Source organism: Myotis daubentonii, chromosome 1 (genome assembly GCF_963259705.1).
Source record: "Myotis daubentonii chromosome 1, mMyoDau2.1, whole genome shotgun sequence".
NCBI classification, from domain to species: Eukaryota; Metazoa; Chordata; class Mammalia; order Chiroptera; family Vespertilionidae; genus Myotis; species Myotis daubentonii.
In genome coordinates, this window is record NC_081840.1 from 119,828,607 (window position 1) to 120,116,964 (window position 288,358).

Sequence of the window (288,358 nt, forward strand, 5' to 3'; positions counted from 1 at the left end):
TGTAAATTACCCTGCTACGAACATAGAGTTGCATACATTTCTTCTGATTGGTACTTTGGGTTTCTTAGGATATATTCCTAGAAGTGGGATCACTGGGTCTAATGGCAGTTCCATATTTAATTTTTTGAAGAAACTCCAAACTGTTTTCCATAATGGCAGCACCAGTCTGCATTCCCACCAGGGGTATACTAGCGTTCCCTTTTCTCCACATCCTAGCCAGCACTTGTCATTAGTTGATGGTAGCCATTCTGATAGATATGAGGTGACACCTCATTGTCATTTTAATTTGCATCTCTCAGATGATTAGTGAGTTTGAGCATTTTTTCATATGTCTCTTGGTCACTTTGGAGAAGTATGTATTTATATCCTTTGCCCATTTTTTAGTTGGGCTGTTTGTCTTCCTTTTGTTAAGTTGTATAAGTTCCTTATATATTTTGGATATTAACCCTTTATCAGCTATATCATTGCCAAATATGTTCCCCATACAGTGGGCTCCCTTTTCATTTTGTTGATGGTTTCTTTTGCTATGCAGAAGATTTTATTTTGATGTAGATCCATTTGTTTATTTTCTTTTGCCTTAGGAGATGTATCTGCATCTCTCAAATATACTGCTACAAGAGATGTCTGAGATTTTGCTGCCTTATGGTTTCTTCCAGGATTTTTATGGTTTCATGAGTTACACCTAATTCTTTTAACCATTTTCAGTTTATTCTTGTATCTGGTGTAAGTTGGTGGCCTAGTTTCATTTTTTTGCATTTATCTGTTCAATTTTCCCAACACCATTTATTGAAGAGACTATCTTGACTCCATTGTATGTTCTTGCCTCCTTTGTCAAATATTAATTGAGCATAATGGCTTAGGTCAATTTCTGGGGTCTCTGTTCTGTTCCATTGGTATATATGCTTGTGCTTGTGCCAGTACCAGTCTGTTTTGATTATGGTGGCTTTGTAGTATAACTTGATATTTGGTATTGTGATCCCCCCAACTTTGTTCTGCTTTCTCAAGATTGCTGTGGCTATTCAGGGTCTTTTTTTAAAAAATATATTTTATTGAATTTTTTACAGAGAGGAAGGGAGAGGGATAGAGAGAAACATTGATCAGCTGCCTCCTGCACACCCCCTACTGGGAATTACCCACAACCAAGGTACATACATGCCCTTGACTAGAATCGAACCTGGGACCCTTCAGTCTGCAGGCTGACACTCTATCCACTGAGCCGAACCGGTTAGGGCAGGGTCTTTTTTTTTATTCCATCTAAATTTTTGGAGTATTTGTTCTATATCTGTGAAATATGTCCTTGGTATTTTAATAGGTATTGCATCAATTCTATAGATTGCCTTCAATAGTATGGACATTTTAATGATATTCATTCTACCGATCCATGAAGATGGTATGTTTTTCCACTTGTGTATATCTTCTATCTCTTCTTTCAATGTCCTGTAGTTTTCCAAGTACAAGTCATTTACCTCCTTGGTTAAGTTTATAACTAAGTATCTTTTTTTTTTTCTTATATATTTTATTGATTTTTTACAGAGAGGAAGGGAGAAGGATAGAGAGTCAGAAACATCGATGAGAGAGAAACATCGATCAGCTGCCTCCTGCACACTCCCTACTGGAGATGTGCCCGCAACCAAGGTATATGCCCTTAATCGGAATCGAACCTGGGACCCTTGAGTCCGCAGGCTGACGGTCTGTCCACTGAGCCAAACCGGTTAGGGCTGGAGTTTTTTTTTTTATTACTGCTTCTATTCATCAGTTGTGATTGGTCTATTCAGGTTTTCTGATTCTTTCTGATTTAGTTTTGGGAGATTGAATTTAGGAATTTGTCCATTTCATCCACATTGTCCTGCTTGTTAGCATGTAGTTGCTCATAGTATTTTCTTAAAATCCTTTGTACTTCTGTGGTGTTAGTTGTTATTTCACTGCTTTCATTCCTGATTTTACTTTTTTGGGTCCTCTCTCTTTGTTTCTCAATGAGTATGGCTAAAGGTTCACCAAGTTTATTTATCTTTTCAAAGAACCAGCTCTTAGTTTCATTGATTTATTTGTATTGTTTTTTTAGTCTCTATGTCATTTATTTCTGCTCTAATCTTTATTATTTCCTGCCTTCTACATACTCTGGGCTTTTTGTTATTGTTGTCTTTCTAATTCTTTAAGTTGTAGGTTTAAATAGTTTATTATTAATTTTTCCTGCTGAAACCGGTTTGGCTCAGTGGATAGAGCGTCAGCCTGTGGACTGAGAGGTTCCAGGTTCGATTCCGGTCAAGGGCATGTACCTGGGTTGCGGGCACATCCCCAGTAGGAGATGTGCAGGAGGCAGCTGATCGATGTTTCTCTCTCATCGATGTTTCTAACTCTCTATCTATCTCCCTTCCTCTCTGTAAAAAAATCAATAAAATATATTTTTAAAAATAATAAATAAATAGTTTATTATTAATTTTTCTTATTGTTTGAGGTAGGCCTGTAGTGCTATGAACTTCCCTCTCAGGACTGCTTTTGCTGTGTCCCATAGATTTCGGTTGTTGTGTGTTTATTTTCATTTGTTTCCAGGAATTTTTTTATTTCTTTCTTGATCTCATTGGTAACACTTTCATTTTTCATAACATGCTATTTAGTTTCCATTGTTTGAATGTTTTTGAGTGTTTTCACTATAGCTGATTTCTAATTTCATTCCATTGTGATCTGAGAAAATGCTTGATATGATTTCAATCTCCTTGAACTTGTAGAGACTTATTTTGGTTCCTAATATGTGGTCTAGCTTTCTGAATAACCCATGTGTACTTGAGAAGAATGTATATTGTGCAGCTTTGGGAGGAAATGTTCTATAAATTTCAGTTAAATCCGTCTGATCCAGTGTGTCATTTAGAGTAACCATTTGCTTGTTGATTTTTTTAAAAAAATATTTTATTGATTTTTTATAGAGAAGGGAGAGTGACAGAGAATTAGAAACATCGATGAGAGAGATCGATCAGCTGCCTCCTGCACACCCCCTACTGGGGATGTGCCCGCAACCAAAGTACATGCCCTTGACTGGAATCGAACCTGGGACCCTTGAGTCTGCAGGCTGATGCTCTATCCACTGAGCCAAACCAGTTCAGCTGCTTGTTGATTTTTTGTCTGGAAGATCTATCCAGTGAAATCAGCCAGGTGTTAACATCCCCTACTACGACTGTATTGCTGTTGATCTCTCCCTTAAAGTCCTCCAAAAGTTTATTTATGTAATTGAGTACTCCTGTATTGGGTGCATATATGTTTACCAGGGTTATATCCTCTTGTTGGACCGATCCCTTTAGTATTATGTAGTGACCTTTATTGTCTGTTCTCATGGCCTTCATTTTGAGGTCTATTTTGTCAGATATAAGTATTGCTACCCCAGCTTTTTTTTTTTTTTTTTTTTGGTTGTTTCTATTTGCATGGTAATTTTTTCCATCCCTTCTCTCTCATCCTGTGTGAGTCTTGTTCTGAGTTGGGTCTCTTGTAGACAGCATATATATGGGTTATGTTTTCTCATCCATTCAACTACCCTGTGTCTTTGATTGGAATATTTAATCCGTTTACATTTGAACGGATTTATAGGTACTTCTTTATTGACACTTGAAATCTTGTTGCCTGTATTTCTCTCTCTGTTTCTTATTGTGATAGCAGTCCCTTTAATATTTCTAGCAATGATGGTTTGGTGTTGATAAACTCCTTTAGACTCCTTTTGTCTGGGAAGCTCTTTACTTCACCATCATCTATTTTGAATGATAGCCTCGCTGGATAGAGTAGTCTTGGTTTCAGATACTTGCTTTCCATTACTTTGGAGGCTTCATGCCTTCTGACCTGTAGAGTTTCTGATGAGAAATCAGCTGACAGCTTTAGGAGCTCCTTTGTAGTTCACAAATTGCTGTTCTCTTGCTGCCTTTGAGATTCTCTCTTTACCCTTATGCTGAGGTGTTATCTGCTTCTAGAAAGGTTCAGGAATCTGGAAAAGGGGCTGTGCATACATGGATTAAAGAGACTAGAGAAGAAATATGAATTTGGAAGGCATTTTGGAGGGCCAGATGGAAACTTAGTTCTAGTGACTAAGCTCCTGGAATCTCTGCACCCAGGCTTTTTATTCACACATTTTGCCCTCTAGCAAAGCAGATATACATATCAAAGGTAAGGCCTGGTAAACAATAAGAAGACTATCAGGTTGGGGGAACTGCCTTCAGTTGTTCCAGCAGCAGGTAATAACATGCAGATTTTTAGCCCTGCCGAAGGTGTCCATCCATCTTTTGATTGACCTCCTGCATTTATTATGCTAACTATTGTTCCTAGCCTCCAGCACCCTTAATTTTTGGCATTTTAATTATGATGTGTTTAGGTGTGGGCCTGTTTGGGTTCTTCTTTTTCTTTTTAAATATATTTTATTGATTTTTTACAGAGAGGAAGGGAGAGAGACAGAGAGTCAGAAACACCGATGAGAGAGAAACATCGATCAGCCGCCTCCTGCACATCCCCCACTGGGGATGTGCCCGCAACCCAGGCACATGCCCCTGACTGGAATCGAACCTGGGACCCCTCAGTCCGCAGGCCGACGCTCTATCCGCCGAGCCAAACCGGTTTTGGCATTGGGTTCTTCTTGTTTAAAACTTTCTGTGCCTCCTGAACTTGTGGGACTTTTTTTTATTTACCAGGTTAGGGAAGTTTTCTGCCATTATTTCTTCAAACACATCTCTATCCCTTGCTCACTTTCTTCTCCTCTTGGCACATATGCAAATATTGTTACGTTTTGCATTGTCCCACAGGTCCCTTAAGCTGTCCTATTTTTTGTGCTTGTTTTTTTTTTTTCTTTTTGGTTCTCTGATTGATTTTTTCTACCCTGTCTTCTAATTCACTGATCCGATCCTTGGCTTCTCCTAATCTGCTGTGTATTCCTTCCAATGTGTTCTTTAGTAGTGCTATGTCATTTTTCATAGTTACTATATCTTTTCTCATGCTATTGAGTATCCTTGCTATCATTATTCTGAACTCTATGTCTGATAAATTTATCTTCATTTCATTTAACTCTTCTGTAGAATTCTCCTGTTCTTTCGTTTGGGGCTTGTTTTTTTGTCTCCCCATATTGGCTGCCTGTTTGGGTTTGTGACTATGTATTAGGTAGATCCGCTATGCCTCCCAATCTCTAATGCAGGACAGTTTCAAACACAGTCTCTGACTAATTTGATCAGGCAAAGATTCAAAGTCTCCAGAGGCCTGTTTCTGCCTGCAGACTGATTGGATTCAGTTTTGAGTAGCCTAAGACAATTGTCCACAGGTGGGGCTAGAGGTTTTCCAACATGGTGGGGCAATTGCTTCTGTCTGGAGGCTAATTGTTATTCTCAGTCTCTTAATGGGCCTCAGAAACTCAACAGGGTGGGGCAAGGGGTTTTCCAATAGAGCAGGTCAACTGTCTTCCTCCCAGGAAAAAACACACCAGATTAGCAAAGATCTGCTAGAGAAAGATGTCCTCCACAGTGTGAGGGGACAACTCAGCACAAGAAACCAGGTGTCTGCCTTCTGAGCTCTAACCCTAGAGCCCCCAACCCTGGCTTCTGCTCACACAGCTCCATTCCACTCTGCACTCCCTCTGCAAGGGCCCAGGGTGAGTAGCTGCACAGAAATTGTGTGCATTGATCCTTTAAGAGGGTGCCTGCATTTCTAGCCATCTCTCCCTGGCAGGCAACAACCCTGCTGTTTTTCACAGTCAGATATTATGTGGGCATCTTTCTCAGTTCTGATGCTCTGTGCTGGGGGGCCCATTTTGGGGTTTAGACCCTGCTGTTCTCAGTGGCACCGCCCCCCCCCCCCCCCCCCCCCAGCTGAGATATCTCTCTGGAAACGCAGCTGCTGTCTGTGGGAGCCTGGCCAGACCTTTTTGTGCCTCTGCACTTCCTACTAGTCTCTATGTGGTCTCCTCTTTCTGTCCTTGGTTATCAAGGTTCCCTCCAGCTAAACTTCAGGTAATTATTAGGGATGGTTTCTTTGTATTTTATTCGTAATTCCAGTTTGATCCTGGGAGTGTGTCTGTGTAGCATCAACTTACTCTGCTTCCATTGTTAATCTGTTATTATTTCTTCAAACAGGTTTTCAATATTTTGCTCGCTCTCTCTCCTACATCTGGCACCCTCATAATGTGAATGTTGGTATGCTTAAAGTTGTCCCAGAGACTCTTAACACTATCTTCATATTTTTAAATTCTTTTTTCTTTTTGTTTTCCTGATTGTTTTTTGCTTCCTCATATTTTAAATTGTTGATTTGATTTTCAGAATCCTCTACTCTACTGTTGAATCCCTATAAAATACTTTGTTTCAGTTAGTGTATGCTCAATTTCTGACCTGTTCTTTTTCATCTTTGACATTCTCACTAATATCTTTGAAAGTCTCACTAAGTCTCTTGAAGCTCTCATTAAGTTCCTTAAATCTCTCATTAAGATCTTTGAGTAACCTTATAACCATTGTTTTGAACTCTGTATTTTATAGTTTGCTTGCTTTCTTTTCTTTCATTTGTGTAGCCTTAGTTGACTTTAAAAGAAATTGAATACCACATTGATAAGCTTTGGGAAGCAAAAAGATATACAAAATACTGTAGGTTAGTGGTTGTGTCAAGTTCTAAAACACAGTAAAGTCAGATGATCTCAGAATCAGAGAACGAAAAGATCAGACCAATGGGGAAAGGTGCTATTAATGAAATGAATTTCTTCCATTTACCTCTCCAGATCAACTATCCACCCTTCTCCAAGTTCCATTCTCCAGAGATTGACCCTAATGAATTATATTCCTTTCTTCCTGGCTACTAGTTGTGTCTGGCTAACAAAGAGTCCTGGCAGAATGGATGGGAAAAGTGAGGTCAGAATGTTTATTTCCCAAGCTCTTTCCATGTGGGGGATCTCAGCTCTAATCAAGGTGGCCCTCTCCATATCACTTTCTTCTTCCAGGTTTCCGTAAACCCTGCAATTGTAAATAGTCTCAAATTACCCACTTATTAACCACTTCTCAAATTATCCTAATGTTGATATGCCATCTATTTCCTTCTTGGATCCTGACTGATAAAAAGAGCAAAGAGCTTCTTGTGATATTCAGTGTTAATCACAACATCTGAGCTATTCAGTATAAGATTCCTGTTTATTTCTTCAAAATGTAACATGCAATGAAAAAGTGCATAAAACACCATATGGCTCACTTAATTTACATATATTTGCTCTGGGGAATGAAATTTGTTCATTTATATTATGCATTTTCCAACTTAATTGTGGTGACTCTTGTATTAGTTAGAAACATTTAGACTCCTGTATTAAGTGTAACTCACCTGTAACCTTGGATCCTTAGAGTGCTAGGTCAATGATGGTGAACCTTTTGAGCTCAGTGTGTCAGTATTTTGAAAAACCCTAACTTAACTCTGCTGCCGTGTCACATATAGAAATTTTTTGATATTTGCAACCATAGTAAAACAAAAACTTATATTTTTGATATTTATTTTATATACTTAAATGCCATTTAACAAAGAAAAATCAACCAAAAAAATGAGTTTGCGTGTCACCTCTGACACGCATGTCATAGGTTCGCCATCACTGTGCTAGGTACATTCCCTTCACCAAGAATTTTTTTTTAAACATTTTATTTATTTACTAGAGGCCTGGTGCATGATATTCATGCATCAAGGAGCAGGTCTAAGCTGTCAGTTTGACATCCTTAGAGCTGCAGTAGAGGCGGAGGCGGGAGAGGCTCCCACCACTACTGCTGCGCTCGCCAGCTGCGAACCATGAGCCCAGCTTCTGGCTGAGTGGTGCTCCCCCTTGGGAGCGCATTGACCACCAGGGATCAGCTCCTGCATTGAGCATCTGACCCCTGGTGGTCAGTGCACATCATAGCAACCAGTCATTCCACCATTCAGTCAATTTGCATATTGCCCTTTTATTATATAGGATTTTTATTTTGTTGTTGTTAATCCTCACCTGGGGATATTTTTCAATTGATCATTATAGAGAGTGGAAGAGAGAGGGAAAGAGAAGAAAACATCGATGTGAGAGAAATACATTATTGGTTGCCTCCTGCACAAGCCCTGACCAGGCCCTGGGCTGGGGAGGAGCCTGCAACCGAGGCACATGCCCTTGACCAGAATCGAACCCGGGACCCTTTGGTCCCCAGGATGAGGCTCTATCCACTGAGCCAAATTGGCTAGAGCTAAGCAATACACAGGTGCAGGGAGAATCAGCATCTTTGAAAAGTACTTGTGGTTGTTCTCTTTGGCTGGGGATGCTACAGTTGATATAGCTGCCATGATTTCAATGGTGATACAGATTCCTAGGTGGCAGAGAACTCAATTATCAGAGGCAAAAGAGGCATGATTATGAATAGGGAGCAGGACCTTGTGGTAATTGGGTGGTGTGACCAGCAGGGATATTTAGTAATACCTAATTGATCATAGTTCTAAACCAGATGAGTAAAATACTCGTTTTTTATTTTAAATATCCCTCCATTCTAGTGAAGGGAACCACAATCTCTCAGCTACTTCCTAGGACATCTTGAAATAAGATGAGGGCAAATAACCCTAGAGAAGGATTCCACAGTACTCTCACTATGACTATTCCTCCTATTCCTCCAGAGACTTTTAGACATTTATCTATCATCTATCTATCATCTATCTATCTATCTATCTATCTATCTATCTATCTATCTATCTAATCATCTACTAGAGGCCTGGTGCATGAATTCGTGCACGGGTAGGGTCCCTAGGCCTGGCCTGGGATCAGGGCCAATCTTTCCCTGCTGCTGGCAGCTGGCCCTGCTCCCCCCTCCGCCCGCCCTCCCCCCCGCCCCGCTACTGACGCTGGTTGTCCTCTGTGTGTGGGGAGACTGGTGGGGCGATTGGGGGCCCTCTCGCTCACACCCGCCTTGGCCTGGTGCTGCCCACGTCCGCTGCCACCCACCCCGAGTTCCCTGTTCCCCATTGGGTGATCAGAGCCTGCGGTCTAGGGAGAAGGACCGAGAGGTTGGCCGGCAGGCCCCAATCAGGCCATCGGGGCTTGTGGGCTGGTGGCAGCTCCCAAGTTGAGCTTCTGCCCTCAGTGGTCAGTGCATATCATAGCGACCAGTCATTCTGCCGTCCAGTTGATTTGCATATTATATTTTTATATATATACATATATATATGTAGATTTTTTTTTTCATGAGAACTTTAGACCTTTAAGAGCTACTTCTTAAAGCAACTTTGCACTGAGAAAAATGTGCTTACTTTTGAGAATTTATTGGACACTGGTTCTAAACTAATATCATGTCTTTAAGGCATAGAATGCCATCAGACAGAGTGGAGTTTTAGAATACAACAGATTGTAGGTTGGATCACTCACATCCATTCCTACTACCTTCCTATTATCTTCCTATACTATTAAGACTAGGAATTAAATACTCAATTTCCCAGCCTCCCTTGAATCTAAGCATGTCCCAGGAGATGTAGGCAGAAGTACACAGGAAGGGCCTTCTTTCCTAAATAAAGAATAAAACCTCAATAGAGAAACTCACTATTATTACAAATGTAAATGTTGACTCCTTTATTCTCCTGATCTAAGTGTGTCATCAATTCAGTTCAGTCCTACCACCAGAATACCTTCCAGGTACATTGCTTTAATTCCCACTGCTTCTATAGTTTAGACCGTACTATATAGAGTTTAGCTCAGAGCCTAGCTAGTAAATCACTATACTCCTATTGGAATTTGATGTAACCTCCCAGTCTTTTTCAGCACATTGCACAAACAGATGTTATCAACGCTTTAGGCTAGAACCTTTGATGAAATCCATTTGTACAGGTAGGTTTTAAATCCATGTTTCCAAATTGATTTCCCTGCCTACATCTTTTTCTCCTTCCGTCCATCCAACTACCCCTCTGCCACTGGTCATTTTAAATACACTACTTCCAATCTTGAAAACATTTTTTTCTATCTCCAGAATAAATTTCAAAATTATGCATCATTCACCATTTTATTCAAGTATTATTTATTTAGCTCCCAATATAGACCATATTCCAGGCATAGTGGTAAAGAAGAAAAAAAACTGGTCCATTCAAAATTGGTCATAGTTGGGTACCAACAGATCATTCTGCCTTCAATTTTACATAATGATGTCTTACACCTTCCACACTCTAGTATTTTTTTAACCACTACTTTGCTAAATTCGTAATTTACTTCAATGCCCTTTTAAGTCTTGGCTTGGCCCATTTTTCTGCCCAGAGAAGTTTGAGTTAAGAGTTTAAGTTCTCTTTTACAGTACACATTATGAGACTATCAATGATTAATAATACTACAGTGCTTAATTTATTTTGCCTTTGCTTGACATATTCAACCAGATAACTAGCAATGAAATAAGTAGGCTTAGCTTATCCTAGCACTAAAGATTTCTGTAGGGTTTCTGCTCATCTTTCATTTTCATTTGCTGCTGGGAATAAATGACTTTTGTAGGAATTTGAGGTTTACAAATATTTTCTTATACATAATCCCATTTTAATTTGGTATGCCATAATAACTCCAGGATATATATAAGCTTTGACAGATAATAATAAAATTGGTTTCTAAATCCATGCTTTCTGATCAAAGTCTTATGCTCTTTACCTTTATAACTACTTGCTTCCCTCACTCATCTCCCTTCTGGTCATATCACTGTCTACCTCCTCTAGCACTTTAGATATTCACTACTGTCTCTCTTTTGGCCCGTATTTTTTCTCTTCATATTCTTTATTTTCAGCTTACCTTCATTTACTGTAATTTAAATTTTTACATAAGCAATACATGTTGCTTATTTCTGAAAAATTAGAAATTTCAGAATAGTACACTGAAAACTTCTTCACCAATAGTTTACCACCATTAATATGTTGGTGTATACGTATAGCTCTAGTTTTATTTTCTGGGTGCATATATATTTGATGGAGACACTGTACTTATTTTTTAGTTAGGCTCCTCTCCCCCCCACGCTTTAACACATTATGAACATTGTCCTGTGATGAAAGTATTTCACATACTCATTACTAAATGACATGACTTCAATTGAGTAAAATATTCCATTGAAATGCTTCCCCCCCCCCTCTTAATTTTAGTTGCAGTGTTAGAGGGAGTAGATTTTTATAATTATCACTGCTTGTAAAAAAAAAAATCATTTAGGTCTGGCTGGTGTGGTTGGGTGTTGCCCTGTGCACCAGAAGGTTGCTGGTTCAATTCCTGGTCAGGGCACATGCCCTGGTTGCCAGCTCCATCCCTGTGGGGCGTGCAGAAGACACTGATTTTTGCTCTGACATGGACTATTCTCTTTCTCTCCCCCATCTCCCTTCCTCTCTAAAAATTAATAAAAAATAATTTTATAAAACTACAAACAAAAAATGCCATCCTTTTATTCCAATTTATTCAGGCCTTCAGCTTTTCTTTAGTTCTTTCAATCAGTGATCAGACTTCAATTTTTTTTTTAAATATTTTTATTGATTTCACAGAGGAAGGGAAAGGAAGAGAGAGATAGAAACATCAATGATAAGCCCTAACCGGTTTGGCTCAGTGGATAGAGCATCGGCCTGTGGACTGAGGGGTCCCGGGTTCGATTCGTCAGGGTCATGTACCTTGGTTGCTGGCACATCACCAGTGGGGCGTGTGCGGGAGGCAGCTGATCGATGTTTCTCTCTCATCGATGTTTCTCTCTCATCGATGTTTCTGGCTCTCTGTCCCTCTCCCTTCCTCTCTGTAAAAAAAAAATAAATCAATAAAATATATTAAAAATAAGAACATCAATGATGAGAGAGAACCATTGATTGGCTGCCTCCTTCATGCCCCACTGGAGACTGAGTCTACAACCTGGGCATGTGTCCTGACCGGGAATCGAACTGTGGACTTCTTGGTTCATAGGTCGATGTTCAACCACTGAGCCACAGTAGCTGGACTTCAATTCTTTGTTAATTTCCAAATTGATAATAATTCTTGTTCATAGAGTGCAAGACTTCTAAGTACTCAATATCAAGAAGTTACTTAAAATAGAGAACTCTTTTAGGCCTGGAACTATATTACATTATTACTATCCTATATAATAAAAGGGTAATATGCAAATTGACCCTAATGGAGGAATGACTGGGAACAACCGGTTGCTATGACATGCACTGATTACCAGGGGGCAGATGCTCAATGCAGGAGCTGCCCCCTGGTGGTCAGTGTGCTTCCACAGGGGGAGCTCTGCTCAGCCACAAGCCGGGCTGAGGGCTGCGAGTGCAGCGGTGGTGGTGGTGGGAGCCTCTCCTGCCTCCTCAGCAGTGCTAAGGATGTCCGACTAACAGCTTAGGCCTGCTCACCCCCAGCAGGTGGACATCTCCTGAAGGCTCCCAGGCTGCCAGAGGGATGTCTGACTGCCAGCTTAGGCCCGCCAGCAGGTGGACATCCCCGAGGGATCCTGGACTGCGAGAGGGCGCAGGCCTGGCCGAGGGACCTCCCCAAATGCATGAATTTTCATGCACCGGGCCTCTAGTTTTCTTTATAATAAGAGAAAACACTGGCATTCAGTTGGTTAGAGCATCATTCCGATACACCAAGGTCACGGGTTCACTCTCTGTTCAGGGCACATATAAGAATCAACCAATGAATGCATAAAAATGTGGAGTAATAAATTGGTGCCTCTCTGTCTCTTTCCGATCCTTTGTCTCTCTAAAAAATCAGTAAATTAAAAAAAGAGAGAAAACACAAAGATTATGTGAAGTAAAGTCTCCATTTACTAGTAGTGATTATATTTACTGTACTTTCTTCAATACTAAGTTCAAACTGTATTTATTTAAAATAATAGGTCAGCCCTAGCCAGTTTGGTTCAGTGGATAGAGTGTCAGCCTGTGGGTTGAAGAGTCCCGGGTTCGATTCCAGTCAAGGGCATATACCTTGTTTGCAGGCTCGATCCCCGTGCGTGCAGGAGGCAACAATCGATGTTTCTTTCTCTCTGTCTCTCCCTCTAACACTCTCTCTAAAAATCAATGGAAAAATATCCTCAGGTGAGGATTAACAACAACAAAAATAATAAGTGTCTCCATGTATTTTTAAAAATAAAACAATGGGTCTGCTTATAGAGAAATGGTCTTTTGCCTTTAAAACTTAAACTTTACCTTATCAACAATCAATCGATGTAAACTTAGTAGAGACATTTGCAATCACACAACGTCAGTAGTCAAAATTAATAAAGTCTGGAATCTGTAATTATAGTGTCAATGACACATATCATAAAGGGTTGAAGCAAATTTAATGATGCATTCAGTTTTATAACTTAGGTTAAAGGGTCTAAACCAGGTGTTGCAAGCTATGCCAGAGGCTTATTTTTGTTTGTTCTGAGTTAAGAATGTGTTTTATACTTTTTAAAGGATTGTAAAAAAACAAAAACAAAGAATATGCTATAATTTGTCTGTGACTTACAAAGCCAAAATTATTTACTTTCTGGTCCCTTACAGAAAAAGTTTGCCAACTTCAAACCTGAATTATAAGAATATAAAATACACTTAAAGAAAAGATAAAGTATTTTAAAAGTATGTTTGTAACTATAAAACAGTGCATATAAATAAAGTAAGTTTTTACTCTCCTTTCAGCTTAGCTTCAAAATGGCATTAAAAACATTTTCTTAAAAATTTTTAAGTCACAGATTAATAAAAAAAAAAAAAAAAGGCAAACCCATTTTTTAATAATCTTTACCCAAGGATTTTTTTTCCATTGGTTTTTAGAGAGAGTGGAAGGGAGGGAGGGAGGGAGGGAGGGACAGAGGAAGAGAGAAACATTGATGCAAGAGAGTCACACATCGATTGGTTGCCTTCTGCATGCACCCTGACCAGGGCCGGGATCAAACCTGCAACCCAGGTATATGCTCTTGATGAGCAACCAAATCTGTGACCCTTTGGTCCAAGGGCCAATGCTCTAACCACTGAGAACACCGACCAGGGCCAAAAAAAATCACAATTTAAAAAGCAGCCAAATACGTTTAAAAACTGGTCAGTGACATAAGAAGTAAAAGAGAATGGAAGAACCCAGAATTATAGAATTGTAGAACAAGACAGAACCTTAAAGATCATCTAGTCCACACTCACATTTTAGAAATGAGAAATCTGAGGTCTAGATTTAGCAAGTGACTTACTCAAGGTCACACAGCTACTTTCCTGTAAAGCTACTATAATTTAGGCAGTAGAAATAGGTCAACATTATAATATATATATATATATATATATATATATATATATAGATATCCTATACTAATAAAAGAGAAAAATGGTAATTGGCGTACAACCGATACCTTTTTCATTGGCTAATCAGTGAGATATGCAAATTAACTGTCAGCCAAGATGGCGGCTGGCAGCTAGGCAGCTGAGAATAGGAGGCTTGGTTGCCCCAGCGATGGAGAAAGTCAAGGATCCCCGCAGCTGCGGGGCTCTGAGCTCCTGAAGCAACAACTCCAAAAGATACAATGTTTCAATTATAGAAGCTAAAAGATGGCGGTTAATTTGCATACTCAGGCTCCAAGCAGAGCGAAGCCAAACAGCCCTGAAGCAGCAGGGCAGAGAGGCCTCAGGGCCTTGGATCAGCAGAGTCAAGAGGCCTCCCGCCCCGGTGATCAGCGGAGTCCAGAGGCCTCCCGGCCCGGTGATCAGCCGAGAGGCCTCCTGGCCCCGGTGATCAGCGGAACTGAGAGGCCTCCCGGCCCCGGTGATCAGCGGAGCCGAGAGGCCTCCCGCCCCGGTGATCAGCGGAGTCCAGAGGCCTCCCGGCCCAGTGATCAGCCGAGAGGCCTCCTGGCCCCGGTGATCAGCGGAACTGAGAGGCCTCCCGGCCCCGGTGATCAGCGGAGCCGAGAGGCCTCCCGCCCCGGTGATCAGCGGAGTCCAGAGGCCTCCCGGCCCCGGTGATCAGCGGAGCCGAGAGGCCTCCCGCCCCGGTGATCAGCGGAGTCCAGAGGCCTCCCGGCCCCGGTGATCAGCGGAGCCGAGAGGCCTCCCGCCCCGGTGATCAGCGGAGCCGAGAGGCCTCCCGGCCCCGGTGATCAGCGGAGTCCAGAGGCCTCCCGGCCCCGGTGATCAGCGGAGCCGAGAGGCCTCCCGCCCCGGTGATCAGCGGAGTCCAGAGGCCTCCCGGCCCCGGTGATCAGCGGAGCCGAGAGGCCTCCCGCCCCGGTGATCAGCGGAGCCGAGAGGCCTCCGGGCCAGGGATCAGGGGAGCTGAGAGGCGTCCTGGCCCTGGGATCAGCGGAGCAGCGAGGCTTCCCAGCACCAGGATCAGTGTGACAGGGTGCGGAGCCCCAACCCTCTGATCGGCCCTGCTCTGTGCATGACAGGAGTGGCGCTGCAACCTCCCTATGGACCCTGCCTTGAGTGTGACAGGGGGCGGTGCCCCAACCCCCCAATCGGCCCTACCCTGAGCATGACTGAGGGTGGCATCGCAACCTCCCAATCCGCCCTGCTCTGTGCATGACAGGAGGCGGCGCCCCAACTCCCCAATGGGCCCTGCTCTGAGCCCGACCAGGGGTTACACCTAGGATTAGGCCTGCCCTCTGCCACCCGGGAGCAGGCCTAAACCAGCAGGTCCTTATCTCCTGATGGGTCCCAGACTGTGAGAGGGCACAGGCCAGGCTGAGGGACCTCCTCTCCCAACCCCGAGTGCACAAATTTTTGTGCACCGGGCCTCTAGTATATATATATATTGCCATTTTAACATATACGGGAGTTGGAAAAATAGGACACCTTTCACACACCTACAGAAATAAATCCTTTTATTTTATAACAATCCTTTTCTTTTTTAAGATGCATACAGTACTTGTAGTCCAAGAATTCTGAGAAAAGCTACAGACAATCTGGCACTATTTTTGAGAATTATACAACTGGACAGCAAATTAACACCTTTATAAATGTTAGGACATATAGAAATATAATTTAGTGTTTGCACAAAAAATAGGGAAGTTACATTCAACACGTTTTCTTAAACGTGTATTTAAAATGTTTAAATGTTTTCTAAAACTTTGGTTATCATGCTTTATTATAATTTGTTAAATTTCACAATTATGTAGATGATTAAACCCAAGTGGTAAGTAAATATATCACATTAACACAAAACAGCAAAAACAAGCTAATACTGCACAATCATATTAGCAGACTGATTTGAGAATACATATTTTTCACAAGTAGTACACAAAACTTTGTGATAACATAGTTCAATGACTTTTCTTCCACTTCATAAAATAAGGCTGAGTAACGAGACATAGCAGAACATGATTACATAATAAAAAGTATATTTTTAATTACAAATCTAATTGTACATATAGGGCAACAAATTGCGATTTCTATAGAATAGTGCAAATGAGCAGGACTTTTCTCAAAAATATTAAAATTGGATTCACTTCATGTTCCTCGTATTTAATGAATATTAAGTTATGTTAATTATTTTAGGTTTTTGTGTGATGGGACATGTGATGGGGTTGACAGAGGTCAGATGTATACTCATAGGCTGCAAATAAAAATAGCCTTTGACTTAATTTACTGGATTAGAAGTGCAGGCACTGAAAATGTAACTTTAAAAAAGCTCCATTTGTCATCATGTAAACACTTTTGTTCATCATACCATATTTCATGAAAGATTTCTAATTCATTTCAAATTGTCATATTGAGTAATTCCTCTAAACTCTTTTTAATATGTGGTGGTTGAGATGCAGCCTGATTTAACAGATTCTGGCCCATCTGTGCAAAAAGTGCTTTTGACAATTTCGCTGTGGCTACTCGTATATTTCCTCCAGCTCCAGGCAGAGAGCCACTATTTGTCATGTTCCCTAAGAGGTGCCATAAGACAACCAACACTTTCTGTTCTGTGGCAAAGGGCTTTCTTTGATAGAGTTCCATAACAATATCTGAAATATAAAAATATGATAAATCGTAAGGTTTAAAAAATAAATTCAAGTTCTGCTAATTAAAAAGCATAAATACATAACTTCTTTCTACTGCCATTTTTCTAAAATGTTAGGTATCTTAAAAGAAGTAGGTCAGAAACTTCCCTCCTAAAGAGTGGAATCTTCAAGTACTAGAATTCCATATATGATGATTAGTTCAGGCAAAAGTAGTGAAGATGGGAATGAAATCCAAAATTCATCTCCATGTTTTCTAAATGTAGTTAATTAAAGATTTCTACACTTTCCACTCATGGACCTTTTATCAAAGACATAATTTGAAATAGCAGTTTTTATGAATACCAATATTTGATTTTAATTATTTTTATTCATTCTGTTTATTTCTACTAACAGTAAGACTAAACACTTACTGGGGAAAAATAATAAAATTCTTTTAAAGAAAAATTTTTGGGTAAAAGTCTTAAAGGTCCTCTTGTGAATCATGATACAATTTATTTCTACTTCCTGGGTAATGATATTGAATTTGGCAGCTTTATTTATTTATTTATTTATTTTTATTTATTTATTTTTAAAAAAATATATTTTATTGATTTTTTACAGAGAGGAAGGGAGAGAGATAGAGAGTTAGAAACATCAATGAGAGAGAAACATTGATCAGCTGCCTCCTGCACATCTCCTACTGGGGATGTGCCCACAACCCAGGTACATGCCCTTGACCAGAATCGAACCTGGGACCTTTCAGTCCGCAGGCTGACGCCCTATCCACTGAGCCAAACCGGTTTCGGCTGGCAGCTTTATTTAAATTAAAATGAAATACCCATCAGTTTATCCTTAATTAATAAAATATTTCTTTATCCCTGACCAGATAGCTCAGTTGGTTAGAGTGTCATTCCCACGCCAAGGTTGCATGTTTGATTCACTGTCAGGGTACATACAATATTCAGCCAATGAATAAATAAATGATTGGAACAACAAATTGATGTCTCTCTAAAGTAATAAAATAAAATTAACAAAAAATATTTACCAGCAAGCTTTTCAGTCATATCCTGTTTTGCTTTTCCATTTAAAAACTGAGCTTTTGTGCAAAATGGCTGTAGAAGTAAGTAATTGTCTGAACAAAAAGAAGAGAGACATGTTTAAAGAGTTATGAGAGTTTAGTTATTTTCAATTACACAGCATTGAAAACAAAAAAGATGCAAATGATTGCAAATGCATTAAAAAGATTTTTTAATCTTCCTACATGACCACTATTTTAAATTCTCTATAAAACCTTAACAAAGTAACATTCTTAGAGCAAATGAAACATAAAAATACATCACAAAACATTAAAGGAGCTATCCTATGGTGTATATGTATAAAGAACTGTCTACATCCTAGGTATCTTATTCTAAATGATACTATGTATGTTTATAAAAAAAACAGAAAATAATTGTTTTGGGGGGCGTTTACCTTTAGTGATTTTTCCAGTTTTTATTTAGAAATAATTATAGATTGATAGGAAGTTGTAAAGACAGTACAGAGAGGTCTTATGTACCTTTCACCCAAAGGTTATAGCTTACATAATTACAGGTGTCCTCTGCTTTTTTAAAGTTCATTTTTCATCACCCTGCTTTTAGAAAGGACGAACATTACATCTGTTTTTACTAACCAAAAGAAAGACCTAGACAAAGACCAAAAGAAAGACCAAGAGATCATGGTCTAATTTGTATTTGTATTTCCCTAGTAACTGGCGAAGTGAACATCTTTTCATGTGTTTATTTACCATCCATATATCCTCTTTGGTAAAAACTATTTTCATGTCTTTTGCTCATTTTCTAGTTGAAATGCTATTTTTAATTTTAATGTTGAGTTTTGAGAGTTCTATATATATTTTAGAAATAAGTTCTTTGTCATATATGTGGTTTGCAAATATTTTGCCCAATCTGTAGTTTATCTCTGTATTAGTTAAAGGGATTTTTACAGAGCAAATGTTTTTAATTTTAATGATGTCCAATATATCAGCTTTTATGGATCATGCATTTAGTGTCATGCTAACAATTCTTCACCGAGCCCTAAGGTCCTTTCCTATGTTGTCTTCTAAAAGTTTTATAGTTATGTTTTTCATTTAAATCTATGATCCATTTTGAATTAATTTTTAAAAAGAATTGAAGTTGAGGTAGGAAAAAAAGTTGAAAAGTCAAAGGTAAGGGAAAGTCAATTTTATATGATAACATTTAATTACTAATAGTAATTTAAGATATACTAAATGAAGAAATTTTATAACATTAAATGATTAAAATTGGATAGTTAGAATTTTAGCATTATAAAAAATATGCAAAATAAAAAAGTACAAAAGTAAAGTCCCAGTAACTGGAGTGCCAAAGTAAGATTTCTTACCTACATGCTGACTCAGTGCCTGAACAACATTTGTGGCAGCAGTATAGATGCCTGGATTCTTGGAATTCAGATTGTTATCTACTATTGCTGGAATTAGCATGTTGATGATAGGAGATAAGTTGTCTCTAAGCAAAGGAATCAATTTGTGCATTGTTTCCAGAGCCACCAGATTTACTTTACTATTAGAATCATGAAGTCGAGATTTAAAAGCATCAAAAATCTGAAAGTAAAGTGGTAAATTATTTAAAATGAAATACTGTTTATACCTATTATATTTATGTTTCTTTTGGCATTTCATAATATTTCTCCTTTAGCATACTGTTTAAAAACACATGCACATTTCATTTAACCTAAATTTAGAAAATAAAAGCTTTATAAAAACTTGGATGATAAATCTAAGTGTCAAATTTTCTAATAGCAAAAAGAGAAGGTTTAAAAAATCACTCCAAAAGACATCTTAATAAATTAAGGTTGAGAAATCTGGATTAGTAGGCAATGACTGATTTATTATAAATGTGATAAAAGTGATGTTTTCTGGACGGTGCAGGTTAGCTTAGCTACCTCTAAGGAATTAAGATAAGTTTCTATATCTACTCATAGCAAAAAGTAGATATGTAAGCTTTACTGTAAAAATTTCAGTTTAGGTAACAAAAGAAACGATCAACAAAACAAGAAAACCCACTGCATAGGAGAACATATTTGCCAATGTTATCTCTGATAAGGGTTTAATCTCCAAAATTTACAGAAAACTCATACAACTTAACAAAAGGAAGATAAACAATCCAATCAAAAAAATGGACAAAGGAATTAAATAGATACTTTTCAAAAGAGGACATACAGAAGGCCAAGAGACATATGAAAACATGCTCAAAGTCACTAATCATCCGTGAGATGCAAATCAAAACAACAATGAGGTACCATTTCACACCTGTCAGAATGGCTATCATCAGCAAATCAACAAGTAAGTGCTGGTGAGGATGTGGAGAAAAAGGAACACTTGTGCACTGCTGGTGGGAATGCAGCCTCTGTGGAAAACAGTATGGAGTTTCCTCAAAAAGTTAATGAAACTCCCATTTGATCCAGTAATCCCACTTCTAGGAATATATCCCAGGAAGTCAGAAACACCAATCAGAAAGGACATATGCGCCCCTATGTTCATAGAAGCACAATTTACAATAGCTAAGATTTGGAAACAGCCTAAGTGCCCATCAGCAGCGAGTGGATTAAAAAACTGTGGTATATCTGCACAGTGGAATACTATCTATACTAATAAAAGGGTAATATGCTAATTAGACTGGACATCTTCCGGACAAAGCCATGGTGGTGGGGCTGAGGCAGAGGCGGTTAGAGGCGATCAGGCTGGCAGGGGAGAGCAGTTAGGGCGATCAGGCTGGCAGGGGAAAGCAGTTAGGAGGATCAGGCTGGCAAGCAGGTGAGTGGTTAGGAGCCAGCAGTCCTGGATTGGAGAGGGTGCAGGCCGGGCTGAGGGACCGCCCCCCCCCACCCCCGTGCATGAATTTTGTGCACTGGGCCTCTAGTCCTATATAATAAAAGGGTAATATGCAAATTGACCCTAATGGAGGAACAGCTGGTCACTATGATGCACACTGACCACCAGGAGGCAGACACTCAACACAGGAGCTGCCCCCTGATGGTCAGTGTGCTTCCACAGGGGGAGCATTGCTCAGCCAGAAGCTGGCTCATGGCTGGCCAGTACAGTGGCGGTGGCGGGAGCCTCTCCCGCCTCCATAGCAGTATTAAGGATGTCCAACTAATGGCTTAGGCGCACTCCCCAGGGAGCAGGCCTAAGCCATTAGTCGGACATCCCCCAAGGGGTCCTGGACTGTGAGAGGGCGCAGGCCGGGCTGAGGGCCCCCTCACCCCCCCAGTGCACAAATTTTCATGCACCGGGCCTCTAGTGCTGCTATAAAAAAAGAAGAAACTTTTACCATTTGCAACAGCATGGATGGACCTGAAAGCATTATGCTAAGTGAAATAAGTCAGTCGGAGAAAGATAAATATCACATGATCGCACTCATTTGTGGAATATAATGAATAACATAAACTGATAAACAAAAGTAGATCCAGAGACATAGAAACTCCAAACAGACTGTCAAACTCAGAGGAAAGGTGAGGGGGGTGGGGCATAAGATATTAACCAAAGGACTTGTATGCATGCATATTAGCATAACCAATGGATACAGACACTGGGCAGTGGGGGCTTGTCCTGGGGAGTGGGAGTGGCTGGAGAGGGGTTGTGGGGGAAAAAAGGAGACATATGTAATACTTTAAAAAAACAAAAAAAATTCAGTTTAGGTTTCTTATGATAATTTTAGCTGCAATTTCAGTTAAATTTTATTATCTTTTAACCTGATTACTTTAACAATTATTCCTTGCTTTTTAGAATTTTATAAATTTCATAAATTAAAGATATAATACAGTGAATGATAAGCAATTCTTAAGTCATGTTAGGTGAGTGAAGAGTTATTCTGTGAGGCTGAGACTCTCACTAATCATTCCCGATATATATATTATCCTATCTAATAATAGACAAACATGGTAATTGACCATACCTTCGCTACACCTCCCATGGGCTAATCAGCACGATATGCAAATTAACCAACAAGAAAGATGGCGGCTAATTTGCATACTGCAGGCAGGGCGGGACAGCATGAGCCACCATCCAGGCCCCCTGTGCGACCCCAGAAGGCCAGCTTGCCGCCCGTGATCGGATCTGATCATGGGCTGCAGGCCAGCCCCAGAAGCCCTAGATGCCTCCTGATATGGTAGTAACTCTATCAGTAAGCACTCTGAAAGTCAGGGGCATTAAATGCACCAATTAAAAGAGATTACGAGGGTGAATCAAAAACAAAACCCACTTTAAAAATAAAGACACATATAGATTAAAAGTAAATGAATTAAGCTGCAGCCCATTTTGCTCAGTTGATAGAACATTAGCCCATGGCCTGAAGGGTCCCAGGTTCGATTCCAGTCAAGGGCATGTACCTCAGTTGCTGGCTTGATCCCCAGTCCCTGTCAAAGCATGTGCAGGAGGCAACCAATCAATGTGTCTCTCTCTCCCTTTCCCTTCACTCTCTCTAAAATTCAATGGAAAAATATCCCTGGGTGAAGATTAACAAAAACAAAGTAAATGCATTAAGTAACATTAAAGAGATTATAAGAAAAATATATTCTAAATTTTGTTAGTTGTATAATGGTTATGTTTAAATTATTAACACTTAAGAAGTTGGGTGAAGGGTACATATAATATGCTGTAGTATTTTATAGGTTTTTTTACATGTACGAGATTATTTCAAATTAAATTATTAAAAAATTAAAAATTAATAAAATATTAATGGAAATGTATCTGCATTACATGAAAAATCTCCTAATTGCTTCTAGCATAATTTATTAAATTGTACTAAAATTTGCAAGGGTTAAGTTAAAAAATATCTTAATTCTAAATGATATAATAGAAAATATATAATAGTGCAGTTATAAGCACTTATCTGAAAATAAAAATTTAAAGAAGTGAATTTAAAGAAGGGATTAGCCAAAGAAAATATATGCACAACCCATGGACACAGACAACAGTATGGTGATGGCCAGAGAGAAGTGGGGGGCAAGAGCTGGGTAGAGGGGGCAAAAGGGGGGAAATAGGGACATCCTATATAATAATAATAAAAGGCTAATATGCACATTGACTGAATGGCAGAATGACCGGTTGCTATGATGCGCACTGGCCACCGGGGGCGGGGGGACGCTCAATGCAGGAGGTGTCCTTTGGTGGTCAGTGCACTTCCATATGGGGAGTGCCACTCAGCCAGAAACTGGCTCATGGCTGGCCAGCACAGTGGTGGTGGCAGGAGCCTCTCCTACCTCCGTGGCAGCACTAAGAATGTCCAAGTAATAGTTTAGACCCGATCCCTTGGGGGCCTAAGCCTTTAGTTGGACATCCCCCAAGGGCTCCCTGGCTGCCAGAAGGATGTCTGACTGCAAGCTTAGGCCTGATCCCCTGGGGAGTGGGCCTAAGTCAACAGGCAGACATCCCCCAAGGGGTCCTGGACTGGGAATGGGCGCAGGCCGGGCTGAGGAACCCCCCCCCACACACACACACAAATTTTTGTGCACCGGGCCTCTAGTATATATATAAAACTCTTCATGTTAAGAATAGTCTGCCCAAGACATTTATTTATACTCAACAGAAATAGAAAATCTAACTTTCTGGTTTGTGTGATACTTTTCTTCTGAAAAGTGATGTGGTACTTTTCTTCTGAAAATTAAGAGGCAACACTACTGGAACTAAAGAGTATAATATATTTGCCAAGTTTAATACACATAATACAAATTTTAAATGAAATTTAATTAATAAATTACTAATAAAATTAAGTAAACTAAACTCTGATGAAGCATAAATAATTTATGCTTTAACACCACTAACATTTATTACTCTGTCTTTCTATTGCTTTTTGTTTTCCTAAAGGTAGGTAGTTAAGCTGGTATATTTAATCTCTACCCTATATATGAAAAATGTTAATACATCCAATTCTAAAATGATAACACATCCCTTAAATTCTCTGGTTTTAAAAGTATTTATTGATTCATTCAACATATATTTACTGATTGTCAGGTTCCAAGAACTTTCAAGGAGTTATCATCTAGTGAGAAGATTCATACTTAAATAAGCAGCTATTTTGTTACTTTTTAAAAAAATTACTTTGAATTGTTCTAGAATGCTCTTCAAAGAGCAAAACCTAAGTAAAGCACCCTTTTCACTAAGGTTATTTTAACATTTAAAAATAATATATATAAAATACTAAGATTTAGGGAAGCGCTTTATACTAATAAACTTTATTAGCAACAGATTGAAAAGGAAAATTAATTTTGATGTGTCCTTACCTTCACAATGTTTCCAACAACAAGCTCTTGATTGTTTTCAGTATCTGATAAAAGCTGCTTAATCCCATTAATACGATCCCGAAAGTCTTTTGCATTTAATAAACCTGTTATGACTTTGATGTACTCAGCACTTTCTAAGGAATTACGAGGAACTGACCTTCTGGAGACTTCACGAATTTCAGTTACCTCTCTAAAGTAAAAGAAAGGTAAATTTAACTTTATTATTAATGTCCTATATAAAACACAAACCTAAAACATAATTCTCATTATATATTTATTTTCTAAAAATTCACAAAATGACCTGTCTTGGCCGGTGTGGCTCAGTTGATGGAGCGTCATCCTATGCACCAGAAGGGCGCAGGTTCAATTCCTGGTCAGGACACATGTCCAGGTTGTGGACGTGATCCCCAGTACAAGGTGCACAGGAGGCAGCCAACCGATGTTTCTCTCTCTCCCTCTCCCTTACTCTCTCTCTAAAAATCAATAAAAAATATTTTTAAAAATATGTTTTTATTGATTTCCGGAGGAAGGGAGATGGAGAGAGAGATAGAAACATCAATGATGAGAGAGAATCATTGATTGGCTGCATCTTGCATGTCCCACACTGGGGATCAAGCCCACAACCAGGATATATGGCCTGACCAGAATTGAACCATGACCTCCTGATTCACAGATTGCGAAGCTCAACCACTGAGCCATGGTGGCTGGGCAAAAACATATTTAAAAAATAAATAAATAAAAATAAAAATGTGTGAGGCTTTAGAAAAACACAACAGGATGCATTTGATAGTAAAATAACACTAATACACATTAAGGGAGAAAAGATAAAGTAACATCGAGGAACTCACTAGGTATATTAACAATAATAAAATTTATTTTAAAAAAAGAAGACATCAAGAATTATAACAGAGCAGATACAAACATCCTCAACAAAAATATTAGTAAACCAAATTTGATAAATTAAAAGAATCATACACAATGACCAAGTGGGATTTATTCCAGGGATACAAGGATGGCTTGACATTTACAAATTAATCAATGTGATACACTACATTAACAAAAATGAAGGATAAAAAGTCATGTGACCATCTCAATAGATGCAAAAAAAGCATTTGATAAAAATCAACATCCACCCATGATAAAAATACTCAACAAATTGGATATAGAGAAAACGTACCTCAACATATTAAAGGCAACATGTGATAAGCCCATAGCTAATATCACAATCAACAACGAAAAGTTGAAAGGTTTTTCTCTAATATAAGGAATAAGAAAAGGATGACTCTTCTCACCACTTTTATTCAACATACTATTGAAAATTCCAGCTTAGGCAAGAAAAAGAAATAAAAGGTATTTGAATTGAAAAAGAGGAAGTTGCTCTGGCTACTTAGTGGTTAGAGCCTTAGCCCGTGGACTGAAGAGTCCTGGGATCAATTCTGGTCAAGGGCAGGTACACCGGTTGCAGTCTCCATCCTCAGTCCTGGTCAGTCATGTGTGGAAGGCAACCAATTGGTGTGTCTCTCTCACAACGATGTTTCTCTCTCTCTGTCTCTCCCTTTCCCTTCCACTCTCTCTAAAAATCAATGGAAAAAAATATCCTCGGATGAGGATGAAACAAAAAAAGCCAGAAATAAAACAACAACAAAAGAAACAGAGGAAGTAAAACAGTCTCTATGTGCAAATGATATATTACATACAGAAAACCCTAAAGACTCCACCAAAACACTTTTAGAACTAATCATTAAATTCAGTAAAGTTGCAGGATACAAAATCAATATGTAAAATTCAGTTGTATTTGTAAACACAAATAATAAACTATCAGAGAAATTAAAAAAACAATCCCAATTACGTAAGAATAAAATACCTAGGAATAAATTTAACCAGGAAAGTGACTTTGAACACTGAAAACTGTAAGACAATGATAAAAAAATTGAAGACACAAAGAAATGAAAGGTATTTTGTGCTTGTGAACAGAAAGAATTAATATTGTTAAAATGTCCATAGTATCCAAAGCAATGCACAGATTCAGTATAATACCTATAAAAATTCCAGTGGTATTTTCCACAACTCTAATATTTATATGAAATCACAAAAGACCCAGAATAACCAAAGCAATCTTTTCCCCCACTTTAATTGCTTTTATTACTCAAAAAAGCTTCATTTTTAAAATTTAGCTTTCTGACTCCGTGCTTGTGCCTTCAATATTTTCACAATAATTTTCTGCTCCTCAATAAGGAAAGCACACTTTGAGCCTGTCATGGAAGCATTTAGCACACATGGATCTAACATAAGCTCTGCTGACATATTTTTTCATTTTAGACAACCTCATTAGAACTTTAGGTCTCATAGCACGACCTCCATGGAGTGAGCCTGGGCACATGCCACATGCAGATTTTGGTGCTTTCCAAACTTTTTTGGTTAAAAGGTAAACAATTCTATTACCAGGGGTTTGGGACAGTGTATTTTTTTTTTAAAATCTTTATTGTTGAAAGTATTACATATGTCTCCCTTTTTTTCCCTATTGTCCTCTTCCAGTCTGCCCCCCAAGGGACAGCCTAGTTTTGTTAGAGGCTGTATTTTAGATAAGCCTTTAATGGTATGTTAAGTGCTGGACCACTGTGAGTAGCTGAAGTTGCTGTCCCCAGAAGAGGACCAAACAAATTTCAAGAAAGAAAAACAAAGCTGGAAGCATCACACTTCTTGATTTTAAACTATATTAATTGAAACAGTATGATATTAGCATAAAAACAGACATATGAATCAATGGAACAGAATAAAGAGCTCAGAGATAAACCCACATATACATGGTCAATTAACTTATGACAAAAGAGGAAGGATAATTTCTTCAATAAACGATATTGGCAAAACCAAACACTGACATGCAAAAGAGTGAAACTGGACCCCTATCTTACACTATACACAAAAATCAATTCAAAATTAATTAGAGGATAGCTGGTGTGGCTCAGAAGCTGAGCGGTTCAATTCCTGGTCAGGGCACATGCTTGGGTTGTGAGCTCACTCCCCAGTAGGGGACATGCCGGAGGCAGCCGAATGAAGATGTTTCTGATCAATGTTTCTATCTCTGTATCCTTCTCCCTTCCTCTCTCCCTAAAAATCAATAAAAACATATAAAGAAAATTAATTAAAGACTTAAATGTGCCGAAACCGGTTTGGCTCAGTGGATAGAGCGTCGGCTTGCGGACTGAAAGGTCCCAGGTTCGATTCCGGTCAAGGGCATGTACCTGGGTTGCAGCTGATCGATGTTTCTCTTTCATCGATGTTTCTAACTCTCTATCTCTCTCCCTTCCTCTCTGTAAAAAATCAATAAAATATATTTAAAAAAAAAAAAAAGACTTAAATGTAAGAACTGAGAGCATAAAACTCCTAGAACAAAAAAAGGTATAAGCTCCTTTATGTTGGAATTGGCAATGATTTTTTTGGATCTGACACCAAAAATAAAGGCAACAAAAGAAAAAATAAACAAGTAGGACTACATCAAACTAAAAAGCTTCTGCACAGTAAAGAAAACCATATGCAAAGTGAAAAAGCAATCCATAGAATGGGAGAAAATATTTGCAAATGATATATCTGATAAGAGGTTAATATCCAAAATTATAAAGAATTCATATGACTTGCCCTGGCCAGTGTGGCTCAGTTGGTTGAATGTCATCTCATGCACCAAAAGGTTGCCAGTTTGATTCTGGTCAAGGCACATCAGGTTGCAGGTTCGGTGACCAATTGGTTTGCGTACAGGAGGCAACCCATCGATGTTTCTCTCTCTTCCTCTCCATGCCTCTCTCTAAAAAAATCAATAAAAACAACTCATATGACTCAATAGTAAAAATACCAATCTGATTAGAAAATGAGTAGCGAAACAAAATAGACATTTTTCCAAAGAAGATATACAAACGGTCAACAGATACATGAAAAGGTGCTCAACATCATTAATCCTCAGGGGGAAAAATCACAATGAAGTATCACCTCATTGTGATAGTATCTTATAATAGCCTGTCAGAATGGCTATTACAAAAAAAGACAAGAGTCCTCGCTGGTTTGGTGTTGGCCTACGGACTGAAGGGTCCTAGGTTGAATTCCAATCAAGGGCACATGCCCAGGTTGCAGGCTTGATCCCCAATAAAAGGCATGCAGGAGGCAGCCAATTAATGATTCTCTCTCATCATTGATGTTTCTATCTCTCTCTCCCTCTCCCTTCCTCTCTGAAATCATTAAAAATATATTTTTAAAAAAAGACAAGAAATAACAAGTGTTGGCAAGGATGTAGTGAACCCTTGCATACTCTTTTTTTTAAAGTATTATCTTTTTTTAAAAAATATATATTTTATTGATTTTTACAGAGAGGAAGGGAGAGGGATAAAGAGTTAGAAACATCGCAGAGAGAGAAACATAGATTTAGCTGTCTCCTGCACACTCCCCACTGGGGATGTGCCCGCAACCAAGGTACATGCCCTTGACCAGAATCGAACCTGGGACCCTTTAGTCTGCAGGCCGACGCTCTATCCACTGAGCCAAACCGGTTAGGGCCCTTGTGTACTCTTAGTGAGAATGTAATCTGATACAGTATGGAGATTACTAAAAAAAAATTCAAAAATAGAACTATCGCCCTGGCTGGTGTGGCTCGGTTGGAGCATTGTCCTGTGCACTGAAAGGATGCGGGTTCAATTCCAGGTCAGGGCACATACCTGAATTGAGGTTTGATCCCTGGTCAGGGTAGATGCTGGAGGCAACCGATCATTGTCTCTCACTTCTCTCTCTCTCTCTCTCTCTCTCTCTCTCTCTCTCTTCACCTTCCCCTCTCTCTAAAATCAAGAATAAAATAAAATAAAAAACAGAACTATCATATGATCCAGCAATTCCATTTCTGGTTTTATATCTAAAAAAAAATAAAAATAAAATCCCTATCTTGAAAAGATATATGTACTACCATGTTCATTGCAGCATTAGGTATAATAATCAAGACATAGAAACCATGTAAGTGTCCACTGAGGGATGAATGGATAAGGAAAATGTGGTATCTATATACACAATGAAATATTATTCAGCCATAAAAGGAGGGAAATCCTGCCATTTGGGACAATATGGATAGACCTTGATGGCATTAGACTAAGTGAAATGTCAGAGAGACAAATATTGTATGATCTCACTTCTATGTGGAATCTAAGAAAAAACCAAACTCATAGATACAAAAACAGATTAGTAGTTGCCAGAGGCAGAGAGTGAGGGCAAATGGGTGAAGGTGGTCAAAAGGCACACATTTCCAGTTATAAGTAAATTCTGGTAACTCTAGTTAACAATACCAGGCTGTATCTTTGAAAGTAGCCAAGAAAGTAAATCTTAAAAGGTCGCCTCACACACAAAAATTATGTAAGGTGATGGATGTTAACTAAACATATTGTGGTAATCATTTCACAATATAAACATATATCAGATCATTATGTTGTATACCTTAAAGTAATACAACATTATATGTCAATTATAGCTCAATAAAATCGGGGGGGGGGGGAGGGAATGAACATAGTCATGCAACATTTATACACTATATCGACTGTTCAAAGTAAATTTAACAAGATTGTATTGTGGAGACAAAAATAAAAGATAAAAAGAAGGTATGAAAGCATACTGTTATATGGTTTTCACATTATACCTAAATTGGTCTAATATCATTTGAAAGTAGACTATGAGAAGACAAAAATACATACTGTTAAGTATGTATATTACAAAGTCTAGATCAATCACTTAAAAAAAGAATGAGGAGTTGATGAAATAAAAAAAGAAACACACACATCAATCAATTCAAAAGAAGGGAGGAAAAGAGAAAAAAAGAAACAAAAAACATAGTACTGCCGAAACCGGTTTGGCTCAGTGGATAGAGCGTCGGCCTGCGGACTGAAAGGTCCCAGGTTCAATTCCGGTGAAGGGCATGTACCTTGGTTGAGGGCACATCCCCAGTAGGAGATGTGCAGGAGGCAGCTGATCGATGTTTCTCTCTCATCGATGTTTCTAACTATCTCTCTCCCTTCCTCTCTGTAAAAAAATCAATAAAATATATTAAAAAAAAAAACAAACAAAAAAAAACATAGTACTGATTGAACAATACCTTCAAGATGTAGGCTTACACCGAACCTTATGAATAATTAATATCAAATATAAATGGTCAGATACCCCATGCCCACCTGGTGTGGCTCAGTTGGTTGAACATCATCCCATGCACCAGGGGGTTGCTGGTTCATGGTTCAAATCCTGGTCAGGACACATGCCCGGGTTTCAGGCTTGATCCCCACTAGGCGGCATGCAGGGGCAGCCAATCAATGTTTCTCTCTCATTGATGTTTCTATCTCTCCCCCCCCCTTCCTCACTGAAATCAATAAAAACATATTTTAAAAATTAAAATAAAAAAAATGGTTAAATACTCCAATCAAAAGGCACAGATTGTTAGATTGAAAAAAAAAGCAAGGCTTAATTATATACTGTCTACAAAATAAAAACACTTTAAAAATACATACTAGGATATATAAGCCCAAACCACAACATGTTAAAGAAAAATTATTCTGACACTTGTAAAATGATTAAGAAAACATTATTCAAGACTACTGGAATAGGGATCATGACTATTGTAACAGGGGAGAAAAAGTGTGTTCAACTTTGAATACAGCAGAGACAAATGGGATTTATAGCCAACATACATAGTGAGGGGGTCAGTGGACAGAAAATTACTAAGAGGAGACATCAAGGGTAGGGAGTTTCTTGCTAAACTGGCTGAATAAGATTTTTGCTAAAGGCAGGCTAGGTTGTTATACATCAAAGGTGGAGGATAAGGAACCTTCTCAGATAACAAGGGGGAGGGAGGAAATGACAGCAGGATTCTTTGCTAAGACTGGCTTATGTAAGCCAAGAACAGTGCAAAAGAGGGCTCAGAGGAGTCTGTCTAAAGTTTGGTCAAAGAGAGAGTCTGTCAAATGAGATATCAGTTTATACCCACTTGGATAACTACAAGTGTTGATGAGGATGTGGAGAAATTGCTAGGCTGTGCCCTTGACCAGAATCGAACCCAGGATCTCTCAGTCTGCAGGCTGACGCTCTATCCACTGAGCCAAACCAGCTCAGAGCAATAGTTATTTTTTTTTAAAAAAAAGACTTACCAAAATAAAAAAGACATATCATACAAACATTACAAAGCTAGACAAAGTAGACTTTAAGAAAAGAAATAGTCTAAGAGGGAGAGATACTTAATAAATGATAAAAAGGTCAATTTATCAAAAAGTCACAAGTATCCCAAATATATGTGAATTTAATCACATTAATCACATTGCATCAATATACATAGAGCAGAAAGCGATAGAACTTAAAGTACAAATAAACAATTTCACAAATATGGCTGGAGATATCAATACTTTTATCTCAGCAATTGATAGATAGTAGATAGAAAATCAGTAAGGATTTAAAAGAGTTTATTTAAAAAATCAATCAACTTAACCTAACTGACATTACAGAACATTACACCCAACAAGAGTATAAATACACCTTCTTTTAAGTAGATATAAAAATATTAGAGGCCCAGTATGCGAAATCGCGCGAGGCTCCCCGCCTCCCATCTGTGCCGCGAGAGCCGCTGCTCCTGGGCCAGGGGAAGGGCCCGAGAGATGCTCCAGCATCTCCTGCTGATTGGTCGTTATGGCATGAGGGCATGATGACCATTTGCATATTAGCCTTTTATTATAATAGATTCTCTAACAAACTATATGCTGGGCCATAAAACAGTAATTTTAAAAGAACTGAAATCAGCCCTAACCGGTTTGGCTCAGTGGATAGAGCGTCAGCCTGGGGACTGAAAGGTCCCGGGTTCAATTCTGGTCAAGGGCATGTACCTGGGTTGCGGGCACATCACTGATGGGGGGCGTGCAGGAGGCAGCTGATCGATGTTTCTCTCTCATCGATGTTTCTAACTCTCTCTTCCTCTCCCTTCCTCTCTGTAAAAAAATCAATAAAATATGTTTAAAAAAATAAATAAAAGAACTGAAATCATATGAAGTACAATTAATGATACCACAGAACTATTCAGAATTACTAACTAAAAGGTGTTAAAAAAACCTCCAAATATTTGGAAATTAAACACATTTCTAAAAAGCCCCTGTATTAAAGAAGAAGTTCCTGTATTAAATAGGAAACCACAATGATATTAACCAATATTATTTCAATACCAGGAGAAACCACCCATTATCAGTAATAAGATAATAACATCATCCACCTCATGAAATGATGCACTAAGAAGGGCAAAATATCATTTTTGTGGTATTCCTGCCTCACCTAACTGTGAGGAAATATTAGATAAACCCAAATTGAGAAACATCTACAAAATAAGTAACTCACTAGTAAAGTGTATAGAAAAGATTTGGAACACAGTACACTCTCAATAGATGTTAAAAAATAATTTTTGGGGGGTGTGAAAAAAACATTTTTGACCAGAATATCTGATCTAGGGTCTTATGCGACAATATCTCAATGTGGAAAAACAGCAGATTCTGATTTAGTAGGCCTAGGGGAGTACAAGATTTTGGATTTTTTAATAAACTTCTAGGTGATGCTAATGCAGCTGTTCTGTGGACTGTACTTTCAATAACAAGGTCCAAAAGCATATATTGTCACATGAATTTTTAATAAAATGTATTATTTTAGTTTATAAAATATTTTAAAGATATACAAATACAGAAAACATAAAATATGCCTATGTATTTACTCATATAGTTTTTTTAAAAAAGAAATTTTTATTGACTTTTTACAGAGAGGAAGGGAGGGGGATAGAGAGTCAGAAACATAGATGAGAGAGAAACATCGGTCAGCTGCCTCTTGCAAGCCCCCCACTGGGGATCGAGCCTGCAATCGAGGTACATACCCTCGAATGGAATCAAACCCGGGATCCTTCAGTCCACGGCCTGACGCTCTATCCACTGAGCCAAACTGGTCAGGGCTACTCATATAGTTTTTAAATGTTTAAAATATACCAGAGCAATCATAATACTTTTGAAAGATTTTAAAAAGTGAAATAATCAACCTACTAAATGCTGTTAAAAGAGTTAAAACAGATGAGACAACTACATATACAATTATATTTATAAAATATTTAAGAGTACAGTGGGGCCTTGACTTATGAGTTTAATTCGTTCCGTGACGGAGCTCGTAACTCAAATTACTCGTATGTCAAATCAACAGTGAACGAGTGAGACACGTGATGCTGGGCTGATGTTGTGGCGTTCACTGTGATGTTTGCTGCGCCAACTAGCGGTGGGGCATCTGAAGCTGGCTTGTAACCCGAATTTTAGCTCACAACTCAAAGCAAAAAATCGGCGGAGAGACAGCTCGTATCTCGAAAAACTCGTTAGTCAGGACACTAGTAAGTCAAGGCCCCACTGTAGTTTTTTACTGGTTATTGGCATTATTGGTTAAATTCTTCTTTTAATGTTTGTATTTCCTAAAGTTGTTTTTTCTTTAACCATAATTATGTATTACTTTTATAATTAAGGGAAAAAAGTAAAAAAAAATCAATCACAGCTATCCAACACAAGCATAATATTGCTAAGTTCAATAACACTAAAGCTTTACTAATGTTTAGTACATGTAAAAGCAAGTTGTTGTAAGTATATGCATAATTGCCTTATTAAATCTAATTACCTCACTTTCTAAGTCCTTAACTTTTAGAGTTCTATTAAATTTTGGCAAATACCTTTGGGATAGCTTATGGAAATATCCAAATGAGACTACTATCACTAGAGAGTAATTTCTCTAATGATGTGGACTATCAAATGATTCTACCTTTCGGCTGCATTTAAAACATCTCTGGAAACAGATGATGACCTTGCATTTCCAACACTGCCAGTATGAGATCGTCTTCCTTTTGCTGAAGAAGTATCTAATGGTAAATCTCCCAAGCCCTGTAAGTCATATAAAGAAAGGCACTGTAATGAAAGTATTAACTAATAAATTGAAATAACTCATAAACTGTAATTTTCATAGCAACCATTAGTAATCTGTTTATATGAGTGAAAACATTTTTATTTTGGGGGGTTAGGCAATGACATTTATTTATTTTTAAAATACATTTTTATTAATTTCAGAGAGGAAAGTAGAGGGAGAGAGAGAGAAACATCAATGATGAGAGAGAATCATTGACCGGCTGCCTACTGCACGCCCCTACTGGGGATCTAGCCCGCAACCCAAGCATGTGCCTTGACCGTAATCAAACCATGACTTCCTGATTCACAGGTCAACGCTCAACCACTGAACCACATTGGCCAGGCATGATTTAAAACATTTTAATAATCTGCTATGTTTATGCTTTAAAAATTATCAAGTATCAGATATATATAAAGTATCCTGTAATTAGTAATAAATTAACAAAATATGTGAACAATTAATAGGAAATGATACTGGCTTTGGTAAAGTGTTTAAAATTTTGTAAATGAATATGTGAAAATTTAAAAAATGAATATGCTATATTTTAGGTTTTATAAGTACTCTTCTTTTATATATATATATCTATATATATACTAGGGGCCCGGTGCACGAAATTCGTGCACTGGGTGTGTGTGTGTGTGTGTGTGTGGGTGTCCCTCAGCCCAGCCTGCCCCCTCTCACATACTGGGAGCCCTCAGGCATTGACCCCCATCACCCTCCAATCGCAGGATCGGCCCCTTGCCCAGGCCTGACGCCTCGGACAGAGGCGTCAGGCCTGGGCAGGGGACCCTCATTTCCCCCCATCACTGGTTCTGCCCCCAGCCCAGGCCTGATGCCTCTGGCCCAGGCATCAGGCCTAGGCAGGGGACCCCCGGACCCCTCTGATTGCTGGCTCTGCCCCTTGCCCAGGCCTGATGCCTTGGCCAGAGGCGTAGACCCCCATCACCCTCCGATTGCCTGATCGGCCCCTTGCCCAGGCATGACACCTCCGCCAGAGGTGTCAGGCTTGGACAGGGGACCCCCATCTCCCCCCGATCACTGGCTCTGACCCCCGCCCAGGCCTGAGGCCTCTGGCCCAGGAATCATGACTGGGCAGGGGACCCCCATCTCCCTCTGATCGCTTGCTCCACCCCCCGCCCAAGCCTGATGCCTCTGACCCAGGCTTCAGGCCTGGGCAAGGGGACCATCATATCCCCCCAATCCCCGGCTCCGTCCCCCGCCCAGGTCTTATGCCTCGGCCAGAGGAGTTGACCCTCATCACCCTCCGACCACCAATCACCGGATCGGCCCCTTGACAAGGCCTGAGGCCTCCGGCAGAGGTGTCAGGCCTGGGCAGGGGACCCCCCAGCTCCCCGCAGTTGCAGGCTCTGCCCCTGCCCAGGCCTAACGCCTCTGGCCTAGGCGTCTGGCCCGGGCAGCGGGGACCTGCAGTGGCAGTGGGGGGCGCCAAGATCGCGCGGGCTCCGCCCCTGCCCCTGCAGGACTCCTCTGGCTGAGGCGTCCGGCCCTGGCAGCGGGGACATGCAGCTGCAGCGGCCCCGCGATCATGGGCTTCGCTTGAGGCCCAGGCAAGGGACCCCTAGATCCTGGGACTGCCAGCTTCGACCGTGCCCAGCTCCCATCGCTGGCTCCACCCCTACTTCCTGCTATCACTGGCCAGGGTGGAAAAGGCACCTGATTCTCCGATCATGGCTGGGGGGCAGGGCAAAGGCGGCACCAGGACCGAGTTTGGCCTGCCCCCCAGCTCTTAGCTCCCCTCTGGGTTTCCGATCACTGTCAGTGGCAGGGGGCTTTTTCCTGCTTTCCCTTTCGCCTCCCTGCATTGTGCCTACATATGCAAATTCACCGCCATCTTGTTGGCAGTGAATTTGCATATAGCCCTGATTAGCCAATGAAAAGGGTAGCATCGTACGCCAATTACCATTTTTCTCTTTTATTCATGTAGATATACTAGAGTCCCGGTGCACAAAAATTTGTGCACTCGGCGGGGAGGGGGGTCCCTCAGCCCGGCCTGTGCCCTCTCGCAGTCTGGGACCCCTCGGGAGATAATGACCTGCAGGCTTAGGCCCGCTCCCAGGTGGCAGAGGGCAGGCCCAATCCCTAGATGCAGCCCCTAGTTGGGCTCAGAGCAGGGCCAATTGGGGAGTTGGGGCGCCGCCCCCTGTCATGCACAGAGCAGGGCGGATCGGGAGGTTGCGATGCCACCCTCAGTCATGCTTAGGGTAGGGCTGATTGGGGGGTTGGGGCACCTCCCCCTATCACATTCAAGGCAGGGTCAATGGGGAGGTTGCAGTGCCACCCCCTGTCACGCACAGAGGAGGGCCAATCAGGGGGTTGGGGTGCTGCCCCCTGTGACTCACAGAGCAGGGCCCATCAGGGGGATGGGGGCTCCATACCCTGTCACGCACAGAGCAGGGCCAATCAGGGGGTTAGGGTGCTGCCCCCTGTCACGCACAGAGCAGGGCAGAACAGGGGGTTGGGGCGCCGCCCTCTATCACCCACAGAGCAGGGCCAATCAGGGGGTTGGGGCACCGCCATTGTCACACTCAGGGCAGGGCTGATGGGGAGGTTATGGCTCTACCCCGTCACACAGAGAGCAGGGCCTGTGGGGGGGGGGGGGGGGTTGGGGCACCGCACCGTCACACACAGAGCAGGGCCAATCAGGGGGTTGGGACACTGCACCCTGTCACACACAGAGCCGCAGGGTGATCAGGGGGTTGGGGAGCTCCCCCTATCAGGCACAGAGCAGGGCTGATCAGGGGGTTGGGGCGCCTTCCCCTATCACAAACAGAGCAGGGCAGATAGGGAGGTTGTGGCCCCGCCTCCTGTCACACACAGAGCCGCAGGGCGATCAGGAGGTTTGGGCGCTGCCCCCTGTCACACTGATCCCAGTGCCGGGAGGCCTCTCAGCTCCACTGATCCTGGTGCTGGGAGGCATATTACCCTTTTACTATATAGGATAGAGGCCTGGTGCATGGGTGGGGGCCGGCTGGTTTGCCCTGAAGGGTGTCCTGGATCAGGGTGGGGGTCCCGAATGGGGTGCCTGGCCAGCCTGGATAAGGGGATGATGGCTGTTTGCAGCTGGTCACACACCCTTCAGGATGGGGGGGTCCCCACTGGGGTGCCTGGCCAGCCTGGGTGAGGAGATGATGGCTGTTTGCAGCTGGTCACACACCCTTCAGGGTGGGGGTCTCCAGTGGGGTGCCTGGCCAGTCTGGGTGAGGGGATGAGGGCTGTTTTCAGGCTGGTGGGTGATTGAAGCTCCCAACTGCTCCTTTTTTTCTTTTTCTTTTTTTTATTCTGGGCCAGCTTTAGCTATGACTCCAGCTCTGAGGTCTCTGCTGCTGAAAGCAGGTATCTGGTTTGTTTGTGTTCTATAATCGAAACACTGTATCAAATCCAGCTCTGAGAACCTGGCCAGCTGAAAACAGGTTTGTGGGGTTTTGTTTAGCTTCTATATTTGTAACTATGTTTCAAACTGCAAGCTCAGAGGCCGGCAAGGCAGGCGGGGAACGTTGGTTTCCTACGTCACTGAAGCAAGCAAGCCTCAGGTTAGTTTCAAGCTGCCTGTCTGCCGGCTGCCATCTTGGCTGGCAGTTAATTTGCATATCACCCTGATTAGCCAATGGGAAGGGTAGTGGACATACGCTAATTACCATGTTTCTCTTTTATTAGATAGGATATAATTGATTTTTTTACAGAGAGGAAGGGAGAGGGATAGAAACATCAATGAGAGAGAAACATTGATCAGCTGCCTCCTACACACTCCCTACTGAGCATGTGCCGTGTCTGCAACCAGTGCCCGCAACCAAGGTACATGCCCTTGACCGGGTCAAACCTGAGACCCTTGAATCCGCAGGCTGATGCTCTATCTACTGAGCCAAATCGGTTAGGGCTGTAAGTACTCTTCTTAAACCTAACCTCTATATAGAAAATAAGAAGACATTACATAAACAATGAGTTCCTATGGAAACACCAATGTTAGAATAAACCTTTCGATAATAACTATTTAAAACCTCTTTTATCCCTCTGACACTTGCATGTGAAATGATTCACAAATACAAAATGCCTCATTTGAGTAAGATAATTTTTTCATGGTTATTTTAATAAATTCTATGGGAATGAAGCTGAAGTCTTTAACATCAGTAGGCAGAAAAAAATGTTCTAAAATGTATATTACCACATATCTTTGAAATATCCTTTTATAAATTAACTAGAGGCCCGGTGCACAAAAACTTGTGCACTGGGGGGGTGTCCCTCGGCCCGACCTGTGCCCTCTCTCAGTCTGGGATCCCTCGGGAGATAACCACCTGCTGGCTTAGGCCCGCTATCCGGGTGGCAGAGGGCAGGCCCGATCCCACGGTGCCTGTCCTGCCTCCCCGCGTCACAGATGGCAGGCCTGGATCCCACGCTGGGTTGCAGATGGCAGGCCCGGATGGTGGAGGGATGGGTGGTAAATCACACTGCCCGGCCCCACCGCCCCGGGTCGCACACAGGAGGCCCGGATGGTGGCGGGCGGGCGGCGGATCGCACTGTCCCGCCCCGCGTACAGTATGCAAAATTTAAGGGCCATCTTTGTTGGGTTAATTTGCATACTCTTCTGATTGGCTGATGGGCGTAGCAAAGGTATGGTCAATTAGCATCTTTTTCTTTTATTAGTGTAGATTCTTTGCCCAAGGTTATCAGAGAGAAATAACATAAATTACCATAGAAAAATTTTACATTATTAAACATACTTTTAAAAAAACTAGTATATGTATGGAATACATTTCTACAAGACAATTTCACATTTTAATTTACTTAATATTCCTTGAGCCACTCATTTCACAGACATTTCTAAATCCCTTATATTACTTATCAGGAGAAAGGGGCTTCCTCTCAAGGAGCTCTGCAGTGTGGTGGGAGCTCTAACAGTGAAACATACAAGGTAAATAAAGCAGGCACCCAGCATAATAAACATTATTACCCTCATTTTATAAAAATAAAAATTCTGGTTAAAGAAACAATGTGCCTGACCTGGCTGATGTGGCTCAGTTGGTTAAGCACCATCACATGCACCGAGAAGGCACCAGTTCAATTCCTGGTCAGGGCACATACTCAGGTTGCGGGTTTGAGGTGCAGGCCAAAGGCAACTGATTTTTCTCTCATGTCAATGTTTCTCTCCCTCTCTCTCCCTTCCACTCTCTCTAAAATCAATAAAAAAATTTTTTAAAAATGATGTGCCTAAAATTATATATTTTAATTTGCTAAATTCTCATAGTTGATTCAAACCCAAGTCTTGTAACTCCAATAAACCACACTGCATCCTACCAAGTATCAAGCTCCTGTTCCGTAAACATTTATTGACACCATGGATGTCTACTTAGCACTGCAGTTGCTGAAATACTCCTGTAGATATATTCTAAATGATCAACAAAGACAATTGAAAAAGTAATTACTTCTATCCTTTACCTTGCTGGGCAAATAAACTTTGCTTTGAAAGTTGTTTATATTAAACTTTTTTTTACATACCTTGTGTCGTAAGCTTTTAACAGATTCCTTAATATATGGCAAATCTTTAGATGGGACATACTTTTCAAGCATTTTATCAAAATTAGGATGACACATCATGAGGAAAAGCATCTTTCGACCATAATACCTATAGATATTTGAGAAATACATAAATAGTTTCACATGTCTTAAACAAGCTCAATTTCTGTCCTTAGATATGAGGATCCAAAAGCTTTAAGTCTATTTTTCAGGCACCCTAGGATCCATATCTAGGATGGCCTTTGGCAAAACTATGAATTAGGATAATTCTTATCTTTTTTCTGGGCTCCTTGCCCAGTGTCCTTCTGCTGCTCATCTGCTTGTTAGATGCTTTGACCTAAGTGAACCTCCCCTTGGTTCTGTATTTCTGACTCTATTTTTTCCTAGTAACAACTTACCTGGGATCCAATTTGTCAAAAACCTATTCTCTGCTACCTAAAATAAACCCAAAGTTAGTTGATAAGTCATGGTTGGTATATATATATTTTTAAAATATATTTTTTATTGATTAAGATATTACATATGTGTCCTTGTCCCCACGTTACCCTCTACCCCCCATCCCCCGCTCATGCCCTCCCCCTCCCCCCGTTGTCCCTGTCCATTGGTTAGGCCTATATGCCTGCATGTAAGTCCTTTGGTTGATCTTTCCCCCTTACCCCCACCCTCCCCTACCCTCCCTCCAAAGCCCGACAGTCCAATCAATGCCTCTCCGTCTCTGGATCAGTCCTTGTTCATTATATTCCACAAATGAGTGAGATCATGTGGTATTTATCTGCTCTCCAGTTCCATCCATGCTGTGGCAATGGTAAGAGTTCCTTTTCCTTCTTCCTCTTCTTAAAGAATACCTTTCAGCATTTCATATAATGCTGGTTTGGTGGTGATGAACTCCTTTAGCTTTTTCTTATCCGTGAAGCTCTTTATCTGACCTTTTATTCTGAATGATAGCTTTGCTGGATAAAGTAATCTTGGTTGCAGGTTCTTGCTATTCATCACTTTGAATATTTCTTGCCACTCTCTTCTGGCCTGCATGGTTTCTGTTGAGAAATCAGCTGACAGTTGTATGGGTACTCCCTTGTAGGTAACTGACTGTCTTTCTCTTGCTGCTTTTAAGATTCTCTCTTTGTCTTTTGCTCTTGGCATTTTAATTATGATGTGTCTTGGTGTGGTCCTCTTTGGATTCCTTTTGTTTGGGGTTCTCTGCGCTTCCTGGACTTGTAAGTCCATTTCTTTGACCAGGTAGGGGAAGTTTTCTGTCATTATTTCTTCAAATAGGTTTTCAATATCTTGCCCTCTCTCTTCGTCTGGTACCCCTATAATTCTGATGTTGGTACGCTTGAAGTTGTCCCAGAGGCTCCTTACACTATCTTCATATTTTTGGAATCTCTTTTCTTTTTTCTTTTTCGGTTGGGTATTTTTTGTTTCTTTGTATTTCAAATCTTTGACTTGATTCTTGGGATCCTCTTGTCTGCTGTTGGATCTCTGTAAATTATTCTTTATTTCAGTCAGTGTATGCTTAATTTCTAGTTGGTCCTTTTTCATGTCCTCCATGGTCTCACTATACTTATTGAGGGACTCATTAAATTTATTGGCGGTTTCCATAAAATTCTTGAAAAACCTTACAAACATGGCCTTGAACTCTATAGCCAGTCGTTTGCTTTCCTCCGTTTCTGCCATTTGTGACCTGTTTCTTTGTCTCCGCATTTTGGCTGCTTCCCTGTGTTGATAGGGTGGCTTTGTGTGCTAGGTGTCCTGTAGGGCCCAGTGGCTCAGCCTCCCTCGTTACCTGAGGTAGACACTCTTGGTGCACCCCCTTGTGGGCTTTGTGCACAGTCTTGTTGTAGCTATGCCTTGGTTGTTGTAGGATCACTGGGAGGAATTGACCTCCAGGCCAATTGGCAGTAAGAATCAGCTGTGTCTGCAGTGGGAGAACTTCTGTGCTGGCGACACCCTTCTGGGGCAAGACTTGCTTCAGTGGGGCTTTGGTGCTCACTGAGACTGCACCCTGAGTGTGTCCCTTATGGATCTGAGGAGTTGTGATCTGGATGGTCCCCCTCTGACCACTGGGTACAGTGGCTCTTGGATCTAAGGAGGTGCTAATTTAGCCTCTGCCTGAGGTTACACAGCAGGAACTACAGATTCCCCTTCCTTTTTTTGGAGTTTGGAAGTGCCCTGATGATGCTCAGCTGTGTAGCAATGCAAGCCGCTGTGGGGCCTTGGGCCTTCTCTTGGAAGCTCTGGGTCTATCTGGCGTGGCTGCAGTTAGGTAATTACAGGTTGCAAATGGCCGGGGCATTCATATGCAAAAGCCTCTGCCACAGTCTGGGCGGGGCGGGGTCTCAAGGAATCAAAGGGCGGAGCAAGCAGCTATGGCGGAGCCTCAGCCCCGCCCAAAGGAGTCGTGAGTCCCAGTGTCCCGGCAATGGCTGCAAGCACCTCTGAGGGAAAGCCGCCCTCAAGCTCGCCTGCTGCCAGGCAGTCCAGTTTCTCCCTGTATGAGTCCTAGGTCCCCAGAGACTTCCCAGAACTGGATTTCAGAGCCGTCGGGAGCTTGTGTCTCCCTCGGGATTCAAAAAGACAGCCACATCCTCAGGTGCCAGACCCTTTCCGCGTGCGCGAGCCCCCGTACCTCTGCACTCCACCTCTGCAGCTCCTCTGGCTCTCAGTGTGCTTTTCTTTCTTTCTAGTTGTAGAATTTACACTCAGCCAGCCTTCCTGAAGTTCTGGATGATGCCTGTTTTGTGTTTTTGATGTATTTTTGAATTGTTGTGGGAGGCAACAATTTCCCAGTGTTTATCTATGCCGCCATCTTAGTTTCTCCCATGGTTGGTATATTAATGAATGTGTAATGCTCTCTAAACTAGGATTTTTATGGTATATGAATTTAAACTATTTCTTTTAGGATAATACCTTAAGCTATCAGTCTAATGGTAGAAACTCAAATATGGAAGTACATATTGGAAATATTTTTGGATTGAGAGATCATACAGTATCTCATAACAATACCATATTTTATTTTTCAATGAAGTTTGGCCCCCAAATAAATTACAGTTATACTTTTGCCTATAACTAAGGATATGTATATGGGACTAGAAGAACCAGAGAAGGCAGTGCTTTTGAGGGGGAGAGGTATAGGATGATCCCAGAATCATATATAACAACAGATTCTCAAAAAAAAAAAAAAAGAAATTACAGAAAGGGTATATAAGAGAATAAAAATTACCTTTTCTCTCCTCACAACCAGAACTAGGTCTATATCCATATAGGTCGCTCCTAACCAGTTACTTTCAACAAACAATTCTATCAATCCCCAGAGTGTTAAAGACAAGAGGTCTACCAGAGGACCTAATTTGGGAGTGGCTAAAACAACCAAGTAAGAAAGCAATAGAAACACAAAATGTGAGAAATATTAAAACTGGAAATTTGTAAACATTTTATAATTTTAAATTTTCAAATAAGAATCTAGGAAGTGACAAATGGATTATAAGAATTACTAGGCCATCAAGAAAAAGTTATGACACAAAACAACCATTATCTTTTTTTGTTCCTAAATAGTCTATTAGGATCCAACCCTCCTAAACTGTTTTGCCTATTACTGTGGTATTGTAGAACTTCCAAAATGGTTCCCCCAGGATGTCCTGCTCTTTCAGGATTATGTTATATGGCACCAATGATTTTAGGATAGGGAAATTATCTAGATCTAATTGAATCACATGGGCCCTTAAAAGCAGAGAGCTCTCTATGGCTTGCAGCAGAAGTCAGGTTCTTACCCTTACGGAACTGAGAGAGAACCCTGACTGACAGCCAGCAAAGAAATGGTTACTCATTCCTATAACCACAAGGAACTAAATTTAGTCAACAAGTGGAATGAATTTGTAACCAGATTCTTCTATAGACCCTCTAGGTAAGGGTCCAGCACTGTGGTCACCTTGATTTCCACCTTGTGAGACCCTAAGTGGAAGCAGTTAAGCCATGCCAGACTTCTAACCTAAAGAACAGTAAGCTAAAAAAAAAAAAAAAAAAGAAAAAAGAAAAATCTGTGTTGACTTAAACCACTATATTTGTAGTAATTTGTTATGCAGCAATAGAAAATTAACATAGTTACCTTCTATATTATTAGCTTTTGATACGACTCCCACAAGATTAACTCCAGTTACCTCAAGTAATAAGCATCTTAAAATGTTAAAAATTTGAATCCTTTTTTACTTTAGTCTCTATGAACTCAGGAGTCTCCCTCTCCCCTTTTTTATTTATTTATTTATTTATTTATTTATTTATTTATTTATTTATTTATTTATTTATTTATTTCCTCTCCCCTTTTAATCTAACTTCATATATAACTGCCATAAATTTTTAGATTTTGTGTGGGGCATTATCCATTCCCAGTCTAACCTTTCTAATTTTATAGACAAGGAAACAAAGGCTAACGGAGGTTGAGTAACTTGCTTAAGGGCAAACAGTGATTGGAGTTAGGAATTGAACCTAGGCATCTGACTATATCCAAAATTCCTGTCACCACTACACCTACTGCACCATCCACATCTTAATTATTTTGCCATTTTCCTTTGACAGTTCTTAACCTTCATAAAATTGTTCTTCAAGTACAGATAGCAATTAGAAATTCATGGAATTTTCTAAGTGCAGATATCTCATGTTTCTGGAGTTAGTATGCTATCCATTTTTTATGTGCACTGATTTCCTTGATTTTACCTGGCTGCTTGGAAAATATATCATTTCTCCCTAAATGCATTACCTTACATTTCCCACAATGAAGTTCTTCTGCCACTTTTCTGCCCATTCATACAGTCTTGTGACATTTTCATGCAGTTCATCCCTGTAGCATGGTATCTTACTACACAGAAGTATTGCAGTGTCATCTGCAAATCTGGAGGATTCACTGTGCACTCCCCAAAGATCATTTACAAATTGGTTAAATAAAACCATTCCCCCAGCACCAATCCCTGAGTACACCACTTGTACATTTAAAAAAATGTTCATTCTTTTTAAACATTTGTTTCTTTATATTAAGTCCTTATACTAAGAGATTCAACAAATATTATTAGCAACCATTCACCTGGTTTCTTGTGAGCTGTCCTGAGCAAACTTAGCAGCAGCTGGTAATATACGTTCAGCCATATCTTTTGTTCCAGATAAAATACGCTCCACTTCCATAAGTTCCACTACATCTGAAAGGTGCTGGGCTGTACATCTTCTTACTGCAATGTGTAAATGGCTATAAGGAAACATGGTGAATTAAAACAAAGTTGCTGTATAAACAATTTTCCAAAGGTATACCTTTATCTTTAATTTCTTTATTGGTTAAGGTATTACAAATGTGTCCTCATCCCCCAATTAACCCCCCCCCCCCCCCCGCACTCATGCTCTCATCCCCCTGTTGTCCGTGTCCATTGGTTTGGCTTATATGCATGCATACAAGTCCTTTAGTTGATTTCTTCCCCTTACCCCCACCCTCCCCTACTTTCCATCTGGGGATTGATAGTCTGATCACTGTTTCTCTGTCTTTGGATCTGTCCCTGTTCATCAGTCTATGTTGTTCTCCATATTCCACAAATGAGTGAGATCATGTGGTATTTATCTTTCTCTGACTGGCTTATTTCACTTAGCATAATGCTCTCCAGTTCCATCCATGCTGTTGCAAATGGCAAGAGTTCCTTCTTTTTTACCGCAGCGTAGTATTCCATTGTGTAGATGTACCAAAGTTTTTTAATCCACTCATCTGCTGATGGGCACTTAAGGCTGTTTCCAAATCTTAGCTATGGTGAATTGAGCTGCTATGAACATAGGGGTGTATATATCCTTTCTGATTGGTGTTTCTGGCTTCTTGGGATATATTCCTAGAAGTGATATTACTGGGTCAAATGGGAGTTCCATTTTTAGTTTTGGGGGGAAACTCCATTCTGTTCTCCACAGTGGCTGCACCAGTCTGCATTCCCACCAGCAGTGCAGAAGGGTTCCTTTTTCTCCACATCCTCTCCAACACTTGTTGTTTGTTGATTCGTTGATGATAGCCATTCTGGTGGGTGTGAGATGATACCGCATTGTCATTTTGATTTGAATCTCTCATATAACTAGTGACTTTGAGCATGTTTTCATATGTCTTTCAGGCTTCTGTATGTCCTCTTTCGAAAAGTGTCTATCTAGGTCCATTGCCCATTTTTTGATTGGATTGTTTATCTTCCTATTGTTAAGTTGCATGAGTTCCCTGTAAATGTTGGAGAGTAAACCCTTATTGGTGATATCATTGGCAAATATGTTCTCCCATGCAGTGTTGTTGTTTTGTTGATGGTTTCCTTTGCTGTGCAAAAGCTTTTTATTTTGATGTAGTCCCAGTTGTTTATTTTCTCTTTAGTTTCCATTGCCCTAGGAGCAGTATCAGAGAAGAAATTCATTCGGTATATGTTTGCGATTTTGCTGCCTGTGGATTCCTCTAGTATTTTTATGGTTTCCCATCTTACGTTTAAGTCTTTTATCCATTTTAAGTTTATTTTTGTGTATGGTGTGAGTTGGTGGTCTAGTTTCATCTTCTTGCATGTATCTGTCCAATTTTCCTAACACCATTTATTGAAGAGGCTGTCTTAATTCTATTGTATGCTCTTGCCTCCTTTGTCAAATATTAATTGGGCATAGTGGTTTGAGTCGATTTCTGGGTTCTCTATTCTATTCCATTGATCTATATGTCTGTTCTTGTGCCAGTACCAAGCTGTTTTAAGAACAGCAGCTTTGTAATACAGCTTGATATCTGGTATTGAGATCTCACCTACTTTGTTCTTTCTCAGGATTGCTGCAGCTATTCGAGGTCTTTTTTTATTCCAGATGAATTTTTGGAACATTAGTTCTAGATCTGTGAAATATGCCATTGGTAATTTAATGGGGATTGCATTGAATCTATAGATTGCTTTGGGTAGTATGGACATTTTGATGATGTTGATTCTACCAATCCATGAACACAGTATGTTCTTCCATCTATTTGTCTTCCTCTATCTCTTTTTTTCAGTGTCCTGTAGTTTTTGGCATATAAGTCTTTTACCTCCTTAGTTAAGTTTATTCCTAGGTATCTTAATTTTTTTGGTGTGATGGTAAATGGGATTGCTTTTTTAGTCTCACTTTCTGTAAGTTCACTATTGGTGTAAAGAAATGCCATAGATTTCTTGGCATTAATTTTGTATCCTGCTACATTGTTGAATTCATTTATTAAGTCTAATAATATTTTGATGGAGTCTTTAGGGTTCTCTATGTACAGTATCATGTCATCTGTAAATAAGGACAGTTTTACTTCTTCTTTCCCAATTTGGATGCTTTTTATTTCTTCTTCCTGTCTGATCGCAACGGCTAGTACTTCCAGTACTATGTTGAACAGGAGTGGTGAGAGGGGGCATCCCTGTCTTGTTCCTGTTTTTAGGGGGAATGGTTTTAGTTTTTGCTCAGTGATTATGATGTTGGCTGTGGGTTTGTCATATATGACTTTTATTATGTTGAGGTATGATCATTCTATTCCTACCTTGCTGAGAGTTGGATTTTGTCAAATGCTTTTTCTGCATCAGTTGATATGACTGTGGTTTTTATCTCTCAATTTGTTTATGTGATGTATTACGTTTATTGTTTTGCGGATATTGTACCATCCTTGCATCCCTGGGATAAATCCTACTTGGTCATGGTGTATGATCTTTCTGATGTACTGCTGGATCCGATTTGCTAGGATTTTGTTGAGGATTTTGGCATCTATGTTCATGAGGGATATTGGCCTGCAATTCTTTTTCATTGTGTTGTCTTTATCTGGCTTTGGTATTAGGGTGATGCTGGCTTCATAGAATGAGCTTGGAAGTGTTCTTTCCTCTTGAATTTTTTGGAATAGTCTGAGGAGGATAGATTTTAGTTCTTCCTTGAATGTTTGGTAAAACTCCCCTGTGAAGCCATCTGGTCCTGGGCTTTTGTTTGCTGGAAGCTTTTTGATGACTGCTTCAATTTCTTCCATAGTTACTGGGCTATTGAAATTCTCAGGTTCTTCCTGATTAAGTTTTTGAAGGTTGTATTTTTTCTAGGAATTTGTCCATTTCCTCCAGGTTGTCTAGTTTGTTGGAGTAGAGTTGTTCATAGTATTTTTTTTAACAATCCTTTGTATTTCTGTGGGGTATGTTATTTCTCCTCTTTCATTTCTGATTTTGTTTATTTGGGTCCTTTCTCTTTGTTTCTTGCTGAGCCTGGCTAGAGGTTCATCAATCTTGTTTATCCTTTCAAAGAACCAGCTCTTGGTTTTGTTGATCTTTTGTATTGTGTTGTTTTTTTTTTTTGGTCTCTATGTCATTTATCTCCGTTTTGATCTTTATTATTTCCTTCCTTCTGCTTACTCTGGGCTTTTCTTGTTGCTCTCTTTCTAACTCTTTGAGTTGTAGGGTTAGGTAATTTATTATTTTTTCTTGTTTTTTTGCAGTAGGCTTGTACAGCTGTGAACTTCCCTCTCAAGACTGCTTTCGCTGTGTCCCATAGGTTTTGGATTGTTGTGTTTTCATTGTCGTTTGTTGCCATGATGTTTTTTATTTCTTCTTTGATCTCTCTGGTAACCCAGTCATTGTTTGATAGCATATTATTTAGTCTCCATGTGTTTGATTTTTTTGGATTGTTTTTATTGTAGTGGATTTCCAGTTTTATGCCATTGTGATCTGAGAAGATGCTGGATATGATTTCTATCTTCTTGAATTTGAAGAGACTTTGTCTGTGACCCAATATATGGTCTATCTTTGAAAATGACCCATGTGCACTTGAGAAGAATGTATATTCTGTGGCTTTGGGGTGAAATGTTCTGAATATGTCAATTAATTCCATCTGATCTAGTGAGTCATTTAGAATTGATGTTTCTTTGCTGATTTTTTGTTTAGAGGATTTGTCCAATGGTGATAGTGGGGTGTTAAAGTCCCCTACTATGACTGTATTGCTGTCAATCTCTCCCTTGATCTCTTCCAGAAATTTTCTTATGTATTTGGGTGCTCCTATATTGGGTGCATATATGTTTACCAGAGTTATTTCTTCTTGTTGGATTGCTCCCTTTAGTATTATGAAGTGGCCTTCCTTATCTCTTTTTATGTCCTTCACTTTGAGATCTAATTTGTCAGATATAAGTATTGCTACCCCAGCTTTTTTTTCATTTCCATTCACCTGAAAAACCTTTTTCCATCCCTTCACCATCAATCTGTGTGCGTCTTTTTTTCTGAAGTGTGTTTCCTGTGACAGCAGATATATGGACCTTGTTTTCTTATCTACGCAGTTACCCTATGTCTTTTGATTGGAGCATTTAATCCCTTTACATTTAAAGTTATTATTGATAGATACTTGTCTGTCACCATTTTTCTTCTTTACCCCTGTGTTCCTTCTTTGTTTCTTATTTTTATTTTTTATTTTTTTTTACAGCAGACCCTTTAGCATTTCTTGCATTGCTGGTTTGGTGGTAATAAACTCCCGTAGTCCTTTTTTTGTCTGTGACGTTCTTGATTTCACCCTCAATTTTGATTGATAGCCTTGCTGGGTACAGTATTCTTGGATTCATACCGTTCCTTTGCATGACTTTGTATATTTCATTCCATTCCCTTCTTGCCTGATTTGTTTCTGTTGAGAAATCCGTCGCTAGTCTGATGGGGGATCCTTTGTAAGTAACTTTCTGTCTCTTTCTGGCCACTTTTAAGATTCTTGCTTTGTCGTTGGTGTTTGCCAATTTAATTATAATGTGCCTTGGCATTGGTCTTTTGGGGTTCATTTTGTTTGGGACTCTGTGAGCTTCTTGGATTTGTGTGAGTTTTTTCTTCCCTATATCAGGGAAGTTTTCTGTCATTATTTTTTCAAACAGGTTTTCTATTCCTTGCTCAGTTTCCTCTCCTTCTGGCACCCCTATTATGCCAATGTTGTTTTGTTTCATGTTGTCCCAAAGTTCTCTTAGGCTCTCCTCCTGCTTTTTAATTTTTTTTTCTAGAAGCAGCTCTGCTTGGGTATTTTTTCCTACCTTGTCTTCTAGCTCACTGATGCGGTCCTCTGCTTCTTCTAGTCTACTGTTGATGCTTTCTATTGCGTTCTTTATAGCAGTGACGTCATTTTTCATTTCTCCTTGGTTCTTCTTCATTTCCTCTTGGTTCTTACACATATTGTTGAATTTGTCTTCCATTCTTTTCATCCACCTTATGACCATTTCTCTGAATTCTTTCTCTGACAGGTTGCTTGCCTCCATTGCCTCCATTTCGTTACTTCCTTTTCTGGTGATGCCTGTTTTTCTTTCATATGCGGGCTGTTGCTTTGTCTCCCCATGATCTCTTTTCTCCAGGTGTTTGGTTATGTAGTTCTCTCTCTGCTGTGTTGATTTAAAGGCACAAAATACAACACAACAAGGCACAATGCACAAGGCACTGAACACAAATGTATTAATGATACTAATAACCCCAAATTAAGGTGACCACCAGATTAAAGAGAATTAGGGGATAAGGAAGAAAGAAGACAAAAAGAAAAAGAAAAAAAGGAGTGCAAAAATGAAATTGGGAAAAGGAAAAAAAAAAGTAAGAGAGAAAAGAGAATGAAATAGAAGAGGGGAAGAAGCTATGTATATGGGAGAAAACTCCAATAGAACAGCCACTAATCCCAACAAATTCCAGCAACAGATCCCTGGTGATGAATGTAAACTACAAACAATAAGTAATATCAAGCGAGGTGAGGGAAAACAGAAGCAAAATAATAACCAGAAAAAAAAAAAAACAACAGAGAAACCAAGATGGCGGCATAGGTAAACACCGGAGATTGCTGCCTCGCACAACTACTTCAAAAATACAACTAAAAGACAGAACGGACATCACCCAGAACCACAGGAAGTCTGGCTGAGGGGAAATTCTACCACTAGAAGGAAAGAGAAAAGCATACCGAGACTCAAAGGAGGTGCAGTGCGGAAAATACAAAGGTGCGGAGGTGCATGCGGAGTGGGCTGGCGGCTGAGGGCGCAGTTGTCTGTTTCAATCGGGAGGGAGTCTCAGGCTCTGAGCTCCAGTTCTGGGCGAGTCTCTGGGGACCCAGACTCAAACGGGAGAAGCGGGACTGTCTGGCATTGGTTGGAACTCAAGGGCAGCTTTCTCTCCGAGGTTTGCAGCGGTTGCTGGGACTCTGAGAGGCAGAGCCTCTGGGGACGGGACTGAGAGCAGCCATAACTGCTCTCTCCGCCCGCCCTGTTGATCCCCTGGGACCCACCCTGCCCAAGCCTTGCACAGAGGCATTTGTGGAATAGCCTTAGGCAAAGGCTAGAATAGCACCGCCCTAGAGATCCAGCACAGAAGTTCTCCTACTGCAGACACAGCTGACTCTCATAGCCAGTTGGCCTGGAGGTCAAACTCCCCCCCAGTATTACCGACAACAATCAAGGCTTAACTACAACAAGACTGCGCACAAAGACCACAAGGGGGTGTACCAAGAAAGCATAAAAAATGCGGAGACAAAGAAACAGGACAGAAATGACAGAAATGGAGGATATAGAGTTCAAAACCACACTTTTAAGGTCTCTCGAGAATGTCTAGAAGCTGCCGATAAATTTAGTAAGGCCCTCGAAAAGACTGGTGAGACCGCTGATAAATATAGTGAGATCCTCAAGAAATCTAATGAGACCCTCATTGTTGTGATAAAGAACCAACTAGAAATTAAGCATACACTGACTGAAATAAAGAATATTATACAGACTCCCAGCAGCAGACCACAGGAGTACAAGAATCAAGTCAAAGATTTGAAATGCGAAGAAGCAAAAAACACCCAACCAGAAAAGCAAAATGAAAAAAGAATCCGAAAACACGAAGATAGTGTAAGGAGCCTCTGGGACAGCTTCAAGAGTACCAACATCCGAATTATAGGGATGCCAGAAGATGAGAGAGAGCAAGATATTGAAAACCTATTTGAGGAAATAATGACAGAAAACTTCCCCTACCTGGTGAAAGAAATAGACTTACAAGTCCAGGAAGCACAGAGAACCCCAAACAAAAGGAATCCAAAGAGGACCACACCAAGACACATCATAATTAAAATGCCAAGAGCAAAAGACAAAGAGAGAATCTTAAAAGCAGCAAGAGAAAGAAACTCAGTTACCTACAAGGGAATACCCATACAACTGTCAGCTGATTTCTCAACAGAAACTTTGCAGGCCAGAAGGGAGTGTCAAGAAATATTCAAAGTGATGAATGCCAAGAACCTACAACCAAGATTACTGTATCCAGCAAAGCTATCATTCAGAATTGAAGGTCAGATAAAGAGCTTCACAGATAAGGAAAAGCTAAAGGAGTTCATCACCACCAAACCAGTATTATATGAAATGCTGAAAGGTATCCTTTAAGAAGAAGAGGAAGAAGAAGAAAAAGGTAAAGATACAAATTATGAACAACAAATACACATCTTTCAACAAGTGAATCTATGAATCCAGTGAATAAATAATCTGATGAACAGAATGAACTGGTGATTATAATAGAATCAGGGACATAGAAAGGGAATGGACTGACTTCTTGGGGGGGAAAGAGGTGTGGGAGATGTGGGAAGAGACTGGACAAAAATCGTGCACCTATGGATGAGGACAGTGGGTGGGGAGTGAGGGCGGAGGGTGGGGTGGGAACTGGGAGGAGGGATGTTATGGGGGGGAAAAAGAGGAATAAATGTAATAATCTGAATAATAAAGATTTAATTAAAAAACAACAAAACAAAAACAAACAAAACCAACAGAAAAAGAAAAAGAAAAACAATCTCATAAACAAGCATAACCCCCCCCCCCCCCAATAAACTCAACAATCAAGCAAACAACAACAAAACGACAGAGAGAAAAAAAACTTTGGATAGTGAAGAAAGAGAAGAGAGAGGTGTATATGGATTTAGAGCAGGAGATTGGTAATTAGATATATAAGTAGGGTGAAATTTTAACAGGCTGTAAAAATAAGGAATAGGGAAAATCTAAAGCAGGGATAGGGTAAGAGAAACAGGATAACAAAAGAGGAAAAGTGAGGAAGAGAATTTTGGCATAAAGGTAAAGTTGAGGTAGAGTAAAAGGATGCTAAAGGAAAGATGAAAATAGAATGTCGAACACTAATCCCAAAATATTCACCTTAACAAGACATGACCCAAAGGGAACAAAGCATGAATGCACCCACGGCACCGACAACCCCAATACAAGCAACCACCCGAGAATAGATAATTAGGGGAGAGAAAAGAGAGCACAAATGATATCCAAGAGAGAGAAAAAAAGTTTCAAAGGTATATCTTTAAAGTTAAATGATTAAACTACTCCTAACCTTCATCACCCTTGAAAGCTAAAATGACAAATTATTTGCATTACGTATCCCTCAACCAAGAAGTTAAAAATAAATAAGTAAAAACTCAATCACTAACATTTATTTAGTGCTTGGTCTACAGAAGTAGATATTACTAGAAAAATAATATTATTCAGCACCTAATATAGTGTTTATCACAAACAGATCATTTAATAAATGTTTTTCAATTTAAATAATACTGGAATCTGTTAGTTTTTCTCTATACCCCTGATTACAAACAACTGCATTTTTAGTTTAAGGACATATCAAGATTATTTTGAACATTACCTTTGTCCTCCATTAATAAGAGAAACAACTGCACGTGCAGGAGTTACATTACTGACCATAGCTCTCAAGGCTTTGTCAACATCTTCTCTTATAAATGTATTTGATTCTCCTGCCTTATGCAACAAAACTTTTACTGTAGTATCTAGTTCTTGATCCATGCTCTTTTTCAGGTAAGTGAAAAGATCACTTAAACAGACCACAGCAGCACGAGAAACTCCAGAGCGTAAATTTTTCACCTAAAAAAAAAAAATCTAAAATGTACATTTTGCTGATATTCTGAAAGAAAATCAGTAATAATAGCTTTGAAACCAAATTTACTATTAAAATAACATGTTTTAACATGTATTATCTTATGTACTAAAAATAAACATTTAATAATTTTTATAAATGTTGCATATTTATTCTTTGTTATTAAACAATCCTTAACTCAGCTGAAAATAAGTTTACCTCTTGAACTACTGCAAAATTTGTTTCATGCAACTTTGTGTTCAATGTTTCAGAATGAAAAGCAGCTAAGCATCTGATAAAATTCAGTCCCTCAATTTTCTTCTCCCTATGGGAAAAAGAAACAAATGATAAAATCACTTATTAAAATGAGGCTCAAATGGAACAGGATGTCTTCTTTTGTGTATGTAATAATGCCAATAAAGACACCTTGCCTATTTTCCTTTATCATGTAGGAACTTCAAATTAAAAAAATATGTAACATGTTATTTGCTCTAATAGTTCTCTTTCATGATTCAAAACCACTACTAACAAACTAAGTTCATGCTTTGTAAATAAAAAGGAAAATGTTTGTCCCCTAGTAAGAGTGCCATATTCTTTCTAAAAAGGAGGGAAGGGAATGGCAAACAAAAGGTGAGGGAAACAGTAAAACAAAAATAGGAAAAAAATAACTACCTGTTACCTTGTTGTTGAATATATAATTTAAGAACAGAAAACCACCAATAGGTGGTTCTATAACTTGTATTTCTTTTCATTATCTAATGTAATGAGCCAGATGAAGGGTAGGTGAATACTAACACCAACAGGGTGGATTCAATTGGATTTTAGATACAACATTTCAAATTTGATGGTTTTCATCTTGAGGGTTTGATAATGTGAACTAAGGTGAGTTTCCTAAGTTAGTAATATTAAGTTAATGGTTATTTTTTTAAGCAGTTAAATTCTCTGAAAAAATTATGGAAAACAGAGAGAAAAGACCTAAGATTCTAAGGTGGTAAGAATAAACCTACTTAATAACTGTCTGGTTCAAAAATTTCATTTTATAGATAAGCATAAAACAGTTTACAGTAACAATTTAGATGTAGAAGCAACCCAATTCTATACACATAAAAGTAAATAGAAAGTGGAGTTGAGAGAAGTATAAAAAAGAAATTAAAAAACAGTGGCTGAAATTTTTCCAAATTTGGTCAAAATTATAAACTCTCAGATCCAAGAATAAGCCCCAAAAAGGATAACCACAAAACAAACAAACCTCCCCCACCCCCCGCCCACCCATCAGCACCACAATATGGGAAATCAGAATGAAATTGCTAAAAAATAGTGTTAAAGGGAACATTCTTAAAGGCAGCTATGGGAAAAAGACACATAACATACAGAAGAACAAAGATAATAATTGCAGAAGACTTCAGGTCAGAAATATAAAAGCCAGAAATCAACTGAACAAAATCTAAGTGCTAAAAGGAAAATAACAACAACAAAAATAAACTTCAATTATTAATAAACTTCAACAAATCTTCAATTATAGTTGGAGATTTCAAAAGCCGTTTCCTAGTAATTGATAAAACAGACAGAAAATCAGTAAGAACACAGAAAACTTAAACATTAGCAACCATTAGCAACCAACTTGATCTACTTGACATTTATAGAACACTACAATCAACAACAGCAGAACACAGATTCCTTCCAACTTCATGTGAAATGTTCATCTGAAAAAGAGAAAACATCTCTGTCCTCATGGATCTTATAATGAGAAAAAAAAATATAAGGTCAGGTCACAAAATGGAATATTAAAAATAAAGCAGCAGCCTTAGCTGGTTTGGCTCAGTGGATAGAGGTCAGCCTGTGGGCTGAAGGGTCCCAGGTTTGATTTCAGCCAAGGGCACATGCCGGGGTTGCAGGATCAATCCCCAGTAGGGGGCGTGTAGGAGGCAGCCAATCAATGATTCTCTCTCATTGTTGATGTTTCTATTTCTCTCTCCCTCTCCCTTCCTCTCTGAAATCAATAAAAATATATTTAAAAAAATAAAGCAGCATAAGTTGATGGGGAAAAACACTATTTTAATGAGGGTCATGAAAGAAAGCTTTTCTGAGGTGACATTTGGCAGGTATCTGAATGAAGTGAGAGAGAAAGCCATTGGGAAACTGTTCAAAGAATGAAGTACAAAGATCTTGAGGTAGAAGTGAGCTTGGGTGTAGCTAGATAGCTAGAGTGGATAAGTAAGGCAGAGCATGGTAGGGAATGAGGCTACAAAAAGAGGCAAGGGAGAGAACCAAGACACAGGTGTAGGTAAACGTCAGTACTCACCACCTCCCATAACCACATCAAAATTACAACTAAATACAGAACAACCATCATTCAGAACCACCTGAAAGCTGGCTGAATGGAAGTCGTACAACTAGAGAAGTAAAGAAAGTACATCAAGACTGGTAGGAGGAATGGAATGAGCTGGTCTGACACCCAGGTGTGGTGTTTTTTTTTTTTTTAAATTGGGAGGGATATCTTGGCTGAGGAGGCTGCCCGTGAAAAGCAAGGGGTCCAGCCCACACCAGACCCCCAGCCCAGGGTTCTGGAGCCAAGATGAGAAGTCCCCGTAACTTCGAGCAGTAAAAACCAGTGGGGATTGTGGCTGAATGATACCAAGTCTGCTAGAGCCCCAGGCAGTTCTGCTTAAAGGTCCTGCTTCCTCCGAGCTTCAGTGTCTGACAGTGAATTTGGGGAACCCAGGGACATAAGGGGAGGAACTGGATTGTCTGGCATTGGGGCAGGAACTCAGGGACAGGTCTCCCATGCTGGGGGAGGGTGTGCTTACAGGGGTAACTGTTCTTATGCTGGGACCCCCCCCCCCCCCCTGCCCCCGCAGGGCAGACTGGCAGCCATATCTGAGTTTCCTTCAGGGTGACCCACACTGTTTGTTCTGCTTTGGTGAATCCCTGAGACCCTGTCCCATCCAATTTGCCAGCCCCACCCAAACTGTTTGCAGTGGCTTTTCCATATGAATGGCCTCAGACTTTTTGAAAATTTCTCAAACAAGCAGCAGCTGGCATCACCATGCCCCAAACCTATCAATAAGAGGCCCAAGACCCAGCACTAGTAGCAGCCTGCCTTGCTTCAGAGCTAGGCCTTGCCTGAGCTCTTCCAAGCCCAATACAAATAGCAGCCATCAGCAGATCGCTCTGTGGCTCCTGCCAGGTGGCCTCAGGCAGTAGCTGACTTTGTACCTCCCTGGGGGCCCCAGAGCCAGTGCACCCAGTGGACAGCTTCAGACCATACTGGATTACAACTCTACACATCGGTAAGCAACACACTCAAGGGGCAGCTCAGTGAGTAGCAAAGCCTCATGGAAGCAAGTCCTGCTTTATAGGAGTGTCTCCTGCATAGCAGCTCTCCCACTGTAGTTTCACTTGGTCCTCACAGCCAATTGGCCTGGAAGTCAGTTCCTCCCAGTGACACCAACAGCAATCGAGGCTCAACTACAAGATTGCTCACACAGCCAACACAGGGGTAGGCCTAGCAAGCTCAGTCAGCTCAGGTGACTGAGGAGGCTGAGCCACTGGGCTCTACAGGACACCTACTACACAAGGCCACTCTACCAACTCCAGGAGACAGAGCAGCTCTACCTAATACATAGAAACACAGGGAAGCAGCCATAATACAGAGACAAAGAAACATTTCACAAATGAAAGAAATGGGAGCAGGCAAGCTACTGGATGCAGAATTCAAAACAATGGTTCTAAGGTTACTACTCAAGGATCTTAATGAGAGCTTGCTTCGAGGGATTTAGTGAGACTTTCAAGGATCTTAGTGAGAATTTCAAAGACATGATAAAGGACAAGTCAGAAATTATGCATACACTAACTGAAATAAAAAATGATTTACAGGAATTCAACAGTAGAGTAGAGGATTCTGAGAGTAAAATCAACAATTTGGAATATGAGGAAGCAAAAAACACCCAATCAGAAGAACAAAAAAAGAATAAAGAATCCAAAAATATGAAGATAGTGTAAGGAGACTCTGGGACAACTTCAAGCGTACCAACATTCACATTAGGTGGGAGTGGGGAGGGGCGGGGGGGGGGGAGGTAGGGTGGAGGGGGGCGGGAAGGAGGGTGTTGCCAGAAGAGAAGAGAAAGAGCAAAATATTGAAACCTATTTGAAGAAATAATGACAGAAAACTTCCCCTACTTGGTGAAAGAAATAAACTTACAAGTCCAGGAAGCGCAGAAAGTCCCACACAAGAGGAACCTAAAGAGGCCGACACCAAGACACATCATAATTAAAGTGCCAAGGGTTAAAGACAAAATCTTAAAAGCAGCAAGAGAAAAGCAGTTAGTTACCTACAAGGGAGCACCATATAACTGTCAGCTGATTACTCAATAGAAACTTGGCAGGCCAGAAGGGAGTGGCAAGAAATATTCAAAGTGATGAATAGCAAGGACCTACAACCAAGATTACTCTACCCAGCAAAGCTATCATTTAAAATTGAAGGTCAGATAAAGAACTTCACAGACAAGAAAAAGCTAAAGGAGTTCATCACCACCAAACCAGTATTATATGAAATGTTGAAGGGTATTCACTTTTGTAAAAATATATTTTATTGATTTTTTACAGAGAAGAAGGGAGAGGGATAGAGAGTTAGAAACATCAATGAGAGAGATCGATCAGCTGCCTCCTGCATGCCCCCCAGTGGGGATGTGCCCGCACCTAAGGTACATGCCCATGACCGCAATCAAACCTGGGACCCTTCAGTCCGCAGGCTGACGCTCTTTCCACTGAGCCAAACCGGTTCGGCTTGAAGGGTATTCTTGAAGAAGAGGAAGAGGAAGAAGAAAAATATGAACAACAAAATGGCAATAAAGACATATGTATCAACAATTGAATCTAAAAATAAAAATAAGTGAACAAGAAATCTAATGAACAAAATAAACTGATGAATAAAATAGAACCAGAGGCATGGAAACATGGAACAGACTGACACATTCAGAGGGAAGGGGGGTAGGAGCGGTGCAAAGAGATTAACCAAAGATCTTATATGCATACTAGAGGTCCAGTGCATGGGATTTGTGCACTTGTGTGGGGTGTGGCCTGTGGGGATCCACCTGCTATGGGAGCGCTCATCTGGCTCAGCCGAGCAGCTGTGGACCCGCCCTCTGAGTGGCTGCTCCTGATGTGGGCGCAGCTGCTCATCCCTGTCAGCTAAGTGGTGTTCCCACTGTGGGAGTGCACATCCAGGGGGCAGCTCCTGCATTGAGCATCTTTCCCCTGGTGGACAGTGAGTGTCATAGCGACTGGTCAACCGATTGTTCTGGTTCTTCCGCCATTTAGTCGCTGGGCTTTTATTATATAGAATATGCATTACCTATGGACACAGACAATAGGGTGGTGAAGGCCTGCGATGGGGCAGAAACCAGGTGAAGTGGGGCATTGGGGAAATAAAGGGGAACATCTGTAATACTCTCAACAATAAAGTTTACAAAAAAAAAAAAAAGAGAGAGAGACAAGAGACAGATAATGAAGGATCCTGAAAGTTATAGTAAGCAGTTAAAGGACCCTGTAAGCTACAGTGACCAGTTAAAAAAAAATTTTCTGTGTTTTAGAGAGCCACTGGAGGGTTTTTTCATGAGGGAATTCCATGGTCTGATTTATGTTTTAAAAGCATCTCTCTGGCTATTGTATGAAATGGGCAAATAATGGATGCATGGAAACTGGCGATCACACTGCTATAGCAAGGTGAGAGGCAGTTGTGGCTTAGAGAAGAATAGCAGCAGAGATTGCAGTATGTGAATGGGTTTAGGACATGTTTTATAAACAGTAAAACTGATGAAATGGGAAGAAATGAGAAAAAGTTAACACTCACTTAGTACGAACAAATAAATGTCTATGGCAGGGGGATTAATTAAGATGGTGAATACTGGTGGAGAAGCAGATTTGGGACTAGGAGAAGGGGAAATAAAAAGTTTTGTTTTAAGAATTTTTGCATCTATGTTCATGAGACATATTGGGTATAATTCTGTAGTTTTCTTTTTTTGTCTTTGTATGGCTTTGATATCAGGGTAATACTGGCCTCAAAGAATTAGATGGAGAGTACTCTAACATCTTCAATGTTCTAGAATATTGTGTAGAGTTGATTTCTTCCTGAAATATTTGGAATAATGCACTAATGAAATTATCTGAGCCTGGAGTTTTCTTTGTGGGAAAATTTTAAACTCAATTTCCTTAATAGATATTGAGTTATACAGGTTATCTAATCTCTTTTTGAGTTTTATTAGTTTGTATATTTCAAGGAATTTGTCCATTTTACTAAGTTGTCAAATTTAAGGGCATAAAGCTGTTTATGACATTCCTTTTATTAATAGCTATATGGTCAGTAGTGATGTTCCTTCTTTCATTTCTGATGTGGTAATTTGTTTCTTCTCTTTTCACGTCTGACTTAAGGTTTATCAATTTTACTGATCTTTTCCAAGAACACACTTACGCTTTCACTAATTTGTTAAAAATTTCATTGATTCTGTTTTGCATGTCATTGATTTCAATTCTATATTTATTATTTCCTTTATTTGCTTATTTTGGGCTTCATTTGCTCCTTTGTTTCTAGTTTAAGGTGAAAGCTGAGGTCCTTGATATAAAGCTTTTCTTCTTTTCTGATATAGGTGCTACAGTGCTTATATAAATTCCCCCTTTAACTTAACTGCATCCCAGAATTTTTTTTAATGTTTTATTCTTAATTCCTAATTTATTTAATTCCACTGTGGTCAAAGAACAAAATTTGTATAATCTGAATCCTTTTATAATATTTGTTTTATGTTCTAGAATATAGTCATTCTTGATAAATGTTCCTTGTGAACTTAAAAATAATATGAATTTTGTTGTTTTAGATCAGTGATGGCAAACCTTTTGAGCTCGGCGTGTCAGCATTTTGAAAAACCTTAACTCTGGTGCCGTGTCACGTATAGAAATTTTTTTATATTTGCAACCATAGTAAAACAAAGACTTATATTTTTTATTTTTATTTTACATATTTAAATGCCATTTAACAAAGAAAAATCAACCAAAAAAATGAGTTCGCGTGCCACCTCTGACACGCGTGTCATAGGTTCGCCATCACTGTTTTAGATGGAGTATTCTATAATCTCAATTAGTTCTATAGTGTTCAAGTTTTCTATATACTCATTGATTTCCTTTCTACTGGTTCTGTCAATTAATGACAGAAGGTTATTGAAGTTACAACTATAATGTGAATTTGTTTACTTCTCCTTGTAGGTCTACCAGTTTTTGCTTAATGTATTTTGAAGCTCTGTTATATGGTAAATAAAAGTTTAGGATTGCTATGAACTCTTGATGATTCACCCTTTTTCATTATAAAATGACCCTCTTTATTCCTGATGTTATAAGCAGAATTTTAAAATGCCACCACATGATTCTTCTCCTGGTGTATACATCTGTATAAGACCTTTTCCTTGATGGCAAATATGATGGGATATCACTTCCCTTAACCATGTTACATTATATGGCTAAAGGAATTTTGCAAGTTGTCCTACAGCTCACTGTTTCTCTGTTCATATCTTTCTTTTAGCTTCTTTAATTTTTAAAAAATTTATTGATGTTAGAGAGAGGGAGGAAGGGAGGGAAAACGAGAGAAAGAAACATCAATTTGTTGTTCCTCTTATTTATGCATTCATTGGTTGCTTCTTGTATGTTCCCTGATTGGAGATCAAACCTGCAACCTCGGCATATGGGGACGACACTCTAAGTGACTGAGCTATCTGGCCAGGGCTTCTTCTAGTTTCTTTAACACATGGATTAGAACGATAACTATAGTTACAATGTCTTTGTCTATGAATTCTTCCAACTGTATCCTTTTGGCATTAGCTTCAATTGTTTAATTTTTTTCTTCTCATTATAGGTTGTATTTTCCTACTTCTTGGCATGCCTGGCAATTTTTGTTAATCCTGACTGGAGGATATTATTTTTCCTCATTGATTTTTAGAGAGAATGTAAGAAAGGGGGAGAAAGAGAGAGAGAGAGAGAGAGAGAGAGAGAGAGAGAGAGAGAGAGAGAGAGAGAGAAACATTGATGTGAGAGACATCAATTAGCTGCCTCCCGCATGAGTTTCGACCAGAGTGGAGTATCGTGCCTGCAACTGAGGTATGTGCCCTTGATGGGAATCGACCCGAGACTCTTCAGTCCATGGGCTGACACTCCAACTATTGAGCCAAGCCAGCCAGGGCTGCCTGGCAATTGTTTACTGGATGCCAGACATTGTGAATTTTACCTTGGATATTGTATTCCTATAAATATTTTTGAACTTTGTACTGGGATGTAGTTATTTGGAAAATTTGATGAACTCAGGCCTTGCTTTGTTTGGTGGGACCAATCCGGTCTTTACCTTAGAGTTTATTCATTCCATAGTAATCGGTTCTCAACCCGTGGGTCGCGAACAATGAAAACACATCCTACATATCAGATATTTACATTACGATTCATAACAATAGTAAAATTACAGTTATGAAGTAGCAACGAAAATAATTTTATGGTTGGGGGTCACCACAACATGAGGAACTGTATTAAAGGGTCGTGGCATTAGGAAGGTTGAGAACCACTGCATGAAGCAAAATTCTTCTGAATGTTAGATCCAAACCTTTGAATTGTGAAGTTTTCCACTCTGCTGGTAGGAGCAAGAGGTATTCTTGGTATTGTATATGCTCTAGGGATTATTACCGATACTTCTCTGAATGGCCCTTGTTCTGGGGGCAGGTAATTCACTTGCATGCCTGACCAGCTCTCAGATAAAAATTTGAGAAGATTCCTCTGACGGCCTCCGAAGCTGCTTGTGGAGCTCTATTCTCTCTGGCATTCTGCCCTGCATACTCTATCTACCATCGACATCCCAAACTTCCAGCTCCATCTCCATCTCTGCTGATATCGAGACGGTTTCTCCCTCCTTGAGCTGTGACCTGCAGATTGTGGTTCAATTTCTGGTCAGGGCACATGCCTTGGTTGCAGGCTAGATCCTTGGTTGCGGGTGCGCAGGAGGAAGCAGAGAGATGTTCCATTCTCACAGTGATGTTTCTCTCTCCCTCTCCCTCTACCCCTTCCTTCCTCTCTTTCTAAAAATCAATTAAAAAATCTTAAAAAAAAACTTGTTAAAAAGAAAATAATGGTGAACTTACCAATCCTCATCAGCTAAAAGCTTCAAGGCTTCAATCAGCGCTATATCTGGTTTAGAAAATGGCCGTAGTTCTGATGAATCCATTATTTCTGGACTATGAGTGACAGAAGACATCCTTTCTTTATACTGTGGAATGGCTCCAGGAGACGCTTCACCTAAAAGAAAAAACATTAACTCAAGAATCAACTGGAGATCGAGGAAGATGGCAGCGTAGGTAAACGCATGTACTCGCCGCCTCCCACAACCACATCAAAATTACAACTAAAATAGAATAACCATCATCCAGAACTGCTGGAAAGCTAGCTGAATGGAAGTCCTACAACTAGAGAAGTAAAGAAGAGGCTGAGGCTGATAGGAGGTGCAGAACGGGCTGGTCTGGCATCCATGGGCTTTTGCACCAAGTGTGCTGCTTTTTAATTGGGAGGGAGATTGTCACTGTGGAGGTTGCCAGTAAGGAGCAAGGGGTCCCAGTCCTACACCAGCCCCCCAGCCCAGAGTCCCAAGGCTGGGAAAAGAAGTGCCTATGGGCATTAAGAACGATGGGCTGTAAAAACCAGTGCGAATTGGGGCTCAGTGACACAGAGGCTGCTGGAGACCCAGCTGTTCCTCTTAAAAGGCCGGCACCATGTACTGAACTTACAAGGTCCCACTTCCTCTGAGCTCCAGCACCAGGGTGAGGCTCTGGGGAACACAGACACATATAAGAAGGAACTGGATTGTCCGGCATTGGGGCAGGAACTCAGGGACAGCTTTCTCCCAGATGGAGGTGCTCAAAGGCATCATTGTTCCTATGCTGGGCTGACTGGCAGCCATTCCTGTTTGCTCCACCCTAGTGATTCCTTAAGACCTTGTCTCATCCAATTTACAACCACATCCAAGCTATGTGCAGCAGCTTTTGCATATGAATGACCTGTCCTTGCTAAGGCTAAAATCTCTCAGACATGCTGCAGCTGGGTCAGGGAGCCCCAAACCTATCAATAAAAGGCCTAAGACCTGACACCAGCACCAGCTTGCCTTGCTTCACAGCTGGGCCTCATTTGGGTGTTTCCAAACCCAATACAAAGAGGAGGAATCTGCAGATCTGTAGTTCCTGCTGGGTGGCCCAAGGCAGTGGCTGACTTTGCACCTCCTTCAGACCATACCAGGTTACAACTCTACACATCTGTAAGCAACACACTCAAGGGGCAGACTCAGTGAGCAGGAAGGCACAGCCTCACTGAAGCAAGTCCTGCCCCACAGGGGTTTCTCCTGCACAGCAGCTCTCCCACTGTAGTTTCACCTGGTCCTCATAGCCAGTTGGCCTGGAAGTCAATTTCTCCCAGTGACACCAACAGCACTCAAGTCTCAACTACAACAAGACTGTGCTCACAGCCCACAAAGGGCTAGATCTCCCAGCTCAGGTGACTGGGAGGCTGAGCCACTGGGCCCTACAGAACCCCTACTACACCAGGTGACTCTACCAACTCCAGGAGACATAGCAACTCTACCCAATACACAGAAACAAATACAGGGAAGCAGCCAAAATGTGGAAACAAAGAAACTTGTCACAAATGAAAGAAGGCAAACTACTGGATATAGAGTTCAAAACCACGGTTATAAGATTACTCAAGAATCTTCTAGAAATCTCCAAAAAAAAAAAAAAAAAAGGAAGAGGAAAAGGACCAGTCAGAAATTAAGCATACACTGACTGAAATAAAGAATAACATACAGGGATTCAACAGTACACTAAAGGATTCTGAGAATCAATGATTTAAAATATGAGGAAGCAAAAAACACCCAACCAGAAGAGCAAAAAGAAAATAGAATCCAAAAATATGAAGATAGTGTAAGGAGCCTCTGGGACAACTTCAAGAGTGCCAACACTCACATTATAAGGGTGCCAGAAGGAGAAAAGAGAGAGCAAGATATTGAAAACCTATTTGAAGAAATAATGACAGAAAACTTCCCCTACCTGGTGAAAGAAATAGGCTTAAAAGTTCAGGAAGCACAGAGAACCCCAAACAAGAAGAACCCAAAGAGGACCACACCAAGACACATCATAATTAAATTGCCAAGGGCTAAAGACAAAGAGAGAACCTTAAAAGCAGCAAGAGAAAAGCAGTTAGTTACCTACAAGGGAGTACCCATATAACTGTCAGCTGATTACTCAATAAAAACTTGGCAGGCCAGAAGTGAGTGGCAAGAAATAGTCAAAGTGATGAATAGCAAGGACCTACAACCATGATCACTCTGCCCAGCAAACTATCATTCAGAATTGAAGGTCAGATAAAGAGCTTCACAGACAAGAAAAACCTAAAGGAGTTCATCACCACCAAACCAGTATTATATGAAATGCTGAAGGGTATTCTTTAAGAAGAGGAAGAAGAAAAAGAAAGAGAAAAAAAATATGAACAACAAAATGGCAATATATACATACCTATTAACAACTGAATCTAAAAATCAAAATAAACAAATAAGAAATCTAATTAACAGAATAAACTGGTGAATAAAATAGAATCAGCAGGATGGAAATGGAACAGACTGATGATTCTCAGAGGGAAGAAGAGCGAAGGGTTGGGAAGAGATTACACAAAGATCTTATATGCATATATGCATTACCAATGGACACAGACAATTGGGTGGCGAAGGCCTGGGGTGGAGAGGGAACCAGGTGGAAGGGGGCAATGGGGAGAAAAAAGGGACATCTGTAATGATCTCAACAATAAAGATTTAAACAAAATTTAAAAAATTAAATCAAGCATCACAGAATACAAATGGTATTCTGATAATATTCTATGAATATTTCATATAGGAACTAGTGCTATTAGTTTAGTCTCCAACAAAATTGTAATATCCACATACCACAGCTATTTAAAACTTTACTTCTTAAAAATATATATATTTCATTGATTTTTTACAGAGAGGAAGGGAGAAGGATAGAGAGGTAGAAACATCGATGAGAGAGAAACATCAATCAGCTGCCTCCTGCACACCTCTTACTGGGGATGTTCCCGCAATCAAGGTACATGCCCTTGACCGGAATCGAACCTGGGACCTTTCAGTCCGCAGGCCGACGCTCTATCGGACGCTCTATCCACTGAGCCAAACCAGTTAGGGCTAAAACTTTACTTTTTATATACAAAATTATTAAATTACATATAACAGTTATGAGTTATGTAACAAAACCTAGCTTTAAGAACTAAGTCTTTAAGAAGCATATAATCCCATTTTGTAAAAATGTGTGAATATATCCCTGTCTTACTATACAACTGATAACTAAAAATGAAGCTTCAAGGCACCTGTATTTAGAATTCTAGTTGAATTATAAAAATATCAATTTTTGCTATTGGCATAGAATCAGTAGTATCTCATAAATCTTAAGCCTATATGTAGTTCTAAAAACAATGTTTTTTTCATAATCAGTGACTTCCAGATGAAAGGTATTTTCTTACATCACCCCTCAGTGCTCAGGATAATGTCATGAGGGTATTGCACAATGTAAACTTTGCAGGGAGGTGTTAGAAATGTATAATGGCTTTTATAAATGGGTAAAGATTTATTAGCTATTTTTCATGTTAATATTACTCTTAAAATAATATTAGGTACTAGAAAATGACTAGCATAAAAGTATTTATCCATCATGTTATTTGTAAGAAAATGTTACATAAAATATATGAGATACACAAATATAAGAAATTTCACTTGTTTCTACTCCCTAATTATGTATTCGGATGCACTTAAAATTCAAAGGAAGCAAGGTATTAACAATATTAGTTAACTTTAATAAAATATTTTGTGCTATATCTTATATCTGCTTTTACAATCTTTACTACATTTAATTTTCTCAAAAGCTGAGATAGATACTATCATCTCTATTTTATGACAGAAGATAATTGAGTTTTACAGAGGGTAAAAAACTTATTCAAGGTCTCAATGATAATGAGTGGCAAAGGCAGGATTTAGATCTAGGTCCACTATTACCTTTGATTTTATATAAAGAGGTCTAAGACAAAATTCCTGTTTTCAAGAAATTCACCACATAACTGACAAGAGATATTCAAATAGATAAATATGATATTTTGGATTACTGCAGTAATAAACTAGTAGCAGTCTTTATCAGAGTAAATTATACATGGGGAAGATGATGTAGCAATTAAAGAATATAATAAGTAACCCTGGCCAGTGTGGCTCAGTTGGCTGGTTTGATTCCTGGTCAAGACACATGTCAGGACTGTGGGCTCTGTTCCCAGTAGGGGGCGTGCAGAAGGCAGGCAATTGATGTGAGCTCTCATGTCAATGTTTCTCTCTCTCTGTCTCTCTCTCTCTCCCTTTAAAAAAACAAAATAAAAAAAACTTGCCAAGGATACCAATGATCTACTTGTTGCCAAATCCAATAAACACTGCTCTATATTAATTTCTTTTTGATATATATATATTGATTTCAGAGAGAGGAAGGGAGATGGAGAGAGATAGAAACATCAATGATGATAAGAGAATCATTGATCGGCTGCCTCCCACATGCCCCCTGCTGGGGATCGAGCCCGCAACCTGGGCATGTGCCCTTGACTGGAATCAAACCCAAGACCCTTCAGTCTGCAAGCTGACACTATCTACTGAGCCAAACCAGTTAGGGCTATATTAATTTCTTAAAAAAAAATAAAAAGAAAAAGAATATAATTAATAGCCCTGGTCCAGTAGCTCAGTTGGTTAGCATGTCCTCCTGATACACCAAGGCTGTAGGTTTTTTTTTTTATAATCTTTTTTTATATATATATATTTTATTGATTTTTTACAGAGAGGAAGGGAGAGGGATAGAGTTAGAAACATTGATGAGAGAGACACATCGATCAGCTGCCTCCTGCACGCCCCCTACTGGATCAAGCTCACAACCCAGGCACGTGACCTTGACCGGAATTGAACCCGGGACCCTTCAGTCCGCAGGTCGATGTTCTATCCACTGAGCCAAACCGGCCAGGGCAAGGTTGTAGGTTTGATCTCCAGTCAGGGCACATACAAGAAGCAACCAATGAATGCATAAATAAGTGGAAAAACAAATCGCTGGATGGGGCCTGCTGGCCAACCTCTTGGTCGGTCCCTTTCCCGGGTGCAGGCTCCAATCTCTCCATTTCTCTCTCTCTCTCTCTCTCTCTCTCTCTCTCTCAAATCAATAAATTTTAACCTAGCCGGTGTGGCTCAGTGGCTAAACGTTGATCCATAAGCCAGGAAGTCATTGGTTCCATTCCAATCAGGCACATGCCTGTGTTGTGGGGTTGATCCCCAGTGGCGGGGAAGGGGGCGTGCAGGATGTGGCCAATCGATGATGCTTCTCTGTCACCCATCAATGTTTCTATCTTTCTATCTCTCTCCCTTCCTCTCTCTCTAAAAATGAATAAGAACATATTTAAAACAAATAAAAATTTTCATTTTATTTTTCTTAAAATTTTTTTTCAATTACAGTTTATACTCAATATTACTTTGTATAAAAATATAGAATGCTTCATGAATTTGGGTGTCATACTTACACAGGGGCCAGGCTAATCTTTGTATCATTCCAATTTTAGTACATGTGCTGCCGAAGCAAGCACCCTCATTTAAAAAACAATTTTTTTTGGTATGATTCAGATTATAACCTTATTAGGTTTCATATGTAAGCCTGATATGTATAAATAAAAACCTCCAACTTGGGAATTTCATAACCCCCCAAAAATAACAAATACAAAATACTAGCTATTATTTGAGAATTTGCCTAATATTGTGCTAAGTGCTTCATTTACATTATCTAATTTCATTCATTCAGGAACCCTATCTGATAGTTATATTATTCCTACACTAGAGGTCCAGCGCATGAAATTCGTGCTGGCCCTGGTGCCCACCGCCCATTGCCACCCACCCCCGGTTCCCTGTTCACCATTGGGCGATCAGAGCCTGCTGGCCGGGGGGCGGGGAGGGGCGGGGGCAGGGACCGAGAGGTTGGCTGTTTCTGCCCTCTGGCTGGCTCCGGCCCCTGTCACATGTTGCCCTCTGTATGTGGGGCTACCAGTGGGGCAGGGGCCTTGGCCTGGCGCCGCTCATGTCTGCCACCACCCACCCCGGTTCCCTGTTTGTTATCAGGCAATTGGATCCTGCCCCAGGGGGAAGGGACCAAGAGGTTGGCAGGCAGGCCCCATCCAGCGATAGGGGCCTGTGGGCTGGGGCAGCTCCTGTGTTGAGTGTCTGCACCCTGGTGGTCAGTGTGCGTCATAGCAACTGGACGTTCTGCCGTTCAGTTGATTTGCATATTACCCTTTTATTATAAAGGATTATGAAGCCGTAACTGGTTTGGCTCAGTGGATAGAGCATTGGCCTGTGGACTGAGAGGTCCCAGGTTCGATTCCGGTCAAGGGCATGTACCTTGGTTGCGGGCACATCCCCAGTAGGGGGTGTGCAGGAGGCAGCTGATTGATGTTTTTCTCTCATCGATGTTTCTAACTCTCTGTCCCTTTCCCTTCCTCTCTGTAAAAAGTCAATAAAAAAAATATATATATATATATATAAAAGGATTATGAAGAAACTGATGCTAACATTTTAAGGATTCCCTTTCTATACTCCACCTAAATTAGAGAGAGAATAACTCATTATGAAAGAAATGTAGATAAATACCAAATTTTCAACCTTGCAGTTATATCAGTATCTTTAGCATTTTCATGTGGAAAAAAAAAAGAAAGAAAGAAAACTAAACAAAATTTTAGTCTTGAACAGGAGTTGTATACAATATAAATCCAAAGCAGTAATGCTCAAACTAAATTGGTTTTGTTTTAAACTTCCACCATATTGTAGACTAATACTCTTATAAAATACAATAAAAGTGTCATGGCAACGTCGAACTGTTAAAATAGTTGCTAAAAGTTTGCTTTCAGGCCTGACTAGTGTGCTAAGTGGTTAGACATGGGTTCCTGGGTTGCAGATTTGATACCTGGCCCTGGTCAGGGCTCCTGCAGGTGACAACCAATCGATGTGTCTCTCTCACATGGCTATTTCTCTCTCTCTCTCCTCCTCCTCCTCTTCTCCCTTCCTGCCTTCCACTCTCTCTAAAAATCAATGGAAAAAATATTCTCAGATGAGGATTAACAAAAAATAAATAAATAAAAGTTTACTTGCACCTTTTGTATTTATCTTGTAAGCATATTCTTCTGCTCAAATAATACCAGGGTGACTTCAAGGATGCACTCTCTTCATACTTCCTAGAAACACAATCTGTGAAGCCTCCATTATAGGCAAAATAATGAAATTAGGTGATGTCTCTAATAAGAATGAATACTTAAAAATTTATGATTTGGGTTGAGCTTCAACCCATGAACCAAGAGGTCACTGGTTCGATTCCTAGTCAGGGCACATGCCTGAGTTGTGGGCTCAATCCGAGTAGGGGGCACGCAGAAGGCAGCTAATCAATGTTTCTCTCTATAGATGCTTCTATCTCTCTACCCCTCTCCCTACCTCTCTCTAAAATCAATAAAGACATATTAAAAAAAACATAATTATGACTTATTGCTATTTTGTACTATTTGGTACTGTTAACTACTAGTGTAGGTAAGACGTTTTGTGGGTTTTTCTCCCAATAGCCTGTCTACACTTAACCAGTTCTTAGGGCCATTTTTCCCTAGTAACTTTATAGACGAACATCTCTCATCAGTAATACTCTCAACAATGATTAGTTTTGAGGATACAGGATTTTTTAAGTTTTCACAACTTGTTGCATTACAAAAGAATTACAAGCTAGGAAAAACCTGAGACATTCATCTAGCTCAAATATTTTTTATATTTATCTTTGAGAAGGTTAAATATTTATTTTTTCATACTTGTTTTTTTTTGTTGATACCTTGACTTTAGACTCAACATAAATTAAAGAATGTTTATTATAGTTCACACAGTTTATTCCTTAGAAGTAATTAATAATAAACCTAGCTAATAAGCAATAATCCTTAATGTTTGTTATAGTTCTCACAATATTTCAGTTCAACCTCTGATCTTACCTAGTTGCTACTATACCTCAGACCTTTTTAATATTTTTAAAAACAATACAGAGCCCGGCAGGTGTAGCTCAGTGGTTGAGTGTGGATCCATGAACCAGGAGATCACGGTTTGATTTCTGGTCAGGGCACATGCAGGGTTGCGGGCTCAATCCCCAGTAATGGATGTGCAGGGGGCAGCCGATCGGTGATTCCCTCTCATTGATGTTTCTATCCCTCTTTCCCTCTCCCTTCCTTTCTCTGAAATCAATAAAATAAAATAAAATAAAATAAAAACAATACAGGAAACATAGAGTCTACGTTTGGCCAGGTATGGAACCTTGTAAATACTCAATGAGAGGCTGAATAAATGATAAATATAATTTTAAAAATTCATGCCCTAATATAAACTAGCGTCAAAATCTCCATTATCTTACCTGTAAAATGGAAAAACTCTATTCAACGAAACAGGAATATTTGCAGGGAGCATGGAAGAAATCTTTGAGATAATCTGGATCTTTGGGATAATGGAGATATTTATAAAGACAGAAAATAAGGCCTGTTTTCAGGTCACAAAGCTAATTAAAAGGCAGAACTGATACTTAAAAAGCCAGGTCTGTCTAATGACTCCTACTAGTTTAGTGTTCTCTCCATCACCAATGAGCTGAACCAGATGTGGTCTCTTAAGCTCAACAAGCATGGTGACGTTACTCTTTACATTTAAACAAGTGACTTACCTGAATCTGAAAACACTAGAGATGGTGACCTTTTTAAACTGGCCCCTCCTTTCAATGGAGGGTTAAAGGTAATGTTTTCTAAAGAGGAACTCTCATTTTTTGATATTCCCACCTCATCTCCAAAAATATTTAAGTCTAGAAAAGAGAAAAACAATCAGTCACCTCCTGCGTATGAGTAATAGTTAATATTTATAATAGCTACTGGGTTTTATAAATTTCAGCATTATAGTTCTACATATTCCACTATTAGCCATATATAACCCTAAGTAAAACCTCATTACACTAGCTCCAGAATATTATTGTTAAAAAAGCACACCAAAAGCTAAATTCCACTTACTTTCTGATATCATTTTTTCAGTATCTGTATGTTTCATTTCCTCCCAGGGATTATGTTTCTTCTTTTCACAATCTTTAATGTCAAAAAGTTCCTTTTCCTCTTTTCTCTTTTGTTTCATCTTGCCAAAGGTAGATTTTGAAACAGAAAGTTTGACCTGCATTAAAAAGTTGAAATATCTGAAAGTACTCAGGGACTCTGACATTTAAAATAACTATCTTAATCTCAGACAACTGTATATAGGCATTAAATGTCTATATATAATATAAATCATACATTTCTTAGTTCTTACTTCAGGAATTCTAAAATAGAATAGAATTACATAGAGCTAATATCCAACAAAATTTGTGCCTGAGGATATTAGTCTGTACATATACACATGTACATACATAAAGTAACATAAAGTATAAAATACACTAGATGCTATATACCAGAACATGAACATATTTGGTGGAAAAAACAATAATTTATTATTTAAAAAATTAAGCATCAGAATTTTCAATTACATTGCAATTAAAAAATTTTTAACTGGAACACTTTCACCAACCCAAATCAGACATATACAAAACAATAATGTATGATAGGCTTAAAGTTACTCTAATAATTAAGCAAATAAACTTACATCTTTTTCATTCTCAACATCAAGATATGATGGAATACTTTGTTGGACTGCTCTTCCATAAATCCCTGATGGTGGTTCAATGCTTTGTTTAACTGAAAATCTATACCCATTTTCCACAGAAGATATCACTGATTGGCTACAGGTTGCTGGTGCTGAATTTGGACTTCCAAATACACCTGAAATCAACCAACAATAGATTGCCATTAAGTATCTATGTGTCACTCTGAAAAATAAAGTTTAAGACAAGGCTTTGGCCTTCAAGAAATGAACAATATAGTTAATAAGAAAAACATGTTAAATAATCACTCTATATATAAAAGCCTAAGTGACCATCCAACCGGTAGCTATGATGTGCACTGACCACCAGGGGGCAGATGCTCAACACACAGGCATGGAAACATGGAACAGGTTGTTTAATCTAAGAGGGAAGTGGGGATGGGGAAGGGTAGTAAGAGATTAACCAAAGATCTTATATGCATACTAGAGGCCCAGGGCATGGATTCGTGCACATTGAAAGGAAATTAATTCGAAGGAGGCCGGTGGGGCAGGACTGGGTGAGATGGACTGGGCACGCCCTGTTGCCAACCTGCCGTGGTCCCTCCCTGGCCGACTGCACCTGGGGTGGCACCGTGGCTCACAAGGTGTCTGCAGAGTGAGTGGGGTCTGTCTGGCAGCTGAGGATCCTTAGCCAGGCCTGCAGGAATTGGGCTGAAACCCGCTCTCTGACATCCCAAGGGGTCCTGGAGTGCGAGAGGGTATTCTGCAAAGTTGCTGTTGTACAGGGTGTGGAACGCAAACTCGAGTGTGCAGTAAATCAGATTCGGGGCCAACAATGCCCCAGTAACAACAGAACCCATGGCCAAAGGTGGAATTGTGTGGCCCTGCGAGGAATCGGGCTTCCTCCTCTATGGTTTTGGGCTGCGTCACCCGAGAACCGCTGCTGCCAACTAACTGCAGCTCGGCAGCTCCTGCGATGAGTGTCTGCCCCCTGGTGGTCAGTGTGCATCATAGCCACTGATCGGATGGTTGGATACTTAGCACATTAGCCTTTTATATATATACTAGTAGCCCGGTGCACGAAATTTCTGTACATTAAAAGGGAATTAATTGCCCTAACTGGTTTGGCTCAGTGGATAGAGCATCGGCCTGCGGACTCAAGGGTACCGGGTTCAAATCTAGTCAAGGGCATGTACCTTGGTTGCAGGCACATCCCCAGTGGGGAGTGAGCAGGAGGCAGCTGATCGATGTTTCTCTCTCATTGATGTTTCTAACTCTCTATCCCTCTCCTTTCTCTGTAAAAAATCAATAAAATATATATATTTTTTAAAAAGGGAATTAATTAGCAGAGATATTTTAATATTGCTATTTGCCCTTTCTCTATAATAGAAGTGTGAGAGGTGAAAGGAAATTAGTAAAATGTATATGAAAACAATATATAAATTTGTTAATAAACTAGAGGCCTGGTGCACAAAAATTTGTGCACTCAGCAGGGAGAGGGGGTCCCTCAGCCCGGCCTGTGCCCTCTCGCAGTCTGGGACACCTTGGGAGATAACGACCTGCTGGTTTAGGCCTGCTCCTGGGTGGCAGAGGGCAGGCCCAATCCCAGATTTATTATCAAAAGATTACGACCGAACATTTTCGAAGCTGAAGTATTAACAGGATCTGCAGAGGGAGAGGCTGTTCTGATTCCAAGAATTAATTTGTCCCCATCTGACACTGGCCTCCCATTTAAATTGATTCGATAACAGTTTCCCATGATGCCAGCATTTGTGACGACTATTGATAAATCACAAGGACAAACTCTAGACCAGGGGTCCTCAAACTACGGCCCGCGGGCCACATGCAAATACAAATATTGTATTTGTTCCCATTTTGTTTTTTTACTTCAAAATAAGATATGTGCAGTGTGCATAAGAATTTGTTCATAGTTTTTTTTAAAAACTATAGTCCGGCCCTCCAACACTCTGAGGGACAGTGAACTGGCCCCCTGTTTAAAAAGTTTGAGGACCCCTGCTCTAGACAAAGTAGGCATATTCCTACCTGAACCCGTTTCTGCACATGGTCAGTTATATGTTGCTATCTCTCAAGTTTGAAAAGCATGTGATGTTACAGTTAAAGTTCTCAGTACTTCATCACAAGGGAAATTAGTCAAGCACTCTGAAAGTGTTTTCACTCTTAATGTGGTGTACAGGGAGATATCAGAATAAGTTTAATCACTTTATCAGTCATTGTTTGCATCATTGTTGTTTTTATATTATGTTTTTGTTGTTTTCATGTTTTTGTTGTTTTCATATCATGTTTTTGTCGTTTTTTTATCATGCTTCTGTTGTTATATCCTTTTGTTACTGTTTATCCTATCTAATAAAAGAGAAACATGGTAATTAGCCGTACCTCGGCTACCCTTCCCATTGACTAGTCAGGGTGATATGCAAATTAACTGCCAGCCAAGATGGCGGCCGGCAGCCAGGCAGCTTGAAGCGAACATGAGGCTTGCTTGCTTCAGTGATGGAGGACTCCAACGTTCCCCGCCTGCCACTGCCGGCATCTGAGCTTGCAGTTTGAAATATTGTTACAAATATAGAAGCTAAACAAAACCCCAGAAACCTGCTTTCAGCCAGCCGGGATCTCAGAGCTGGAGTTGAAACAGTGTTTCAATTATAGAACCCAAACAAACTAGATATCTGCTTTCAGAGGCCAAGCCTCAGAGCTAAAGCTGGCCCTGATAAGGGGGAGCTCCCCAAACCCCTGATCACTCTGCGGTTCTGTGTGTGACAGGGTCCGGCGCCCCAACCCCGCCCCACGGGCCCTGCTCTGTGTGTGACAGGGTAGATCCATAACCTTCCCATCGGCCCAGCCCTGAGTGTGACAGGGTGCGGCGCCCCACCCCCATGATCCACCCTGCTCTGTGTGTGATGGGTCGGTTCCCCAACTCCCCTATCAGCCCTACTCTGTGAGTGACAGGGGGGGAGCTCCTCAACCCCCTGATGGGCCCTGCTCTGTGCATGACAGGGGGGAGCTCCCCAACCCCCTGATCGGCCCTGCTCTGTGCGTGACAGGGTACGGAGCCCCAACCCCCCTGATGGGCCCTGCTCTGTGCGTGACAGAGGGTGGCGCCGCAACCTCCCTATCGACCCTGCCTTGAGTGTGACAGGGGGCGGTGCCCCAACCCCCCAATCGGCCCTACCCTGAGCGTGACTGAGGGTGGCATTGCAACCTCCCAATCCGCCTTGCTCTGTGCATGACAGGGGGCGGCACCCCAACTCCCCAATCGGCCCTGCTTTGAGCCCGACCAAGGGCTGCACCTAGGGATTGGGCCTGCCCTCTGCCACCCGGGAGCAGGCCTAAGCCAGCAGGTCGTTATCTCCCGAGGGGTCCCAGACTGCGAGAGGGCACAGGCCGGGCTGAGGGCCCCCCCTCCCCCAGTGCACAAATTTTTGTGCACCGGGCCTCTAGTTTAAAATAAAAAAATAAAAGAATATATATTTTTAAAATATAAAAAAGAAGCAAGGATTTGAGCTGGGATTGGAAGACACAATGGATTTGGAGACCAGAGGAGGGAAGGATATCCTATGAAGGTAAGTATGCTTGTAAGCAGAGTTGAACAAGTATAAAGCATGAATGTGGAGTGAAGAAATTAGTTTGGTTTGGTACAAGGCAAGTAGAAAACTAAGAGAAAATAAGTTTGTAAGAGTAGGTTGGAGTCAATCTGAGGAGGGCCTTATAATGACTTAATAAGACTCTATCAGGTAAAGAAGTTAGGAAAGCTTTTCAGACATTTCATTCTTTTTACCAAAAATAAGATGTATATCCTCAATGCTTATCATCACATTCTAGTTTTTCAATTAAAACAGAGTCTAGTTGGGATGTGCTAAGTAACTTCATAGGGAATCCTTTCTCAATTCATATGGATGTCAGATCATGTTTTACACTTTAAATATCTTACAATTTTGTCAATTAAGTATCAATAAAGCTGGAAATACTCCATCTAGTTTTAAAGGATATTTGCAAATATGTACTACAAAGGTCCCCTAATCCCCCTAAGATATAACAGGTGTTAACTCTAATTTGGTTAGACACTATATAAGTGGTAATAAATTCATATTAATTTGTATTGATCCCTACATTCATAAATAAGGACTACCATTTGAATTTAAACTATGGTAAAACTGTCTTAGCTATCCTAAAAGTGCCTTAGATGTTTCCAAACTGTAGTTGTTATGTACATAAAACATCTCTCTGAAAATTACTGACGTGAGTTACTGTAGTTTCACTAGAAATGTGAAGTATTCACTTCTAATTCTTTCAATTTAATAACTTTTCAAAAAGGAAGTTCTATTCACCACCTGAACCAAACTCTCTTCTTTATTCAGATACTTTGCTTGTGAGTGAAGAACATGAAATACAATTAAAAAACTAAATAGATTTGAAATACCTTTTCCAACAACTACTACTGAATCTTCCGATAAGGTATTTGTGGATGTGAAGTCAAAATTGGTAACATGTTGTAAATTTGATGATGACCCTGTAAATCCTAAGGAAAAAAAAAAACACCCACATTAAAAAATACATAGTATTTGGGGATATCATAATATAGTCTTTTAAAACTAAAAATTTATTATATACAAAGAATTTTGCATTTATTTATTCACACATGCTCATTAATTCAATAAATATTTATAATTTGAATATCTAATATAGACTAGGCACCTTAAGAAGTTTATACATGCCAGTGTTAGTGGGAGAGATACACAAGAAAATAATCACATGCCCAGCCAGTGTGGCTCAGTGAAAAGACATATATCCAGATGTTATTTATAACGGCCAAGATATGGAAGCAACCTAAGTGTTCATCAACAGATGAGTGGATAAAGAACAAGTGGTATATATATACAAGGAAATGTAACTCAGCCATAAAAAAGAATGAAATCTTGCCATCTACAACATGGATGAACCTAGAAGGTATTGTACTGAGTGAAATAAGTCTGACAGAGGAATACAGTGCCATATGATTTCACTTAGATGTGGAATCTAAAAAATAAAATAAATGAACAAGCAAAACAGAGACTCGTAGACACCAAGAACATTTTTATAGTTGCCAAATCGAAGAGAAAGGGATTGCAGGGATGGGTGAAAAAGGTGAAGGGATTATGAAGTCCAAATTGATAGCTACAGAATAGTCATGGGGCTGTAAAGTACAGCATAGGGAATATAGTCAATAATATCGTAATAACTGTGTATGGTGTCAGATGGGTACTAGATTTATCAGGGTGATCATTTTAAGTTATATAATGTCTAATCACTGGGCTGTACACCTGAAACTAATATAATATTGTAAGTCAACCATGAGAAATAAAAAATTATTTAAAGTAAAAAAAGAAGAGAGCAGAACAACAATAAGAGAAAAATAATTGAAAAACCTGTTTATGTATACTCATACCTTTGTATGAACAAGAAAAAAGGCAGAAAAAAAATTATATATAAGTGAAACTGACAAAAATAGTTAATAAATAAAATGTGAGAGAAAAGAAATTAAGCAGATAGATTACTTTGCTAACTTGCTAAAGATAATGACTTGCTTTGCTTTTGCGTAAACATGACAAAGATTAAAGAAAGAAACCCATGTAGTTTATCATATTTCATATTTTTCTTTATAGTTTGGAATAATCAAAATTAATGTGCATTGTTCCAGCACATGCCAACTGACAGAAACATCTGACAGCCCCCAAAGATGGTCAGTAACAAAGAGAAGCAAATGTCAGTAAATGAAACAATTTACTCAATAGCCCACAAACATAAAATCTATATATAAACTATCAAGAGTTGGCTGAATAATTAGATAAATCACAGGAAATAGATAAAGAACAAGTTATCTATAAGTAATTTAATTTTTGTTATGAGAGAGGCTGACATAACTAATCATTTTTAATGTTACTTTTACTTTTTATACTATATTTTCTTCTAAACAAAGATGTATTGAAAGAAATATTGCTAAAATCTCACTTGGGATATATAAGGAAAAAATATTCTTTAAAGATACTTTACATATAAACTATCCTTATACAATCTCTTTTTGCTACTTCTATCCAATTCATCCAACTAGAGAAAAATATTAATGCATGGAATCTAGTTTGCTAACACTTCAAGCATTCATCATTAATAACTTTCTCAAGTTATTCATTGGGGCTCTAAGTTGTTATTATGTTATTAAACAGGTTCAAAAGGACAACCAGCAGAGGAGAGGAATGGAAAAAAGACAAAATTCTGAGATCTTATCCTACAAAAGTCTGAAGTTTACTGCAATATGAATTCACTCACATATACAACTCAATGGCATACTTCTTTGGGAAGTCTTTTCATTCCCTGCAACACTGCACTCAGTATTTACTTTAACCAGATTATTTGAGAATGCAATTTTTGAGTGATTATGCCTACTGCTACACTATTAATTTTGGTTGGCTCATCACCACCCCATTCCTTTAACATGTGGCACTCGGCACCTTCACTCATTCATTCATTTACTCTTCACCCGAGGATTTTTTTTTTTTTTTTTTTTTTTTTTTTTTTTTAGAGAGAGAGAGAGACAGACAGACAGACAGACAGACATTGATGGGTTGCCTCTCCTACATGCCCCACCAGGGATCAAACCCAAAATCTAGGTATGAACCCTGACCGGGAATCTAACCCACAAACTTTTGGTGTTTGGGACAATACTCCAACCAACTGAGGCACCCCACCAGGGCTGAACACCTTTATATACAAAGCATAAGACTAAGAGAGATATAAAGATAATAGTGTCTTTACTTTCAAGTATTTTGTCCTGCTTCAGGCTAGTAGAGTAGGGAAAGTAGCAGGAGAGTAGGGAAAACTTTCTAAAGAAACAGCTTTTAAACCAGTATTCTAAAAGTAGACATGACCTGGACATATTAAGATTGGGAAAAAGAATGTAGGAAGACTATACATACTAAAAAAAACCTACTATTAAAAATGCTAGAGCACAGGGCATGAAAGAAGGATAATAGTAAGAATTAATGCAAAAAGTTAAACTACATAGCCCTGGCCACTGTGGCTCCCTTGATTGGAGGGTAGTTCAGTACAAGGAAAGGTTGCAGGTTTGATTCCCGGTGAGGGCACATACTTGGGTTTCCGGTTTGGTCACTGGTCGGGGCACATATGGGAGGCAACCTATTGATGTTTCTGTTTCTTTCTCTCTCTCTTACATTCTCTGAAAATAAGAGGCAAGATGTTTTATTAGATTCCAGGGTGTGGTAATGAAGGCCCAAATTAAACTGAGAAGTACTTGTAGGATGGGTTGGTCACTGACTGAACTTGGAGAGTAAGGAGAAGATGACTCTAAAGTTTAAGTCTCCATAACTGGGACATGCTGATGCTGCTAACAGAAATGGATAACAAAGGTAGAGGAACAGGTCTGGAAAGAAAAGTAAGTTTGGTTTTGAACATGTATATTCTTGTTGACCAGATCTAGTGCATATTTAGTTTAGAATTAGAAGCCTGAGTCCAACCAGTATGGTTCAGTGATTGAGCGTCGACCCAGGAACCAAGAGGTCGCCCGTTAGATTCCTGGTTGGGCCTGGGTTGTGGTCTGATCCCCAGTGGGAGGCATGCAGGAGGGAGCAGATGGATGTTTCACTCTCATTGATATTTTTATCTCTCTCCCTTCCTCTCTAAAAATCAATAAAGACATTTAAAAAAATTGAAAGTATGAGTGTGAAGTAATTTTCTGGAGAATTAGCTGCTGGTCAAAAGATATACATATTTTTATGATTTTGCTTTATAAAAAAGAATACCATTAGCACTGAATGAATATATTCAGCAATTATTTCAAAACAATTACAAAGCACGGACAGTATGGCTCAGTGGTTGAGCGACATATGAATCAGGAGGTCACGGTTCCATTCCCGGTCAGGGCACATGCCCGGGTTGTGGGCTTGATCCTCAATGTGGGGTGTGCAGGAGGCAGCTGATTAATGATTTTCTCTCATCATTGATGTTTCTATTTCTCTCTCCCTGTCCTTTCCTCTCTGAAATCAATAAAAAATAAAAAAAGTTATGAAAAAGAAAATTTAAAAATTATATGTTAGGGTAAGGATTGCCTTTGGAAAGAAAAGTATATTTTGTATTTGATTTTCTTTACATGAAAAATAAAATATGCAAGAAAACATGAAACAACTCTGTCATTCTCTTCTTTAAATATGTTTTTGATTTTTAGAGAGAAGAAGGGGAGGGAGAAAAAGATAGAAACATCAGTGATGAAAGAGAGTCATTGATTGGCTGCCTCCTGCACGCCCCCGATAGGGATCAAGCCTGTAAACTGATGGGGAATGGAACCATGCCCTCTTGGTTCATAGGTCAACATTCAACCACTGAGCAACACCTGCCAGACTCCAGTCATTCTCTTTTATAAAAACAATGAACAACTGATCTCCTTGACAAAGAAAAGATATAGAATTACATTATGGATTAAATTATAAGAAATGTACACAAAAAAGAGAAGTTTCTAATCAATTTCTCTCTTACTCAATTTGAGTTATTTACTGCAAAATTATACATGTCCTGGAATGCCTGCACACATATGACTTAAGATCTCAGAAATAAGTAAAGTTGACCTTATTACAACCCTAGTTGCTATACATAAAAAATGACAGCTCCTTACACTTACCAGATGATTACAATGTTTAAATACAGGTTACTTCTAATTATTCTATTTAAATATTTATACCCTTAAAAAATCACTTACTCCTTGCCCTGGCCGTGTGGCTCAGTTGGTTGGAGTGTCATTCCGTGCAATGAAATTTGGTTGCCCATTCGATTCTTGGTGAGGTCCCAAACCTAGGTTGTGGATTTGATTGGTGGGCATACATATGGGAAGCAACTGATCGATGTTTCTTTCTCATATTGATGTCTCTCTCTCTTTTTTCTTCCTCCCCCTTCCTCTCTCTAAAGTCAATAAACATATCATGAGGTGAGGATTTAAAAAAATCACTACTCCTTAACCTAAGGGAAATTTTTTAAATGCAGCTGTAATAAGAGCTCTGAAAAAATGGAAAGAGCAGTCACAGAGATGCTACTTGCTACTAAAACAAACAAACAAAGAATGTAAATTGTTAGTGATAATAAAGAAGCCTTCCCAGGTTCTACCACATGGAAATTATATTCCAGTTTCCATAGTTTTACTCCATGGTTACAACCTACGTAGGCATCTGAGAGTCATTTACTCACATGATTTCTCCACCCATTTTAGTGGTAAAATGTCTTATGAAAAAAAGTGTGTGAGTGTGTTCTGGGGCGGGAGGCACTGTCAGTAGGGATTCCCTACTTTTAACCTACTGGGCAGTTGCTTCTCTGCACTGGCTCCTCAGGCAAGCCCATAAGCCAATACATGAATTATGTGTTCTCCTACTTAGTAAAATTATTTAAGCAACAACATATTAGCAGAAGGGTAAGAGAAAAAATTTCAAAACTGAGAAATTTCAATCAATGTTTCTCTAACGGCAAGCTTAGGGAGAATTCTGATTTAGAGACAATCAGTCTTAAAAATTAACTTGCTATGAAATTTACTAACCTTTTGTATGCTTATGTCTTGGGTGTTCCTTATTTTGTATTTTTAAAACACTAGAGGAAATGTCATGTGACCTAACATCTTCAAAATCACCACATTCAAACCCATAGTTCATACGTTGACCAATTATGCTTACGTTGGATGTTGTAATCCCTACAAAATAAAATAACAAAAATATTTATTTGAATGATTTAAGTAATATGATAGAGATACATATCTCCCCTCTAAATCTATCTTGCCTTCTACCCTTTTAAAAATGTCATTAATATAACAATAGAAATTATAACATTATAGTAATTTTAAAAGTTTTACCTTATTTTAAATTTTGTATTACTTTTTACTTACTAGCAGATAAGAACATTTATTATAAGCCATACTACAGCATTTTACAAAACAGGCTTTAAAATTACAATGAAATATAAAATTCAATGTTGAAAGAGATAATAAAATACATATATTTTAAAAATATGACAAACATATCATGTTTAAATGACATTTTAAATTTTACAGCAAAAAGAAAAATTTTAAGCCTAAAATGTTTAAACTGTGTCTTGAGACATCCTTTGCATTGAAAGGCTGTTGGTTTGACACTCCATTCTTTTCTTAATATATATTTTTATTGACTTCAGAGGGGAAGGGAGAGGGAAAGATAGAAACATCAATGATGAGAGAATCATTAATTGGTTGCCTCCTGCACACCCCCAATGGGGGATCAAGCCCACAACCCAGGCATGTGCCCGGAACTTGAGTCAAACCGTGACCTTCTGGTTAATAAGTCGATGCTCACCCACTGAGCAACACTGGCCAGATTATCTCCCATTCTTGTGTAATGGGTCTATACTGGTCTGGCTGGTGAGGCAGTAAACTATATCGTGAATAAGAGCTCAGAATCTGGAATCTTACTTCCTGGCTTTATTGTTTGAAAATATTTTCTTTTTTAAAAATTTATTTTAGAGAAGGAATATGAGAGACAGAAAGAGACAGAAAGAGAGATGGAGAGACATGGGTGTGAGAGGTAAATCAATTGGTTGCTTCCCATACTCTACCCAACCAGGGATCCACCTGCAACCTGGTATGTGCCCTGACTGGGAATCAAACCTGAGACCTTATGGTGCACAGGAAGACACTCCAAGCAACTGAGCCCCATTGGCCAGGACCCTGGCTTTAAAACATAGTACCACCACTTAAAATGCTGACAGAACTTGGGCAACACGCTTAACCTTATTTGTAAAATGGGTATAACAGTAATACTTCTTCCAGAACTGTTGTGAGGATGAAATTAAGAAAATAGATGTAAAGGGTTTAGCAAAGTGCCTAGCATATTATAAATACCCAAACAAATCAAAACTTTAATGTAGGCCTCCTTTTAACAAATATCAAAAATTTAATCTATATGTTTGGATGTTTAAACTGACCACCCTATGCTAATACTCTGCAGCTGTGAAAACCACTGTGTACTAAATGAAAGTCCTAGGCAATATATATTTGAGTCACCATCCATTTTTATATATAGCTCCTATGTAAACCATTAAGCAGTGATAACAACATATCATGCTTTTAATATAGTTGCGGGTATTTTAATAAAATGATAATGAGGAGAGGAAGTGGGTGGTTGCAGGGGGGCTAGAGAGGACTGTAAAGGGCACTGGGTCAGTTCATAGAGAATGATTTAAAACTATCTGATAATACCCTGGCCAGAATGGCTCAGCTAATTAAGCATCATCCTGTGCATTGAAACGCTGTTGGTTTGATTCCTGGTCAGGGCACATACCTGGGTTGTGAATTCAATCCCCAGTCCTGGCACTTATGGAAGGCAACCAATTGATGTTATCTCTCAAATCAATATTTCTCTCTCCCTTTCTCTCTTCTTCTCTCCCTCTCTCTAAGCAATGTCCTTGGGTAAGGATTGAAAACAATCTGATAAATAAATTATAGAGAACTTCCAGGAATAAAGTGCCTATCTTTCCAAATACTTCTTAGTTTTTAAAAAAAATATATTTTATTGATTTTTAACAGAGAAGAAGGGAGAGGGATAGAGAGCTAGAATCATCAATGAGAGAGAAACACCGATCAGCTGCCTCCTGCACACCCCCTACTGGGGATGTGCCCACAACCAAGGTACATGCCCTTGACTGGAATTGAACCTGGGACCTTTAGTCCGCAGGCCAATGCTCTATCCACTGAGCCAAACCGGTCAGGGCTTCTTCTTAATTTTGATATTCATAAAGTAAGCATCATAAAGATACTGGCTTTGAGTGGAAATGCTTTCTATTAATAGGTGAGACTAATCGTTAAAACCAAGAGCTGGTTCTTTAGGGATGTTCTTTTTAAGCATATACATACATTTTTATTGATTTCAGAGAGGAAGAGAAAGGGAGAAAGAGAAACATCAATGATGAGAGAGAATCATTGATCAGCTGCCTCCTGCACACCCCCTACTGGGGATCCAGCCCACAACCCAGGCATGTGCCATGACTGGGAATCCAACCGTGACCTCCTGATTCATAAGTTGGTGCTCAACACTGAGCCATGCCAGCTGGCTAAGAGCTTGTTCTTTTTTATTTTTATTGATTTCAGAGAGGAAGGGAGAGGGAGAGAGAGACAGAAACATTAATGATGAGAGAGAATCATTGATCAGTTGCCTCCTGCACGCCACCTACTGGGGATTGAGCCCACAACTCAGGCATGTGCTCTTGACCAGAATAGAACCTGGGACCCTTCAGTCCACAGGCCGACACTATCTACTGAGCCAAACCAGCCAGGGCTAAGAGCTGGTTCTTTAAAAAGCTAAACAAAAATGACAAACCTTTAGCATCATACTTCCTGATTTCAAACTATATTACAAAGCTAGTAATTGAAGCAGTGTGGTATTGGCATAAAAACAGACACATAATTATTGAAACAGGACAGAGAGCCCAGAAATAAAACAAGTTATATATGGTGAGTGAATTTACAATAAAGGAGCCAATAATATACAACAGTGAAAGGACAGTCTCTACAATAAATGGTGTTGGGAAAATTGGACACCACATCCAAAAGAATGAAATTGATTATCTTATAAACTACACAAAAAATTAACCCAGATGGATTAGATGATAAGCTCATTGACATCAGTCTTGGAGATAAGTTTTTGGAATTAACACCAAAACCAAAGGCAACAAAAGCCAAAAATAAGCAAGTGGGATTACATTAAACCAAAAAGCTTCTGCAAAGCAAAGCAAACCAACAAAATGAAAAGGCAAATTACAGAATGAGAAAAAATACTTGCAAATCATATAACTGGTAAGGGTTTTAATATCCAAAATATATATTTTAAAAACTCATGCAACTATATCTCAAAAAACCCCCAAACAATCCAATTTAAAAATGGGCAGAAGATCTGAATATAAATTTTTCCAAAGAAGATATAAAAATGGCGAACAGACACATGAAAAGATGCTCAACATCACTAATCTTTAGGTAAGTACAAATAAAAATCATGATATATTACCTCACACCTGTTAGAATAGCTATTATCAAAAAGACAAGAAATAACAAGTATTGGTGAGGATGTGGAGAAAAGGGAACACTTGTGCACGGTTGGTGGGAATGTAAAGTGGTGCAGCCACTATGGAAAACAGTATGGAGGTTCCCCCCCAAAACTAAAAACAGAACTACCATATGATCCAGCAACTTCGCTTCTGGGTATATAACCAAAAAAACCAAAACCACTGCCTTGAAAAGATATCTGCACTTCCATGTTCACTACAGCATACTTTATGATAGCCAAGATATGAAAACAACTTAAATGTTCACCTATGGTTGAATGGATAAAGAGATGATATAGAGACACAATGGAATATTATTTAGCCATAATAATAAAATCTTGCCATTTGCAACAATATGGATAAAGCTTGAGGGCAGTATGCTAAGCAAACTCAGACAGACAGAAAAGGCAAATACTGTATGATCTCCCTTATATGTGGAACAAAAAACCCTCATAGATAGAACAGATTGCTGGTTGCCAGAGGAGAGGGCTGGGGATGGGCCAAATGAGTGAGGGAGTCAAAGGTACAAATTTCCAGTTATAAAATAAATAAGTCATTGGGATTTAATTCATAATACTGTACTGCATATTTGAAAGTTGCTAAAAGAGTAGATCTTAAAAGTTCTTATCTAAGAAATAAAATTCTATACCTGTATAGTAACAGATGTTAATTAGATTAGTGGTGATCATTTTGCAATGCATACAAATATTGAATCATTATATTATACACCTGAAACTAATATAATGTCTTATATCAATTACATCTCAATTAAAAAAAAAAAATTGGTGATACCAATATAATGCTATGGGGAAAAAGTTCACTATAATATCATTCAGAAAATTTAGCACTATGTGCTATAATAGATAGTGGTAGAATATATGTGGAAATATTTATTGGAAGTGCTGTTGTAAGGACAGATTAGGTTAATAGTTTTTACATAATTATTTTTGTTTTTTTCTTCAGATAGTCTTAATTATTTTTTTATTTTAACAATTAAATAATAAACTTGTAGAAATTTTTTGCTTACTGAAAAGAAAACAAACCCCATCCCACATAATCAAAAAATATAAACTCAAGTTTATAAAACCCTAAACCAGCGGTTCTCAACCTGTGGGTCGCGACCCCTTTGGCGGTCGAACGACCCTTTCACAGGAGTCGCCTAAGACCATCCTGCATATCAGATATTCACATTACGATTCATAACAGTAGCAACATTACAGTTATGAAGTAGCAACGAAAACAATTTTATGGTTGGGTCACAACAGGAGGAACTGTATTTAAAGGGCCAGAAGGTTGAGAACCACTGCCCTAAACCATTAGCAACTTGACATTTTGACAGTATATTACATTTAACCAAGACTATCCTATACTGAATTCAATAACAGTGTTTCTAAAACTTGATCCTAGAAATACCTAAGTTGTTAAAAATACAGATCACGAGAGAACCAAGATGGCGGCATAGGTTAACGCCGGAGTTTGCTGCTTTGAACAACTACTTCAAAAGTGAAACTAAAACACGGAACGGACATCACCCAGAACCACAGGAACGCTGGCTGAGTAGAAGTCCTACAACTAGGAGGAAAGAGAAACGCACAGGGACACTCAGAGGAGGCGCAGTGGTGAAGTCAAATTCTGAGGTGCGGAGTGCGAGGAGCGGGCTGGCGGCGGAGGGCGCGGTTGTTGTTTTCAATCGGGAGGGAGTCGCAGACTCTGAGCACCAGATCCGGGCGAGTCTTTAGGGACCCAGACTCAAACGGGAGAAGCGGGACTGTCTGGCTTCGGTCAGAGCGAGTGCAGCTTTCTCTCCGAGCTTTGCAGCGGGTACTGGGACTCAGAGAGGCAGAGCCCCTGGGGACAGGACTGAGAGCCTCCATAACTGCTCTCTCCGGCCCACCCTGTTGATCCTGTGCGACCCGCCCCGCCCAAGCCCTGCACAGAGGCATTTGCCGGATAGCCTCAGGCAAAGGCTAGATTAGCACCTCCCTAGAGGACAGAAGTTCTCTCACTGCTGACACAGCTGATTCTCATAGCCACTTGGCCTGGAGGTCAAACCCTCCCTGGAATTAGCTACAACAATCAAGATTTAACTATAAGACTTCGAACAAAGACCACTAGGGGGTACACCAAGGAAGCATAACAAAATGCGGAGACAAAGAAACAGGACAAAATTGTCAATGGAAGATATAGAGTTCAGAACCACACTTTTAAGGTCTCTCAAGAACTGTTTAGAAGCTGTCGATAAACTTAATGAGATCTACACGAAAACTAATAAGACCCTCGATCTTATATTGGGGAACCAACAAGAAATTAAGCACACACAGACTGAAATAACGAATATTATACAGACGCCCGACAGCAGACCAGAGGAGCGCAAGAATCAAGGCAAAGATTTGAACTGCGAGGAAGCAAAAAACATCCAACGGGAAAAGCAAAATGAAAAAAGAATCCAAAAATGCGAGGATAGTGTAAGGAGCCTCTGGGACAGCTTCAAGCGTACCAACATCCGAATTATAGGGGTGCCAGAAGATGAGAGAGAGCAAGATATTGAAAACCTATTTGAAGAAATAATGACAGAAAACTTCCCCCACCTGGTGAAAGAAATGGACTTACAGGTCCAAGAAGCGCGGAGAACCCCAAACAAAAGGAATCCAAAGAGGACCACACCAAGACACATCATAATTAAAATGCCAAGAGCAAAAGATAAAGAGAGAATCTTAAAAACAGCAAGAGAAAGAAACTCAGTTACCTACAAGGGAATACCCATACGACTGTCAGCTGATTTCTCAACAGAAACTTTGCAGGCCAGAAGGGAGTGGCAAGAAATATTCAAAGTGATGAATACCAAGAACCTACAACCAAGATTACTTTATCCAGCAAAGCTATCATTCAGAATTGAAGGTCAGATAAAGAGCTTCACAGATAAGGAAAAGCTAAAGGAGTTCATCACCACCAAACCAGGATTATATGAAATGCTGAAAGGTATCCTTTAAGAAGAGGAAGAGGAAGAAAAAGGTAAAGATACACATTATGAACAACAAATATGCATCTATCAACAAGTGAATCTAAGAATCAAGTGAATTAATAATCTGATGAACAGAATGAACTGTTGATTATAATAGAATCAGGGACATAGAAAGGGAATGGACTGACTATTCTTTGGGGGGAAAGGGGTGTGGGAGATGTGGGAAGAGACTGGACAAAAATCGTGCACCTATGGATGAGGACAGTGGGTGGGGCGGGAACTGGGAGGAGGGGAGATATGGGGGGGAAAAAAAAGAGGAACAAATGTAATAATCTGAACAATAAAGATTTAATTAAAAAAAATAAAAATAAAAATACAGATCACTAATCCTAAAGATTGATTCATTAGTGTGAGGCGAGGACTAGAATCTGTATGTCATATGTATTCCTGGTTATTCCTAGGATTAGGCAAGTTAGAGAACCACTAAATATTAGACAATGTTGAAAAACACAGAATATTGCCTTTTCAAGTATGTACTGTTGTAAGAATGATCACTCTAACATAACTTAAATGACTCACAAGGTCATAGAACTAGGTTCTGAGGGAAACACACTAGAATTTCTAAGTCTATTCTTTTCTACTTCCAAAGACATTCTTCCAAACGAGGGCTCCACTTTTATAAACTAGATACAACCTAGCAATAGCATGTTTCTTCAAATGTACATAAATATTTGTAAAGCTACAAATAAGTTATTAGAACAATCAGCCTTAAAAAAGTATTGAAGAGTAAGTTTATGTATTGTATTTCTTTTTTTTTTTAAATACATATTTTATTGATTTTTTACAGAGAGGAAGGGAGAGAGATAGAGAGTTAGAAACATCGATGAGAGAGAATCATCGATCAGCTGCCTCCTGCACATCTCCTACTGGGGATATGCCCGCAACCCAGGCACATACCCTTGACCGGAATCGAACCCGGGACCTCTCAGTCCACAGGCCGACGCTCTATCCACTAAGCCAAACCGGTTTCGGTGTATTGTATTTCTTTATGTCTTCCCTTTAGGGGAACAAATGCCAAGTGTCCACCATGCATTAGGTGCTTTATATGTTATACATCTAAATCTTCAGTACCCTTCTCAAGGTTTACATCATCAGACAAGGAAACTGAGTTTCAAAGTGGTTAAGTAACTTGCACAGTTCATGAATATGGTTATTAAATATTAAATTAGGATTATAACTAGAGTCTTTCAGATTCCAAAGCACATACATTGTCTCCCTGTGCCTAGTAGAGCTCTTTGTTGAATACTACCTTTGTGAAAGCCAGTATACCAGGCACAAATGGTTGAGTTCTGTCGTGATTATGACAGAAATTTGGTAGATAATTTAGAGGTAAATAATCTCTGGGAATCAAGACTCTGAGAGTCCAAAAAAGTAAAACAACTGAAATACCAATATAAAGATGTCAGTGCAAAATGTAATATCACAAAAGAATGAACAATTTTATTTATGAATTGGGGAAGGCTGCCCAGAAAGAGCAACTGAACTGTTTTCACACCTGAATAAGTGTGATGTGAATTCCAGATTTCATCCAGAAGAAATGGTATGCACCACTGCAAAGAGATTGGAAAAGGTATTGAAGATGATCTGATTTAACTGGAACACAAGCTACAAAGAGGGAAGTAAAAGATGAGGCTGGAGAGGTGGGCAAGGGCCAGATCATGGAAAAATGTCCTGAATAAATTTAGGCTGGGCAACACAGTCAGATTTACACTGTGGGGAATAGATTGTAAGTGAATGAGACTATGATTGGAGAGAAATCTTAGGAGGCTAAGTAGGTAAGAAATGAATAAGAGTGATAGTGGGAATCAAACTGAGATGAATTTAAGACATATTTAATAGCAAGAAATTAATAATTATAGCAAACAATTAGCTATATATATAGCTTTTTAGGACAGTAAAGTAGCCTTAAAAGTTGATAGGATTTTTATACTGAGATCATGTGAAAATAAGTATTATATCCTAATTTGTTATCATTTATTCATAATTCCATACAGTTTACTAATCATAAAAAAATCATATGCAGTTCCCATCCTAAATAGACAAGAATCCAAATATTTTTCTAATTGATTACTAATAAATTATTTTTTTGTGAAAAATGATTATAAATTAGAGACTTCCAGGTTAGTTCACAAAATGTTTAACATAAGATACACATGAACTCAACTACTAGTTAAATTTTTTAAACTGATTTATAATAATTTTTCATAAAAAACAATTTATTAGTAATCAATTAGAAAAATATTTGGATTCTGATCTATTTAGGATGGGAGAGCATTATGCTGAGCGAAATAAGCCAGTCAGAGAAAGATAAATATCACATGATCTCACTCATTTATGGACTATAATGAACAACATAAACTGATGAACAATAACAGATCCAGAGACAGAGAAGCATCGATCAGACCATCAAACCTCAGAGGGAAGGTAGGAGAAGGTGGGGGTAAGGGGGAGAGATCAACCAAAGGACTTGCATGCATGCATATAGACCTAACCAATGGACACAGACAATAGGGGGGTGAGGGCATGCATGGAGGGGTGAGGGGCAATGGGGGGATAATGACACATTTGTAATATCTTAATCAATAAAGAAAAAAAAAAGAAATTGTCTTTTGTGATGTCCAGTGGTTCTCAAACTAAGCTGCCTATTAGAATTACCTGGAAAGCTTTCAAAAACTGATAGCCAGGTCTCTTTCTATATCAATTAAGTCTAAATGTTTAGGAGCTATGGGCTTACAGGGAGATCATTTATTCAGGTAAATACTTTTTATAAAAAACATATATTTTTATTAATTTCAGAGAGGAAGGGAGAGGGAGAGAGAGAAACATAAATGATGAGAGAGAATCATTGATTGGCTGCCTCCTGTATGCCCCACACTGGAGATCGGGCCTGCAATCTCGACATGTGCCCTGACTGGGAATCAAACTGTGATCTCCTGATTCATAGGTCGATGCTCAAACACTGAGCCATGCTGGCTGGGCCAGGTAAATACTTTTTCTTCCAAGAATAATACACTATTTATTCTTGCCAAAATGTCTTTTTAAGGAGTTAAAAGGATTAGTCCTAATTGGTAACTATAAAATTCTAACTCTGAAATGTATACATTATCATTTCTGACATCATTTAAAAATCATACTTTCGCCAAAACCGGTTTGGCTCAGTGGATAGAGCGTCGGCCTGCGGACTGAAAGGTCCCGGGTTTGATCCCAGTCAGGGGCATGTACCAGGGTTGCGGGCACTTCCCCAGTGGGGGATGTGCAGGAGGCAGCTGATCGATGTTTCTCTCATCGATGTTTCTAACTCTCTATCTATCTCTCTTCCTCTCTGTAAAAAATCAATAAAATATATTTAAAAAAATCATACTTTCTATAAATCACATTCATAAAACAGTCATACAATACCTGTACTGGGGCTTTGTTCAGCTATTTGAGAGATTTTATTCTTTCCAGAAGAAAGACTTGTTAGACAAAGTTTTGATCCAAATGTTGGTAATATGTCTGACCTACAATGAAACAAAATAATTTCAATAAACATTTAATATCGAGAGCTATTCAATACTCTTAAATCAAACAGTCTTTATACTTTTTATTAATTCACTAAACAGGCAGCAACAAGTATAAAAAACTATGGCTCAGAATGTTCTTCCAAGAATAATACAATATTTATTCTTGCCAAAATGTCTTTTTAAGGAGTTAAAAGGATTAGTCCTAATTGGTAACTATAAAATTCTAACTCTGAAATGTATCCATTATATAAAATTCTAACTCTGAAATGTATCCATTATCATTTCTGACATCATTTAAAAATCATACTTTTTAAAAATCATAAATTTTTTTCCCCATTGATTTCAGAGAGGGAGAGAGAATCAATGATTGGCTGCTTCCTGCATGCTCCCCACTGGGGGATTGAGCTCACAACCATGGCATGTGCCCTGACCAGGAATTGAACTATGACCTCCTGGTTCATAAGTTGACACTCAATTATTGAGCCACACCAGCAGGGCAAGAATGGTTTTTATTGGTATTCCTAGTTTGCTTTTTGAACTTCCAATCTTTTGAACATACAGTCAATTCTTAATTAATCATGAGAGGACTGCCAAAGAAACTTAAACCTCTCTAACTTGTGCCATACAGTCTTTTGTTGGATCAAAAACCCCCCACCTAATTCTAGAAGAGTCCATTCCAAAGTAAAACAAATGATTCTACATAATTATCTAATACTAGAAGCCCGGTGCACAAATTTGTGCACAGGTGGGGTCCCTTTGCCTGGCCAGCGATCAGGGCCAATCAGGGCCACGGGAGCACACTGACCACCAGGGGGAAGCTCTTGTGTTGAGTGTCTGCCCCCTAGTGATGAGTATGCATCATTGCAACTGGTTGACCGGTCGTTTGGTCACTTAGGTCACTAGTAGATACTATCTACCTTCATATATAATCTGTATCATAAAAGGCCTGTGGTCATGACACCATAATAGCATCATGACCAAACAACCGGTCACCAGGAGGTGCATGGAGCACCTCTTGTGGGGCAGGACTCGTGGCTCGCGTGGTGAGGCGGGGCTTGAGTGGGGCTGGCGGGGCCCACGGCTCACGTGGTGAAGGTGGGGCCTGTGGCTCACGCAAGGTGGGTCTGGGGTCCTGTGGCTCGCGCAGGGTGGGTCTGGGGTCCTGTGGCTCATGCAGGGCGGGTCTGGGTAACACACGATTTCACGTGCTGGGCCTCTAGTAATACAAAAATAGAGACTTAACTATGTGATAATACATCTGCAACAAGTGAGTTTAGTGAATGCCACTTTCTTCTTGGACTACTATTTGTTTATTTTCCTAACTTTATAAAGGCCTAAAGGCCTTATTTCACAAAGAAAGCAGCCCTAGCTGGTTTGCTCAGTGGTTAGAGTGTTGGCTCCTGAAGGGTCTCCAGTTCCATTCCAGGTCAGGGCACATGCTTGGGTTGTGGGCTTGATCCCCAGTGAGGGGGTGTGCAGGAGGCAGACAATCAGTGATTCTCTCTCATCGTTGTTTCTATCTCTCTCTCACTCCTTCTCCCTTCCATTTAAACTTAAATGTGGAAATACTGAATTCTTTAAAGATAATTCAGTCCATAGATGAAGGTATACTGAACTCACTTCTCACTGAGTTCAATATCTGAAGAAAATAACTCTGAGACAATATAGGGAATAGTGAGTTCTAAATGTTACAGTATCAAATGAAGTCTCTTCCCAATTGTGTACCAAATTAGTTATAGGACCTTGCAACTGTAGTAGTATGTAACATAAAATTTCGCATTCATGGACAATAAGGGAAGGACTTTAGATCTAAACCATAAATATATATTTTAAATGTCTGGTAATTTAATGAAAAAATAGTTACATACTGATTCCAAATTCATTTTGTAAATACATAGCATTAGTCTACCAACGTAATTAAAACAAGAGAATTTCCAGTAGAAAAAAAATTCCAACTGCAAAATAAGCTGCGATTTAAATTAAAAAATGATAAGGAAATCAAGAAATGAGAAACACATTCCACAACAGGACACAAAAATTCAGTTTACTTCTATGAACTGCTGAAATAAAACACTCTTTTTCATTAAAGTTACTAGAACACTGGCTCTCTTTTGATTACACCAGTGGTCGGCAAACTGTGGCTCACGAGCCACACGCGGCTCTTTGGTCCCTTGAGTGTGGCTCTTCCACAAAATACCGACTTCTGCGCACGGGCCACGAAGTTTCAATCGTACTGTACATGTGCGCCCGCATGTGGTATTTTGTGGGAGAGCCACACTCAAGGGGCCAAAGAGCCGCATGTGCCTCGCGAGCTGCAGTTTGCCGACCACTGGATTACACAATCTATATTTACCTAAATTATTGTGGTTCTAGCTCATTTAAGTGAAAATAATATTAATTTTAAATATTTACTTTAAAAATTATTTACTTGTAATAGCTGTATATAAACATGGTTCAGATTGAAATCAAAGGAAAATAAAATTAAAAAGACTGTTAATAAGTATGTAAAAAAAACTGGAACTCTCATACATTGCTTCTGGGAGTGCAAAATTGCACAAGCAATTTACTAGTAAAAGTTAAATGTACATCAACCCTATAATCAAGCAATTTTACTCTTAGATTTTTGTCTAAAATAAAAAAGATAGGACTCCCTAAAATCCTAGAATAGAGTCACAGAGATCTCAGAAATCAAGGTGGGATCACTGTTTAAAACTTAGAGTTTACTGAGGTAATCTAAAAAAATTTGTCAAATTGCTATGCTGAAAAATAGATGGCTAGGACTCTACTTCTAACACTATTGTTTTAAGAAGACTTCTAAGAGGGCTGGGAAAGTTATGGCATGAAATCCTAAGTTTCTACAAAATAATGGAATAACAAAACATAATAGTAAGGTAGCAGCTAAATGGAGTTTACCCATAAATTAGAGGAAATTGGTACTGAATTTAAAATGAAAGCAGTAATATCAGCTATAGGTCAATTGCCAAAGAGCAGTGATCCAGAAAAGAGCTAAGGAACAAGAAATGTTGAGATAAATCTTAGATAGGTAAACGAAAAACTGATGCTGGAGGAACAGACTTTATACATATTAATTTAGGTGCTCTAGATTAGAGCTGGGGTTGTGTTCTCTCTCTCCACCCCCATCCCAAACCAACGTCAAGCAAAGTAAGATATGTAAACTTTTCCATTGTCTTTTAAATGTATTTCAACATTTTTAAAATTAGAAAATTGCTTTAAAGGTTTGTTTTTTCTCAAAGATGATATTAGGGCTTTAGACTATAAACTACAGATTAGCATTCAAATATCAAAACATAAAATACATCATTCTATTCCCCTGGGGAGTTGTAGACAGAGAGGAAGTCAATGATTCTTGGCTGTAAACTCCACTTTCACTATAAGAGCTGATGTTTGGAGAGGAAGAGCGAGATGGGGAGTCCATAGTCAAGTCGAGCTTAATTGCAGAATCAGGGCTTTCAAGATCTGAAGTACTGCCATTCAGTTTTGCTCTTTTCTTAGCTGCACTGTTACGAAGGGACCTAAGAGAGCTCTGCATCTGAGAAAAAATAAAAGCAATCAATTTCACAAAATAATTATATTACTAAAAGTTATCCTTAGATTTTAAAATCCATTAACTGTATCTATTTTTCCCCATTAACTATATCTAGCTACCCACTCTTCTTTAATCCACTAGTAACAAGATGGATGCTAACATATCTGCACATAGTATTTTTTTTAATATATATTTATTGATTTCAGAGAGGAAGGGAAAGGGAGAGAGAGATAGAAATATCAATGATGAGAGAGAATCATTGATTGGCTGCGACCTGCACAACACCCATCAGGGATTGAGCCCGCAGCTGGGGCATGTGCCCTTGGCTGGAATCGAACCTGGGAACTCTTCAGTCTGCAGGCTGATGCTCTATCCACTGAGCCAAACCAGCCAGGGCTGCACATAGTATAAATATAGATTTCATCACTTAGGTATTTATAAATAACCCACTATTTTATAAACCCTGTAAGAGAAGGATCTTATTATTTACCATGGTATTTCCAGCACTGGGCACAAAGATTAACAAATGAATCACTGAATTAGATGGTAGACAGCGGAGTGGGTTAAAGTCACAGAGATCCAGCTAATCTTAAGTCAATTGTGTGCTTATGTGACTATTTAGATGTTCTATGAGGTTAGCAAAAAGTAATCCATTTTTTAAAATTTAAAGTTCACATCCAGCCTGCCAGTGTTAGAATTCAGAAAATAATAGATCATTTAATTTAACTTCTGAAGCCAAGTATTTCTAGAAATGCAGAGTAGAAATCATTATCTGAAACTAATACATTAAGGTTGGGAATAGAAATCTGAACAAATTAAGGAACACAGAAATATACATAACTGCGCTTTGTTTATATTTTGATTATACTAATTATAATGGTTGATTCAATAGGATGCCACTTCCTTAGTAAATCTTTGAAAGATTCAATATCTAAAAAGAGTAGTATCTTCTTACATTTACTAATAATTATATTTTAAAAATTACCCTTTCAATTATCCACTGAAAGAAAAAGGCCTGTTTTACGTAACTGTAAAATCAACACAAAATGTATAATCAGATGAAATTTATAAATTATGTAGGTCAATGCCTTTTCTATAAAAGTTTGTTTTCTTAAATAAATCCCCTTCCAAGTACCACTGAAATAAAAAAACCAGGAAAGATTTTTACAAGTAGTTAGAATTTGGAATGACTAACTCATTACGAACCAATTTTGGCACTCTATTAGTTTTACACATGCTTAATGCTAAAGAAATGCTTTGAAAATAAATATGCATCAATATTTATTTTATTGAGCAAGTGATCTGTGCATGATGCTTACAGCTTTAAAATCAGTTAAAAAAGACCCCATAATATCAACATCTAGTGTTTCAGTTTACATATTTAATGTAAAACACTTTTTAAATCTAAAATCAGACAAACAAATGATAAAAAGAAAGCATTTATAAAAGCTGTGCTCTGGTGCCTGACCGGCATGGCTCAGTGGTTGAGCACTGACTTATGAACCAGGAGGTCACGGTTCGATTCCCGGTCAGGGCACACGCCTAGGCTGCGGGCTCGATCCCCAGTGGGGCACATGCAGGAGGCAGCCAATCAATGATTCTCTCTCATCACTGATGTGTCTATCTCTCTCTCCCTTCCTCTCTGAAATCAACAAAAGCTGTGCTCTGAATCCAAACTAATATAACAGCCACATTCTTTATCTGGCATATTAATATGTACAGAGTTATCATATTGACAATACATTTGTATAATTTAAATGGAATAACCTAGCATTCAAAGATGAGTATCCAATATGATCTTAATTTCATAAAGATAAGTAATGATGCACATATATGGACAAGGGACATGCTCAAGAATGAAGAGGAAACTATATTATGTTTCACTTATTTAAAAATGAAAACAAATATGACAAATTGCTCATTTGGGAGGGGTTAGTACAAGAGTATATAGCTATATTATTCTTATTTTTAATTTAAAAAGTAATAATATATGCATAGAGGGAATACTTAAAGGAAAACACATTAGTGTTAACAGTTAATTATTCTGGGCATTAGGATTTGGTGTGATGAATTTTCTTCCTAGTACTTCACTAAAATTTCCACGTTTTCTATAATGAACATGAAATATTTTTATAAGCAAGAAAACATGTTATGGGATTAAAAATTACTTGATTTTTCCTTAGATAAAACTATTATATTATAGAAAATCACAAACATTTAAAAAATTAAAAATGGTATTTGGTTCTAACCTCTTCTTGATCCAAATCTTTGTCCTTGATATTTAATTCTGAAAGATCAATTTTAACACTATCATTTTCACTTTTCCAAATATCATTAGGCTCTTTCTTTTTGGGTCCCACTATGCTTAAATCGGTTTTATCAGGCAAAAGGCTGATTCCCCTTGGTATGGGAGGAACAGGCTTGGTCCCATTCAGGCCTCGTCGGGAAGATGATGATCTCGCCAAGGCAGGTGTGAGTTGAACTGGAGGTTTTTCTTGAGAATTTTCTCCTGCATGAAAAAATACATATTTTACTTTTTAAAAAAATGTTCAGAGAAGTGGAAGTTTAAATCACAAATGCCTGGAATACAGTGTTTTAAAATTAAAAAGCACAATATCTTTTATTAGAAATAGATTACTACTTAAAATGAGATAAAAGGATCATTGTCTCCTAAACAAATATAACAAAAATGAGCCAGCTGGTGTAGCTCAGTGGTTGAGCATTGACAAATAAACCAGGAGGTCACCGTTTGATTCTTGGTCAGAGCACATGCCCAGATTTCAGGCTCAATCCCTAGTAGGGAGTGTTCAGGAGGCAGCCGATCAATGATCTTTCAGGCATTATTGAAATCAGTAAAAACATATTTTAAAAAATTATAAAAAAATGACCCATCAGATATATTTAAACATGATTTATTTATAAAAATAAAAATATGACATGCCAAGTTAAATTTCTATCTTCATATACATCATCATGGCCAGTATTTGTATAGTAAAGTCCATAATAAGGTAGAAGAGCTACTTTTTTTGCTTGATTTAATTACATAAGCAACATTTGAAGGACTACCATATGCAAAACAGAAATACTGGTCACTGGGGAGAACAAGTTGAATGCCTCAGCTTTCAATAATATTTGATCTTGTAGGAAAAACAAATTCAGAAAGAAATTAATACAAGGAAATGAAGGTTTAGTGCTAACAGAAAGTGATAAAATTCACTATAAGTTAAAGTGACCTTATATTTATAAACTGGAACATTAGCATTGTGGGATAGTTTAAAGGTGAAATATCTTACCTCAGACACTGCGGATAGGAAAGCCTGTGGGATAAGGGTGTTGCCTTTAACAGACATTTTATTTTGAGACTGAATCTGTCTTGAATAAACATATGCTAATTTCATAATTAAAAGAATATTTTCTCATCTGAGGACATGTTTAGACAGAGGAAGGGGGAAAGAGAGAGAGAAACATGGATGTGAGAGAAAAACACTGATCGGCTGCCTTCTGTATGTACCCCAACTGGGGATCGAACCAGCAACCCAGGTATATGTCCTAACCGGTAATCAATCGGCAACCATTGATGCATAGGATGATGCTCAAACAACTGAGCCATTCTGGCCAGGCAAGAAAAAAATATTTTGTTAAAAATAAATAGAAAACCCAGTAAAATAATTTTAACATATCCTATATAATGAAAGGCTAAAATGCAAATTGACTGAATGGCAGAACGGCTGGTTGCTATGATGCTCACTGACCACCATGGGGCAGATGCTCAATGCAGGAGCTTCCCCCTGGTGGTCAGTGCACTCCCACAGTGGGAGCACTGCTCAGCCAGCCAGAAGCTTGGCTCAAGGCTGGCAAGTACAGTGGCAGTGGCAGGAGCCTCTTCTGCCTCCACAGCAGCATTAAGGATGTCTGACTTACTGCTTAGGTCAACGGGGAGCGGGCCTAAGCCGTCAGTTGGAAATCCCCTGAGTGCTCCTGAACTGCGAGAGGGAGCAGGCTGGGCTGAGGGACTCCCCCTCCCCCTCTCCAGTGCACGAATCCCAAGCACTGGGCCTCTAGTATTAAATAGTCAATAAATGTTGAATGATGAATAGATATTATAGTAAACATGAATGACATTTTATATTTGTAAAGCTAAAATTTTTAGTAGCTTCTCAGGCTGTTCATGTTCATGTCCATTATAAAGCATTATTGTTTACCTAGTTCTGAAAAGGATTTTGAAGTGGCAATAGAAGAAAAAAAGCAATTCAAAATTTCAACTGAATTTTATATTACACATTTGATCTAATTAACATATGGTTATTTTATTAAATATTTACTAATGCACAGAAAAATGTAATTTACAAGCTTTTAAAGATCTAACAACATAATTTTAAAATATAATCAAACATACAAATGAATTTGAAAAAGTATTAATTTTTACCATCATTTCTTCCTGTTGAGCCAGGTGATTTTTGGCTGACAAGCTTTTTTTGGGGACTTGGCTTTGATAGTCCTTCAAAGCTTTTAAGAGGCCAGGAATTTGAGAAATTAACAGAATTATCTTGAGACTTCTTTGGAGACACAGTAAGAGATGTGTGTTTTGGGCTAGTTCGAGATGAGAGAGGATAGGAAGGAAGGATGAAGGCTCCTGGGCTTGGATTTGGACCAGAGTATGATGAAATACATTCCGTTTGGTTACCAAATGTTGGCTGTGTCTTACTGCCAAAATTTAGGCTAGCATACACTATAATAAAACAAACAAAAAAATGTTATTCCCACTAAACTTTGAAACCAATGTAATAAACAAAAATAAATAAGACAGGATACACACACACACACACCCCTTCTAAGAGTTTTAAGATTTTTGCTTTTCACATTAAGGTTTTTATTCCATCTGGCATTTATATTTTTGTACAGTGTGAGGTAAAGATCTAATTAACATTTTTCTACATAGATAATGCAATTTTTCCAGTGCCACTTTTTGAGCTAACCATTCTTTCCCTTTTATCTATAAATCTATATATTATTTGAGTCTATTCTTAGATGCTTCTTATTGGTTCTATTAATCTATTTATGTATACTTATTACACTATATTATTTGTAATCGAGCTGATAGGATAAATTCCCTTCCATTTTGGTCTACTTTAGAATTATCTAGGCCAGGGGTGGGCAACCCCTGGCACGCCGTGCCAAACATGGCACGCCAGTAACTTTTTTTTTTTAAAATATATTTTATTGATTTCTTACAGAGAGGAAGGGAGAGGGATAGAGAGTTAGAAACATCGATGAGAGAGAAACATCGATCAGCTGCTTCCTGCACACTCCCTACTGGGTATGTGCCTGCAACCAAGGTACATACCCTTGACTGGAATCAAACCTGGGACCCTCGAGTCCGCAGGCCGATGCTCTATCCATTGAGCCAAACCGGTTAGGGCATGCCAGTAACTTTTGCTGGCACGCAAAACCCTCTCTTATAATCTTCCATTTACAACTTTTGTGAACATTTGAACGACTTAAATGTTAAATTACAAGGAACTGGCAAGACACTTGATGTTATGCTTGGTTACATAAAGGCTTTTGAAAAGAAACTGGAAGGCTTTAAGAGGGATGTGGACGGTGAGAGATTTAGATATTTCCCAAATCTTAAGAGGCACATTGAAGACCTCCCAAAAGATGACAGAACAGACTGTCAAAGTCTTCAAAAGCTGTTTTTAAGCATCATCGAGTCAACTATTGAGCAGTTCTTCTCAAGATTTGCGAAATTCAGAGAACTGGAAGAGACAGCAAAATTCATGAGGTTTCCAGATAGCATGAAACTGGAGGAACTGCACTTACAAATGTTTTCATGGTTAGACATGGCTGACTTTGAAATGCAGTTGATTAAATTTCAGAGTAGCTCAATTTGGAAGCAGAAACTTATTGACCTTAGAGTTGACTTGGAAAACATTGAAAAAAAGCGATTAGAGACAGGAGTACCAGAGAGAAGTGTCAAAAATGAACTATTGAGGACTTGGAATGCCATTCCAGAAAATTTTTCCTGTTTAAAACACTTTGCAACAGCATTGCTCTCCATGTTTTCATCCACATATGCTTGTGAATCTTTGTTCTCAGTGATGAATTTTGTTAAGTCTCTTAATAGGAGTAGCCTGACGGATGAAAGTAGTAGCTCGTGCATATCTCTGAAGGTCACGAAATAGAAACCTGATGTAAAATCTCTGTCATCAGTGATGCAGCAGCATAAGTCCCACTGATAATATCAAACGGAGTCATAAAGTTTTCTGTCGGAATATCAGTGTACATGTATACATTAAAAAATAAATGTATTTTTCATCATCATATACTGTGTTTTTGTCGCTTGAATGAATTTTATTATTTCTTCAAGGTTCTTCACATACGTACACCTTAAGAGATATCAAGTAGGCGTAACATGTTCTCAAAAAATTAGGGTTGGCACGCAGAAGAATTTTGAGTCAGAGATTTTTCTGGTTTTGGCACGCACTCACAAAAAGGTTACCCACCCCTGATCTAGGCCATTCTTGACCCTCCATTCTGTCATATGAATTTCAGGATCAGCTTGTCAGTCTCCATAAAAGATTCTGTTGGGCCTTTGGTTGAAATGACATTTAATTTACAGATTAATCTGGGAATAAGTGTCATTTTCCTGCTATTGAGTCTCCCTGTTTAAAAATATAGGATCTTTTAGCCCTGGCCATGTAACTCAGTTGGTTATAGCATTGTCCTAAACACCAAAAGGCTGTGTTGATAGGAGGAAACCAATCAATGTATCTCTATCACATTGATGTTTCTCTCAAAAAAAAAATCAATAAGAATATATCCTTGGGTGAGGATTAAAAAATACATATTTATTTATTTATATAAATTTATTTACATGCACTAATATATTTATGTAAATAAATATACCTATTTATATATGGGATCTTTTAGTTTATTCAGATTTTCTTTCACGTCTCTCAAAAAAGTATTTTAGCTATTACAATAAAGGACATGCAAATCTTTGTTAGATATCCATATATTTACAAATTTTGTTCTATAATTTCTTAAAAACTACATTTTTCTAAAAGTTGCTGGTATTCAGGAACTTTATTTAGCTTAACATTCTAATATTATACCTGGCAAACTTGCTAAATTATTTAATATTTTAATAGTTTTCTGTATATCCTTTGGAATAGTCTTTGTAATCTAATAATGATTATAATAATAATGGTGACTATAATGATAATAATGATGAGCTAATGTTTATTGAGCTCTTACTATATGCCATGTGGTATTCTAAACACTTTCCATGTATTAACTAATTTAATCCTTACAACAATCCTGTGGGAATAGGTATTAGTCTTATTTTACAGATTAAAAAAATGTACAAAGGGGATAATAAGTAAGTAACTAAAGGTCATACATTAGGAAATTATAAAACTGAGATATCAACCCAGGCATTCTGGCTCCCAAGCTTGTGCTCTAAACCATTACACTGTACCATGTATTATCTGTAACAATGCCAATTTTTGTTTCTTCCTCCTCAAATTTTATATTTTTAATTTTGAGCAAGGTATTCCCTAGATAGATAACGACTCCCAAATTTTTAGGACTGATTTTCCCTTTCACTCCAGACTCAGCATCAAAATGCCACTTGACATCTCTGAAGAGACAGATGTCCCAAACATTACATATCTATAACAAAAACTCTTGATTTCCCAGTCAAATCTGTTTCTCCTCATCTTCCTCCTCTTGGTAAACAGTAGCTCTATTCTTCAAGTTGCTCAGACCAACAGTGTTGGACTCATCCTTGACTCTTCTCTTCAACTTCAGATTTAATCCATTAACAAATCTCATTGGCTCCAAATTAGTGATACAGAATGATCACTAAATCTGGAAACTTGGGTGAATACAGAATAAATGGCTTGTTCATATTACATTACTATATATGTAAAATAAAATTACTAATGTTTCTAAACTTTACAACCATGCTGGGTATCAGAATCTAACCATTTTTCATCACTTTCATTGCTTCCTCTAAAACAAGCCATACCATCATGTCTTACCTTTACTATTGCCATCACTTCCTAACTCATCTGCTTTGTATCCGCCCCCACTCCTGCCAAGGCTAATCTCTACGCGGCAGCTCTGATCCTGTAAAAAGGCAGCCAGATAATGCTATTTCTCTTCTCAAAAACCTCCAATGACTTCCCAACCCACTCAGAATATAATCCCAAATCCTTACCATGCCCTACAAGGCCAAATGTTATCGCCTATAATTATTCTCCCGACTGATCATACCACTGAGTTCCTTGCTATTTATTCCTCCAACAAGGCCAAATATGACCCTACTTCATAGCATTTGTACTTAGTTGTTCTCTCTGACTGGAATGTTCTTTCTCCAAATATCCATGTGGTTCACAGCTTCATTTCATTTAAGTTTGTTTAAATGTTATCACTTCAGAGAGGCCTTTCCTATCACATTCTATCCCCTCATGCTGTCTTATTTTTCTTCTTAGGACTTTCATTCTTATTATCTTCTCCTCTACTAGATTTTGATCTTTAGATCCTAGAACAGTGTCCGGTCTCAATAAATATTAAAGGGATTAATAATAAATGCTCATTAGCAGTAGTTAACTGAGCATTTGTGTCTGTTCTTGACTTTAAAGTCAATTCTAATATTTTACCACTAAGTATATTTGCTATTGGTATTAACAGGTATCTGTTCAGGTTAAGAAAATTATTCTTAGTTATGGGTTTGTAAGTATGCATGGATGTTGATTTTTCATCAATTGCTTTTACTGCATCTATTGATACAATTATATAGTTTTTCTCTTGTTATATGTGATAAGGTTCAACTACAGGTTTTTCTGAAAACACCTACTTAGGCATAATATGTAACATACAAATTTAAAAAACACATTGATAGCCAATATGTAGATCTGGTTTGCTAGTACTTTATTTAGGACTTTAACTTTCATAAAAGTGAAACTGGATCACCATTTATTTTGCTTTATTCATTGACCTTACCTGGTCATGGTATTAAGGTTATATTTATTTCATAAAATGAATTAGGGAGCCTTCTTTCTTCCTTAATTCTTTTAGTTTGTCTAAGATAGGGTTTACCTCTGCCTTGAAGGTTTCACAGAATACAAGGAAAACTATCTGTGCCTGGGATATTTTGTTTCTGTGGTTAAAATTTTAATTAAAAATTCCTTTAATGATTATACATCTGTTCAGTTTTTATATTTCTGAGATAAGTGTGACAAAGTTATTGTGTTGTTCAAATATTATGTATCATCTAATTCCAAAATTCTTTATCCTATTCAAATTTTCTACTAACATTTGTAGATTTGTTAATTTTTTTCCTTGTAATTTTGTCAAATTACATATGTAGACACTCACACATACATGTATACACACACATTTTTTAAAAAGTCTTATCTGCTTAGTGAACTATTCTTTTTTCATTATGATGATCCTCTTTAGCCCTAAAAGTGTTTTTAGCTTTAGTGTGTATATTTTCCTTAATATCAATATTTTATACTTGCTTTGAGTATTTGTCTAGTATAGTAGTTACTTCCCTATCACGGGGGATAGGTTCCAAGACCCCCAGTGGATGCTTGAAACCCTGGATATTATCCAACACTATATATACTATGTTTTTCCTGTACATACTATCTAGAATAAAGTTTAATTTATAAATTAGGCAGACTAAGAAATTAACAATAACTACTAATAAAAAGAACATTAGGAGTAGTGACGGAGAACAATTATAACAATGTACTGTAATAAAAGTTACATGAATTGAATGTGGTCTCTCTCTCAAACATCCTATTGTACTGTACTCAACTTTTCCCTAAAAGAAAGCAATTTACGGCTTCTCTAAGGCATATCTGAATTGCCAGCATCACTACTCTTGTGCTTTGGGACCACTATTAAGTAATATATGGATTACTTGAATACAAGCCCTGCAATGCCACAACAGTTGATCTGGGTAGTGTATACAGAGTGGATACATTGGACACAGAAATGATTCATGTCCTCAGTGGGACAAGTGAGAGAGAGATTCCATTGCACTACTCAGAACAGTACGTAGTTTAAAACTTATAAATCATTTATTTCTGGGTAAAATAAATAAATTTATTATTTCCATTTAGTATTTCTGGATCTAGGTTAACTGTGAGGTAACTGAAACTGTAGAAATCACAATTGTGAATAAGAGGGGACTACTGCATGTTTTGCATGCTTTACTTTCTCCAATTCTATTCTGATCAATTTTGGGTGTAACTTAGCTTTTAAATTTTAAAAATCTAATCATCTCTGTTATTTAAATGTCCACTCTGTCCATTTATCTTTATAGCAACTGCTGATATGGTTTACTTCAACCATCTTATTTTGTGCTTCTTCTTTATTACGTTTTTTCTTACCTTTTATTGACTTTTTCGTTTTACTCTTCAGCTAATATAAAAGTCTACTTGTACTTTTAGGGGTTCCCTTAAATTTTCCTTCAATATTTTTTTGGAATACTTTCCATGACAAAAGACCTAGCTTATGTATACTAATAAATACAACATTCTTCTGAAGACTTAAGCAATATATATTATTTACTTTTAATTCATATTTGACAAGGTTAGAACCTCTGCTACTACCTAAATCTTATTTGGGTGGAAAATGGGCTACAGTGGTCAAAATTTATATACAGAATGAAAACTTTATTTCCTGATTTCAATTAAGTGCTCTATTAATAGATTCTGATGCTTCCATGCCAGGGTATAATTATATATTTCTTTTTTAAGAGATTTAAATATAAGGTATTCCCCATTAATGTGTACATACACTTTTAATAATTATAAAGGAAATTTTATTAAAACACATTTCATTTTCAAAATTTAGCGATCAGCTGTTAAAGTGTGTATAATTTGGGGAAGGACACTCTGTATATTTCTTACAAAGAAATCAAACATCAGATTTCTTTATACACATAGAGAGACCCAATGTTTGCAACAAAAGAAACCAACACGTCCAACATTTAGCATGGTTCACTGCAGCATTTAAAATTGGGATGGGACACACAAGGGAGAACCAAGATGGCGGCATAGGTTAACGCCAGAGTTTGCTGCTTTGAACAACTACTTCAAAAGTGAAACCAAAAAACGGAAGAGACATCACCCAGAACCACAGGAACGCTGGCTGAGTGGAAGTCCTACAACTAGGAGGAAAGAGAAACGCATACGGACACTCAGAGGAGGCGCAGTGCTGAAGTCAAATTCTGAGGTGCGGAGTGCGCGGAGCGGGCTGGCGGCGGAGGGCGTGGTTGTTGTTTTCAATCGGGAGGGAGTCGCAGACTCTGAGCACCAGATCCGGGCGAGTCTTTAGGGACCCAGACTCAAACGGGAGAAGCGGGACTGTCTGGCTTCGGTCAGAGCGAGTGCAGCTTTCTCTCCGAGCTTTGCAGCGGGTACTGGGACTCAGAGAGGCAGAGCCCCTGGGGACAGGACTGAGAGCCGCCATAACTGCTCTCTCCGGCCCACCCTGTTGATCCTGTGCGACCCGCCCTACCCAAGCCCTGCACAGAGGCATTTGCCGGATAGCCTCAGGCAAAGGCTAGATTAGCACCTCCCTAGAGGACAGAAGTTCTCTCACTGCTGACACAGCTGATTCCCATAGCCACTTGGCCTGGAGGTCAAACCCTCCCTGGAATTAGCTACAACAATCAAGATTTATCTATAAGACTGCTAACAAAGACCACTAGGGGGTGCACCAAGGAAGCATAACAAAATGCGGAGACAAAGAAACAGGACAAAATTGTCAATGGAAGAAATAGAGTTCAGAACCACACTTTTAAGGTCTCTCAAGAACTGTTTAGAAGCTGTCGATAAACTTAATGAGATCTACACGAAAACTAATAAGACCCTTGATCTTATATTGGGGAACCAACTAGAAATTAAGCACACACAGACTGAAATAACGAATATTATACAGACGCCCGACAGCAGACCAGAGGAGCGCAAGAATCAAGTCAATGATTTGAAATGCGAGGATGCAAAAAACATCCAACGGGAAAAGCAAAATGAAAAAAGAATCCAAAAATGCGAGGATAGTGTAAGGAGCCTCTGGGACAGCTTCAAGCGTACCAACATCAGAATTATAGGGGTGCCAGAAGATGAGAGAGAGCAAGATATTGAAAACCTATTTGAAGAAATAATGACAGAAAACTTCCCCCACCTGGTGAAAGAAATGGACTTACAGGTCCAAGAAGCGCGGAGAACCCCAAACAAAAGGAATCCAAAGAGGACCACACCAAGACACATCATAATTAAAATGCCAAGAGCAAAAGATAAAGAGAGAATCTTAAAAACAGCAAGAGAAAGAAACTCAGTTACCTACAAGGGAATACCCATACGACTGTCAGCTGATTTCTCAACAGAAACTTTGCAGGCCAGAAGGGAGTGGCAAGAAATATTCAAAGTGATGAATGCCAGGAACCTACAACCAAGATTACTTTATCCAGCAAAGCTATCATTCAGAATTGAAGGTCAGATAAAGAGCTTCACAGATAAGGAAAAGCTAAAGGAGTTCATCACCACCAAACCAGGATTATATGAAATGCTGAAAGGTATCCTTTAAGAAGAGGAAGAGGAAGAAAAGGGTAAAGATACAAATTATGAACAACAAATATGCATCTATCAACAAGTGAATCTAAGAATCAAGTGAATAAATAATCTGATGAACAGAATGAACTGTTGATTATAATAGAATCAGGGACATAGATGGACTGACTATTCTTGGGGGGTAAAGGGGTGTGGGAGATGTGGGAAGAGACTGGACAAAAATCGTGCACCTATGGATGAGGACAGTGGGTGGGGAGTGAGGGCGGAGGGTGGGGCGGGAACTGGGAGGAGGGGAGTTATGGGGGGAAAAAAAAAGGAACAAATGTAATAATCTGAACAATAAAGATTTAATTAAAAAAAAATAAATAAATAAAATTGGGATGGGAACTTCTAGATGATTTGGCATTTGGCATTCATACTCCGGGCCCTTCAGAAATACCATGGAGAATGTTAGCTGAGAAGGTGGTGGGCTTGACAAAATTTTTAATGTATAACTTACTAATAAGTTAAATCTTGACTTTTTAAAAAATCTTTATTGTTGAGATTACAGATGTCCCTCTTTTTCACCCTCATTGCCCCCTTCCACCTGGTTCCCACCCCACCCCAGGCCTTCTCAACCCCATTTTCTGTGCCCCTATGTAATGCATATATGCACATAAAATCTTTGTTTAATCTCTTCCCGCACCTCCACCGCCCTTCCCTCTGAGAATCGTTCCATTTCCATGCCTCTGATTCTATTTTATTCACCATTTTATTCTGTTCATTAGATTTCTTATTTGTTTATTTTGATTTTTAGATTCAATTATTGATAGGTATGTATTTGTTGCCATTTTGTTGTTCATATTTTGATCTTTTTCTTTTTCTTCTTCTTCTTCTTAAAGAATACCTTTCCATATTTCATATAATACTGATTTGGTGGTGATGAACTCCTTTAACCTTTTCTTGTCTGTGAAGCTCTTTATCTGACCTTCAATTCTAAATGACTAGAGGCTTGATGCATGAAGATTCGTGCAAGAATAGGCCTTCCTTCCCCTGGCTGCCAGCACCGGCTTCCCTCTGGCACCTGGGACCTGGGCCTTCGCTCTGGCCGCCACCTCCCACCTTTGCTTTGGGCCGGAGCCACATGCCGCCCACTCCGGGCCGGCTCCATAGCCACCGCCCAGAGGCCGGCCCTGAGCAGCTGGCAGGGGCTTGTGGGAGGCTTGGCTTCCTTTGTCACTGGGGCGACAAAAGAAGCCAAGTGTCCTGCCCAAAGGAAGCCAAGCATCCTGCTCGCTCTGGCTGGTTCCAGCTGGCACCACCATCTTTGTGGCTATGGGCGCCGCCATCTTTGTGGCTATGGGCGCCACCATCTTTGTGGCAGAGTGACTGTTAATTTGCATATTACCCTTTTATTAGTATAGACTAGTGGCCCATTGCACCTGGTGTAGTAGGTGTCTTGTAGGGCCCAGTGGCTAAGCCTCCCAGTCACCTGAACTGAGCACTCTAGGTGCACCCCTTTGTGGGCTGTGTGCACAGTCTTGTTGTAGTTGAGACTTGATTGCTGTTGGTGTCACTGGGAGGAATTGACCTCGAGGCCAATTGGCTGTGAGGACAAGCTGCGACTACAATGGGAGAGCTCCTATGCAGGAGACACCCTTTTAGAGCAGTACTTGCTTCAGTGGAGCTTTGGCGCTCACTGAATCTGCCCCTTGAGTGTGTCGCTTATGGATGTGTAGAGGTGTAATCTGGTATGGTCTGACACTGACCACTGGGTACACTGGCTCTTGGGTCTCCAGGGAGGTGCAAAGTCAGTCACTGCCTAGGGCCACCCAGCAGGAGCTACAGAGACATCTGCAGCTTCCTCCTCTTCGTATTGGGTTTGGAAGTGCCCAGATGAGGCCCAGCTATGAAGCAAGGCAGGCTGGTTCTGGTGCCAGGTCTTGGGCCCTTTACCCTTTGTACACTATAAGTGTCTATATAGACGCAAGCAGCGGACCTTCCCCACACGCTACGTGTGTCTACAGCCGCAAAAAAACTAGCAATATTACACTTGGTGATTTCCAGTTACAGGTAATCATGCAATTAATTAAAAAACATAAATTAGCACAACCTGATAAAAGAAAATGTTATACCACCGACTTGCCATCCAGATTATACAAACGACATTTTTTTGGGGAATATCTGCTGACTGGAAAATAAAACCTACGTGGAAAAGGTGTTTGGTATGCTCTTCTACTAGTATTGGTACAAAATAGCAAAAAGAAACCAAATACTTTTATAAACAATGTAATGTGCCGTTATGTGTTGTACTGTGTTTTGAACTTTATCATACACTAAGACAATTTTAATAATAACTAAGTATAAATAATACTTTTTTCCCCCATTGTGTATGTGCTACGTAAAAATAATTAAAAATTTCCTTTGGAAGAATTAAAAAAAAAAAAATGTTTTCCCTAAGTGGCAGCCCTGACCAACTTTAAAATAATTTTTCGTGAGAATTTTCAACTGAAAATATTCAAGAACACCTGAATTGTAATATATTTATTTTTATAATATCCATTGCAAATTGATTTTTTAAATTAAATTCAAAATACTGTAGTGTGTGGGGATTGTTTCCGTTTTGGACGCGTGGCAGTTAACTGGTTAATTGATAGGTTTGGAGCTCCCTGACCCAGCTGCAGCTTGTTTGACAGATTTTAGCCTGAGCAAGAACAGGCCATTCATATGCAAAAGCTGCTGCACACAGCTTGGGTGGGGTTGTAAATTGGATGAGGCAGGGTCTTAGGGAATCACCAGGGTGGAGCAAACAGAAATGGCACCAGTCAGCTGTAACCGGTTTGGCTCAGTGGATAGAACGTTGGCCTGCGGACTGAAAGGTCCCGGGTTCGATTCTGGTCAAGGGCATGTACCTTGGTTGTGGGCACATCCCCAGTAGGAGGTGTGCAGGAGGCGGCTGATCGATGTTTCTCTCTCATTGATGTTTCTAACTCTTTATCTCTCTCCCTTCCCCTCTGTAAAAAATCAATAAAATATATATTAAAAAAAAGAAAGAAATGGCACCAGTCAGCCTTGCAACCTACTGGGAGGTCCCAGCATAGGAACAATGATCCTTGCAAGCAACTCTGTCTGAGAGAAAGCTGCCCCTGAGTACTTGCCCCAATGCTAGACAATCCAGTTCCTTCTCGTATGTGTCTGGGTCCCCCAGAGCCTTGCCCTGGTGCTGGAGCTCAGAGGAAGCAGGACCTTGTAAGTTCTGTTTGTGGTGTCGGCCTTTTAAGAGGAACAGCTGGGTTTCCAGCAGCCTCGGTGTCACTGAGCCCCAAGTTGCACTGGTTTTTACAGCCCAAAGTTACAGGGACTTCTCTTCCCAGCTCCGGGGTCTTGGTCCGGGTTTCTGGTGTGGGGCTGGAACCCCTTGCTCCTCATGGGTGGCCTCCACAGAGACGATCTCTCTCCCGGTTAAAAAAAATGATACACATGGGTGCTGGACCAGCCCATTCTGCACTTCCTCACCTCCTACCAGTCTCAGTGTGCTTTATTTACTTTTCTAGTTGTAGGATTTCCATTCAGCCAGCTTCCAGGTGTTTCTGGATGATGGTTGTTCTGTATTTTAGTTATGGTTGTGGGAGCCGGTATTTACCTATGCCGCCATCTTGGTTCCTCTCTAAATCTTGACTTTAGAAGAACATGGCATCTCTTTAGCCACTGCTCTATAATAGGTATTCTGAGAGGTTATAGAAAATTAGATGCACTACAAAGATCTGATTAAGCACTGAGAGTGAAGGTAGCCTTCAAAGGTAATGTAACCATTTAGGGATATCCTAAACAGGAACAGGCCAAGCAACACAGAAAATCCTCTCTGCATCTATTAATTATGAGTCCCGCCCTGACCAGTTTGGCTCAGTGGATAGAGCGTCAGCCTGCAGCCTCAAGGGTCCCGGGTTCGATTCCAGTCAAGGGCAAGTACCTTGGTTGCGGGCACATCCCCAGTGCAAAGTGTGTAGGAGGCAGTTGATCAATGTTTCTAACTCCCTCTCCCTCTCCCTTCCTCTCTGTAAAAAATCAATAAAATATATTAAAAAAAAATTATGAGTCCCAAAGGCATCTAGCCAAGATTTAGGAAATACCTATATTATTAAGAAAGATAAATTATTTTATTGGGAAGAACACCACAAAGGAAAACTTTATGGAATTACATGGCCCTTTGGAGTGGATGGAGGAAAAGGTAGTTAAAATATAAGTGCTATATTAACTAAATCCTCTTTACTAATTTCAAATGAGAATTACTTTTCATCACCAAATACAGAAAGAGGTACATACATCGGTATCATTCAAAAAAATTTAGTAAGTGTACAACAAAAATGAAAATATCTCTTAGAAATATTTGATTTGTTCCTACCTCTAAATAATACTTGATAAAGCTATTACTTAGCATGGAAGAAAAAAAACACATTTTCAAATCCAAAATCCATATGACTGACAGCCTCAAGTCTTCCTTTTGTTCTATATCTTTCAGACATATACGAGATCTGAAATGAAAGCTAGTCAGGAAGTTATGGTTCCTAACAGGGAATATAATAAATTCTAAATAGCCTCAAAATTTAAAACTGTTATGGAAAATAACTCTCTTCTGCTAACACAGTACTCCTTAATGAATAATATTACGTTCAATTACTTGGTATTAAAATGCTCATCTCCACCATGAGTAGAAACTCTAATTTTAATCAGTGACTATAATAATAAAAGCATAATATGCTAATTAGACCGGACATCCTTCCAGAGGAAGCTGGGGCTGTGAGGGAAGCCTGGGTCCCAGGTGCCAGAGGGAAGCCAGTGCCGGTAGCTTGGGGAAGAAAGGCCTACTCTTGCACGATTTTCTTGTATTAGGCCAGCCTCTAGTATTTATATGAAGATTATGGTATTTAGCATTTTGGGGTAATAGCTATTTAAATGTTATGAAAATTTTTACTAAAATATAATTTTTTTGATGAGTATGATTATACAAAATAACATACAAGCTAGGTTTGAAAACCCCACACAACATTTATATATCATTTGTATTTAAATAAATTTGGAATTGAAACCTTTATCTTGATAACTGTTAGTTGTCCCCAGGTATTGTAAGTCAGAATCCACACTTCCAGTTTTACCACATATCTGTGAAAATCCAAGTTGTCCACATTTCCCAGAAAGATTTGTCTGATGAGTCCCAGTAGTGCCTTTGGAAGGAAGAATAAAAATATAATAAAAGTTAGCTTTATTTCATGAATAAATCTAATTTCATAAATGGTATCATTTGTGTGGAAGTAAATATAAAAATACATGGATAGTGATCATGGCAGGCAAGAAAGGCATAAAGCTTTTGCTACTGGCAGAGCTGATTAGCAGCAGGGATTAAAGGACAGAAAATAGACAGGTAAAGTACAGAGAAAAGCATATTGAAAAATGCAAACAAAGGCAGTTTCTTCCTACATGCTCCCTTCTCTTACCATGGAATGTTCCTTCAGACCTGGCTTTCCTTCTTCCTAGTATTTGTAGTATACACTCAACCCCCAAAATTTCTATTGCAAAACACGTCTACCTTCTTTCCTAACATATAACACAGCATTCACATAGCTTCCAATCTTATCCAGGTATACTTCCCAGATTGCTTTCCCTCTCCTGTGGCTAGCTAAGGTTAATTCTGGGCAGAGGAATAAGTCTGAATTAAAGAAGGTAATAATGGCCTCTCTGGAATTCATTTACCTATAATAATAAAAGTGTAATATGCTAATTAGATTGGACGTCCTTCCGGACAACCTTCTGGATGAAGCCAGGGCTTTGAGGGAAGCTAGTGCCAGCAGCTGGGGGAAGGAAGGCCTACTCTTGCATGAATTTCATGCATCAGGCCTCTAGTCCTATCTAATAAAAGAGAAAAATGGTAATTGGCGTACGACGATACCCTTTTCATTGGCTAATCAGGGCTATATGCAAATTAACTGCCAACTATGATTGGCAGTTAACTGCCAACTAAGATTAGCAGTTAACTGCCAACAAGATGCCGGTTAATTTGCATATGTAGGCACAATGCAGGGAGGCGAAAGGGAAAGCAGGAAGAAGCCCCCTGCCACTGACAGTGATCGGAAACCCAGGGGGGAGCTAAGAGCTGGGGGGCAGGGCAAAGGCAGCCCTGGGGCCGCCTTTGCCCTGCCCCCCAGCCATGATCGGAGAATCAGGCGCCTTTGCCGCCCTGGCCAGTGATAGCAGGAAGTAGGGGTGGAGCCAGCGATGGGAGCTGGGCACGGTCGAAGCTGGCAGTCCCGGGAGCTAGGGGTCCCTTGCCTGGGCCTAAAGCGGAGCCCACGATCACGGGGCCGCTGCAGCTGTGGGTCCCCGCTGCCCGGGCCGGACGCCTAGGCCAGAGGCGTTAGGCCTGGGCAGGGGCGGAGCCTGTAACCACGGGGAGCTGGGGGTCCCCTGCCCAGGCCTGACACCTCTGCCGGAGGCCTCAGGCCTGGTCAAGGGGCCGATCTGGTGATTGGTGATCGGAGGATGATGAGGGTCAACTCCTCTGGCCGAGGCATCAGGCCTGGGCGGGGGGCTGAGCCGGGGATTGGGGGGATATGATGGTCCCCTTGCCCAGGCCTGAAGCCTGGATCAGAGGCGTCAGGCTTGGGCGGGGGGTGGAGCAAGCGATCAGAGGGAGATGGGGGTCCCCTGCCCAGGCATGATTCCTGGGCCAGAGGCCTCAGGCCTGGGCGGGGGCCAGAGCCAGTGATCGGGGGGAGATAGGGGTCCCCTGTCCAAGCCTGACACCACTGGCGGAGGCGTCAGGCCTGGGCAAGGGGCCGTTCAGGCAATCGGAGGGTGATGGGGGTCTATGCCTCTGGCCGAGGCATCAGGCCTGGGCAAGGGGCCGATCCTGCGATTGTATGGTGATGGGGGTCAACACCTGAGGGCTCCCAGTATGTGAGAGGGGGCAGGCTGGGCTGAGGGACACTCCCCTCCCCACACACACCCAGTGCACGAATTTCGTGCACCGGGCCCCTAGTTTATATATAAAATCAGCTGATCACTTGCAGTTCTGAAACTATTTTAAAAATTCTCTTCTTATAATTTCAAGTTCCTTTATCCTTCAGGTACTGGACATCTTCAAGGTTAATTCTCACATACATGCTTTTGTTATTCTCCCTACCTGCAGTAGTCCCTTTTGCCTCACTGCCAATCACAGACCCTTTGTTCTTTTTTTTTTTTTTAAATATATTTTATTGATTTTTTAACAGAGAGGTAGGGAGAGGGATAGAGAGTTAGTAACATCAATGAGAGAGAAACATTGATCAGCTGCCTCCTGCACACTCCCCACTGGGGATGTGCCCGCAACCAAGGTACTCGCCCTTGACCAGAATCAAACCTGCGACCCTTGAGTCCGCAGGCTGACGCTCTATCCACTGAGCCAAACCAGTTAGGGCAACCCTTTGTTCTTTAAATCCAGCCTCTTTCTTGGTATTTTTATAAATCACTTCAATACCTATTATCTTTTCCTTTCTTGAATTCCTATATACTTATAATCTGTAACATCCAATCTAGAATTGGGTTATATGTTGTCTTATCATTCAGTTATTTAAAATCTGTACTACTAGGCCCTAGCAGGTTTGGCTCGTGCATAGAGCATTGGAATTTGGACTGAAGGGTCCTGGGTTCAACTCTGGACAATGGCACATGCATCAATTGCAGGCCCGAAAATAAACATTAAACTATACAATCATTATGACACTTCATTTTTATATGAAAATACCATGGAATACTACTTACTGCATAAAGATCTATAAATTCTACTAGGATAACAATGTTTTCTAAATATTGTGTCCAAACTCATAGTCAACAAATTTCAGTAACTGATATCATTTGAATATTAAATAAATGTTAACATCTATGACAAACTCCATCTTTACCTTATAAAATATTTTTCATTTCCAACTAATTTTGTTAACACATACATGATCATTTTTCTAATTAGTCAGGTGTTAAGTTTTAACATCTTTCTCTACTCCCCTAGTCATCAAATTTTCCTAATTATTCCTTTTATTCCATTTGTAAATAACTATCAACTAGCTTTTTTCCTTTACAATAACAACAACAAATCTCCAATAGGTCCCTATAGCTTACCAGTATGAGCAGCTTAGCTACAGGGATCCCTAAATCCAAATTTATCTTTGACCATCTATAGTGAATCTTGTCTTTACACAGCTCCCAGAATATCTCAAGCCTTTTCTTAATGTAAGCCTTTGAGCCCAGCTGGTGTGGCTCAGTGGTTGAGCATGGATCGACCCAAGAACTAAGAGGTCACTGGTTTGATTCCCAGTCAGGGCACATGCCGTTTTTGGACTTGATCCCCAGAAGGGGTGTGCAAGAGGCAGCTGATGGATGATATTTCTCTCTCATCAATGTTTCTCTCTTTTTATCCCTCTCCCTTCCTCTCTCTCTTTCTTAAAAAAAAAAAAAAATTCAATAATGTTAAGCCTTTGCACTTGTCATACTTTCCATCTAACTACTTGTATCATATACATCCCAAAAAGATGAAATTCAAATACTATCTCCTCTTCAATGTCTTTTCTGACTGATATGCCCATGCCAATGCCAATGTACTCTGAACTACTATATTTACTTTCTGTAACACTTACTTAGACAATTAAACATCTTTCTAGTTGCTCTAACCAAGAAAACCTTATGGTACTCTTGACTTTTCCCTCCCTCCCCTCCCTCCCTCCCTCTGTCCCTCTATACCAGGGGTGGGCAAACTTTTGGGTTCTTAAACTGGACCGGAGGGCCGGAACAAAAGCATGGATGGAGTGTTTGTGTGAACTAATATAAATTCAAAGTAAACATCATTACATAAAAAGGTACGGTCTTTTTTTTTTTTAGTTTTATTCATTTCAAACGGGCCAGATCCGGCCCGCGGGCCGTAGTTTGCCCATGGCTGCTCTATACCCAATCCATCAACAAATCCTATCAACTCTACCTTTGACATATAATCGGAATCTAATCACTTTAATTACATTCACTGCTACTCTGGTCAAAGCCCCCATCAATTCTAGCCTGGATTACTACAACAGACTCCCTGTTTTCACCCTTGCCCTCCTTAAGTCTATTTTAAATATAATGTTCAAGCCCTAGCTGGTTTGGTTCAGTAGATAGAACATCGGTCTAGGGCGGTGATGGCAAACCTATGACACGCGTGTCAGAGGTGACACGCGAACTCATTTTTTTGGCTGATTTTTCTTTGTTAAATGGCATTTAAAAATATAAAATAAATATCAAAAATATAAATCTTTGTTTTACTATGGTTGCGAATATCAAAAAATTTCTATATGTGACACAGCACCAGAGTTAAGTTAGGGCTTTTCAAAATGCTGACATGCCGAGCTCAAAAGGTTCACCATCACTGCTCTAGAGGGCTTGAAGGGTCCTGGGTTTGATTCTGGTCAAGTGCACATGCCCGGGCTGCAGGCTCAATCCCCAGTAGGGTGCGTGCAGGAAGCAGCCGAGCAATGATTCTCTCATCATTGATGTTTCTCTCTCTCTCTCTTTCTCTCTGAAATCAATAAAAATATATTAAAACAAATAAACAATAAATAAATATAATGTTCAAAACAAAGCAAATGATGTTATTTCTTTCCTCAAAATATCCCTCATTCAGAGTAAATGTCAAGTTTATTCAATAGCCCATTAGGTCTTATAAATAAGAACACCTAATATTTCTTTTTTAAAAAATATATCTTTATTGATTTCAGAGATGAAGGGAGAGGGAGAGAGAGAAACATCAATGATGAGAGAATCATTGATCAGCTGCCTCCTGCATGCCCCCTACTGGGGACTGAGTCCACAACCTGGGCATGTGCCTCCTACTGGGATTGAACCCAGCACCCTTTAGTCCGAAGGCCAACGCTCTATCCACTGAGACAAATGGACTAGGGTCCTAATATCTCTTGAATTTCATTTTCTCCTTCTCTTCCTCTTATTCATTTCATTCCAGACTTAACAGACTCTTTGATCTTTCTCAAACTTGTTCCATACTCTGCACTTGCTGTTCCCTCTTCCTGGAATTATTTGCTCTTCTCTCTTGATATCTATGTAGTTTGTTTCAAGTATTTTTATCTGATTATGGCCTTCTTTCAATACATTATTTAAAATAGAACTTCCTTCATATTCCTCTTCTCTGCTTATTTTTTTCCATAGCATTTATCACCATCTAATCTGTTTTACATTAATTTAATGTCTGCTTCATTCCAAACAGACTGCAAGATCTACTAGGCACAAAGCTTTTCCTCTTTGTTGACAGCTATATGCCCAGTACTTAGGAAAGTACCTGACACATAGGAGATACTCAATAATATTGACTTATATTAGGACTTAAAGGGTTTCAATGAGAAGCCCCTCCAGGGTCTTAAGAGACAATTTATGTCTAAGTGTCCGCTCTTATCAGATCTTTAACAAATATTTATTGAATCTAAATTGCCTACTAGATTGTAAGTTCTATGAGCCCTTAAATAAACTATAAAGTTTAGAGACACATTTCACTTAGTTCAACATATCAATTATCTGCACGTATTACTTACCAGCAGCACATACAGGAAGTGAATCTGAGTTAAAATCCCGACTACTTTGAAATAAGTTTCTTGATACTCTTTTTCTGCTAAAACATAAATCATCATTGACTGACATTCCTTGGGAGGGCTTTAATTTTGACGAAGGGATGAAATCATATGCTGAAAACTATAGAAACAGAATAAGTTAGCAAATTTGTGTTAAGGCTACTTGTGCAATAACTGAGATAATAATTTAGACCCAATTATAAAATTCAGATTAAAAGAAAAAATTATAAATTTATCAAATATACAATGATACAAGTAAACATCCATATTTAGTATGGTAAAATAACAGTATTTTTCATTTTATGATAGAAAAAACAAATTTTTCCCTCTTTTTACTACTTCACCCCAAATCTTTTTTATATCTTACCTTCCTATAGTACAAATCTGACAGCTAGGAAACAAAGACTGTAATAACAAAAAGAGTGAAATAGCAACTTGAATAGAGAAAAGAACCTTTTGTTGTTGTTGTCAATCCTTACCCAAGGATATTTTCCATAGTTTTTTTTTAGGGAGAGTGGAAGAGAGAGTGAAAGACAGAGAGAAACATTGATGTGAGAGAAACACATTGATTGGTTGCCACCAGCAAGAACCCCGACCAGGACCTGGGCTAGAGAGGAGGCGGCAACCAAGGTATGTGCCCTTGACTAGAATCAAACCTAGGACCCTTTGGTTTGCAGGCCAATGCTCTATCCACTGAGACAAACAGGTTAGGGTGAGAAAAGTATATTTTTTATTCAGTGGCATAGCCTCTCATACTATGCCATCTGTGTTTCAACATCAGACAGTACATGACAGCTGAAGGTCACTGAACCACTCAACTATTGTTACTGAAGCAAGTTTCTTCTTCCTAGTCTGTAGCCCACATGTAAATGAACACATGGTCATGGTTCCCTTAAAATATATTCTTTTTTTTGTATTCCAATAAAATTGTATTTTTAGATACTTAAATTTCATATCATTTTCACCTGTCACAGAACATTAATTATTCTTTTGACTTTTTTCAACTATTAAAAAAATGTAAAAACCATTCTAGCTCACAGGCTTTACAAAAAAAAGGTGGTGGGCCAGATTTGGCGAGAGGCCGCAGTGTGCAGACTCCAGCTCTAGAAGGGTAAACAGAGAGGTTAGTGACTAAAGCTAATGCCCACATATTAAGATCGACAGGGAGGGTCAAAAGTGTGAGTCTCTGATTCCATGCTGGCGGGCATGGTCAGGGAACTGAGAATTCATCATTTTTTCTCATTCCAGTTACATACAGAAATGGTCTCTCGAGTTACAAGGCCAGGAGACAGGACAGGCCCCAGGGAATGGAGAAGGGGATGGAGACTGCATAGTGCTGCAAGAAGTCGTCCTTAGCCCTGTGGGACACTGCCGGAAGCCGGTCCATCCTTGCTGCTTGACACAGTCACTGCAGGATAGAAACATCTGCACAGCATATGTTTCAAGGGACCTGGCGTATATAGCATACTGTTCTTAATATGTTTGCTCCCCTTAGCGCTGTGTGTTTTAACCAAGGTCACCTCTCCCAGAAAGGTTGTTTCCCCAGGTAGGGATTTTTCCCTGAAGTTAGGGAGGGGATGAAACTCCTTAACTAAGTGCCAGGCGGGTAGTTAATCAATTTAACTACAAACAACCATGCTTAAGCTACATAATCTTTACTCCCTGGAATGGAGATAAGAAACGCCCTAACCTTTGTAATAGAAATTGACAGGATTAAAATCAACTGGTATAAATATGGATGTAACAAGACAATAAACAGCAGAACCTCTCTGGAGATCCAGACCAGAACTTGGCTGGAGATCCTGGCTGGAGATCCTGGCTAGGCTGCTGATCAACTGAACGCTGTCTCCATGTCCTTCCTTCTTCGCTGACTCCGTCTACGCCTTTGGGAACCCCTGGACCTGCTGGGGTTGGACCCCGGCATCTGGCGCCCGAACAGGGACCCTTAGGTAAGTCCCCCCGTACTTGGGACGGATAGGACTGCACCGTAGGGTGCTGCAGACCACCCCTATAGAGGATAAGTAGGGTAAGCGGGTAGTTAGTACAGAACTTAGATTGACAGGATGGGTCATACTGAGTCTAAAGAAAAAAGACTCTGTATTAATCTTTTAACCCATATGCTTGCTAGCAGAGGAGTTAAGGTTACTCCCAGTCAGACAGAAAGTTTTAGAGAAGACGTATGTCAATGGCTTCCTGAGGATGGAACTGTTAATTTAAAAACTTGGACTGAAGTAGGAAAGCAACTAAAGAACTATTACAACTATCATGGATCTGAGAAGGTCCTGCCAAATGTCTTTTCCCTCTGGAATTCAATCTGTGACACCTTGGCACCAGAGGCGAAAACGGTTGAACTTTCTCAAAATTTAAATAGTCCCTCGGCTCCACCCAGAGAGGATACATCATCATTGTCTTCAGCTCAATCTAAAAGCAATTTAGCTATGCCTACTGATCGGGAGGAGAATAAATATCATAAACATGACCATTGGTCCTTTCCAGTCAGTAGAGAGGAGAGAGGCCCTCCCATTCAAAACAGGCTCCCCAAATTAGAAAGGAAGCCTGTGGCTCCTATGAGCTCCATGTCTAAATTTCAAAGGGCGATAAGAGAAGCTGAAGCTAATGGAGATCTTGAATTCTCACTCTGCTTCCCAGTTACATATGAGAATGAGTCTGGTGGGGACGGAAACCCCACCTGGGAGCCTATACCTTACAAAGTACTTAAAGAATTAAAATTGGCCTGCTCTGAATATGGACCTCTAGCTCCTTACACACAAACCTTGGTAGAAACCCTAGCCAGTAAATGGATGACTCCTTATGATTGGTCACAGGTTTGTAAAGCCTGTCTCTCAGGAGGTGATTATTTATTATGGAAAACTGAATATGATGATCTTGCTAAGAAAGCTGTAGCCACTAGCAAAAAAACCAGAAAAGGAATAACCCTAGACATGATATTAGGAGAAGGTGATTTTAACACGGCTCAGGAGCAAATGAATATGCCCACAGAGGCACTTACCAAAGTAACCAGTTGTGCAGTAAATGCCTGGAAATCCCTTATCTTATACAGCAGGAAAAACAACCACCCTTACAGAGGTTAAACAGAAGGTCGAGGAACCATATCAGGATTTCCTTTCTCGCCTCATACAGGCAGTCAAGAGAGTAATCAATAACAAAGAGGCAGCCGATATCCTAATCAAACAACTGGCTTTTGAAAATGCTAATAATACCTGTCAGGCTTTATTAAGGCCGATTCCCAGAACAGGAACTATAAATGATTTTATAAAACAGTGTGCTGATGTAAGTCCAGCATTTATACAGGGTGTAGCTATAGCTGCAGCTCTCAAAGGGGAGACATACCCTCAATATGTACAGGCTATAGGACAAGCCAGCAATAATACAGGTAATAAAAGAAATATGAACTGCTACTCTTGTGGCTTATCTGGGCACTTTAGCAGAGAATGCCCAAATAAAAATAATAATACTCAGGCCAGATGGCAAGCTCCTCGACAGCCTGGAAATACATTAGGGAATAATATTAATCCTCCAAAAACCGTTTGTCCCCGATGTCAGAAAGGATTCCATTGGGCAAAAGGAATGTAGATCAAAATACCATAAAAATGGTCGGCCTTTAAACTCTACAAATAGCTCCCAAGGAGGTTATATCCCATCACCTCAATTGGGAAACTTGAGAAGGGGCCAGCCCCAGGCCCCTGCAATAATAGGGGCATCAACCTTCAACCCCTCTGCAAATTTCGATCAGTCAGTGACCTCTTCAGGGCAACCCCAGGCAGTGCAGGATTGGACCTCCACTCAACCACCCATGCAATACTAACCCCAGACTCGCCAGTAGCAGCCATTCCTACAGGAGTGTCTGGGCCGCTGCCTGAGGGAACTGTAGGTTTAATATTAGGATGGAGCTCCACCTCGTTACAGGGGATCTTAGTCATCCCAGGAGTTGTTGATGCAGACTACACAGGAGAAATACAGATTTTACTTTCCCCACCCACCACGACTATACAGCCCAACCAGAGAATTGCCCAATTACTCCTGTTACCAATACATAAAATAGGGACAGCTGTTACCCAGAAAGCTAGAGGGGCCGGAGGCTTTGGATCTAGTGATGCAGCATTTTGGATACAAGAAATCCATGCTACTAGACTTACAAAAATTTTACAAATTCAGGGAAAACCAATTGAAGGTCTATTGGATACAGGAGCAGATGTTTCCTGCATAGCAGGGAAGGATTGGCCCTCTTCATGGCCCACGCACACCACCTCCACTTCCCTAGTAGGACTAGGCAAGGCATCTAATGTAAAAAAGAGTTCTCAGATTTTAACTTGGGCTGATGAAGATCAACATTCAGGAACATTCTGTCCCTATGTAATTACAACTATCCCCTTTACATTATGGGGAAGAGATATCTTGTCTCAAATGGGAGTTCTATTATATAGCCCCAGTGATAGAGTAACATTACAGATGCTAGACACGAGATTTAATCCAGGAAAGGGATTAGGAAAAGAAAGTAATACCTCACACTCCTCGACAGGATTTATAATTGGGGCCATTGCCTTTAGGACTGCTGATCCCATAGTCTGGAAATCGTCACAACCAGTATGGGTCGAGCAATGGCCCTTAACATCTGAGAAAATATCAGCAGCCCGACAATTAATTGATCAGCAATTAGCAGAGGGACATATAGAGCCATCAAATAGTCCCTGGAACACACCCATATTTGTAATAAGAAAGAAATCAGGCAAGTGGAGACTTTTGCAAGATCTAAGAGCCATAAATGCCACCATGGAAGATATGGGCTCCTTACAACCTGGATTGCCCTCCCCTGTGGCAATTCCACAGGAGTATTGTGTTGTTGTTTAACTTACAGGATTGTTTTTTCACTATACCTCTTCACCCGGCTGATTGTCAAAGATTTGCATTCAGCATACCATCAGAAAACTTTAAACAGCCTTATCAGAGATATCAATGGAAGGTTCTCCCACAAGGGATGAAAAATAGTCCTACATTATGTCAAAAGTTTGTAGATCAGGCATTGCAAGTTATTAGAAAGAAATTTTCAGATCTATATCTTATTCATTATATGGATGATATTTTACTAGCTCATAAAGATCGGGCTACTTTACAGGAAATTCTTACTCAGACCATCCTTGCTTTAGAAGAACATGGTCTAAAAATAGCCCCAGAAAAGATTCAGACTGAACCTTCTTTTTCCTACTTAGGCAGAATATTACATACCTCTACTATCACCCATCAGCCTTTACAATTAAGAAAAGATCATTTAAACACATTGAATGATTATCAGAAACTATTAGGTGATATCAACTGGGTCAGGTCATATCTAAAAATAACCACTCTTGACTTAAAACCTCTATTTGACATTTTAAAGGGAGATTTTAACCCTAAGTCTCCCCGACAATTAACTGTAGAAGGAGAAAAGGCTATAGCAAAAATAGAACAGGCCATCAATAAACAGCAACTACAGTATCTAGATTATTCCAAATCTTGGGCCTTAATTATTCTAGCCACTAAATATACTCCTACAGGATGCTTATGGCAGGAAGGACCATTAGAATGGATACATTTACCTGTCACTCCTAGGAAGATTGTACCACCCTATCCCTCCCTAGTGGCCACTCTCATTATCAAAGGTAGACGACGCAGTATCGAACTCTTTGGAAGAGAAGTTACTGAGATAATAATACCTTATAAAAGAGAACAATTAGACACACTATTACAATTTGAAGAAGAGTGGCAAATAGCTATAGGTAACTTCCCAGGACAAATTTTACATCATTTGCCATGATCACCTTGCAATTTCTCTCCCTACATCCGTTTATATTTCCTATTAAATGTTCAAAAGAGCCATTATCACCTCCTGCCTCCTTAGTATTCACAGATGGCTCCTCTAATGGTAGGGCAGTAACAATCATTGACTCAATAACCCATGTTCAACAAACTCTAGAGACGTCAGCTCAGAGAACAGAGCTTTTGGCAGTTATTTATGCTTTTGAACAATTGCAACAGGTTCCCTTTAACTTGTACACTGACTCTCAATATATAGTTAAATTATTTCCTCATATTGAGACCGCCTCTCTCCCACAAGGAAGAACAGCCATTTTCTCTTTGTTAACTCAGCTACAAACTTACATTCATAAATGAGAAAAGGCTTTCTATATTGGACATATTAGAGCTCATTCCTGCCTACCAGGACCCTTAAGCGAAGGAAATTATCAGGCGAATTTACTAACTCGCCCAGTAGTTTGTACAGCTCTAGAAGAAGCCCGGCGGTCTCATGCCATTCACCATCAAAATGCTTCTGCTCTCCGTCTATATTATCGCATATCTAGAGAAGCTGCTCGAAGTATTGTGCGTGACTGCGGCCATTGTCCTACTCATTTTCCTAGCCCTGCTACTGGAGTTAATCCAAGAGGACTTAGACCCTGTGACTTATGGCAGATGGATATTACTCATGTCCCATCTTTTGGCAAACTTTGCTATGTGCATGTTTGTATTGATACCTTTTCTCATGTTATCCTTGCTTCTGCACGTACAGGAGAAGCCTTTAAAGATGTAAGTCAACATCTATTCCAATGCTTTTCCTACCTAGGAATACCAAGGGCACTTAAAACAGACAATGGGCCTGCCTATACCTCTAGAGCTTTTAAAAACTTATGCTCTACATTCGGCATCACACATACTACAGGAATACCCTACAATCCTCAAGGCCAAGCAGTAGTAGAAAGGGCTCACCAAACTTTAAAAACACAAATTAAAAAATTACAAGAAAATGAGTTTAAATATTCCTCTCCTCATCATGTTCTACAACATGCTCTATTTGTAATTAATATACTAAATGTAGATTCTGAGGGAAATTCCCCGATGTACAGGCATTGGAACCCTGATCTAACTAAACCTAAAGCCCTTGTCAAATGGAGAGACTCGCTTACAGGAGCCTGGAAGGGACCTGATGTACTTTTAACCTGGGAGAGAGGATATGCTTGTATATTTCCACAGGACGCAGACTCACCTGTGTGGATTCCAGACTGTCTAGTCCGACCTTATGTCTCACCGCCCGCCATCTCTGCCTCATCATAGCACACCTGACCAGTGCCCATCTGCAGCAGATGTGCAGCCCTGAGCTGGAACAATCTGTCCATTGGGAGGATCACATGTGCCTCCTTTTTGTCTTTCCACATGTCTCAGCTTTGCCCCACATCTCCTTTCCTTTTTCCTTTTTTTAAAATCTAACTACTTGTTTGCTGGTTCTTTGGCCTTTCTCCTTCTTTCCTGAACACAGCCTTTTCTAGAATATCCCTACCCTACTGTTCCAGGAAGGGCACCTACCTTTTATGCCGTGATTAGGGGTGTCTGGTATATGTCCCATACATGGAGTTGTCTTGTGCCAAGAGCCTGACATCCTGGGCTGAGAAAGCCCTGTTCCGGGACTCTCCTTTGTCCTGTATTGGCCCCTCTTACCCTGGTGTCAAGAGGGACCCTCTTCTAACAATCCAATTGCCCATAGCTGTTGCCTGAGCTCTCTGTTCATGCTGAGGTTGAAGCCTCATGGTGGCTGGTACCATGGATCTGTCTCTCACCCAATAGCGTGAGCTGGGCCCTCCCTGGAGAAGAAACCTGGGTTCCCCAAGATATGTGATCAATGCCGGGGCCCCGCCAGCAGGCAAGGGGATCCCAAGGCAGTTGCTGGGCATGGAGGCCAGAGGGACATAGGCTACCAAGGAGACAGAACTGAACCTCACATCACCCTACTTGGCCCAGAGATGGCTGGTAGTCAAAGACGGGTAAGACCCCACAGGGTGGGGCAACCTAAGACAGGCACAGTCGGGGGCCAGTAGGAGAGAACTTGGGGTTCAAGAGAGGTGGGGCACAGATCCTCACCCCCCCAATGGTTCAGGGGCTTGAACACTCGCCCCTTCTGAGGAAGGTCTCCTGTCCCCATGGCTGCTTCCCGCTTCCCATGGGGCTCAGATCGGGACCCAGGTAAAGACAGAGACTGGCTGACAGCAGCTGCCCTCTCACTGCAACAGGACTTGTTTCCCATTTCTACCTTGGACCACAGGGAAAGGGGCAGCTGAAGGAAAGGGCTGTGTCAGGATGCTGCCTTCTTCCCTTTCTTCTCCCTCTTTTTTCTAAACACTTCCATGCCTTGTAGTTCTTTTGCTTTCTCTTCTTTTTCTCTCTATTACCCTCCATCTTCCATATCAGCTGACCCAGAGGGCACAGCTTACTCCTCCTCGGACACCGACAACACCATCAACCACGGCCCTGATGGACCCTTTGATGCAGCCCTTCAACTCGCTGACGCTTCGGGAAGCCCGTCGCCAGTGATGCCGCCCGGTAGCCAGACAAAGACAATCAAACCAACAACTTGAGGACAGCTGTAATCCCTTGACTGAAGAGGCCGGCAACCTTCTACAGGAATGGGGCTCCTTGTGCACTCCATCCACTATGTTTATAGTTATGCTCACTGTCATTGCTTGAAAGTCTTCTTCTGAGTTTTAAACGGCCCAATCTGAGAGGTGGCCACTGATTTGCATGTGCTATCATTTAAAAAATAAAAAAGGGGGAATTTGCCGGAAGCCGGTCCATCCTTGCTGCTTGACACAGTCACTGCAGGATAGAAACATCTGCACAGCATATGTTTCAAGGGACCTGGCGTATATAGCATACTGTTCTTAATATGTTTGCTCCCCTTAGCGCTGTGTGTTTTAACCAAGGTCACCTCTCCCAGAAAGGTTGTTTCCCCAGGTAGGGATTTTTCCCTGAAGTTAGGGAGGGGATGAAACTCCTTAACTAAGTGCCAGGCGGGTAGTTAATCAATTTAACTACAAACAACCATGCTTAAGCTACATAATCTTTACTCCCTGGAATGGAGATAAGAAACGCCCTAACCTTTGTAATAGAAATTGACAGGATTAAAATCAACTGGTATAAATACGGATGTAACAAGACAATAAACAGCAGAACCTCTCTGGAGATCCAGACCAGAATTTGGCTGGAGATCCTGGCTGGAGATCCTGGCTAGGCTGCTGATCAACTGAATGCTGTCTCCGAGTCCTTCCTTCTTCGCTGACTCCGTCTACGCCTTTGGGAACCCCTGGACCTGCTGGGGTTGGACCCCAGCAGGACACGGCAACCCAGCTAGGGCCAAAGAAGACCACTTTCCCCGCCCCTCTGGGTCAGCCGCTGCCAGCCACAGCCTCTCACAGGCCTTCACCCTCCATCCTCTGGCCCAGGGAGCTGGTCGCAAGTCTAAAATATATTCTAAAGATAGATGAGTCTTTTATTTAAAACAAAGTATATAACACTTTATATATGTCTAGTACTTTACAGTTTCCAATTCCTTTTTCACATACCTCCTTTGATCCTTAAGGTACAAAAGTGCCAGGATAGAATTTTGAAGTTCTACCTAATCATAGTTAAAGAACTAAATGAGAACATGATCCAAGTGTTCAGAATTCTTCACCAACGACAATCTCAATTATTCTGGATCACTTCATATTCAACATGACTATAGAACATTTTAAAAATGGAGTGAACAGACAAGAAATTATACATACTGTCTATATATTTTCTTGAGGTTTACCAACACAATAAAATCTAGACATGTGGTATTCTATAACCCTTCTCAGTAATACTTATCTGTAAACTTTGCCTCTTATCAAATAGTTTTGAAATAAAACAAAATTAAAGTAAGGTAGCTCTGGCTGGTGTGGCTCAATTCCCCATCAGGCACACACATTCTTCCCTCCCTTCCTCTCTCTCTACATATCCTCAAGTGAGGATTAAAAAAATTAAAGCAATGTCTATTTGAAAACTTTTTAGCTACTTGTCAATTAAACTATAAGACTATAAACTACTAAATATACCTTAGGGACTTGTTACTCCTCATCAAATTTTGCGAAAAACCTATGAACTCTTTCAAAAATTAACCCAGAAAAATACCAATGAGAAAAAAAAAATGCCTCGAAGGCCTGACTTTACTTTCTTGAAATCTCATAATTTCTATGACTGATTATATAGTAGTCAGGATTAAAAGGACACAATGGAATAAAAATGAGGCAAATTTCAGTCAACTTCTTATTAGGTACATTTAAAGACATACGCAGTTGAAAGAGTAATTCAGAAAAAATAATCCAGTATGGACATTTTATATTAGATTTATTCTGTAATTAATTTCTGCTTAGAGAACAGAACATTCATATGTATGCCAGACACAACAGCCAGTGGTGGTGGTGGTGATGGGGATAAAGAGGGCAGTGGTCATAGTGGAAAATGTGTGTATGAGTATAAGATTTTCAAGAATCTAGAAGTCAGTCAGGAATTAAACTTGCTATAGAAAATTCTGCAAATATTTAAAACCAGACTTTAGGACACATAATTATTATCAACATGACAGGCCCTTTTTGGTCTCAAAATCAGTCAAATTATTTTTCATCAGGATAAGCTTTGATGACACTAAACAATGAATAAAGGGAAAAGGAAATGAGAGTAAAAGAGAAAAGTGTAAATATATTTTGATAGAGTTATGAGCTAAATTTATAGAATGTGAAGCAGTCTGTTTAGAGTACCTTAGGAACATGGCACTGAGTTTTTGGTCTTTGAAGTTAATATCTAAAATTTTAATTTGTTTAATTCCTTCAAGTTATAGTACATGAAAATATTATAAAAGGCAATTTCATACTTAATATTTTAACAATGATTTAATTCACATAGTCTTATGTACAATTTTGTTTTATTAATTTCAGAGAAGGGAGAAGGAGAGAGACAGAAATATCAATGATGAGAGAGAATCATCAATAGGCTGCCTCCCGCATGCCGCACACTGGGGATTGAGTCTGCAACCCAGGCATGTGCCCTGACTGAGAATCTAACTGTAACCTCCTGGTTCTTAGGTTCATAGGTTGACGCTCAAGTACTGAGCCACACCAGCTGGGCTTATGAATTATTTTAATCTTGCATTTGCTTTCCTATATATTTTTCATAAAAAGATTCTTTGACTTACTAATGCATTTTATTTAATCTACTGGCAAAGGGTATAAACATAGTTTTATTCTATTTTGGTATAGCAGCAAATTATCAGAAAAAGACCTTTAAATAGCTAATGTTCTCAGAAACTACCTATATTCCTGCATTTATTGAACTCATACTAAAATTTATCGTGATTTCCAGTTTGGTGAGCCTTTCATCTTCTACCAGTTCTTTCTGGTTTTACCTGGATTCCAACATTGCCCCTTAATGGTGGTCATTTAAAAACTTTATTCCAATTACCCGAAGTCTCCTTCTGGAACATTGTTGTGTGTTTTTTCAAATCACTTTAAAAACATTTTTATTTTTACTTTGGAGAGAGGAGGGAGGAGGGTGGTGGAAGAGGGAGAAGAAAGGAAGAGAGAGAGGGAGAGAGGGAGAGAAATATTGATTGGTCGCCTCACACACGAGCCCTAACTGGGGATTGAACAGAAACCTGGGTATGTGGCCCGAACAGGAATCCAACCACCACCTTCTGGTGAATAGGGCCATGCTCCAACTGAACCACACCAGCCAGTGCTCAAATCACTTTCCATGCACTTTAAGAAAACACAGTTGTGATATTACATATATAAAATTTTATATACCATTTTTGCACTTAACATAACAAAAGTATTTTCCATGTTAAAACCTCTCTAAGTGCTATAAAGTTTAATTACAAAAGTAGTAACTGCTTATTGCTAAAAATATACATATACATCTATTTATATATACCGAACAACCAGTCGCTATGACGTGTGCTAACCACCAGAGGGCGTGCACAGACCATGGTGGGCATTGGCTGCGGTGGGATGGTAGAGTAGGTGAGCGGGGACACCAGACCAAGGTGGGGCGCTGATCACTGTCATCGGGACGAGCCTCTGGTGGTTACTGAAAATTCTTTGCTCCCGTGCGCTGTGGTCCCACCCGGTGCTCACACCTGCTGCCAGCGCCAGCCCAGCTAGGACCTGCTTCTGGCACCTGGCGCCAGCCCCGATCCTCGGCGCTGTCAGTGGGTGTAGCGGCTGCCGGCCCCGATTGCCCCTCAGGGCTTCTCCACCTCCCCCTGCTCCTGAGGGGCGATTGGGGCCGGCAGCTGCCTCTCACACCTGCTGCGGGGATGGCCCCGTCAGTGCGTGGGAGTGCTGGTGGAAGCGGGGCTGCCGGCAGACAGGGGACCAGGGGCTGCAGTGGGAAGGGCTGGGAGGGGGCGCAGAGGATGGGCTGAGACCCACCCCTGTGCCCACTGCAGCCTCGCAGCTCACAGTTCCTTTCAAGGTGCATGAATTCATGCACTGGGCCTCTAGTAAGATATAAAATAAAATTCTTCTTTGGCACCCTTTCACTAGAATCCTATTGATAAACTGTTAACTTGTCTTTTTCTATATATAAACATTCTCCAATAAGCTATTTTTAAAAATAAAAATAGATCACATAATACTCAATACACCTCATTGAGAAAGTACTCAATATATTGTAGCTACCCTTTCATGTTAATCCATACATATCTGCTTATTCTTTATAATGGTTGTCTAGTGTTCTACATTATGGTTGGACTCAGTTCCCTACTGATGATCATTTTCTTTGTCACAACTTTCCACTATTATAATCTTGCAGCCAACATTGTTATGCACATATCCTTGTATGTATGTATGCATCCTATTAGTATTTCTGTGAAACAGAAATTTGGTAGAACAGAAATACTAAGAATAAAATTGTTAGGTCTAAGGACATAAACTATTTTTAAAGGCTGCATAATATTCTATTGACTAGATATGCCATTCTCCTATTAAGGGAATTTATTTGGTTTACTTCTATTTTTTTTTTAATATTGATAAGGAAGAAATTTTAGTGAGGGAAATGGTACATACTTGACTCAAGATAATAGTGCTGGTAGAAGGAGACTGGAAGACCTTAAAAGGATTGCCACATGTATTACACAGCTAAAATGTATTTCTTAAACAACTAAAATGTTTTCTTTGCTATCCTTAGGCTTCCTACACAAGTGCAGAATACGCAAATTAAACTCTGTAGTTGTCAGCTAACCAGTTTTCTCATAAAGTGTGCAAATAAGACTTACTATGTCCAGTCTGCAATTTTTTTTCTCTTTTCTCATTTCCAGTTTTTCCTTGATTTAGACTATTAGTTGACTCACTTATATGAAAGAAAACAAATTGCAAAATAACGAACAAAATGTTTCTGACTCTTTGATTGATGTTTATTTCTGAAGGTTTCACTAATATATTGTCCTTCTGGGTCCTTACATGAGAATCAAACACATGGCCTGAAAGTGTACCTTTTCTGAGACTTGGACCCTTTCCTCATATAACTGCCTGAACAATATAGCTCTTACACAGTAAATCTGATTCTGGGCAAAGCCTATTTCTGGCTCTGATTTTGACTGAGCACATGGACAACAGTTTCCACACAGATGGCAGTGTGGTGGAAATGGGTTTTGATTTTATAGTCTATTTGGTGATTTCTACTGGATGACAGTATCCTGGTCAGGTAGCAGCTGACAGGGAATTTGGAATTTTATTTCCTTATTGGTGTGTTCTGTTTTTAAATGTACTGATCTCAACTCCTTTACTCTAATAGCCAGAGACTACTTCCTCCATCTAAAACTTAAGATTTTTTTCATGTTTACTTATTTTGGGCCCAATATCTGTCAACACCTACAAAAATCAAATTCCTATACCAAAGATGAAAGGGAATAAAATCCTTGACATTCAAAACGCAGCTCTTCAGTCTACTCAGATCCTCAGTTCTAGTAGGCCCAGGGCAGGGGAAGCTACATCCATTCACCTCCTTGGCCTTCAGCGCAGATCCTGCCTCCGGGCCCGGGCATTGGAGTTGAGCAGTTGGGCTCTAGGGTAGCGGTGGCAAGATAATGGTGGTGGTAGCACAATAGCGGTGGCGTTGGGTAAGTCCACAGCAGGGGCAAGAGTTCTGCTGGGTCAGTGGCAGTCACACGGTGGTTGCATGGAGTCCTGCTGATGTTCGCTGCAGGTGCAGGGGGTTTGGGCAGGATGCACGCATGCGTGGTTTCGGGTCTGGGCCTCCGTGAGTCTGGGTGGTGGCCACGTTGGGTGCCTAGCTACTACCACTCCCGCAGCCTCCTCCCAAGGAGGGCCTTGTAAATCTTTCAAGGTGGTAAGGTCTCCAAGCCTAAGCCTGATCCGGGGAGTAGTTGTGGTAGTAGCAGCTGCTCTGGGGCCAGGCGAGCCTGTACTGTCCGCCCGCCCCTCCCCCCCAGATTCCTACATGCAATGGGACTGACTCTCTCTCTCTCTCTCCTCTCTCTCTCTCTCTCTCTCTCTCTCTCACACACACACACACACACACACACACACACACACACACACACGCGCGCGCGCGCGACACTCATCCTCACTCGGGTCCTGCTGGCCGCCATGTTGGAATCCTCGGATTCATTAAAGTTGTTTTAACCACATTTGTCTTAGAACACTTCAGTGACAGAAGATTTGTCTACTAAGGAATCTGCTTGATTGCTAAACACTTTAGACCACAAACTTAAACAATAGGTTACATACACCTTCCAATAAACATACCTCATTCTGTTAAAATAAGCCAACAAAGCCCTGGCTGGGTGGCTAAGTTGATTGGAGCATTGTCCCATACACCAAAAGGCTGCAGATTTGATTCCTGAGCACATACCTAGGTGGAGGGTTTGATCCCCAGTTGTTTCTTTCTCTCTCTCTCTCTCTCTCTCTCTCTCTCTCTCTCTCTCTCTCTCTCTCTCTCCCACACACACACACACACTTTCCCTCTGTCTAAAATCAATATAAACATATCCCCGGATGAAGATTTAAAAAATAACAATATGCCAACATAAAGCTAGAAAAGAAAAACTAGCTCTGCTTTAGTGTCTAAAGTATCACAGTATCATACACTTAGAAATAGAAAAATATCTTAATTTTTAAAAATTTATTGATTTGAGAGAGAGGAAGGGAGAGAGAGAAAGAGAGAGAGATAAATATCCATTCGTTGTTCTACTTATTTGTGCATTCATTAGTTGCTTCTTGTATATGCCTTGACCAGGGATCAAATCTGCAACCTTGGCAAGTAGGGACCACACAAAGGCCATCAAGTAGAAAAAAATCTTATCTTTCCTTTAAGTAGTTATTATAATGCCGTATATTTTTTAACTGTTAAAATAAAGAAAAAAAATCCTTGAAAATATGGTCAACTTTTTAAATAGACTAGCACCTTCTTCTACCTTAAATTATGCTGCTTTATCATTGTTAGCTCCTCTAAATTACATAGAAGGTAAAAACTTTCCATTTTATGAACATGAAGTATTTTTTGAGCCAACAAATTGGCATATCTTGTCTATCTACAGAGAGTATTAATCAATCAGGATAAAATACAGGAAACTAGAACAAGCTTCTGTTCCAACTGGCTTGTAAAAATCACTATTATGAGGTTAACTAAGTAAAACCCACAGATTGCTAACATTTCTTTTATTACTTATGATTTAAATGTACTGTCTCTTTAAGGAAAAAATGGTCTTGCCAAAAGTTGTACATTCAAGGGAAAACAGACAAACTCTGAATTTAATTAATGACCTTGGTCACTAGAACAAGAAAAAAAAATGTTCTTAAGCAAACAAAGTTTTCATATTGGTATATAATTGTAAAAACAAGTAATTGTAAAAATCCTATTTACAATGGCTCTTTGGACAACCTACACTCATTTAAAAACAGCTATTTGTCACCATCGCTACTCAGTGGTTAGAGCATTGGTCTGCCTCAAGTTCAATTCCCACTCCATGGGGCTTTGTGCAGGAGGCAATCAATCGATGTGTCTCTCTCACATTGATGTCTTCTCTCTCTCTCCCTCCCTCCCCTGCCCTTCCAATCTCTCTAAAAATCAATAGGGAAAATATCCTTGGGTGAGGATTAACAAAAAAACAAACAAAAAAAACTATACAAGCAGCTCTTTGTCTTTGTCCAGATTTTATCACCATCTGAAAATGATAATAGCAAGATATAAATGTTTGTGTAAACTTTAACTTTTTTTCAGGAAATGGCTAATTAACTTTTAAAATCCTCACTAGAGGATATGTTTTTATTGATTTTAGAGGGGGTGGGGGGGAGAAGAGACAGAAAAACATCCATGTGAAAGAGAAACATCAATTGGTTGCCTCCCGCATACACCCCAACAGGAGACTGAGATCTGCAGCCTACATATATACCCTGACTGGGCATTGAACCTGTATGGGACAATGTTCCAAGCAACTAAGCCACCCAGTCAAAGCAAATTTCTTAAATTTTCTACAGTAGTTTCACATTTACCATACATCTTTTTTAAAATATAAAATTATGTGTTCCATTAAACTTGATATAGATAGTATCTTTATTAAAAGGGGTTGATTCTTATAACAACACTAGAGGCCTGGTGCGCAAATGTGTGCACCGTTGGGGTCCCTTGGCATGGCCTGAGGGAATCCAGGAAGGAGCCGCTCCCACTCATCCCGGTCAGCTGAGCGGGGCTCCCACTATGGGAGCGCACTGAACACCAGGGGGCAGATTCTGCCTTGGGCGTCTGCCACCTGGTGGTCAGTGAGTGTCATAGCAACTGGTTGGCCAGTCACTTGGGCTTTTATATATATACTAGGGGCCCGGTGCACGAAATTCGTGCACTGGGTGTGTGTGGGGGGGAGTGTCCCTCAGCCCAGCCTGCCCCCTCTCACATACTGGGAGCCCTCAGGCGTTGACCCCCATCACCCTCCAATCGCAGGATCGGCCCCTTGCCCAGGCCTGACGCCTCTGGCCTAGGCGTCCGGCCTGGGCAGCAGGGGGTGCCGCGATCGCGCGGGCTCCGCCCCTGGCCCTGCAGGACGCCTCTGGCTGAGGTGTCCGGCCCGGGCAGCGGGGACCCACAGCTGCAGCGGCCCCACGATCGTGGGCTTCACTTTAGGCCCAGGCAAGGGACCCCTAGCTCCTGGGACTGCCAGCTTCGACCGTGCCCAGCTCCCATCGCTGACTCCACCCCTACTTCCTGCTATCACTGGCCAGGGTGGAAAAGGCACCTGATTCTCCGATCATGGCTGGGGGGCAAGGCAAAGGTGGCCCCAGGGCCGCCTTTGCCCTGCCCCCAGCTCTTAGCTCCTCCCTGGGTTTCCGATCACTGTCAGTGGCAGGGGGCTTCTTCCTGCTTTCCCTTTCGCCTCCCTGCATTGTGCCTACATATGCAAATTAACCGCCATCTTGTTGGCAGTTAACTGCCAATCTTAGTTGGCAGTTAATTTGCATATAGCCCTGATTAGCCAATGAAAAGGGTAGCTCGTACGCCAATTACCATTTTTCTCTTTTATTAGTGTTGATAGACAAGTCTTATAATGCTTTATATATTAGCTTATGTTGTAAGTTTCAAACACTAAAGTTAACTTTTAAAACTAATCCTATATAATAATGAGCTAATATGCTAATTAGACATCCTTCCGGATGACCTTCCGGACGAAGCTGGGTCTGCAAGGACTGGCTGAGGTTGTGAGGGCTGGCCAAAGCTGTGAGGACCTAGCCCCCTGCACGAATTTTGTGCATCAGGCCTCTAGTCTATATATATAATAGCCCAGCGACCTGAACAGCGGAATGACCAGAACGACTGGTGGCTATGATGTGCACTGAAGCAACCAACCAGCCTGATCCAGGCCCCAATCAGCCCCCCCGCCCCCGCAGCATACCCTGCCCCCAATTGGCCCCCAAAACCCCGATCAGGGGTGGGGCCGGCTGGCCAACTGCCCGTGGCCACTCCGCCCTGCTGGTCTGGCCTGATGGGCCCCGATCGGGGTAGGCTGGCCAGACCCCACCAGTGCATGAATTATTGTACTGGGCCTCTACTATAAAATGAAATCAATGAAAAATCTTTAGCCCTTGAACAATTTCTAATTAAGAAAAATGCAAATCACTGGTCACCAGATGTTTTTAATATATCCTTCTGTCTTATACATTGTAGAATAACCATTAAACAAAGAGGCTATATAAGTGCCTTTGGATTATGTTAATTATGTTTATTTTGCCACTTAAAATCATTATAAAAATGACATAAAATATGTATTGATGAAGAGAATGAAAAAATAGTTCTTGGTTAGATGACTTAATTTTTTCTTTGTCTGCATGAAAACAACAGTCGGTTTCTTTGGATAAGGTTGTATTTAATAAGTATAGCTGATACTACCGAGGTAAAATAAAGTTATAGGGAAATAAAAATATGTATACAAAATAATTAATATGTTTTATCCATTTATCAAGGAAATTGTTATAGCTTTTTACTTTCTTTAAAAAAAGTTTAATTGATTCAGGAGAGGGAGAAAGAGGAACAGAAAGAGAAAAATCGATGTGAAAAACATCAATTAGCTGTCTCCTATATTATTGGGGATCAAGCCCACAACCCAGGCATATGACCTGACCAGGAATCAAACGAGTGACCTTTTGGTACATGGGACAGTGCTCAACCAAGGAGCCACACCAGCCAAGGCTGTTATAGATTTTTTTAAAATTTATTTTATTGATTTTTTTAAATTAAATCTTTATTGTTCAGATTACTACAGTTGTTCCTGTTTTTTCCCCAAATAACTCCCCTCCACCCAGTTCCCACCCCACCCTCCTCCCTCACTCCCCACCATCCTCATCCATAGGTGCAAGATTTTTGTCCAGTCTCTTCTCGCATCCCCCTCACCCCTTTCCCCCCAAAGAATAGTCCACTCCCTTTCTATGCCCCTGATTCTATTATAATCACCAGTTCATTCTGTTCATCAGATTATTCACTTGATTTTCAGATTCACTTGTTGATAGATGTGTATTTGTTGTTCATAATTTGTATCTTTACCTTTTTCTTCTTCTTCCTCTTCTTAAAGGATACCTTTCAGCATTTCATATAATCCTGGTTTGGTGGTGATGAACTCCTTTAGCTTTTCCTTATCTGTGAAGCTCTTTATCTGACCTTCCGTTCTGAATGATAGCTTTGCTGCATAAAGTAATCTTGGTTGTAGGTTCTTGGCATTCATCACTTTGAATATTTCTTGCCACTCCCTTCTGGCTTGCAAAGTTTCTGTTGAGAAATCCGTTGACTGTCGTATGGGTACTCCCTTGTAGGTAACTGACTTTCTCTTGCTGCTTTTAAGATTCTCTTTGTCTTTTGCTCTTGGCATTTTAATTATGATGTGTCTTGGTGTGGTCCTCTTTGGATTCCTTTTGTTTGGGGTTCTGTGTGCTTCCTGGACTTGTAAGTGTATTTCTTTCACCAGGTAGGGGAAGTTTTCTGTCATTATTTCTTCAAATAGGTTTTCAATATCTTGCTCTCTCTCTTCTTCTGGTACCCCTATAATTCGGATGTTGGTACGCTTGAAGCTGTCCCAGAGGCTCCTTACACTATCTTTGTGTTTTTGGATTCTGTTTTCATTTTGCTTTTCTGGTTGGGTGTTTTTTGCTTCTTCGTATTTCAAATCTTTGACTTGATTCTTGCGATCCTCTAGTCTGCTCTTGGGAGTCTGTATAATATTCTTTATTTCAGTCAGTGTATGCTAAATTTCTAGTTGGTCCTTTATCACAACCTCGAAGGTCTCATTAGATTTCTTGTAGATCTCATTAAGTTTATCGGCAGTTTCTAGAAAATTCTTGAAAACCTTAAAAGTGTGGTTTTGAACTCTATATCCAGCAGTTTGCTTTCCTCCATTTCTGTCCTTTTTCTTTGTCTCCGCATTTTTTATGCTTCCCTGTGTTGATAAAGTGGTTTTCTGTGCTGAGTGTCCTCTAGGGCCCAGTGGTTCAGCCTCCCCAATTACCTGAGGAGGACACTCTTGGTGCACCGCCTTGTGGTCTTTGTGCACAGTCTTGTTGTAGTTAAGCCTTGATTGTTGTAGGTATCACTGGGAGGAATTGACCTCCAGTCCAGTTGGCTATGAGAATCAGCTGTGTCTGCAGTGGGAGAACTTCTGTGCTGCAGACACCCCTCTGGGGCTAGACCTGCTTCAATGGGGCTTTGGTGCTCACTGAGTCTACCCCCTGAGAGTGACCTTTATGGTTCCACAGAGCTGCAAACTGGATGGTCCCACTCTGACCTCTGGATGGCTCCTGGATCTCTAGGGAGGTGCTAATCTAGCCTCTGCCTGAGGCTATCCAGCAAAAGCCTCCCTGCAGGGCTTGGGAAAGGTGGGTCCCATGGGATCAACAGGGCGGTGCTAGCAGTTATGGCTGCTCTCAGAGGCTCTGCTTCTCAGTGTCTGGGCAATTGCTGCTTGCCCCTCCGAGAGAAAGCTGCCCTCGAGTTCCGACCAATGCCAGACAGTCCTGCTTCTCCCGTATGAGTCTGGGTCCCCAGAGACTCGCCCAGAACTGGAGCTCAGCGCCTGAGACTCCCTCCTGATTGAAAACGACAACCGTGCCCTCAGCCGCCAGCCCTCTCTGCATGCACCTCCGCACCTTAGTATTTTACTTCCGCACTGCGCCCCCTCTGAGTCTCTGTATGCTTTTCTCTTTCCTTCTAGTTGTGGAATTTCCACTCAGCCAGCCTTCCTGTGGTTCTGGATGATGTCCGTTCCGTATTTTAGTTGTATTTTTGAAGTGATTGTTTGACGCAGCAAACTTTGGTGTTGACCTATGCCGCCATCTTGGTTTCTCTGTTATAGATTTTTAAAGATGGTAAAATCAGCCTGGCCGATGTGGCTCCGTTGGTTGAGTGTAATCCCAAAAGGTGGCAGGTTTGATTCCAGTTCAGGGCACATACCCAGTTTACAGGTTTGATCCTAGTCAGAGCACATGTGGGAGCCAATAGAGTGATGTTTCAATCTTACAATGATTTTCCTCTCTGTCCCTCTCCCTTCTTCTTCTCTAAAACAATATTTTTAAAAAAGATAGTAAAATCAGTGTAAGTTATTTTATTTAATACTAGAGGCCCAGTGCACAAAAATTTGTGCACTTGGGGAGCGGGTCCCTCAGCCCGGCCTGTGCCCTCTCACAGTCTGAGACCCATCAGGGGATGACCACCTGCTGGCTTAGGCCTGCTCCCCGGGGGATTGGGCCTAAGTTGGCAGTCAGACATCCCTCTGACAGCCCGGCAGCCCTTGGGGGATGTTCACTTGCCAGCAGGGAGAAGACTTAAGCTGCCGTCAGACATCCTTAGAGCTGCTGAGGAGGCAGGAGAGGCTCCCACCAGCACCGCTGTACTGGCAGCCATCAGCCTGGCTTGTGGCTGAGCAGAGCTCCCCCATGTGGGAGCGACTGACCACCAGAGGGCAGCTCCTGCATTGAGCGTCTGCTCCCTGGTGGTCAGTGTGTGTCATAGTGACCAGTCATTCCCAGTCATTCTGCTCTTAGAGTCAATTTTCATATTACCCTTTTATTATAGGATAGAGGCCTGGTGCATGGGTGGGGCCGGCTGGTTTGCCCTGAATGGTGTCCTGGATCAGGGTGGGAGTCCCGCTGGGGTGCCTGGCCAGCCTGGATGAGGGGCTGATGGCTGTTCGCAGCTGGCCACACCCCCTTTAGGGTGGGGGTGCCCCTGGGGTGCTGGCCAGTCTGGGTGAGGGGCTGATGGCTGTTCACAGCTGGCCACACCCCCTTTAGGGTGGGGGTGCCCCTGGGGTGCTGGCCAGTCTGGGTGAGGGGCTGAGGGCCGTTTTCAGGCTGGCAGGCGACTGAAGCTCCCAGCCTCTCCTTTTTTTCTTTTCTTTTTTTTTCCTGGGATTTATTTACCTTCTATAATTGAAACATTGTTGCTGTCACTGACGCTCCCAGCTCTGAGGCCGCGGCCGGCTGAAAGCAGGTATCTGGGGTTTGTTTAGCTTCTATATTTTGAAACATTGTTGCTTTCGGGCTCAGAGCCGGGCCGCGGCAGGCGGGAAACCTTGGCTTCCTCCATCACTAGAGCAAGCAAGCCTCCTGCTCACTTCAGCTGCGTGGTTGCTGGCCGCCATCTTTGTTGGCCGTTAATTTGCATATCACCCTGATTAGCCAATGGGAAGCGTAGCGGAGGTATGGTTAATTGCCCTTTTTGTCTTTTATTAGATAGGATGCTTTTAAGATTTATTTTTGAAGTTTATCTAAAAACTACAGGGCCGGTGCACGAAATTCATGTGCGGGTATGGTCCCTAGGCCTGGCCTATGATCAGGGCCATCTTCCCTGGCTACCAGCAGCTGCCACCACCCACCCCCAGCTCCCCCTTTGCCATTGGGGGATCAGAGTCTGCCAGTCAGGGGGACTGACTGAGAAGTGGTCAGTGCGCCTCATAGTGACTGCTCAAGTGGTCATTCTGGTTGTTCCACCGATTTGCATGTGTCTCTCTCTCTATATATAGATAGATAGATAGATAGATAGATAGATAGATAGATGTGCTCCAATCCTTCTATTTCCAAGGAAAGGGGCAAAGGAGGGTTGCTGAAAGTGATAAGGGAGGCAGCATGGTGAACTTTTTTTTTTTTTTTTTTCGAGGGGGAAGAGTTTCCTCCTGATGAGGGGCTTCAAAGAACAGCAGCCTACTTCTGCTAAGCTCTGTCTCCAGGGACACAATTTCTGATTGGCATCTGGCAGAACAGAGCAATTGCAGGTACTGGACTGGGAGCACCTTTCTGCATGCAGCTCCCTGGAGAGTCTCTTCCGATCAAGGAAAGCTTTCTTCTAACCATTTATCCTGGAAACAGGGCTGCTGGGTGGTGTGGGGAAAGAGGACAGAATGGAGGTAGGGCAGGGCAGGAAGAAGTATGGGATGGCAGATTGCAACTGGGTTAGGAATTGGACCAGAACTTGGTCCGAGCTCCCCTTGGCCTTGTGCTGAGTGGGCCCTGGCGGCATAGGCCCCAGCATTTGGGTCCTTAGGTTTCTATTATCTTCGACTCCTGAGCATTCCTATCTCTGCAAAGATTCAAGACGGGGCTCTCCTTGTATCCTGCCACAGGAGTGCCTGTCTGGGGCTGAGGACGTGGAATGAGGAAGGGACAGAATCTGGTGCTTTGCTTTTGATGATCAGTTTGTCTCTGCCTGTATGTGCCACAGGACCCCAAAAGAGCGACTTTTCTGAGCTTTCATTTGCATGTCCATACTATGCATGCCTCCTCTGAGACACAGAGTCCAAGGGGAAGGAGAAAGGTGTGAATTCCTCATGTGTGAATGAGGCTTTACACGTTGAACTGCTAGCCTGACTCAGTGATCTAATTTTGTGGTTTCAGGAACCTTTAACAGGTTGGGTTGGAGGGGTGGTGGGGTAGGGTTTTATATTTCTATAGAGGTCCAGTGCACGGGCGGGGACCAGCCCCTTGCCGTGATGGGGCCCCCTGATTGGGGTGAGGGCCCCCGCTGGGGTGCGTGAGTCCTGGGTGAGGCGCACCGGTGGTTTGCAGGCTGGCCACGCCCCCAATTGGGGTGTGGGTCTCCGCTGGGGCCGTGGTGTTCTGGTTTCTGGTCATTCTGGTTGTGACGGCGTTAAGGTCCTGGCTTTTTATATATATAGATTATTTAAAAATTTTTAAATATATCATATATACTGAGAATAGATATGATATTTTATTGTTCATGATTTTGACAAGCATTAAAAATAAAAGTTTTTCAAATTCATCAAGCACAATAAAATTTTAAAAAGGAAATTAATGACTAGTTATTTGAAACAAACAACTATACTGATATCAGATATTCTTTTAGAGTTGATCATTATTTAACAAAAAATTTTTTATTTATTGGTTTGAGAAAGAGGAAAGGACAGAGAGAGAGAGAGAGCGCGAGAAAGAAATACCAATTTGCTGTTCCGCTCATCTATGCATTCACTGGTTGACTTATGTATGTGCCCTAACCAGGGATCAAAGCAACCGCCTTGGAGTATTGGGATGATGCTCTAACCAACTGAGTCATCAAGCCGGAGCAACTGATCATGATTTTGACAAGCTTTAAAACTAAGGTTTTTTCTTATTCAGTCCGATTTTTTTAAAAACTTTTTTTTTAAACCTTGGCTAGTTTTTTAAAAATATATATATTTATTGATTGATTTCATAGAGGAAGGGAGAGGGAGAGAGAGATAGAAACATCAATGATGAGAGAGAATCATTGATTGGCTGTCTCCTGCAAGCCCCATACTGGGGATCGAGCTCACAACCTGGGCATGTGCCCTTGACCAGGATCAAACCTGGGACCCTCAGTCTGCAGGCCGAAGCTCTATCCACTGAGCCAAACTGGCTAGGGCCAGAAAGTCCAATATTTAAAAAAATAAAATAAAGACTACTTATTGGAAACAATCCAACACCCAAGGAAAATACTAATTTTTAGGATTAAAATACATTAGTGTAAATTAATAATTTTAGGTTTTCTATTACTTAACATTTGTCATATTGAGTATTCTAAATCTTTCCCACATTCTTCAAATATCTGATCTTCTATTTTCCATTCTAAGTTTGCCTGTTAGTTTACTAGAATATGGAAGCTTAATCTTGGTGCTCTGCTCTCAAAATGTGGTTCACAAATCAGCAACAACTAGCATCTGATTAGACATTTAGTCTCAGACCTCATTTCAGACAAACTGAATCAGAATATGTATTTTAACAAGATTCTGAGACAATTCATATGCACATTAAAGTTTGATAGGCACTGTTCTAGAGCTCATATCTTCTTTCTTTTGACTTAAACGAGCACACACACACACACACACACACACACACACACCCTTCTTGCTATTGCAAAACTTTTCTGTATCTTAAGTAATCTTACGGATGTTTTCCCTTCAATTCTAGAGGAAAACACTTCCTTTTCTGTTCCAAAGCTATCCTCTCTATACACCTGTGTTCTAGACTCATTCAGTCTTTATGTAGGGATAGTAATTTCTTGCCTTTTTCTCTCAAATGTGATTCTCAAATAGGATAACAAGGAATGAAATGTACATGTCTAACATCTATCACACAGTGCAAGACATAGAACAGGCATGTTAAATTCATAGGTGTTTCTTTTCTCTGCCAAATCAGATATTTCCTATTTAAGAACACAGTCATAACTCATTCTGCTACATCCTGCTGTATCTTGCTTGGTCCTTTCTTTCACAGTCAAACCCTTAGACACTGTATTTTCTCTTAACAGATATTTGTTGATATTGATTGTGGATGCAGCACCATGGTTAGTACTGTTACAAAAAACCCCCCAAAACCCAGTCTCTATTATCACAGTGCTTACCATCATTGAAGAGGAAAAAAGACATGGTTCACATGTGCTAAATACCAAAAGAGGAAACAATACTAGGTGGTGCTTTAAAGAGTAGTCTACAAGCTCGCACTTGGCTTTGCACATAGTAGATAATAAACAAGATGTTGAGTAAATGCTTATTGTCTGTATTTCCTTATCAACTCACCTCATAAACTTTTAAATTTGGTCTTTGTTGACAATATTCTTCTAAAACTACTCTTTTCCATGTCCCAACAATCTTGCAATAACCAAATCCTCTACCCTGAAGCAAATATGCTCCTTATTTTTCAGTCTAGGTGACTGACTACTATGACTTTTACTATACTATAGAGAAATCTGTTAGAAAAAATGTAGCTCATATGGTAGCTATCTAGTTATGCCAGATTACTTGACCCCACTAAGCCATTAAACACTCATAAAAACCTAGAAAGAGGTGTAAAGTTAGAACATGACAGGAATCTGGTTATCAGTCTATGACATATCAGGACACAAAAATAATTGACTAAATGGTGGATACAAAAACAGAATTAAAAAGTCTAAATATTCAAAAGAAAGTACAGTTAAACAGACCAAGATATTATATAATGTAATATTAAACAGACATTAAAGACCCTACTACAGTTAAAGAAAAAATGTTCATGGTAAAGTAAGTGAAAAGGGGAGACTTTTATGTATGGAAAAATAAATCTAGCCCTCGCTGGTGTGGCTTAGTTGGTTGAGCGTCGTCCCATGCACTGAAAGGTTACTGATCCCATTCCCGGTCATGTCAGAGCACATACCCAGGTTTTGGTTTTGATCCCTGGTCTGGTGTGTGCAGGAGGCAACAGATTGATGTTTGGTGTTTGTCTCTTTCTCTTTCTCTCTCCCTTTCTCTCTCTCAAATAAATAACTTTTAAGAAGAAAAAAGAATCTATACCTATATACATAAATTGAAATACTTGAAGTACAAGCAAAAAATTTTTACTGCAGACCTGAGTGATGAGATTGCTGAAAACTTAAATTTCTTGTTTTTTTTCTTATTTTTTCCAAATTTTCTATAATGAGAACATATAACATTTTTACAATTAGAAGAATTATTAGAAGAATGTAATAAAGATAAAATTAAGAGAAAGTTACCATAAAAATTATCCTACAAGTGGCAGGCTGAATATTTAAGAACAAATCATGCTTTTCAGTTTTCATTCTCCCTAATCTCTCCTGCATGTAACAGTATTGATATACTTCCTGAAACTCTACTTCACTTCTAAAACCTTGTTGTTTCTTGGTTCTCTTAGGCATCCTTTCTCTTCGCCTGGTTTGGTTCTGTCCCCTACTGCTATTCACTAAATGGGGCTGAATGTCAAGATTGAGTCTTAAGCACTCTGCTCTTGCCCCTACATGCTCTTCAACAGAAAGATCATTCAGCAATTACTTCTCAGTACATGACTTCCAAGATTTACATCTCTGATTCTTTCCTTCTTTCTTAAATAGTACAGTCTTTAAACTCAACTGGAATATTCTATCGTCTTTCACCTAAAATTCATTCCCCTCCCCCCAAATTAATGTCCTCTTTTTGGACCTTTCTATGTGTATTCACAAATCTATTATGCATTTTGTCACCTCATTCAAATTTTAGAGTTACCCCCTCTTTCTTTCCTTCTCTTCAACTCTTAGTCACAGAATCCTTCGAAATACCTCTTACATCCATGATTTTCTTTCCAGTCGAATCTGATACCCTGCCAATCCTTATAAAAATCAACACCTCACACCTAAAGTAGTCCAATAAGTGTAAGTCTAACTGATCTTCTAAGTGCCCTTAGTTTCTAAGTGTCTAGCTTCTCTGAAAAAAAGAAACATACACACAAACAAAATTTACATATTGCTCCTGTTGTGATTAATTTTCCTAAAACATTGCTTAAAAATAAAAAAAGAAAAACAAAACAAAAACCTAAACCCTAGTCTCAAATCACTGTCAAAATTACAGGCTAAATTTTAGTCTCCAATCTAGTCCCTACCTCCCTCTTGTAACCTTACTTCCTACACTATGAAAATCATCCTTCTAAGCAAACTAGTCTATCTTCAAAATGAGTTATAGAAATTTGTAACTGAAACATTCTTGAGTTTTTCTGGAAGCTTTGCTATTTAATGTCACTAACCAATGATGCTACTCATGGACAAGACAGAGATACTGGCAAGGAGGGGGTGTCCCTTAAAGTAGGTTTTCCAAATGTATATGTTAAAAAGTTGACAAATTAGTTAATTTACCTGTTTTTACTTATGTAGACGCGTTTGTATAATTAAAGTTAAGTGCCGGGAGCCGGTCCATGCTTGCTGTTTCAAGGGACCTGGCATATATGGCATACGGTTCTTAATATGTTTGCTCACCTTCTTGGTGCTGTGTTTTAACCAAGGTCACCTCTCCGAGAAAGGTTGTTTCCCCACGTAGGAATTTTTCCCTGAAGTCAGGGAGGGGATGCCTCTCCTAGAAAGGTTGTTTCCCCAGGTAGGAATTTTTCCCTGAAGTCAGGGAGGGGATGAAACTCCTTAACTAAGTGCCAGGCGGGTAGTTAATCACTACAAACAATCATGCTTAAGCTACATAATCTTTACTCCCTGGAATGGAGATAAGAAACGCCCTAACCTTTGTAATAGAGATTGATAGGATTGAATCAACTGGTATAAATACAGATGTAACCAGACAGAGAGACAGAACTTCAGACACAGAACTTAGGAGACAGGGCTTGGAAGACAGGACCGAGAGAGACAGAGCCTAGGCACAGAACCTACACAGAACGTTCTCTAGAGACAGAAGAACTTCGCTGGAGAGAGCATGCCGGAGGATCCTGGAGAGGGACTGGCCTGGGAGCCTGGAGGCGGAGCCTGGCGAGAGAGCATGGCAGGGGATCCTGGACTGAACCTGACTGCGGAGATTGGCAGGAGAGCCTGACTGGAACCTGGTGACTGAGCCTGGCTGGAGAGCCTGGACGGAACCTGGCTGGAGATCCTAAGCAGAACCTCTCTGGAGATCCAGACCAGAACTTGGCTGGAGATCCTGGCTGGAGATCCTGGCTAGGCTGCTGATCAACTGAACACTGTCTCCGTGTCATTCCTTCTTCGCCGACTCCGTCCACACCTTTGGGGACCCCTGGACCTGCTGGGGTTGGACCCCGGCAGTTAAGTATTTATGAAAAGTTTAATTTCACAGAAAAGTTTTCTATATGTATTACAGTAATTTTAGATTTATACTGAATAGGTGTAGTAAATGTGTGCATTGCCAGTCACCTCCAGTAAACAAATGCACACAGCTGGGGCATGGCTTAGCACATGTCAGAATATCTGCAGCTGGCTCGGATTAAAACTGCTGCATAGCTCTGGCTGGCTTGGCTCAGTGAATGGAGCGTAGACCTGCAGGTTGAAGGGTTCTGGGTTTAATTCTGGTCAGGGCACATGCCTGGGTTGCTGGCTCGATCCCCAGTGGGGAGCATGCAGGAAGCAGCCAATCAATGGTTCTCTCTTATCGTTGATGTTTCTCTCTCTCTTTCCCTCTCCCTTCCTCTCTGAAATCAATAAAAAGATATTTTAAAAAAACAAACTGCTGCACAGCCCTGACGGTGTGGTTCAGTGGTTGAGTGCTGACCTATGAATCAGGAGGTCAAGGTTTGATTCCAGTCAGGGCACATGCCCAGGTTAGGTTGGTTGCGGGCTTGATCCTAGTAGGGGGCATGCAGGAGGCAGCCGATAAAGGATACTCTCTCATCACTGATGTTTCTATCTTTCTCTCCCTCTCCCTTCCTGATATCAATAAAAATATATTTAAAAAAAACAACAAAAAACCCCACAAAACTGCTGCACAAAGTCGCACCATACAACAACAGAACCAATTACCACCCGAGATATAGTGTGATCACATGCTAATTATTCCCCGAACATTGTTTAGGAGTGGTTCCTCTTGGATTTAAACATGTAGACTATAGTTGTAGATATGTAATATTTATTTCTGTGGGCAAAATTACTACAGTGTTTTTCCCAACATATGGACTATTTGTTAAAATTTGTTAAAATAACAGTGAATTAATAACAAAAGAAATAACCTGTTAATTTAATTATAAGTAAATCTTTGTTAAAAGCATTTTAAAATTAACAGGATGTTAACTTTTCACGTATGACATACAGACCAGAAATTTTGTCCATTAAATCCGAAGTTCGTTAAATCGAGGTCTGCAAAATCGAGTGTTTACTGTAACAGATTAACAGTAGACTGTAAATATTAAGGCAGAGCTAGGTAAGAACCAGTACAAATCAGACCAGGGACCATAACATTCTGGAAAAAGCAAACTATAGAGTAAAAAGATCAGTGGTTGCTAGGAGTTAGGGAGAGAATGAGGAAGGAGTAAATAGGTAGAGCACAGAGGATTTTTATGGCAATGAAACTATTTTGTATACTATAATGGTAGATAATGGACATGGATATATGTGTCCAAATCCACAGAATATACATCATGAATAAACCCTAAAGCAGCGGTTCTCAACCTGTGGGTCGCGACCCCTTTGGCGATCAAATGACCCTTTCACAGGGGTCGCCTAAAACCATCCTGCATATCAGATATTTACATTACGATTCATAACAGTAGCAACATTACAGTTATGAAGTAGCAACAAAAATAATTTTGGGTCACAACATGAGGAACTGTATTTAAAGGGCCAGAAGGATGAGAACCACTGATGAAGCTAGGGACTTTGGGTAATAATGATGTGTCAGTATAGGTTCATCAATTGTAACATACCGCTATAGAGTTTGATGTAGCAGTGTGGGAAGTTGTGCATGTGTGGGGCAGGGATATATGGGAAATCTCTGTACTTTCTGTTCAATTTTACTGTGAACCTAAAACTGCTCTAAAAATTTACTATTAAAAACTGCACACATAAAAATATTTAAAAATTTAATCCCTGTCCTCTGTTAAAATAATTTCCAGTGTAGTTCTTCTATAGATCATTTCTGAGTAAGAAAGTATAACTTCTTAGATAACTTTTAACTTCACCAAAATCCTTCAAAAGCAACAAATGTCTGCACTGGAATTTCAGAAAGGCACTTATTTTCAAATTCTTGGTGCTTTGGTTAGGACCATAATCTTAATACATTAACATTTCAGACTTGAAGCATAACAAGCCGTGTTACGATCAATGCTTACAGAAAATCATCCACTGCCAGGTAATGTTTACAATACATGAGTATAACTGTATAACTACATTATGCAAGTCTAAAAATTATTTTTAAAAACTATAAATTTTGTAACTGGAAGGAATGAAAGAGAACACTTAGTTCATCTCAATCCCTCTGAGGTCAACCACAAAAAGTATGAATTCCTTATTTGCAAAAATGATTTCCATACTCTGCCCCTGCCTACATTCTACTATCATCTTCTGCTACTCCCACCGAAATGCCTTATTCAGCTATGCAGAAACTCGCCATTTCTTAATTTGCTAAGTCTTTTCGTAACTCAGTATCTCTGAACATACATTCTTTTGTTCTGAAATTCACCAGGACCCATGCACACTTGGCGAACTCCTATTCATCTTCTATCACACTATTTGAGTCATAATCACCCAGAAAACAATTTAAGAAAAGTTTGAACATAGAATTCTAACTGTGGGATATTTCTAAGCAGAAAAAATACTGCAAAGAAATCTTGAACTTTATTTAATAGGGAGGTAGGTAGTTGTGTTACTGGTATAGTAATTATTTTTTGTGTATTGTAGGGTACAGCATATGAATACATATGACTAGTGTTGGGAATCAGAATTTTATTGTGAGAGATACAAATATGAACTAAAATTAGAGAGGAAGAACCCTGTAGTGCTGAATTGGAAGGTATCAGCATGAATTCATTTAAAAAAAAAAAAAAAAAAAAGAGGGACTCTGGCTCTGTCAGGTGAAAAGGCCAATTTGCAATAGTAGGCAATAGTAATGAGTACATCTATACCCAAACTTTGGTTTTTAAATTTCATTCTTCACTAAAAAAGCAATTCTAGAACCCTTGAAGAAAAAAAAAGGTTGAGTCTATGTCTGGAGCAATAAAAATGTGAGGTAAGCCTGCGCAAGTGTTATGTTTACGTTAAGAAAGTGTTCACAAACTAAAAGAGCCATGTCAAAGATATAGAAGCCAAACACTTGTTAAATCTTTAAAACAATTTTAGCATCAAAAAGAATACTGATATAATTATTTACATATAGATTTAAAAAGAATGCCAGGTAACAAACATAGGAGAAATATTAGAATTTTTAAAAGAGTTACCCTTTTTTTGTAGCCCCTAATGTATTAAGTGATACAGGTAAGGATCATTAAGAAATGCTAACAACAGTGGATGAAAGGTTGTTGAGGTATTAATAAAGTCACAAAATATCCTGCAGATCATGTGCTAATTATAAAGAGGAAAATAAACCTCTACAATGGTGTGATCTAGCTATCACCACCTTAAGCAAATGATAAAATTTAGCATCACCAATTGTGGGCCAACCTAGTATTATATGCCTTGTGGTGTGATGTAATGTTAAGTTCACAACATCTCTCCTATGGAGTATGTCTGCTGAAACTGTTTATGTTTGATGTACTCATAAGGAAACAATAAGATAAATTAAGAATAAGTAAACAATCAGATAAACTAAGAATGTGGGAAATTCTACAAAACACTATCCCAAACTCTTCAAATAAACTCAATGTCATGAATAAACAAACAAACAGTTGGGCATATTGTAGATAAGAGATACATATTAACCACATTACCTTGATTGGATCCTAGATGACAAAAGTAAAAGAAATACTATGAAACGCATTTTGGGGACAACTAGAGAAATTTAAATACAGGCTATATGTTAGATATTACTGAATTACTATTGCTATTCTGAGGAATGATAGTGGTATGATGGCTACAAAGAAGAATGTCATTCTTAGGAGATATATGTAGAAATATTTAGGAGTGAAATGTTAAGATATCTGCACTTTCAATTGGTTTGGCAAATATATAGTACATATGGCAAGAGGATAATAAATGGTGTATGTATAGATGAAGTATATGAATATCCATTGTACTATTAAGCTATCTGTAGATTTGAACATTTCAAAATAAAAACTTCGGGAGGGGCGTGGGGAAGAATTTCAATTCAGATGTCACATCTCCAAAGGCTTTTTTGACTTTTCTAGTGGAATTATTTTTCCTGTTTTCAGTATTCCCACAAGACTATTTCTATTTTAGCACTTAACAAATTTGTAATTGCCTGTTTACAGGTCTGACTTGATGGAACTGGTCTCATTTTCATTCCCAGAACTTAGCTCTTTAACTGGTTCTTACTAGATAATTAGTGCTTGTTGTTTGAATGAGATCACTGATAAGCCAAAGTGACCAGTTCAAACTGAAATCCAGCTATTGTCTATATCACACTGTGCCTAGAATTTAATCAAATCCATCAAACAAAAAGCCTATTAAACACTCCTATGTGACCTGTACCATTATAATACCCACATCAGCATTCAAATTAGTTTAAAAATAAAGCATAACAACTCTAAAGCAGCATAACCCTTAAATTACAGGCATACTTTCATTTTAAATTATTTTAGTATCAATACAAGGAAATTAGGGATGCATACCTGTTCTGTATCCTTCAGATTGGAGGTCTGGTTTTCTTCCATGACTCCACGCTGCTCATTTTCCCATGGTAATTTATTTTTTCCTTTTCCTGCACTTAATACCCTCCGGGTACAGATAGTTGGACTGTAAGATCCATAAATTTGCATGCTATCCCTTGTGTGGTCACCACAGGGACAGTATGCACTCTGAGTTCTGTTACCAGTCAAAAGCCAATCTGTATCTGCTCCATGTGCCAAATGGCTTGACCTACCCTGGGCAGATGATGGCATGAGTATGGCATACTCCACAAATCCCTGTTCCGTTAACCTTGGGAGGGTTTTCCTAGCCAATCTGGCCTGCACAGCATTCATCACTCCATCTCCATTATCTTGTAGTTCAACAGTATCCACAGCTTTGAAAAGGATGTTGGTTTTACCTGAGCCCATTGATGATGCCAACACAGCAAAGGCTTCCAGAGCTGCTTGTCGCACCCTGCGTTTGCTATCTACAAGAGCTGGGGCAAGATCAAATGACAATTTGGGTAAGTCAAAATCCTCACTAGGATATGTCAAGAGGGAGCAAATGCAAATGTTCACCACCTCCTCTCGAACTCTGGAATGCTTATGTTTGAGATGTTCCAGGAGTAAACAAAGCACCTGTTGAGGACCTACTTCCTTCATGAGCTTGAGGAAGATTTTCATGTATTCTTGTTTGATCACCAACTTGTTGTCTGCCAGCACTTTGACAGAAGCTGCTATAACTGGTCCCAAGAAGTGCTGTACCTGCTCTCCAAGGCGAATAACCAGTAAATGCAGAACCTGAAGTGTGCCATGGACCACTCTGAAGTTAGAATCGTCTAACAAATTATACAGCAAGCTAATAAAACTGACAAGGCTAGAATGAGGATTAGAACTTGGGTTAAATCGACCCATCACCTGTTTTAGTTCCTCAACAGCCTGAGTCCGGTTCTTATAGTCTTCCTGATCTAACAATCTTGAATGCAGCTCCTGAGGAATAATCCCAAATTTAAGATTGCTGTTGGAAACGGTCACTGCACAGGGAAGGGGGTCTTCGGGAAATCCAGAAGCTTCAAGTTCCAAATAATAAGGAATCTGGCTGCCAAACTGGGACTCCAGGCGGCGATTGTAGTGTCTCCTCAGGGCAGACGGCAGGCGAGAGATATAGGATTGAAACCTCTCTTGGCCAAGTCGCTCCCCAATTTGTTGAAGTGCAGAGAAAGCTGTCTCCGATTCTTCTTCTATCTCCTGATCGCCAAGCTTTCGGGCTAAGGATATTATCACCTCGGTAAGATCTAGGCCCAGCAACAAGTCCTCAGGAGTAAGCAAGATAGGGAACAGCAGCGCTGTTGCAGTTCTAAGCCGAGCATCGGTACTTTCCAGGCCTTGCTGTATAAGCGTTCTTAGCACCTGCCCAGAACTACGTTTCAGACAAATGTGGAGGATCTGCAGCGCATCTTTCCGCAGGGCCGGGTTCTCTTCTCGTAAAGAGACAACCAGTTGAGGCAGAAGTGCTAAGCTAAAGGCCTCTTCCAGCTGGCCTGCCTCCCCCTGACCTCGAAGAACGTCCAAGAGGAGCTGCAAGCAGAGTCGCTTCTCATCTCTACCTCCTTCCACAAGCACTCGGCCCAGGGCTCGATACAACGCTTCCTTCCGTCTGGGGAAGCCAAGTCGACCGCCACGCCGCGGCAAAACAGCCTGCAGCGCCTGAAAGGCCTCCGAGGGATCTGGCGCGGTCCGCAGGAGCTGAAGGAGCCGAGTCTCCTCTTCATCCGCCCCTGACAAACCGCCTCCAGAGCCAGGCCAACTACTGGAGATAGCCTCCGCGGGCATCAAGAGGGCCGAGGCCAGAGGCGAAGGAGTGGAGGGGCAGGAACCGTGATCTCCCGCAGCTCCATGGCAGCAGTTTTTCTCGCCTCTCATGGTGCCCGCACCTCGACTTTCATCAGTCTCTGGGGCAGAAGGACGGCTGTGGCTCTCGGGGCGATAGGAACATTTGGCTGGAAGGGGAAGCAGCAGGAGCAGCGCGGAGGGCGCAGCCTCCATGGTGGGTCGTTAGGTGGCAGAGGCTGGAGGAAACCATCGTCTCCGAAGGGTTTGATGGAGCCCAGCCTTCTTGCTCCTCTCCAAATCCCAAGCTGCAGAGGAGAAAACACTGCTTCAGTCAGCTTCCAAGCCACCCCCAACTCCGGAAGCCCTCGGCAAAATGGCCCCCGGCAAAGCCCCAGACCCCACAGCCACCACCGGGCGTAACCAGGGGCGCCACGTGACCAAACCCATCGCTTCCATGGTGATGCATCCAGCGCGGACCTTTTGACCCGGAAATCAACCTGCCGTGGTGAATGCTGGGTCATGTAGTCCACGTCAGGTGTTAAGACTGGGCAGAGGTCTCCTGGAAAAGGAAGTGAGAACAATGCGAACATAGCGAGCTTAGTGAATGTGTCTGGAGCCGAGTACTCGAAGAAGGTGTGTTGGGGGAGCCGCGGGGGAGGAGGCATTAGGCGGAAGTGACGGTCTTCAGGTTCAGGGCGGAAGTTCCCTGCCCCACCCGTAAGAATTGAGGTTTGATTAGAGGCAAGCGAGGATCCTGCCCGGACTCCAGTTGTCCTCGGCTCCTCCTCCTGTCGTTGCCTGCGTGATTCCCGGGACTCAGGTATTTTCCTTTCGCTGTCCACCTGCGGCGCAGGCATTGGCAGAGTTTTGCCGGAGTGCCGTTGGTGCTGGAGAGAGGTAAAGAAATAGACGGGAGTAAGCAAGGAGAGAGAGGAGACATCTTCTTCTGCAGGACTAGTTAGCGTTGTGAGCGCGTTGCTCTCTACAACCCGGAGGCAGTGCGATCCTTCTCCCCTGCCGTCCGCTTCAGACGCAGAAGATCCGGATCAAGACCAGGCTCAGAGCTTGCGTTCTTTTTTCAAATCCGGGTTTTGGGCCCTTGCACTCCCCACCCTCTCCCCGACCCCCCATTTCCTACTTGCTTATCCTTCCCTCCGGCCGTGGAGGGTTCAAGGTTTTATGTCATTTTTCCTTACCACCATCACTAAGTTCTCTTTGGAAACATACGTAATCTGTAATCTATTTTTCCCTAACCCTAACCGCCTCTCCCTTGTGTTCTCGAAGTCTCCCAAGGCAGTTCCCCTGTGGGACTTACCTCTCCACCCCTCCCGCTCCCCCGCCGCCCCAGGCTCCCTCCAGGATCCTCGTGCATCTCTGCAGCCACTCAGTCTTCTGGAAACGGAGATTGCAGAGAACATTTCCGTTGGGTCGATTTCTTGGCATCATGGTCCTAAGAGAATTCTGCCCTGTAGGTTTAAGGCTGATACTAAACGTTTCTTTGTTTTAGGACTTAGGTGAACTGTGGATTTGATGAGCATTTTAACCTTCTTGTAAGTGAAACGTTAGCGGACACAATTGAAGAGATGGAGTGTTTGTTGTAAGGCTGACTTCTTTGAAGTGTGGAAGAGAATTTTTGTTGTTGTTGAAGGAATAACACAATACCTTTTGAATGATCCAGTGAGCAACGTCTGAGTTTTCATTTGAAGTCTCCAATTTATGCACTTCAGATGCAAGTGCGCCTACCCTGCTCTGCGCCACATGGGATGTTTCTTAAGTACATTTTTAAACCTTAGAATAATTGAGACACATGTGCCAAACCACTTTATAAATAATGTTGATGAATAATTTAAGTTTAAGATTAATATCTGATGTTGTCTAACAGCACAATTGGAATATCATAGGTTTCTTTTTTTCTTTTGGGGCTAGAATAAATGTAAATGCGTCTTGTGTAAACCATGCATCCTTGTTTTGCTTTTAAGTTCTAATCTAGATTGTTCCTTTAAAATTACTCATTTTGATGGATATGTGAATCTGCCTAAATTTGGTTTGGCTATGTTTCAGTAGACTAAAGAAAAATGATCTCTCTCTCTCTCTCTCTTTCTCTTTCTTATAGGAGCAGAGTAAGGTCAGGGAGAGAAAACCAAGAGATGATTGTAACAGTTGTCAATGAGACATTATGTCTAGTTCTCTTACTTCCAATGTATACTTTTACTCAAGTTTTCTCAGACTTCAGGAACACAACTCAAACTAATCTAAATAAGGGAATGGTTTACACATTGGAATGTACACATTAGAATGCCAGTTTATGTTGGAATAGAAGATTACCCTTTCCAGTGATTAGAATTTTCAGGTTGAAAATCCAGTGAACTCTTTCATGTATCTGAGATCTTGGGAATAGTAAGTAGAGGTTGTGTGGTAATTATAAAGTTAAAGAAAAGGAACTTGGAAAGTCTTGAATGGTATTCATCATCAAAGTTATGGTAGAAGCTTAAGAATTATCCCTTATCTCTATAGAGCAGGGGTTGGGGAAGGTCCAGCCCAGGGCCGTACAGTATAAGGTTCTCGAAATCATTTGGTCTGGCCCTGCCGAGGCATTAGGGATGAGTTAATTAAATGTTTGTCTGAATATAGAAGGCTAATTTTTAGGTTGATAATTTTGTATGGCCCTTGATGTCATAAATATCCAAATGCCCCTTGGCAGAAAAACGTTTCCCCACCCCTGCTATAGAGAATTCTTCGCAAGGGGCTTGGATACCTAAACCAACCAGTGATGTCCTTTTCTTTAGATTAACAAAGCAAGATAAAGTTTGATTTTGACTACTTTTCTCGGGGCCTTGTAGATAGATCACTGTGTTATAGATTGCAATTTACTTTATAGCTGTTACATTAAATTTCTTCGATGAAGATTTGAAAGATGCATTAATCTCCATGGTGGATATTTAGGAAATGGGATCTTAGCAGCATCACACATCTTACTAATTGTCTGTGGAAGATAAATCTCATCCATTTAATGTGTATTGTTTATTTCTATTACAAAGAATTTTTTAATCTTATTTTTGAAGTCTACAAATCCAGGAAATTCTAGGAATTGTGTATGGACTAGAAAAATACCTTTTATATTGAACCATAAACAGAGGTAGGATAAAAAAATTAAATTCTAGAAGAGTGGAATTCTCTGTTAGGTGTATTAATAGTACACCTCTGAAAGTTGAAAGTGGATAATTAAAGAAAATAGCAAATTTAAGTAAAACAACTTAAAAATGTCAATAATTTCAAAAAAGCTTAGTTGAAATAATGGATTACAGGAGTGTTTGTGATATATACCTTAGTTTTTTGAACTGAATTTAAGCACGTTAAATGCAATTGCCCTAAAAACATCCTTTATTTCCTTCATCAGTGATACTGATTGCATAAACCATTATAGTTTTTTCTGTGTTCGTACTCAAATTTTACGGACATCCAGGAATATTGAAAATCAATGTAAGTTCTGTAAACTACTCTGACTTTTGTGTAGGTTAAGAAGTTATTGTGAAGAAATATTATGCAAATGAAAGGTGTTATTAATGTTAACAGGTAATTATAATAACACTACCATATATTGAGTGTTTGCTATGTGCCATACACTGTTAGGTATTTACTGAATTTTAATTCATTTAATCCTCACAACAAATTTTTGAGGTTACATTTTCTACATTTGCAATTTGGCAATTTTTATGGATGTTCCTATTGGAAAGTAATTGGACAGAGAAAACAAGTAAAATTCAAGTTAGTCATTTAGCTACTTACTTGGAGCTTTGGGGAAGTTTTAGTGGGGGAGAGTGTTAAGCTATAGGATAAAATTAGATTTTTTCATTATTAATCATTCATATATTTTATTATATATTTTATTATATATATTTTTTAATTTTTTTGGTTCCTGTTCTGAATCTTTTTAGTTTCTTGTTTGAGTCAAAACTTTAGGAAGGTTTAAGATATTATGAGCTTATTTTTACACATGTGGGGTTAAACAGGTGCTATGGATTTAAATCAGTGATAATGTTTTAAATTACTTAGGTTTATGTTCCAAAGCCATTGTACATTTCTGACTGAGTCAAAACTATAATTTTACACAGAAATCCAATTTTTGTTGCATTTTAAGCAATAATTTGAATAAGTTAACAGGATTTCACATCCATTTAAACCAGTTTTTCAGTGGCTAGGTTAATTATGTAACTTTTAGTTTTCAGTAATGCCTTTCTTCTGTTTTTCCTGATTCTGTGATGCAATGATTCATATTATATAACATGCTCTAATTTTACTATTGTTTCTCCAGATATAAAGAAAGTCAATCTCAGAGAAAAGGCAAATATATCAATTTGTGCCATAGGTTCGCTCATAAAATTCTATGCCATCATTAGTTGAATTCTTCTGTGAGGAATTGAACTGTCGGAAAAAAAATTTAAGAAAAGAGCTAATGTGATAAAATATTCTCTTAAATTCACAAATTACACTTTTACAGAAAGGTACATGTGTGTTTGGATTTTTTTAAACAACTTCATTTCTCTTCATCATTTATTTGCTTTCTTTGTAGGAGATAATTGCCTCCCCACTGATTTCAGCACCACTGTCAGCACCACTGTTTTGTAGCTTAGATGTCAATTAAGCAGTTACAAAACACCTGGCTTGACCTTTATTAACTTTGTTTCAGAACCTAAAATTGTGAAGCTGCTGTAGACTCTGGAAAGTTTAATTTTATCTAACAGTGTATTTAATGTTGTGGATATTTATTATATATCAAATATATAATAAGAGATGAATGTGATTAGAAGTGAAGTACAATACTCTTACCTTTTAAAACGCTTTTCAAATGGATGCTATTTATTCAATCTTGACTGATCTAGTTATTTGGTTTTAGAGTATCCTAAATATTTGTTTATGGTACCAAAATTAAAAATAAAATAAGTATGGCAGGGATGTGGGGGAAGAAGAATCAATCCTTCTATGATATAAATAAAAGGAAATGAATGTTCCATACCTCTTTATTTCCTTTTAAATCCCTTATGTATTTTTGTGTCTGATCTTCATAGTGTATGTTTATATTTTATATATGTGTGTGTGATCTATATTTTTTGGGTTTCTACTTTTCACTTTTTTATTTTCTTGTTTGAATTAAAACTTTAACAAGATTAAGAAATTATGAGCTCATAAGTGAGGCAGAATAACATACTATTTTATTTTAGAACTCTGGAAACAGTATGCCACAGTTTAACTCTTCCCTTGGACTTAATTTCTTCACGCTTTGATTTCTTCACCTGTAAAATGGGAATAATAATAACAGTGCCTATCTCATGGTGTTACTCTGAGGATGAAAGGTGTTCATACATGTAAAAAGCTTACTTTATTATGATAATAGATGCTCTTTGTAGAATAATTTAGTCTTGTCAGGAGTGGCAACAATTATAAATAGACTCAGTAAATATTTTAAGCAGGTCAACACTGTATTACATATGTCTTCTTTTTCCCCCATTGACCTCTCCCCGGCCCCTCCCTCCCCCCAGCACATGCCCTTACCCCCCTACTGTCTGTGTCCATTGGTTATGCTCATATGCATGCATACAAGTCCTTTGGTTGATCTATTACCCCACCCTCACCCTCTCCTGCCTTCCCTCTGAGGTTTGACGGTCTGATTGATGCTTCTCTATCTAGGGATCTATTTTTGTTTATCAGTTTATGTTGTTCATTATATTCCACAAATGAGTGAGATAATGTGTATTTATCTTTCTCTGATTGGCTTATTTTGCTTAGCATAATGCTCTCCAGGTCCATCCATGCTGTTGCAAATGGTAAGAATTCCTTCTTTTTTACCAAAGCATAGTATTCCATTGTGTAGATGTACTGCAGTATTTTTGTGTGTGTGTGTGTGTTTTTAAGAGTATAGAGAGGTTTATTCAGAATAGCATAAACCTGTAAGGATATTTATCCATTCCATAAAAAGTTCATCCTCCATACAAGTGATTATGGGAATTCTCTTATTGCATTTTATTAAATATGTATACACGCATATGAGATCTTTATCTAATCTCTTTTTGTACGCCCCCCCCCCATACCCCCTTCCCTCTGAGAATTGTCAGTCTCTGCTTTTTGGCTGCTTCTCTGTGTTTGTTTCTATGTATTGGGTAGCTGCTAAGTCCCCTTGAGTTGATAGAGTGGCCTTGTGTAGTAGGGGCTCTATAGGGCCCAGTGAGTCAGCCTCCCCAGTCTGCTGAGATGGACACTCTTGGTGTACCCTTTTGTGGGCTGTGTGCACAGTTTTCTTGTAGTTGAGCCTTGATTGCTGTTGGTATCACTGGAAGGAATTGACCTCCAGCCCAATTGGCTGTGGGGACCAGCTGCGACTACAGTGGGAGAGCTGGTATGCAGGAGACACCCTTTTGGAGCAGGACTTGCTTCAGTGGGGCTTTGGTGCTCACTGAGTCTGCTCCTTGAGTGTGTTGCTTATGGATGTGAAGAGTTGTAATCTGGTACGGTCTCACACTGACCACTGGGTGCATTGGCTCTTGGATCTCCAGGGAGGTGCAAAGTCAGCCACTGCCTGGGGCCACCCAGCAGGAGCTACAGAGAGATCTTCAGATTCCTCCTCTTCGTATTGGGTTTGGAAGTGCCCAGACAAGGCTCAGCTGTGAAGCAAGGCAGGCTGCTACTGGTGCCAGCCTTGGGCCTTTTATTAATAGGTTTGGGGCTCTCTGACCCAGCTGCAGCTTTTTTTAAAAACACATTTCGTACTGCTCAGGAGTTTTCTCGTGTTTCGCGCGCGTTCTGTTAAGGACCGCTCACAAGTTTTTCACGCCCATGGAAAAAGGAGCGAATCTAGATACTTATGTAAATTTTGTTTGGTCCCTCTTCATAGAGGAAAATGTTTTACGCAGTACCATACGTTAAAAAAGTACTAGGAACTTTAATTATTTAATTGTTTTTGTAAATAAAAATGTTATAATTATTGAAAAACAACACCTAAAGTGCATTATGATGATTTAAATAACGTGCAGTTTGCCCAAAAACGTGCAGTCCCTGAGAAAGGACAGCCATTCATATGCAAAAGCCACTGCAGACAGCTTGGGTGGGGTTGTAAATTGGGCGGGGCGGGGGCTCAGGGAATCACCAGGGTGGAGCAAACAGAAATGGCTGTCAGCCTTACACTGGGGAGGTTCCAGCATGGGAACAATGACCACTTCGAGCACCTCTGTCTGGAAGAAAACCACCCACGAATTCCTGCCCCGATGCCGTACAGTCCAGTTTCTCCCCGTATGTGTCTGGGTCCCCTATAGCAGTGATGGCGAACCTATGACACGCATGTCAGAGTTGACACGCGAACTCATTTTTTTGGTTGATTTTTCTTTGTTAAATGGCATTTAAATATATAAAATAAATATCAAAAATATAAGTCTTTGTTTTACTTTGGTTGCAAATGTTGAAAAATTTCTATATGTGACACGGCACCAGAGTTAGGGTTTTTCAAAATGCTGACACGCCGAGCTCAAAAGGTTCGCCATCACTGCCCTAGAGCCTCACCCGGCACTGGAGCTCAGAGGAAGTGTGAGCTTGTAAATTCAATTGTGGTGCCAGCCTTTTAAGAGGAGCAGCTGGGTCTCCAGCAACCTGTGTGTCACTCAGCCCCAATCCACACTGGTTTTTACAGCCTCTTACTGCCCTTAGGGACTTCTTTCCTCAGCTCTGGGACCCAGGGCTGGGGGTCTGGTGTGGGACTGGGACTCCTTGCTCTTCCAGGCGGCCTCTGCAGAGGCGATCTCCCTCCTGATTAAAAAAGCGTCACACCTGGGTGCCAGACCAGCTTGTTCTGCACCTCCCCGCCTCCTACCAGTCTCAATGCGCTTTCTTCTTTACCTCTCTAGTTGCAGTACTTCTCCTCAGCCAGCTTTCCCATGATTCTGGGTGATAGTTGTTTTGTATTTTAGTTGTAATTTTGATTTGGTTGTGGGAGGCAGCAAGTACAGACGCTTACTTATGCCGCCATCTTGGTTCTCTGTACCACAGTTTTTTATTTTATTTATTTTTTTGGATGTTGTTGTTAATCCTCACCTGAGGATATATTTTTTAAAAATTTTTTCTTTATTGATTAAGGTATTACATATGTGTCCTTATTGCCCCATTGCCTCCCCAACCCCTACTCATGCCCTCATCCCCCTGTAGTCCATGTCCATTAGTTAGGCTTGTATGCATGCATACAAGTCCTTTGGTTGATCTCTCCCTCTTACCCCCACCCTTCCCTACCTTCCCTCTGAGGTTTGACAGTTTGATTGATGCTTCTCTGTCTCTGGATCTGTTTTTGTTCATCAGTTTATGTTGTTCATTATAGTCCATAAATGAGTGAGATCATATGATATTTCTCTTTCTCTGACTGGCTTATTTCACTTAGCATAATGCTCTTCAGTTCCATCCAGCTATTGCAAATGGTAAGAATTCCCTCTTTATTTTATTTTATTTTATTTTATTTTTTATTATTTTATTTTATTTTATTTTTTATTGCCTAAAGTATTACAAAGGGTATTACATATGTGTCCATTTTATCCCCCCGCCCTAGACAGTCCCCTAGCCTCCCCTATCCCCCAGTGTCTTATGTCCATTGGTTATGCTTATATGCATGCATACAAGTCCTTTAGTTGATCTCTTATCCCCCTACCTCCTGCCCCTCAACCCTCCCCGGCCTTCCCGCTGCAGTTTGACAATCTGTTTGAGGCAGCTCTGCCTCTGTATCTATTATTGTTCAAAAGTTTATCATGGTCTTTATTGTCCATGAATGAGTGAGATCATGTGGTATTTTTCCTTTATTGACTGGCTTATTTCACTTAGCATAATGCCCTCCAGTTCCATCCATGACGTTGCAAATGGTAAGAGTTCCTTCCTTTTTAGAGCAGCATAGTATACCACAGTGTAGTATTCCATTGTATAGATGTACCACAGTTTTTTAATCCACTCATCTGCTGATGAGCACTTAGGCTGTTTCCAAATCTTAGCTATGGTGAATTGTGCTGCTATGAACATAGGGATGCATATATCCTTTCTGATTGGTGTTTATGATTTCTTAGGATATATTCCTAGATGTGGGATCACTGGGTCAAATGGGAGTTCCATTTTTAGTTTTTTGAGGAAACTCCATACTGTTCTCCACAGTGGCTGCGCCAGTCTGCATTCCCACCAGCAGTGCGCCAGGGTTCCTTTTTCTCCGCATCCTCTCCAGCACTTGTCGTTTGTTGATTTGTTGATGGTAGCCATTCTGACAGTTGTGAGATATTACCGCATTATTGTTTTGATTTGCATCTCTCGGATGATTAGTGACTTTGAACATGTTTTAATATGTCTCTTGGCCTTCCTTATGGCTCCTTTCAAAAAGTATCTATTTAGATCCATTGCCCATTTTTTGATTGGGTTGTTAATCTTCCTTTTGTTAAGTTGTATGAGTTCCCTGTAAATGTTGGAGATTAAACCTTATTGGTGATAACATTGGCAAATATGTTCTCCCATGCAGTGGGCTTTCTTGTTTTGTTGATGGTTTCTTTTGCTGTGCAAAAGCTTTTTATTTATTTATTTTTTTATGTAGTCCCATTTGTTTATTTTCTCTTTAGTTTCCATTGCTCTAAGAGCTATAAACGGTGAAGAAATTGCTTTGGCATATGTCTGAAATTTTGCTGCTTGTGGATTCCTCTAGTGTTTTTATGGTTTCCTGTCTTATGTGTAAGTCTTTTATCCGTTTTGAGTTTATTTTTGTGTATGGTGTAGGTTGGTGGTCTAGTTTCATTTTTTTTTTTTTTTTTTGCAAATATCTGTCCTGTTTTCCCAAAACCATTTATTGAAGAGACTGTCTTGACTCCATTGTATGTTCTTGCCTCCTTTGTCGAATATTAATTGAGCATAGTGGTTTGGGTTGATTTCTGGGTTCTTTATTCTGTTCCATTGATCTATATGTCTGTTCTTGTGCCAGTACCAGGCAGTTCTGAGAACAGTGACTTTGTAATACAGCTTGATATCTGGTATTGAGATCCCACCTACTTTGTTCTTCTTTCTCAGGATTGCTGCAGCTATTCGGGGTCGTTTTTTATTCCAGATGAATTTTTGTAGAATTCGTTCTAGGTTGTACCGCAGTTTTTTAATCCATTCATCTGCTCATGAGCACTTAGGCTGTTTCCAGATCTTAGCTATGGTGAATTTGTGCTGCTATGAACATAGGGGTGCATATATCCTTTCTGATTGGTGTTTCTGATTTCTTGGTATATATTCCTAGAAGTAGGTTCACTGGGTCAAATGGGAGTTCCATTTTCAGTTTTTTGAGGAAACTCCATACTGTTCTCCACAGTGGCTGCACCAGTGTGCATTCCCACCAACAGTGCACGAGGGTTCCTTTTTCTCCGCATCCTCGCCAGCACTTGTAGTTTGTTGATTTGTTAATGATAGCCATTCTGACAGGTGTGAGTTGGTATCTCAAAAACATGTATGTGTGTTTATGAGTTTGTTTACATATATATGTGTGTGTATGTATATTTACAAATCAATATTATATTATGCTCTCACTAGAGGCCCGGTGCACGAAATTAGTGCATGGGTGCAGTCCCTAGGCCTTGCCAGCGATTGAAGCATGAGCGTCGGGCGTGGAAGGGCAGGTCCCAGCTGACCTCTGGGCCCCTGCGCACCCCCCTCCACCTGAGTCACAGCGCCGGAGTCCCCATGCAGAGATGCGGTGAGCGTGGCTGGATGTTGTGGGCCAGGGCACAGCGTGGGTGTCTGCGCTGCCCAACAGTGCCGCATGGAAGCTGGGAGGGCAATGTTCTCTCTCCCGGCTGGCCTCGCAGACCGGCTTCTTCATGAACCCACAAGGAGCCTGACTGGCCTCTGTGATCCCAGCGGCTGTGGCCCGGCTCACCCAGAAGAGGCCCCGCAGGTGCAGGACAGCCTCCTCGCAGGCACTTGGTACCTGAGCGCTGGGGCTTCCCTGGTGCACAAGCCCTGGTGTCCAGGGGAGGGTAGCAGGGGGAGTGTGAGTGAGCTCGTCAAACACCTCACATTCTCACTGCACCTCCGTCCCTGTCACCCCTAAGATAGCCGGCAAGAGGTCGCAGCCATGTGCCGGGGCGCCATAGGAGGTTGGTCGCTGCCACCCACCCCCAGTTCCCTGTCCTAGCCCGGGGCCCAGCCCCAGTTGGGCGATCAGGGCCTGCTGGCTGCTGGTTGCTGTCTGTGGGATGATCGGTCATGGCCGGGTCCCCCACCCACCTCCCTCAGCTCCCGGGAGCCGGGTGGTGGCCCCGCACCCCGCTCTCACCCCTGGTCGCCATCGGTGGGGGGATCAGGCCCCCACTTGTACCCGCCTTGGCCTGGCACCACCTGCTCACCTAGTCCACCACCCCTCAGCGGTCCTGCTCCCATCAGGGTCCATCGGGGCTGGCAGTGCCTCCACTGCCACCCGCCACCAGCGCCATGTTCTGTGCCACCCCCGGGTAGTCAGCACACATCATAGCGAGCAGTGGAACTCCCGGTTGAACTCCTGGTCGAGGGGACAATTTGCATATTCAGCTTTTATTATATAGGATATCCTATATTAATGGCAATTTACCAGTGTTGAACTGGATACACAAAAATCTACTTAAGGATCTGTCACTGTGTTTCCTATTTGTATTAAAAATGAATCTAACCAATAACTCATTAACTTCATGTAAGAATCATCAATTCTGCAATACTTCGTGTGGCCTAGAATGTTAATGGTACACGGTGGATTTCTTTTCTAGTAATGAGAGATGATACAACATAGAAAGCAGAATACTTTTTAAGCAGATAACTTAAAAAATTTACTAGTAATAAGATAACTTACTGGTAAAAAAGATAATATTTATCAAGAGCTTACTAAGTGATAGGCTCTATTTATATTATATTGTTATTATTAACTTTTTATCCCTTGGTTTTTCACATGATATCCTCAGTTATCCTTTTTTCCCCAGACTTATTGTTCTCAGTTTCATTACCCATTACACATAATTTGAATTTTTTTCTCCTCATCAGATAATAGACTTTGTTTAGCTTCCTTTTACAGGATGGTACCCCAAATCTGTACTCTAGATGTGTTCTGATATTTTCAGAGCAAAGAAAGAATGTGCTAAGTCTGTATATTATAATTCTGTTGATGCAGCTTAAACTTACATAAACTTAGTGTATTAAAGTAGTACTAAAATTAAAATTCTTAAGCCCTCTAAAGACATCCTACAGATAAGTTTTTTCTCTCTCTTATTCTATACTTGTATAGCTGTCTTGGAATTCACTATAGAATCTTAGCATTTATTCCTATGAAACTTCTTGTTAGATGTCAGTTCTTTTGGATCCTTGTTTTATTATCCAGTGTTTTCACTGTACTTTGCAGCTTCATGTCATCTGCAAAACTAGGACAAATTTCTTTCTCCTTTGTTACAATTTCACAGATAGAAGATTTGTTCTTACTGTAAATCTTAGCAACCTTACATATAATTGTTTTCCCCTTATTAAGTCGAAATTCTCATCTTTTCACTTAAAGAAAGCACTTTATGGCTTTCTTGGCATATCTGAATGGCCAACATCACTACTCTTACATTGGGGCCATTATTAAGTAAAATAAATGTTATTTGACCACAACTACTGCAGTACCATGACAGCTGATTATAACTGAGACACCTACTAAGTGGCGAATGGGCAGGCAGTGTATACAATGTGGATACACTGGACAAAGGGATGACTCATGTTCCAGGTGGGCTGGAGCAGGACAGCCCAAGATTTTATTATGCTACTCAGAACAACAAGCAATTTAAAACTTGCGACGTTTTTTCTCTAGAATTTTCCACTTAGTATTTTCAGACCACGGTTGACCAGGGGTAACTGGTTGGGGCGTGTAGAGGAGGCAATTGACCAATTTTTCTCTCAAACAGTAATGTTTCTTTCTCTCTCTCTTTTTCTCTCTACCATCCTCTCTCTCTCAAATCAATAAACATCCTTGGTTGAGGATAAAAAAATGCACAGGAATGAAGTGCTGTACTCACTCCTACCAATATTTATATTATTTAATGGTGTTGGGAATTTTAATTTATTGATAACTAGGGGCCCGGTGCACGAAATTCGTGCACTGGGTGTGTGTGTGTGGGGGGGTGTCCCTCAGCCCAGCATGCCCCCTCGCACATACTGGGAGCCCTCAGGCATTGACCCCCATCACCCTCCAATTGCAGGATCGGCCCCTTGCCCAGGCCTGACGCCTCTGACTGAGGAGTTGACCCTCATCACCCTCCGATCACCAATCACCGGATAGGCCCCTTGACCAGGCCTGAGGCCTCCGGCAGAGGTGTCAGGCCTGAGCAGGGGACCCCCAGCTCCCGGTGGTTGCAGGCTCCGCCCCTGCCCAGGCCTAACGCCTCTGGCCTAGGCGTCCGGCCCGGGCAGCGGGGACCCGCAGCTGCAGCAGCCCCGCGACCGTGGGCTCCGCTTTAGGCCCAGGCAAGGGACCCCTAGCTCCTGGGACTGCCAGCTTCGACCGTGCCCAGCTCCCATCGCTGGCTCCACCCCTACTTCCTGCTATCACTGGCCAGGGCGGAAAAGGTGCCTGATTCTCCTATCATGGCGGGGGGGCAGGGTAAAGGCGGCTGGGGCCGCCTTTGCCCTGCCCCCCAGCTCTTAGCTCCCCCCTGGGTTTCCGATCACTGTCAGTGGCAGGGGGCTTCTTCCTGCTTTCCCTTTCGCCTCCCTGCATTGTGCCTACATATGCAGATTAACCGCCATCTTGTTGGCAGTTAACTGCCAATCTTAGTTGGCAGTTAACTGCCAATCTTAGTTGGCAGTTAATTTGCATATAGCCCTGATTAGCCAATGAAAAGGGTAGCGTCGTACACCAATTACCATTTTTCTCTTTTATTAGTGTAGATACTTTTAAAATAGGAACTAAATCATATTCTTTTTTATTTTCATAACTTGTGTTTGAGATGTTAATGAGACAGAAAAGAAGCGGTTTATGTTATACTAGAGGCCCGGTGCACAAAAATTTGTGCACTCGGGGGGGAAAGGGGGGTTCCTCAGCCTGGCCTGTGCCCTCTCGCAGTCTGGGACCCCTCGGGAGATAACGACCTGCTGGCTTAGGCCTGCACCCGGGTGGCAGAGGGCAGGCCTAATCCCTAGGTGCAGCCCCTGGTCGGGCTCAGAGCAGGGCCGATTGGGGAGTTGAGGCACCGCCCCCTGTCATGCACAGAGCAGGGCGGATTGGGAGGTTGTGATGCCACCCTCAGTTAGGCTCAGGGTAGGGCCGATTCTGGGGTTGGGGCACCGAACCCTGTCACACTCAAGGCAGGGTCGATGGGGAGGTTGTGGCGCCACCCCCTGTCACGCACAGAGCAGGGCCAATCCAGGGGTTGGGGAGCTCCACCCTGTCACGCACAGAGCAGGGCCCATCAGGGGGTTGGGGAGCTCCCCCCTGTCATGTACAGAGCAGGGCCCATCAGAGGGTCGAGGAGCTCCCCCCTGTCACTCACAGAGTAGGGCCGATAGGGGAGTTGGGGCACCGCCCGCTGTCACACACAGAGCAGGGCGGATCGGGGGTTGGGGTGCCGCCCTCTATCACCCACAGAGCAGGGCCGATCAGGGGGTTGGGGCACTGCCACTGTCACACTCAGGGCAGGGCCAATGGGGAGGTTATGGCTCTACCCCATCACACACAGAGCAGGGCCCGTGGGGCAGGCGAGGGGGGTTGGGGCACCGCCCTCTATCACCCACAGAGCAGGGTCGATCAGGGGGTTTGGGCGCCACCACTCTCACACTCAGGGCAGGGCCGATGGGGAGGTTATGGCTCTACCCTGTCACACACACAGCAGGGCCGATCAGGGGGTTGGGGCGCCGCACCCTGTCACACACACAGCCGCAGGGCGATCAGGGGGTTGGGGAGCGCCCCTGTATCAGACACAGAGCAGGGCTGATCAGGGGGTTGGGGCGCCTTCCCCTGTCATGAACAGAGCAAGGCGGATAGGGAGGTTGTGGCCCTGCCCCCTGTCGCACACAGAGCCGCAGGGTGATCAAGGGGTTTGGGCGCTGCCTCCTGTCACGCTGATCCCGGTGCCGGGAGGCATATTACCCTTTTACTATATAGGATAGAGGCCTGGTGCATGGGTGGGGCTGGCTGGTTTGCCCTGAAGGGTGTCCTGGATCAGGGTGGGGGTCCCCACTGGGGTGCCTGGCCAGCCTGGGTGAGGGGATGATGGCTGTTTGCAGCTGGTCACACACCCTTCAGGGTGGGGTTCCCCACTGGGGTGCCTGGCCAGTCTGGGTGAGAGGCTGTGGGCTGAAGCTCCCAACTGCTCCTTTTTTACTTTTCTTTTTTTATTCTGGGCCAGTTTTAGCTCTGGCTCCAGCTCTGAGGCCTCTGCTGCTGAAAGCAGGTGTCTGGTTTGTTTGGGTTCTATAATCGAAGCAATGTATAACTCCAGCTATGAGATCCTGGCTTACTGAAAGCAGGTTTCTGGGGTTTGTTTAGCTTCTATATTTGTAACAATGTTTCAAACTGCAGGCTCAGAGGCTGGCAAGGCAGGCAGGGAACGTTGGTTTCCTCCGTCACTGAAGCAAGCAAGCCTCATGTTAGTTTCAAGCTGCCTGGCTGCCGGTCGCCATCTTGGCTGGCAGTTAATTTGTATATCCCCCTGATTAGCCAATGGGAAGGGTAGCGGTCGTACGCTAATTACCATGTTTCTCTTTTATTAGATAGGATAGGTGTTTTATGTTTTATGCATTATAAACAGCTGTGATCTAGTTTGAAGTATTTATGTATTAATTTTTAAAATATAGTTGTATTGATTTCAAAGAGTAAGAGAGAGGGAGAGATAAAAACATCACTGATGAGAGAGAATCATTGATTGGCTGCCCCCCCGTAGACCCCCCCCTGGAAATAGAGCCCGAACACTGTGCATGTGCCCAGTTGTCCTGACCAGGAATCAAACCGTGACTTCCTGGTTCATAGGTAAATGCTCAACCACTGAGCCACGCCAGCCCAGCTAATTTTCTTTTTTAATCCTCACCCAAGGACATACTCAGAGAGAGAAAGAGAGGAAGAGAGAGAGAGAGTGTGAGAAAGAGAGAAACATCAACGTGAGAGAAAGAGACACATCATTCGTTGCCTTCCATACATGCTCCGACTAGAGATCGAACCCACAACCCAGGTTTGTGCTCCAACCCGGAATCGTACCAGCAACTTTTTGGTGCATGGGGTAACGCTCAACCAACTGAGCCACACCAACTGCACTAATTTCTTTTTAAAAATTTTTATTTATTTATTTTAAATATATTTTTATTGTTATCAGAGAGGAAGGAGAGGGAGAGAGAGAGAGAGAGACATCAATGATGAGAGAGAATCATTGATCGGCCGCCTCCTGCATACCTCCCACCTGGTATCGAGCACGCAACCTGGGCATGTGCCCTTGACCAAAATCAAACCCGGGACACTTCAATCCACAGGCCGATGCTCTATCTACTGAACCAAAACATCTAGGGCTAATTTTTTTTAAATGATTCTTTCTACCCCCCTTCTTTTAAAAAAAATATTTATTGATTGAATTCAGAGAGAAAGAGAGAGAGAGAGAGAGAGAGAGAGAGAGAGAGAGAGAGAGAGAGAGGAGAAACATCAATTTGTTGTCCTACTTATTTATGCATTCATAAGTTGTTTCTTGTATGTGCCCTGACTGGGATTGAATCCGTAATCTTGGCTATGGGGATGATGCTCTAACCAAATGAGCTATCTTAGCATCTATATATTAATTTGTTATGGCTGACGCAACAAACTACTACAAACTCAGTTGCTTAAAAAACCAGAAATTTATTCTCTTACAGTTCTGAAGGCCAAACATCTGAAATTAATATATCTGGGCTGAAATTAAGGTGTTGGCAGGGCTGTACTCCCTCTGGAGGCTCTAGGGGAGAATTTGTTCCTAGCTTCTTCCAGCTTCTGGTGGCTGCCAGTATTACTTGGTTTGTGGCTTCATCACTGTAATCTCTGTCTCTGTGGCCACATTACCTTCTCTTTTGCCTGTGTCAAATCTTATAATAAACCTGTGGTTATATTTAGGGCCCACCAGGATAATCTCCCCTTCTCGGAATCCTTAATCATACCTGCAAAGCCTTTTGTTGCCATGGAAAGTCACCTTCAAAAGCTCCAGGGATTAGGATGTGGATGTCTTTTTAGGGAGCCATTATTTAATCTACCACAGTCCTTATTGCCTTTCACTTGTTCTTCTTTTTTTCCCTCATCTCTTTTCTTCTCTCCGATTTTTTTTTCTTCATCTTTCAGAAGCACAGATTGTGTGGGTATGGTCTGAAGTTGTGATCAAGAGTTGAGTAGCCCTGGCTGGTGTATCTCAGTGATAGCTCAGACTTTAATTTAATGAAGGTAAATAGAAGAGTTGGCAGAATTGTGATCCAAAAGTCAATTGTCAAGAGACCCTTGTGGTTTGGGGCATAAACTCATAATCTGTGGGCCTCTGCTTCTTTTTCGTTTTTTTTTTTTTTTTTTTTTTTTTTTTAGTTTAGCAAAAATATATTGAGAATAAAATCCAGGAACGTAAAGAAACGCCAAATGAAAATAATGTACAAAGTCTCCCCAGGTGTTGGTAAGAGCCAGGGCGGTGGAGACGCCAGCGAGCTGGGCTCAAGGAGGGAGCTGCGCTCTGAAGGCTGACGGGGCAGGGACCCTCAGTTCAAGTCCGCAGAGAGCAGACGACCCCGGATGCTAGCACCGTCCCATCGCCACCCTGGGCCAGCTGTGTGCTCCGATGAGAAGGGCACTTGGAGGGAAAACTTCGTTAGTACAATACAGCCGGTCCACCCAAATCACGGATTCCGAGGACTCCGGGGTCTGAGCTCCAACGATTCAGAAAAAACTATGCTATAGGTTTTGGGGGAGATAAAAACATTTCATGGGTCATGTCAATCACAACTTTAACCTAAAACCAGTGGGAGGGAAGTCGACATTCTTGGCGATTCAAGTAGCTGTAATGCTGTGTCGTCCTGGGTGTTCGTCCCAGGCGCCCTGAGCCCCGCGGCTCAGGCGGTCAGTGCAGACGCAGCGGGGCTGCCGATGGCTCAGTGGTGGAGGCGCTCCCTCCCGAGAGGCCTGCGCTCCTGTCGCGGCTTTGCCCCGGCCCCAAGCCCACCAGCTCGGCCCACCCTGGGCAGGCTGGCCTGGCAGCCCTGGCCTGGCCAGACCAGGTGCTATTTGCCCTCCGTGACCCTCCGCCAGCACCTCCGCCGCCTCCTGCCCTGGGGCCTCCTGGGCTCGGGGAAGGGGCTCTGCGCCTCGGCCCCCGAGTCGTGCTCGCAGCAGTAGGAGCGCCCGTCTGCGGTGGAGCGCCAGGCGGTCCCGTCTTGGTGCTCCTTGCAGAACGAATTGGGGCACAAGTGGCAAAAGGAGGCTGAAGGTTTGCCACACACGTCACAGTGATGCCAAGGGCACACCCACTTCCCGAAGGGCCGCTTGCCCAGGCCTAGGCAGGACAGGTGGTAGGCCTTGGTGCAGGACTTGCGGTCACACAGCACCAGCTGCCCGCCGTCGCCGCAGCGGAAGCACTCGTCCTCCGACTCCTTCTTCCCTTCGCCTTTGGTCCGGCGCCTCCGGCTTTTCTTCTTGGTCTTTTTGCCCTTTTCCTCTGAAGACAGCACGGTGGAGGTCTTCGGCCTGTCCCCGAGGAACCCGCTGCAGTTGGGGGCACCACACCGGCACACGGTCTTCTCGTTGCCCAGACAGTCGAGGTTGTAGTTAAACGTCAGCTCTGTCCCTGCAGGAATGTCACACACGGCAAACAGGCCCACACGCGTGTCCCCGTTCACCGTCCACTTGAGGGTCTCGCAGTTGGGCTGGCAGCTGTGGTTCATAAACCTGGAGTAGTTGCCTTTGGGGCCGGCGTCGATATGCGGTCCTTGTCGATGGTGAGCATGTAGAAGTGCGTGATGTCATTCTCCTGCGCGTGCTTGATGCGGGCCATGCACTCCTCCTCGTCGATCAGCTCGCCCACGTACTCGTTCACGAACTCTCCCTTGCGGATGTCCCGCGTGGCGACCAGGCCCCAGCCCTTGCCGTCGGTGCGCACGATCTTGGTCTCGGGGTACTGGCGCTTGCTGAAGCTCTGGTTCTGGCAGGCCTCCCCGGCGGGGCACACCTGCGGGTGGCACTCGAACATGAGCATCCGGTTCAGACACTCCGAGTCCAGGCCTTTTTCGTTTTTTTAAAAATTGATTTCAGAGAGGAAGAGAGAGAGAGAAACATCAATGATGAGAGAGAAACATTGATCGGCTGCCTCCTGCACATCCCCTACTGGGGATTGAGCCCGCAACCCTGGCATGTGCTCTTGACCAAAATCGAACCTAGGACCCTTCAGTCCGTAGGCTGACACTCTATCCACTGAGCCAAACTGGCTAGGGCAGGCCTCTGTTTCTTAATATCTATGTTGAAGGAGTTGAATTATATGACTGGTTATATCCCTTTTAACTTTAAAAGCCTCTGTTGCCTGGCTGGTGTGATTCAATGGTTGAGCATCAACCTATGAACCAGGAGGTCACAGTTTGATTCCTGGTCAGGGCACATGTCCAAATTGCAGACTTGATCCCCAGTAGAAGGTGTGCAGGAGGCAGCCAATCAATGATTCTCTTTTATCATTGATGTTTCTATCTCTTTCTCCCTCTCCTTCCTCTTTGAAATCAATAAAAATAATATTTTTTAAAAAGCCTCTGTCTGGTATTTAGCATAATGTATGTAAAACACAACAAACAACAAATTTTATTTATTTTGTACTATTAGGAAAAGATATCATATTGGCAAGATTATTTTGAATTAACTGTTTGTGCTTTTTGTTTTTCTGTAGATGGACCATACATCCCCGACCTACATGCTTGCTAACTTAACACACTTACATTCTGAACAACTTCTGCAGGGTCTGAATCTTCTTCGTCAACATCATGAACTCTGTGACATCATTCTTCGAGTAGGTGATGTTAAAATTCATGCTCACAAAGTGGTACTTGCCAGCATCAGCCCATATTTCAAAGCTATGTTTACTGGAAATCTTTCTGAAAAAGAGAACAGTGAGGTTGAGTTTCAGTGCATTGATGAAACTGCTCTCCAGGCTATTGTGGAATATGCCTACACAGGGACTATTTTTATTTCACAGGACACAGTGGAATCTCTCCTTCCAGCAGCAAACCTACTCCAGATAAAACTTGTCCTGAAAGAATGTTGTGCATTTCTTGAAAGCCAACTTGATCCTGGTAATTGTATTGGAATTTCTCGTTTTGCAGAGACGTATGGTTGTCATGACCTTTATTTGGCAGCCACTAAATATATATGCCAGAATTTTGAAGCTGTTTGCCAGACTGAAGAATTTTTTGAGCTTACACATGCTGATTTGGATGAAATTGTTTCCAATGACTGTTTGAATGTAGCTACCGAAGAGACTGTTTTTTATGCACTTGAATCTTGGATCAATTATGATGTACAAGAACGCCAGAAATACTTAGCACAGCTACTTAACAGTGTGCGATTACCATTGCTAAGTGTTAAGTTTCTCACTAGATTGTATGAAGCAAATCATCTTATTCGTGATGACCGTACTTGTAAACATCTTTTGAATGAAGCCCTAAAGTACCACTTTATGCCTGAACATAGACTCTCTCATCAGTCAGTCTTGATGACACGACCTCGCTGTGCTCCCAAAGTACTTTGTGCAGTAGGAGGAAAATCTGGACTGTTTGCCTCTTTGGATAGGTAAATAGAAGGATTGATATTAATAGATTTTATACTTTCTAAATGTGCTTTCCATAATTTAAAAATAGTTTGATTTTCTTATTTTTTAAAAATTTGCTTCTTTTTTCTCTTCTTCCTAAACACTTACCTGATTGTTTTAATGACATTGTCATTCATTCTCTAACCACTTAATTATTAACACCCCAACTTGCAGTGTACAAACTTCATCTCTTCTGGATACTTACTAACTTTTCTATTTTATGTCTTTTTTATTTGTGAAACCATTTGTGTCTTTATTAGAGTCACACCAGGTCAGAGGGATTTATTATTGCTAGCTATATCAGAAGGTGCTAAAGAGGAGAGCTAGAAATCTGATGAGGGAAACTTAGGGCCAACATTGGGTTTGAATGAATTCAGTTAATTAGAAGAACCACTAAAGAAATAAGAAAAAGTAGGATATTGATACAAATCATGGACTTTATATGCAATTTATTTTCTTCACTGTAAATTTTTGTAGTGACAGTAGTAAAAAGTGCTTTCTTTTCTAATAACTTGGAGTTGTCAGACTATTTCTATGAAGAGCCAAATAATAAATATTTTAGACTTTGTGGCCATATGGTTTCTGTTATAACTACTCAACTCTGCCATGTGTGAGAGAAGTCATAGACAGTACATAAATGAATTTGCATAGCTAGGTTCCAATAAAACTTTATTTACAAAAGTATTGAGCTGAATTTGGCCCATAACTGTTATTTGCCAATCCCTGATTTAGAGCATTATACAAGTAACTTTATATATTGAAAATATAACTGGATGTTATCTTTGCTTTTCGCTTAAAGGGGATTGCTTCATAAAAACTTTTGTGTTCGATATATTTCTTCAATACTGTGGATTTCTTTCTGGCTATTTCCAAAAATTTGGTAGATTGCTTTCCCCGCCTCAATGGTAGGGTGTTTTATCAATGTCAACTGATATATTCTGTATCTTTTAAAAATATCTTTTTATTGATTTTAGAGAGAGGAAGGGGGAGAGAGAGGGAGAGAGAGAGAAACATTGATGTGAGAAAGAAACATCAACCAGGCTGATCAGAAATTGAACCAGCAACTTTTCGGTGCCCAGGGATGCACAGAATGATGTTCAATCAACTGAAGCACTATTCTGAATTTTCTGTGCATTATTCCTTTGTGTTATAATTTCGCCATATCTTTTATGTGCCCCAATATATCGTTAGTTTTTACACTTTTTTTCTTCTTCTTTTTTTTTAAAGAATAGTTTATTGATTTTTAGGGAGTGAGGAAAGGAGAGGGAGAGAGAAACGTCGACGTGAGAGTACAACATTGATTGGCTGCCTCTTGCATCCCCCTACCAGGGATTGAGCCCACAACCCAGGCATCTGCCCTTGACTGGGAATCCATCTGGCAACCTCCTGGTGCACAGGATGACGCCCAGCCAACTGAGTCATAATGGCCAGGGCTATACATTTTTATATAAATGAAGTAGTACTATATATATTTTTCATATATGTGTTTTCTCGCTCAGCAGTAAGTTTATGAAAGCATGAGAGACTGCATAAGGAAATAGTTTATTTAGCTCCATTGGTGTGCGGTATTATGTGGACATAATACAATACTTTCTACAATGAACATGTTAATTATAAAAATAAATTGAAATGCTACACACATGCAGAAAAGTTCACAAATTCTAAGTGTACAGCTTAGAATTATCACAAAGTGAACATTACAAACCAAATTAAGAAATAGGAAACATGACTAAAACCCAGAAACCATCCTTGAGTTCCCTCCCTGTCTTCCCCAAAGGTCACCACTATCCTCATTTTTAATCCAGAGGTTAGAAATGTTTTTGAACGTCATATGACTGAAACTATACAGAATATAATTTTTTCAATTTTGGCTTCTTTCCCTCAATGTTATATGTATAAGATTCATCCCTGTTGCATGTAGCTATAGTTTGTTCATTTCATTGCTTTGTAGTATTCTCTTGTATAATATGCCGCAATTTATCCATTTTTTTGTTGATGAACATTTGGAACATTTAAAAACATCCAGTTTTTAACTATTACAAATAATGCATCTGTGACATCCATGTACATGTATATATGTGTACTTTTCTCTTGGGTATACTAGTATATCTAGGAATGGAATTGCTCAGTCATAGGGTGGATATACCATCTTATTTATTCACTAGAGGCCCAGTGCATGAAATTCATGCACTTGGGGGGGGGGTGTCCCTCAGCCTGGCCTGTGCCCTCTCGCAGTTCAGGAGCCCTCGCTCTTTACTACCCACCTGCTCACTGCTCCTTATCGCTCAGCTTGCTGCTCCTTAGCGCTGCCCAGAGGCAGGAGAGGCTCCTGCCACCACCACTGCGCTTGCCAGCCATGAGCCTGGCTTCTGGCTGAGCGGTGCCCCCCTTGTGGGAGCACACTGACTACTAGGGGGCAATTCCTGCCTTGAGCGTCAGCCCCCTGGTGGTCAATGCGCATTGTAGCGACCGGTTGTTCTGGTCATTCTGCTGTAATGGTCACTTAGGCTTTTATTATATAGATAGAGGCCCAGTGCATGAAATTCATGCACTTGGGGGGAGGTCCCTCAGCCTGGCCTACGCCCTCTCTCAGTCCAGGAGCCCTCACTCCTCACCACCTGCCTGCTCACTGCTCCTTACTGCTCAGCTTGCTGCTCCTTAGCGCTGCCCCAGAGGCAGGAGAGGCTCCCGCCACCGCCACTGCACTCACCAGCCATGAGCCTGGCTTCTGGCTGAGCAGTGCGCCCCCTGTGGGAGCGCACTGACCACCAGGGGAAAGCTCCTGCATTGAGCGTCTGCCCCCTGGTAGTCAGTGCGCATCATAGCAACCGGTCATTCTGGTCGTTCCGCTGTAATGGTCACTTAGGCTTTTACTATATAGATTCTTCTTTTGATGGATGATTGTGTTGTGCTGCTATGAACATTTCTGTATATGTGGCCTGGTGTAAAACTGTAATATGCATTCAATAGAATACATATACAGGAATGAAACTGCTGTCAGGCATGTATATATCTTCAAATTTACCAGAAAATGTGAAATCATTTCCCAGGGTAGTTTTGCCAGTTTACACTCTCACCAACAGAGTATTTATTCCTTGCTCCACATCCTTGTCAGTAGTTATTATCTGACTTTAAATTTTTCCCCGTCTGGAAAGTGTGTCATGGTTTAATGTGATTTTAGTTTCATGTCCCTGATTACTAACGAAATTAAACATTTTTGTTTATGGACCATTTTGATTTTTAAAATGTAATTGTTTCTGCTTATTCTTTAGTGTGGAGATGTACTTTCCTCAGAATGACTCTTGGATTGGTTTGGCACCCCTAAACATGCCTCGCTATGAATTTGGAATATGCGTTTTAGACCAAAAAGTGTATGTTATAGGTGGTATTGAAACTGATGTGCGTCCTGATTTCACTATCAGAAATCATGAAAATTCAGTAGAATGCTGGAATCCTGATACAAATACCTGGACTTCTCTTGAGAGAATGAGTGAGCACCGAAGTACCCTTGGAGTGGTAGTACTTGCAGGAGAACTTTATGCTTTAGGTGGTTATGATGGACAGTCTTATTTACAGTCTGTAGAGAAGTATATTCCCAAATTAAGAAAATGGGAACCTGTGGCACCAATGACTACAACACGAAGTTGTTTTGCTGCAGCTGTGCTGGATGGAATGATATATGCCATTGGTGGGTATGGTCCCGCCCACATGAACAGGTATTGAACTTAAGCTGTAGATTTTTAAAGTATTAACAATTAGTGGCCCAGTGCACGAAATTCGTGCGGGCAGGGGCGGGGGTTTGTCCCTAGCCCCGCCTGCACCCTCTCCAATCTGGGACCCCCTGGGGGATGTCCGGCTGCTGGTTAAGGCCCGATCCCTGTGGGCCTAAACTGGCAGTCAGACATCCCTCTTGCAATCCAGGACCGCTGGCTCCTAACTGCTCACCTGCCTGCTTGCCTGATCGCCCCTAACCACTCTGCCTGCCAGCCTGATTGCCCCCCTTCCGGCCTGATCACCCCTAACTTCCCCACCCCTGCTGGCCTGATCAGCCCCCAACTGCCCCCCCCCTGCCAGCCTGCTCACCCCCACCTGCCACCCCCTGACGGCCCCCAACTACCCACCTCCCTGCTGACCTGCTTGCCCCCAACTGCCCCCCCCCCAGCTGGCTTGCTCGCCCCCAACTGCCCCCCCAGACGGCCTGATCACCCCTAACTGTCCCATCCCTGCCGGCCTGATTGCCACCAACTGCCCCCCCACACACACCGCCTACCTGGTTGCCCCCAACTGTCCTCCTCCCACTGGCCTGCTTGCCCCTAACTGCTCCCCCTGCTGGCCTGCTCTTCCCCAACTGCCCCCCCTCTTGGCCTTCTCGCCCCCAACTGCCCCCCTCCCGCCGGCCTGCTCATTCCTAACTGCCCCCCACCCCGCCAGCCTGATCGCCCCCCTGCCCCCCCTGCTGGCCTGATCACCCCAAACCTGCCTTTGCCTCGGCCCCACCACCATGGCTTTGTCCGGAAGGTTTGCCTGTGTCTAATTAGCATATTATCCTTTAATTATTATAGATGATTTCTGGTTTTTAAGCAATTTGTGTGTATAAATTAACTTCCCCTTTTAATTTTTAAAGTAATAATAATAGACGTTTTGGAAATTTAATCTGCCCTATAAGTATAGTTATAATTGTTTATGTGGGGATTTAATACAAACCTAAGAGTCAAATGCTTCTTACTAAATTTTATATTCAGTCAATATAAATGGATGGATTTTAAAATTCAGAAATCTGAAAATAAGATTAAGTTAGACAACTAGATTTTGGGTGGTGTGTGTGTGTGTGTAGATGGCCTGTTATTGCGCTGCTTAATAGAATAAAAAGGTGAAAAATGCAATTCCTATATGCTTAAACTATGTATGTATATTTATTTTAAAATATATATTTACTTATTAAAAAATATCCTCACCTGAGGATATTTTTCCGTTGATTTTTAGAGAGAGTGGAAGGAAGGGGGAGAGACAAACATCCATGTGAGAGAGACGCGTTAATTGGTTGCCTCCGCACCCAACCAGTACACGCCCTTGACTGGAATTGAACCTGGGACCCCTCAGTCTGAGGGCCAACGCTCTATCCACTGAGCCAAACTGGCTAGGGCCCGGGCATACATTTCTATATTTTGAAAAATTGCTGGCAGAGATTTATAAGATGAAAGACTAAGTATTTTAGTTTTGAGATACTCTTGACCTTTTAAGTTTTTGCTACAGTTTATTGACTCTTATCCAGGGATTTTGCTCTAGAGGTTTTTATTGTGGGGTCCTTTCAGAAAGTTATAATTTAGTCTATATTCTAGTCTAGCCTCTGTTCTAAATCCAGAATTAAGTTATTGACATTCAAATGCTTTAGGATTTTTTGAGAGGTTAGATTAAGACCAGAACAAGCTTTAAAAGCTTACCTTTGTGCTGCTTCAAGGCAAAGCATAGGCTACATGGCCTTCTGGAATGTTCTAGGGAAGCTCTTGTAGAAATTCTGATTTGATTCAGATTTCCATAGGATAGCTTGAAAATGCCAAGTGTTGTCTGAAATGCAGATTTGACTTACATCCTTGAATTCTCCTAAATCACTGAGATTATTATGATTAGCCAATTTTTGCTATGAAATCTGCAGTGTTTGCTTTGCAGTAAACCACTGTGAATTCTCCTGTAAGAAAAAATTCCTCTTCTTTCCTTCTTTTCCCTTTTTCTTGGCTGTGTAGAAGAAGACTCTTAATATCCTTAGAATACATCTATATTCAGTTTGTGATTTTCAAAGTTCTTTCCCATGTATACTCATTTGACTATTCTTCCATGGATCCTTTGAGGTTGTATTATTGCCATTTACGTAGCTGAGAGGAAATATGACTTACCCAGGATTACACAAATCCAAAGTGGTAGGGCTAGGGTTCATTCAGCTCTAAATATGGTGCATTAAGCACTTGAACCCAGGTTTTCTGGCTCCAAAAGTTCTATAACTTGTTATCCCATTATATTGATGCTTACACAATATACTGGGATAACATATGGCTATTTTTGCACCCATTCCACAAGGTCAACTTTTATCCCTACAATCTCACCAGCAAAATCAAAACATTTGGGACAAATTACTCTGGTTTTATATCTGTCTATTTAACTTTTAAAAGTTCAAAGGTGGGGTTTAGTGTTGATTTAGTAGGAAGAGTAACACAAAAAATATGTGAATTAATTTATTCTTTTGTGAATATTTGCAGTGTGGAGCGTTATGATCCAAGTAAGGATTCCTGGGAGATGGTTGCATCTATGGCAGATAAAAGGATCCACTTTGGTGTGGGTGTCATGCTGGGCTTTATTTTTGTGGTAGGTGGACATAACGGTGTCTCACATTTGTCAAGCATTGAAAGATATGATCCTCATCAAAATCAGTGGACTGTGTGTAGACCAATGAAAGAACCCAGAACAGGTAATAATAATTTACTGATTTCGAACATAGAGGATAATATTTTTATAGTGATGTTCTTGGAATAGTAGTTCTTTGGAATATAATAGTAAAGAGTATTACTTATTCAGAAAAAAACACACTTTTGTGGTAAACTTGCAAGACAACGAGATTAGACAAAACCACATAGATTTCTTTATTGTGGTTTTAATATGCCAGTGTGCATATTATCATTTCTTAAACTTGGAGAACACATTTTGAGATATGCTGGTAATAGAATGTATCTTATAGAAACTCTTTTTGTCCATATAACAAATGCCATCTTTTTATATGTCATACACATACACAGACACAGAATCCTTGGATGTTCTATTTTGTTTTTTATTGCACATCAGCACTTCTATCTTCACTTTCAAATGTCCTCTCCTCCTCAAGAGGTATAGTTAAGAAAAGTCTGAATTTCAGGGTTCCTAGAGAAAAACAATTACATTAAGGAAAAGAAGAAATTATCTTTCAGTTCTACTAAGTAACATCATTTTAAAGGGAAAGTTTTAAGTTACTGATGGAATATGTTAGTATTCTTTGCTTTTGTGATTTAAGAAGCTTGTGAAACATAAACATGCAAAGGAAACTGAAAGGAACAATGGAATGAACTATTAGTTGTTTACTATAGTTTGTGTAGCATCATTGCGAGAGAAAGCCATAAAAAAAGAGAATGTAAAAAATTTAGGCAGCCTTGTTCTTTTTAAAACTATAAAATATAAAGTAAAATTTTTAGAGCATAAATTATGTAGCTCAATAGATACTTTTGAATATTTCAATATATAGGTTTCCCCTGCTCCTCAAAAAAAGAGCATTATTATGAAACCTTTTCTAAACCGAAGTGGCTAAAGCCTAGAAGCAGTTACCTTAGGTGGCTTGATGCTGAGATGCTGAGGGTAGTTCCCAGGGAAAGAGCTTGGCAGTGTCACTCTCGCTGCTTGGTGCGTGCTGCCTCTATAACAGATTGCTGCAACAAAATAAATGCTCATTGCTAGTTTTGCTTTTTGCTATTTTTTTGTAAAAACAAAAATCCTCTTCAGATTTCTTTTGATTAGTGAAACAGGTACAATTGACCCATGAAGAACATGGGTTTGAACTGCTTTAGTCCACATATGCATGGTTTTATTTGTATGGTATTTTCCCCAAAAAATACTGTATATACTAGTATATTTTCTATTCATTATGATTTTCTTTAAAAAAATATATTTTATTGAAATTTTTACAGAAAGGAAGGGAGAGGGATAGAGAGTTAGAAACATTGATGAGAGAGAAACATCTATCGGCTGCCTCCTGCACACCCCCTACTGGGGATGTGCCTACAACAAAGGTACATGCCCTTGACCAGAATCGATCCTGGGACCCTTCATTCTGCAGGCCGATGCTCTATCCACTGAGCCAAACTGGTTAGGGCCATTATGATTTTCTTAATATTTTTTCTCTAGGTTACTTCATTGTAAGAATACGGGATATAATACATGTAATTACAAAATATGGGTTAATCAACTGTTTATATTATTGGTAAGGCTTCCAGTCAGTAGTAGGCTCTTAAGTTTTTGGGGAATCAAATTTTTTACTGTGCAGGTGTTGGCACCCCTAATAACCCCTTCATTGTTCAAGGGTCAACTGTAATATAGGTCTTTTGTGAAGCAAAATGGTGTAACGTGAACTTTGAAAAATGGGATACTTGTATTTGAAAACTTGATGAAAATGAATTATTTCTTGAAAAAAATATGTAGATATCAAATGAGAAGAAAACATATGAAAAGATATATACTGCATTCTTCTTTTAAATGTTTGTTCATTATTCATTAAAAATGTTGAGGCCCTGGCTGGTTTGACTTAGTGGTTGGCGCATTGGCCCGGCCCATGGACTGAAGGGTCACAGGTTCGATTCTGGTCAAGATCACATACCTCAGTTACAATCTTGATTCCCAGTTCTGGTCGTCACGTGTGGGAGGCAACCAATTGATGTGCCTCTGTCACCTCGACCCTTCTTTCTGTCTCTCCTCCTCCCTTCCACTTTTTCTAGAGGTTAATGGAGAAAATATTATTGAGTGAGGGTTAAAAAAACACACGTTGTGTTACAAACATTCCAATTCATAGATAGTTAAGGTGGGTGGTATAGTATACTGCATTCTCTTTTTTTTCTTTTTTTCTTTTTTTACTCATCCAAGTCTTTATTAAGTACTTACCAGATGAACAATTTGGTGCAGATATTAAAGGAATACAAAGATGAAATTTAAAATGGTACCAACTCTCAAGGAGTTTGCAATCTAATACTAGTGACAGATAGTTTAACACAAATTGTAGGAAAGGAATTACTGCATTTATTTATTTATGTGTGTGTGTGTGTGTGTGTGTATGTGTGTGTGTTGATCTTCACCCAACAATATTTTTTCCATTCATTATTTTCATTATTTTCCAAAGAGTGGAAGGGGATGAGGGGGATGGGGGGGTGGGGGGGGGGGAGAGAAACATTGATGTGAGAGAGACACATCGATTGGTTACCTCCTGCATACACTCCAACCTGGGCAGGGATGGAACCTGCAACCAAGGTACGTGCCCTTGACTGGACTATAGCCTGAGACCCTGTGGTGTGCGGGCTGATGCTCTAACCACTGAGTAACCCTGGCCAGAGCTGCTTTTTTAAAAGAAAATGTTTTATTGATTTTAGAGAGGAAGGGAGAGGAAGAGAGAGATAGAAACATTGATTGGCAGCCTCTTGCATGCCCCTACTGGGGGATCAAGCCTGCAACCCAGGCAAGTGCCCTGACTGGTAATCCAGCTGGTGTCCTCTTAATTCACAGGTGTATGCTCAACCACTGAGCCATACCCACCGGGACAGGGCTGTGTTTTTAATATTTTTCTGTGGTGTAGGAAAGGGAGAGTATGATTGGGGAAAAGAGGTGAAGGAAGCCTTCAGCTCTTACTTTACTTTTTTATTCAGGGATATTTTCCCAGTGAGCTCATCCTATAAAAATCTTAACATGAAAAACGACCGGTCGCTATGACACACAATGACCACCAGGGGCAGATGCTCAACGCAGGAGCTGCCCCCTGGTGGTCACTGTGCTACCACAGGGGGAGCGCCGCTCAGCCAGAAGCTAGGCTCACAGCTGGCAAGCACAGTGGCGGTGGTAGGAGCCACCCAGCGTCCACTGCAGGTGGGCGGTAAGGAGTGAGAGGTCCTGGACTGAGAGAGCTCCGGACTGCAAGAGGGATATCTGATGGCTTAGCCCCGATTCCTGGGGGTATTAGGCCTAAGCCAGCAGTTGGACATCCCCTGAGGGGTCCCGGACTGCAAGAGGGCGCAGGCTGGGCTGAGGACCCCTCTTGTCCCCCCCCCCCCCACCCCGTAGTGCACGAATGTGCATCAGGCCTCTAGTTTTACTATATTGCTTGTATAATTAATAATGGATTGTTGATATGTATTTTAAGAAAACATTAAAATACAAATTCACTTATTTTTAGTGAAAAGTCTACTAGATGCTTAACGTGTTTTTTCCCCCATTTTTATTCACCTTTCCTAGGAGTTGGTGCTGCAGTAATCGATAACTACCTTTATGTAGTCGGTGGTCACTCAGGGTCTTCCTATCTGAACACCGTGCAGAAATATGACCCTATCTCAGATACATGGCTGGATTCAGCTGGCATGATATACTGTCGCTGCAATTTTGGGTTAACTGCACTTTGACAAGTGTGGACTCATGGAAATAGTGAGGTGAAGAACTTCGTGCCGCATAAAAGGAGCCCAATTTTCTGAAACCCCAAAGCTGCATTGCTTTTTAACTTGAAATGTCATGAAGACTCAGCATTTTGTTGGGTACTTTGAACTGACAAGTAGCTTTGGTTGCTCTTGATTACAGTGAATCAATAATCAAAAAAAAAAAAAAAAAAAGGAAAGATCTTGCCAATTGAATTGTGCACCTTTTTCCTTTAATACTGGCATAAAGTAGTTTCTTTTAATTTTATTTATTGCTTTTAGAGAAAGAGGAAGGGAGAGGAATAGAGATAGCAACATTGGCAAGAGAGAAACATCGATCAGCTGCCTCCTGCATGTCCCGCACTGGGGATTGAGCCTGAAACCCAAGCATGTGCCCTAACCAGGAATTAACCAGTGACCTCCTGGTTAACGGATTGATGCTCAACCACTGAGCCACACCAGCTGGGCTGACATAAAGTAGTTTTATGTTCATAAGTGTACATGTGAAAAACTTAGTTTTTAAAAATATTTTTAGCTCTCTCCCTCCTTAATATGCACCATGATTACTAGGATGAATGATGTTTAGATGCTGCAATGTAGTGAATGTCTGGACAGAGTACTGATACTGTCTATTGGATATAAGTTCAAATGCTTCACATTTTAAATAAAGGGCTGCACTTTTTTGGTACTTTTAAGGGGTATAAATTACACGCTCTAGTGAATCACCTGGACATTCTTCCTGCTAAATGGCTTTAGGGCTGGGGCTGTAATAACTTTGCAAAACAAATGCTTTTACTATCATGATATTTGGGGGCCTGTTAAAAGATATTTACTGTTTATATCTTTTTTACATGGGCAGGTTAATGCTGGAAGAAGTTACTTATCCAGTTTTGCTATGCTAAGCATGGATAGAGTTAAGCACATCAGTTTATTTTTTTAGTAGTACAGCAAGCTTCCCAGTGTTGATGCACATAAATGACAAATATTTAGTATCACCCTTAGTGCATATTGATTTTTTTATATATCCTTATAATAATTTCAGGTTTTAAGACATTTGTTTGCTTTTTCAAAGTGTTTTTAGATATAAAAATGGTGCTAATGTAGGAGCTATAACAAGGCTATAACGATGTTCCTTTGGATGTTCAGTATGAAATGTGCATGACATGTTTTGATAGTATTTTTCATTTTGACTGGCTTGATTTATTTGTGCTTATTAAAAATGTTAGTGAATATACTAATGTTAACATCCAAAAATGATCTAAATGATATTCTATGCTTTCCATGGTTCCTGAATAATGATTTAAAGAAAGATACATTTTTTTATCTTCTTTCTTGTGCTAGATATTACATGTCCTTCTAAAAAAACAAAAATATATGCATTAAATATAAAGCACTAGGCAGTTATGCATTACTCCACATTTCTTGGTAACTGAAAATTTTAAAGTCATTGAGGAAAACTGGAACTCATTGTTTACTTGAGTAATGGTTCTAAATTTGGTTCTACTTTGACTAAAGAAATGATCTTTTAAAGCAAAATGGTTTGCTATTGCCAAGTGACAGCTTATTTAAAAGAAGTGGATGATTCATTTTGTTTTAGCATGTTTTACAAAATGTCCATTATACTTGAACACATTACCTTGCATTTTATTAGGATGTCGGTACTTTTATTTTTGTTACTATAGTAATTTCATTTTCTTTTTCATTATTTTTTTTTACTTGTCCACCATCTCTTTATAGTCTAAAAAACCAGTGAATATTTGTAAGAAAAATTATACTGCATTCTTAAGTGCCATAAGGTTCTCTAAACTATTGTTAAGAAGCCATTTGTAATTATAAAACGTAAGTTAATTTGTTAGCATACATGTTATTTCTTAAAAACTTTAGCTGGCAATTTGCTGTTTTCCTTGTTCTTCCATAAACTGCCAGTTGTAGATTTAAATATATACTACCAAATTATTTAAAAGTCATCTTTAAACACAAGTAGTATCATGCTTTATGAATATTTGCACAGATTATAAAACCTTGCAAGTGATTTTTAGTCTCTTGTAAGTAAGAACTCAACAGGAGCTACTAATAAACTTCACAGGCTATTTTCTATGTTGCTTGTTTAAATCACAATGATATATAGCAATAACTTTTTAATTGATTTAAATAAATTTTGTGGATAGAAACAAGGTGCATTATTGTGATTGGCCTAGACTTTATTTAAAGAAAAAGCAATTTAAAATGGATTCCATCACATATTTGGTTTAAATTTCCCAACTCAGTTTTCTTTCTATTTATATCAATAAAGTTGTTAAATACATCCTGTTATTCTATATTTAATCCTTTCTCCCTAGAAGGGAATTTGAAAGACTAGAAAATTATTTTAATCGTAAACAGTGCTATACTACACATTTTATTTTAATTATGTTTTATTCGATGTATCAGTGCCACTCTCAAATTAAAACAGAATATATAAATCATTTGGTAAATTAGATCAAAAGCATCTCTTAATCGTTGTTTTGGAAAAAATTTGAATTTCATGTTGAAGAAGACTAAATGTGAAATATTTGGGGCAATAATATAAGCCATATACCAGAGAAAAAATTATGAAAACCTATAAAATAAAGGAAAAAAAGAAAACAAATTTAGAAATATTTATTTCAGGTTTGCTAAAGCTGCTGTACTATTCATAACAACCATAGGTGTTAATGTGATTTGACAACTAATAACTATACAGTAGAACCTTCTTGTACAGATTTATGAGAAGTTTCATTATGAATACTCGGCTGATAAATTATGAATTTAAAGTCACATGTTTCTGATACTAAAAAGGATAAAGATATTTAACTATAAATTCACAGGGTTAAAGATGTTAGACATAATTTTATATAATCAAGGAGAAGACAGCTAATTAAGATTGCCCACAAATATTTTTTTTTAAAGTGGCAGTGAGAAATAGAGATTGTCTAATCAGTTGGAAGATAATTGCCTTTTATGATTACTTTATGAGGACATAATCAGTTAGGAATGTTTGGCTATTTAGTATTTGCTGACTATAGTAATAGAACTTAAGTGATTTTTAAAGTAGACCAAAGGATATTTATGTAAGTTCTATATGTTATTGCTGATATTGTTTTAGATATGAATGAATATAAAATTATAGGAAGTGGTATCAAGTGATAGAAAAATGGCATTCACTAGGTTTTGAAAATTATTTTGATAGCTTGACAAATATGGAGGGTCTACTATCTGTATGAGATATTGTGCTAGATGCTATAGGGGCTAGAAATATAAATAGGATATAATCTTTTCATTCAAAGAATAAAATATAGTGAGGGAGACCTATACCCAAAGTGATAAAGTGTGAATCTAATTCCTTATCTCCAACATCATAATTAATTAGAGACCCAGTTTATGTATAAACATTTGTATCCTTTTGTATTCAATTAGGTTTTATTGGCATGAAAGAGATTTATAAAAAAAACCTAAAATATATAGAATTCCAAATTCCCTGGAATTTGATAATATATTTTCTAGTAGGCAAACAAAATCATAGAAGCTTAAAAAAAATACTATATTATCAATGCTCTGGCTGATACTGAAGGAAATATATGTACATATAATGTTCTGTTTGTTTTCAGTTTTGGTGTTGGATTTCTGGTATTGTCACCTAAGTGCTCATTTTCAGGAAAATAAGATTCCACCATAAATATACTGCTTAAAGTTCAGTAAACTGGTGATAACCTCTATAACCTCTGTAGTTTGAAAGTTAAGAATTATAAGATATCACCTGTCAAGTTAACATCCAGTTCTACCTTTTAACCTTTTTTTTTCTTTGTAAAGCAGCACTTTAATTAGACATTTGATTAGATGCAATTATTCTGTGGCTGGATAGAAATTGGATTTTCGCTTACAGTATATTGATTCAGTGTTGATACATATTTGAAAAGAGTGAGGACTACAATAAGTTTTAAAACTATAGGTTTACAAGTTTTCTTATTGGTGTGAATATGGAGTCAAATAAAAATCCAGTTTACATCTCTGCAGAGAGAAAAATTGTTATCCATATGTCTTTTATATTACACATATTTAAGTAGGGATATTTATTGTTACTTTTGTCAGGTTATCATGTGTAAGTCCCATTTATTTTAAAATACCAAGCAAAAAGTTCCAAGTTTGCCTTAAAATACAAGTGAAATAAAAGAACTGGATAATAATGCCTATATTTTTGCCTTATGAATTGTGCTGTATCATAAACCAGAGATGGTTTTGATTTTAACAGAATTCTGAAATTTTATAGATGTAGAGTACTATATATGTACTCTCTTGCAAAGAATGTGAGCTAGTGTGGATTATGTTAATATTTAAATGTTTTTGTATGTGTATTTTACCTCTGAATAGTTACCTTTTAGCATCAGGGTTTCATTTTAATTTTGTTTACATAATAAAGTGGCATTAACTTGTTGAAGGTTGTATTCTTTTGTCTTATTTTAAAAGTTCTTTGTATGTACTATTGTGGTATGCTCTGTAGTGACTATGTTTAGAATAAATTTGAAAAACATGACTTCGTATGTGTCAATTGTTGTGAACTGACCTAAACTAACTTGTTTATGCTCAACTCTTAGATTCTTCTTGGTAGATAGGTCGTAGTCACAAAAGTTGAGGTAAGTGTAGGATAGCCATTCATTAACACACTTATTAAAGAAACATTTATTAGCAAAGCAGGCACAAGAGTTCAGTGGATAAGTTCAATGCTGTCCCTGCTTTCTATCCTTTAGATTCTCTAACCAGTCTTTAAGAAGGTTTACTTGAGGCAGACAAGGTAGCAGTCCAGAGGATTTTGTTACCTTATGGCCAGCGTCAGGTAACAGCAGTCCTCCTTAAAGAGAGGCTGAGCTCCAGGTGCCATCTTTAAGGGAGTTGTAAACTATAGATTTGAATGGATTTAGATAACCTGTCCATGTAAGGATTGGAAATGTCTCATATTTTTAGATAACCCATAGTCTTGAAAAGGGGTTTTTACTTTCATTCCTGTTTTTATTTTTATTTTTAGAGAGAGTAGAGGGGAGGAGGAGAGATACAGAGAGAGAAACATCACATAGATCAGTTGCCTCCTGCACAGGCCCCGACCAGGGCCAGGGATTGAGCCTGCAAGCAAGATACATGCCCGTATCCAGAATTGAACCTGAGACCCTTCAGTCCACGGGCCAATGCTCTATCCACTGAGCAAAACCGGCCAGGACTCATTCTTGGATTTCAATGTATGTTTGTTTTTTTTGTACTTAGCCTAAAAATCTTGGTTTCTATCAAGATGGCAGGGAGTAGCTGGATGTTACACTCACCTCCTAGGACCAAACTGGCATCACTGTGCCCCATATCCTATATAATAAAGGGGGAATATGCAAATTGACCGTCACTCCACCACAAAGATGGCAGCACCCACAGTGGAGGCGGGGGTTTCCATAACACAAGATGGCTGTGCCCACAACAGAGGCAGGGTTTCTGTAACACAAGATGGCTGTGCCCACAGCAGAGGCCAAGTTCCTGTAACAAGCCTTAACGAGCAATTAGCAGGGACCTGAGGCTGTGCCCCCCCCCACCCCCGTGGGGCTTGACAGGGGACCTCAGGCCGTGCCCCCCACCCTGGCCCAGGCTGGGGGACCTCAGGCCGCACCCACTGCCCTGGCACCAGACCAGGGGACCTGAGGTTGCACCTCCTGCCCAGTGGGGCTTGACAAGGGTGGGATTTAGCCCAATTAGGGGGAGGGGGCGACCGGGTCTGGGTCTTGTGTGATTTTGAGGCACACGTGAGTGGGTGGGGACTTGACTCTAGGTCCTGTGGTGCACCCCAGACTCTGACAGGAGGAAGGTTTTCATATACATTTTACTAATTTTCTTTCATTTCTGACACTTCTATTATAGAGAAATGGCAAATAGCAATAGTAAAATATTTCCTCTAATTAACCCTTTTAATGTGCACGAATTTTGTGCACCGGGCCACTAGTCTATCAAGAGGCCCAAGTCCCAGCACTAGCACCAACCTGCCTTGCTTCACAGCTGGGCCTCACCTGGGCAATTCCAAGCCCAATACAAATAGCAGCCATCTGCAGATCGCTCTGTAGCTTCTGCCAGGTGGCCTCAGGCAGTGGCTGACTTTGCCATTCCTGGGAGGCCCAGAGCCAGTGCACTCGGTGGACAGCTTCAGGCCATACCAGATTACAACTCTACACATCCACAAGCAACATACTCAAGGGGCAGACTCAGTGAACACCAAAGCCCCACTGAAGCAAGTCCTGCTCCATAGGGGTATCTCTTGCACAGCAGCTCTCCCACTGTAGTCACACCTGTTCCTCACAGCCAATTGGCCTGGGGGTCAATTCCTCCCAGTAACATCAACAGCAATTAAGGCTCAACTACAACAAGACTGTGCACACAGACCACAAATGGCACACCTAGAATGCTCAGCTCAGGTGACTGAGGAGGCTGAGCCACTGGGCCTTACAGGACCCCTACTACACAAAGGCTACTCTACCAATTCCAGGAGACATAGAAACTCTACCTAATGTATAGAAACAAACACAGGGAAGAAGCCAAAATGTAAAGACAAAGAAACATGTCACAATGGTTATAAGGTTGCTCAAGGATCTTAATGAGAGCTTCAAGGGATTCAGTGAGACTTTCAAGGATCTTAGAATTTCAAAGACATGAAAAAGGACAAGGCAGAAATTAAGCATACACTAACTGAAATAAAGAATAATTTACAGGGAATCAGCAGTAGGGGATCTGAGAATATAAGGAAGCAAAAAACACCCAATCAAAAGATTAAAAAAGTAAAAATATGAAGATAGTGTTAAGAAGCCTCTGGGACAACTTCAAACATACCAACATTTGCATTATGGGGGTGGCAGAAGGAGAAAAGAGCAAGATATTGAAAACCTATTTGCAAAAATAATGACAGAAAACGTCCCCTATTTGGTGAAGGAAATAGAATTAAAGTCCAGGAAGTGCAGAGTCCCAAACCAGAGGAACCCAAAGAGACCCACATGAAAACACATCATAATTAAAATGCCAAATGTTAAAGTCAAAGAGAGACTCTTAAAAGCAGCAAGAGAAAAGCAGTTACCTACAGGCGAGTGCCTGTAGAACTGTCAGTTGATTTCTCAACAGAAACTTTGCAGGCTGGAAGTGACTGGCAAGAAATATTCAAAGTGATGAATAGCAAGAACCTACAACCAAGATTACTTTATCCAGCAAAGCTATCATTCAGAATTGAAGGTCAGATAAAGAGCTTCACAGATAAGAAAAAGCTAAAGGAGTTCACCACCACCAAAACAGTATTATATGAAATGTAGAAGGGTATTCTTTAAGATGAGGAAGAAGGAGGAGAAGGAAGAAGAGGAGGAGGAGGAGGAAGAGAATGAAAATAAATCCATATCTATCAACAATTGAATCTAAAAATCAAAATAAATGAACAAGAAATATAATGAACAAAATAAACTGATGAATAAAATGGAACCAGAGGCCTGGAACAGACTGACAAATCTCAGAAGGAAGGGGTAAGGGGCATGGGAAGAAATTAACCAAAGATCTTATATGCATATATGCATTTTCTATGGACATAGACAATACGGTGGTGAAGGCCTGGGGCAGGGCTGGAACCAGGTGGAGGAGGGAAATGGGGGGAAAAGAGGGACATCTGGAATACTCTCAATAATAAAGTTTAAAAACTAAACAAATAAAAACAAACCTATATCCAGTCTTATCAAGGAAAAGAGAGATCCCTAGCTGGTTTTTCTCAGTGGGTAGAACATCAGCCTGTGGACTGAAGGGTCTCGGGTTCAATTCCAGTCAAGGACACATACATCTCCCTGGCCCTGGTGCCTGCAGGAGGCAACCAATAGATGTTTTTCTCTGTGTCTATCCTCCTCCCTTCCACTATCTCTAAAAAGCAATGGAAAAATATCCTCGGGTGAGGATTAAAAATAAATAAACCTTTTTTTAAAAAGAAGAAAAGAAATAGAAAGGACCAAAATAAATAAAACCAGAAATGAAAGAGGAGAAGTTACAACTGATTCCACAGAAGTGCAAAGGGTTGTAAGAAAATATTCTGAACAATTATACTATAGGTCAACAAATAGGACAATCTGTACAAAATGGATAAATTATTAGAAATACTCTTCCAAAACTGAATAGGAAGATTCAGAAAATCTGAATAGACAGAACACAACTAATGAAATTACTGCAGTAATAATAATAATAAAAAAACTCCCAACAAACAAAAGTCCTGGACCTGATGGATTCCCAGGTGAATTTTACCAAATATTAATAACTAACACCAATCTTTTTCAAACTATTCCAAAAAATTCAAGAAGAAGAAAACTTCCAAGCTAATTTTATGTGGCCAGCATTATCCTAATTCCAAAACCAGATAAAGACAATACAAAAAAATAAAAGTCTAGGCCTATATCCCTGATGAACATAGATGTTAAAATTCTCAACAAATTATTAGCAAACCAGCCATGGCCAGATAGCTCAGTTGGTTAGAGCATTGTCCCCATATGCCAGGGTTGCTGGTTTGATCTCTGGTCAGGGCACATACAATAATCAACCATTGAATGCATAAATATGTGGAGCAACAAGTTGATTTCTCTCTCTGTCTCTCCCCCCGTTCCTCTTTCTCTAAAAAATAAAAATAAAATAACATATATAATAGTATATGCACTTAAAAAAATACTAGCAAATCATATCCAACAATACATTAAAAACATCATACACCATGATCAAGTGGGTTTTATTCTGGGGATTCAACATTAGCTCAATATCCACAAAACAATGAATGTGATACATCACATAAACCAAAAGGAAGTATAAAAATCATATGATTATATCAATAGATGCAGAAAAAACTTTTGATAAAGTCCAGCATCTACTAAGATAAAAACTCTCAGCCAAATGGGAATAGAGGGAACATATCTGAACACAATAAAGGCCATACATGACAACCCACAGCCAACATTATACTCAACTAGAGGCCCGGTGCACAAAATTCATGCATGGGGGAGAGGAGGGGAAAGGTTGTCCCTCTCACAATCCAGGACTGCTGGCTCCCAACTGCTCGCTTGCCTGCCTGCCTGATTGCCCCTAACTGCTTCTGCCTGCCAGCCTGATCACCCCGTAACCACTCCTCTGCCAGCCTGATTGACGCCTAACTGCTCTCCTGCTGGCCTGATTGGCCCTGACTGCCCTCCTCTGCTGGCCTGGTCACCCCTAACTGCCCTCCCTTGCCAGCCTGGTCACCCCTAACTGTCCTCCCCTGCTGGCCTTGTTGCCCCCAACTGCCCTCCCCTGCAGGCCTGGTCCCCCTCAACTGTCCTCCCCTACAGGCCTGGCCCCTCCCAACTGCCCTTCCCTGCTGGCCTGATCACCCACAACTGCCTTCCCCTGCTGGTCATCCTGTGGCAGCCATCTTGTGTGTTAGAGTGATGGTCAATTTTCATATTGCCTCTTTATTATATAGGATGGGCAAAAACTACAAGCATTTTTCTTAATATCAGGGATAAGACAGGGATATCTGCTTTCACCACTCTTATTTTGAGAGAGCAAAAGGGAGAGAAAGAGAAACATAGATTTGTTGTTCCACTTATTTATGCTTCAGTGGTTGATTGTGATATGTGCTCTTATTGGGGATCAAACTTGCAACCTTGATGTACTGGGACAATGCTCTAACCAACTAAGCTTCCTGGCTAGGGTTTTTATTTTTTTATTTTTCCACTTTCACCACTCTTATTCAGCATAATACTCCAAGTCCTAGCTACAGCAACCAGACAAGAAGAAGAAATAAAAGACATCAAAATTAGAAAAGAGAAAAGTAAATCTGTCATTATTTGCAGATGACATGATACTGTATAGAGAAAACACAAAAGTTTTCACCAAAAACATGCTAGAACTGATAAACAAATTCAGCAAAATAGCAGGATACAAAATAAATATCCAGATATCAGTTGCATTTTTATACACCTACTAGAGGCCCGGTGCACAAATTCATGCATGGGTGGGGTCTCTTGGCCGGCGATTGGGCCAATTTGGGCTGTCTCGCTCAGTCCCGATCAGGCTGATTGGGGCCGGCTGGCCAGGGGGAGGGACCACGGGAGGTTGGCTGGCCCAGGAGGTTGGCTGTGGGAGCACACTGACCACCAGGGGAAAGCTCCTGCATTGAGCATCTTACCCCTGGTGGTCAGTATGAGTCATAGCTACCAGCTGGTCATCCAGTCGTAACAGTCCCTGAGGCGTTTAAATATATAGATAATGAACTATCTGAAAGGGAAACTAAAAAGCAGACACATTCACAATTGCTTCAAAAAGAATAAAATACCCAGGAATAAATTTAACCTAGGATGCAGAAGTTCTGTACTTGGAAAATTATAAGACACCCAGGAAAAAAATGAAAAAAGATTCAAGTAAGTGGAAGCATACTGGTATATCATGTTCATGGGTAGGAAGAATTAACATCATTAAAATGTCCATACCAGCCAAAGCAATCAATAGATTCAATGCAATTCCTATCAAGATACTAATGGACTAGAACAGATATTCTAAAAATTTATATGGAACCCCAAAAGACCCAGAATAGCCACAACAATCTTGAGAAAAAAGTACAAAATGGAAGAAGTCATGCTACCTGGTATCAAACTATACTATAAGGCCATAGTAAACACAACAGCATGGTACTGGCATAAAAAACAGACATATAGATAAATAGAATAGAGCACAGAGTTCAGAAATAAACTCACACCTTTATGGTCAAATAATATTTGACAAATGATGCAAGGACATACAATGGAGTAAAATAGTATCTTCAATAAATGGTATTGGGGAAAATTGGGCAGATATATGCAAACAATTGAAACTAGACTACCTTATTACACCATACACAAGAATAAAATCAAAATGGATTAAAGACTTAGATGTTAGACTCAAAACCCTAAAAAGTCTAGAAGAAAATAGGTAGTAAAATCTCAGACATTTCCTGTAGCAATATTTTTTCTAATATATGTCCTCGTGCAAGGGAAAGAAAAGAAAAACTAAACTAACGAGACTACATGAAACTAAAAGGTTTTTGCACAGAGTAGGAAACTATCAACAAAATGAAATGACAACCCACTGAATGGGAGAACATATTCACCAATGATACATCTGCTAAGGGGTTAATATCCACAATTTATAAAGAACTTATAAAACTCAACACCAAAAACCAAAAATGGGCAAAAGACCTGAATAGATGCTTCTCTAAAGAGGACATACAGATGGCCAATAGACATATAAAAGATGCTCAATGTCCCTAACCATCAGAGAAATGCAAATTAAAACCACAGTCAGATATCTCACATCTGTGAGAATGTCTATCATTAATAAATTAATAACAAGAAGCTGGTGAGGATGTGGAGAAAAGGGAACATTTGTGCACAGTGCTGGTAGAAATGCAGAATGGTGCAACCATGTGTAAAGCAGTACAGAGTTACCTCAAAAACTTAACAATGGAACTGGCTTATGATCCAGCAATTCCACTTCTAGGAATATACAATATACAAAGAAATCCAAAACACTAATTCTAAAAAATATATGCAAAAAACAAGGATCTACAATCAAGGCTACTTTACCCAGCAAGGCTATCATTTAAAACTAGAGGCCTGGTACATGAAATTCGTGCCTAGTCGGGGGGGAGTTGTCCTTCACCCAGCCTGCACCCTCTCCAATCTAGGACCCCTTGGGGGATCTCCGACTGCCAGTTTAGGCCCAATCTCTGTGAGCCTAAACCAGCAGTCGGACATTCCTCTCACAATCCAGGACTGCTGGCTCCTAACTGCTTGCCTGCCTGCCTGCCTGATTGCCCCTAATCACTTCTGCCTGCCAGCCTGATCACCCTGTAACCGCTCCCCTGCTGGCCTGATTAACACCTAACTGCTCTCCTGCTGGCATGATTTCCCCCAACTGCCCTCCCCTGCTGGCCTGATCTCGCCCCCAGCTGCCCTTCCCTGCCAGCTTGATCACCCCTAACTGCTTCTGCCTGCCTGATCACCCCTAACTGCCCTCCCCTGCCGACCTGTTCTGCCCCCAACTGCCCTCCTCTGCTGGCCAATTTGGTTCTGATTGGTCAGTTTCTATGCAGTCAGAATCAAAAGCTCTGCCTCTTAGGCAGCCATTGGCTCCTCACAGTTCACCCGGATTTGGTTCTGATTGGTCAGTTCCTAGTGTCAAAAGCTTGACCTCCTAGGCAGCCATTGGCTCCTCACACTTCACCCAGATTTGGTTCTGATTGGTTGGTGTCTATGCCAGTCAGCGTCTCTGGGCCTATCAACGGGGCCTGATCAGAAAGGCGGGTCTGATCAGCAGCCCCAGTGGAGGGCAAGAGAAAAATGGAGGCGTGGCTGCTGGAGTGAGAGAGAGGCAAGTGATGATCAACAGCTGCCACAGAGGCTACAGATCAGACCCTGCTTCTCTCTTCAGGCGTCTCTCCGGGCCTGATTTGCAGCCCCCTCAGCAGTCAGTGCTGGGTCACTGCATGCAGCCAGAGCGGTCAGTGCTGGGTCGCCATGGCAACCCAGTGCTGACTTCAAGACTGACTTCTGGTTGGTCGAGCCTCTGGTTGTGAGGGACCCAGGGTTTTTATATATTAGGATTGAAGGAGAAATAAAGAGCTTCCCACACACAAAAAAAGCTAAAGGAGTTTGTTATGACCAAATCAGTATTACAAGAAATGTTAAAGGGCTTGCTTTACGAAGCAAAAGAAGGAGAAGGAAACCAAACAAACAAAGGAACATAGTTAAAAAATAAAATGGCAATAGATACATAACCTATCAATAATTAATTTATTTTTTTAATATATTTTATTGGTTTTTTACAGAGAAGAAGGGAGAGAGATAGAGAGTTAGAAACATTAATGAGAGAGAAACATCGCTCAGCTGCCTCCTGCACACCTCCTACTGGGGATGTGCCCGCAACCAAGGTACATGCCCTTGACCGGAACCAAACCTGGGACCTTTCAGTCTGCAGGCTGACACTCTATCCCAGTGGTTCTCAACCTGTGGGTCGCGACCCCTTTGGGGTTCAAACAACCCTTTCACAGGGGTTGCCTAAGACCATTGAAAAACACATATATAATTACATATTGTTTTTGTGATTAATCACTATGCTTTTTTAAAAATTAAATCTTTATTATTCAGATTATTACAGTTGTTTCTCTTTTTTCCCCCCATAGCTCCCCTCCACCCGGTTCCCAGCCTACCCTCTGCCCTTACCCCCCCGCCCCCCCCCCCACACACACTATCCTCATCCATAGGTGTATGATTTTTGTCCAGTCTCTTCCTGCACCCCCACACCCCTTCCCCCCACCCCCAGAATAGTCAGTCCACTCCCTTTCTATGACCCTGATTCTATTATATTCACCAGTTCATTCTGTTCATCAGATTATTTATTCACTTGATTTTTAGATTCACTTGTTGATAGATGTGTATTTGTCGTTCATAATTTGTATCTTTACCTTTTTCTTCTTCCTCCTCTTCTTAAAGGATACCTTTCAGCATTTCATATAATACTGGTTTGGTGGTGATGAACTCCTTTAGCTTTTTCTTATCTGTGAAGCTCTTAATCTGACCTTTAATTCTGAATGATAGCTTTGCTGGGTAAAGTAATCTTGGTTGTAGGTTCTTGCTATTCATCACTTTGAATATTTCTTGCCACTCCCTTCTGGCCTGCATAGTTTATGTTGAGAAATCCGCTGACAGTCGTATGGGTACTCCCTTGTGGTAACTGACTGTTTTTCTCTTGCTGCTTTTAAGATTCTCTCTTTGTCTTTTGCTCTTGGCATTTTAATTATGATGTGTCTTGGTGTGGTCCTCTTTGGATTTCTTTTGTTTGGGGTTCTCTGCGCTTCCTGGACTTGTAAGTCTATTTCTTTCACCAGGTAAGGGAAGTTTTCTGTCATTATTTCTTCAAATAGGTTTTCAATATTTTGCTCTCTGTTTTCTTCTGGCACCCCCATAATTCAGATGTTGTATGCTTGAAGTTGTCCCAGAGGCTCCTTACACTATCTTCATATTTTTGGATTTTTTTTTTCATTTTGCTTTTCCAGTTGGGTGTTTTTTGCTTCTTCGTATTTCAAATCTTTGACTTGATTCTTGCGATCCTTTAGTCTGCTGTTGGAACTCTGTATAATATTCTTTATTTCAGTCTGTGTATGCTTAATTTCTATTTGGTCCTTGTTCATAACCTTGAGGGTCTCACTAGATTTCTTGGGGGTCTCACTAAATTTATCCGTGGTTTCTAGAAAATTTTTTAAAAACCTTATAAGTGTGGTTTTGAACTCTATTTCCAGTAGTTTGCTTTCCTCCATTTGTCATTTGTGACCTGTTTCTTTGTTTCTGTATTTTTTATGCTTCCCTGTGTTGATAGAGTGGCTTTGTGTGCTAGATGTCCTATAGGGCCCAGTGGCTCAGCCTCCCCAATTACCTGAGGTGGACACTCTTGGTGCACCCCTTTGTGGGCGTTGTGCACAGTCTTATTGTAGTTAAGCCTTGATTGTTGTAGGTATCACTGGGAGGAATTGACCTCCTGGCCAATTGGCTGTGAGAATCAGCTGTGTCTGCAGTGGGAGAACTTCTGTGCTGGAGACACCCTTTTGGGGCAAGACTTGCTTCAGTGGGGCTTTGGTGTTCACTGAGTCTGCCCCCTGTGTGTGTCCCTTATGGATCTGAGGAGTTGTAATCTGGATGGTCCCACTCTGTCCACTGGGTACACTGGCTCTTGGATCTCTAAGGAAGTGCTAATTTAGCCTCTTCCTGAGGCTACCCAGCAGGAGCTATGGGGAAATCTGCAGATTCCCCTTCTTTGTTTGGGGTTTGGAGATTCCCAGATGAGGCCCAGCTGTGAAGCAATGCAAGCTGCTGTGGGGCCTTGGGCCTTCTTTTGGAAGTTCTGGGTCTCTTTGACCCAGCTGCAGTTTGTTAGGTAATTTTCAGATTGCAAAGGGCTAGGTCTTTCATATGCAAAAGCCTCTGCCCACAGCTTGGGTGGGGCGGGGTCTCAACAGGGTGGAGCAAGCAGCTATGGCTGCTCCTCAGTCCTACCCTAAGAGGCCCTGGGTCTCAGTGTCCCGGTAACCACTGTAAGCACCTCTGAGAGAAAGCCGCCCTCGAGTTCTGCTCACTGCCAGACAGTCCAGTTTCTCCCCATATGAGTCTGGGTCCCCAGAGACTCTCCCGGAACTGGAGTTCAGAGCCCTCGGGAACGTGTGTCTCCCTCCCAATTGAAAAAGACAACTGAGTCCTCAGTTGCCAGCCCTTTCCACATGCACCTCCGTACCTCTGCACTTTACTTCTGCACCTCCTCTGAGTCTCAGTATGCTTTTCTCTTTCCTTCTAGTTGTAGAATTTCCACTCAGCCAACCTTCCTGTGGTTCTGGATGAAGTCCATTTTGTCTTTTAGTTGTATTTTTGAAGTGGTTGTGTGCGGCAGCAATTTCCGGTGTTTACCTATGTCGCCATCTTGGTTTCTCCACTATGCTTTAATTATGTTCAATTTGTAACAATGAAAATACATCCTGCATATCAGATATTTACATTATGATTCATAACAGTAGCAAAATTACAGTTATGAAGTAGCAACGAAAATAATTTTTTGGTTGGGGGGTCACCATAACATGAGGAACTGTATTAAAGGGTCTAGGCATTAGGAAGGTTGAGAACCACTGCTCTATCCATTGAGCCAAACTGATTAGGGCTATCAATAATCACTTTAAATGTAAATGGCTTAAGTGCTCCAATAAAAAGATATAAGGCAGCTCAGTGGATAAGAAAACAAGACATGTATATGCTGTCTTCAAGAGACCCACCTCAGAATGAAAGATACACATAGAATAAAAGTAAAGGGATGGGCCCTAACCGGTTTGGCTCAGTGGATAGAGCGTCAGCCTGCAGACTCAAGGGTCCCAGGTTCGATTCCGGTCAAGGGCATGTACCTTGGTTGCGGGCACATCCCCAGTAGGGAGTGTGCAGGAGGCAGCTGATCGATGTTTCTCATTGATATTTATAAATCTCTATCCCTCTCCCTTCCTCTCTGTAAAAAATCAATAAAATATATATTTTTTAAAAAGGGATGGAAAAAGATGCAAATGAAAAGTAAATAAAGGCTGGGGTAGCAATACTTATATCTGACAAAATATAACCAAGACTATAATAAGAGACAAAAAAAAGCACACTACAAAATCACAAGGAAAGCAATCTCACAAGAGGATATAACCCTTATAAAATTTATGCACACAATATAGGAGCACCTCATTATGTAAAGCAAGTCTTGATGGACATAAAAGGAGAGATTCATAGTAATTCAGTTATAGTAGGAGATTTTAACACCCCATTGACATCAATGGATAGAGCTTTCAGACAGAAAACCAATAAGGAGACAGCAGCCTTAAATGACATACTAGATTAAATGGAGTTAATTGATATCTTCAGGGCATTCCACCCAAAACAGTAGAATATACATTCATTTCAAGTGCAAATAGAACATTTTCTAGGATAGACCATATGTTATGACACAACACTAGTGTCAATAAATTTAAGAAGACTGAAATCATATCAACATCTTCTCTTACCATACTGTTATGAAGCTTGAAACCAATCACAAGAAGAAAATGGAAAAACTCACAAAGACATATATGTGAAAAAACATGTTAAATAATGAATGGGTTAACAATGAGATCAAGGAAGAAATCAAAAAATACCTTGAAACAAATTAAAATGAGAACATAACAACCCCAAATCTATGTGACACAGGGAAAGCAGTCCTAAGAGGGAAATTCATAGCATTATAGACCTATCTCAGGAAACAAGAAAAAGCTCTAAGAAACAATTTAACTTTACACTTAAATAAAATTGAAAATGAACTACATAGTCCAGAGTGAATATAAGGAATGAAATAAAAAAGATCAGAGCAGGAATAAGTGAAATAGTCTAAAAAACCAATACAAATGATTAATGAAATCAAAAGCTGGTTTGTTGAAAACACAAACAAGATTGACAAACCTTTAACCAGACTCATCAGGAAAAAAATAGAGAGGGCCGAAACCGGTTTGGCTCAGTGGATAGAGCGTCGGCCTGCAGACTGAAGGGTCCCACGTTCGATTCCGGTCAAGGGCATGTACCTGGGTTGCGGGCACATCCCCAGTGGGAGATGTGCAGGAGGCAGCTGATCGATGTTTCTCTCTCATCGATGTTTCTAACTCTCTATCTCTCTCCCTTCCTCTCTGTAAAAAATCAATAAAATATATTTTAAAAAAAAAATAGAGAGGATCCCAATAAATAAAATAAAAAATGAAATGGAGAAGTAACAATGGATACTAAGGAAATATAAAGATTTGTAAGAAAATACTATGAACAACTATATGACAACAAATTGGATAATCTGGAGGAAATGGATAGATTTCTAGAAACAGACAACCTTCCAAAACTAAATCAGGAAGAATCAGAGAATCTGAATAGTCAGATTACAACCAGTAAATTGAAGCAGTAATCAAAATACTCCCAACAAAGTAAAGCCCTGGACCAGATGGCTTTAAAGGTAAATTCTCCCAAACATTCAAAGAAGAACTAACACCTATCCTTTTCAAAAGATTCCAAAAAATTCAAGAGGACATAAGACACCCAACCCTTCTTTATGAGGCCAGCATGAGCCTAATTCCAAAACCAGATAAAGACACTACAAAGAAAGAAAATTACAGGCCAATATCCCTGATGAACATAGATGCTAAAATCCTCAACAAAATATTAGCAAATTGCCTGACCGGCATGGCTCAATGGTTGAGCATTGACCTACGAACCAGGAGGTCATAGTTTTCTTCCTGGTCAGGGCACATACCCAGGTTGTGGGCTCAGAGGATGGGGGAGGGTGGGGACAGGTGCAGGAGGCAGCCAATGAATGATTCTCTCTATTGATGTTTCTATCTCTCCCTTCCTCTCTAAAATCAATAAAAATAAATTTAAAAATATTAGCAAATTGAATCCAGCAATATATTAAAATGATCATACACCATGACCATTATTCCGGGGATGCAAGGATGGTACAATATTAGCAAATCAATAAGCCTGATACATCACATAAACGAAGTGAGAGACCAAAAAAAACCCCATGACCATGTCAAAAGTATTTGACAAAATCCAACACCCTTTTCTGATAAAAACTGTCAGCAAAGTGGGAATTGAGGGATCATACCTCAACATAATAAAAGCCTTATATGACAAACCTACAACCAACATCATATTCAATGGGCAAAACCTAAAACCATTTCACCTAAGACCAGGGATGCCCACTTTCACCACTCCTGTTCAACATAGTCCTGGAAGTGCTAACCATAGCAATTAGACAAGAAGAAGAAATAAAAGGTAACCAAATTGGAAAAGAAGACATAAAACTGTCATTATTCATAGATGACATGATAATATACATAGAAAACCCTAAAGACTCCATCAAAAAATTATTAGACTTAATAAATGAATTCAGCAATGTAGCAGGATACAAAATTAATGCCAAGAAATCTATGGCATTTCTATACACCAATAGTGAATTTACAGAAAGAGAGACTAAAAAATCAATCCCATTTACCATCACATGAAAAAAATTAAGATACCTAGGAATAAACTTAACCAAGGAGGTAAAAGACCTCTACTCAGAAAACTACAGGACGTTGAAAAAGAGATAGAGGAAGACATAAAAAGAGATAGATGGAAGAACATACCGTGTTCATGGATTGGTAGAGTCAATATCATAAAATGTCCATACTACCCAAAGTAATTTATAGATTCAATTCACTCCCCATTAAAATACCAACAGCATATTTCACAGACCTAGAACGAACTCTCCAAAAATTAATCTGGAATAAAAAAAGACCCCGAATAGCTTCAGCGATCCTGAGAAAGAAGAACAAAGTAGGTGGGATCTCAATACCAGATATCAAAGCCACTGTTCTCAAAACTGCCTGGTACTGGCACAAGTACAGACATATAGACCAATGGAATAGAATAGAGAACCCAGAAATCAACCCAAACCACTATGCTCAGTTAACAGTTGACAAAGTAGGCAAGAACATACAATGCAGTCAAGATAGTCTCTTCAATAAATGGTGTTGGGAAAATTGGACGGATACATGCAAAAAAATGAAACTAGACCACCAACTTACACCATACACAAAAATAAACTCAAAATGGATAAAAGACTGAAATGTAAGATGGGACACCATAAAAATCTTAGAGGAATCCACAGGCAGCAAAATCTCAGACATATGCCGAAGCAATTTCTTCACCGTTACAGCTCCTAGGGCAGTGGTTCTCAACCTGTGGGTCACGACCCCTTTGGCAGTCGAACGACCCTTTCACAGGGGTCGCCTAAGACCATCCTGCATATCAGATATTTACATTACGATATGCTACATAACAGTAGCAACATTACAGTTATGAAGTAGCAATGAAAATAATTTTATCGTTGGGTCACAACATGAGCAACTGTATTTAAAGGGCCAGAAGGTTGAGAACCACTGAATTTTACAGTAACCAAGACTTGGAAGCAGCCCAAGTGCCCATCAATAGATGAGGAGATTTTTTATTATTTATTTATTTTTTAAGATATATTTTATTGATTTTTCACAGAGAGGAAGAGAGAGGGATAGAGAGTTAGAAACATCAATGAGAGAGAAACATCGATCAGCTGCCCCTTGCACACCTCCTACTGGGGATGTGCCCGCAACCAAGGTACATGCCCTTGGCCGGAATCGAACCTGGGACCTTTCAGTTCGCAGGCCGACGCTCTATCCACTGAGCCAAACCGACCAGGGCAAGGAGATTTTTTGAAAAGGTACATTTACACAATGGAATACTACTTGGCTGAAAAAAAAATAAAAAAAGAAAACAAAGAAAGAAAAGAAAAGAAAGAAAAAAAAAGAGAAAGGAAAAAGGAATCTTACCTTTTGGGACGACAAGGATGGACCTGGAGAGTATTATCATGAGTAAAATAAACCAGTTAGAAAAGACAAGTGCCATATGATTTTACTTACATGTGGAATCTAATGAATAAGATAAACTAACAAACAAAATAGAAACTGACTCATAGATACAGAGAACAGACTGACAGCAGTCAGAGGGGATGGACATTGTGGGGGTGGGTGAAAAAGCAAAGCAAAACAAAACAAAACAAAAAACTCACTGACAGAGACAACAGCATGGTGGTTACCAGAGGGAATGTGGGTAAGGGGAGGTGGAAGAGGGAAAAGTAGTTTAGGGTAAAGGAAGGATAAATGGTGATGGAAGGAGACTTGACTTGGGGTGGTGAACACACAATATTATATACAAAGGAGTTATTATAGAATTGTACCCAGAAAACCTATATAAATTTATTAACCCCTGTCCACAGTAAATTTAATAAAAAAGAAATGAAAAGTTTATAATTTTTAGTGTACTTGAATCCTTTATTGAGTAAAGCAGAATCTAAATAAGGATGGACTAATCACTTTTGTTATTGTGATCAGAAAGAAAGTCTTGGAAGGTATATTCTTGTGTGTGTCCCGAGGAGATTTATGAGTTTAAATAGCAGTGGTCCTAGAATCTATTTGAGTAGGTGGTTCCCACTGTATAGAAGGGGATGTGTCAAAAAAGTTTTAGAGCCTGATTTTAAAAGATTTTTGAATAAATGATTTTGGACAATTTTGAGCAGGAACAAGGTAGGATATTTCATTATTATTTAGTATCAAGGGAAATTTAAGTTATTAACTTTTCTCCAACATTTCAACCGTTGCTTTATTCTTGCATTTCAAACTAATTAATGAATTTAACATTTTTTTCCAGTTTAATATCATAATTTGTTCTTGAGCTTAATTGCCCACAGAAAGGCCAGCCAATAAACTCAAAATATTCACAGAGCATTTAGTTTATTTTCTACAGCAGTGCTACTTACCTACTAATTTCATTTCTTTTTTTTTTTTAGAGAATTTTTATAAGAATTTATTTGAGCCAAACTGAGCCTAATTTCATTTCTTAACAAAATATTAAAAGAGAAATCAACAATAACAGTAGCTAACATTTTCATGGTTCTTACTATGTGCCACACACTAAATGCTATACATAATTCACTTAATCCTCACCACAGCCTTACGAGATATATTCTATTATCTCCATTTTACAGTAGAAACAGAACAGAGATGTTAAACAACAGACTCAAAGCACACAGTGACCGTGTTAGAATTTAAACCCAGGCAATCTGGCTTTAGATTGCCATCTTCTTACCTCTCCCTTAGGGCATAAAATTCAGTAGTGGAGGACTGATGATAATAGAGATATAACAGTGGTAGTGTGGTCGCATCTCACGATTCACCTTGAAAATGCAATTTCTTTACCTTTTTTCCCGAGTGAAAAATATCAATCCTGAATCAGGTTTTCTGGCATTTGCATAAGATCTCCAGGAACAGAGATTCCTAACCCTTTCAAAAGAAGAAAGAAAGCATAGAGGAGTCCAGAAACCATGAGAGTTGGGAAAGCAGATGAAGAAACAAACCAGAGTCAACTGACAAATGTTATTTGAACTGGGGTGTTGTTGGCAGAGAGCATAGCTAACCTCACCAAAGACATCACCACTGAATGTTATCCCCAAACTATGGGTGTGTCATAGAACAGAAGGAAAACTGGACTTGCCTCACCTAAATCCTAAAGTAGATTTATACTTTAAAGCCAGAAAGTTCCTTTACATTCCATACTGAGGAGCGTCTGCCACCTATTGTTCATGTAGAAGACTACAGGAGTTGGAAATCCAGTCCTGCCCCTCCACAAGTTAACTCATTCACCAAGTATTCAGAGGGCCCATCCCAATGGCCCTCCACTTTCCTCTCAAGTCTCTTCCCTCTTACTAAAAATAGAAAATATTTGAGATTATGAATCTTTGTGAATTACTTTAACTATAATAAACCTCTTTCTAAATGTGATGGTGTTTGAAAATTCTATTTTTAAGATTTATAGCTTTCTAACAGAATTTAAAGGTGGTTAGGCTTTGTGGGTAGAGTTAGAGGCAGTAGCACTGACAGTTGCCCTTGAAATCACAAACTGGACTGTCTTTCCTCCCCAACCCTCTTTGCCAGAATGCTAGGCAGCAACTGTGAAGGGCTTGAGGACTTCATCACAGATGTCTGCTGACCTCCTCTGTACTATCAAAGCCTCAGGTGCTTATCATGCCATAGTACCTCCCTTTGTCCAATCATTGATTGACACATCTTTCCCTTTTTCTAGATGTGTACACCTTCAGGGAAGAAATCATATCTAGTTCAACTAGCAAACAGCAGATAGTAAATATGTATTGTGTGCTACAGAGAAAGTATGTCTGATATTAATTTGTTCTAGCTTGCAGCTCCCAAATCACCACTATGCCAGACTCCCGGAGTATACATTTCTTATTTCAAAGCCCTAACTCCTTGGTCCTCTTCAGTACTAGGCAGCCATGCTGGATGTTTCAAAAAGGTTTTACCAGTATGAACCAATGATTTTCACTGGGTGGAGAAATCATAGATGATCATTTTTTTCTTTACACTTTTTTTGGGGGACTTATTGTTTTTTAAAACTAATTGATATGTTATTTTTATAATTATACTAGAGGCCCAGTGCACAAAATTTGTGCACTGGGTGGGGGGGAGGGTTGTCCCTCAGCCTGGCCTGTGCCCTCTGGCAGTGCAGGACCCCTTGCTCCTTACCACCCACCTGCTCGCTGCTCCTTAGTGCTGCCACAGAGGCAGGAGAGGCTCCCACCACTGCCACTGCACTCGCCAGCCGTGAGCCCAGCTTCTGGCTGAACGGCACTCCCCCTGTGGGACGCACTGACCATCAGGGGGCAGCTCCTCTGCTGAGCGTCTGCCCCCTGGTGGTCAGTGCACATCATAGTGACCGGTCATTCCGCCAGTCATTCTGCCATTCAGTCGATTTGCATATTAGGGTTTTATTATATAGGATTAAAAAGTAACACTACAGCCCAGCTGGAGTGGCTCAGTTGGTTGAGCATCATCTTGTGCACCCAAAGGTTGCCAGTTTGATTCCTGGTCAGTGCATACACATGGGTTGAGGGTTTGATCCCCACTTGGGGAGTGTACAGGAGGCAACTGATCTATGTTTCGCTTCTCTCTCCTCTCTCTCTCTCTCTTTCTCTGTCTCCCTTCCCTCCCTCCCTCCTCTTACTCTCCCTAAGTCCTCAAGTGCTCAAGTGAGGATTAAAAAAAGAAAAAGCTGCCCTAACCGGTTTGGCTCAGTGGATAGAACATCAGCCTGCAGACCGAAAGGTCCCAGGTTTGATTCCGGTCAAGGGCATGTACCTTGGTTGCCAGCACATCCCCAGTAGGGGGTGTGCAGGAGGCAGGTGATCAATGTTTTTCTCTCACTGATGTTTCTAACTCTCTATCCCTCTCCCTTCCTCTCTGTAAAAAAATCAATAAAATATATTTAAAAAAAAAAGCCTGGCCAATGTGGTTTAGTGGTTCAGTGTCCACTCAGTTCGATTCATGGTCAGGGCACATGCCCGGATTGCAGGCTCAATCCTCAGTAGGGGCGTGTAGCTGATCAATGTTTCTCTCTCATTGAGGTTTCTATCTCTCTGTCACTCTCCTCTCCTCTCTCTATAAGATCAATAAAAACATATTTTAAAAAAAGAAAAAAATAACTACAGAATTCAAAGGGAAAACAAGGAAGTAATAAAACTAAGAACAGATTTCTTTTTTAAAAAATCTCCCTTCCCCCCCTCTCCCCCATACTCTTCTACCTCCTCTGATCCTCCTTTCCCTCTGGGAATTACATACAGTTGTCCGTGTCTATGAGTTGTTTTTCTTCTTAATTTTTTCACCTTTTTCACCCAGCCTCTCAACCTCTCTCCTCTGACAGTTGTCAGTCTGTTCTCTATTAGTCATTTTCTATTTTGTTAGTTTATTTTATTCATTAGATTCCACATGAGTGAAATAATTTGGTACTTACCTTTCTCTGACTGGCTTATTTCACTTAGTATAATGCTTACCAGGTCTATTCATCATTTTTTATTTTACTAGAGGCCTGGTGCACAGAATTCGTGCAGGGGGGTGGTCCCTCAGCCTGGCCTGCACCCTCTCCAATCTGGGATCCCTCTTGCAATCCGGAACCACTGGCTCCTAACCGCTCACCTGCCTGCTTGCCTGATCCCCCTAACTGTTCCTCTGCTGGCCTGATCCCCCTAACTGCTCTCCCCTCCTGGCCTGATCCCCCTAACTGCCTATCTGCTCTCCCCTCCTGGCCTGATCCTCCTAACTGCCTATTTGCTCTCCCCTCCTGGCCTGATCCCCCTAACTGCCTATCTGCTCTCCCCTCCTGGCCTGATCCCCCTAACTGCTCTCCCCTCCTGGCCTGATCCTCCTAACTGCCTATCTGCTCTCCCCTCCTGGCCTGATCCCCCTAACTGCCTATCTGCTCTCCCCTCCTGGCCTGATCCCCCTAACTGCCTATCTGCTCTCCTTTCCTCTCCGTGCCCTTTGAACCCCTGGTGCAGACGAGCTGAGAGCTCTCTGCTGCGGCCCCGCCCCTGTCCTGATTGTTTGTTATGTGATGGCGTCCCAGCAATTTGCATATTCCTCTATTACTAGTTTGTTTTTTTTGTGTGTGTGTCCAAGTAGTATTCCATTGTGTACCGTAGCTTTTTATCCACTGATTTCTAGAGAGAGTGGAAGAGATGGAGGAGGGGGTGAGAGAGAAACAGCTAGATGAGAAAGACACATTGATTGGTTGCCTCCCATACTCACCCCCGCTGGGGAACCTGCAACTGAGCTATATGCCTTTGACAGAGAATTGAACCTGGGATCCTTCAGTGCGTAAGCTGACACTCTAACCACTGAGAAAACTGGCCAAGGCCGGACCATAGCTTGGGCTGTTTCCAAATCTTGGCTATTGTAAAAAATGCTGCAATGAACATAGGGGTGTATATATTCTTTCAAATTAGTGTTTTGGGTTCCTTTGGATATATTCCCAGAACTGGAATCACTGGGTCATAAGGCAGTTCCATTTTTAATTTTTTGAGGAAACTCCACACTGCTTTCCACAGTGGCTGCACCAGTCTGCATTCCCACCAAAGGTGCATGAGGCTCCCTTGTCTCTGTATCCTCACCAACACTTGTTTGTTGGTTTACTGATGATAGCCCTTCTGATAGGGTTGAGACATGTCATTGTAGTCAACAGATTTTTTTTTTTTGTTAATCCTCACCCGAGGTTATTTTTCCATTGATTTTTAGGGAGAGTGGAAGACAGAGGGAAAGACAGAGAGAAACACCAATGTGAGAGAAACACATCGATTGGTTGCTTCCTGCATATGCCCCAACCAGGCTCGGGCTAGAGAGGAGCCTGCAACCAAGGGGTGTGCCCTTGACTGGAATTGACCCGGGACCTTTTGGTCCATGCCAACCTTCTATCCACTGAGCCAAATCAGCTAGGATGGATTTCTTTCTTTTCATAAAAAAAAATATATTTTTATTGATTTCAGAGAGGGAGAGGGAGAAACATCAATGAAGAGAATCATTGATTGGCTGCCTCCTGCATGCCCCGCCCTCCCCCCCCCCCCCCCCCCCGCCCCAGGAATTGAGTCTGCAACCCTGGCATGTGCCCTGACCAGGAATCGAACTGTGACCTCCTGGTTCATAGGTCGACGCTCAACCACTGAGCCATGCTGGCTGGGTGGAACAGCAGATTTCTAATTCTACCATGGCTAACTTGACTGCACAGGTCATTTGCTCCCAAGCTCCTATTCTAGTCCATATCACTTTTGAGGGCCCTAAAGAGCTGCTCACTTTTTCATTTTCAAGATAATTCCTCTTGATAGCTTCCAGCAGACCTCATTGAGGAAAGAATGGAAGTCTATAGAACTGATTGCTCATTGAGGGTAAATAACCTAATATACCCACTCAGGTACTTATCAGCATATAAAGAAATTACTTTACAGGAAGAACCAAGATGGCGGCATAGGTTAACGCCAGAGTTTGCTGCTTTGAACAACTACTTCAAAAGTGAAACTAAAAGACGGAAGGGACATCACCCAAAACCACAGGAACGCTGGCTGAGTGGAAGTCCTACAACTAGGAGGAAAGAGAAACGCATACGGACACTCAGAGGAGGCGCAGTGCTGAAGTCAAATTCTGAGGTGCGGAGTGCGTGGAGCGGGCTGGCGGCCGAGGGTGCGGTTGGCGTTTTCAATCGGGAGGGAGTTGCAGACTCTGAGCTCCAGATACAGGCGAGTCTTTTTTTTTTTTTTTTCCATTTCTTTTTTTTTTTAAATTAAATCTTTATTGTTCAGATTATTACATTTGTTCCTCTCTTTCCCCCCCCATAACTCCCCTCCTCCCAGTTCCCGCCCCACCCTCCGCCCTCACTCCCCACCCACTGTCCTCATCCATAGGTGCACGATTTTTGTCCAGTCTCTTCCCGAATCTCCCACACCCCTTTACCCCCCAAGGATAGTCAGTCCATTCCCTTTCTATGTCCCTGATTCTATTATAATCACCAGTTCATTCTGTTCATCAGATTATTTATTCACTTGATTCTTAGATTCTCTTGTTGATAGATGCATATTTGTTGTTCATAATTTGTATCTTTACCTTTTTCTTCCTCTTCCTCTTCTTAAAGGATACCTTTCAGCATTTCATATAATCCTGGTTTGGTGGTGATGAACTCCTTTAGCTTTTCCTTATCTGTGAAGCTCTTTATCTGACCTTCAATTCTGAATGATAGCTTTGCTGGATAAAGTAATCTTGGTTGTAGGTTCTTGCTATTCATCACTTTGAATATTTCTTGCCACTCCCTTCTGGCCTGCAAAGTTTCTGTTGAGAAATCAGCTGACAGTCGTATGGGTATTCCCTTGTAGGTAACTGAGTTACTTTCTCTTGCTGTTTTTAAGATTCTCTCTTTATCTTTTGCTCTTGGCATTTTAATTATGATGTGTCTTGGTGTGGTCCTCTTTGGATTCCTTTTGTTTGGGGTTCTCCGTGCTTCTTGGACCTGTAAGTCCATTTCTTTCACCAGGTGGGGGAAGTTTTCTGTCATTATTTCTTCAAATAGGTTTTCAATATCTTGCTCTCTCTCATCTTCTGGCACCCCTATAATTCTGATGTTGGTATGCTTGAAGCTGTCCCAGAGGCTCCTTACACTGTCCTCGCATTTTTGGATTCTTTTTTCATTTTGCTTTTCCGGTTGGGTGTTTTTTGCTTCCTCGCATTTCAAATCATTGACTTGATTCTTGCGCTCCTCTGGTCTGCTGTCGGGAGTCTGTATAATATTCGTTATTTCAGTCCGTGTATGCTTAATTTCTAGTTGGTTCCCCAACATAACATCGAGGGTCTCATTAGTTTTCTTGTAGATCTCATTAAGTTTATCGGCGGCTTCTAAACAGTTCTTGAGAGACCTTAAAAGTGTGGTTCTGAACTCTATATCTTCCATTGACAATTTTGTCCTGTTTCTTTGTCTCCGCATTTTGTTATGCTTCCTTGGTGCACCCCCTAGTGGTCTTTGTTCGCAGTCTTATAGTTAAACCTTGATTGTTGAAGCTAATACCAGGGAGGGTTTGACCTCCAGGCCAAGTGGCTGTGAGAATCAGCTGTGTCAGCAGTGAGAGAACTTCTGTCCTCTAGGGAGGTGCTAATCTAGCCTTTGCCTGAGGCTAACAGGCAAGTCTTTAGGGACCCAGACTCAAATGGGAGAAGCGAGACTGTCTGGCTTTGGTCAGAGCGAGTGCAGCTTTCTCTCCCAGCTTTGCAGCGGGTGCTGGGACTCAGAGAGGCAGAGCCCCTGGGGACAGGACTGAGAGCCGCCATAACTGCTCTCTCCGGCCCACCCTGTTGATCCTGTGCGACCCGCCCTACCCAAGCCCTGCACAGAGGCATTTGCCGGATAGCCTCAGGCAAAGGCTAGATTAGCACCTCCCTAGAGGACAGAAGTTCTCTCACTGCTGACACAGCTGATTCTCATAGCCACTTGGCCTGGAGGTCAAACCCTCCCTGGTATTAGTTACAACAATCAAGATTTAACTATAAGACTGCGAACAAAGACCACTAGGGAGTGCACCAAGGAAGCATAACAAAATGCGGAGACAAAGAAACAGGACAAAATTGTCAATGGAAGATATAGAGTTCAGAACCACACTTTTAAGGTCTCTCAAGAACTGTTTAGAAGCCGCCGATAAACTTAATGAGATCTACAAGAAAACTAATGAGACCCTCGATGTTATGTTGGGGAACCAACTAGAAATTAAGCATACACAGACTGAAATAACGAATATTATACAGACTCCCGACAGCAGACCAGAGGAGCGCAAGAATCAAGTCAATGATTTGAAATGCGAGGAAGCAAAAAACACCCAACCGGAAAAGCAAAATGAAAAAAGAATCCAAAAATGCGAGGACAGTGTAAGGAGCCTCTGGGACAGCTTCAAGCGTACCAACATCAGAATTATAGGGGTGCCAGAAGATGAGAGAGAGCAAGATATTGAAAACCTATTTGAAGAAATAATGACAGAAAACTTCCCCCACCTGGTGAAAGAAATGGACTTACAGGTCCAAGAAGCACGGAGAACCCCAAACAAAAGGAATCCAAAGAGGACCACACCAAGACACATCATAATTAAAATGCCAAGAGCAAAAGATAAAGAGAGAATCTTAAAAACAGCAAGAGAAAGTAACTCAGTTACCTACAAGGGAATACCCATACGACTGTCAGCTGATTTCTCAACAGAAACTTTGCAGGCCAGAAGGGAGTGGCAAGAAATATTCAAAGTGATGAATAGCAAGAACCTACAACCAAGATTACTTTATCCAGCAAAGCTATCATTCAGAATTGAAGGTCAGATAAAGAGCTTCACAGATAAGGAAAAGCTAAAGGAGTTCATCACCACCAAACCAGGATTATATGAAATGCTGAAAGGTATCCTTTAAGAAGAGGAAGAGGAAGAAAAAGGTAAAGATACAAATTATGAACAACAAATATGCATCTATCAACAAGAGAATCTAAGAATCAAGTGAATAAATAATCTGATGAACAGAATGAACTGGTGATTATAATAGAATCAGGGACATAGAAAGGGAATGGACTGACTATCCTTGGGGGGTAAAGGGGTGTGGGAGATTCGGGAAGAGACTGGACAAAAATCGTGCACCTATGGATGAGGACAGTGGGTGGGGAGTGAGGGCGGAGGGTGGGGCGGGAACTGGGAGGAGGGGAGTTATGGGGGGGGGAAAAAGAGGAACAAATGTAATAATCTGAACAATAAAGATTTAATAAAAAAAAGAAAAAAAGAAATTACTTTACAGAGACTCCGCACTAACTTCTTTCTTAATTTCCCAGAGATAGAGTAAAACTTTATGTTTTCCCCAGAATCAAATTAAAATGTGAAGTTAAAAGCTGTCCAGGTGACCCTAGTGAACCCTGGGTCAGCAGGGTGGGTTGGAACCTGTTAGTAAGGCAGCATTAAGATGCACTTCAAAAGCTATGTGAGTTTAGCTTTTAATGCAGAAACATTTGATGCTGATTTTAAATGTTGGAGCATTAATAAAGGATGATGAGAATACAAGGTGAGGCAAAAGTAGGGTTATAGTTGTGAGTAGGCGAGACAGAGTTTATTCTTGTATTATTTTCCATATAAACAACTGTAAACCTACTTTTGCTGCACTGTGTATACCTTTGCTTTGGCTGTAATTTAATACTTGTTGCAGTCATTTTTATGTGAACTGCTCACCCTTTTTTCTTATAGTGTATTACAGTTATTTTCAAACAACTGTCATGAGTTCATTTAATTATAAAACTAAACTGTCGACATGTTTAATAAGTACAGCTTTTTATGTCATAGTAGTTATCTGCTTATATAGCTTAGTTGTTTGCTCATAATCTGAGAATGTAATAGATATAGAATTTACCCTAGTAAGCATGCAAAGCTGGCCTGTAGTCAGTTACCTTTAGTTTTTTTCCTCTTTGATAGGATCAGATGCAGTGAGAAGGCCTCAGATATTAAATAAAGTCTAATAATTAATAGTGAAAAGTCACCATGAAGGATACACCTAAGTAAGATCATCTGCTAAATTGGGAGGGAAAAGTTTTCTTTTTCTGAAGAGAAACTGGAAATTCCTCCTTAAATTTGCTGTATTTATTCTTTATACCCCTCTGAGGCCAGGGTTTAAAAATCATTTTTGCTTTCCCCATAGCTATAATTATGATTTGTGGCATTTTGATTAAAAATATATTCTGATTATTCCCTCAGAACTTTGCCCCTTCACCCCAATTTCTCTAAGGGTGTTTAAGGTTATAAAGAATGTTCCATGCCCTCACCTTAACATTCTGCCAATAATCGAATTCATTCTTTTTCACCCCTTTTCTACTATTTGGTCAGCAGGAATAATTTTTTCTTTCTACCAATCAACCATCACCATAAAAATTAACTACCTATTACCTTAAAACCCCAGCCATCTGGGGTCCAGAAGACATACTTAAAAATTCCATTACACATTAATAAATCCATTACTCATAGGAGCTACTGTCTAAATAATAATAAAAAAGATCTGAAAAGTTCATTAGTAAGAATCTGGGAGACTTTCCTGTACATGAAAGAGGTAGAAAAAATACGTTTATTAGCATGTTCAAGGTAGTCAAGTTTTTAACAAATATCTAATTCCTCACAACAACCCTGTGAGGTAGGTAAGTCACTGTTTTGTGATAAACTAACATCATTCCAAATAAAGTGCAATTCCTAAAAAATAAATCTGCAGTAGGAATAATTTTGTTAATGATACCATTTATGTATATACTAGAATTTGTGTTTCTGTATACTCTGATTCATGCAATAAGGTGTCCCTAGAAAAGTTTACTGCAAATCAAATTCTATTTAAACACACGTGGGGAACTATTTAAATAAACTTTGGGGTGAAGTTTTTTGTAAAATAAATCAGTATTTTTAAACTTATGTAAAAAAGGAATTTTCTTAGTATTTGCTCAAAGTGAGGCGTTCTCAACAAAGTTTCACTCACATTTATCCAATCTTCGGTATATTCTCTCAATATGGCACTATGCCAATTTAAGACTTAATTTACTAAATTAAAACTTAGCAATTTGGTATATGGCAGTGACCTGGGTTATCATATAGAAATCTCCAATATGTTGTGCTCAATCTCAACCCAAAACCTACGGTAGAAATGAAATGTAAACACAAAAAAATTGTAATTAACTTCAAAAAGTATTTTTCCTTAAGAACATTACTTAATTTTTTCCTTTACATCACAAAAGAGAGATCTTAGGGTCTTTGAAGAGAAACACAATATTCTGTTATCTATACAATTCTAGTGATTTTTATTGCAAATTAAAGCCTGATTTTACCAATTTACTATTTATAAGGGAGCTAGCAGATATTACTATAAAAATTTAAGTGTTTTTTTTTCCCTGTAGCAGTATGACTTACTAGGAAAAGAAATATTCCCAAGCACCCATTTTTTCCTAAGTATATATTTAAAGTACATTTCTACTGTTAATCCAACATTAGTAAACATCCAGTTGCCTAATTTTTTTTATGGTTGTCTTATCTGAAAAATACATTTCTACTGGAGAATTTCCATTACATTTAACTAGGAGACAGATGTTTAGATTAGTTATATAATTTATTTTGAACAATAACTCCAATTACGGTCAGGAACTTAGTTAACACTTAAAATCCACTGGAAGGTTTATAATACTTTAGCAAGTGGTTAAAGGAATTTGCCATTGTAAAAAATTATTCAAGCCCAGAAAAATCATTCTCACCAAAAATTTTAAAAATTAGGCAAAACAACAGGTAAAATAGACTAAGCCATCTATAACCTGTACATTCAAATACATACGAATCCAATAGTGCACTTTGGATTATAGTGAGGTAGGGCAAAGAAATAAAGTCAAATACATTTTGAACTGTGAAATTTATATAAACTGAAACAGTGACTTGTACCCAGGTTTCAGCTGAATATAAACAAAAATTTTGAGAATTCAATGACAAAGTATTTTCTTAGATTCAAGGACAGAATTGTAAAAAAAAAACCTTTGAGGTACATATAAATAAAAAATACAAAGATATATTTTCTCTCAACATAAAATATGCTTGTATAAAAATAACCCACGATATAGAAAAAAGAAATACAAACATTTTTGCATAGATTCTCCATATAAAATATTTACCTGGGGTAAACACTGGAAAATACACCTCTGAAACTAATATAGTTGAACTATTTTTCTTGGATACCAAGTATATAGAAAATAAAAGCCCTTCATCTTAGGGAGCATGGGCAGGAGGGAAAACAATTAAATTTAGCATCAGTCTATATTTATTTCTCTGCTGCTCGAATATAAACCAATGATGACAAGAGGAGAAACTCTGGGGGTTTATTTAACAAAATTAAATTCACATTTCTGAGGCCATCATAATGCATCCAATGTCCATCAATCTGGAAAGCTGCAGAATAATGATGTTCCTCTTTGTTAAATAATGTGGCACCTTCCAACAAATACCTGTAAATTCAATGACAAAGTGTAGCAGAAAATTACAATACTTTGTTCTTAAGAGAAATATTCCTTAAATTCTTAACTAAGGAAAAAAAATTGAGATTGTTTGCATTGTATTCCCTGAAAAAGATATCCATCTAAAAAACGAATGTACAATAATGGGTAATTAAGAATAAAACATTTAAGAATTTAAAAAATTGATATAATTTAAGAATTAAAAAAAATATCTTAATTCATAATCTGTATGGTTCTATTAAGAGAAAACACACAAAAAACTTTTAAAGCAAAAAGTTAAAGGAACCCTGCATGTCCTAATTTGTATGCAGATATTTTTATCTATAATAATGATGGTAACATTTTATTTAAAAATTTTTTTAAAGATGCCCTGATTGGGGATTGAACCCTGCAAACCTGGCGCATTGGGACAATGCTCCAACCAACTGAGCTACCTGGCCAGAGCCAGTAATATTTTATTTTTAAATGATGACTTCATACCATATACTACTTTGACTTGAAATACCAGTAATAATCAGAATTTACTGTTTACTATATATAGGTACTACCCTAAACATTTTCATGTGCTATGTAAATTAAATCCTCATAGTAATGGCACCCCAGATAGATAGATATTGTCATCTCTGCTTTATAGATAAGAAAACTGATAAGTAAACTTGTTTTATAAGCTATGTGACCTTACTGGTCCACAGTCACATAGCTTATAAATGGTGGGGCTGGGTTTGAACCCAATTCTATTCCATAATTCAAGCACCTAACCAATATGCACCCTGTCGGCAACTAACTTTCTGTAGTAGATGCTGATCCTATTCAGTATACACAAATTTAAAGACAGCCATGATCTAAATAATATTTCCTTACGGGCTAGAAGAAGTCATACCAGAATAGCAGAAAAACATAAAATAAATTTATTTTTCACTAATTTTACAAAACAAACAAAAAACCACCTACTTGTGATCAGATAAATCCAAATAATAGGGTACATATGCCAGATCTTCAGATTTCCAATGCTGCATATTTAAGACAACAAAAGGAGGTGCCCCATGGCAGAAAACTCGTTGGGAGAATTCTCTTAAGCCACCACACCTAAAATTGAAAGTAGGCATGAACTTTATTAAACTTGGAATAAAGCTGCTTTTATCACTTTTGGGTTGTCTTTATTACTTCATGTCATAAGCATAAATATCTATTTTAGGAATGGGTAATAATAGTGTAGCTATATTAATACCTTTATACAAGGTGGGCAAAAGTAGGTTTAGAGTTGTGAGTACACAAAACAGTTTATTCTTGTATTATTATTTAGTGCTAGAGGCCCGGTGCATGAAATTTATGTAGCCCGCGGGGGGCGGGGAGGGGACACTCTCAGCCCTGTCTGTGCCCTCTTGCAGTCTGGGAGCCCTCACTCCTTACCACCCACCTGATCACTGCTCCTTACCACTCGGCTCGCTGCTCCGTAGCACTGCAGTGGAGGCGGGAGAGGCTCCTGCCACTGCTGCTGCACTCACCAGCCATGAGCCTGGCGTCTGTCTAAGGGCACTGACCATCAGGGGGCAGCTCCTGTGTTGAGCGTCTGCGCCCTGGTGGTCAGTGCGCATCACAGTGCCTGGTCGTTCTGGTCGTTCCGCCTTAACGGTTGCTTAGGCTTTTATTATATAGATTGTATTATTTATTTGTATTCAAACTGTAAATCTACTTTTGCACACCCTAGTATATCTATTTCCAGAAGTTTACAAGCTCTAAGATTCTATATGCAAGAAATGATACTTTTAAAAACTCCAGGAAAAGCTAGCTGCTTTATCTAGGCTTATAAAAGTGAGTAGCTTTTATTTTTAGATACATTTTTCTTTATCTAAGATGGTTTTAAAGGGAAATAATGACAGAGATGTGAAAATAGGATTCTTACAGGCCTCTTTAGATGAGATATAATTCCCTAATTGCTTCCTTTTGCCATTGAATGAAGCAAATTCTATTTTCTTAGCAGCATCAGGTATTAAGCATATGGATCAGAATTCAACAAATACAGTTATACAGTAAAATCTCGATTAACCGGAATGTTCAGGGTATAGTATTTTGGTTAACATCACTGACTAAACAAGATTAACAGGAAAACCATTTTGCTTTAGTTATTGGTTGCTAAAATACATTAGTTCACTCTCTGAACTTAAGTACAATTAACTGAAAATATTTTATTCTTTCCTTCTTCAGTGATTAATTAGCTGTAAGATCATCATTCTAAATATTTATTCTCATTGTACAATAATGTAGATATAGAAATTAAGAGGTTGGGATGAATATATTCTTTCTACCCCTTTGGATTTCTATTTTTAAAAAATTTTATTAAATTTTTTGGTTGCAATTTACCTTTCTCCTAAATGAGGAGTGCAGAAAAAATCCAGTTAATTGAGGGTGCCGACTATCTGGGTTCCGGTTAAGCAAGGTTTTATTGTACCTACTCAGCAGTGGGGAAAAAAAGAAAAGGCATTTGCTTTGTATTCATCAATTAACTATCCTATATAATAAAAGGCCAGCAACCATAATGGCGTTAATGACCAGAACGACTGATCAACCAGTCGCTATGAGGTGTATTGACCACCTCTCGATCCCAACCCCCATCCCACAGGCTCTGATCGCTGGATGGCCAACGGGGAACCACGGGGTACTGGGGTGGGTGGCGGTGGGGCGGGACTGGGGACTGGCAAGCAGGTGGAAGGCAGACCTCTTGGTCTCTACCCCCGGCCCGCAGACTCCGATTGCTGGATGGCGAACGGGGAACCACGGGGAACTACGGGGAACTGGGGTGGGCGGGGAACTGGGGTGGGCGGCAGCGGGGTGGGACTGGGGACTGAGGAGCAGAAGATGGCCTTGATCGCAGGCTAGGCCTACTCTCCCATGCACGATTTTGTGCGCTGGGCCTCCAGTAGTATTATATTCTATTTGATAATGACAATGCAGAATAAGTATAGGAAACTAGAAGGTGTTAAGATTTTAAAAATATTAGACTTCCTAAATACTTATGAGTAGCTATTTCATATAGTATTAACATCAAAGAGATATCAGTCCAGGTTTCTTTATAAAAAACACAGAATACTTTCATCTTAAATGTCATATACTCACCCCCGCTCTTCACACAGTTCAATCCTGGAACAGAATAACTCAGCCACAGCCAGTCGTATCAAGTTTCCATGTGGAATTTCTTGGGGAGGACTACAAGAATTGCAAAATGCATGTAAGAACTGCTTCAACATTTTACAGGCAAATACATTATTAGGATTACAAAATTTACAGGTCAATTCATTATTAGCAAATCCAATAAAAGTATAACCTCTGTTAGTCATCTTTGTACTTTTTGTAAATAGTAGAGAAACCAGTTACATTTAATAAATGTCAATGCATGAAGCTTTCCAAGAAATATTAAATCTTTCTGTAAACTAATGCTGAAATATGCAGTTGTTGTTACTTTAAAAAAATTTCCAGAGAATTTAGCAGAAGGGGGAAGAAATTAGGACCCAGAATCAGGAAGGCAGCTGATTAGTTACTAAAATTGCTAGCCTAAGTTGCAGCCACTGTTGGCCTCACTTACCTGATTTATTAAAAAACTTTTTCCCACCCATTTCAGAAGTTGTTTTAAATATAGGATTAAATAAAATATGCAAAAGCTTAAAAAGTAGCGTATAATAAAATATTTTATTGAGAAACACAAAACATTAGTATTAATATAGTACTATAAATATTTCACTATAGTTTCAAAACATATTCAGATTAAAATATTAGTTTTTTAAAAAAAACAAGACAATTTCTGAAATACTTTAAGTTGTGGTTTTAAGTAACAGAACTTTTCTGCCTGACAGATCTGAAAATCAACATCCTTATATCAGCAATATAGGAAAATGGACAAAGTATATTTCAGAAAAAAAGAGACATTGACTCTAAAAAGAATAAAATATCTTCAGTGTACCATGATATTATAATATTAAAGTAAATGTGCAATAAAGAAATATGAACTTAATAAGTTAGTGTATGTGAGGTATATCCTTCAAATAGAACAATCTATTAGGCTGTTTTTATGGACCATAGGGCCAAATACAATTTCTGACAACAATGTGTTTGAGTTTGTTTTTCTGTCCTGTTTTTTCACTGACAATTATCCCTTTTCCAGCTCATGTCCCTTGGGGGCTTTAATGTTTCCTAACACTCCATAGGGCTTGCCAGTTTGGCCTTCCTCCCTGTCATTTACTAGCCTGGAGGTCTGCCTTCGTTCTGAAAGCGAAAAATACTTAGGCTACCAGCACCTTTCCTAGTCAGTGAAAATGCTCCTCATAGCCACATCTTCTCCAGGTGTTAAGGTTCTAAGTTTGTGATTTCTGTCTATAATTATTGAAAGTACATGGAGTACTTTCAATCTTTTTTTAAAATTGATTTTAGAGGAAGGGGTGGGGGGGGGGGAGAGAGAGAGATATCAGTTGCTTCCATACGTGCCCCCATGGGGGATCAGACCCACAACCTGGGTATATGCCCTGACCTGGAATCAAACCCACCACCAACCGAGCCACGGCTCAATCTTCTTATTCATGTAGAACTAGCCCACTCAACATAGATTTATTCAAAAGGTGAAACATTATGTTGGAAACACATATTGGATAGTGTTTTTCAAGAGGTTACATTTGTGATGCAGAAATTCATTATCTACAAAATCACATTAGTAAATCAAAGGGCAATATATTTTGCACTCTCAATAATTCATTACTTTGCAAGCGAAATGGTTATCAGTTGGTTTTGTAAAGTAAATTCTAAGATGTTTGGATATTTCTGTCATGGGACTAAAGAGTCTTGAATTTGTGTGGTTGATTTGTCTAATTACAGTGTTGTACTTTAAGAAGTACTTGGACGCCGAAGCCGGTTTGGCTCAGTGGATAGAGCGTCGGCCTGCGGACTGAAGGGTCCCCGGTTCGATTCTGGTCAGTGGCATGTGCCTGGGTTGCGGGCGCATCCCCAGTGGGGGGTGTGCAGGAGGCAGCTGATCGATGTTTCTCTCTCATCGATGTTTCTGACTCTCTATCTCTCGCCCTTCCTCTCTGTCAAAAGGTCAATAAAATATATTAAAAAAAAAAAAAAAAGAAGTACTTGGACTATATATTCGTATTTATAGCACTTCATTAAAAAAGTTGTATACTGTTTCTAAAAGTGACAAAACAGCCCTGGTTGGTTTGGCTCAGTGGAAAGAACATTGGCCTGTACACCAAAGGGTCCCAAGTTCGATTCTGGTCAAGGGCATGAACCTTGGTTGCAGGCTCCTCCCTTGCCTGGGCCCTGGTCAGGAAACCTGAAGGAAGCAACCAATTGATGTGTTTCTGTCACATCGATGTTTCTCTCTGTCTTTCCCTCTCTCTTTCACTCTCTCTAAAAGATCAATGGAAAAATTATCCTCAGGTGAGGATTAACAAAAAAAAAATAATTTTTTTTTTTTAAAAAGTGACAAAACAAACTTTAGAGCAGATATAAAAGGCTTTTAGAGAAACTTACTTTATATTAATTGTACGCTGCTGATCTTCCTGCACTCGAATTGGGCATCGCCAATTGGAACAGTAACTCTCTTGTATGGTAGACATGAGATTTTCGAGATTTTTTGTAAAATTATCATGTTCATTCCCAAACAAATCGATTATTAAGGAAGCTTTATGAACTTCAGATTTATATTGCTGTTTTTCCATCTTGTCCCAAATCCAAAGTAGCTTCACAGTTGTAAAACTGTAGGTGTCCATTAAATAAAGAAAACAGTCTACAAACTCTCTACCTAAATGAAGAGAGAGTTCCCTGGGAAAATTTTCATTTTCATGAAGAATGACATATAATAACATCAAGAATCCATCTATGGTGCAGGTATTTTTCAGTCTTATTTCAACATAGAGTGGTGTACAGGATACTGCTTTGCGGCCAGCTTTGATAGTAAAAACACCTCCCCAAGGAAGAACAGGCCTCCAAAATGAGCGATCTTGATTATAGTTATTTTTAATTGATGCTTTGATCTCTTCAAACAGTGTCTTCATCCTGCATTTTAAAAATTAAAAGTAGAACATGTATGTGATTACATATGATATGTTTAAATGAAAATAAAGCTATCTAAAGATTTAAATTAAATTTGGTTAGATGGCCTCCCAATCCAACAAAAATATCTTAAGACAATTCTAGCTATGAGTCATTTTGGGGGCAATATATATGGTCTTTGAAAAGACCACTTCAGAAGCTGCAACCTTTTTTCGAGGTACTGAATGGCTATTTGATAGGCTCTTATATTAATTATACTGAAGATTTTCGTCTGTGATATAGGAAAACCCACTTCTAGGAATATATTCTAAGAATCCCAAAACAACCAGAAAGAATATATGCACCCCTATGTTCATAGCAGCACAATTTATAATAGCTAAGCTGTGGAAACAGCCCAAGTGCCCATCAGTAGATGAGTGGATAAAAAAGCTGTGGTATATTTATACCACGAAATACTATGCAGCTTTAAAAACGAAGGATCTCTTACCCTTTGAGACAGCATGGAGGGACCTGGAGACTATTAGTCTAAGCCAGCGGTTCTCAACCTGTGGGTTGTGACCCCTTTGGCGGTTGAACGACCCTTTCACAGGGGTCGCCCAAGACCACCCTGCATATCAGATATTTACATTACGATTCATAACAGTAGCAACATTACAATTATGAAGTAGCAACGAAAATAATTTTATGGTCGGGTCACAACATGAGGAACCGTATTTAAAGGGCCAGGAGGTTGAGAACCACTGGTCTAAGTGAAATAAGCCAGTCAGAAAGATAAATATCACATAAGCTCACTTATATGTGGAATCTAATGAACTGATGAATAAAATAAAACCAGAGGCATGGAAACATGGAACAGACTGGCAAATCTGAGGTAATCTCAGAGGTAAGGAGTCTGGGGGAGTGGGCAGGAAGAGACTAACCAAAGAATTTATAGCATATATGCAATACCCATGGACACAGACAACAGGGTGGTGAAGGCCTGGGGCGAGTGAAAACCGGGTGGAGCGGGGCAATGGGGGAAAAGTGTGTGTGTGGGGGGGGACATCTGTAATACTCTCAACAATAAAGATGGGGGAAAAAAGAAACTGCAACCTTTTTTTTGGAGAGGCCTTTATATTATACTGTAGATTTTTTCGATGATATAGGAAAACCCTGTAATAAGCAGTCTTAAATGAAGGTAAAACTATTTAAAGATACAATCTAAATTTGGTTTTGGTATTCCTAATGTAAACTTCTTCCATCCTTCAAAATACAAGCTGTACTTCATTTTCTTGTTAACATGTGTGGTTTTACTTATAAAATGAACTGTAATGGAACCCTTATTTGGGCTACAGAATAATTACCAATTAGCTTTGAAAGATAACATAGGAAGAGTAATCATGAGACTTAATTGAATAGTAGCACAACTAATACAAATATTATTTATATGTACTTTGGGATTTTTACTTACAATCTAGGACCACGCTATATATCCGACAATTTGAGGCCGTGCTGTGATTTGATTCAGAACTTGGTAAGTATCCTGATGCCCTTCTCTGCATGTTTTGGGAATGAACTGAGGTGTCCTCTCTGTTTAAATTGGTACATATCCTTCCCCCAACTCTGAGTGTAGCTAAGTATTCTGTTTTTAAAGTAATTGACAGTATTCTAACACACATGTTCATGTCATATGTATGGTATATAGAACAAAATTTTTTTAAAAAATAGAGTGATGTCCTAATAAAACTGAATAGAAAACTGCTTTACTTGGGATAAAAAATGTCAACTAAAAACATCATAGTACTTTCCAATATATTACTTGTATGGAAAAGTCTATTTTTCATGAAAAAAGGGAAGCATCTGAGGAACAGGAAAAGAGAAGTGAGTGACTGAGGTCAGTGTCTTATTTTGACCATCTTTTCAAGTGCCACACCCTCCCAAGCATAACATGAATCCAACACTCAATACTTTGGACCTGTATATTTTATTTGCGTGAAAAATTTAGTTCAAGTTGATTTTACAACAGTAGTAGACTAAAAATTCAGTTATATGATATATAAACACAGTATTTTTGGCTTGAAGATATTCTACACTCTAAAGTATTCAATACTATATTTAGTCTGAAATGTATATGTTTATACACAGTAACAGGTTGGCTCTAGTCAACCAATTAGGAATCAGAGGGAGTGGCAAACCTGGAACCTAAGAAAACACAAAACTCAGTTTCTTCTACAGAACTAACATATTTCTGGGGCAGATTTGAAAAAAAATATCATAAGGCATTCAAATACTTTAAAAATGAAAATAAATTTCTTCGTGGTTTATTTCTGTTGAATTTTAAAGAACTTTGTAGCAAAGTCATAGGATCAAGAGCTTGAGTTCACACTCCTACATACTACATTGAAAAGGAATCGTAAATCTCTAGTGCCTTTTTTCAAATTATCTTTTGGGCATGACCAAAGGAAGAGTAAGTACAGCTCTACAAAGCAACATTTATACTTTAAAAGAATTAAACTACAATTTTATATATTTGCAACGAAACTTCTTTAGCCTTTTTCAGGAAAAATAAAAAAGAGGGGCGTAGAGAGCACTGGAAGAACAAGAAGACACTTAATCTAGTATCAGCACTAATGTGGTGATGTGTCCCAAAGAATTACTAAAAATTACTTAAAAAGATGAAGAAATGCCTGCAAAGCCCTGACTAGCTTTCGCCACACCTTCTAAGATTGCTCATTAGGCACAGCATTGGACATCTTGGAGGAGTTATCCTGCCGTCTTTATTTTCCTGCCTCAACAGGCCCTCCAGTTTGAATAAACCTGCTGAACTGCCCTGACCTCTTACGGTATTTCCTTGGCAAAGCACCACCTCTTTTCCTGCGGTCCTTTCCAGGGGTGACAATCTGTACCCCACATTGGTCGTGAAAACCAGACCATTTCCCCAAGGTATTGAATGCCGGACTCCCTAAAAGCTCGCGAGTCCTAAAGGTCCCGTCTGCAATCAGCGCTCTGAAATAATGGGAAAGGCAGCCACGCGCCCCACCACGAAGCGGCGCGGGGCTTAGGGGTGGGGAGGAGGGGGGAGGGACGGTACCCGCTGCGGGCCCGGTGGGCACCCAGCTCAGCCCCCGGTCCGCGCTCCGGCCACGCCCACCCTGCCCCCTGCCCGCCGCACCCTGGAAGGCCTGGCACCGAGCACTGGCTCCGCACTGCGGGCGGGTCCCTGAAACAGAAGCCGGTGGAAAGGCTGGACGCCGCTGTCTGCGTCCAGGCAGGGGCCCCGCAGAGCGCCTGGGACTGCTGGCAATGGGCTAGCGGACGGGGCAGCGGATGGCGTTTCCACACCCGACAGCCTCCGTCCACCGGGAAGCCGAATCCCCTCGTACCTCCTCGGGGACCGAAAACCGCCGGTGCCACCGCACCCGTCGCCGCCGCCGCTCGCTCATGGAGAGCCCGGGCTGCCGTCGCTGCCGCCGCCGACTCATGGACTAGAACCGCCGGCTGTCTCGGCCTCCCCCGGCGAGAGTGGTGGGCTCCGGCACGGCCTCCATCGCACCCGCCGCGGCGGGAGCCACAGCAGCTCCGGCGCCCAGGCCCGATCCGACCGGACCCACGGAGCCAGGACCGCGGGACGCGTTGCTTATTACGGAGGAAGATTCCGCCTGACCTCCGCCTCCCTTCCCCCAGCCCCCAGTTCCCAGACGCCCGACGGTGCTGCTGCGCAGGCGCAAAGACGCCCCAGTCAAACGTGCGTGTGTCGGGGGTGTACACAGCATTCAGCTTTGCCCAATGGGAGCGGACATCAGGTGCGGGGGGCGGGACCTCGCAGAGAGGGGCGTGGTTCCAGCGTCTGAGGAAAAGTGGAGCAGCCAAAGTGGGCAGGCTTTGCACGGAGGAGGAGCTTAGTGCCAAGCCCGTTAGGCTTTTTGAGGTTTGTACCATTTTTGGACCTTCCTTGATTTGTGTTTGATTCTAGATCTTGCCTTCTCAAATTCTTAACTTAGAGGGGGAAAACTTTGTTTTCTCAGAATTATTCAAGCTTTTGCGGTTCTCAACCTGTGGGTCGCGACCCCTTTGGCGGTCTAACGACCCTTTCACAGGGGTCGCCTAAGACCATCCTGCATATCAGATATTTACATTAGGATTCATAACAGTAGCAACATTACAGTTATGAAGTAGCAACGAAAATGATTTTATGGTCGGGTCACAACATGAGGAACTGTATTTAAAGGGTCAGAAGGTTTGAGAACCACTGGTAGGAAAATTTTGAATTAGTGTATAAATGCTGCCTTTAGTGTTGAAGGTAATGCTTGGCCAAAATGCTGTAATTTATAACAAGTTAATATCCACTAAATAAATTAGATAGCTTTAATTTGTGATGAAAAATTTTTGGTTTGGATATTATAAGAAGTGACAGTCAGAAATTTAAGCGCGAGTTGCTTAATGCTGCAGTCTGTGGGCTCAACCATAATAGCTGTTCAGTAGGCCCTGGTTCTTGTATTCTCCCTTAAAGAGTCAAAGCCCACATGGTTTTGCTTCTGTAGAACACAGACCACCCTGGAAAACTACCTCCACCTACAATTACAAATGGGATAATGTTGAGATTTTCCCTATCTAGTCATTCAACAGATGATTGTCTGGAAAGACAAGTGCAACCCTTAGAACACACAATTCAGAGAGCTCAGTGTCAGACCAGCACATCACTGTGGTCCTTAGTCACAGCTGAGTCCGGTGGAGGCAGAACGTCATCTTGACCAATGTGATGGTCAGCCAGACTGGGGACCTCAGTCCTCTCTCAAGGAGTCTAGTGATGGAAGGATGCAGGCTGGGAGAGAAGCGTGACTTATTGAAGTTAATTACTGCTGGTGGAGATGGGAATAAATGCATATCTCTCAGAGCAGAGGGGGAAGAAAGATGGCTCTGCCCCAAACAAAGGAATTAATAATTGTGTCAAAGTCTGATCTTTTCTGCTTTTTCTTATTATGGTATTTCACAAATGAGGAAACTGAGGCTCATTAAATAACTAGTGTGTATTGGAATTCACATTCAAAAAAGTTCACTCTCAATATTAAAACCATTCTGCAAGTAGAAAGTTCTTTAAAATGTTTATAAATTGGATTATATGTTTAATTGACAATCTCTCATAAGACATGGAATTCATTTTATACTCTTTGGGTCATTCTCTTCCAGAAAACAGACACAATAATGGTGGTTGTTACCATTTCTGGAGAATAGCAGGGCCCATTAAACTCAGCTGAGGCTTGGCCAAGGAGGGGAAGCATGAATTCCTTGCATACTTGGATAACTCACAAACCTCACTGAAGCCTTTAACCCAGATTTTCATTCTGCTTCCTTTCTGCTCCCCTCAAAGTCTGATACCTGAGTTGCAGTTTTTTAAGAGACAGCTTTATTCAGGTATAATTGACAAATATATGGAGCATATTTAAAATATATAATTTGGTAAGTTTTGACATATGTATACCCTCTTGCAGTCATCACTACAATCAAATGAATAAATCCATCATCCTCAAGTTTTCTCATGTCCCTTTAAACTTTTTCCCCATCCCTCTTTGCCTCTCACATCTAAGCAACCACTGATCCATTTTCTGTCATGATAGGTTCATTTGCATTTTCTAAAGTTTTATGTAAGTAGAATCAGACAGTATGTATTATTTTGGTTGGGGGTGTCTAGTTTCTTATACTTAGCATCATTATCTTGACATTCATCCACGTTGTTCTGTGTATCAATAGTTCATTCCTTTTAGTTGTTTTGCTGAATGTATTCCATTATGTGGATGTACTGCAATTTGTTTATTCACTTACCTGTTGATGGACATTTGCATTGCATCTACTTTTGGGCTGTTACCAGTAAAGCTACTATGAACATTGTATACAACTGTTTATATGGACATACAGGAATGGGCAAAAGTAGATTTACAGTTGTTTGTATGTAAAAAAAGACATGCAGGTTATGATTATTGCAGTAGCTTTATTGGAATGTCACAATGCAACTGTAAGCCTACTTTTGTGAACCCTGTATATTTCCATTTTTTTCTGGGGTAAAAATCTAGAGGTGGAATGATTGGATCTCATGGTAGATGTATGTTTAACTTTGTAAGAAACTGCTGAATTGCTTTCCAGAGTGGTTGTACTATTTTACATTCCCATTAGGAGTGTGTTCAAGTTCCATTTCCTCCATAACCTCACCAGCACTTGGTATGTCAATCATTTTTAATTTAAGCTGTTCTAATAGGTATATAGTCATATCTTGTTGTGGTTTGAATTTTCCTAGTGAGTAATGAAGTTGAGCATCGTTTTATGTGCTTATTTGCCATCTGTGTATCTTTGGTGAGGTCTCTGTTCAGATCTTTGTTCCATTAAAAAAATTGGGTAGTGCCTGGCCAGAGTGGCTCAGTTGGTTGAGTTTCTACCTGTGCACCAAAGGGCTGCTGGTTTGATTCCTGGTCAGGGCACATACCTGAGTTGTGGGTTCGATCCCTGGTTGGGGCACATACAGAAGGCAACCAATCAATGTTTTTCTCTCTCTCCCTTCCTCCCTCCCTCTCTCTAAGCATGTCCTAGGGCAGGGGTGGGCAACCCCTGGCACATGTGCCAAACATGGCACGCCAGTAACTTTTGCTGGCATGCAAAACCTTCTCTTATAATCTTCCATTTACAATTTTTGTGAACATTTGAATGACTTAAATGTTAAATTACAAGGAACTGGCAAGACACTTGATGTTATGTTTGGTTACATAAAGGCTTTTGAAAAGAAACTGGAAGTCTTTAAGAGGGATGTGGATGGTGAGAGATTTAGAAATTTCCCAAACCTCAAGAGGCACATCAAAGACCTCCCAAAAGATGACAGAACAGACTGTCAGAGCCTTCAAAAGCTGTTTTTAAACATCATCGAGTCAACTATTGAGCAGTTCTTCTCAAGATTTGTGAAATTCAGAGAACTGGAAGAGACAGCAAAATTCATGAGGTTTCCAGACAGCATGAAACTGGAGGAACTGCACTTACAAATGTTTTCATGGGTAGACATGGCTGACTTTGAAATGCAGTTGATTGAATTTCAGAGTAGCTCAATTTGGAAGCAGAAATTTATTGACCTTAGGGTTGACTTGGAAAGCATTGAAAAAAAGCGATTAGAGACAGGAGTACCAGAGAGAAGTGTCGAAAATGAACTATTGAGGACTTGGAATGCCATTCCAGAAATTTTTTTCTGTTTAAAAAACTTTGCAACAGCGTTACTCTCCATGTTTTCATCCACATACGCTTATGAATCTTTGTTCTCAGTGATGAATTTTGTTAAGTCTCCTAATAGGAGTAGCCTGACGGATGAAAGTAGTAGCTTGTGCATATCTCTGAAGGTCACGAAATAGAAACCTGATGTAAAATCTCTGTCATCAGTGATGCAGCAGCAAAAGTCCCACTGATGATATCAAACGGAGTCATAAAGTTTTCTGTCGGACTATCAGTGTACATGTATACAATAAAAAATAAATGTAGCCGAAACCGGTTTGGCTCAGTGGATAGAGCGTCGGCCTGCGGACTGAAAGGTCCCAGGTTCGATTCCGGTCAAGGGCATGTACCTGGGTTGCGGGCACATCCCCAGTAGGAGATGTGCAGGAGGCAGCTGATCGATGTTTCTCTCTCATTGATGTTTCTAACTCTCTATCTCTCTCCCTTCCTCTCTGTAAAAAATCAATAAAATATATTAAAAAAATGTATTTTTCATCATCATATACTGTGTTTTTGTCGCTTGAATGAATTTTATTATTTCTTCAAGGTTCTTCACATACGTACACCTTAAGAGATATCAAGTAGGCGTAATATGTTCTCAAAAAATTAGGGTTGGCACGCAGAAGAATTTTGAGTCAGAGATTTTTCTGGTTTTGGCACACACTCATAAAAAGGTTGCCCACCCCTGTCCTAGGGTAAGGATTAAAAAAAAAAAGTTGGGTTGTTTGTTTTTAGAGTTCTTTATATTTTCTGGAAACAAGTTCTTTATCAGATATAGGTTTTACAAAGATTTTCTTCCAGTATGTGGCTTCCCCAACCCCCTTTCTCTTAACAGTACATTTTGAAGAACATGAGTTTTAAATTTTAATAAAGTTCAAACTATTTATTTTATGGTTGTGCTTTTAGTGTAATTTCTAAGAAATCTTTACCTACTCTAGGCTCACAAAGACCTTTTCCTGTGTTCTTCTAGAATTTTTCTTGTTTAGGCTGTATATTTAGGTCTATGATACATTTTGAGTTAATTTTTAAAAAATTTACCATATCCACTATTTAAAATTTTTTAAAAAATTTATTGATTTGAGAGAGAGAGCAAAACATCAATTTGTTGTTCCACTTATTTATGCATTCATTGGTTGATTCTTATATGTGCCCTGACCTGGGATCACACTTTCTACCTTGGCATATAGGGACAACACTCTAATCAACTGAGCTACCTGGCCAGGGCTTGAATTTATTTTTTAAATATATATTTTTATTGATTTCAGAGAAGAAAGGAGAGGGAGAGAGAGATCGAAGCATCAATGATAGGAATCATTGGTAGGCTGCCTCCTGCACACCCCTTACGGGGGATCGAGCCTGCAACCCAGGCATGTACCCTTGACTGGAATCGAACCCGGGACCCTTCAGTCCCCAGGTTGACTTTCTATCCACTGAGCTAAACTGGCTAGGGCTAATTTTAATTTATGGGCTACAACATTGATCCAAGTTCATATTTGTTACAAATGAATAATCAATTGTTCAGCAACATTTGTTGAAAGGCTATTCTTTTCCACTGTGTTGCCTTTGTACTTTTGTCCAAAAATCGGTTGTGCATTATCATTTATAAACATTTTATTTAATATTTATTTGTTCTCAATTGTATGTTACACAGTGTTCTACTATTGGAGATATACATCAGTAAGTGTTCTTAGGTTGCAAAGACTAGAGACCAGATATTACTAACTTAAAGTAAGAAATTTATTAGAAGGATGCAAAGTATAACAGAATTAAAGAAAAAGCTGAAAGCCCGGCCGGTGTGGCTCAGTCGTTGAGCATCACCTATGAACCAGGAGGTCACAGTTTGATTCCCGGTCAGGGCACATACGTGAGTTGCAGGCTCAATCCCTAGTGTGGGGCGTGCAGGAGGCAGCTGATCAATGATTCTCTCTCATCATTGATGCTTCTACCTGTTTCTCCTTCTCCCTTCCTCTCTGAAATCAGTAAAAATATATTAAGAAAAAAAGAAAAAGAAAAAGCTGAATCAGGTTTCAGCTACCTTGGTTGATCAGAAGTGAGGTAGCTCCTCAATAGGCAATGGAACCCTATTGACAGAAGAAGAGGGAATGATGCTGGGCAGATATTGCATAACAGTGCTTCCCAACATTTTTTATATCCACACATAATAAATAGTCAGAATTGGGCAGTGTGAGGGCAAACTGATGGAGATTATGAGCTGTCTCTATAGGGTGTGGTGAAAAATATCGTTACATTTTCTTTTATTATATAATTATAAGAAAAAAGACAAAGTATGAGGGAGATATGAAATATTGAATTTATATACAATCTATTAAAAATTTGATGAGAAATTTGAGCTAGTTTTCATGATATGATTTTTATTTCAAAATTTTATTCAAACCTGCCTAACGTATACAGTGTCCCAAAAAATGTATACACATTTTTATTTTATTTAGTTAAAAAATATTTTTTTATTAACTTCAGAGAAGAAGGAAGAGAGCTAGAAACATCAATGATGAGAGAGAATCATTGATTGCCTCCTGCACACAACTTGGGCATGTACCCTGACCAGGAATCGAACCATGACCTCCTGTTTCATAGTTTGATGTTCAACCACTGAGCCACACCAGCTGGGCTGTATACATATTTTTAGTAATTATGAATTCCAATGGGTTAAATCTGAAAAGAAAGAAACATCAATTGAGCTATGGGCTGTTAAAGTGTATAAACATTTTTTGGGACACCATGTATATAAGAAAAGTGTATATATATATAAAAGTGTAAGTGACCAAATGACCGGTCCACTGGTCGCTATGACATGCACTGACCATCAGGGGACAGATGCTGGGCTCATGGCTGGCGAGTGCAGTGGCGGAGCAGCAGCAAGCCTACTGAGTGGTGGTGGCAGGCACAGTGCGGCCAGGATTAGCAGGAGCGGTGTGGCACCTGGCCCAGGCTCAGGCTCCTCCCCAGCTGCCTGCCATTTCACACACTACTACATCCCTTGGGGGATGTTGGACTGCTGGTTTCGGCCGATCCCTGCAGTCCATGCTGAGGGACCCCACCGGTGCATGAATCCATGCACCAGGCCTCTAGTACAGTGATGGCGAACCTATGACACGCGTGTCAGAGATGACATGCGAACTCATTTTTTTGGTTGATTTTTCTTTGTTAAATGGCATTTAAATATATAAAATAAATATCCAAAATATAAATCTTTGTTTTACTATGGTTGCAAATATCAAAAAATTTCTATATGTGACACGGCACCAGAGTTAAGTTAGGGTTTTTCAAAATGCTGGCACGCCGAGCTCAAAAGGTTCGCCATCACTGCTCTAGTATATAATAATTATGCATGTATCTTAATGAATTTTCAAAAAATTTCACTTGTGTGTTCTAGTTATGTATATTTGCATAACAAATCACCCCTAAACTTATTGGCTTAAAATAGCAGTATTTATTTTGCTTATGAATTTGCAATTTGGTCAGAGCTCGGCTGGAATAATTTGAAGGCTGGAGGCTGGAGTTATTGGAAGTCTTCTTCACTTACAGGTTTGCTTATTGATGCTACCTATTGACTGGACTTTAGCTGCCTATGTGACCAGAATACCTTCATGTGATTCCTTGACTTTCTCATAGCATGGTGTTTGGGTACCAAGGGTGAATATCCAAAGCAAGAGAGCCAGTAGAAGCTCTAGTGCCTTATCTTTTATTTTTTAAAACATATATTTTTATTGATTTCAGAGAGGAAAGGAGAGGGAGAGAGAGATAGAAACATCAATGATGATGAGAGAATCATTAATTGGCTGCCTCCTGCTCGCCCCACACTGGGGATTGAGCCTGCAACCTGGGCATATGCCCTGACCGGGAATCGAAATGTGACCTCCTGGTTCATAGGTTGACACTCAGCCACTGAGCCACGCCTGCTGAGCTGTAGTGCCTTTTCTAACCTAACATTGGAAATCATGTAATGTCAGTTCCAGTGCTTTCTGTATTATGGAGGTGAGCCACTAAGGCTATCCAATATTCAAGGGGAAGGAATTGGACTTCACCTTCTGATGGGAGAAGTGTCAAAGGATCTGTCAACATGTTTTTTTTTTAATTTTATTTTATTGTTTAAAGTATTACAGATAGTAGTACATATGTCTTCTTCCCCCTCCCCCCATTGACCTTCCCCCGGCCTCCCCTACTCCCCAGCACATGTCCCCCCCCCCCCATGTTTTTAAACCACCACACTTATGTAACCAACTCTCTGTTCAAGAAGCAGAACATTACCAATATTCCAACCTCACATTCCTATCTACCTGCTGCCCCAAGTGTAACCACTATCCTTATTTCTAGTAGCATAGATTGCCTATTTTTTTACTTTATGGAAATGAATCATGCAAAATGTACCTTTTGTGTCTAGCTTTTTTTCTCTCAGCATTGGTTGTGAGATTCATCTATGTTGCTCCATGTAGATTGTTCTTATTACTGTTTAGTATTCTATTTTGTAAATAGCACATAATTTTTTTTGTCCTATTTATTGTTGATAGGCATTTGGGCAGTTTCTAGTTTTTGGCTAATATGAGAGGTTCTGATTTGAAATTCTAGTCCATGTGTTATGTTACTTATGTATGTTGAGAAAATGTGTAGGAGTCAAATTACTGGGTTTAGGGTATGCATATATTAAATTTTAGTAGATACTGTTGAACAGTTTTCCAAACTCTGCCACCTGGTAATTTTGAACATGGTTTCTTAATACTAGGTTTTATGCTTGAAAAGGGTACACAAAATCCTCTTCAAAATGTATTAATAATGTGCTCCTCAGATTCTGGATAGTTATTATTGACAGACAAGGCTGGGCTCAGCTATCTCTGTTGACCGGAATGTGGCTTCTTCAGTGTGGTGTCTTCTCAACATGGTGACTCAGATTTGTAAGAGCAAGTGTGCCAGTGAACAAAGCAAATTCTGCATGGCCTTTTTGATCTAACCTCAGAAGTCTAGCCCAGTTTTTGCATGAGAAATGAATTCTCCATTGCATTTCTTCAATTCACAGAATTGTCATTAATCAGAATTTAGAAAAAAAAAGAATTTAGATAATTTGATTTTTAAAAATTGTATTCTAAATCTAATATCTGTTTCACTAACAAGTGTTAAGATTGAAATTCTTTGTTATAATGAGAATGGGTTTACAATAAATTCAAATTTTTCATATAAATACTTAATAGTAATGTTTTTCTTTAAACATACATTGATGCTGATCTATTTAATTTTAATAAGTAATTTTAGGACTCATTATTTTTTTTATTTTTTATTTTTTTTAATTAAATCTTTATTGTTCAGATTATTACATTTGTTCCTCTTCCCCCCCCCATATCTCCCCTCCTCCCAGTTCCCGCCCCACCCTCCGCCCTCACTCCCCACCCACTGTCCTCATCCATAGGTGCACGATTTTTGTCCAGTCTCTTCCCGCATCTCCCGCACCCCTTTCTCCCCCAAGAATAGTCAGTCCATTCCCTTTCTATGTCCCTGGTTCTATTATAATCACCAGTTCATTCTGTTCATCAGATTATTTATTCACTTGATTCTTAGATTCACTTGTTGATAGATGCATATTTGTTGTTCATAATGTGTATCTTTACCTTTTTCTTCCTCTTCCTCGTCTTAAAGGATACCTTTCAGCATTTCATATAATCCTGGTTTGGTGGTGATGAACTCCTTTAGCTTTTCCTTATCTGTGAAGCTCTTTATCTGACCTTCAATTCTGAATGATAGCTTTGCTGGATAAAGTAATCTTGGTTGTAGGTTCTTGGCATTCATCACTTTGAATATTTCTTGCCACTCCCTTCTGGCCTGCAAAGTTTCTGTTGAGAAATCAGCTGACAGTCGTATGGGTATTCCCTTGTAGGTAACTGAGTTTCTTTCTCTTGCTGTTTTTAAGATTCTCTCTTTATCTTTTGCTCTTGGCATTTTAATTATGATGTGTCTTGGTGTGGTCCTCTTTGGATTCCTTTTGTTTGGGGTTCTCCGCGCTTCTTGGACCTGTAAGTCCATTTCTTTCACCAGGTGGGGGAAGTTTTCTGTCATTATTTCTTCAAATAGGTTTTCAATACTTGCTCTCTCTCATCTTCTGGCACCCCTATAATTCTGATGTTGGTACGCTTGAAGCTGTCCCAGAGGCTCCTTACACTATCCTCGCATTTTTGGATTCTTTTTTCATTTTGCTTTTCCGGTTGGGTGTTTTTTGCTTCCTCGCATTTCAAATCATTGACTTGATTCTTGCGCTCCTCTGGTCTGCTGTCGGGAGTCTGTATAATATTCGTTATTTCAGTCCGTGTATGCTTAATTTCTAGTTGGTTCCCCAACATAACATCGAGGGTCTTATTAGTTTTCTTGTAGATCTCATTAAGTTTATTGGCGGCTTCTAAACAGTTCTTGAGAGACCTTAAAAGTGTGGTTCTGAACTCTATATCTTCCATTGACAATTTTGTCCTGTTTCTTTGTCTCCGCATTTTGTTATGCTTCCTTGGTGCACCCCCTAGTGGTCTTTGTTCGCAGTCTTATAGTTAAACCTTGATTGTTGTAGCTAATACCAGGGAGGGTTTGACCTCCAGGCCAAGTGGCTGTGAGAATCAGCTGTGTCAGCAGTGAGAGAACTTCTGTCCTCTAGGGAGGTGCTAATCTAGCCTTTGCCTGAGGCTATCCGGCAAATGCCTCTGTGCAGGGCTTGGGTAGGGCGGGTCGCACAGGATCAACAGGGTGGGCCGGAGAGAGCAGTTATGGCGGCTCTCAGTCCTGTCCCCAGGGGCTCTGCCTCTCTGAGTCCCAGCACCCGCTGCAAAGCTGGGAGAGAAAGCTGCACTCGCTCTGACCGAAGCCAGACAGTCCCGCTTCTCCCGTTTGAGTCTGGGTTCTTAAAGACTCGCCTGTATCTGGAGCTCAGAGTCTGCGACTCCCTCCCGATCGAAAACAACAACCTCGCCCTCTGCCGCCAGCCCGCTCCACGCACTCCGCACCTCAGAATTTGACGTCAGCACTGCGCCTCCTCTGAGTGTCCGTATGCGTTTCTCTTTCCTCCTAGTTGTAGGACTTCCACTCAGCCAGTGTTCCTGTGGTTCTGCGTGATGTCCGTTCCGTCTTTTAGCTTCACTTTTGAAGTAGTTGTTCAAAGCAGCAAACTCCGGCATTAACCTATGCCGCCATCTTGGTTCTCCTCCAGGACTCATATTATTATTAGTGAACTATTTTTACTATCATTTTTCCAATGTTGAATTTGTGCTTTGAATCTGTAAACTTTGTTGGTTGGTGTTAAAAGAGGTCCAGATTGTACCCCAAGGTTTAATAAAGTGGGTACCCTGGGGTAGTAAGAGTGCCTGAAAAGATGAGAGGAGGATATCTGAACTTGGAGACAGAGAGGCTGTTTGAAGAGGCCATCTTACAAATACAACCAGCTTATCGTGACCCCTCAAAGAGAGACATGGGAAATAAAAACTCCGAGTTCATTCCCTTCCTCCCTTTGAAACTATGATGTGTTGTTAATACTTATACTATTGTACTATTTGAAAGTGGCACCTTTTCTATCTCCCTTGCTTCATTGGTTGACAGTATTGCCAATTTCTATCCTGGTTGATAAAATGAGTGATTCTGCAATTGATTAAGGTCAGATCCATTTTATTAACTCCTGTTTTTTTTTGTGTGTGGTTGCCATATATTTTTAATGTTATGTGGGAACTTAGGAAATAAAAAAATATCCTTTTTATTTATCTACATGTTTACCATTTCTGGTGCTCTTCAATCTTTTGTGTAGATCAAAGTTTCCATGTGGTATCATTTCACTTCAGCCTGAAGAACTTCCCTTAATGTTTTCTGTAGTACAGATTGGCTATGTTGTTTTAAAAAATGGCTGTACATTTTTTTTACCTTTTCCCTACTGCCCCCTCCTCTTGAATCTGGGTAGGCTAGCGATTTCTTTGACCGGTAATATATAGCAAAAATGAAACACTATGACTTTCTGAAGCTAGTTACTAAAAGACCATGAAGTTTGTACTTTATTCATTAGAACACTTGTTCTTAGAGCTCTGAGTCACCATGTGAGAAAACTTACCAGGCTGGTGAGGCCACATTCTGGTCAACAGAGGCAGCTGAGCCAAGCAGTCTAGTCACTCTTTCCATGGCATCAGATATGTGAGTGAAGCTGTCTTGAACCCCACTAAGCTTCTCATTCACCAGGTGAATACCACTGAGTGACTTCCTTTGATGCCATAAGGAGTGGAAAGATAACCTAGCCAAAACCTGCCTAAATTCATGATTCTCTTAATTGTGAGATATAATGAAATCATTGATTTAAGCAATTATTTTTTGAAGTAGTTACACAACATTAGGTAAGTGGAACAAAATTTTGGGTGCTCTTGTAAAAAACCTAAAATGTGGCATTGGCTTTGCAACCAGATGTCAGGCAGAAGTGGAAAGGACTTTGAGAAGACTTAGTAGAATCCTCACATCCATGGAGGAAGGTGTCAATGAGGACTTAAAGGAAAGTAAGGAAAATTTTGTTGGAAGATGATGGAGGATCTTGTTGTGTAATGACACATGCTTTAGAAAATTTTATATTGCCGAAACCGGTTTGGGTCAGTGGATAGAGTGTCAGCCTGCGGACCGAAAGGTCCCAGGTTTGATTCCAGTCAAGGGTATGTACCTGGGTTGCGGGCACATCCCCAGTAGGAGATGTGCAGGAGGCGGCTGATCGATGTTTCTCTCCCATCGATGTTTCTAGCTCTCTCTCTCCCTTCCTCTCTGTAAAAAATCAATAAAATATATTTTAAAAAAGAAAATTTTATAATATGTAGAATTATGTATTTAATGAACTGATGAATCCTGCTTAGGAGATTTCAAGACAGAATGTTGAAAGGGTCAACTGGTTTTTGTTTGGTTTTGAACTGTGAATCATGAAGTATGGCTAGACAAATCTATACGAGAGAAGGAACTATTCAATTTCACACAGAATTTAGAGGAACAAGATCTGAAAATGAAACTATTTTTCATCCTTAGTTTCTCCCAGCAGAACATACTCGAAGTAAAGTACTACCTCAGGACAAAGATAAAATCTAAGGCCCTGTTAGAAAAGCATGGATTCAAGGTAGAGATGAAGCCAAGGTTATGTTTATAAAACTTTCTGTTAAGAGTTCAGAAACAGATAAAAGGGCTTGTAGGGTTCTTAAAGAGTTACAGTATATACTCTCTCTCTAAAACACTACAGTTTCTAAGAATCTTTTTTTTAATATATTTTTTATTGATTAAGATATTACATATGTGTCCTTATCCCCACGTTACCCCCTACCCCCCCCCCCCCCCGCTCATGCCCTCACCCCCCCCCCCCATTGTCCGTGTCCATTGGTTAGGCCTATATGCTTTCATATAAGTCCTTTGGTTGATCTTCCCCCCTTCCCCCCAGCCTCCCCTACCTTCCCTCCAAGGCCCGACAGTCCAATCAATGCCTCTCCGTCTCTGGATCAGTCCTTGTTCATCAGTTTATGTTGTTCATTATATTCCACAAATGAGTGAGATCCTGTGGTATTTTTCCGCTCTCCATTTCCATCCATGCTGTGGCAAATGGTAAGAGTTCCTTTTTCTTCTTCCTCTTCCTAAAGAATACCTTTCAGCATTTCATATAATGCTGGTTTGGTGGTGATGAACTCCTTTAGCTTTTTCTTATCTGTGAAGCTCTTTATCTGACCTTCTATTCTGAATGATAGCTTTGCTGGATAAAGTAATCTTGGTTGTAGGTTCTTGCTATTCATCACTTTGAATATTTCTTTCCACTCTCTTCTGGCCTGCATGGTTTCTGTTGAGAAATCAGCTGACAGTCGTATGGGTAATCCCTTGTAGGTAACTGAGTTTCTTTCTCTTGCTGTTTTTAAGATTCTCTCTTTGTCTTTTGCTCTTGGCATTTTAATTATGATGTGTCTCGGTGTGGTCCTCTTTGGATTCCTTTTGTTTGGGGTTCTCTGCGCTTCCTGGACTTGTAAGTCTATTTCTTTCACCAGGTAGGGGAAGTTTTCTGTCATTATTTCTTCAAATAGGTTTTCAATACCTTGCCCTCTCTCTTCTTCTGGTATCCCTATAATTCTGATGTTGGTACGCTTGAAGTTGTCCCAGAGGCTCCTTACACTATCTTCATATTTTTGGAATCTTTTTTCTTTTCTCTTTTTCGGTTGGGTATTTTTTGTTTCTTTGTATTTCAAATCTTTGACTTGATTCTTGGGATCCTCTTGTCTGCTGTTGGATCTCTGTATATTATTCGTTATTTCAGTCAGTGTATGCTTAATTTCTAGTTGGTCCTTTTTCATATCCTCGAGGGTCTCACTAGCTTTCTTGAGGGTCTCACTAAATTTATCGGCGGTTTCCATAAAATTCTTGAAAAACCTTATAAACGTGGTTTTGAACTCTATATCCAGTCGTTTGCTTTCCTCCATTTCTGTCATTTGTGACCAGTTTCTTTGTCTCCGCATTTTTTATGCTTCCCTGTGTTGGTAGAGTGGTTTTGTGTGCTAGGTGTCCTGTAGGGCCCAGTGGCTCAGCCTCCCCAATTACCTGAGGTGGACACTCTTGGTGCACTCCCTTGTGGGCTTTGTGCACAGTCTTGTTGTAGTTAAGCCTTGATTATTGTAGGTATTACTGGGAGGAATTGACCTCCAGGCCAGTTGGCTGTGAGAATCAGCTGTGTCTGCAGTGGAAGAACTTCTGTGCTGGAGACACCCTTCTGGGGCAAGACTTGCTTCAGTGGGGCTTTGGTGCTCACTGAGTCTGCCCCCTGAGTGTGTCCCTTATGGATCTGAGGAGTTGTAATCTGGATGGTCCCTCTCTGACCACTGGGTACACTGGCTCTTGGAGGTTACCCAGCAGGAGCTATGGAGAGAACTGCAGATTCCCTGTCCTTTTTTGGAGTTTGGAGGTGCCCTGATGAGGCCCAGCTGTGAAGCAATGCAAGCTGCTTGGGGCCTTGGGCCTTCTCTTGGAAGTTCTGGGTCTGTGGCCCCGCTGCAGTTTGTTAGGTAATTTTCAGGTTGCAAAGGGCCAGGGCATTCATATGCAAAAGCCTCTGCCACAGCCTGGGTGGGGCGGGGTCTCAGGGAATCAAAGGGTGGAGCAAGGAACTATGGCGTATTCTCAGCCCTTCCCTAAGGGGCCGCACGGGTCTCAGTGTCCCGACAATCCAATTGCTGCAAGCACCTCTGAGGGAAAGCCGCCTTCGAGTTCCGAGTTCTGCCCGCTGCCAGACAGTCCAGTTTCTCCCTGTATGAGTCCTGGGTCCCCAGAGACTTCCCGGAACCGGAGTTCAAAGTAGTCGGGAGCTTGTGACTCCCTCCCGATTCAAAAAGACAGCCGAGTCCTCAGGTACCAGCCCCCTTCCGTGCACTCTCGAGCCTCCGTACCTTTGCACTTTACTTCCGCAGCTCCTGACCCTCAATGTGCATTTTTCTTTCCTTCTAGTTGTAGAATTTTCACTCCGCCAGCCTTCCTGCAGTTCTGGATGATGTCCGTTTTGTCTTTTTATTGCGTTTTGAAGTTGTTGTAGGAGGCAGCAATTTCGGTGTTTCCCTATGCCGCCATCTTAGTTTCTCCTTCTAAGAATCTTTAGGACATTGCCCCACAGCAACCTCACAGGTAGCCCAAGGTAAAAAAGGATTTATTTAAAAGGAATTTGTGGATATGACTTTTATTTATGGAATAGGATATAAATTGAAACACAAAAAAATCCATGACATTTATACAGTAATTATATAAGCTTGGATTTAAGTCCACCATCCCACCCCCAAAACTAAAACAAAGACTGCATGAAATAAAGAGAGACTTTTGGACTTTCAACCATCTATGGGCAGGAAGCAGGCTGAGTAGGCTATACAGCTTCAGAAATGGTATAGTTCTGACTGACAAAGGAATGGTGGCATGAGAGATCCCCTTGAGCTCTTTCCCTGAAATTTCAACAAGTTAACCAACTATAATTCAATAAAGAATTCCCTGCTCAATACAGAGGCACACCTGAGAGAGCTGCATATTGAAACATCTAAAGATGGGCAACCAGGAATAAATGGGCAAACAGGAAGGGTGGAAAGCTCAGATGGACCACAGATGCAGCCCTGCAGCCAGGAGCTTGTGGCTCAGCCTGGAGAGGGGAGGAAGCTGGTGGTAGCAGGCACTTCACTTAGGAAGGACAGAGCTGCAGGGGGCAGCCCAGCAGGGCAAGTGGAGGGAACAGTGACTAAGCAAACAGATAACTGACAGACCCTGCTTCCCCACCTCCCCACCTCCCCACCTCCCCACCTCCCCACCTCCCTGTCTCCTACATCCCTCACCACCCACGCCCCCCCCCACCACGCGGTCCTCCCCCCCCCCCCAGCCGCTCCTCATTTCCTCGTTCCCTCAGCGCCCCGCCGCTGGTCACCTGCCATGTTCCGTGCTGCCCCCTGGTGGTCAGTGCACATCATAGTGATCAGTCGAGCTCCTGGTCTCCTGGTCAAACTCCTGAGGGGACACTTTGCATATTAGCCTTTTATATATATAGACTAGAGGCCCAGTGCACAAAATTTTGTGCACTGGGGGCGGGAGGGAGGCTCCCTCAGCCCAGCCTGTGCCCTCTCGCAGTCTGGGACCCCTCGGGAGATAACGCCCTGCTGGCTTAGGCCTGCTCCTAGGTGGCAGAGGGCAGGCCCAATCCCTAGGTTCAGCCCCTGGTCGGGCTCAGAGCAGGGCCGATTGAGGAGTTGGGGTGCCGCCCCCTGTCATGCACAGAGCAGGGCCGATCAGGGGGTTGGGGAGCTCCCCCCTATCAGGCACAGAGTAGGGCTGATCAAGGGGTTGGGGCGCCTTCCCCTGTCACGAACAGAGCAGGGCGGATAGGGAGGTTGTGGCCCTGCCCCCTGTCACACACAGAGCTGCAGGGCGATCAGGGGATTTGGGCGCTGCCCCCTGTCACGCTGATCCCTGTGCTGGGAGGCCTCGCGGCTCCGCTGATCCCAGTGCTGGGAGGCATATTACCCTTTTACTATATAGGATAGAGGCCTGGTGCATGGGTGGGGGCCGGCTGGTTTGCCCTGAAGGGTGTCCTGGATCAAGGTGGGGGTCCCCACTGGGGTGCCTGGCCAGTCTGGGTGAGGGGATGATGGCTGTTTGCAGCTGGTCACACACCCTTCAGGGTGGGGGACCCCATTGGGGTGCCTGGCCAGCCTGGGTGAGGGGATGATGGAGGTTTGCAGCTGGTCACACACCCTTCAGGGTGGGGGTCCCCACTGGGGTGCCTGGCCAGTCTGGGTGAGGGGCTGAGGGCTGTTTTCAGGCTGGCGGGTAACTGAAGCTCCCAACTGCTCCTTTTCTTCTTCTTTTTTTAAATTCTGGGCCAGCTTTAGCTCTGGCTCCAGCTCTGAGGCCTCTGCTGCTGAAAGCAGGTATCTAGTTTGTTTGGGTTCTATAATCGAAACACTGTATCAACTCCAGCTCTGAGACTCCGGCTTGCTGAAAGCAGGTTTCTGGGGTTTTGTTTAGCTTCTATATTTGTAACAATGTTTCAAACTGCAAGCTCAGAGGCCGGCAGCAGCAGGTGGGGAACGTTGGAGTCCTCCGTCACTGAAGCAAGCAAGCCTCATGTTAGCTTCAAGCTGCCTGTCTGCCGGCTGCCATCTTGGCTGGCAGTAAATTGCATATCGCCCTGATTAGCCAATGGGAAGGGTAGCGGATATACAGCTAATTACCATGTTTCTTTTTTATTAGATAGGATACCATGATGGACAATGTAGATGAAATAGAAAAATTCCTAGAAAAATACAATGTTCCATAACTGAATCAAGAAGAATCAGAAACCTGAATAGGCCAATAACAAATGATGAAATTTAAGCACTGATAAACAAAACAAAACAAAACAAAACAAAACAAAAACACCTCCAAGCAAAGAAAATCCCTGGTCCAGATGTCTTCACAGGGAGTTTTACCAGACATTCAAAGAACTAACACTCATCCTCCTCAAACTATACCAAGAAATCTAAGAGGAAGGAACACTTCCAAGTTCTTTTTATGAGGCCAGCATTACCCTAATTCCAAAATCAGATAAAGACACTACAAGGGAAGAGAATTACAGGCCAATATCCCTGGTGAACATAGATGCTAAAATCCTCAAAAAATATTAGCAAATTGGATCCAGCAATATATTAAAAAAAGATCATACACCATGACAAGTGTGATTTATTTCAGGGATGCACATCTGGCACAATATTTGTGAATCAATAAATGTGATACATCACATAAACAAGTTGAAAGACAAAAATCACACTATCATAACAATAGATGCAGAAAAAGCATTAGGCAAAATCCAACACCCATCTAATCTAATAAAAGAGAAACATGCAAATTGACTGTACCCCCGCTACACCCCAAGCCACACCCACCAGCCAATCAGAGCAACTATATGCAAATTAACCCAACCAAGATGGCGGCCGATAGCCACAGAGCTGGAGCAAGCAGGAGGCTTGGTTGTCTCAGAAATGGAGGAAGCCAAGCTTCCTGCCTGCCCTGGTCAGCTGTTGCCTCTGCTCACGGCAACAAAGTTTCAATTATAGAAGAAAAACAAATCCCAGATACCTGCTTCCAACCAGCCTCCACTGGGAGCTTGGGTGGCTGCGGGCCATGGCCAGCCTGAAAACAGCCCTCAGCCCCTCACCCAGGCTGGCCAGGCACTCCAGTGGGGACCCCTACCTGAAAGGGGCTGTGGCCAGCCTGCAAACAGCCATCAGCCCCTCACCTAGACTGGCCACACCCTCATGGGCTGAGGGTCCCGCTGGGGGGCTTGGCCAGCCTGCAAACAGCCATCAGCCCTTCACCCAGGCTGGACAGGCACCCCAGTGGAGACCCCCACACTGAAGAAGCTATGTTCAGCCTGCAAACATCCATCAGCCCCCACCCAGGCTGGCCAGACACCCCAGAAGGGACCCCCACCCTGAAGGGGCTGTGGCCAGCCTGCAAACAGCCATCAGCCCCTAACCCAGGCTGGCCAGGCACCCCAGCAGGGACCCCCACCCTGAAGGGGCTGTGGCCAGCCTGAAAATAGCCATCAGCCCCTCACCCAGGCTGGCCAGGCACCCCAGCAGGACCCCCACCCTGATCCAGGACACCCTTCAGGGCAAACCAGCCGGCCCCACCCATGCACCAGGCCTCTATCCTATAATAAAAGGGTAATATGAAAATTGACTCTAAGAGCAGAATGACTGGGAATGACTGGTCACTATGACACACACTGACCACCAGGGAGCAGACGCTCAATGCAGGAGCTGCCTCCTGGTGGCCAGTGTGCTCCCACAGGGGGAGCTCTGCTCAGCCACAAGCCAGGTTGCCAGCTGCCAGTACAGTGGTGGTGGTGGGAGCCTCTCCTGCCTCCTCAGCAGTGCTAAGGATGTCCAACTGCAGTTTAGGCCTGCTCCCCGCTGGCAAGTGGACATCCCCTGAGGGCTCCTGGGCTGCCAGAGGGATGTCTGACTGCCAGCTTAGGCCTGTTCCCCTGGGGAGTGGGCCTAAGCCAGGAGGTGGTCATCCCCTGAGGGGTCTCAGACTGTGAGAGGGCACAGGCCGGGCTTAGGGACCCCCCCTCCCCCCGCCCCGAGTGCACAAAGTTTTATGCACTGGACATCTAGTTTTTTATAAAAACTGTAAGTAAAGTGGGAATAGAGGGATCATACCTCAACATAATAAAGACCTTATATGGCTTACCTGAAGCCAAAATCATACTCAATGGGCAAACCTAAAACCATTACCCCTAAGAATAGGAACAAGACAGGGATGTCCGTTTTCATAACTCTTACTTGAGATAGTATTGGAAGTCTTAGTCACAGTGATCAGAAAAGAAGAAAACATAAAAGTCATCAAAATTGGAAAGGAGGAAGTAAAACTGTCATTATTGGCAGATGACATTATATTGTACATATAAAACCCTAAAGACTCCACCAAAAAACTACTGGATTTAATAAATGAATTCAGCAATTCAGCAGGCTACAAAATTAACACACAGAAATTGAAGGCATTTTTATACACATTTGATGAATTCTCAGAAAGAGAAACTTAAAAAACAATCCCATTTACCATTGCAACAAAAAAATTAAGATACTTAGGAATAAATTTCATCAAGGAGATAAAAGACTTGTACTTGGAAAATGACAGTACATTGAAAAAGAGATAGAGAAAGATATAAACTAGTGGAAGAATATCCAGTGTCTATGGCTTGGTAAAATTAACATCATTAAATTTTCTATACTACCCAAAGCAATCTACAGATACAATGCAATCCCTATTCAAATACCAGTTACATATTTCACAGATCTAGAACAAATACTACAAAAATTTATATGGAACCAAAAAGGACCCTGAATAGCTGCAGCAATCTTGAGAAAGAAGAACAAAGTTGGAGGAATCACAATACAAAATATCAAGTTATACTACAAAGCCATTGTAATCAAAACTGGCACAAGAACAAGCATATAAATCAATAGAACAGAACAGAGACCCCAGAAATCCACTCAAGCTACTATGTTCAATTAATATTTGACAAAGGAGGCACGAGCATACAATGGAGACAAGACAGTCTCTTCAACAAATGGTGTTGGGAAAACTGAACAGACACATGCAAAAAGATGAAACTAGACCACCAACTTACACCATACACTAGAATAAACTAAAAATGGATAAAAGACTTAAATGTATGTCGTGAAACTATAAAAATCTTAGAAGAAACCATAGGCAGCAAAATCTCAGATATCTCTCATAGCAATATGTTTGCCAATATATCTCCTAGGGCAAGGGATTCTACAGAGAAAATAAACAAATGGGACTATCCTATATAATAAAAGCCTAATATGCTAAGTGTCCAGTCGTCTGTTCAACCAGTCAAAGCATAATATGCTAATGATATGCTAAGGCAGTTCAACCATTCACTATGACATGCACTGACCACCAGGGAGCAGACGCTCTGACTGGTAGGTTAGCTTGCTGCTGGGGTCCAGCTGATCGGGACTGAGCGAGACGGGCTGGACATGCCCTGGAGCCCTCCCTGGCTGGCCAACCTCCTGCATCCCTTCCCGGCCCCAATCGTGCACTGGTGGGGTCCCTTTGCCTGGCCGGCACCCTCTTGCAATCTGGGACCCCTCTGAGGATGTTGGCGAGCTGGTTTTGGCCTGATCCTGCAGGCCAGGCCGAGGGACCCCACTGGTGCATGAATTCATGCACCAGGCCTCTAGTATCAAAATAAAAAATCTTCTGCACAGAAAATGGAATCATCAAACAAAATAAAAAGGGAGCCCACTGTATAGGAAATACATTTTCCAACTAGAGGCCTGGTGCATGGATTCATGCACATTTAAAGGAAATTAATTAGAAGAAAGATTAATGTGGTAATTATGTTACTGCAAAAAATTACATGTCAAAATACTATATATAATATAGTATAAAATTAAAATACAAAATATTTTAATATCGCTATTCACCCTTTCTCTATAATAGAAGTGTCAGAGATGAAAGAAAATTAGTAAAATGTATATGAAAGTAATATATAAATTGATTAATAAATAAACAATAACATGATATAAAAACAACAAAGACATGATATAAAAATAACAAAAAATATGATAGAAAAACAACATTAATAAATTGATTAATGAATAAACAACATGATATAAAAACAACAAAGTGCCAATAGTTGGTCTTCGGATACATTCTGTTGTCGTGTGTGATTGGCGCCAGCAAGAGCTGTATATGGAGACAACCAAGATGGCGGCATAGGGAAACACCTGAATTTGCTGCCGCGCACAACCACATTAAAAATACAACTAAAAGACAAAACAAATATCATCCAGAACCACGGGCAGGCTGGCTGAGGTGGACATTCTACAACTAGAAGGAAAGAGAAAAGCACATTGAGTCCAGTAGGAGGTGCAGAGGTGTGGAAGTGTGGCACGCAAAAGGGGCTGGCAGCTGGGTACACTGTTGTCTTTTTCAACTGGGAGGGAGATACAAGCTCCCGACTCCTCTGAACTCCAGCTCCGGGTGAGAATTTGGGGACCCAGACTCATACCGAGAGAAACTGGACTGTCTGGCATCGGGCCGGAGCATGAGGGCGGCTTTCTAGCAGTGGTGCTTGCAGCATTCATTGTTTCTGCACGGGGTCGCAGGACACAGAGACCCAGGGACCTATCCAGGGGGATGGCCATCGGGCAACCATTGCTGTTTGCACCGCCCCGTGATTCCCTGAGACCATGCCTCACCCAATTTAGAACCCCACCCAAGTTGTGCGCAGAGGCTTTTACATACTAATGGCCTGGCCTTTCTCTACCTAAAAACCTGTCAAACTGTAGCTGGGTCAGAGAACCACGGAGTTTCCAAAAGAAGGCCTAAGGCTTGTCAGCAGCCTGCATTACTTCACAGCTGCGCCTCACCTGGTCACCTCCAAACCCCAAACAAAGAGGAGGAATCTGCAGATCTCTCTGTAGCACCTGCTGGGTGGCCTCAGGCAGTGCCGGACTTTGCACCTCCTTGGAGATCCAAGAGCCAGTCTACCCAGTGATCAGAGTGAGACCATCCAGATTACAACTCTTCACATCCATAAGAGACACACTCAGGGGGCAGACTCAGTGAGCGCCAAAGCCCCACTGAAGCAAGTCCTGCCACATAAGGGTGTATCCAGCACAGAAGTTCTCCCATTGTAGACACAACTGGTCCTCACAGACAGTTAACCTGGAGGTCAATTCCTCCCAGTGACACCAACAGCAATCAAGGTTTAACTACAACAAGACTGTGCACACAGCCCACAGAGGGGAGCACCAAGAGTGTCCACCTCAGATAATTAGGGAGGCTGAGCTACTGGGCCCTCTAGGACACCTAGCACAGAAAGCCACTCTATCAACACAGGGAAGCAGCCAAAATGCACAAAGAAACAGGTCACAAATGAAAGAAATGGAGGAAAGCAAACTATTTGATATAGAGTTCAAAACCATGGTTATAAGGCTACTCAAGAATCTTCTAGAAACCTCTGAGAAATATAGTGTGACCCTCAAGGATATGAAAAAGGACCAACTAGAAATTAAGCATACACTGACTGAAATAAAGAATAATATACAGAGATCCAACAGCAGGCTAGAGGATCCCAAGAATCAAGTCAAAGATTTGAAATATGAATAAGCAAAAAAGACCCAACCAGAAAAGCAAAAGGAAAAAAGAATACAAAAATATGAAGATAGTGCAAGGAGCCTCTGGGACAACTTTAAGCGTACCAATATCTGAATTATAGGGGTGCCAGAAAAAGAGAAAGAGCAAGATATTGAAAACCTATTTGAAGAAATAATGACAGTAAACTTCACCTACTTGGTGAAAGAAATAGACTTACAAGTCCAGGAAGTGCAGAGAACCCCAAACAAAAGAAATCCAAAGAGGACCACACCAAGACACATCATAATTAAAATGCCAAGAGCAAAAGACAAAGAGAGAAACTTAAAAGCAGCAAGAGAAAAACAGTTAGTTACCTACAAGGGAAGACCCATACGATTGTCAACTGATTTCTCAACAGAAACTATGCAGGCCAGAAGGGAGTGGCAAGAAATATTCAAAGTGATGAATAGCAAGAACCTACAACCAAGATTACTCTATCCAGCAAAGCTAGCATTTAGAATTGAAGGTCAGATAAAGAGCTTCACAGATAAGAAAAAGCTAAAGGAGGTCATCACCGCCAAACCAGTATTATATGAAATGCTGAAGGGTATTCTTTAAGAAGAGGAGGAAGAAGAAAAAGGTAAAGATAAAAATTATGAACAACAAAATGACAACAAATACATATCTATCAACAAGTGAATCTAAAAATCAAGTTAATAAAAAATCTGACAAACAGAATAAACTGGTAAATAGAATAGAATCAGGTATAGAAAGAGAATGGCCTGACAGTTCTCGGGGGGAAGGGAGAGTGGGGGGTGTGGGAAGAGACTGGACAAAAATCTTACAACTATGGATGAGGATACTGAGGGGGTTAAGGGTAGGGGGTGGGGTGGGAACTGGGTGGAGGGGAGCTATGGGGGGAAAAAGGAACAACTATAATAATCTGAATAATAAAGATGTATTTTTTAAAAAAGAGCTTTATATATATTGTGCATGTGTGAGTCAATGTTTATTTTTAAATTGCCAGTGCGTGTCATATGTACCGGATGGTCAGACAGAGGCATGGTCGGTCACTTAGCCCAGTGGTCGGCAAACCGCGGCTCGCGAGCCACATGCAGCTCTTTGGCCCCTTGAGTGTGGCTCTTCCACAAAATACCACGTGCAGGAGCGCATGTACAGTGCGATTGAAACTTCGTGGCCCATGCGCAGAAGTTGGTTTTCGGCCTGGGCGAGTCTATTTTGAAGAAGTGGCATTAGAAGAAGTGGGGGGTGTAGGTCGGTGGGGCGACAAGAGATGCGGCGCAGGTGGGCTGCGGGATTCGCAGCGTGGGGGAGGCGTGCGTGATTCATGCATGAGTTGAGTGAGCCAGTCAGTCAGCAGTCTCATGTGCAGTGGTTAGTGCTAGTTGTGTCTGCAAATCGCGCGCGGGTGACAAAAGTACCTACTCGAAGCATAGAGTTACCTGTATTTTTCCAACCAGCTGCAAATCCTACAGGTATTTTTGTCATCAATTTTAGAATTGTAATTATTTTGTGTTGGTGGCTTTATTATTATAAAATGAAACTTTTTTTTAGGTGCCCTGTTTGACATGGCTATAGAGAAGAAGCAAAAAAACAAAACAAAAACGGAAGACGAAAACCGTGAATTTAAAGTTGAATGGACCGAGACGTTCGCATTTATTCAAAATTTAAATGGCCTTCTGACCTGTGTTATTTGTCAGGAATAATTGGCGAATAACAAGAAATCAAATTTGGAGAGACACTTTATAACTAAACACATGTCATTTAGTACTAAATATCCTGTCAGTGATGCAAGGAAGAAAGCAGTTGAGGAACTTCAGAAGAGGCAAGAAAAATCAAGTTCTGTATTTAATTACTGGATGCAATCTTCCAACAATGTTAATATTGCAAGTTTTGTGGTTAGTCAAGAGATTGCTAAGAGAGGAAAACCATATATAGATGACGAATACATAAAAAAGTTGTTTTATAAATGCATCTGAAGAGCTATTTCGGGATTTTAAGAACAAAGCAGATATTCTAAAAAAAATTAAAGAGTTACCATTGTCTGCTAAAACAGTGAAAAATAGAACAGTCAAAATGTCTTCGAATATAACCAACCAGCAAGTCGAAGATCTTTAAATTGGTTTCAGCTTTATCAATAGCAGTTGATGAGTCTTGTGACATGAATGATACAGCACAAGTTTCACTTTTTGAATGATTTATTTCATCTACAGGTCACTCAAAGGTCAAACACGTGGAGAGGATATAGCAAATGCTGTAATTGAGTGCATTGAAAAACATCATATTCCACTCGATAAAATTGTCTCAATTTCAACAGACGGGTCGAAGAGTATGACCAGCGTAAGAAACGGGTTTGTTGCTATTTTGAAAGAAAAAATTAATCACGAGATACTTACCATTGCATCATTCATCAAGAAGCGCTCTCTGCGCAGACATTTCCAGAAGAAATTTGCAAAGTTATGGAATTGGTGATTAAGATTATCAACTCCTTTATAGCTAAAGCTCTTAATCATCACCAATTTAAAGAATTTTTAGTTGAAATGGAGAGTGAGTATGTAGATCTTCTGCTGCATAACAAGGTACATTGGTTATCAAGGGGAAACGTTTTGAAATGCTTCGCTTCCTTATTAACAGAAATTAAAGCATTTCTCCTTTCGAAGGGTGTTCACTATCCAGAACTGATGAACGATCAGTGGATCCAAAAATTTTATTTCATGGTAGACATTACATCTCATCTAAATCAGCTTAATTGTAAACTACAGGGGAATGGAAACACATTTTTTTCGATGTTAGAAGAAGTTATTTCATTCGAAAACAAATTATCTCTTTTTGCTCAAGATTTTGAAAGATAAACTTTGATTTACTTTCCAAGCCTGTTGAAACATCGCCAAGAAAATAATTCTGATATTGACATTTGCTATTTCAAAACAACACTTTTAAATATGAGGGAAGCTTTTCTCAACAGGTTTCAGGAATTCAGAAACAGCAAAGCGACGTTAGCCTTTGTTAAAAAAACCTCTCAATGCTACTGTAACAGAATTAAATTTTTCTCCCTGTAATATTGACATTGGCAACTTTGAAATGCAATTGCTGGATTTAAAAAACAAAGAATTGTGGAGCTCAAAATTTGAACGTCTTTGTGCTGATATAGAAATATTGGAGAAAAACAAATGTGAACTTAGTTCACAGCACAAGTGGTCTACTTTGAAAGACCTGGAGAAGGAAGATATGTTGATTTTTAACACCTGGAATAGTATTCCTGACTCATATAATCAACTGAAAAAACTAGCGTTTGCTGTTCTTTCCTTATTCGTATTTATTCGAAAAATCATTTTCAAGCATGAACCTTTTCAAGGTCCTGCACTCTACTACACTGGTAGAACATATAAATACATTTTCCGCATACAATGTATTAGTATGTTTTTTATAGACTAGCGGTAGAATGCGGGTAACGTATAAATACGTAAACTAAAGTTATCATAATTTTACTGAATGTTGCCATTTGCACAAAAAATTAGCAAAAATGGCCCGCACCACCTGTTAGCACGCAATAAAGACTACCCGCAAACAATGTGATAATTCTCATTGAGTTGTGTGTATTTGTCATCCAGTCGTTTGAGCATCTTTATAACCATTGCTCTGAATTCTGTCTCTGACATGTTACTTGCCTCTATTTCATTTAATTCCCTTTCTGGTGACTCCTATTTTTCTTTCCTCTGGGGATTGTTTTTTATCTCCCCATTTTTTGCTGTATCGTTTTAATTGTTTCTATGTCTTAGATCCAACTGCTTTGCTATCCAGGTTCTTTTGGGGGTGGTGCTATGTAGTTGGTGATTTTGGGGACCCAGTGGTGCGGTTTCTCAGGTCTCCTGGACTTGGTGATCTAGCGGAGCTCCTTACTTGAGCTATTTGGGTTCTTTTGATGTAGTTAGGTCTTGAATGTTAGTTTCTTATTTGTGGATGAAGTCCCATCACAGGTTGGCGATGTGACTCACCCCCAGCTTCATTTTGCAAAATGTTTTGGTTGTGATAGTGGTTACAGCTCTTGTGGAAAAGGTTGCCTGAGGTCTCACTGGTATGTGCTCACTGTGGCTTCCCAGAGTCCATGGCCTGGGAGGAAGGAGTCTTAGGGCCTGAGGCTCAGGTACTATGACTTTGGCCGGTGTTGTGTGACTCTTGCTGGATTAGTGTCACTCTGCAACTCACTATGAGGGTCCCAGAGCCGTGGCAGTGGGGGGTGGGTGTCTCGTAGTCTGTGGTTTGAGGCAGTGGGACTTTGGCCAAAGTGATTTCCCTCTCTTCAGGAGCGAGCAGCTGGGGATGTGGGAATCTCGGAGTCTATGGCTGATAAAATGTGACCTTGTCCAGGGAGGCGAGTTCTCAGTAACTCATCGAGGTGTCCAGAGGTAGGCAGCCAGGAGGGGGATGTCATGGATCCTGCTGAGGGAGCCATGCACCCTGGGTTGGAGAGGCACATGCCCAGTGGCAGCTCACAGAGGGGCCCAGGAGCCATCTGCCAAGGGTGTGTGCTTGTGGGGCCCGCATGCTGGAATGGATTGTGGTGTGTCACTGGCCCCGGGGAGGGAGAAGTCCCAGTTTCTGTTTTAGGAGGTGTGTGCCCTTGGTTTAATACATGCACCCAGAGGTGCCCATGAGCTGTCTGCTCAGGGGAAGTGGGCTCAGGGGGCCTGTGTGCTGGAATGGCACTACCACAGGGACTGGATGCCAGCAATAAGGATTGTGCCTTGTGGCAGCTCAGAGAGGCATCCGGGGGCTGCCTGTTAGGGCAGAGGGCTCAGGGGGCTTGTGTGCTGGATCGGTGCAACTGTGTGACTGGAGGTTGGCAGCTGAGGAGAGGGAAGTCCAAGTTTCTGCTGCTGGGGCCTTGGGCCCTTCCTTGGTTGGATACAAGTGCGCCTAGTGGCAGCTCACAGAGGCACCTGGGAGTTACCTGCTGGGGCAGCAGACACTGGGGCCTCCGTGCTGAAAGCACACAATCATCGTGTCTGTGGGCAGGCAGTCAGGAAAGGGGGAGTCCACATTTTCTACTTCTGGGGCCGTGCACCTTTGTTTGGATACTAGCACACCCAGTGGAGGCTCAAGGAGGCACCCAAGAGCCGTCTGTATGGGCAGCAGGTTCAGTAGGCCTGCTTGCTGGAAAGGTGCAACTGCAGTGTCTGGAGGTCAGCAGCCAGGGAGGAGGAAGTCCATTTTTTGCTGCCTTGTGCCCATGCATGCCCAGCGGGGGCTCACAGAGGCATCTGGGAGCCGCCTGTAGGGGTGGTGGAGCTCAGGAGGCCTGCACACTGGAAAGGCACAACTGCGGTGTCTGGTGCTCAGTTGCTAGGGAGGGGAAGACTCAGTTTTTGCTGCCGAGGCCTGGTGTCCTTGGTTGGATTCATATGCGCCCAGCTGCAACACCCAGAGGCATCCGGGAGCTGATTGCCAGGGCAATGCACTCAGAGGGGCCCTCCGCGACCCGCGGTGTCTGTGGACAGGCAGCCAGGAAGGGGGAAGTCCCAATTTCTACTGCCAAGGCCATGCGTCCTTATTTTTGATATGAGCATGCCCAACTGGGGCTCACAGAAGCACCCAAGAGCGGCCTGTGGGGCGGTGGGCTCAGGAGGTCTGTGCACTGGGAAGGCACGACTGAGGTGTCCAGAGGTTGTCTGCTGGGGAGGGGAAGTTGCACTTATTGCTGTGGGAGCCATGCATCCTTAGAGGTGGAGGTCCCAGGGTCTGTGGGTCTGTGGGTGGGGCAGCAGGATTTTGGCTGGAGTGGCTGCAAGGTCACGGGCAGTGTCCAAGGCCAGTCGGGGTGGCGGTGCTGATGAGTTCCTAGAAGAGGCCACTCTCCCCTTCAAGATGGCTCCGTGCCCAAGCCCCGCAGCCTGGGGAGTGCCTGCAGTGGTGTTTGGGTCTCCCTGTCCAGGAAAGCCTGGTCTGCCAGCCTCTGATACTCCTGCTGGATTTACCAGTAACTGTCCCTCACTCACTCACACACTCACCACACATATCCACACATTCTCCTTTCACCCCCTCACTCACTCACACCCTCTCCCTCACCTCCGTCCTGCCAGCCGCCATCTTTTCCTAAAGATTCCGAAACAGTAGGTTTGGGTAGGGCCTAGAAATATGTATTTAAAAAAGCTTTCTGGGTAACTCTGCTGTGTTTCTTGTTTGAGAACCACACAGAGATGGAATATACATATTAATTAGTAAGAAGGGCTAGCTGCTTAATACAAGCCTGTATTAGTCATGACTTTTGGTTACAAGCAAATGTCAGAAACCCAACAGGCTTGAGCAAAATGAATTTACTGGCTCATGAAACGAGGAAGTTTAGAGTAGAACTGGCAAGAGTGCTTCGTGATGCCCTACAGGGGTTCCAATCATCTCATTAGCTATATATCTCTCCCCCCTTCCTCACTCAGCTTTACTAACAGTCCCTTCCTGTGGTTGAAAAGGTGGCTTCTGACAGCTGTAAGTTTTCATTTTTATTGTTCATAATTCAAAAGTAAGAGACCTTCTGCTCTCAGTATTTTCCTACCAAATGGCATGGATGGATTCTGGCCACCCCTTTGACTAGTCATTGTGAAAGGAAGATGGTCAAGTGAATAGCCAGGGGTCAGACAGGGCCTTGTGATTATGTTTCATCAGAACCATGCAGGATGGAGAAGGGGCAGGTTTTCAATGGGAAACGGTGTTTGGGAAGAGAAAAACACAGATATACACAAAGGCCCACCTATCTGATTGTGATGTAAAGACTTCTGGTGGTACAGTGATTTATTATGGGCATTAATAATTTAATCTGTAATTATTTATCATTGAGCATTTAATAAAATGATGCAAAGCTGCTGGGGGTCACCGAATTTCAAGCAGGAAATTTCTGTTTGAGTTATTGTACAAGGTAAGTATAGTATATACCTGTTACTGTTTGAAAAATATAAGTTCTCTTAATCCTGATTTTCATGGGGGTGGTAGGCAGCCTCCTGAATGGCTTCCATTGATTCCTACTTCTTGGTATTCACATCCTTGTCTAACCTCCCTCCCCTTGTATATGAGCTGTACCTAACAATTTGTTCCTAATGAATAGAATATGCACAAATGCTGGGATGTCACTTCACAGATTGGGCTATACAAGACTGTGACTTCCGTTTTATTGGCACTTTCTTGCTGTCTTTTTTTGGTTTGCTTGCTTTGATGAAGCAAGCTGCATATTGGAACGGTCCAAGTGTCAGGGAACTGATGACAGCCTCTGGCAAAGAAGTGAACCTTGCCAATAATCAAGAGTGAGCTTGGAAGCGCATTGTTCTCAGTGAAGCCTTGAGATGACTACAGCCCCAACTGACTTTTTTTCTTTTTAATCCTCACCTGAGGACATGTTTATAGAGAAGAAGGGGGAGACAGAGAAAGGGATCGAAGGAGAGAGAGAGAGAGAGAGAGAGAGAGAGAGAGAGAGAGAGAGAGAGAGAGAGAGAGGAGAGAGAGAGAGAGAGAGAAAACATTGATTGATTGCCTTCCATACATGTCCCAGCCTGGGATCCAAACTGCAGTCCAGTTATGTGCCCTGACCAGAATTGAATCTACAACCTTCGGTGCACAGGACAAACCTCAAGCAACTGAGCCACACCAGCTGGGCTCAACTGACATTTCGAATGCAGCCTGTGAGAAACCCTGAGCCAGAGGACCCAACTAAGTGGTGCCCATATTCCTGACTCAATGAAACTGAAATTACAAATGCTGTTTTAAGCCACTAATTTTTGGATAATTTGTTCTGTAATAACAGATAAAAATACAATGTGAGACTTAAACATTTTAATATTCTATATACATACTTCATGGATTACTGGGACATGGTAGAGGGCATTGCTCTCTTAGACCTGGGTTCTGGTTAGCCAGTGATGACTGCTGAATTGTTGCATCTTTCTCTGAGTCTCCTTTGTTATTTAGATCTGGATTTCTATGTTTCCTTTGCATTCTCTCAATTTTAAATCACATTGCTGCCCTCCTCCCCCAACACACATGTTAATTCAGTCTAGAGCCAGGACGAGGGTGAGGCAAGCTGGAAACTGAGGCACGAAATTTAAGGAGGCCCTCCCTAGGCACCATACTTGGCTGTCCATAACCTGGCTCTGATTCAGCCAATACAGCTGGTTTTACATTTTGGTCCCTATTCTTATGAAATTATCCGTTTACCTGTGATGGTGTCCTAATGCTCCAGGAAACATTAAACTTTGTCCTATACCCAAGCCTAGGTAGACACCCAGTATGTGTTTGTCTTTGTGTGTGGCAAGTGTGTGTTTGTGTAAATCTGTTTTCATACATGTTCTGCCGTCTCTTCATCCCTTTCTTAGTGTCCTCTCTCCAAGGGAAGAAAAGATGATAATCTGGTTGGCTAGGGCCCAGGACATTTATTGGGCCCTGCATTGCTAGTAGGCAAGGTACTGTGTTTTAAATGTCAATACCTATGATCCTACCTGGTTTGGCATAGTGGATAGAGTGTCAGCCTGCAGACGCTCAAAGGGTCCCGGGTTCAATTCCGGTCAAAGGCACATGCCCAGGTTGTGGGCTTGATCCCCAGTAGGCGTTGTGCAGGAGGCAGCCAATCAATGATACTCTCTCATCATTGATGTTTCTATCTCTTTCTCCCTCTCCCTTCCTCTCTGAAAACAATAAAAATATATAAAAAAATAAATTAAAAAATAAATGTCAGTACCTATGAGTGGTGTCCTGTTTTGTTTATCCTACCTGATGTGGTAAACACACCCAAGCAGGTCCTGTCTTTTTAGAAAAGGCCAGGCATTTTCCACTTCTTTTGCATCTTGAATTGTCATCTTGAGCTGTCTAGACAAGATTGTCTATCTTTTTCTTCCATTTCATGTCTGCAACTGGGGTGGTTACATAATGGCAGAGTCTGTTTTCTCTGTGAGTCTTGCCATTTTTGATTTGTAAACCTTTAGGACTAAGCCACATTCTTCAACCCAGCTTCTGTCAGACCTCATCATTGGGATATTGGGTGCTGGCTTGGCTGTTAATAAAGGAGTAATTTCCCCACTGGTTACTGTTTCTTAACTATAGCTCTCATGGTTAGAAAATGTGCAGGCAGGAGAGGTGAGGATAGGGCAGGATCTGAGTTTAATACCAGCCTAATGTCATTCAAACTGGTATTATCTGAGAAAAGGAGGGCAGACCAAAACAAACAAAAAACAAAAACAAAAACAAGACTCTCTGTGGTTTCTGTCTTGCCAGGATGCTGGTCAGTCCACCCTAAACATTTGGAGACTCAGCTCATAAAATCAAATGCAACGGAATTCAATTAAGTCCAAGGCTTACAGAAACTCCAGGTGTTGGTAATTTGTGAAGTTGCTGTTATCTTCTTTTTCCCTGGGGTCCAAGGAGAAGCAAGACATGCCTCACCTTGCATGCCTAAATGTTGCTGTTCACTGGGGAGTATACTCACCGAGTGAGTATAAACTGAGAGCCTGGAATTTAGAGTCACAGTGCTGTGTGGGAAGACTTTTGTGTGGTATGCAGCAGCAGGTTTCAATTGTGGCAGCCCAGCTGCAGCAGATGGTATTGCTGGCATGGGGCCATGGCTGAAGTTGGCAAAAAAAACCACGTTCATTTTGGGGTCAGAACAGGTTTGATTGAGCAAGCAGGGATCTGGTCTTGCTAAGGGGAGAGAAGTGTTTTCTCAGGGCGAGGAGAACCTCTTTAGGAGCTTGTAGTCTTGCAGAGACAGCGTCAGATGTTATGAACAGGATACATAGGGAGAGGGCAAAGTCTCTCTGGGATCAGAGAAAACCAATGTCAAAACAGCAGATCTTTGGTGTTCAGGCTTTGTGAGAATATACTTTACAATTAGGTAGCACAAGCCCATTCTCCTCCTCACCATGTGTCTTTGGTCTTTCAGCAAGGGCAAGTTTTGTTCTCCAAGGAAGATCAGGCTCTTTTGCAGTGGGAAACTAGACAGTAGCAAGGGATTAGGATTTTTTTTTTTTTGCCCTTGGGCTTGTGAAGATTAACTAAGGCCTTGGGAATTAAAAATCTAAGGAAAATCAAGTTTTGGTGAAAAGCCCTTGGCAGAGATTCTTGCTTCTCCTTGGACCCCAGGGAAAAAGAAGATAACAGCAACTTCACAAATTACCAACACCTGGAGTTTCTGTAAGCCTTGGACTTAATTGAATTCCGTTGCATTTGATTTTATGAGCTGAGTCTCCAAATGTTTAGGGTGGACTGACCAGCATCCTGGCAAGACAGAAACCACAGAGTCTTGTTTTTGTTTTTGTTTTTTGTTTGTTTTGGTCTGCCCTCCTTTTCTCAGATATTACCAGTTCTCTGCCATGGTCATGGTAGGTGACAGCAATATGGGAACTTGGATTTGCCTGGAAAATGCCACTGGGGCAGTTATCATATTTGGTTTTAAATTTTAAAATGGATAGGGGAGTGGCATTGTTATTCATGTGTATTTTACTGACATGTTGAAGGAGAGAAATTAGATACCTGCGGGTTGATGTTAGGATTAATTTAATTTAGGGTGGTGCCAAAGGAATACCACTCATTCTAGGGGAAGAGTACTAGGTGGCAGCTGAAGAAGGCAGCCAGTCCTCTGAGGCTACCCTACTATGGGCACTGAGCAAAATTAGAGATTGAAGGGGAGAACTGTGGGCTCCAGTTTCCTTTCGACTGTTATTTCTTCACTGGCTGTTCACTCAGTTGATCCCAAGGGGTCTTCCAGGTAGCTAAGGAATCTGGGAGGGGTTTGACCTTCAGCATCATAACATCTGGCAAAAAAAAAAAAATGAGGTTAAGGGAAGCCACCCACTCCTGCAGATGGAATATGCCTGAGGGTTCAGGTTTGGCTCCATTTTGTAGCAAGTGGGGTGCTGCAGAGCTTGTGGGGTGCTGTTTCCACAGCCCAAGGAATGATGGACAGCTGGGTCTAGTTCATGAACTCAGAGCTTCATGAAATCAGAGCCTATGAGGGCTTTTGTTCCAGGAGAGACAAGTAAGTGGTTAGCAATTGCTGCCCTAATGGTGTATAGCATAGGCTGAGGAGAGCAGTTTCTTGCAAAAGAAACATATGGACAGCCCTGGTCAGTGTTGCTAAGTGGTTAGAGTATTGGCCCTTGTACCAAAGGTCATGGGTTTGATTCCTGGTTAAGGGCATGTACCTGGGTTGCAGGTTTGATTCCCCCACCCAAGGTGGGGTGAGTGTGGGAGATAATCACATGATGTGTCTTTTTCACATTGATGTTTCTCTCTCTAATAAAAAAAAAGTTAATGGAAAAAATATCCTTGGATGGGGATTAAAACCCCCAAGCAAACATATTGACAACTTGTGGCCCTTATAGGTGAGTCCAGAGACTCCAGGAAACTTGAGATGAGGTTTGAAACTTCTATAGAAGGAGTCTCGAGGGCACTAATGAGAATGCCTGTTGTGTTGCAATTTGGATAGATTCTATAGTCTTTTGTTGGAGGGGGACCATTTAAGGTAGGCTGATTTGCAAGTAATAGCATAAATGGGCTTAAGTAAAATTTGTAAATGAAGAATATGTTGTCTTCAGAACCCCAAAAGAATTAAAAGATATTGTGGGTGCTGGGATGGTCAATAGTTGTTTCTTGACAGTGTCTGGGATGAAATAACCCTTGGTTTACTGAGTACTTTTTAGGAATGAACTGAAGCAGTGAGGCTTTGTATTATGTGTGGGATGATGGCTCATCTCCTTTTCTGAGTTCCTTTGTGAGTAATTGTATGTCCCAAATGAGTACTTCCAATGAATCTCATCAATGTAATGTCATACCTGTGATCCTAAGAAAAATTGGATAGAGTTAAGCTCTTGCCTGCAAAGTTTGTGTATGATATTAAGGCTGTTGAGGTGTCCCATGAGCAGCTGAGTTAAGTTATGTTCTTCCCTTTTGGAGGTGAAGGCAATCTGAAGCCGAGAGGCTGTTGAGATAGTCACTGAACAGAATGTATTAGTCAAGTCTATTATAGCAAAATGTTCATCAGTTGTTGATTGGATAGTCATTGGGTATAGGAGCCCTGATGGCTGGGCCACAGCATTTAAGGTTGTGGTAATTCACCATAAGGCACCTTTCATTCTTTCCAAGTTAAGATACAGGCAAAATTGGACTGTTAAGTGGGGAAACAGTGAGGACAATCACCCCTTCTGTAAATGGTCTTATATAATGAATTTCAATAATTGAATATTTTAATTTACATTGGGCCATCTTAACTATTTTAGCAGGGGAGAAGGTTCATGGTATACCATTTTGTCAAGTGCCAACAACTTAATTTAACTTTAACTTATTACTCATTGGGTTAGGGCATCCATGTACACCATGATATATTCAAGGTAATGCTGTATCTGTGGACAATTTAGGCAAGGCAGTAGTACCAACAGTTAAGATGAGGCATACTTATTTGTTCCTTGTTTTATACTTAACTCTCCTAGGAATAGAGGGAATACCTTGTTTAAATGCAGTGGAAATCCCTAGTATTGATTAAGTCCATGAACACTTGCCAATTGGTACATTTCATCATATGATATTAAAGTTAATTCAGGACCTATGTTATATAAGCCCCCAAAGCCAAAAAATGCTCTTTTATCTTTTGTTGTATAAATTCATTTAGTAAACTTTGGATTTCCACTTGGATAAAATTGTGGGCCTGTTGTGTGTGTGTGTGTGTGTGTGTGTGTGTGTGTGTGTGTGTTACTACTGGATATACTTCGAGGATGAGGAGAATCTTCGAACCTGCTCATGCTTATACTTTTTTTTTTTTTTAATCCAGAGAGTCTCAAATAAGTGTCATCAAGGTTAGGGGCTTTCCCTGTAACAACACTTGTTTTATAGGGTTTAAGACCATAGGCTTAAGTCAGGTTTGAATTAGCCCCATTGTTGTGCTGTAGGGTGCCAGAGGTGTTTTTTTCATAAAACCCTGAGGCCCTAGCTGGTTTGGCTCAATGAATAGAGCATTGGCCTGCAGACTGAAGGGTCCCAGGTTTGATTCCGGCCAAGGGCACATGCCTGGGTTGCGGGCTCGATCCCCAGTGGGGGGAGTGCAGGAGGCAACCAATCAATGATTCTCTCTCATCATTGATGTTTCTATCTCTACCTCTCCCTTCCTCTCTAAAATCAATAAAATACATTAAAAAAAACAACACAAAACCAAAAAAACCCCTGAGGATTAAATCTTAGTTATAACAGACACATATGCATCACAACAACAGAGGCATTAAAAAGTCCTGGTGAGCTATTTGCTCTTAGCAGTGAGGACCTCAGCACACCACATGATGGCTGCTGTTTTTTCTCTCTTCTCCTTCCCACCTCCCTTCCTCCATCTCTTACTACCTAATTACTATTCTTTCATGAGTGACCACTGATGGACTTGTATGTTGCACAGGGTATAGTCTTTCTTCTGCGAACTTCATACAACAGGAACAGTGCCTGGTGAGATACAACCAATTGGTTGGTTACAGGGTAAAAGTCTTTCCCTGGTGCCTAGCATCAGTCACAACTCCATTCTAAGACACATAGATAGATCTGGGCTGAAATACATGAACCAGTATTTGATACGTGGCATTTAGGGAAAACAGTAAAGTATATTTTCCTTATCTTTCTCCACCTGTACCCTGGGAATGTACAGAACCACTTGGGGAGCAAAAGGTATAGCGAGGAGAAAGGAAACACTAGCACTATAAACCTCCTCTCCTGACAGGAGAAGCATCAGCCAGCAGGCTGGGTTTGATAGTAATGCTCTATATCTCTTGATTATTCATGATTAATGATTATCTGGTATTGATGGAAAAAAGAACTAACAGTTTTTGAGATTGTGACAGTCATTGTGCTAAATACTCTATACTTGAAAATGTAGGCAGACTGGAGAGCCTTCATATAATGTATTTAAAAAGAATCCCAAATAAGTGATTCATTTGTGGAGGTCTGATATCTGAGCACAGGCCTTTGAAGGACAGAACTGCTGGTTTTCTGAGGCTTGCTTTTGGGGCAGGGGTGATGGGAAATCGAAGTGGTGGAGGACGTTAATGGCAGCAGGATTGGGGTGGGAGAAGTAAAATCAGCCTCCGTACAAAGGCAGGGATGATGGAAGAAGAGAAATACTTGTTACAAGTTGGTTTCCCCAGGAAGCAGAGCCAGAGACTAGGAGCTGGATGCAGATAGTTTATTTGGGAAGTGAATCATGGGAGCAGGAGAAAGAAGTGTGGTGTTGCTTTTAATGCAAGAGGCTGGAGGTGCGTCTGGGCCACATGGAGCTGTCTGCCAACATTATGGCTAAAATTAGAGGTGGGCCTTGAGGATGAGCTGTAGACACACAGGAGGCATTTACTGTTGTCCACCCCTCACATAGCTCATATTCACCTGTACCTCATGTTAAGTCCACTTTTTCACTGAGTCTTTAGGAGTTGGCAGGCCTCAAACTATGTAAGACTTACTATAGTGGGTTAGAAGAACAAGGGTTAGTCCCTGCAGTGGCAGTGCGCCACAAGGCATGACTGATATGTTTTTCCATTCCAGATTTCTCTTACTCAGCACTTGGGGGTGTAGTTTGCTTATCTGGCAAGGTGATCCAGACAGACGCATCTCTGAGGTGTCTGAACTCTTAGCTGTCTTGCTCTTATCAGGTGTTAGTTTTTGCAAATGACTGTTTGCTGTGGTAACTGGACATGAAAGCACCAGAAGATGCAAGTGAACATCCCAGGTACTCATATACCTTTCCATGCTCCCATTACATAGCAGCAACCTTGGCTCCTCATGATAATCAGAGTTCACTGCCTCTGCAACATAGTAACTTAAAAAAATATGTTTTTATTGATTTTTTTTTAAGAGAGAGAAGGAGGGAGGGGTAGAAACATCAATCAGCTGCCTCCTGCATGCCGCCCCCCACTGGGGATTGAGCCTGCAACTTGGGCATGTGAACTGACTGGGAATCAAACCAGTGATCTCTTGTCTCCTGGGTTGAAACTCAGCCACTGAACCACACCAGCCGGGCAACATAGTAACTTTTTGTGTTGTCTGCTGGGCCACTGGCATAAGGATCCCAAAGTGATCAGGTCTCTATTTATAGCTTCAGATTCAGCACAGTCCTGCCATGCCTCCTGGTGGAAATGCCGTTCCTTCCCCTCCCCCACCCCTCCCCGCTGAGAACCAGGGTGGAAGATCAGAGAGCCCAGGATGGTGAGAAGGAAAGCCACATTCTGTACACAGAGTCACTGGAGTGATGGAGAGAGGGGCCAAAACCACATCCTCCTCTTGATTCTGTACTGATATATTCAGCTACTGGGTCACAGGTCTCTATATCAGCCATTGGTTGAACTCATGTACTGCATCCTGGAGAATAATACCCCTATCTTGCAGAGTATCATCCCTGAATTGGTGCCTCAGCTGACCTTTAATAGAATATTCCAACATTCTGTTAGTGCAGTTACTTCTGGGTTAGTCTAAGCTCACCTAGACTGTCCCCCAAAGTTGCTGCTGAAAAGATATGCTCTTGGGCTAGTGTGGCTCAGTGGTAGACATCAGCCCACACACCAAAAGGTCACAGGTTCAATTCCCGGTCAAGGGCACATACCTGGTTGCACGTTTGTTCTTGATTCTGGTTGGGGCGCATGTGGGAGGTAACAATTGATGTGTTTGTGTCACATTGATGTTTCTCTCTCTCCCCCCTCCTTCTATTCCACTCTCTAAAAATCAATAGAAAAAATACCCTCAAGTGAGGATTAATACCCCTTTCCCCCCCAAAAATGACCAAAGATGTTGTGAATGCTGTCTGTTTTTTTTGGGTCTTAATTTTTGCCTGGGGAAGGGAATTTATCTAGCCTCACAGCTCATATATTATTATTTTCTTGTTTTATTGAAGTAGGATTAAAAAATAAAAACTATATATTTAAAAATATGTGATGTTTTGATATATATACATATTGTGAAATGATTACCACAGTCAAGCTAATTAACATATCTATCACCTAACGAATTTATCATTTCCTTTGGCATGTGTGTGGTGAGAGCTTAGAGTCTACTCTCTTACCAAATTTCAAGTATTCTAGTACAGTGCATTATTATCAACTGTGTCACCACACTGTACATTAGGTCTCAGAACCTACTGCTTATAACTGAACCTCCTCATTCTCTCCCACACCCCATCTTTTGGACTATCTTTTGCTGTTCAAGTCATTAATGGCGCTTGCCTTCCCAGAAAACTTTTCGTTTTATTGTTCCCTCCCTCAATTTATTTTTGCCCATGTATATATTGATCTTCATACTACTTCAAGTTCTGTTGTTAATTCTCTTGCCCTTATAGTTCAAGATTTCTGGGAAAATGCATATTCTGTACTTCAAAAAACCCTTACCTTTATTTTTGATTCAGATGCCAATTCTGTTTCCTATTGAGGCATAAGATCTTTGAGAAGATTACTCTAGAACAGGGGTGGGCAATCCCTGGCACGCGTGCCAAACATGGCACGCCAGTAACTTTTGCTGGCACGCAAAACCCTCTCTTATAATCTTCCATTTACAACTTTTGTGAACATTTGAATGACTTAAATGTTAAATTATAAGAACTGGCAAGACACTTGATGTTATGTTTGGTTACATAAAGGCTTTTGAAAAGAAACTGGAAGTCTTTAAGAGGGATATGGATGGTGAGAGATTTAAATATTTCCCAAACCTCATGAGGCACATCAAAGACATCCCAAAAGAAGACAGAACAGACTGTCAAAGCCTTCAAAAGCTGTTTTTAAACATCATGGAGTCAACTATTGAGTAGTTCTTCTCAAGATTTGTGAAATTCAGAGAACTGGAAGAGACAGCAAAATTCATGAGGTTTCCAGACAGCATGAAACTGGAGGAACTGCACTTACAAATGTTTTCATGGGTAGACATGGCTGACTTTGAAATGCAGTTGATTGAATTTCAGAGTAGCTCAATTTGGAAGCAGAAATTTATTGACCTTAGGGTTGACTTGGAAAGCATTGGAAAAAAGCGATTAGAGACAGGAGTACCAGAGAGAAGTGTCGAAAATGAACTATTGAGGACTTGGAATGCCATTCCAGAAATTTTTTTCTGTTTAAAAAACTTTGCAACGGCATTACTCTCCATGTTTTCATTCACATACGCTTGTGAATCTTTGTTCTCAGTGATGAATTTTGTTAAGTCTCCTAATAGGAGTAGCCTGACGGATGAAAGTAGTAGCTTGTGCATATCTCTGAAGGTCACGGAATATAAACCTGATGTAAAATCTCTGTCATCAGTGATGCAGCAGCAAAAGTCCCACTGATGATATCAAACGGAGTCATAAAGTTTTCTGTCGGACTATCAGTGTACATGTATACATTAAAAAATTAATGTATTTTTCATCATCATATACTGTGTTTTTGTCGCTTGAATGAATTTTATTATTTCTTCAAGGTTCTTCACATACGTACACCTTAAGAGATATCAAGTAGGCGTAATATGTTCTCAAAAAATTAGGGTTGGCACGCAGAAGAATTTTGAGTCAGAGATTTTTCTGGTTTTGGCATGCACTCACGAAAAGGTTGCCCACCCCTGCTCTAGAATTTCACATCTTTTCTGGTTTAACTTATTTGTACTTGCTAGATATTCAGTTCTAACAGTTTTAACCATGGTGCATATTATAGGTATGTTGCTATGCCTCCAGATGGCAGTATCATACCATCCAAGAAGCTCATATATTTTTCTGCTGTACATCACAATTGGTGTTCCTGCTTCTATAAAGATGACCTTCATTTTGCCAATGATAGCGTCTTCTCCTTTCATTTTTCCCCTTTGACTCAATCCTGAAACATTTGATTACTAATTATATCTGGCATCAAAGTGAAATTTTGTAAAACATCAAGATAGCTACAGGGTGTTGGATTGGGTTTAGGGTGCTGCAAAGTCAAAGCACCCATTAAACTTGGTGTTTTAATGATTATAAAAATAAAGGCAGCCTACAACATGAATTCCTGGTCATACTGACACGTTATTAGGGCACCTAGTACTGAAATTGAGTGCTATATAGCACTTCAAATTAGCACCACATGTCTAAAATATTCACAACCCATAGGTAGCATTTATTGTTATTTCTCAATTAGCAGAGATCATTACTTATCGTAATTTCAATGTTTTGCTATTATGGGAAATTTTATTAGGGAGGCAGGTTCAAGAAGATGTTAGTCCATTTGCCATCCATTTCCTCTGTCCTGTAATTTAAGCCTGTAGACCTATGCCTGTGGCTCTTTGTCTCTGTTGGTGAGTTTGATTTCCTTCTGAGCTAGTTAACTTTGTTTCTTTCCATGACTTCAGCCTGACTGTTAACACTAGACAGCCTCTTGAAAATGCATTACCCTGGCCTTAAGAGGGATAGAAGCTGGGAACTCGTATTCTCAGTGCAAATCCTTCATTACTGGTGGACAGTGAAGCCAGTCTCTCCAACCAGGCTTTACTGCTCTTATCAGGGAGATTGATGGGCTGACTACTTGAAAGGTTATGGATTGCCACCTGAACCAGTGTGCGTCCCTTTGAGTTCCCCCTGCCACCGTTCTAGTTCAGGCAGGGATTATTGCCTTTGCTCCCATGATACTTTGTTTCTTGCCTTAAGCTCTTCCTTGCACAGCTTGGTATCTCTTTGTAATTCATAATTCTTCCATGACTCCCCACTGCCAAATGAACAGTTTAAATTCTCTCGCTGTCCCTTGTGACGTAGGCCCAAGACATTGTCATAGTTCTACTCCACAATATTGTATTCCCCAGAAAACTAGACTACTCAGTATTCCCTGAAGGAAAGTCATGCTTTTTAGTCTCTGCTCTTTTGCTCATGAAGTTCCTGTCTCTGGAATATGTGTTCTCCCACCACCATTTTACATGACTGAGATTTACCAATTCTTGAGAATCTGGCTGAAATTTAAGCTCTCCTGAGAAATGGTCCTTTCTACTCCGCACTGGAAACAATATTCTGTTTATGTATCACTTATAATGCTTTGCTTTTGTCACTTTTATGGCATTTGTAATACTTTTTAAATAAGGTAGAGTTGGAAAATAATCCTATATAGTAAAAGCCTAATATGCTAAGTGTCCGACCATTCGACCAGTTGCTATGACGCGCACTGACCACCGAGGGACAGACACTCTGACAGGTAGGTTAGCTTGCTGCTGGGGTCTGGCGGATCAGCCTGGGCAAGACAGGCTGGACACACCCTGGAGCCCTCCCGTGGTCCCTCCCCAGCCCCGATTGTGCACCACTGGGGTCCCTCAGCCTGGCCTGTACCCTCTCGCAATCTGGGACCCCCTCGGGGGATGTTGGAAAGTTGGTTTTGGCCCAATCCCCACAGGCCAGGCTGAGGGACCCCATTGGTGCACAAATCCATGCACTGAGCCTCTAGTATATTATGTTTGTATAGCAATTTGTAGTTCAGGAAGCATTTTCATAAATAACATCTCATTTTGAAAAATAATTATTTTTATTGATTTCAGAGAGGAAGGGGGAGGGAGAGAAAGATAGAAACATCAATGATGAGAGAGAATCATTGATTGGCTGCCTCCTGCACGCCCCCCCCCCCCCCCGCCCCCCTGCCACTGGGGATTGAGCTCACAACCCGAGCATGTGCCCTTGACTAGAATCAAACCTGGGACTCTTCAGTGTGAAGGCCAGTCCTCTACCACTGTCTACTGAACCAAACCAGGTAGGGCACTTTATTTCATTTTTAAAACATTATTTCAGAATAATGGTTCATGGTAGAAATTATTTTTTAAAATCCTCACCCAAGGATATTTTTTCCATTGCCTTCTAGAGAGAGTGGAGGCATAGAAGAGAGAGAATGAAAGAGAGAGAAAGAGAGAGAGATATCCATGTGAGAGAGACACATCAGTTGCCTTCTGCACAAGTCCTGGCAGGATTGAACCTGCAATCCAAGTATGTACCCCTGACTGGGAATTGAACCCAAAAACCCTTCAGTGGGCAGGCTGATGCTCTAACAACTTAGAAACACCAGCCAGAGTTAAGAACTCTTATCTTCTTTTATGGTTGAGGCAGACATATTATAAAATACAGAAATATTAGGTCATTTGCTCAGAGTCGCACAGCCAATTAACGACAGCTGGGATTTGAACTTGGGTCTTACGTCTTCCCAATACTTGCTGTCTCAGATGAAGACTATAAAAACCACTAGTTCTTTGATAAATCACTAGTTTACCTCCCCAAGAATGACACTACCAAGGAGAGGAATTCTATATAGGTATGTGCATAAACTGGAGACCATGTAGCATTTCCTACCTCCAACTTCAAGTTATATTCCTCAATAGTTTAACCATTTTGTGATAGATTACCATCTAGGAAATTAGACCTTTTTGTAATTTTATTATTGTTGAACAGTTCATAAAAGGAGCTACACCAGATGACTGGTCTTATTATCCAAAACTGGAATTCCTCTTCCCATTTTCACTATTTATATTAGGGAACCAATGGTTTATACAACTAAAATTCCAAAGATATTTGGAGATTTAGGGGAGGTCTGTTTGAATGGTGGCAGAGACCCAGGCCATTGACATTTAACTCAGAATATTTAAAAATATACTTCAGGTTTCCTGATCCCTAGATCAGAGCTCTCTCTACTATGATACACTTAGATCCTGGGTCAATGCTGTATATGTGAGGGCTACATCTGTTCCAAGCTGGGAAGCATAGTGACTTCTGGGCTTTTATAGTCACCCTCAAACCTAGAGAGTGTATATGGCATAAAGACCATTGTGGCACCCCTAGTGACTTAGAGGTAGTGTTATTTAGTAAAAGGTCTTTGGATGGAGAAATATAGACATCTGGTCTTATTGGCTTCCCTACTGCACCAATGCCTTTGCACTTGCTGTTCTCTCTCTATCTGGAATGCACTTCCCCCAGATATGTCTTGTCCCTTGTTTCATTTACTTCTTAGAGAAACCTCAAAATTGCCACTTCCTACTATCTAAAAGTTGCCACTTCTCTTCTATCACTTCCTGCTTCCATATTCTAGACTTCTTCCTTGTTTTTCATCAACATTTGACATTACATTGTTTATTGTTTTCATGACAATATGACAAATGTACGCTCACGAAGGCAGGGACTTTGTGTTGAATAAGTTTAATTTTCATTTAGAACAGTGCCCAGTAAATAGGAATCAATAAATTTTTATTGAATGAAAAAACACCACCACCCTTCAGTAGTAGTTATGTATTTAGAATAGTATTTTAAAGATAAGTAGTTTAAATAATCTTATATAATGTATCATAGTAAAGTATAAAGATAATGTTATTTATATAATAAATATAATACAATGTATGTATATATCATAATATTTCTGTCAAAGATTTTTCCCATTTAAATGCTTTTTTTGCAAGGCTAAATTGGAAACATGATTTAAAGAATTGAAGACATTTATTTTTTAAAAGGGAATTGATAAATCTCACTCTTGCAACGTGAATTTTTTTAAAGGCTCAAGTATTGTTTAAAAATTCCTTCATTATCATTGAAAATATTTGCATGTGAGAGATGAAGTATAAGTGCAAGATTCCTTGTTAAGTGTGGACGAAAAGGGGCCACTTGACAAACTCAGGGAAGGCCTGCCTGGTGGCCTTGCAAACTGAGACCTAAAATAACCACAAACGAATGCCTGAAATTAAAATTTTTCAACTAAAAATAGTTTGTGATGGGTAATCAAGTCCTAGGCCAGTATGTTCCCTGACAAAGGTCAGTCTTTACCTTTACTGAGCCTATTATCTTTTTAGAATCTCAATGTAATTTTCCTTTTTTTTGGACAACCTCAAGGCACTGCTGTGTGGAGACCACAAATCCCCTCATTGTTATTGAGTGAGTTGTTGACTGTTGACTATCCTGCAGGACCTAAGTAAAAGAAGTATGTGTCAATCCCAGAGGTTTCCCTGCTTTGCTTTCTCCCACCTCCTAATCTATCACCAATGACTTTCAGATAACCCACTTATGGTTCCTCTTTTGATTATAATGTATAAAACAAGGTGAAAAACTGCCAACCTCTGGAGCATTATCTCAATTCATTGAGGTTCTCTTCCTGGGATTTTTCAACAGTTTGGCTCAAATAAACTCACAAAAATTATTCACAGGTTTGAATGTGTCTTAAATTAACACAAACTATTTATCTTCTGAGGATTACTTCTCTAATACCAGCTAGCTCCATGCATCTAGGTTTAATGCTCAACCTAATATAAAACTGAACTCAGGAAGCTATCCTAGTGTAAAAGTCTTAAATCATTACTTTAGGACAGAGTTTCCAGTTTGCCTGAATATTAGAATTACATGGGACACTTGTCAAAAACAAAGCCTTCCCCTCCCCAGTCAGAATCATTGGGCGGTAAGGTCTGGGAAACTGTCTTTTTCACCTAGTGATGCTTTTTATCATTAGGGAATTTTGAGAAATTGCTTAATACTAATGATTCTTATACAGAGTGCAACTGGGGAACTTGTAAACGTGTGTTTTTGGATTCCATTCCCAAGTATCTAGATGTTAGAGGATGTGAGTGGTCTATTAATTACCTTTGGAAAAACAGGGGCTCAGGAGAGTCAATGTTAAGGACCTGGCTTGGCAGAAGGGGTTCTGTGATCATCAGTGATTGACAGCTTATCTAGCTTGGAAATCCTTGAGGGTAGGCAAGTGCTGAAAGGACAGAATAAGAAAGCCTTAAGCCAGGGAATCATGGCGTATGGATCAGTTATGTCCCTAGCATAACTCTCAGCTTGAGAACAACAGCCTAACTTTAACATGAAGTCCATCTGAACCAAGCTATAATTTGAAGGCCTATTGAGAAAGTGGACACTTGTGGGTCTGGGTTTTCAGGGTGAGCAGCAAGATAATTCCAACTGGTTTGGAAATGAAATAACTATAATTGCAAGGAGGTTGAAGAAAGAGGGAAGAAGCTTTATTTGCTGGTGGTTACTAATAATCCAGGTTTCCTTAGTCCCAAAATATCTCCCATAACATATAATCAAAGAGTGGTCTTCAGATTCCTTCCATTTGTTATAAATGCAGGTTTCTGGGCCCTACCGTAGTAATGCATTAAACATCTGTAGGAGTGAGACCAGGGAATTGCATTTTTAAAGTTCTTAATAATTCTTATACATATTAAAGCTTAAAAATCAAGGCCTTATCAGAGGTCCTGAAACCTGAAATATGTCTAGATAGGCATTTTACCTGGTAAAATGCAAGTCCACTGGGAAGGATAATACATTAAGTAGATTATCAGACATTAAATGAATTAGCTTTCTGGAAGAAAAAGGCACTGGGACAAGAATGTGGGGGTGGAGGAAGAAGAAGTAAATGAAAGCAAAGGCAAAGAAACTTTCCTTGCTGGGTCTCCCTGAGTAGGTTTTACATTTATATGGTAGAGAGGCATTCTGAGGGATAAACAAATTGGGGGCTTTGTTTGCAGACGGATTCCAGCAGCATCTTCAACACAGAAGCATGCTGGTGTGGCTGGGGCAGAGCAGCAGGGGGTTTCTATTGTAAAATGAAGAGATGTTTTATGGGAGAGTATAAACACTCTCCCTGAAAACTTAGGGCTGTACTCTAGTGTTTCTTAGTCTCTTAATAACTATTACAGTGGGGCCTTGACTTACGAGTTTAATTCGTTCCGAGACCAAGCTTGTTAATAGCTCGTTGGTTTACTGTTGTATTCAGTTTTTGCCACAAAAACTATCAAATTACTCTATCAGCTCAATGCAAAAAAATCAGCTGAGAGACAGCTGGTATCTCAAAAAACTCATTAGTCGGGACACTCGTAAGTCAAGGCCCCACTGTATAGTTCTTTTTTAAAAAAATTTATTTTTACTGATTTTTATAGAGAGAAGAAAGAAACATCATTGATGGGCTGCTTCCTGCATGCCCCTACTGGGGATTGAGCCTGCAATTCAGACATGTTCCCTGACCAGGAATGGAACCAGCAACCTCTTAGTTCATGGGTTGGTGCTCAACCACTGAGCTACACTTGCCAAGCTGTTATAGTTCTATTATTGATTACTTTAAAGACCCCTGTAACTTATTGTACTTGCAAGCTTAAAGAGTACTCTGTTTCTGTTGACCCTGTTCTTTTAAAAGTGATATACTAGACAGAAGAAAGAATTTTAAAATTCAACTCCCATATTTCCTGGGCATATTCTGTAAGAATACCTAATGATCCTCTTTCTTACTTCTAACCTTATAAAACAATCATTAGATTTTAATTTTTCCTCTTGAAAGCACCTAGCATTCTGAGCAATGGCTGGTCCACTTCCCATTGTAAATTATTAAATAGGCATTTTGGGTTAAGAGTAACACTGTTGTGAGTTTGACATCCAGTGGACATGAGTGATCTAAGGACTCATCACTTTTTGGCTAACCTGATAAAATTGAATTCATTAACTGGTAAAGCAAATAATTAATTTCTCCTGATCTCACCAAAATGTAGATTTCCTGTGTCAGAACATCTACCTATCATGTCGAGAAAGCCAGTGTATTAGTCATCTGTTGCTGCACAACAAATTATAACTTTGGCTCTTTGAGCAATAAATATTTAGTATTTATTGTCAGAAATTCAGTAGCAGCTAGCTTAGCTAGATGATTCTAGTTTGGGATCTTTCATGAGATTGCAGTCATAGAAAGAATTGATGGGGAATGGCGGATTTGTATACAAAGTGGTTGGCTCATGTGGCTGGCAGGTTGGTCCTGGATAATGGTGGCAGGCCTTAGTTCTTTAGTTTGGCTTCTCAGTAGGCTGCTTGAGCATCGTCATGACATGTGACTGGCATGGCTGGTAATCCAAGACAGAACAAGGCTGAAGCTGGAATGTCTTTTATTTCTGCAGAATTTGTCACATAGGCTAGCCATGATTCAGAGTGGGAGAAGACTACCTAAGGGCATGAGTATGAGACTATGATTATTGGGGCAATCTTGGAAAGCTGGCTATCACAATATCAATGTCACAATATCACAAACACCATATTAATTCCATTGTATTTATGTAATTATGCTTTTTAAAAATGTTTTATTGATTTTTTTTAAAAAAATATTTTATTGGTTTTTTACAGAGGGGAAGGGAGAGGGATAGAGAGTTAGAAACATCGCTGCGAGAGAAACATAGATCAGCTGCCTCTTGCACACCCCCTAGTAGGGAGTGCCCACAACCAAGGTATATGCCCTTGACTGGAATCAAACCTGGGACCCTTTAGTCTGCAGGCCGATGCTCTCTCCACTGAGCCAAACCAGTTAGGGCTAATTATGCTTCTTTAAATTAAAATCATATACTTTCTCAAGCACCATATTATAAATAAGAATGCCTTTTGCTTTTAGTTTCCTCATATAGTAAGCTCACTGTTCTTTCCTTTGGAAATGGAGACCAGATGAGCAGTTTTTGGTATAAGAAAAATAATTTAAATGAAATATTTAAAAATATTTTATGGTGATATACTACATTTAGGTTTGGTCTAAAGTCTCTGATTGTGTGTCTTTGCAACCTCCACTTTTCCTTTTATTCTTTGGCTAGCAGTGTGAGTCCATAGATTTAAATATCACAGAGAATATTTTTCAAGACTTCATGTAGTGTAAATTTTAAACCTATTAATACAGTTTATGTTTATGCATGTCTTCTCAAGTAATTCAAGTAAGAATATTTATGTAGTGTTATTCCTATACTTTCAGAAATGTTTTATAGAAATTATTATCATTGAAGAATTTATTGTTTTTCTGACAGTAACATCTTCGCTGCATCAGTCTTAGAGGAAATTTTCTTGACAGCAGTTTTTGTGTTCTGTGTCTGGAAATAGCTATGAAATATATTCAATTCTCTGAAAATCTCAAAGGAAGAGTTGCTGTAATAAATTTTTTGACACAAATATTTCACATTCTCAGTTTTGGAAGCAGCTCCACAATTCTATAGGGGAAAAAAAAATAGAACAAAGTACCTTGAATATATAGGTGGTAACTGCTATTTCAAGAAGATAAAAGGAAGGATCTTTGTCCTAATTTGTATTTTCTAGCTTTATAAACACTTTCCCCCTGTATGTGTGATAAAAAGATAACTCTCTCACTGACCATTTATAGGTAACAAAGAATTATGATCCCTTAACTATCTATACTAATAAAAGTGCAATATGCTAATTAGACCAGACAGCCAAACGACCTTCCAGATGTCATGCCGCGGTGGTGGAGGCCAAGGAAGAGGCGGTTAGGGGTGATCAGGCAGGCAGTGGAGCAGTTTGGGGTGATCAGGCTGGCAGGGGAGCAGTTAGGAGGTGATTAGGCCAGTAGGCAGAGGTGGTTAAGGTAGAGGGGTTAGGAGCCAGCGGTCCCGGATTGCAAGAGGGATGTCTGACAGCCGGTTTAGTCCTGATCCCGCAGGAGTCCCGGACTGGAGAGGGTGCAGGCTGGGCTGAGAGCCCGCCCCCCCTTCATGATTTTGTGCACCGGGCCTCTAGTTTATATATATAAAAGCCTAAGTGACTGTCCTAATGGTACCTATGATGCCCACTGACTACCAGAGGGCAGACGCTCCGATCGGTAGCTATTATGTACACTGACCACCAGGGGGCCGATGCTCAACGCAGGAGCTGCCAAGCTGCAGTGACTTGACAGCTGCGGTTCTTGGGTGATGCACCTGGAACCAGAGAAGAGGGAGCCTGATTCTGGGGTGTGTCACCCGAGAACCCCCTCAACGCAATCAGGGACCCCTCCGGGGATGTCAGAGAGCTGGTTTTGGCCCAATCCCCACAGGCCAGGCTGAAGGACCCCACCAGTGCACGAATCCGTGCACTGGGCCTCTAGTTAATCTACATGTGTGCTGACTCTGACTTTGTAAATGCTACTAGGGAAGGTGAGAGAGAAAAGACCCAGAACCTGTTGCTGTGAATCTAGGAGAATGTTTCCTTAAGGCAGAAGGTAAATTGTTAGAGGCCCAAGGTCTTATGGACAGTATGAAGCTTATGAAATATTAGGCAAAAAAGGTGAATTAGCAAAAGGTATTAGAAAAATGTAGATTGTAATCATATCAACATGATTCCTTGGACCATGTAGTTGGTAATTATGACCTATATAAAAAATTAAATGAGATATTTCCATGTGACTCAATCTATGGTATTTTAGAAACAAGAGAGTTTGAGAGAAAATTGAAGGTTCTTATTTGTCAGCTGAGCACGATGAACTTGTATTTGAATTAATGATCTCAAGTGGACCTGCTAAGCTGAGAAACCAAATCACAGGTTAGTGAAAAGAATGCTAGAAGAAGTTTCTTAAAACAGCCTTCTTAACTTTCCAGCTACTTTTTGGTTCATGGGGTGAGTCTTAATCCAAATTTTGCTTCAAACAAGTCTACCTGAGCAGGAGTTGAAGACCAGATTCAGTCTCAAGACTGTAGATATATATTTGCATTATGCAATATAAAGATGAATGGTAAAATTTACCATTGGGCCCCTCCCCAGCTGTAGTTTGCATGTAGTATGGAATGGTTGAGGAGCATTATCTTTGGAGTCAGACTTACGTTTGAATCTGGTGCTTGCCACTTGCTAAGAATGTGGTCTTGGGAAAGCTACTTAATCTCTCTGATTATAATTTTTTAAATTTACAAATAGGGGATAATAGTACCTACTCAGGCCTAGCTACATAATCTGTGGGACCCACAGCAAAAGGAAAATGCCAGACTCCTTGTTCGAAAAGCAGGAAAAAGGTCCTGTTAAAAGCACTGATATCTAAAGCTTTATTCCTTTATAAATATTTTATTACTTATAATGATATCATTATAAGCATAAAAAAGACTTAAATTATTACCATAAATTTGATCATTCATCTTTATATTGCATGATGCCAATAGATATTTACAATATATATAAATGCCAATATATGGACATTTAACTCATGTGGAATAATCAGCATTTTCAACTCATACATGCATATGTATTTCATTCTTACCAGAACAGTGGGGGAAAAACTGCATAAAACTAACTTTTTATTTTACTTATTAATATGTGCACATTTTACCAACACTCTCTACCTTCAATTCCTGATGAGGAAGGAAGGACTGAAATGAAGCCAACTGAGTTGCCTTATTTTTCCTTTATTTTATTTTATTTTTTTCCTGTGTCATCATTTTCATCATTAGTGACATTGAGAAGTAATAGGATAAAAAAAGGACATGATAGGATTCCTAGGTCCTTCATGTTTCTTAGAGTACAATTACCTTATGTTTTGTTCCAAGCAAGTCCTGGTTCAAAAGGGTAAAGCATGGACTCTGATCTGTCGGTGACCCGGCTTACTCAGTCACAGGTGTGCTCTATGGAATATGACCACAGAATTCTGGTGGGCCAACTACATTTTGGGTTTTAGTGAGACCCAAATAAGCATGTTATAGAAGCTTATTTGGGTAACTTGAAATGGCAAGTTACAGCTGACACATGCATATACCTACTTTGCTCTTATGCATGCTCCATTGTCCCATTCAACTTCACTTATAAAACACATGCTGAAAAAAAAACAAAACACACCAAACAAACAAACAAAAAAAACATGATACAAGATAAAATTATTAAAAATTTTAAGATGGAAACAGCAGAACTTTTAAACACACACAGGGCCCTCTGAGAGCAGGGCTCTATGTGATTGTACTTGTCACATGCTCATGAAGCTGGCCCTGTACCTACTTTATAATGCTGCAAGTCCCCTAGTAGAGTACATAGTAGATGCCCAATAAATGTCCTTCCATTGTCTTATAGAAAACACTGGATTCCTTCAGAATAGGCATTCATGAAAGCAGGACTCAGAATCTTGATGCCCAAGGAGTGATAAAAATTACTCATATTGGAACTATTACTTTTTCTAAAAGAAATACTTATAGCGTATTTTTCAGGTTCTTTAGAAACCAGTTGAAATCCTTCTGCAGTTTTGTCTTGATTCAGCCATTATTGGCTTGGTCAGTAGATGAAATAAAGGGATAACTATTTGCTGTGATTTGCCAGGTCTTATAAAGCTTCCTCTCCCTCTCAAATCTCTCTCCACTATTTACTTAACATATTGTTTCCAAGTTTAACATTAGAAATTCATCCCTCTGTGTTAAAGTGGTGTCCTGTTTTAAAATACTAAGTAAAACTACTGTATAACTGAGCATAAAGTGGTTTTGTTTAAATCATGTGAAGTGTTTAGAAAAAGAAAAGGACAAATTTTCTGTGGGAAGCATTTTGACTTTAATAGTCATATTTAGTCAGAATTTAATGAAATAAATAGATTCTTTTAAGAAGGGACCTGAATGAATCAGTGATAATTCTAACATAGTGCCTCTATGTCCCTAGGGCAGTGGTTCTCAACCTTCCTAATGCCGCGACCCTTTAATACAGTTCCTCATGTTGTGTTGACCCCTAACCATAAAATTATTTTCATTGCTACTTCATGACTGTAATTTTGCTACTGTTATGAATCGTAATGTAAATATCTGATATGCAGGATGTATTTTCATTGTTACAAATTGAACATAATTAAAGCAGAGTGATTAATCACAAAAACAATATGTAATTACATATGTGTTTTCCGATGGTCTTAGGCGACCCCTGTGAAAGGGTCATTCGACCCCCAAAGGGGTCGCAACCCACGAGTTGAGAACTGCTGCCCTAGGGTATAGTAAAGCTTCCTTCAAAGGTCAACTTTGAAGAGTTGTAAATCAGACCTGAGGCTTTGTTGGAGGCAAATGCTTAGTGTGAGGAAGAACTTATTGAGGCTTATCTTGGCTGTGTTGGTCAGTGGAGGTTAAAATTATAGAATTTTGATCAAGCTACTTATCTTACTGGAGACTGTTTGGCCTGAATACTTTTTCTTCCAAGTATATTTGCCTCCCAAATTTTCTAAGTAAATACTCTTTTGTTTTTTTCTCCCCTCTTTCAGCTATCCATCCCTAAATCTTTCTATCCTTTGGGCATTCCCAAACTGATATTGTGGTTTAGTGGGCAGAGAGTACCTAAGAGGTCTTAACTAGAAGCTGTACTTATAAATTTAACCATCCTGTTTTGGGAAAACATCTGAAAATACAAATAAACTTAGAAAGGTAACAGATTAATGAAATAATCTCAAAATGACTCTGTTGCATTTTTCTGTGGGCCAATCCCTACCTAAGGGCTTTGCAATTGTTATCTCATTTATTTCTCGCTGTAACCATTTGAGTTAAGTTCTTCTTGTTTCCATTGCATAGTTAAAAACTTGGCATATGATAGGCAATACTGATCATTATTGCCCTCATGAAAATTGGTTTACTATTGTATTCAGTTTTTGCCGCAATAATTCTGAGTAACAAACCATCTCAAAAACTCAGTGCCTTACAAATACAAACATTTATATATTTTTGCTCATGGGGCTGCAGGTTGGCTCTGCTGGGTTTGACTGGGATCAGTTGCATTTATATCTGCTACCCCAAATTTCTCATTCTCCCAGGACCAGCAGCTACCTGGAGACGTTATTTTTCTCATGGCAAATCACAGGAGCACAAAAGCACAAGCCAAACTATGAAGTCACATTTACGGTCTTTGTTTATGTCACATCTACTAACATTCATTGGCTAAAGCAATGTCAGTATTGAAGGGGCAGAAAAGTATATTTTACCCACAGTGGGAGAGCACTATGAAGTGACTTGGCAAAGGGAGTGGATGTATACTCTATCACAGGGGAACACCTGGGATCAATACTCCAGTCAACTTCTAGTTGGGAGTAGGGCACTGAGAAAATGTGACTCACATTGGGCTGGGTGGGAGGTAGATAAAGAGAGACGGTGATGCATGGTGCATAGTGTGGCAGGTCTGGCACAGAGCAGCAAGAGGGGTCCAGATCAGGTGGTGGGCATGTCAGAAAGGAAAGATGGGCAGGCCCTCATCTCTTTTTACAAAGTTCAAGCCAAATTGCCTACCTAGAACTTTGTTTATGATTGTCCCCATAAATAAGGGGACCATTCAGAGAGAACAATGCAGCCCAAGACCGCAGGGTCCATTTTGAACCATTACATTATTTCAGCCCTGAGGAGTACTAGTTTAGGCTTTGTGGTCATTGCTTATTCTCAGCAGATTTTATGATGTTCATTAAATTGCTTGCCCACTTCTCCTTCATTGTGGCACAGATAATATTCTAAGTAGCTTTCCTAAAAAATCCCACTGCTCATAGCAATCAGGCTGCTTCCTAAATTTAAGGACTATGTTTTGGATCAGAGTCCAACCATTGGTTACTTTGGGGTTTTGACATGCTGTTTCCAGGAAAGAGCTACCATATTATTATCCCAGCTGCCACAAATAATATGAGGTTATAACAAAATTAGTAGCATTTTTTTAAACTTCTAGTTTGTAGCTTGGGGAGATATTTTAGCCTTTGCAAAGGAGGGGATGAGGTTGGAAAGAGGAGTCAGAGTCAGATAATAGAAGGCTTGGGAAGCTATGATAAGAAGTTTGGACTTCATGTAGGACTAGAGGCCTGGTGCACAAATTTGTGCATGGGTGGGGTCTGGCTGCCCACCCCACCCAGGGGACAGGACCATGCGGGGAGGCAGTTATTAGTGTCAAAGACCTTTGCAGGGTGTATATACATTGGCTTTCCGATCAGTTGAAGCTTCAAAGGTGCTTTAGTGTCAGGGACACTTACAGATTCTGTTTCTAAGCCTCTCCCTAGACAGGTAATGTGGTTTAGTTCCCTGCTGACCAACCCCTCTAAAGCAGCGGTTCTCAACCTGTGGGTCGTGACCCCTTTGACAGTCGAACGACCCTTACACAGGGGTTGCCTAAGACCATCCTGCATATCAGATATCTACATTACGATTCATAACAGTAGCAACATTACAGTTATGAAGTAGCAACAAAAATAATTTTATGGTTGGGTCACAACATGAGGAACTGTATTTAAAGGGCCAGAAGGTTGAGAACCACTGCTTTAGATATATTCCCAGAATTAGGATTGCTGGGTCAAAAGGAAGTTCCATTTTTAATTTTTTGAAGTAACTCCATACTGTTTTTCACAGTGGTTGTGCCAGTCTGCATTCCCACCAACAGTGCACAAGGGCTCCTTTTTCTCCACAGCCTCACCAACACTTGTTTTTTGTTGATTTATTGATAGCCATTATGACAGGTGTGAGGTGATACCTCTTGTGGTTTTAATTTGCATCTCTCTGATGATTAGTGACTTTGAGCATTTTTTCCTGTCTATTGGCCATCTGTATGTCCTCTTTAGAGAATTGTCTATTCAGGTCCTTTGCCCATTTTTTAATTGGATTGTTTGGGTTTGGGGGTTTTTTTGGTGTTGAGTTGTATTTGTTCTCTATATATTTTGGAAATTAACCCCTTTCAGATGTATCATTGGCAAATATGTTCGCCCATACAGTGGGGTCCCTTTTCATTTTGTTGATGGTTTCTTCTGCTATACAAAAGCTTTTTAGTTTTATGTAGTCGAATTTGTGTATTTTTTCCTTTGTTTCCCTTGCCCAAGGAAATATATTAGACAAAAATATTGCTATGAGAAAGTCTGAAATTTTACTATGTTTTTTTCTATACTTTTATGGTTTTGCGACTTATGTTTAAGTCTTTAATCCATTTCAAGTTTATTCTTGTGTGTGGTGTAAGTTAGTGGTCTAGTTTCTTTTCTTTTAAATTTATCTGTCCAATTTTCCCAACACCATTTATTGAATAGATTGTCTTTACCCCATTGTATGTTCTTGTCTCCTATGTCAAATATTAATGGGTCATTATGTATTTTAAATACACCCTAATGAACGGACTGTTAAAGCATTTGGTCCTGCCATAGAAAGATCACCTCTCTATACACTCACAGCTGCATGGTTCCTGTCTCTCCTCTCTTACTCTTCCCTACTCATGACAACATTTATCTAAAATTTTAAAACTTTGCAAGTGTGCTTTCAAATCATTCCCCCTTAAGCCATCATTTTATTTTAGTCTAATAGATCCTGTGTTTCTAGGTGACCATGTCTATCTGATTGAACCAGGAGAAGGGAAAGGTCTTTAGGTCATAAGTGAAAGAATTTAATTAGATGAACTCTCGGGTACATAGATTAATACCTTGAAATACGTTCCCATCATACACAAGCTGCCAATAAGAATGAAGCCACTGGTTTCACTTACTACATCCTGATGTCATTCTCAGTGACCTCTGTTTTAGGGAAAGTGATAAAGGTCCAGAAGAGTGCAGTCTCCCAAGCAGCTTATGAGACATCTATTGGGGCAGCTCCTAAGAGCAGGGCCAGGAGCTACAGATAAGACATTGGGTCTTGCCACAGGATTAGATATAATGATGAGGTTGTTGAATGAGGTCTTGATATTTGGAGGTTCATCAGTTAGAATACCCTTTTCCATTTCCAAAGCACAGCCAAAGATGTGGTCAGGGCTGTCAAGGTGATCCTTTGCAAAACTCTTCAAACCTTTGTGGAACTGATGTAAAGGGTTCTACTTCATAAGACTGGGTTCTTCATTTACTTAGCAAAGGACACTAAAATAAGTTAAAGTGAAGTGATAAAGTAGAAATCCATATACAACTTCCAAGGCCCACCAAAGTTCCAAACTGGGGCACAGAATCCACTTCCTCACAACACTCGTATGAGATTGATCAGTCAAACTCTAAGTGTGGTTGAAAGAGACACACACAGGGATAAAAAGTAAGGAGAAAAGGTGTCAGAAGAACAGGAGACCCTTTGATAGGGGAGATCATGTCTATGAGGGAACTCTGCCATCTCTCTATATAAATAGATGACAAGAGCTCTTGAGCACATTATAATCCAGTGCAGCAGCAGCATTCGCACACTGGAGCCAACTCAAGTCCCAAGATAAAGCTGGATCACTGATTCTGGGATAGCACTGCCAAGTGAGGAGAACTGTCTTTTAAAGATGAGATAATGGATCCCTGTCAAATTTCAGAGTTGGCCCCAGGCCTTGAACAAGTCGCATTACATAGAGAAACTACACTTTCTCTTCCACACTCTAACCTGTGCATGGAGCGGGATATATTGCTTTAGCCTGAACTAAAGGGCTCCACATATGATTGCCAGTATACTTGGCAAGCTAACAGCAAATATGTCTTTTGGACAGCAAATTACTCCTCCCTTCTCTGACACATGCATGGTCTTTATACACAAGCTCATACCCACAGCAGGCAAAACCAATGACATGCTTTTACCCCGTATAGATTTGAATCTTACCAAGGCCTTTTCTCTTTTTTGGGTATACTAAAGGTACACTTATTTTTTTCTTTCCACAAACAACAACCAAAGAAAGAAAGAAAGCTAGTAGCTTGCTTGTAGAACTCTCTCTCTTTTTTTTAAATTTAACAAACAATGAGCATCTACTTTTTGCCAAGCAATTTAGGAAGAGTATTTAAAATAAAATAAATCTGAAAATTAGACTTCCAACTAAAGCCCTCCAGAATTTTGTTGTTTTAGAATTGAAGGTGCTATATAATGTTAGGAACAGTTGGTCTTAAAAGGGTGTCCAAAACAGGGTACTCCCAAGAAAGAGAACATGGTTGCTCTCACCATCTCTTGCTTAAAACATCAAGTAATTTCAGATTGGTGTCACTGCCCGGCCAGTATGGCTCAGTGGTTGAGCGTCAACATATGAACCATGAGGTCATAGTTCAATTCCCAGTCAGGGCACATGCCCAAGTTGCAGGCTTGATCCCAAGTGTGGGGCATGAAAGAGGCAGCCAATCAATGATTCTCTCTCATCATTGATGTTCCTATCTCTCTCTCCCTCTCCCTTCCTCTCTAAAATAAATAGAATCTTTTTTTTTTTTTTAATTTGGTGTCCCTACCTCCTATCCATTTATATTCTCTCAAATCAAATTTTCCCATGCTCTCAGAGCCATCTCTCTAAAAAAAAAAAAAAAAAAAAAAGCCACAATCTTAGCACCTCAGTTCCTCCTCTTTTCTTTCCTCAATAATCTATGTATATAAAAGCCAAGCAACCGAATGGCAGAACTACCAGAATGACCAGTGGCTATGATGCACATTGCGGCAGCCAACCGGCCTGATCAGGGGCAGGGCCAGCAGGGTTGGAGGTGCCATGTACAGTTGGCTGGCCGGCCCCACCCCCGATCACTGAAATCTGACCTTCAGTGATTCTAAGTAAGTAAATGCTCTTCAGCCTTCATAGACCAGAGCCTGAATGACCAGTGATCAGGAGGAAAACTGCTCGTGGTCTGGACCATCAGTCAGGTGTCCAGGAGAGGTGCCCAGCACAACCACCATCATCCTGCTTTCTCTCTCCACTGCTTACTACCAAAGAGAGCAGCCAGATCACACCCCAGCCTCTTTCTGAAACACTAATTTGAAATAATATATGTACCCCTATGTTCATTGCAGTGTTATTTACAATAGCCAAGATGTGAAAACAGCCCAAGTGCCCATCAGTGGATGAGTGGATAAAAAAGCAGTGGTACATTTACACAATGGAATACTGCTCAGCTGTTCAAAAGAAGGAAATCTTGCCTGGCTGGTGTGGTTCAGTGGTTGAGCATTGACCTATGACCCAGGAGGTTACAGTTTGATTTCTGGTCAGGGCACATGCCTGGGTTTCAGGCTCAATCCACAGTAGGGGGTGTGCAGGAGGCAGGCAGTCAATAATTCTCTCTCATCATTGATGTTTCTATCTCTCCCTCTCCCTTCTTCTCTCTGAAATTGTTAAAAACTTATTTTTAAAAGAAGGAAATCTTACCTTTTGTGACAGCATGAATGGGCCTAGAAAGTATTATGCTAAGTGAAATAAGCCAGTCAGAGAAAGACAAATACCATATGTTCTTATATGTGGAATCTAATGAACAAAATAAACTGATGAACCAAATAGAAACAGAGTCATGGGTACATGGAACAAACTGACAGCTGTCAGATGGAAGTGGGGTTGTGGGCTGGGTGAAAGAAGGTGAAAGGATTAAGCAAAACAAAATATACTAGTATATATTTCTCACATAGACACAGACAACAGTGTGGTGATAATCTAGGAAAAGGGGGTTGGAAGGAGGTAAATGGGGATGGAAAGAAACTGCTTTGAGGCAATGGGCACACAATGTTGTATGCAGATGATATTTTGTTGAGTTGTATACTTGAAACCTGTATGGTTTTATGAACCAGTGTCATCCCAAAAAATTCAATTAAAAATAGTTAGCAACTCATTCCATTCATTCATGATAATTTTAACTATTTCTGGAGCTGAACTTAAATGCCTGTCAACCAATAGGGCTATATCTTTTTAGTGTGCTTTCCTCCATCCACCTCTGAGGCAAGGGTGACTATTTTGGGCTTATATACTTCCTAGCTGCTGAGGACAGAGCTCAGGAGAATAGTAGTCTCAGCCTGTCAGTCATACTGCTTTACTTTTAAGGTCTCATCAACTTGAGCATTTCAAAGTATTCCCACTTTCTTGCTGGTTATGGTATAAATTGCCAGAGGTTGGAGGTGGTAAAAAAGGGCATTTGTATCTCTATTGCTATATCATGTGATAACAAATTATGTCATATTTTTCTTCTTTACTGGTTTAAGGTTACACATTTCTGAGTTAATCTATCATAGTTCTTTTACTTCAATAATAACGTGCATGAGTCTAGGGATAATTATTACCATAACTCTATACTAGTAACTCAGCTCTCCCAAGCTATTACCAGTGCAGCCAATTTAAAGGTTGGTATAAATATGTGTTACATTAGCCTTACCCACGATGATTGTTTTCTTAGACAATATATAAATAGAGGAAACTGTCCTTGTACTGCAAGTGGAGTCTACAGATGTTCTTGGGATATAATTGTGACTGTAATGACAAACTCAAAGGAAATAAGCCTACAGTTATAATAAGGTTGAATGCATCTCTTATCAGCTATTGGATTCTTTTATCTGTGTGTAAATCAGGCTTTTCAATACCAACTAAGTGGTTGGAATACCAACTAAGTAATTGGCTAATTGTTCTATGGAGCTATTAGTTAGATCATTTCTATTGAATGACTCCCCTATAGCTTCAATAGACTATATATTCTAAAAAATGTCTAAAGGGATAAAACTTTTAGTAGGGGTAATAACTCTCCAAAGAGTCTTGTGGGACATACTAATTCCATTCATAGCAGTTGAATAATCCAGATGGTCTCAAATTTTGTCCCCAACTTTGTAGATAATACAGTGAGCGGAATGAACATTTAAATTGCTTAGCTCAAATTATTACAGATGAAATAATAGCCTTGCATTTTCTTCTGGCAGTCCAGCCAGCAGGAATCTATACTGTTAGTAACACTTTATTTTGTACCTGGATTAACACCAGGGTTGGGGATCATGAAACAATCTACATCTTTTTTTGTTGTTGTTGTTAATCCTCACCTGAGGATATATATATATATATAATTGATTTTTAGACAGAGTGGAAGGGAGGGGAAAGACAGAGAGAAACATCGATGTGAGAGAGACACATTGATTGGTTGCCTTCCACACACGCCCTGACCAGGGCCAGGGATCGAGCCTGCAACCGAGCTACGTGCTCTTGACTGAAATTGAACCTGGATCCCTTCAGTCTGTGGGCCGATGCTCCAACCACTGAACAGAACTAGCAGGGCAACAATCTACATGTTAAGGAGTTGTTGAGACTTGTTTTCTTGGTCCAGTGTGTGAAATCATAGGCCATAGTTCCAGAGTGCCTTCTTATAGTAGTATCTTAGTTATTCTTGTTTTCTTCACAGTTATGTCATGTTTATTATCCAGCATTTTGAATGCTTCTATACACCACTCTCCTAACAGATGATCCAAAAAATAATAGAGGTAAAATCATGTTGATAAACAAACTGAAAATTAGGCTTCACAAATTAAACATCAATTTCCAAGAGAATCAACAACAATGGTGAAGATGTGGATAATCTTGGTGATCTTTCCTGCAGCTTTGGCTGAGAGAGGATCAGAAGATTGAGAGTAAAAAAAATAAAATAAAATAAAATAAATAAACAACACAGAGAACAAAATAAATAAACAAAAAACCCCAACCAACCAAACAAACAAAAAAACACCTCTCCACACTTCTAGAAAATGATTTACAATTCTACAGTTATGGTAGAATTAGAACTGGTTTTAAACCTGTCATTGATTTGTGACAATGATCACTAATGGGTAGTGGCTTCACTCCAGTGAACACACTTTTAAGGCTGGCACAAAATTGCTGCCTTTGTAACCAACATAAATATGCTTTTAAGGTTGATGTCAACTTACTCTCACCTTTGTAATCAATAAGCATTTCCCAAGAATGCTTTATAAGATCAGAAGTTTGTTCTACCCAACCAGCATAGCTTTTTAGTACTTAAAATAAGCATTAATTTTATTATTGTGCTTTCAGTTTTAGATTTTAAATAGTGGTCTCAATCTTTGACAGGGAATATTGCTCATTTATTCATGGCAGTAACTTCAGATATTAAAATACAAAGCTTATTTCTTCCCTTTTCAGTTTCATTTTTCACCCCAGAACTCTGATAACAAAAGTAATGTCTAGACAGGCTGTTGACCTTGCCAGGTGTGAGAAAATTTGATAGTTCACTTTCAGAGAAGGATATCTAAAGCAAGTAGATGGAAGTCACAAAGAGTTTATGGAACATTACTGTTAGGTGTTTTGTGTCTTTCTACCACCTCACGCTAGGAGAGGAGAATGTTCTACCTATCCTAGTATGTCCTGAAATTAGGTTCCCAAAGAAATTCTCTTTTAGAACTAGAGATATTTAATACAGGCGCTGTGGTAGCTTCTTGTCTAGAGCTCTCTGGGAAGCAGAACATCCAGGCATAACCAATTTCTGGAACTGGGAGGACAGCAGAAAACTGGCCGATAGTTGATATTAATACTTTTTTCTCGAGATTTAGGGCAGGCCAAAGAAAATATGTGGGCTGTAGACTAGTTGTATAGAGAGGCTGTGGAGTACTCAACCAACTGGGAGCTGAAGTGGCAAACAGCAGCCTTTCTCCTGACAATAAGCAGTTTAGGAGATACTGCCCAGCTGGA

The 288,358-nt window shown here is 40.6% G+C and overlaps 3 protein-coding genes, 1 non-coding gene and 1 pseudogene across 19 annotated transcripts; 1 reads left to right on the top strand and 4 right to left on the bottom strand.

Annotated features, from left to right (window-relative positions):
• Positions 1-15,735: 15,735 nt before the first annotated feature.
• TOGARAM1 (TOG array regulator of axonemal microtubules 1) lies at positions 15,736-153,741 on the bottom strand. Of its 8 annotated transcripts, none has more exons than XM_059659113.1 (22): positions 151,516-153,738; positions 118,646-118,802; positions 113,201-113,269; positions 99,902-100,204; positions 97,725-97,984; positions 95,246-95,478; positions 91,825-91,925; positions 81,880-82,029; positions 76,732-76,830; positions 72,300-72,475; positions 71,681-71,834; positions 71,344-71,478; positions 62,644-62,797; positions 53,699-53,804; positions 53,252-53,487; positions 44,719-44,877; positions 39,630-39,756; positions 33,978-34,096; positions 24,153-24,342; positions 19,254-19,473; positions 17,902-17,988; positions 15,736-16,880 (listed from the first exon to the last, which is right to left on the bottom strand). In XM_059659113.1, exons 1-22 carry the CDS (start codon positions 153,556-153,558, stop codon positions 16,627-16,629), a joined length of 5,532 nt encoding a protein of 1,843 aa, XP_059515096.1. In that variant the 5' UTR covers positions 153,559-153,738; the 3' UTR covers positions 15,736-16,626. The 8 variants fall into 8 exon arrangements, with proteins under 8 accessions (XP_059515096.1, XP_059515088.1, XP_059515129.1 ...); XM_059659105.1 differs by having other exon boundaries at positions 113,135-113,269; positions 151,516-153,737; XM_059659146.1 differs by lacking the exon at positions 99,902-100,204 and having other exon boundaries at positions 113,135-113,269.
• On the bottom strand, positions 24,358-27,304 carry LOC132213171 (large ribosomal subunit protein eL34-like; annotated as a pseudogene).
• Positions 68,103-68,206, bottom strand: LOC132223969 (U6 spliceosomal RNA). The gene has a single exon (XR_009450569.1). It is a non-coding gene; the product is annotated as a U6 spliceosomal RNA (small nuclear RNA).
• Positions 153,742-153,898: 157 nt separating the features above from the next.
• KLHL28 (kelch like family member 28) lies at positions 153,899-186,635 on the top strand. 6 transcript variants are annotated; one of them, XM_059659290.1, is made up of 7 exons: positions 154,071-154,165; positions 170,666-170,764; positions 173,232-173,351; positions 173,538-174,130; positions 177,422-177,865; positions 180,401-180,609; positions 184,158-186,635. In XM_059659290.1, exons 2-7 carry the CDS (start codon positions 170,759-170,761, stop codon positions 184,319-184,321), a joined length of 1,536 nt encoding a protein of 511 aa, XP_059515273.1. In that variant the 5' UTR covers positions 154,071-154,165; positions 170,666-170,758; the 3' UTR covers positions 184,322-186,635. The 6 variants fall into 6 exon arrangements, with proteins under 6 accessions (XP_059515265.1, XP_059515241.1, XP_059515273.1 ...); XM_059659248.1 differs by having other exon boundaries at positions 173,232-174,130; XM_059659282.1 differs by lacking the exons at positions 154,071-154,165; positions 170,666-170,764 and adding an exon at positions 153,899-153,978 and having other exon boundaries at positions 173,232-174,130.
• Positions 186,636-205,449: 18,814 nt separating this feature from the next.
• On the bottom strand, positions 205,450-226,456 carry C1H14orf28 (chromosome 1 C14orf28 homolog). Of its 4 annotated transcripts, none has more exons than XM_059659369.1 (6): positions 226,317-226,456; positions 222,433-222,957; positions 220,027-220,116; positions 219,274-219,361; positions 217,864-217,998; positions 205,450-205,832 (listed from the first exon to the last, which is right to left on the bottom strand). In XM_059659369.1, exons 2-5 carry the CDS (start codon positions 222,954-222,956, stop codon positions 217,909-217,911), a joined length of 792 nt encoding a protein of 263 aa, XP_059515352.1. In that variant the 5' UTR covers position 222,957; positions 226,317-226,456; the 3' UTR covers positions 205,450-205,832; positions 217,864-217,908. The 4 variants fall into 4 exon arrangements, with proteins under 4 accessions (XP_059515352.1, XP_059515335.1, XP_059515344.1 ...); XM_059659378.1 differs by lacking the exon at positions 205,450-205,832 and adding an exon at positions 216,763-216,903; XM_059659352.1 differs by lacking the exons at positions 205,450-205,832; positions 219,274-219,361 and adding an exon at positions 214,974-216,903.
• Between the last annotated feature and the right edge of the window lie 61,902 nt (positions 226,457-288,358).

Coding starts and splice junctions, on each gene's coding strand:
- TOGARAM1 (XM_059659105.1), bottom strand. CDS start 153,558: ATGGAGGCTGCGCCCTCCGCGCTGCTCCTGCTGCTTCCCCTTCCAGCC. Junction 95,479..97,724: donor AAGATTTGGATCAAGAAGAG/GTTAGAACCAAA, acceptor ATTTTTTCTCAG/ATGCAGAGCTCTCTTAGGTC. Junction 72,476..76,731: donor AGTAGTAGTTGTTGGAAAAG/GTATTTCAAATC, acceptor GGTTGATTTCAG/GTGTATTTGGAAGTCCAAAT.
- KLHL28 (XM_059659248.1), top strand. Junction 174,131..177,421: donor CTGTTTGCCTCTTTGGATAG/GTAAATAGAAGG, acceptor CTTATTCTTTAG/TGTGGAGATGTACTTTCCTC. Junction 180,610..184,157: donor AATGAAAGAACCCAGAACAG/GTAATAATAATT, acceptor CACCTTTCCTAG/GAGTTGGTGCTGCAGTAATC.
- C1H14orf28 (XM_059659352.1), bottom strand. CDS start 222,956: ATGAAGACACTGTTTGAAGAGATCAAAGCATCAATTAAAAATAACTAT. Junction 220,117..222,432: donor CAGCGTACAATTAATATAAA/GTAAGTTTCTCT, acceptor CAATTCTTGTAG/TCCTCCCCAAGAAATTCCAC. Junction 217,999..220,026: donor GAACTGTGTGAAGAGCGGGG/GTGAGTATATGA, acceptor TTTCAATTTTAG/GTGTGGTGGCTTAAGAGAAT.